The 288358-nt window shown below is 43.4% G+C and overlaps 1 protein-coding gene and 1 long non-coding RNA gene across 2 annotated transcripts; one reads left to right on the top strand and one right to left on the bottom strand.

The window, feature by feature from the left end:
- Window positions 1-67308: 67308 nt before the first annotated feature.
- Window positions 67309-272060, top strand: LOC140210720 (chromodomain Y-like protein 2). The gene is made up of 7 exons (XM_072279945.1): window positions 67309-67594; window positions 199888-200485; window positions 201198-201412; window positions 216863-217035; window positions 245710-245920; window positions 247274-247417; window positions 269532-272060. Exons 1-7 carry the CDS (start codon window positions 67421-67423, stop codon window positions 269688-269690), a joined length of 1674 nt encoding a protein of 557 aa, XP_072136046.1. The 5' UTR covers window positions 67309-67420; the 3' UTR covers window positions 269691-272060.
- LOC140210327 (uncharacterized) lies at window positions 98274-126837 on the bottom strand. The gene is made up of 3 exons (XR_011889218.1): window positions 126716-126837; window positions 99443-99566; window positions 98274-98508 (listed from the first exon to the last, which is right to left on the bottom strand). It is a non-coding gene; the product is annotated as an uncharacterized lncRNA (long non-coding RNA).
- Window positions 272061-288358: the final 16298 nt, after the last annotated feature.

Below are 288358 nucleotides of genomic sequence, written 5' to 3'. Positions count from 1 at the left end.
ATTAACAAATCACAAGCACAAGAGATTCTGCAGATGCTGGAGAAACACTGAAGCATCTATGGAAATTAATAAACTGTCGACGTCTTGGGCCAAAGACCCTTCTTTAGGACTAGAAAGGAAGGGGGAAGATGCCATAATAAAAAAGGTGGTGGGAGAGAGGAGAAGGAAAGACTAGCTAGAATAAAATAGGTTAATTTTGGTGAGTGGGGAAGTTAAAGGGCTAGAGAAGAAGGAATCTGATTAGGGAGGAGATTGGACCAGGGGAGAAAAGGAAGAGGAAGAGGGACCATGGGGAGGTGTCCAAAATATGAGATGTGGAATAAAATTTGGTCTCACAGAAGTAACATGAAAGTAAATAAATATAAATAAGATTTTGTTTTCCAAGTTGCATTTCTTGATGGCTCTGCATTGCAAAACTTCACACTATGAGCTGTTTACTGGAAATGCAACAGCCACACTCCTTCACCTGTAATGCAGGGATTGCTTGTTCCTTTGTCTGGTTCCAAATAAGGGCAAACCTGTGGAAGGAGTGCTCATTGAATGTATTTATGCCAAGATCCTGACTCTTACTAGCGCAGCCAAACACACTAAAGTCTGATTCAGTGACATTGTTCCAAATCAAACATGAATGATATGGTTGAAGGCAATGAGTAATATGCTGTGCATATGCATGAGGATGACACCGAAGCTGCCAGCAGAGGATTTCCAAGAGCAAAAGATTCAGGAAATGTATGAATTTCATCATAGGAAACTAATACTTCAAAGTAATGGTGGAACTGATAACGAAGAACTCAACAGAGCAATTACTCCTCCCATAAAAGTCCCAGAAGTTTTTCAAAGGATGGGGGAACAAATGCCGTTCAGTGATCAGATGAAATAGCTAGTAAAACATCCATCAGTACATGCTCCAGTGGCTTCTGCAAGAGTTACTTGCTGTGGTCTTTGGTCTGAAGAAGAATTCCTCATCAATATACATTCGGCAGAACTATGTATTCATATGGAGCACAAGCCACTGAAAGTCATTACTGCTAAACTCCTCAAAGAGATTACAAAGAACACATGTGGGGATACAAGCACACAACACAAAGATGGGATACTGCCAAGCAAAGACATATCTGCAGCTGAGGTATTTAAGATAGATTATTTCAAGGACATCAGGGATGTTAAGAATGCTGAACTTGAAGCAATCAGGATAACACTAATACAGGATGGTAGGCTGCCAAGAAAGATGATGTGACACAGAATGTGAAGTGAGTGCTTCAGACAGAATGGAAAGAGACAACATGTGAGATTTAGCCTATTCTCAGACCATGCTTTCCCTTTATAGATGAAGACATTCAGAGATTAATGGATAAATGAAGGCATTCAGAAGTGAATGGATAAATATTCCCAAATTGCTTCAAAAGAATGTGCTAAGTGCTTTCACTTCTCACATTGTGAATGAAGGGCTCCACAAAACAAGATAAGGTATCCTCTGGCCAGGGCTGAACTGGAGATCATAGAAATGCAAGACCATTCATCACATCATTCTGATCACATCTCAGGAAACTTGCCTGATAAAATCAGATGTCATTTCAAATTTTTGGGAGACATGCTGTGGAAATACCTGTTCATCAATTGTGAGCAGAAGAGATTGTGCAGATGCTGGAAATCAAGAGCAACACACACAAAGCACCGGAGGAACTCAACAGGTCGGGAGGTATCTATGGACGTGAATAAACTGTTGATGTTTCAGGCCAAGACCCTTCATTAGAACTGGACTGTTCATCAATTGTATTTGAAAGCTAAAAAGGCAAGACAATCTGGAGGTGTTGACTATAGATAATTGGTTACAGGTCACAGCAGATTTCATAAGACCATAAGACATAGGAGCAGAATTAGGCCATCTGGCTCAATGAGTCTGCTGTGCTATTCAATGGTGGCTGATTTTTTTTCTTCTTCTCCCCAACCCCATTTCCTAGCCTTCTTCCCATAACCTTTGAAGCCATGTCCAATCAAGAACCTATCAATCTCTGCCTTAAATACACCCAGCAACCTGGCCTCCACAGCTGCATGTGGCAATAAATTCCACAAATTCACTACCCTTTGACTAAAGAAATTTCCCCGTATTTCTGTTTGAAAGGGCACCCCTATATCCTGAGGCTGTGCCCTCTTGTCCTTGACTCACCCACCATGAGAAACATCCTTTCCACATCTACTCTGTCTAGGCCTTTCAACATCCGAAAAGGTCAGCAATTTTACATTCTTGGTGCTATGATTTCAGAGAATTTGTTTTGGGTCTAGCCTGTAAGTGCCATTACAAAGAAAGCACAGTAGCACCTCTACTTCATTAGAAGTTTGCAAAAATTTGGCATAACACCAAAAACTTTGACAAACTTCTATAGATGTGTGGTAGATAGCATATTGACTGGATGCATCACAGCTGAGTATGGAAACACCAATTACCCTTGAATGGAAAATCCTACAAAAAGTAATGATACTGGCCAGTCCATCTTGTGTAAAGCCCTCTCCTCCATTGAGCACATTGAGTGCTGTCAAAGGAAAGCAGCATCCATCATCAAGGATCCCCAGCACCCAGACCATGCTCCCTTCTCACTGCTACAATCAGAAAGAAAGTACAGGAGTCTCAGAACCCCCACAACCAGGTTCCAGAACAGTTATTACCCTCAACCATTAGGTTCTTGAACCAGAGGGGATCATTTCACTCATCTTCACTTGCCCTATTACTGAACTTTTTCCACAACCTATGGACCACTGTTCCTTCTAAGCTGCTTGGGTACGTGACTGCACAGTAACTGAAATGCTCCCATGCACGTAGCCTTTGTTGCCACACAGCTGAATGTTTCTTTTATATAATGTTCATATAATTTCAAAATTATGCCCATGTAATTCTGGAATCTACATTAATATAGTTGTGTAATACTATTTAATTAATTATGTGTTAATGAATATAATCTATAAGTTTTCAAAATAATAAACGTACCACAACTTTACTTAGAAACATTTTAGAGCTTCGACATACATATTTACTGTATGTTATCAGTGTTTCAAGTTACAACACTGTTACAAATTGTAACAATATACACAGAATGGAAGTTGATAGCTCATTGTTAATAAACCACCAGCCCAGTCTAGTCAATACATTTTATTTTTGTTATTGTGCCTGTCAGTAGCTTTGACTGCCTGACATCATTTACTTGCGTTGTGAGTTGTGGTTTCTGTTTGTTTGGTGTGAAAAAATCTATATTATGCTGTTTTTGGTAAGTAATATTTCAATAGTCAATATGCATGTTACAAAACTAATGTTTAAAGTACTGCACAGTTTTCAGGCAGTGTAAAAATTTCTTGTTCAGGGCAATGGTTGGACTGTGCCGCTGTAAAAAAAATTAGAGGGAGTGTTGCTATGGACTCACTTTCAAGGACTCTTCATCTCACGTTTTTAATAATTATTGCTTATTTATTATTATTATTATTTTCTTTTGTATTTGCACAGTTTGCTGCTTTTTGCACATTAGTTGTTCTCTGTCCTGTTGTGTATGGGTTTTCATTGATTATATTGTGTTTCGTGGATTTATTGTGATCACCTGCAAGAAAATGAATTTTAGGGTTGCATATGGTGACGTATATTGCAAATACATTTACTTCAAATTTTGATTTATTTATGTAAGGGGGTTTCATTTTTTATGTTACTGCGTAGGCTAATTAAAATGGCTTCTTTGTTATGTTATACTTGGGAATGCTTCTTTGTTATGTTAAACGCTGAGAAAGTTCTTGTGCTAGCAGCTTGTTTTAGGTTAGAGTGTGATAAGAATATGTTACGAACCAATTGGGATAGTTGTTATATTTTTGGTGTATTTGAAGATACTGTACGTGCAGGGTTTTGGGGCAGAAGGCGGGAGAGAGAGAGACAGAGGATGGACCAGGTATTGTGATGTCCGTTAATGGGGTCGGACCCCGAGCAGGGCGTTCGGCGAGGAGAGGACACGGAAACGGACTCGTGTGGAGCGTCTGGTCGACCACCGTTGTTGGTCCCAGGTGGCCAGTCAAGGTGGTCCAAGGGGTCGCAGGGTGAAGAAGAGGGGTCCTGAGCTCCAACTGTTTGTGCACGAAGAGATTGAACTTTGATAAGTGTGGCGCCTTTTATTTTCCTTTTATATTTTATTCTCTATTAATTATGTAGTTCCAGTAATATCTATAAACTGTAAATCATTTAATTGTATCTGGTGTATTGTCTGTTATTTGGGCGGGGTGGGGTACATCACACAGCATCTACACAAACTGATTACCCAGTTTGGCAGGGCCAAGGGATGTTTCCCTAGATGACAGCGAGCCAAGCTACCCTGAGGCTGGCCAGGGGGGCTACATTTACTTTTAAATATAACAATTAATATAAACTGTAATTTATATGAATTTTATGCATTGAACTCTACTGCCACCACAAAACAACAGATTTCATGACATCTCTCGGCGATAATAGGCCTGATTCTGATTGCGAATGGCACAAGGATTTTGGAGGATGAAAGGAAGCAGCCAAGAGAAAACATTAACAGTACAACAACAGAAATGCAAGGATCTGCCAACCCAAGATTTAGACGTATACAGACAACAAAACCTACCTCAGACTGTTATCATCCATAGTGGACGCAGTGTGACTCAAAACACATCACGCCCCAAATCCAATGATGTGAATGTGGATGGAGGTGTTACCATATGTGGAAATAGTCACTGTCTCAAAGAAGTCAACAAAGAAGTCTGTTTGATGGAGTGAGTATGGTGATACTAGAGAGCACCACAACAAGAGTCCCCACCAGATCAGGGGGAACAATCCATCAATCTAGGTACCTTGACTGACTTGTGCCAAAGAATACCAACAGTCATTGGACAATTTATTGGTTATTTATTGTCTCCTTTTGTTTACCATTATAAATAATTCCATGGAAAATACATAGCACTGTGATAAACTGTAAGAAATAATTGTTGTTTTAAGGCTGCCATTCCTTTGAAGTTTTTGTCATATTAACACTTTGGGAAGAAATAGGTTTAAGAGAATGGGAGGTGGGTCCTATAGACCATGTAAACTCTGACAAGAGAGGGAAAAACTACCATACAGGACTGAACAACAAAAGTAAACTTGTGAAAGAAGACACGTAAAAAATGAATCAACTTGTTAATTGTTGATGTCACAACCAAGGAAGATCATCAAAACCTCAACTTCCTCTGGAAGCTAAAGAAATTTGGCACGTCCCCATAGACTTTTACCAATTTATATCAGTGCACCATAGAAAGCACTCTGTCTAGATACATAGTGTCAGATGTATCAGCCTTACAGTGGAGTGAAGGGAATTACAGAGGCATGAGAGAGCAGCTGGCCAGAATTGGTTGGGAGAGAACACTGGCAGGGATGACGGCAAAGCAGCAATGGCTGGTATATCTGGAAGCAATTCATAAGTCACAGGATATATACATCCCAAGGAGGACGAAGTACTCCAAAGGAAAGATGACACAACTGTAGCTAACAAGAGAAGTCAAAGTCAACATATAAAGGACATATAATCGAGCAAAAATTAGTGGGAAGTTAGAGGATTGGGAAGCTTTTAAAAACTAACAGAATGCCACTAAAACAGTCATTAAGAAGGTAAAGGTGGAATTCAAAAGTAAACTAGGCAATAATGTTAAAGAGGACACCGAAAGATTCTTCAGATACATAAAGTGTAAAAGAGGCGAGAGTGGATATTGGACTGCTGGAAAATGATGCTGGAGAGGTAGTGGCAATGAAATGGCAGACCAACTGATAAGTCTGAAGTTACGTAAGTCATCTGGACCAGATAAACTACACCCCAGGGTTCTGAAAGAGGTGGCATAAGAGATTGTGGATGCATTATTAATCATCTTTCAAGAATCACTGGATCCTGGAACGGTTCTAGAAGACTGCAAAATTGCAAACGTCACTCCATTCTTCAAGAAGGGAGAGAGGCAGAAGAAAGTAAACTGTAGGCCAGTTAGTCTGACTTCTGTGGCTGGGAAGATGTTGGAGTCAATTACTGAGGTTGAGGTACCAGGGTACTTGAAAGCACACAATAAAATAGGCCGTAGTCAGCATGGCTTCCTCAAGGGAAAATCTTGTCCGACAAATCTGTCGGAATTCTTTGAAGAAATAACAAGCAGGATAACAAAGGAGAATCAGTTGATGTTGTGTACTTAGATTTTCAGAAGGCCTCTGACAAGGTGCCACATATGAGGCTGCTTAACAAGCTACAAGCCCATGGCATTACAGGAAAGATTCTCGAATGGATAAAGCAGTGGCTGATTGGCAGGAGACAAAGAGTGGGAATAAAGGGAGCCTTTTCTGACTGGCTGCCAGTGACAAGTGGTGCTTCACAGGAGTCTGTGATGGGACCGATTCTTTTTACGTCATATGTCAATGATTTGGATGATGGAATTGATGGTTTTGTTGCAAAGATAGTAGACGATATGCAGATAAGTGGAGAGACAGGTCGTTTTAAGGAAGCAGAGTGGTTACAGAAGGATTTAAACAAATTAGAATAATGAACAAAGAAATTGCAGATGGAATACAGCGTTGGAAAGTGTATGGTCATGCACTTTGGTAGAAAAAATGAAATGGTTAACAGTTTTCTAAATGGAGAGAAAATACAAAACACACTAAGGCACAAAGGGTCTTGGGAGTCCTTGTGTGAATTCTGTAAAGGTTAAGTTGCAGGTTGAGTCTGTGGTGAGGAAGGCAAATGCAATGTTAGCATTTGTTTCAAGTAGACTAGAATATAAAAGCAAGGGTATAGTGTTGAGACTTTATAAAGCACTGGTGAGGCCTCACTTGGAGTATTGTGATCAAGTTTGGGCCCCTTATCTTAGAAAGGATTTGCTGAAACTGGAGAGGGTTCAAAGGAGGTTCACAAAAATAATTCCACGATTGAATGGCTTGTTATATGAAGAGTGTTTGATGGCTCTGGGCCTGCATTCTCTGGAATTCAGAAGAATGAAAGGTGACTTTATTGAAACCTACTGAGTGGTGAAAGGCCTTGATAGAATGGATGTGGAGAAGAAGTTTCCTATGGTGGGAGAGGTTAAGACCAGAGGAGTGTCCTTTTAGAACAGAGATCAGGAAGAATTTTTTTTACCAGCGAGTGGTGAATCTGTGGAATTCGTTGCCGTAGGCAGCTGTGGAAACCAAGTCTGTATGTATATTTAATGCAGAGGTTGTTAGTTTCTTGATTGGTCAGAGCATGAAGGAATACATGGAGAAAAAATGAGAATGGGGCTGAGAGGAAGGTTTGATCAGCCATGATGAAATGCTGGAGCAGACTCGATGAACCAAATGGCCTAATTCTGATCCTAAACCTCATGGTCTTATGGTCTTACAGCATTGATATGGCAACTGTTCTGCACATGACTGCAAGAGACTGCAGACTTGTGGACACGGCTCAACACATCTCAGGAACCAACCTTCCTTCTATGGACTTTATCTATCCTTCTCACTGCTTTAGTAAAGCAGGCAGCATAGTCTTCATCTATTATTATCATCATTATGTGACATGTTATATGACGTGGATGATCCTGGGCTTATCCATAACCATGACTGTACTTGGCAAAGTTTTCTACAGAAGTAGTTTGCCATCGTCGTCTTCTGGACAGTGTCTTTACAAGACGAGTGACCACAGCCATTATCAATACACTTCAGAGATTGTCTGTCCAGCATCAGTGGTTGCATAACCAGGACATGTGATATGCACCAGCTGCTCATACAACCATCCACCACCTGTTCCCATGGCTTCACGTGACCCTGATCAGGGGTGGGGAGGGGGGTGGTGGTGGTTAAGCAGGTGCTACACCTTACCCAAGGGTGACTTGCAGGCTAGCAGAGGGAAAAGTGCCTTACCCCTCATTTGGTGAAGACTTACCTCACCAGGCATCCTGGGCATCCTCTCTTCTCCCCTCTCCCCTCTCAAGCGGAAGATATAAAAGCCTGAAAGCATGTACCATCAGGCTAAAGGACAACTTCTACCGCGCTATTATTGAAAGGATATCTTGCACAATAAGATGGACCTTTGGCCTTACACTCTACCTTGTTATGACCTTACACTTTATAGCTTACGTGCACTGCACTTTTTTTGGTAGCTTTTACATTTTATTCTGCATTTTTTTTATAATTTTACCCTTATTCTAGCTCAATGCATTGTGTAGTTATTTGATCTGTATGAACTATGCGAGACAAGCTTCTCACTGTATCTTGGGACATATGACAATAATAAACTGATATCAATCCCTGGGATGGGACCTTCATCCCGTAAGGAGGACTGGATCTATACTGTCCGGAATTTGGAAGATGATTTGATAAGAACATAAAATTCTTATAGGGCTTGGCAGGATACATAAAAAGATAGTGTTTCCATTAGCCAGGGTGCCTACAACCAGAGATCATGGTCGCAAAGTACGGTATGAAGATATTCCTTCATTCTATGGAATTCTCCACCAAGGAGGTGTAGAGGCTCAGTTACTGGAAGTAGTCAATAGACTTTTGGCCATTGAAGGAGTTATATGATGTGGGATCAGTGAAGCAAAGTGTTTCTGAGATGATGGGTCAGCTTTGATCATATTCCCAGTCAAATTCTTTGCCGCAGAAGGCTGTGGAGGCCAAGTCATTCTGTATATTTAAAGTAGATTCTTGATTATTAAAAGCCTCAAAAGTTTTGAGGAGAAGGTAGGAAAATGGGGTTGGAAAAGGTAATAAATCACAATGGAATGGTGGAGCAGAGCTTAAGGACCAAATAGCCTTATTCTGCTCCTCTGCTTTATAGTGTTAGTAAAGCAAGCATGATTGACCAGACAGCCTATACCTGCATTATAGCTTATGGATGAATCTGTTTTAGGACCCCATAGTTTTGAATTATTCCCACATCTTTAACTAATTTATTTATACTGCACTTTAGACATTACAACAATATCCTTCAATGTGGCTGCAGAATACCTGGGGGCAACTTAAGGTTGTGGAAGGTTTTTTTCTTTTACTCTGAAGTACAAGGATATAGAAGAAAATTTATTTTTATTAGAACTTCACAAATCTTTCAGGCAAGGTGAAGTCAAAATGCTTGGCATAGCTTTCAGGCAAATAGATCCTTTACTCTATGAATATCAGTAGGCCCCACCACATGGCTCAAATACCTAACTAGGGCATGACTGATCTGTAACTTAACTCCATTAGCAGACAAAATTCAAAATCCCTTGATGCACTGTCTAGCAAAAATCTATAAATCTGTTTTGAAAGCTCCATTTTCCTAGCATTAGCACCTTTATTGCGAAGAATATTACAGATTTCTGCAATCCTTTTTGTGTAAGTGTTCCCTGACTTCTCTTCTAAATAGATTGGCTCTATTTTAAGATTGCACCTTCTAATTCATTGGCACATAACTCTCAATCTTTAGAGAGGCAATGTAATGATAATCTTCAGAGGAAGTGAATAGAAATATTCTCATCAGGCTATGTGAACCAAGTGGAAGATTAGTTGTGAAACGTCAATGACATTGTTAATATATATTTCCACCTTAATTTTGTTTCTAGAACAAAATGTGCAATGTGATCAAAGATAATTATGGCCAGCAGTGCAAAATTCTAAATTGACATGGATAATTTGCTGAATGGGTAGAATAATTTATGATATAATGTAGACCAAATACAGATTTTATATTTTAGTTTTTATTTTCTAAAACATCATGGGCTCAGATACACAAAAGGATCCAAAATCAGATTTATAAATGCACATATACAGATATGTTAGAATGAAAAGACTTAATGGTGCGTTTAAACATTTGGTGTAATCTCCCACAGCAGATCATTATATGTCAGTCATTCTGGAGTTACATTTTAAAGTATTTGCATATTTTAATACGTTAAGATTGAAGATATGACTGGAATGTTTCAATACTATCTTTGCCCTGTATGATGTTGAGAGCTTCCGTCACATTGCTGATGACTGAGAACAGAGTAATTAAATGAAATTTAACCAGATTGGATTTAATAGAAGAGCTAATTATTGTCTTCAGGAAGGGGGCAGGTGCACATGCTCTTGTTTACATTAATGCTTTGAGGTTGAGAGGGTTAAGAGCTTCAAATTCCTAGGTGTAAACATCACCAATGGCTTGTCCTAGTCCAAGAAAGCTCAGTAGCACCTTTACTTCCTCTGGGAGGTACAGATATTCGTCATGGTCCCATCAACTCTTACCAATTCTTAGTGATGCACCATTCTATCAGGATGCATAATGGCTTGGCACAGCTACTGCTCTGCATACGACTGCGAGAAGCTGCAGAGAGTTGTGGGCACAACTCAGCACATCACAGAAACCAGCTTCCTCTCCACGGACTCTGTCTAAACTTCTCACTGCCTCAGTCAGCAGTCAGCATAATCAAGGACCCCATCCACCTTGGATGTTCTCATTTCTCCACTTTTGCATCAGGCAAAAGATACAAAAGCCTGAAAGCACTTACCAGATGCTCAAGGACAATTTCTATCCTGCTGTTGAATTGACATCTTGTACAAAAAGATGGACTCTTAGCCTCACAACTTAATTCAGGGGTCCCCGACCTTTTTTGCACCGCGGACCAGTCTAATATTGACAATATTCTTGCAGACCGCCCTACCGGGGGGTGGGGGGAGTGATGTTCAAGTAGGGTTAAACTCACCTGAACTTGTCTTTCACAGTTAGGGTTGCCAATTTTCTCACTCCCAAATAAGGGACAAAAGTAGCAGTCAAATCCCGGGACACTTTACCCCATGAAAGACTACCATGACCATGAAGCCCTGCACGTGCACCTGTGTGCACATGCGCAACATGCTCATGTGATGTGCGCATACGCGTACGTGCCGATTTCTCCCCCAACAAATCGGTTTTGCCTTCATCTTCCCGACTACACTGTATATACATTATTTCTACTTTATATAGGCTGTGTATTTATCATATCATTCCTGCTTTTACTATATGTTAGTGTTATTTATTTTCAGTTTTATGTGTTATTTGGTATGATTTGGTAGGTTATTTTTTGGGTCTGGGAACGCTTAAAAATTTTTCCCATATAAATCAATGGTAATTGCTTCTTCACTTCACACCATTTTGGCACGAACGGTTTCATAGGAAAGCTCTACCTTAGCAAGGGAAATACAGGACAAACCAATTTAACCCAATATACGGGACGTCCCAGCAAATACAGGACATTTGGCAACCCTATGTTCAAGTTCAACAGTGCGTGACAGGGAATGAGGAAAAGTGCAGCTGACTCATATCGTTTCCTCACAGCCCGGTAGCACATGCTGTGCGGCCCAGTACCGGCCCGCGGCCCGGTTGTTGGGGACCGCTGATTTAACTTATATCACGCACTTTATCGTTTACCTGCACTTCACTCTTTTGGTAGCCTTTACACTTTATTCTGAATTGTTATTGTTTTACCTTGTTCTTGCTCAGTGCACTGTGTAATGATCTGATCTGTGTGAACTGTATGTATGAGAAGCTTTTCACTCAGTCTCGATACATCTGACAATAATAAGCCAACACCTGTACCAATTATCCTGCTTTTACGAGTAGGGTATACTTGGATTTCTTTTTCAAATTAATAACAATAAAGGTAGAAAAAGCTGGAAATACTCAGCAGGCCAAGCAGCAGCTGTGGAGAGAGAAACAGAATTAACATTTCCAGTTTCTCCATGGGTAAATCCTTGTGATGTAACTGTACTGGAATAGGTTAGGCAGGGGCATGGTTAGTTCTACAGTACAGGTCACCAGTACAAAACCCCAGATGTTGGTTGGTCATATAGTCTCTGCTCTGTTTTTAATTTTATTTTATTGAGATACAGCGCAGAATAGACCATTCTGGCCCTTTGAGCCACGGCACCCAGCACTCTCCCGATCCTTGCTTAATCATGGGACAATTTCCATTGAATAATTAGCCTAACGGCCAGTACTTCTTTGGACTGTGGGAGGAAATCAAAGCATCTGGAAGAAACCCACGTGGTCACGGGGAGAACATACGAACTCCTTACAGGCAGTGGTAGGAATTGAACCCTGGGTGCTGGTACTGTAGAGCATTGTGCTAACCTCTGTGCCCCCGTACTATACTTTACTTTATACTTTATTGTACTGCCCCTGTTCTCAGCTGTTTCTTGACATGACGTGGAGGGAATTGAAATGAGCAAAGACTGACTGGCTGAAAGTGGAGTCTTCCATTTAAGACAGATGGTCATCCACTTGGAACTCCAGAGTGAACAAGGATGCAAATGTTTCAATCTTGTCTTTAAAGTAGACGAGTTTACAAAAAGCAGAATAACAAGTTGAATGGGTTATTCATGGATAAATTTAGGCAATTCTTTGTTCCCAATGTCTGGCCTTTCTGATCCAAAGTGTAAATGTACGGCACTATAGATGTTGGAAATCTAAGATATTAACATAGCTTGTTATGGCTTGGTATGGCTTGGCCCTGCCTTTTTTTCAGGTCCTGAATTTATTTTCCACCTCTGCGATATGCCATGGGGTTCGGTTTTCGACCTGCCATTTGAATTGGCATAGATAGTGACAAATTTATTGGTTGAAATCGGGGCTGGATTTGTCTGCTGTCCAATGGCTGTTCACTTGCTTATTTAACACTGAAGGAACTACTCAATGCCAAAGAAATATGCTGAATGGTAAGACAATTATTCCTACATTAACTGGATTGTGAGCACCAAAGGGTCAAAGTTTCTAATGGTTACATATGGACATTTTTGTTGCAAGCGTACTGTATCTTTTCATCTCAATCGTTTTCAGATTGCTAATTAATGTATTTTAGAAGATGTTTGAGAAGTACCGTGTTTTGTATTTTGCCATTGAGATGTTGTATGATATGTTAATATATTTGGACTTGCTTCAGCTCCTTCTGTTGTACACCAATTATGAGAAAAAGATTTCTTAGTTGGTTCGCTGTTAATAGTGAAAAATACTGTGTTCTATTATAAAACGTTGCCGTCAAATGTCTGGCCATTTGAAACATAGCTTCTAAGGAAAGAGTGAGGTACTGTATATACCTTAAATATTTTTAATTGGTTTTAGTTATTAAAGTTTTGCTCTGTATTGAAATTAAATTTTAATTATCTCATACCAACACTATGAAAATGCAGAATAATGCACTAAGTTAAGGAAATTAAAGCAGAAACTACTGGAGATACTTTTTAGATGTGGCAACATCCGTGGGGTGGGGGGGGGTGACAGACAGAGAGAGAGAACGAAACAGAGGGGTAGAAAATTAAAGTGCTTCAGGTCTGGGAAAAATTAGAAATGAAGTAAGTTTTAACATATAACATAGAACATAGAACTTTACAGCACATTACAGGCCCTTCGGCCCACAATGTTGTGCTGACCATGTAACCTACTTTAGAAACTGACTAGAAATACCCTACTGCATAGCCTCTATTTTTCTAAGCTCCATGTGCCCATCTAAGAGGCTCTTAAAAGACCCTGTTGCATCCATTTCCACCACCGCCGCCAGCAGTGCATTCCACACACCCACCACTCTCTGTGTGAAAAAGTTACCTTTGACATCCCCCCGGTACCTATTTACAAGCACCTTAAAACTATGCCCCCTCATGTTAGCCATTTAAGCCCTGGGAAAAAGCCTCTGGCTATCCACACGATCAATGCCTCTCATCATCTTATACACCTCTATCAGGCCAAGTACATTCAACCTATTCTCAAAAGGTACGCCCTCCAATCCAGACTTACCTTGTAAGTCTCCTGTGCACTCTCACTATGGGATTCACATCCTTCCTGTAGTGAGGTGACCAGAACTGAGCACAGTACTCCAAGTGGGGTCTGACTTAGAGTTGCCGCTTTTAAGTTACAGAGAGGTGGTGAGAACAAAGGAGGTCAGGGGCTGTGAAAGGTTGTAGATCTGACTAAATGACAAAAGCAGTGGTGGTGCCTGCAGAGTAATGGAAGTAAAGTTCTGCCTCATGGAGGTGTAGGTAAGAGATGAATGAAATCTGAAATGCTTAGAAACACCAAGAGGAAAACAGCTTTTTACACAGATAGTGGTGGACACTCACTGCTTAGGGTGGTAGAGGGAGGTACATCAGATATTTAAGACACTCTTAGACAGGCATATGGGAGAAAGAAAAATGCAGGGCTATGCGGGAGGAAAGGGTTAGGTTAATCTTAGAGTAGGTTAAAAGGTCGGCACAACATTGTGGGCCGGAGGTCTTGTACTGTGCTATAATATTCTAAAACATGACGGGTGAAAAATATCAGCTGCAAAAACCAGAATATCTGAAAATGTAGAACAGTTAAGTCATGATCGTTGTAATATGCTAAGTCAGAAGACAGCAGCTGCTCCTGATCTTGTGGATGTTGAGTTTCATTGGAACTGTGTAGGCGGCCAAACGCAGAGATCTTAAAGGAGGAGTAGGGTGGAGAATTAAAGTGACCCCCAACTGACAGCTCAGGGTAGGCTGTGTAGATGGAACAGAGGTGCTCTGCTAGCAACCACCCAGTCTATGTTTGGTGTCCTCGTTTCAGAATCAGAATTAGAATCAGGTTTATTATCACTGGCGTGTGTTGTGAAATTTCTTAACTTAGCAGTAGCAGTTCAATGCAATACATAACACAGAAGAAGAAAAAAATAATATAAATGAATGAATAAATACAGTGTATGTACATTACAGTATATATACCTTTGTACATTGAATAGATTAAAAATTGTGCAAAAACAGAAATAATATATATTAAAAAGTGAGGTAGTGTTCATGAGTTCAATGTCCATTTAGGAATCGGATGGCAGAGGGGAAGAAGCTGTTCCTGAATCGCTGAGTGTGTGCCTTCAGGCTTCTGTACCTCCTACCTGATGGTAACAGTGAGAAAAGGGCATGTCCTGGGTGTGTTGAGGGCCCTTAATAATGGACACTGCCTTTTTGAGACACCACTCTTTGAAGATGCCCTGGGTACTTTGTAGGCTAGTACCCAAGATGGAGCCGACTAAACATAGTCTGGTTCTTTCGGTCCCGTGCAGTAGCCCCCCACCCCCCACCCCATATCAGTGATGTAGCCTGTCAGAATGCTCACCACAGTACATCTATAGAGGTTTTTGAGTGTATTTGTTGACATGTCAAATCTTTTCAAACTCCTAATGAAGTAGAGTTGTTGTCTTGCCTTCTTCATATTTGCATCAATATGCTGGGACTAGGTTAGGTCCTCAGAGATCTTGACAGCCAGGAACTTAAAACCGCTCACTCTCTGCACTTCTGATCCCTCTATGAGGATCGGTATGTGTTCCTTCGTCTTACCCTCCCTGAACTCCACAATCAGCTCTTCCGTCTTACTTCTCATTTTGTGAATATCTAACAGAAAGGGCTAAATGAAGGCCACCAAATTTATCTTGAAAGTGTGTCTGAGGCTCTAAACAGCAAGAAGAAAAGTGTTAAAAGAATTAAAACTTCTCCTGCCGTTCCCTGGCAAGAAGGACAGTGAGTATTAAATTCATAGAGTCAGAGAGTTGTATGGCATGGAACTGGACTGGAACTTCAGCCCAGCTGGGCCAGGCTTATCAAGATCCCCATCTAAACTAGTCCCACTTTCCCATGTTTGGCCCATTACCCTCTAAACCAGAGGTTCCCAATGTTCTTAAGCCATGGACTCCTACTGTTAACCAAGCGGTATGTGGACTCCAGATTGTGAACCCCTGCTCTAAACCTTTTCGATCATGTTGCAGTCCAAGATCGTTACTGTTATTGCCATAGGTGTTATTGCTGGAGATGGAAGCAGGAATCAGAATTACAGAAGGAATGCTCTGTTTGGCAATGGTGAAAAAGAAGAGAAGAGTCAGCTTCAGGTTTATTATCACCTACCAATGTCATGAAATTTGTTGTTTCGTGGCAGCAGGACAGTGCAAGACATGAGAATCACCATAGTTCCAATAAGGAACAAAATAAATAAAATACAGGATGAGCTCGTCGTGGCGTCACACTGTTCGAGACAAGCCTCTTCAGGACTTTATTTATTGGCTTCTCTGTTGAAGCTGGTATACTCACAGCTCCACTGATAAAACTAAATTGTGCAGATTTGAACTTGATATTCAGAGTTATGACATGAAAAGAATTGTGAGAAGTGCCATAAAAATTAACCACTTGGCAGTTTTTTTTCTACTAAAGTTGCACATTGAAAGATGCAATAAAGGGTACAGGTCACAACCTTATCAATGTACTCATAATAATGTATTAATAAACTGTATAGTCTCAATTACAGCAGATTATACATTGAGTGATAAGTCATTAGAGGTAAATTTCCAGCATGATATAAGCTTAGAAAAATATAGTATCAGAATGGTAGCAATCCTTGATTGATCCAAAATACCTTGAGTGGCTCTGTGTGCTATATACTTCAAACAGCAGGGCATAAAGGATTTCAATTTAAAATACAAAAGAAGGTGCACTGAACAAGAGCCACTTGCACTTGTGGAGAATCCATCGTGAAAAGAACATCTAAGAGCCATCAAGGAGGAGGAGGTAGGGCGTTAGGCAAAATTTTAAATGGGGCTTGAAGAGACAGGTCTTTGTAAAGGTGGAGTGAGGACGGGATGTTGAAGTGGTTCAGCGTAAGATTGCAGACGATAAGATAGGAGAGTGAAGGACCAGTTACCGATGGTGGAGGAAGGGAATAGAGGGGGCAGCCAGGGTGGTAGATGTTCTGTGATAGAGCAACTGAATGAACAAGTCCAGTACGATTCGCTTGCTTGGAAGTCTTTGAAAATGAGGAGGTGTTTTTGAGATTGTTGTACAAAACAGGCTATTCAGTAGAGTGTATTGGCAACAGATTTCTAAGAGGGCAAATGGTTAGCAGCAGAATATTTGAAGAATCAATCCTTGTGGTCTTTATTAAACAAATTATAGAATATCAGGGAATACATGCCAGAACTATACCAAACATAGCAGCCAGTGGAAGCGGTAGCTGAGGGTTCAATTTCCACATTTAAGATAAATTTGGATAGGTTCATGGACAGGAGGTGTATGAAAGGCTATAGTCTGGGTGCAGGTTGATGGGATCAGGCAGATTAATAGTTCAGTGTGGAATAGATGGGCTGAAGGGCCTGTTTCTGTGTTGTAGTGTTTGATGACTCTAACATCAACTGGTCTACGGTAAGAGTCTGTACATTGTTCTCATCATTGCACCACAACAAGTGTGTGGTAGCAAAATAGAGGCTCAAAGAGATTTACGAGGATGTTGCCTAGACTGGAAAATTATAACCATGTGGAGAGACTATCAAAGCTGAGGCTGTTTTCTTTGAAACAAAGAGGACTGAACTGAAGTTTATTTGCACCCTACAGATTTATGGAAGGCCTGTTCAATGCAAACAGAAAACAAAGAGGTTAGGAACTGGTCGGGTGTGAATTTAAATTCATTAGTAGAAGACTTGCAAGCAAGTTGATAAAAAAGAATTGAACTCACCAAATGATGTAGGCCTGCCAAAAAGGGTGATAGAGGCAGAAATCTCTATCTTAATATCAAAATAGGAACAGAAGATTCCAGATTATGGAATTCATCCAATGTAATCTGATTCTTTTGGTTAACTAAATCACTCTTCTAATAGAGGCTGGAGTTGAATGGAGAAAACCTTTCTCTGTTGTGAGTTACCCTGGGTATAAAGGCTAGACTTAGTTGCAAATGCACATCTTCCTCCATCATTTCATCACAATGGACTGAAACTGCTTTTTACTACTGAATGTAAAATGGGCAACAGCAGATCAGCCATTGTTTTGGCTCTTGAAGTATTAATTGGGTGGAGTGTGATGCAAGAAACTGACCTGTTACTTTCTGTTTTCTACCCAGCAGAAGTCTACCAACATTTTCCTGACATACCATGGTGTAGCAACATGCCTGACAATGTCCGAGTGAAGAATAATATTAAATAAGCTATATGAATGCGCACAGCCATTGATCCATGACTGGATTTGCTCAGTAGTTAACCTCCAGGAGGACCACAACCTTGTTATGGTTTGGAGGCTTGCATGCCTCAATGACCCAGAGAGCTATGTTGGCCGGAGTCGGGGCGTTATGCTTTAGATCTTGGCAGGGTCACACATGCCAAACGGGTCAAAGGGTAGAAGGCAGACTAAGAGTGGTCCACTGGTTCTTCAGGTTCGGAGGCTCAGCTCAGGGCTAACAACCCTGACTGGTAAAACAAAATAGTTATGGAAACAGCAATGAAGAATCCTTCTTCAGTGTATGACAGTATTCTTGAGTCTCCACCCGGGCCTTGCATGACTGACAGTAGGGAAAACCAAGAGGAAGCTACTGACACGATGAAGGAAGCCCTGAACCCTCCCGAAGATGGAAGACCTTCACTGCTGCCCTAAACACCAGCGATGTAACAAGCAATAACTAACTATCTCTGTAGTTAAACTGCTGTTTCATGCAAAAGAAGCATCTGGGGCATTGGAAGTTACTGAAACCATTGGTCTTGACTGCTCAACCCTGGATTTCTCAGAGGTTTTAATGGATTCACAACAAAAACATGTGGGAGTATGATTACCTGCAAGTAACCCCAAAATTGTACACTTCCTGGATTGGGGGTACAATATCATCACTGAATCCCAATCTGACTGCATGGCCAGATTCTGCTCTAACTCCACCTATGTTGTATTGTATAGGGATTCTCCACCTGGGGTCTACGGACCCTTTGCTTAATGGTATTGGTCCATGGCATAAAAAGGTTGGGAACTCCTGAGTTTGCAGAGGATACCACCATAGTGGACTGCTATAATGATGGGGCAGAATACGGGAAGGAGTTGGACAGCTTGGTGACATGGTATCATGCTAACAGCATTTCTCTATGTCATCAAAACATTGACTTCGGGAATGTGGGCAGTGTACATGCTTCTATCAAGATCAACGGTAATGAAGTTAAGAGGGTTTGAGCTTTTAGTTCCTGGGAGTGAATAACTTTTCTTTGTCCAACTATGTAAACATCACAGCCAAGAAGTCTCATCTGTACCTCCTCAGGAGGCTAACAAAATTTAGCATGACTTTATTAACCCTTACTTATTTTTATCAATCCACCATAGAAATCACCTTATACACATAACAGCTTGATGTGGCAACTACCCCGCACAAAGCTGCAAGAAACTGCAGAGACTTGAGGAAACAGCTCACTACATGATGAAAACCAACTTCTCCTCTCTGGATTTTCTCTATACATCTCACTGCCTCAGTAAACCAGCATAATCAAAGACCTCTCCCACCTGGACATTCTCTCTTCTCACCCCTCCCATTGGGCAGATGAGACAAAGGCAAGAAAGCATATACTGTACCACCAGGCTCAAGGATAGCATCTATCCCACTGTTATCAGACTCTTAAACTGACCTCTTGTACGATAAGGTGGACTCCTGGCCATATAATCTACCTCATTATCATCTTGCACTTTATCATTTAACTGCACTGCACTTTTTCTTCAGCGATTACACTTTATACTGCTTGTTAAGGTTTTACCTTGTTCTATATCTATGCACTGTTCAATGATTTTGAACTGCATAAAGAGTAGGGAAGACAAACTTTTTAATGGATCTTGGTATGTGTGACAATAATAAGCCGACACCAATAACAATGTCGTTAAATCCTGAAACACCCTACCCCAATAGCGCTGTGGGAATATTGAATTTCACTTGCCCATCATTGAGATGTTCCCACAACCTATGGACTCACTTTACAGGACTTCTCATCTCATGTTCTTGATATTTATTGTTTATTTATTTATTATTATTATTTCTTCCTTTGTGTATTTGCACAATTTGCTGTCTTTTTCACACTGGGTGAACGCCCAAATTGGTGCGGTCTTTCATTGATTCTATTATAGTTATTATTCTATGATGGGTTTATTAAGTATGTCCACAAGAAAATGAATCTCAGGGTTGTATATAGGGACATATACGTACTTTGATAATAAATTTACTTTGAACTTTAAGTACAATTACCAGAAGGACTGCAGTGATTTGAATGTGATAGGGGTGGATAGAAAAGCATTAGACTTCCTGGCATTGCTCATATGCCGCAAAATGAAAAAAATAATAATCCCTTTTTATTTAGTAATCATGAGATTGGAAATCCAGGGGAATGGCAACTGTGTATACCTCTCCACAGATGCTGTCTGACCTGCTAACTTCCTCCATTCTATTCAATGCCTATTAATGGATGCATGACTCCAGCGTATCTCAATGATATTTGATTAAATTATCAAGCGCTTGGACGAAGACGGAGGTTGTATATCATACAGGGCACTTCACTCTGCCCTGACCCACCCGGACAGCCCCAACTCTTACGTCAGAATGCTGTTCATTGACTTTAGTTCGGCATTCAATACTGTGATCCCCTCCAAGCTGATCACCAAACTTCGCCAGCTTGGAATCAGCTCATCCCTCTGCAATTGGACCTTGGACTTTCTGACTAACAGACCCCAATCAGTTAAGTTAGACAACCTCTCCTCCTCCACTCTCACCCTGAACACCGGCGTGCCTCAAGGCTGTGTGCTGAGCCCTCTTCTGTACTTCCTTTTCACCTATGACTGCATTCCTGTACATAGTTCTAACTCCATAATCAAGTTCACAGACAACACCACGGTGGTTGGGCTGATCAGAGGGGATGATGAGACGGCCTACAGGGACGAGGTTCAGCACCTGGCTACGTGGTGTGCCAACAACTATCTGGCCGTTAACACCCAGAAGACCAAGAAGATCATTGTGGATTTCAGGCAGGCCAGGAATCACACTCACGTCCCCATCTACATCAACAGAATTGTAGTGGAGCGTGTATCAAGCTTCAAATTCCTTGGTGTCCACATTTCCCAGGTTCTCACCTGGTCCCTGAACTCCTCCATCCTGATCGAAAAGGCACAACAGCGCCTTTATTTCCTGCGGAGCATGAAGAAAGCTCACCTCTGTCCCAGGATACTGACGGACTTTTACCACTGTACCATTGAAAGCATATTCACCAACTGCATCTCAGTGTGGTATGGCAATTGTCCCGTATTGGACCGCAAAGCACTCCAGCGTGTGGTGAAAACTGCGCAGTGGATTATCGGCACCCAATTGCCCACCATTGACAACGTCTACCATAAACACTGCCTGGGCAGGGTGAAAATACGGGAGGTAGGCAACTGGGTGACTGTCAGGGGATCGAGGGGGAGCAGGCAGAGAGAGCAGAGCACCCCTGTGGCCATTCCCATCAACAATAAGTATACCGTTTTGGATACTGTTGGTGGGGATGACCTACCAGGAACAAGTTGCAGTGGTCCTGTCTCTGGCACTGAGGTTGGACCCGTGACTCAGAAGGGGAGGAGGGAAGAGAGGACAGTGGTAGTGATAGGGCATTCTATAGTCGGGGGGGCAGATAGGAGATTTTATGGGGGAGATCGGGAGTCTCGGATGGTATGTTGCCTCCGGGGTCCGGGACATCTCAGATCGGGTGCAGGTTATTCTCGAGAGGGAGGGCAAGAATCCAGATGTTGTGGTCCATGTAGGGACCAACGACGTGGGTAGGAAGAGTGAGGGGGTCCTGCGTAGTGAGTTCAGGGAGTTAGGTGCGAAGCTGAAGGGCAGGACATCCAGGGTGACAATCTCAGGATTGCTACCTGTGCCATGTGCGAGTGAGGCGAGGAACAGAAGGATTATACAGATCAATACGTGGCTGAGAGGATGGTGCAGGAGGGAGGGCTTCAGGTTTTTAGATAATTGGGCTTTGTTCCAGGGAAGGTGGGATCTGTTCCGACGGGACGGTTTACACCTGAACTGGAGGGGTACTAACATTCTTGCAGGAAAGTTTGCTAGTGCTGCTTGGGGGGGTTTAAACTAAATTTGCAGGGGGCAGGGATCTAGAATGTGAGAGAGGATAGCGAGATGAAGTATAAAGGACAGGTGGGGATTACACGGTTCTGGAATATTATGTGTGAAGTAGAGAAAGGTGAGGCGGAACGAGTGATAAGGAGGATACATGTGCAGAGGGATGGTCTGACGGAGAATGGAGTTAAATGTGCAGAAAGAGTAAGTAAATTTAAGAAGGACAACAAAATTCAAGGGGCGTATAGCCCGGTGAGAGTTCGGGGAGCTGGGTTATGCACAATAGGTAGCGATTTAAACAGAGGGAGGAGAAATGGGTTAAAAATTCTATATCTGAATGCACGAAGTGTCAGAAATAAGGCGGATGAGCTTGAAGCTCAGGTACGAATGGGTAACTATGATGTTGTTGGGATAACGGAGACATGGCTGCAGGGGGATCAGACCTGGGAATTGAATGTACAAGGATATACGTGCTATCGAAGGGACAGAAAGATGGGCAGAGGGGGTGGGGTGGCCCTGTTGGTGAGGAATGAGATTCAGTCCCTTGCAAGGGGGGACATAGAATCAGGAGAAGTAGAGTCAGTGTGGATAGAACTGAGGAACAGTAAGGGCAAAAAGACCCTAATAGGTGTTATCTACAGGTCCCCAAACAGTAGCATGGATATTGGGTGCAAATTGAATAGAGAGTTAACAATGGCATGTGGCAAAGGAAATGTCGCAGTAGTTATGGGGGATTTCAACATGCAGGTGAACTGGGAAAATCAGGTTGGTTCTGGACCCCAGGATAGGGAGTTTGTAGAGTGCCTACGGGATGCATTTTTGGAGCAGCTTGTACGAGAGCCGACCAGGGATAAGGCTATTCTGGATTTAGTGTTGTGCAATGAACAGGATTTGATAAGTGATATTGAAGTAAAGGAGCCATTAGGAGGTAGTGACCATAATATGATGAGTTTTTATCTGCAAGTTGAGAGGGATAAGGGCAGATCAGAAGTGTCAGTATTGCTGTTGAACAAAGGAGACTATGGAGCCATGAGGGAGGAGCTGGCCAAAGTTGACTGGTCGGATATCCTAGCAGAAAAGACAGTGGAACAGCAATGGCAGGTAGTCTTGGGAATAATGCACAGGGTGCAAAATCAGTTCATCCCCCGGAGAAGGAAGGATTCAAAGGGGGGAAAGTGGCCACAGTGGTTGACAAAGGAAGTCAGAGATAGCATAGCTTAAAAAAGAAAAAGTATAACAGAGCTAAGGTGAGTGGGAAGACGGATGATTGGGAAATTCTTAAGGAGCAACAGAACTTAACTAAAAAGGCTATACGGGGAGAAAAAATGAGGTATGAACGCAAGCTAGCTAGGAATATAAAGGAGGATGGAAAAAGCTTTTTTAGGTATGTGAAGAGGAGGAAGATAGTTAAGAACAATGTTGGCCCCTTGAAGAATGAAATGGGAGAAATTGTTATGGGAAACAGAGAAATGGCAGATGAATTTAATAAGTACTTTGGATCTGTCTTCACTAAGGAAGACACAAGCAACCTCCCAGATGTATGGATGGGCCAAGGACATAGAGTAACAGAGGAACTGAGACAGATTGACATTAGGAAGGAAACGGTGATGAGTAGACTGATGGGACTGAAAGCTAACAAATCCCCAGGTCCAGATGGTCTGCATCCTAGGGTACTAAAAGAGGTGGCTCTGGAAATTGCGGATGCATTGGTGATCATTTTCCAATGTTCCTTAGATTCAGGATCAGTTCCTGAGGATTGGCGAATGGCTAAAGTTATCCCACTTTTTAAGAAAGGAGGAAGGGAGAAAACAGGGAACTATCGCCCTGTTAGCCTGACATCAGTAGTGGGGAAGATGCTAGAGTCCATTATTAAAGATGAAATAGTGGCATATCTTGATAGCAGTGATAGGATTGGGCCGAGCCAAGGGCAAATCATGCTTGACTAATCTATTAGAGTTTTTCAAGGATGTAACCAGGAGGATAGACACGGGAGATCCAGTGGATGTGGTGTACCTTGACTTTCAGAAGCCATTTGATAAAGTACCACATAGGAGATTGGTGGGTAAAATCAGAGCTCATGGCATTGGGGGGAGGATACTGACATGGATAGAAAACTGGTTGGCAGATAGAAAGCAAAGGGTAGCAGTGAATGGGTGTTTCTCGGAATGGCAGGTGGTGACTAGTGGGGTGCCACAGGGCTCGGTATTGGGACCACAGCTGTTTATGGTTTATGTCAATGATTTAGAGGAAGGCATTGTGAATAACATCAGCAAGTTTGCTGATGATACTAAACTGGGTGGCAGTGTGACATGTGATGAGGACGTTAGGAGAATTCAAGGTGACTTGGATAGGCTGGGTGAGTGGGCAGAAACTTGGCAGATGGCATTTAATGTGAATAAGTGTGAGGTTATTCACTTTGGGAGCAAGAACAGGAAGGCAGATTATTATCTGAACGGTGTGGAGTTAGGTAAAGGAGAAATACAAAGAGATCTAGGAGTACTTGTTCATCTGTCTCTGAAGGTGAATGAGCAAGTGCAGCAGGCAGTGAAGAAGGCTAATGGAATGTTGGCCTTTATTACAAAGGGAATTGAGTACAAGAGCAAGGAAATCCTTTTGCATTTGTACAGGGCCCTGGTGAGACCACACCTGGAGTATTGTGTGCAGTTTTGGTCTCCAGGGTTAAGGAAGGACATCCTGGCTGTGGAGGAGGTGCAGCGTAGGTTCACTAGGTTAATTCCTGGGATGTCTGGACTGTCTTACGCAGAGAAGTTAGAGAGACTGGGCTTGTACACGCTGGAATTAAGGAGATTGAGGGGGAATCTGATTGAGACATATAAGATTATTAAGGGATTGGACAAGATAGAGGCAGGAAATATGTTCCAGATGCTGGGAGAGTCCAGTACCAGAAGGCATGGTTTAAGAATAAGGGGTAGGTCATTTAGGACAGAGTTGAGGAGGAACTTCTTCTCCCAGAGAGTTATGGAGGTGTGGAACGCGCTGCCTCAGAAGGCAGTGGAGGCCAATTCTTTGGATGCTTTCAAGAAGGAGCTAGATGGGTATCTTATGGATAGGGGAATCAAGGGTTATGGGGACAAGGCAGGAACCGGGTATTGATAGTAGATGATCAACCATGATCTCAGAATGGCGGTGCAGGCTCAAAGGGCCGAATGGTCTACCTCTGCACCTGTTGTCTATGGTCTATCGTCTATTGTCTAAAAGCATTATCAGGGATGCATCTCACCCTAACCATGGACTTTTTACTCTCCTCCCATCCGGTAGGCGCTACAGGAGCCTCCGCTCCCGCACCAGCAGGCACAGGAAGAGCTTCTTCCCTGAGGCTGTGACTCTGCTGAACCTCACATCACAGCACTAAGCAGTATTGCATCCATATTGTACTGTCTCAGTACTTTTATATTTGTGTGCTGTAGCACTTTTTTTCTTCGCAGTTATTTTGTAAATAACACTATTCTTTGCATTTCTGGTCAGATGCTAAATGCATTTCATTGGCCTTGTATCTGTACTCGGCACAATGACAATAAAGTTGAATCTAATCTAATCTAATATAGGAGAAGGGGAAGGTGGAAGAGTCTGTCAAAAGGATTCTAGTGACCAGGATCTGATCAGATGGCCACCAGTGAGAGTGAGAGTGGGAGGGTTGTGGGTTGGAGGAGATTGCAATAATAGGGATGAGATGAAGCCAGAGACCAGAGAGAGATTTGAATACGGGGAGACTTGTACATCTATCAAATAGGGAACTAAATATAGGAACGAACGTCCCATGCTAGCAAACAATAAGCTTGATGCTAGTTTTAGAGGGCATATTTCTTGGATGGCCCTGGAACCTGTTGGACCATACACTCGGTGGTTTCTCACATACACATCAGGACAGAAAAATTTAAAAATACATAAAATAAATAAATATTGGTATTGGTTCATTATAACAGCAAATTTCATGGCATATGCAAACAAGAGGAAATCTGCAGATGTTGGAAATCCGAGCAACACACAGAAACTGCCGCCTGGCCTGTTGAGTTCCTCTGACATTTTGTGTCATAACATATGTAGGTGATATTAAACCTGATTCTAATTCTGATTGTCTCATCTACCAAGATATGGTGTCTTGCATACTGTTCATACAGATCAAATCATTGCACTGTGCATAGAGCTAGAATCAGGTAAAAGAGTAACAATGAAAAATAAAGTGCAAAAGCTACCGAAACAGTGCAGTGCAGACAAATGATAAAGTGCAAGATTACAATGAGGTAGATTGTGAGGACAAGAGTCCATCTTATCGTACAAGAGATCCACTAACAGTGGGATAAAGCCTGGTGGTATATGCTTTCAGGCTTTTACAATGGAGAGGACAGAAGATAGAACGTCCATGGGGGTAGAAGTCTTTGATTATGCTGGTTACATTACTGAGGCAGTGAGAAATATGTAGACAGAGTCCATAGAAGGGAGGCTGGATCTGGTGATGTGCAAAGCTATGTACACAGCTCAGCTGTTTCTTGTGGTCAGGTGCACAGCACTTGCCACAGAATTATTGAGGTTGGATAAAACAGCAAGCTAATGTGAAATCTGGAAATCCACAATAAAGTCGAAGACTTCCCCCGGTTTTAAATAGGTCAACAATCTGAAATAGTAATTCTTGTTTCTCTCGTAGTGTTTTCTGTTTGCACTTGTAATAAAAGATGAGTCAAGGGGAAGTGTTAATGGCAGCTTCAGATATAGTAACATCTGAGAGAAACTGGAAAATTGGTTGTGATCTGAAATGGTTGAATTCAGTAGTGAGTCTAAATGAAAGATAAATCATTGTTCCTTCAGCCAAATGGAACTTCATTGGCAAAATGTGGGAGACTGAGGACAGAGAGCTCAGAGTGGGGGTGAATCAAGGAATTAACAGGAAGTTAACCACTCTGCCTTCACCCAGCATTAGTTCACCTTGCATGCAACATAAAGTATTTTAGCAGAGTAGATTATTATTTCACCTGGAAGGAGCTCTTGACTAAGAGGTAAAAGAGAAACTTCTGCAATTCGCGTTTGCATGAGAAGGGGGAAGGGATGCTGATGGTGGATGAAGAGTAGATCAAACAAGTAGCTGAGGGGAAGGAGGTTGTGTATGTTTAGTGGTGGCATCAGGTCAGTGGTGGAAATGGGGGATGATCGATAAATGGGTGAAGTTGAGTTCAAGAGGAACCAGGGAGATTATAGGCCTGCGATTGGAATGGAGCTCAGTTAAACACAATGGAGGACATTTTGAGGAAGAGGAGGAAGGCATGGAAGGTGGCAATATCAGATATGACAAAGAAAGGGGAAATAGGAGCATGAACCAGGGAATGAGGTCACATTAGTGATAGAGGCGGCTACAATTAAAATGCTTAGAAGACATTTGGATAGATAGACCAATAGAAGAGAATTAAAGGGGTATGTGTCAAACACTGGGAAAGTTTGTTTTTGCTGGTGGGGGTGGGGAGGTCGTTGCTTGCTGCTGCTTGTGAGTGGGAGGGGAATTGGGTGGCGGGGCTTTGGGGTTCTAATGTTTTAACTGTCATTCATTCTTTGGGGTACTCCTCTGTTTTCATGGATGTCTGCGAAGAAAAAGAATTTCAGGGTGTATATTGTATACATTTCTCTGACATTCAACTTGATCATGGACAAGGATAGATCTGGTCCTAGGGTTGAGGTTCTTAAATGGAAGAAGGCCAAATTTGAAGAAATGAGAAAGGATCTAAAAAGCGTGGATTGGGACAGGTTGTTCTCTGGCAAGGATGTGATCGGTAGGTGGGAAGCCTTCAAAGGAGAAATTTTGAGAGTGCAGAATTTGTATGTTCCTGTCAGGATTAAAGGCAAAGTGAATAGGAATAAGGAACCTTGGTTCTCAAGGGATATTGCAACTCTGATAAAGAAGAAGAGGGAGTTGTATGACATGTATAGGAAGCAGGGAGTAAATAAGGTGCTTGAGGAGTATAAGAAGTGCAAGAAAATACTTAAGAAAGAAATCAGGAGTGCTAAAAGAAGACATGAGGTTGCATTGGCAGTCAAAGTGAAGGATAATCCGAAGAGCTTTTACAGGTATATTAAGAGCAAAAGGATTGTAAGGGATAAAATTGGTCCACTTGAAGATCAGAGTGGTCGCCTATGTGCAGAACCAAAGGAAATGGGGGAGATCTTAAATAGGTTTTTTGCGTCTGTATTTACTAAGGAAACTGGCATGAAGTCTATGGAATTAGGGGAAACAAGTAGTGAGATCATGGAAACTGTACAGATCGAAAAGGAGGAGGTCCTTGCGGTCATGAGGAAAATTAAAGTGGATAAATCTCCAGGACCTGACAGAGTGTTCCCTTGGACCTTGAAGGAGACTGGTGTTGAAATTGCAGGGGCCCTGGCAGAAATATTTAAAAAGTCGCTGTCTACAGGTGAGGTGCCGGAGGATTGGAGAGTGGCTCATGTTGTTCCGTTGTTTAAAAAAGGATCAAAAAGTAATCCGGGAAATTATAGGCCGGTAAGTTTAACGTCGGTAGTAGGTAAGTTATTGGAGGGAGTACTAAGAGACAGAATCTACAAGCATTTGGATAGACAAGGACTTATTAGGGAGAGTCAACATGGCTTTGTGCGTGGCAGGTCATGTTTGACCAATCTATTGGAGTTTTTCGAGGAGGTTACCAGGAAAGTGGATGAAGGGAAGGCAGTGGATATTGTCTACATGGACTTCAGTAAGGCCTTTGACAAGGTCCCGCATGGGAGGTTAGTTAGGAAAATTCAGTCGCTAGGTATACATGGAGAGGTGGTAAATTGGATCAGACATTGGCTCAATGGAAGAAGTCAAAGAGTGGTAGTAGAGAATTGCTTCTCCGAGTGGAGACCTGTGACTAGTGGTGTGCCACAGGGATCAGTGCTGGGTCCATTGTTATTTGTCATCTATATCAATGATCTGGATGATAATGTGGTAAATTGGATCAGCAAATTTGCTTGATGATACCAAGATTGGAGGAGTAGTAGACAGCGAGGAAGGTTTTCAGAGCCTGCAAAGGGACTTGGACCAGCTGGAAAAATGGGCTGAAAAATGGCAGATGGAGTTTAATACTGACAAGTGTGAGGTATTGCACGTTGGAAGGACAAACCAAGGTAGAACATATAGGGTTAATGGTAAGGCACTGAGGAGTGCAGTGGAACAGAGGGATCTGGGAATACAGATACAAAATTCCCTAAAAGTGGCGTCACAGGTGGATAGGGTCGTAAAGAGAGCTTTTGGTACATTGGCCTTTATTAATCGAAGTATTGAGTATAAGAGCTGGAATGTTATGATGAGGTTGTATAAGGCATTGGTGAGGCCGAATCTGGAGTATTGTGTTCAGTTTTGGTCACCAAATTACAGGAAGGATATAAATAAGGTTGAAAGAGTGCAGAGAAGTTTTACAAGGATGTTGCCAGGACTTGAGAAACTCAGTTACAGAGAAAGGTTGAATAGGTTAGGACTTTATTCCCTGAAGCGTAGCAGAATGAGGGGAGATTTGATAGACGTATATAAAATTATGATGGGTATCGATAGAGTGAATGCAAGCAGGTTTTTTCCACTGAGGCAAGGGGAGAAAAAAACCAGAGGACAAGGGTTAAGGGTGAAGGGGGAAAAGTTTAAAGGGAACATTAGGGGGGGCTTTTTCACACAGAGAGTGGTGGGAGTATGGAATGAGCTGCCAGACAAGGTGGTAAATGCGGGTTCTTTTTTAACATTTAAGAATAAATTGGACAAGTGGATGGGAGGTGTATGGAGGGATATGGTCCATGTTCAGGTCAGTGGGACTAGGCAGAAAATGGTTCGGCACAGCCAAGAAGGGCCAAAAAGGCCTGTTTCTGTGCTGTAGTTTCTATGGTTCTATGGTTCTATGGTTTCTATTAAATGTACCTATTGAAATGGCACTAGCTCAGACGGAATTCTTGGTTGGCATACATGAGTTGGGCCAAAGGGCCTGTATGAGCCTCTGAGCTATTGTGCTCATGTTGGGGGACAACAGGCTGTCACGTACACGGAAACAGACAAGTTAAGGAAAGGAGGGGCAGAGTTGGAGATGTGAAAGTGAGCACAGGAAGCTGAAAGCAATGTTAATGTATTCCATTGCAGGGCAAGAGCACCACAAGAAATGTGGCGGGAAAGGGGTGAGGGAAGGGGCTGAGTGGAGTGAAACAAAGAACCATCGGTGGTTCCAGTAGCAACACTGTTTGGAGGAAGTGAGGAGAGTCCAAGAGGAAGTTGTTCAGTGTGACAATATGTTGAACCAGTGGGAGGTGAATGGTGGCATTCTGAAGAACTGGTTTAGCCTCTATCTAAGTGAGCCTCGGGCTTTTCCTGGTAAAAAGGTGGTTCTTGGTAAAAGGTTATTTTGCCAGGCTTTCTTATCATAAATTTAGAACAAGATGAGCGACCAGTAGCTTTAACTTTGTAGCTTTATTGAGATTATTTGTTGTATCCACTATTGATGGACAGTATGCTTGCCCACATTACAAATCTCTTAAAGTGTTTTCAATTCACACAATTCTCCTTTTAAGTCACTAAGCTACCATCAATTCGCAGGTCCCCAACTTAGCTATTGTTACTGTATAATAAAGTAATAAAGGCATCTGTTAGTCTTGCGAGACCATGGATCTGCGCCTGGAACATCTTCACTCTCCAGGGCGCAGGCCTGGGCAAGGTTGTATGGAAGACCGGCAGTTGCCCATGCTGCAAATCTCCCCTCTCCACGACACCAATGTGGTCCAGGGGAAGGGCAAGGGCCGATACAGCTTGGCACCGGTGTCGTCGCAGGGCACTATGTGGTTAAGTGCCTTGCTCAAGGATACAACATGCTGCCTTGGCTGGGGCTCGAACTCACGACGTTCAGATCGCTAGTCAAATTCCTTAACCACTTGGCCACGTTACTGTATAGCAGTAATGCAACCACACAGGTCGAGTATTTTGTTCTCCTAATGGGCCACTTACGGTGGGTCCTCAGGTGGCTGAAGAGAGTAAGCTGGGATCCACGTATTCTAGGTAGAGAAAGTAATGACTGTGGTTAGTGGTTGGTCTCAGTTTCTCACAGATGCTACTTGTTCTCTGCAGCACAGTGGCGGTCGTTCTCATGTAGAACCGCTCCCTCTTAAACAGATTTCCTCCAGGTGCATCTATTGAGTGCAATGTCTTCCCAAAAGCAAGGATCTAATGTTGAGACTTTGTAAAGCACTGGTGAGGCCTCACTTGGAGTATTGTGAACAGTTTTGGGCCCCTTATTTTCCCACCAGGGGCTCTCTGATCTTCCTTCAACTGGGAGCAAACGATCTGCTTGGGGAGACTTGAGTTAGACATCCAGATGTCATGACTTTGAGGGAGAAGCCCTCAAGTGGTAGTAACATCTCTGACTGGAGGCCTGTGACTAGTAGTGTGTCACAGGGATCAGCACTAGTTGCTGTTGACATAGACAATATGGATGAAAATAGATAGATCAGTAAATTTGCAGATGACACCAAGACTGGGGGTTTAGTGGACAGCAAGGAAGACTATCAAGGCTTGCGGCAGGATCTGGACCTGCTGGAAAAATGGGCTGAAAGATGGCAGATAGGATTTAATGCAAACAAGTGTGAGGCTTTCACTTTGAGAGGACCAACCAGGGTAGGTCGTACACAAAGAGTGGTAGGGCACTGAGGAGTGTGGAAGAACAAAGTGATCTGGGAATAGAGTTCCATACTTTATTGAAAGTGGCATCACAGGTAGATAGAGTCATAAAGAAAGCTGTTGGCACATTGGCCTTCATAGATTGATTACAGAAGTTGGGGTGTTATGTTGAAGTTGTATGATATGTTGGTGGGGCCTAATGTTATTGTGTCCAGATTTGGTCATCTACCTGAAGGAAAGGTGTAAATAAGATTGAAAGAGCACAGAGAACATTTACAGGGACATTGCTGGGACTGGAGGACCTGAGTTACAAGGAAAGATTGAATGGGTTAGAATATTGTCCCCTAGACCTAAAATGTAGAAGACTGAAGGGTACAGATAGGAAAAGTGCAAGCAGGCATTTTCCACTGAGGTAGGGTGAGACCAGAACTAGAGGTCATGGATTAAGGGTGAAAAGTGAAACGTTTAAAGGAACATAAGGGAAACTTCTTCACTCAGAGGGTGGTGAGAATGAGGAACAAGCTGCCAGCAAAAGTGGTGGATGGAATTTCAATTTCAATGGTTAGGAGAAGTTTAGATAGGTACATGGATGGGATGCGTATGAAGGGCTATACCCTGGGTGCAGGTCAGTGGGAGGAGGCAGTTTAAATGGTTCCGCACAGACTAGATAGGCCAAAGGGTCTGTTTATGTGCTGTAGTCTTCTGTGACTTTATCACCCATCCATTGACATTGGTGTTGCTTTATCATGGTGCAGATGCTCTTCATGTTGGCCTCCTCAAGAGCTATATACAAATTAGTCTGGACCAAAGCCCACCAATCTTCTCCTCTGAATGTAGCCCTGCTTTTTAACCTCACTGCCCATTACTTTTCAAAGTTCAAAGTCAATGTACGTTCATTATCAAAATATGCATATATGTTACAATATACCTTGATATTCATTTTCTTGTGGGCATTTACAGGAATGTAAATAACCACAATAGAATTTATGAAGAACTATAAATAACAAATTATAAACAACAAAGTCTGACAAATAACTAACGTGCAAAAGAAGACAGGTCGAACGAAAAAGTAAAAACAGTAAAAGAAAGTAAATAATTAATACTGTGAACATGAGTTGTAGTCCTTGAAAGTGAGTCTGCAGGTTGTGGAATCAATTCAGTGTCGAGGTGATTGAAGTTATCCACATTGGTTCAGGAGCCTGATGGTTGAAGAGTATAACTGTTCCTGAACCCGGTGTTGTGGGACCTAAGGCTCCTGTACCTCCTGCCTGATGCCCGAAACGGGCTGTGATGCTATCAGTCAGGAAACTTTGTTGACACATGATCAGCTATCAGAGTAGCCACATAAGTCCTCTTTTATCACGAGGTGCACCATATTTTCATTGTGTCTTTGTTATTATCTCCTGATGTTGGTCTGGTTTGTTAGATGCTGGTGGTAAGTTTTGTCTATGATATTTCCTGTCATGAGCCCCGTGGTCCTCTGCAGCTTGCCACAGAGCATTGGGCTTCCAGGTTTCTCAAGCTCCTGAATTTACTTATTATTATCTTAGCTAGAGTCATTAAGCCCCTGTGCTTTCTGTTTAATCTTGCCAAATTAATTGTGACTGGCAGGGGTTTTCCACACACAATGTTATGTACGTTTGTAATTCAGACACTCGATTAGCGCTGTTTGTCGATTCCTTGTGTGTAGAATGATTGTCTCGTGGTGTTGTTCAGCCATACCTCTGATGCTCTGTTGGTATTCCTATGTAGAGCCTCTTGTTTTCTTCTCTAGATGGCAGTCTGCCATTCCTCTGCACCTGGGTTAAGTTGTTGCCAGCATTCATGTGGCAGAATCTGTTGATCTCCACAGCTGGGTTGAGTTGTTGCCAGCACTTGCTGTGACAGAATCTGCCATTCCTCCACACCTGGGTTCAGTCGTTGCTGATGCACACCATAACAGAAGGATTCTGCCCTCTCTGGACCCAGTGGAAGTTCTAGAGCAACTTGGACATCGGTAGGCTGGAGACGAGGTTGCCTTTTTTACTCGGTTCATGTCCCAAGTCTACATTCTGAGTGCCCGAGTCTGTGTTCCAAGTGTGTGTTGCAAGCTTCTCCAGTCTATGTTCAAGATTTTTTCCAAGGTTCTCTGGGTTGACAAGATTCATAAGGCCTCCCATGGTATTCAGTGTTTCTGAGCTATATGCAAGGTATCCAAACTATATGCAATGTTTCTGAGTTATATGCACAATGTTCTTGAGTTATATGCTCTGTTTTGAGTGTCCTAGCTCTGTCTCGATTTCATCAGTTCTGTTCCAGGTTTTCCAATCCTGTCCTGAGATGATCAGGTCTATTCCAGGTTTTCCAGCCCTGTCTCGAGTTCCCCAGAGCGCCCTAGGCCAGTGACTGCCAGCCTTAGGGAGGGAGATAGTCTCATGAGCCCTGCAGGTTTCCGTGGAGTGTTGGGCTTCTGGTTTCTTGAGAAGCTGTATTTACTAATTGTTGACTTAACTGGAGTCGTTAAGCCCTTGTGCTTTCTGTTTAACCTTGTCAAGTTTATTGAGACTGGCACACGTTTTCCACACTCTGTTTAATTTGGACTCGCAATGAGCACTGTTTGTGGAGTCCTTGTGTGTGGAACGATTTGTCTCACCATGTCGCTCGGTCATGACTCCGTTGGTATTCCTACGGTATATATAACCTCTTGTTTCCTTCCCTGCATGGAAGTCTGCATTCCTCCGCACCTGGGCTTAGTCGTTGTCAGCGCTCACCATGACAGAGTGTGCTGATCCTCTGTACCAAGGTTGAGTCATTGCCAGTGCTCACTCCGTCAGAGTCTGCGTTTCCTCTGCACCTGGGTTGAGTCGGTGTCAGCCGCACTGTGACAAATCCAGTTTATCAGCATATGCTAAAGCAGTCTGTACTGACCAAAGCAGTCCAAGTTACTTTGGATTAAACCCCCTGCACTCATAGGGTGGGAAGAACTTGCTAAAGGATCAGAAGGATCAGACAGAGAGAGTACTTTCAAGAACTTCTTAACCATGACAGCACTGCTGAACCAGAGGTTTTTCACCAAAACCTCCAGAGACCTGAGAGAGAAGACGGAGGAAAACCTCCCAGTATGAAGGAAGTCCATGATGCCATCAGGAGCTTGAAAAGCAAGAAAACCACTGATCTTGATGGGATTCCTGCAGAAATCCTGAAGGAAGGTGGACCAGTACTCCTCCATCACATATATACCTTGCTTCTGAAGGTCTGGGAAAAGGAACAACTGTCCTCCGAGCTCAGGGAACAAGGTAGATTTGATAATTGCAGAGGATATCCCTCCTGTCAACAACAGGCAAAGTGCTTGCATGCATCCATGTCAACCAACTCCTTCTGCTATCTGAAGACGTACTCGCTGAATCACAATGTGGTTTTCACCTTAGACGTGATCTTCACAGCATGCCAGTTACAGGAACAATGCTGTGAACAAAGGCAAAGGGATTCCTGTCCTTGGCTGTTATAGATTCAAAATTACATTTAAAAACTGTGAAGACATTGCAGTCAATAGATACACCTGGAGGAAATCTGTTCAAGAGGGAGCTGTGCTACATGAGACCGACCTTCATGGTGATGCAGAGAACAAGCGGCAGCTGCAAAAGGAGAAACTGAACAAACGGAAGACCCAACCACTAACCACAGCCGCCACTTACTTGTGTCCATATGTGAATCTCGGATTGGCTTCTACAGCCACCTGAGGACCCATCAATAGACAACCTCTTAGGAGAACACCACACTTGACTCGAGTGATCATACCACTACAAATAATACTACCGTCTTTCACAGCCTGAGAGCTACCTTTTGCTGTAACACAGAAATACACAATTCTGAGTTTCTGCTCATTAAATTTCCACAGCTGTACCTTTCTTTGAAACTTTATTTCTCTATTTAACCATTCATATCTCAGCCTAAGAGACAAAAGCTCCCTTAATTGTCTCCCAGAGTGTTACACAATTGTGCCAGTTAGCAATGCAGATAACTTGAAGCCCACGATAATGATTGTCGGAAAAACCGCTGGCATCAAGTAAGGAGATTTTATTTAACCCCACAACTAACGAGTGAGGATGTACTAGATCATCAGTGCCTGATGAATGCTTCACATCTTTGCCAGAGAAACTCATCTGCCTATGAATGAGGAGCCCAATCTTCAATCAATGCAAGAGCAAGCAGCACAACGCAGGCCAAAAAACTGTCAGTGCTGAGACAGAGGAGCATGAAGATGTGTGCAGAGGATAATTGCAGCTGCTTCTCAAAAGAATCCTTTCCTGATCCTAATAGCATTGAAAGAATACTGTCTGTCACGTCTTTTTAGCTCACATTGATGCTCATTCACTGCTCTCGCTGCTTCTTGCAGCAAAGATGCATACATCAGGATGCTCTTTATCGACTACAGCACAGCATTCAATACTATCATCCCCTCAAAACTAATCAATAAGCTTCAAGGCCTTGGCCTCAATATTTCCTTATGCTATTGGATCCTCAGTTTCCTCACTCATAGACCCCAGTCAGTTCAGACTGGCAACGACATCTCCTCCACAATTTCCAACAGCACAGCTGCACCACAAGGCTGTGTGGTTAACCCCCTGTTCTCTTTACACTTATGTGGCTAAGCAAGCTCCACTGTCGTATTTAAGTTAATATTGAACAGGAAGGCAGCACTAATAGGGGGCTCTATAGTTAGGGGGACAGATAGGTGATTCTGTGGGTGCGAAAAAGAAACACAGATGGTAGTTTGCCTCCCAGGTGCCAAGGTTTCTGATTTTTCTGAATGCGTCGACAATTTCCCAAAATGGGAGGGTGAGCAGCCAGAAGCCGTGGTACATTCAGGTACCATCGGCATTGGTAGGAAAAGGAGGAGGTCCTGAAAGTGGAATACAGGGAGGTAGGAAGGAAGCTGAGAAGCAGGACCTCATGGGTAGCAATCTCAAGATTGCTGCCTGTGCTACGCGACAGTGCGAGTACTTAAGTGCACACAGTATTAGAAGTAAAGTGGGTGACCTTGTTGTGCAGCTACAGGTTAAAAGATATGACATTGTGGCCATCACCGAGTCATGGCTAAATGATGGATGTGATTGAGAGCTGAATGTCCAAGGATACACAGTGTATAGGAAGGTAGGTAAAGGGGTGGTATGGCTCTGATGGTAAGTAATGATATAAAATCACTAGAAAGAACGGACATAGGATCAGAAGAGGTAGAATCCTTAGGGGTCAAGTTAAGAAATGGCAAGGGTAAACAGACACTAATAGCAGTTATATACAGGCCTCCAAACAGCAGCCAGGATGTGGACTACAAGTTACAGCTGGAAATAGAAAAAGCATGTCAGAAGGACAATGTCAAGATAATTATGGGGAATTTTAATATGAAAGTGGATTGGAAAAGTCAGGAAGGTACTGGACCTCAGGAGAGGGAGTTTGTAGAATGCCTACGGGATGGTTCTTTGGAGCAGCTTGTCCATAAGCTCACAAGGGGATCGACTGGGTGCTGTGTAGTGAACCTGAGGTGATTAGGGAGCTGGAGGTAATGGAACCCCTTAGAAGTGGTGATCATAATATGATTGAGTTCAGTTTCAAATTTGAAAAGGAGAACCTGGTATCAGGTGTATCGATATTTCAGTGGAACAAAGGAAATTACGGTGGTATGAGAGAGGAACTGGCCCAAGTCGATTGGAAAAGTATGCCAGATGGAGGGATGGTAGAGCAGAATTGGATGAAATTCCTACAAGAAATAAGGAAAGTGCAGAAAAAATATATTCTAATAAAAAAGAAAATCATGAATGGAAAAATGGCACAAATGTGGCTAACGAGAGAGGTTAAGGCTAAAATAAAAGCTAAAGGGACGGCGTACAAGGAAACAAAAATTAGTGGGAAAACTGAGGACTGGACGACTTTTAAAAACTTACAGAAGGAAACTAAGAAAGTCATTAGGAAAGAAAAGATGAATTATGAAATGAAGTTGGCAACATAAAAAAGGATACTAAGAGTTTTTTAAATATATGAAGAGTAAAAGAGTGACACGGGTAGATATAGGACCGATTGAAAATGATGCTGGAGTAATTATAATGGATAACAAAGAGATGGCAGAGGAACTAAATGAGTATCTTGCATCAGTCTTCACAGTGGAAGACATTAGCAACATACCTGATAGGCAGAGGTCTCAGGGAATAGAATTAGGTACAGTCAAGATTACTAGTGAGGAAGTGCTTGGGAAGCTAAATGGGCTAAGAGTAGGTAAGTCTCCCAGACCAGATGGAGGTGGCTTTGGAGATAGTGGAGACATTGGAAATGAACTTCCAAAAATCAATAGACTCTGGCATGGTTCCGGAGGACTGGCGGGTCGCAAATGTAGTTCCACTGTTTAAGAAAGAAGGGAGGCAGCAAAAAGAAAATTACAGACCTATTAGTCTGACATCGGTATTTGGAAAGTTATTGGAGTCGATCCTCAAGGACGAGGTTATGAAATACCTCAAGGTCCATGACAAGATAGGCCCAAGCCAGCATGATTTCATGAAGGGAAGATCCTGCCTCACCAACCTATTGGAATTTTTTGAGGTAATCTCAAATAAGATTGACAAGGGAGAGGCTGTGGATGTTGTGTATTTGGATTTTCAAAAGGCCTTCGATAAGGTGCCGCATAAGAGGCTGCTTAATAAGATGAGAGCCCATGGAATTACAGGAAAGATATTGGAATGGGTGGAGCATTGGCTGATTGGCAGAAAGCAAAGAGATCCTATTCTGATTGGTTGCCGGTTACTAGTGGTGTTCTGCAGGGGTTGGTGTTGGGGCTGCTTTTTTTTTACAATGTATATCAATTATTTAGATTATGGATTAAATGGTTTGTGGCTAAGTTTGCGGATGACACCAAGATAGATGAAGGAGCAGGAAGTGTTGAAGAAACGGAAAGGTTGCAAAGAGACTTGGTCAGTTTAGGGGAGTGGACAAAGAAATGGCAGTTGAGATACAATGTTGAGAAACATACAGTTGTACATTTTGGAAGAAGAAATAATCAAGCAGATTATTATTTAGTTGGGGAGAAAATTCAAAAATTGTAAGTGCAAAGGGACTTGGGAATCCTCATGCAGGATACCCTAAAGGTTAACCACCAGGTTGGATTGGCAGTAAGGAAAACGAATGCTATGTTGGCATTCATTTCAAGAGGAATAGTGTGTAAGAGTAAGGAGGTGTTGATGAGACTCTATGGGACACTGGTGTGATCTCATTTGGAATACTGTGTGCAGTTTTGGGCCCCCTATCTTAGAAGGGATGTACTGATGTTGGACAGAGTTCAGAGAAGATTTACGAGGATGATTCCTGGAAAGCAGGGACTAACATATGAGGAGCGTTTGTCAGCTCTTGGACTGTATTCATTAGAGTACAGGAGATTGAGAGGGGACCTCATAGAAACATTTCGAATGTTGAAAGGGTTAGACACAGTAGATGTAGAAAGGTTGTTTCCCTTGGTGGGTGAGTCCAGGACAAGAGGCCACAGTCTTAGAGTTAGTGGGCACCCATTTAAAACAGAAATGAGGAGAAATTTTTTTAGCCAGAGGGTCATGGACTTATGGAATTCATTGCCACATACAGCTGTGGAGGCCCGATCATTGAGGGTGTTTAAGGAGGAGTTTGATAGGTATCTAATTAGCCAGGGTATTAAGGGATATGAGGAAAAAGCCGGAAATTGGAACTAGATGGGAGAATAGTTTAGCTGATGGTGGAGTGGCTGAGTAGACTCGATGGGCCAAATGGCCTACTTTTGCTCCTTTGTCTTGTGATCTTGTGATCTTCAATCTGAGGGGGACCAAAATTCTGGCGGGAAGGTTTGCTAATGCTGTTGGGGAGGGTTTAAGCTAGATTTGCAGTGGGGTGCAAATTGAAGTGAAGTGGCAGAGGATGGGGTGGTTGGCGCACAAGTAGAGACAGCTTGTCGGGAGTTTGTGAGGAAGGATAGGCAGATGATAGAGCAAAGATGGACTCAGCCTGATGGCTTGAGGTGTGTCTATCTTACTGCAAGGAGTATCATAAACAAGGCAGATAAACTTAGAGCGTGGATCAATATGTGGAACTATGATGTTGTGGCCATTACAGAGATTTGAATGGCTCAGGGGCAGGACTGGCTGCTGAATGTGCCAGGCTTTAGATGTTTCAGAAAGGACAGGGATGGAGGCAAGAGAGGTGGGGGAGTGGCATTGCTAATCAGGGATAGTATCAAGGCTGCAGAAAAGGAGGAAGTCATGGAGGGATTATCTACTGAGTCAGTGTGCGTGGAAGTCAGAAACAAGAAGGGGGCAATAACTCTACAAGGTGTTTTTATAGACCCCCCCCCCCCAATAGTAACTGGGTCATCGAGGAGCAGATAGGGAGGCAGATTCTGGAATGGTGCAAAAATAATAGGGTTGTTGTGATGGGCAGATTTTAACTTTCCTAATATTGATTGGCATCTCCTAAGAGCAAAGGATTTAGACAGGGTGGAATTTGTTAGGCATGTTCAGGAAGGTTTCCTGACACAATATGTAGACAAGCCAACTAGAGGAGAGGCTGTACTTGATCTGGTATTGGGAAATGAACCGGGTCAGGTGTCAGATCTCTCAGTGGGAGAGCATTTTGGAGGTAGTGATCACAGCTCTGTCTCCTTTACCATAGCACTGGAGAGGGATAGGAGCAGACTATTTGGGGTAGAGTAGGGCAAAATATGATGCTATTAGGCAGGAACTTGGGAGCATAAATTAGGAGCAGATGTTCTCAGGGAAAAGCATTGCAGAAATATGGTAAATGTTCAGGAAACATTTGCATGGTGCTCTGCATAGGTATGTTCCATTCAGACAGGAAAAGGATGGTAGGTCAAAGAACCATGGTGTACAAAGGATGTGGAAAATCTAGTTAAGAAGAAAAGAAAAGCTTATGAAAGGTTCAAGAAACTAGGTACTGAAAGAGCTCCAGAAAATTACAAGGTTGCCAGGAAGGAGTTTAAGAATGAAATTAGGACCATAAGGCCATAAGACCATAAGATATAACGCAGAAGTAGGCCATTCAGCCCATGAGACTGTTCTGCCATTCAATTATGGGCTGATCCAATTCTTCCAGTCATCCCCACTCCCCTGCCTTCACACCATACCCTTTGATGCCCTGGCTAATCAAGAACCTATCTATCTCTGCCTTAAATACACCCAATGACTTGGCCTCCACAGCCGCTCGTGGCAACAAATTCCACAGATTTACCACCCTCTGACTAAAGAAATTTCTCTGCATCTCAGTTCTAAATAGATGTCCTTCAATCCTGAAGTCGTGCCTTCTTGTCCTAGAATTCCCTACCCTGGGAAATAACTTTGCCATATCTAATCTGTTCAGGCCTCTTACCATTTGGAATGTTTCTATGAGATACCCCCCTTATTCTCCTGAACTCCAGGGAATACAGCCCAAGAGCTGCAGATGTTTCTCATACGGTAACCCTTTCATTCCTGGAATCATTCTTGTGAATCTTCTCTGAACCCTCTCCAATGCCAGTATATCCTTTCTAAAATAAGGAGCCCAAAACTGCACACAATACTCCAAGTATGGTCTCATGGGTGCCTTATAGAGCATCAACATCACATCCCTGCTCTTATATTCTATACTTCTAGAAATGAATGCCAACTCAACCTGGAGGTTAACATTTAGGGTATTTTGCACAAGTTCCTTTGTACCTCCGCATTTTGAATTGCCTCACCATCTAAATAATAGTCTGAGAATATTAGGAGAGCTGGAAGGGGCCATAAGAAAGCCATGAGCAGGATTAAGGAAACCCTAAGGCGTTCTACAAGTACATGAAGAGCAAGAGGATGAGCCGTGTGAGAATAGGACCAATCAGGTGTGATAGTGGAAACGTGTGCATGGAGTCAGAGGAGGTAGCGGAGGTACTTAATGAATAATTTGCTTCAGTAATTACCTGAGAAAAGGACTTTGGCAATTGTGGGAATAACTTACAGTGGACAAACGCATGAGCATATAGACATTCAGAAAGAGGATGTGCTGGAGCTTTTGAAAATCTTTAACTTAGATAAGTCACTGGGACTGGACAAATACTCCAGTCTACTGTGGGAAGTGAGGGAGGAGATTGCTGAGCCTTCGGCGATTATCTTTGCGGCATCAATAGGGACAGAAAAAGTACCGGAGGATTGGAGATTTGCAAATGTTGTTCCCTTGTTCAAGAAAGGGACTAGAGATAACCCAGGAAATTACAGGCTAGTGAGTCTGACTTCAGTGGTGGGCAAGTTGTTCGAGCAGATCCTGAGAAGTAGGAATTATGAGCATTTAGAGAGACATAATCTGATTACGGATAGTGAGCATGGCTTTGTTAAGGGCAAGTCGTGCCTTACGAGCCTGATTGAATTCTTTGAGGATTTAACAAAACACATTGATGAAGATAGAGTGGTTTTTGTAATGTATTTGGATTTCAGTAAGGCATTTGATCAGGTTTCCCATGTGAGGCTCATTCAGAAAGTAATGAGGTATGGGATCCAAGGGGACATTGCTTTGTGGATCCAGAATTGGCTTGCTCACAGAAGGCAAAGGGCGGTTGTAGGTGGTTCATATTCTGCATGGGGTTTGGTGACCAGTGGTGTTCCGCAGGGATCAGGTCTGGGATCCCTCCTCTTTGTAATTTTTATAAATGACCTGGATGAAGAAGTAAGAGGGTGGGTTAGCAAGTTTGCTGATTACACGAAGATTGGGACTGTTGTGATCGTCTGGAGGGTTGTCAGAGGTTACGGCAGGACATCAAAAGGATGCAGAACTGAGCTGAGAAATGCAGCTGGAGTTCAACCCAGGTAATTGTGAGGTGGTTCATTTTGGTAGGTCAAATCTGAAGGCAGAATATAGTACTAATGTTAAGACTCTCGGCAGTGTGGAAGATCTGAGAAATCTGGGGTCCGTGTCCATGGGACACTCAAAGCTGCTACACAGGCTGACCGTGTTGTTAAGAAGGCGTATGGTGTGTTGGCATACATCAACCATGGGGCTGAGTTCAAGAGCCGTGAGGTAATGTTACAGCTGTATAAGATCTTGGTCAGACCCTATGGAGTACTGTGTCCAGTTCTGGTCACCTCACTACAAGAAGGATGTGGATACTATAGAGAGAATGCAGAGGAGATTTACAAGGATGTTGCCTGGATTGGAGAGCGTGTATTATGAGAATAGGTTGAATGAACTTGGCCTTTTCTCCTTGGAGCAACGAAGGATGAGAGGTGAATGCACAACTTGCAGTATCCTTCGACCTCCAATTTCATCCGGGGCCAGTAAAACCGGTCTCTGAGCAATCCATAGGTCTTTTCCACCCCCAAGTGTCCAGAATCATCATGAAGTGACTTCAACGCAATCCTCCAATACTTCTTGGGCAGAACCAGCTGTCAATGCCAAGGTCAGTCTGGGAGTGACATGACCCGGTATAAGATCTGGTTCTTCAACTCCATCCGAGGCCATTTTTGCAGTAATGGAGGCACCGACGCATGTTTCGTCAACTCCGCCTGAACTATGTCTCCCTTTTCGACTGCTGCCCGAAGGGTACCAGTGCCCAGATCATCTTGCTGAGCAGCTGCCACTTCCCCAGCACTCAATTCTGGCAGCTGATTTGTCTTCAGAGCAGTCATGTTACATTAAACTTGGGGGATGGTATCATCAGAAGCTCCCGATTGATCCACCACTCAATTCTGCCCCTCCTTTCCCTCTGCCTTCACAGTGATGGCAAACTGACACATGGCCTTCACCCCAGGGGCTGGAATGCTCTCCCACTCCTCGTCCCTGACCAGTCCCTCATGTGCCTGTTGGGACAAAGCATCAGCATCAATGTTCCGGCTCCCCGGCTGGTACTTCAGGCTGGAATCATAGGCAGACAACGCCGCCAAGCACCGATGGCCCGTGGCATCCAGTTTCACTGAGGTCAGGATATAAGTTATGGGGTTGTCCGTCCTCACCTCAAACTTGGCCCCGTAGAGGTAATCACTCAGCTTATCCACCACCGCCCATTTCAATGCCAGAAATTCCAACTTGTGCGTAGGATATTTTTTCTCAGAGGGCGACAGACTCCAGCTGACAAATGCAACAGGCCTCAACCTAGTGCCCTGATCTTGATACAGGACATCCCCAAACCCTCTCAGCTGGCACCCACGTATGGCAATCAGGGGTCCGCAAAAGCCAGCACCAGCGCCTGGGTCAGCAGCTCTTTTAGCGACTGAAAGGCCTCCTCATATATTGCATCCCACCTCGGTCCAAAAGGTTCCGACTGGCTGAGATACTCTCCACCTTCCTGTCCTTTTCTCCCCTCCCCCTCCCTTTCTTCCCCTAGGAAGGGTAACCGCACAGAAGCTGATTCAACCTGTGACTTATTCTCGCGTAGCCTTTCACGAACCTCCAATAGTAACGTCAGAACCCAAGGAACGAGTGCAGCGTGCTCACAGTCTGGGGTCTTGGCCAAGTGGTGACCGCCTCTGTCTTAGCTGGATCTGTAGCTATTATTACTTTTTCACATTTCTCCTCAACTTTCCTGATATGGTCTGCCCATGATAATCGTGAATCAAATATAACTCCCAGAAATGTAAATGATCCAACCCTTTCTAATTCAATCCCATACATCCTTAACTTCTTCCCTACCTCAATTCTTTTCCTGGTGAAAAATACAGTTTGAGTTTTTTCTACTGAAAATCTACATCCCCAATCATAACCCCACTCCACCACTTCATCAATTGCTCCTTGTAGTTTCCTGATTATATGCTCCATGTTCCTGCCTCTTTTCCACAAGGCCCCATCATCCGCAAACAGTGACCTACCTATATCAAGCAACACACATCAAAGTTGCTGGTGAACGCAGCAGGCCAGGCAGCATCTCTAGGAAGAGGTACAGTCGACGTTTCGGGCCAAGACCCTTCGTCAGGACTAACTGAAGGAAGAGCTAGTAAGAGATTTGAAAGTGGGAGGGGGAGGGGGAGATCCGAAATGATAGGAGAAGACAGGAGGGGGAGGGATGGAGCCAAGAGCTGGACAGGTGATTGGCAAAAGGGATATGAGAGGATCATGGGACAGGAGGCCCAGGGAGAAGGAAAAGGGGGAGGGCGGGAAAAAACCCAGAGGATGAGCAAGGGGTATAGTTAGAGGGACAGACGGAGAAAAAGGAGAGAGAGAGAAAGAATGTGTGTATATAAATAAATAACAGAGCATAGGTGTTCAGCAAAACGATCTCCCAGTCTGCGTCGGGTCTCGCCAATATATAGAAGGCCACATCGGCAGCACTGGACGCAGTATATCACCCCAGCCGACTCACAGGTGAAGTATCGCCTCACCTGGAAGGACTGTCTGGGGCCCTGAATGGTGGTAAGGGAGGAAGTGACCTACGCTTTGTCCGCCAGAGAAAGCAGGATCTCTCAGTAGCCACACATTTTAATTCCACATCCCATTCCCATTCTGATATGTCTATCCACGGCCTCCTCTACTGTAAAGATGAAGCCACACTCAGGTTGGAGGAACAACACCTTATATTCCGTTTGGGTAGCCTGCAACCTGATGGCATGAACATTGATTTCTCAAACTTCCGCTAATGACCCACGTCCCCCTCGTACCCCATCCATTATTTATTTATATACACACAATCTTTCTCTCTCTCTCCTTTTTCTCCCCCTGTCCCTCTGACTATACCCCTTGCCCATCCTCTGGGTTTCCCCCCCTCCCTCTTTTCCTTTTCCCTGGGCCTCCTGTCCCATGATCCTCTGATATCCCTTTTGCCAATCAACTGTCCAGCTCTTGGCTCCATCCCTCCCCCTCCTGTCTTCTCCTATCATTTTGGATCTCCCCCTCCCCCTCCCACTTTCAAACCTCTTAATAGCTCTTCCTTCAGTTAGTCCTGACGAAGGGTCTCGGCCCGAAACATCGACTGTACCACTTCCTAGAGATACTGCCTGGCCTGCTGCGTTCACCAGCAACTTTGATGTGTGTTGCTTGAATTTCCAACTTCTGCAGAATTCCTCATGTTTGTGACCTACCTATATCCACTGGTACCTTTGTGAAGACATCATTGATCATAATGATGAAAAGTAACAGGCTAAAAAAGTAATAAATGTGATGAGATGTTTGAATGGGGAGCAAGTTGTTCAGCGTTGAAGAGAATATATGTGGCTTTAGTGAGATCTGTATTGGATTATGGAAATATAGTATATGGATCAGCAGCTAGGTCTCTTATAAAGAAACTGGATGTGATTCAGGCTTAGGCTTTGAGCGTGTGCAGTGGGGCTTTTAAAACATCACTAGTATCAGCCCTACAGGTAGAAATGGGAGTAATGCCTTTGGAACTAAGAAGGATGCAATTGATGGCAAACTACTGGGCTAATTTGCAGGGGCACAATGATTCTCACCCTGCTAAAGGAGTGTTGCAGGAGTGCTGGGAACGTGGGAGGTTTCAGAGAGATAACTTTAGCTGGGTAGGGAATGATATTGCTAAAGAATGTGAAGTGTTTGATCTAAGGGTAAGTCCCTCAGTAGCTTATCCGGTTGTAGCTCCATGGAAGCTTGTATGGCCTGACATAGACTGGCATTTGTTAGAGGTAAAAAGGAGAGGAAAAATATAAAACTGATTTGGTAAGTGCACTTAACTGTCATGTGATGGAAAAGTATAGTGATTATACTCAGATTTATACGGATGGTGCTAAGGAACCTGAAACAGGAGTGACAGGGTTTGGGGTGGCTATACCAACAAAAGAAATTGGAATCAGCAGAAGAACATCTAATAATTTAGGGGTGTTTACAGTGGAGATGCTGGCAGTGTTGGTTGCGTTGCGATGGGTGGAGAAAGCTAGACAAGTCAAAGTGTTGATATGCTCAGATTCATCCTCAGTTCTAGCAAATTTAAGGTCTTTTCAGTCAAACAGTCGGCAAGATGTACTTCATGAAGTCCTTCAGTCAGTCACAAGGATTGCAAATCAGGGAGGTCAGGTAAAATTTCTATGGGTTCCAGCACATTTAGGGGTGAAGGGGAATGAGAGGGTGGATGAGTTGGCAAAGAGGGCGTTAAAGAAAGAAAGAAAATATAGAAATGCACATTAGTATCAGTAAAGCAGAGGTTGCGTATGTAATCTGGCGAAAAAATCAACCAAATGTGGCAAGGAAGATGGGACAGGGAGGGGAAAGGGAGGCATTTATATCAAATACAAAAAACTGTTGCAGGTACTAGGGTAGGTAGTGGATACAGAAGAGAGGAAATTGTGTGGACTATATTCAGGCTGGGGCACTGTGCATTAAACAAAACATTGAAAATGATAGGGAAACACCAGACAGGATTGTGTGAGGAATGTCAGGAAGAGGAGTCAGTAGAACATGTAGTTCTGAGTTGCAGGAAGTATGGGATACAGAGAGAGATGATGATAATCAATCTAAGGGAACTGGGGGTGAAGGAATTCACATTAAAAGGGTTGCTGGGCATGGGTGAGAGAGCACAGGTTAGGGTATTTTTAGCTTTCTTAAGGGGTACAGGGTTTTTTTATAGGATATGATGGATAAGCAGGAATAGGGTACTAGGATGGCCAAAGATGGGAGGATAAAGTGTAGGTTAGGGTACGTGTGTGTGTATGATTGGGTGAAGGGATTTAGAATGTAAGTCTATTGCACACTCCGGAGCAGAAGGTGGCGGTAATGCACCATTAAGCTGGGTGCCAACTGCCATAAAACAAGACGAAGAAGAAGAGAGGAAATCTAGCTACTCCAATTCGTGAGACTATGTGCCCAACATAGCTAGCAGACGTTTGGCAAAACTGGCGCTTGTCCAGGGCAAATTTGAACCCTTCAGCTTTCAGGTGGCCCAGCACTTTCAGCAGCCTCACTTCATGTTCTTCCAAGGTGGATTGAAACACCTTGAGGTCATCCAGATATACCACTACCTCAGGCAAGTTCATATCCCCTACCGTCTTCCCTGTGACCCACTGAAAGGTTGCAGGAGCTCCCGAGATGCCCTGGGGCATCCTTTCAAACTGGAAAAATCCCAAGGAATAGATAAATGCCATCTTCTCTTTGTGGACCTCACTCACGGAGATCTGGTAATATCCACTCCTTAAGTCCAGCACACTGAACCACTTCACATCACTCAGGCAGGCCAGCATGTCTTCAATCCTCCGGACAGTATACTGGTCAGGGATGGTGCACCTGTTCAGAGTCCTGTAGTCCACACACATCCGTACCTTTCCATTCTTCTTTTGGGCCACTACTATTGGGGACGCATCGGGTCTTCAGGACTCAGTGACGATCCCAGCTTCCTTCAACTTACACAAATGCTGCCGAGCATCCTTTGCCTCTGCAGGAGCCAGTCACCGCAACCTTTCTCTGAACAGGGTATCCTCGGTCACCCAGATAGTATGACAAGTGCTCTTGAAACAACCCACATCAAACTCTTCAGTGGAAAAGACACCTTCCAGCTTCAACATCTTCTCTACCAACCTCCTCTTCCAACCTGCAGGAACTGGAGAGTCCCCAAAGTTGATTGACTCGGCAGTCAACTTTCCCTCTTTTTCCAATAGTTTCTTCCCAGCTTGTCTCACAGGGACACTAGATATTACCGTCACCAGAAACAATTATGCCAGGGGCATCATCCGCTTGAAGGCGACCTCCCTCTTCTTAGTGTTCCTGGCAATTACTGCCATCCTGCTTGCCTTTACAACCAAGGGCTTCTACAATTCAGGCCTCACAAGTACCCCAGCAGGAAATCCCGACTCCCCCTCATGGTCTTCTGGAGCATCCACTAAGAAGGCCTCGCCCTCAGGCACTCCAGGAAATTTGGGTGTCCCCATCGCTCTCGCTACTAGCATTGGCTTCGAGTGAGTGAACCACACAGTCCCTCGTCTAAATTTGGTATACGGCCTAATGCAGCCATGCACTTCCTCAAGAGCAGCGCGAAACACCGGGTGCATGTACAATGCCCCCAGAAAGCTCTTGCCAGTCTTCTCCTTGCAGGCCCCCATGAGCCTCCTCACAAGAGGGGTGTTGGTCCCCACCAGAATTGAAACGCTGCCCATCTCAACAGGGTCCGGACAAGCCAGCACTGAAGTATCAAGGACCTCAGACACTCCCACATCGGCCACCAAGAACTCCAACTTCACAGACAAATAACCGTTGTACGGATAATCACTAACACTAAGCCCCCAGATCTCCAGTGCCCTGAATGGGGCCAAGGGTGAATGCCTCAGATACCGGTTGTAAAACAAACGGTACAACAACGTGACCTGTGACCTGTGACCGGTGTCGAGTATGGCTATAGTATAAATACCCTCTATCCGTAGCGACACACTGGAGCATGGTCCCACTCGGCCTTCAGGAATTGGGCCTTTGGCTTTTGGGGGTTCCTTGGTACATTGTAGGGAACGTGTCCCCCCGAGACACCAAGCCGTTCCCTCGCTGGGTCTCCTCAAAGTTTTCCCAATAACTCTGTCTGCTTAGGTACCTGGGGGCGTGACACCTGCTGCCAGGAGCCCTCCGCATTGTTCGTCCCCTTGGAGGGATCTGCCCCGCCCCATCAGCTCCATCATATGGGGGGGGGTCACACCCTCTGATAACAGCCAATATATCTCCGTTCTCATCTCTGCCACAAACTCCTCTACTACTCCCCGGGGTAGGCTATCTGTGGTCACTTCACCACAAGGGGATGACTACCGAGGACTGTACCCTGTTGACTGAGTCTTCCCGTGCCTCCGCCGTGTTCTCTTCTTTCCGTACCTCTCTGATCAGCTCAACAAAAGATGGAGCGGGACGCATCTTACGAGTCTGTCAGAGACCCCAAGCAATCAGGTCCTGGGACTGGGCGCCCCTGGCTATCTGGCCCATTCTTAACTGATCCACCTCAGCCGCCTGAATGACCCCTCTGTGCCGCAAGCAATTTAACTGCCTCTCTAGCCGAAGAATAAAAGCAGAAAGCTTCTCCCCTTCTCCTGATGCATGTTCTGAAACCCCATTGGGCTTCCTGTTGGGCAAAAAGCATTAACCAGTGCTTGCATGTAATTGACAGCTGTCGCTATGGGATGCTTTAACCTGATGGCTCTCACAATGTCAGCAGCCCGTCCATTCAAACTTTCAGCCAATCTCTGTCGCTTTACATCATCAGAGCACTGCCACTCATCTATCAACTGAGAGGTCCACTCTACCCAAGTCTCATACTCCTCCTCCCCTTTAGGGGTGGGCATAATTCCGGAGAATAGACGGAGCCTATCATAGCTGGGACTTTTTCTATTTATTTGCCAGAGAGGTAAGGGCAGATACTACCTCAGAATTCTCACTCTCCCCTGGGTGACGGGGACTAACTAGACATTTCAAATCTAACGCTCCTTCCCCTTACACCTCAGAAACAATAGAACCCTGTCTTTGAAATTTCTGTCCTCAGCTACCGCTATGTCAGCACTGGTCTACATTAAACGAGAGCTGTGCCCACCATTTTATCAAACCACTGCCCACAATCGCAACTTTAACAGTACTTAACAAGTGAATTAACAATTCATCCAGAGTACGAATATCTACCCCACTGGTTCAATGCTCAGGGTAATCACACAGCATCCAATGGAATCAATCCTGGATGAGCCCCCACAATTGTAACTCTCAGTTCGACTAGCAGCTTAATCTAGAGGATGATAGCCCCCAGCCTGGACAAGCTTAAGAAATCTCGTTTGGGTGGATGCTGCATGATGTGTCCCCTGTTACAAATCAGTACCACGAAATAACAAACAGTACACAATATGTGATTAGATGATTGAGCTTTATAATTCTTAATTTGATTATATGGTTAGTAAAGAAACAAAATAAAGAAAAGGGCCCATTCTCATGAAACAGTCTATAGGTAAACATTGGAGCTCACTGATAAGGCCGTTCGTCCACCATCGACCTCCTCTGATCGTCACTGACCTTTGGACCCTCGCTCCAAGTCCACTTCATCCGGCGGTCTACCAACTCTCTCCATTCACGTCTTCTCTTCTCATCTCTCCCTGGCAAAAAATCGTGAAATCCCTCTCCCAGACACACAAGGAAGAACAACATCCTACTCATTGGCTAACATGTCCCGTTATCTCTAGTCATAACCCAAACATTGCCGCTACATAGAAATCATTACCTTAGCAGTTGAACATTACAGAGGGGCCATTACATTAGCAGTGAAACCTTACAGTGTGTTACAGATATGTCTCACAGAAGAAGTTTTTCTCAGATGGCAGGTGTAGGCAACCGTGGCTAAGAAAGGAAATTAAGGACTGCATAAAAGCTGAGGAAAGGGCATATAAGGTAGCAAAAGTGAGTGAGAAGTCGGATGATTGGGAAGCTTTTAAAATCCAACAAAAGGCAACTAAAAAAGTTGTAAGAAGGGAAAAGATGAAATATGAGGGCATTCTAGCCAATAATATAAAGCAGAATACCAGAAGTTTTTTAAGTTATATAAAGAGTAAATGGGAGGTGAGAGTTGATTTTGAACCACTGGAAAATGTTGCTGGTGAGGTAGTAATGGGGAACAAAGAAATGGCAGATGAACTTAATGGGTACTTTGAATCTGTCTTCACTGTGGAAGACACCACCAGTGTGCCAGAGGTCTGTCAGTGTCAGGGAGTAGGAGTGAGTGCCATTGCTAATACAAAGGAAAAAGTGCAAGGCAAGCTCAAAGGTCTTAAGGTGGATAAGTCACCTGGACCAGATGGACTACATCCCAAATCCCTGAGAGAGGTTGCTAAAGAGATAACGGATGCATTGGTCGTGATCTTTCAAGAATCACTTAATTCTGGCATGATCCCGGAGAAATGGCAGATTGCAAATGTCACTCCACTCTTTAAGAAGGGAGGAAGACAAAAGAAAGGAAATTATAGGCCAGTTAGCCTAACCTCAGTGGTCATAAAAGTGTTGGAGTCGATTATTAAGGATGAGATTTTGAGGTACTTGGAGACTAATGATAAAATAAGTCAAAGTCAGCATGGTTTCTGTAACGGGAAATCTTGCCTGACAAATCTGTTAGAGTTCTTTGAGGAAGTAACAAGCAGGGTGGACAAAGGAGAGGCAGTGGATGTCATTTACTTGGTTTTTCAGAAGGTTGTTTGATAAGGTGCCACATATGAGGTTGCTTAACAAGATAAAATCCGATGGCATTACAGAAAAGATACTGGCATGGATAGAGGAATGGCTGACAGGCAGGAGGCAGCGAGTGGGAATAAAAGCAGCCTTTTCTGGTTGGCTGCCAGTGTCTAGTGGTCCTCAGGGGTCAGTACTGGGACCGCTGCTTTTCACATTGTTTGTCAATGATTTAGATAATGGAATTGGTGACTTTTTGACAAAGTTTACGGATGATATGACGATAGGTGGAGGGGATGGTAGTGCTGAGGAAGCAATGAGATTGCAACAGGACTTAGACAAATTGGAAGAATGGGCAAAAACATGGCCAATGGAATATAGTGCTGGGAAATGTATAATAATGCATTCTGGTAAAAGGAACAATAGTGCGGACCATTATCTAAATGAGGAGAAAATTCAAACACCAGAGATGAGGAGGGACTTAGGAATCCCTCATGCAAGACTCCCAGATGGTTAATTTACAGGTTGAGTCTGTGGTAAAGAAGGCAGATACAATGTTGGCACTTATGTCATGAGGAATCAAATATAAAAGCAAGGAGATAATGCTGAGGCTTTATAAGACACTCGTCAGGCTGCACCTGGAGTATTGTCAACAGTTTTGGGCCCCTTATCTCAGAAAGGATGTGTTGTTATTGGAGAGAGTCCAGAGGAGATTTACGAGGATAATTCCAGGAATGGGCTCCACAGGGGACTGTCTTGTCTCCTTTTCTCTTCACCATTTACACCTCGGACTTCAACTACTGCACAGAGTCTTGTCATCTTCAGAAGTTTTCGGATGACTCTGCCATAGTTGGATGCATCAGCAAGGGAGATGAGGCTGAGTACAGGGCTACAGTAGGAAACTTTGTCACCTGGTGTGAGCAGAATTATCAGCAGTTTAATGTGAAAAAGACTAAGGAGCTGGTGGTAGACCTGAGGAGAGCTAAGGTACCGGCAACCCCTGTTTCCATCCAGGGGGTCAGTGTGGACATGGTGGAGGATTACAAATACCTGGGGATACGAATTGACAATAAACTGGACTGGTCAAAGAACATTGAGGCTGTCTACAAGAAGGGTCAGAGCTGTCTCTATTTCCTGAGGAGACTGAGGTTCTTTATCATCTGCCAGACGATGCTGAGGATGTTCTACGAGTCTGTGGTGGCCAGTACTATCATGTTTGCAGTTGTGTGCTGGGGCAGCAGGCTGAGGGTAGCAGACACCAACAGAATCAACAAACTCATTCGTAAGGCCAGTGATGTTGTGGGGATGGAACTGGACTCTCTGACGGTGGTGTCTGAAAAGAGGATGCTGTCCAAGTTGCATGCCATCTTGGACAATGTCTCCCATCCACTACATAATGTACCGGGTGGGCACAGGAGTACATTCAGCCAGAGACTCATTCCACTGAGATGCAGCACAGAGCGTCATAGGAAGTCATTCCTGCCTGTGGCCATCAAATTTTACAACTCCTCCCTTGGAAGGTCAGACACCCTGAGCCAATAGGCTGGTCCTGGATTTATTTCCTGGCATAATTTACATATTACTATTTAACTATTTATGGTTTTACTACTATTTAATTATTTATGGTCCAACTGTAACGAAAACCAATTTCCCCCAGGATCAATAAAGTATGACGATGACTATGAAGGGGTTAACATAATAGGAACATTTGGTAGCTTTGGGCCTGTACTCACTGGAACTTAGAAAAATGTGGGGGGGGGGATCTCATTAAAACCTACCGAATGTTGAAAGGACCATATAGGATGGATGTGGAGAGGATGTTTCCTGTGGTGGGGGTATTCAGAACTAGTGGGCACAGCCTCAAAGTTGAGGGCAACCCTTTAGCACAGAGGTAAGGAGGAATTTTTTTTTTAGCCAGAGAGTAGTAAATCTGCGGAATGCTCTACACAGACTGTGGTGGAGGCTAAGTACGTGCATATATTTAAGTCGGAAGTTGATCGTTTCCTCATTGGTCAGAGCATCAAAAGATATGGCGAGAAGGCAGGTGTATGAGGTTGAGTGAGATCCAGGATCTGATTGAATGGTGGAGCAGACTTGATGGGCTTAATGGCATAATTCTGCTCCTATGCCTTATGGTCTGATGGTCTTCATATCCCACCCCAGAGATCTGCATGCAGCAACATGCAGCGATTTTCCAGTAAACCAACAGACAGTTGGGTGCTGCATAATCAGAGATGCAAAAGATTCTGCAGGTGCTGGAAATTCAGTGCAACACATACAAAATGCTGGAGGAATTCTGCAGTCAGGCAGCAGCTATGGAAAATAATGAACTGCCAAGATCCTTCAATGGAACTGTAAAAGAAGGAGGAAGGAGCTAAAATAATCAGCTAGGAGTCAGGAAGCAGTACACGCTGGAAGGTGATAGGTGGAGCCAGGTGAGGGGGAAGTTGGGTGGGTGGGAGAGTGGAGATGATGAGAAGCTGGGGATGATGGGTGAAAAAGGTAAAAGGCTGGAGAAGGAGAGATCTGATAGGAGAGAAAAGTGGACCATTAGAGAAAGGGAAGGAGGCAGGGCACCAGAGGGAGGTGATGGGGTAAGAAAGGAAGAAAGCACAAAAAGATACCTTTCATCTTGAGCATCACAAAGAAAAACTGGAGGAACTCAGCATGTCAGGCAACACATATGGAGGGGAAGAACAGAACTGGAAAGGAATGTGGGAGAAGCCAGTATAAGAAGTTGGGGGTAAGGGAAGGAGTCCAAGCTGGTAAGTGATGATCACAGAAGTTGAGTTGCTTAAACTGAAGATACACCTGCCCTCGCAGTGTGATGTAAATAATTTCAGGCACCTTTATGTATTTTCCCCAGAGTCCTGGCCAATATTTACCCTTCACTGAACCTTACAAAAACAGACAGTTTACCCATTATTGCCCTGTTGTTTACAGGTGATTGCTGTGTGAAAATTGGTTACCAGCTTTTCCACATTACAACAGTGACTGAATTGAAATAATGAAATATTAAACTCTTCAGGATTCTGCAAAAACAGCAATAGAAAGTCTTTATTCTTTTCTTACAGAAAAGTACCTGAGTTAAGTTGAAATTCAACGTTCAGTTCTAGTTTTTCATTAAGAGATACAGAAAGGTAACAGGCCCTTCTGGTCCAATGAGCCAGAGCCACCCAATTACCCTACTAACCCATAGATCTTTGGAATGTGGGAGGAAACGCATGTGGTCACAGGAAGAAGGTGCAAATTCCTTACAGACAACGGCAAAATTGAGCCTGTGTTGCTGGTGCTGTAATATTGTCATGTTAATCGCTTCACTACCATGCTTCACATCTTCATTATGCTATGTGTCAGCGATGCAAAAAGTATGGCTGGTTTATTCATTATGCACTGGGATCATCTTCCGATTGTTATTCTAGGAAGGTTAGGATCAGCTCTGGCAGAGTTTGCAGGCTATTACTTCCTACAAGGTGAAACCTCTCATCGTGAATGGCTATGATGCTTCACTCCCAGATGAGCGCAAGATCTTTTATGCACATTTTGACAGGGAGAATAAAGCTGTCCTTGAAGCATCCGGTGACCCAGTGATCTCTGTCTTGGGGGGGCCAACGTCAGAACATCTTTCAAGAGAGTGAACCACCACAAGGCATCAGGCCCTCATGGTGTACCTGTTAGGGCTTTGAACACCAAGGGCCAACAAACTGGTGGTGTGTGTTCAAGGACGTCTTCAGTCTCTCACTGCTGCAGTCGGACATTCCCACCTACTTCAAAAGGGCAACAATCAGACCAGTGCCATAGAAGAACAGGGTGAGTTGTCTCAAGGACTACCACCCAGTTCCACTTACATCGACTGTGATGAAGTCATTTGAGGTGTTGCTCATGGTTGGAATCAACTCCTGCGCAAGCAAGGACCTGGATCCACTGCAATTTGCCTTATGCCTCAATAGATCTACAGTGGATGCAAGCTCACTGGCTCTCCATTTGGATCACCAGGAATGCCCACGCCAGGCTGCTGCTTACTGATTACAACTCAGGGTTGAAACAATCATACCCTCAGGTCTAATCAAAAAGCTCCAAAACCTGGGCCTTTGCAATTGGATCCTTGACTTCCTCACTGGGACATCACAATTTGCAGATCAGAAATAACTTCTCCTCCTCGCTGACAATCAACACTGATGCAGCTGAAAGATGTGTGCTTAGTCCACTGCTCTACTCTCTCTACATCCATGACTGTTGTGACTAGCCACAGCTCAAACACCATCTACAAATTTGCCGATAATGCAATTAATGTTGACAGAATTTCAGATGGTGACGAGGAGACGTACAGGAGCGAGATAGATCTGCTGGTTGTTTGATGTTACAACAACAATCTTGCACTCAACCAAAGAATTGATTGTGGACTTTAGGAAGGGGAAGTTGAGAGAACACAGTGGAAAGGGTGAGCACTTTCAAGTTCCTGGGTGTCAACATCTCTGAAGATCTATCCTGGATCCAACATATTGATGCAATCATCAAGAAGGCACGGCACCATCTATATTATATTAGGAGTTTGAAGAGACTTGGTATATCGTCAAAGATTCTTGCAAATTTCTACAGGTGTACCATGGAGAGCATTCTAAATGAGTGGTGTCACAGCAATAACCTCACACTCAACATTAGTAAAACCAAAGAGCTGATTGTGGACTTCAGAAAGGGTAGAACAAGGGAACACAAACCAATCCTCATAGAGTGATCAAAAGTGGAGAGAGTGAGCAAGTACAAGTTCCTGGGTGTCAATATCTCTGAGGACCTAACCCGGTCGCAACAAATTGATGCAGTTATAGAAAAGGCAAGACAGTGGCTCTATTTCATTGGGAGTCTGAGGAGATTTGGTTTGCCAGCTAAAACATTCAAGAACTTCTACAGGTGTACCGTAGACAGCATGCTGATTGGCCAAATCACCGTCTGGTATGGGGGTGGGTGGGGGGACCGTGGGGAGATTTTGACTTTTTGTTCCCCTCTATAGATGCTGCTTGAGTCGCTGAGTTCCTCCAGCATATTGTGTGCGTTTTTCTGGATTTCCAGCAACTACAGGATTTATTGTGTTCAACATTTGATTTAACTGTGTCTACTTTTACTCCAACTTTCCTGCTCTTTTAACTGTTTCTGGGTGTGTGGCGCGTGGCCAAGTGGTTAAGGCGTCGGTCTAGTGATCTGAAGGTTGCTAGTTCGAGCCTCAGCTGAGGCAGCGTGTTGTGTCCTTGAGCAAGGCACTTAACCACACATTGCTCTGCGACGACACCGGTGCCAAGCTGTATGGGTCCTAGTATCCTTCCCTTGAACAACATCGATGCGTGGAGAGGGGAGACTTCCAGCATGGGCAACTGCTGGTCTTCCATACAACCTTGCCCAGGCCTCAGTCATCATTGAAGGTTGATGGTCAGCTGAAGTTACTTAAGAGTGCATCGACTGTCTTAGATGGTGATGGCTCCTCCAATGCCAACTCCAAAATGACAGGGTGGCTAGACACCCCCTCATGCTGGAGGCTGAAATGGAGAAATAAAGAAATCTGCATTTGGCTGAAAAGTCTTTAAATTGGAAGTGCAGTGATTTCCTTAATATCAAGATATTCCAATATTCTCCAACACTTAAGAAACAACCCAAATGAGCTACCTACAGAAAGATCCTGCAAATAGATTTGATGTAGGTGACCTTTTGTGGTAATGTGTAAGATATAAATTCTGGCCAGCACACTTGGGCACATAGTAGCATAGCAGTTAGTGCAACAATCTTCCAGCACAAGAGATCCTGCAGATGCTGGAAATCCAGAGCAACACACACAAAATGCTGTAGGAACTCAAGTCAGGCAGCATCTATGACAAAGAACAAATAGTCAATGTCTCAGGCCAAGACCCTTCATCAGTCCTGACATTTGTACTATATGTTCTCCTCATAACTATGTGGGTTTCCTCCAGGTGCTCTGGTTTTCTCCCACATTCCAAACACATATGGGTCAGTAGGCTAATTGGTCACATGGGTGTAATTGGGTGGTGTGAGCTCACTGAGCTGACAGGGCCTGTTACCATGCTGCATCCAAATAAAAATAAATAAATTATGACCAGGCATTCTTCTCTTCTATTGTAGTCCTGGGATCTATTCCATGTAGGTTTGTTTATGCATCTCTTGTACAAGGGGAACACTCTCTCCGTGCCGGCCTAGAGCATCCACTTCAGGCTTATTCTATTCAGGTCTCTGTATTGATAACTTAACTCAGAATCTCTGACATAGAAGTGAATATTACAATGGAGTTACTGCTGATCCAGTCCCACCTTGTGCATGTTAAAATCAGCCAAAGACAATGTTTTCTGTATTGCATCCAATGGATTCTACTGCAGAAGAATGAAAGCTTATGGAAGATACATCTAATATTTTTGGAGAATGTACCTCCAAACCTCCAAAAGGACCACAACCTTGTCGTTGGGTTTGGAGGCTTGTGTGCCTCAAAAACCTGGAGAGCTATATTGGCTGGAGTCAGGGCTTTACACTTTGGCTCTTAGTTGGGTCACCGATACCAAATAGGTCAAAGGGTAGAGGCCAGACTAAGAGTGGTCCACCAGTCCTCCAGGTTCAGGTGTTCAGCTCAGGACTAACTATTCTGATTGGTAAAACAGAATTGTTATGGAAACAGCGATGAGCAATCCTTCTACATCTGAGCGTGGTGGTATTCCTGAGCCTCCATTTGGGTCTTGCATAATTGACAGTAGTGAAATCTGAGAGGAAGCTACTGACAGGATGAATGGCAGCCTCGATGACTACAGACCGGTGGCACTGAACTCCCACATCATGAAGACCCTGGAGAGACTTGTTCTGGAGCAGCTCCAGCCTATGGTCAGGCTACACTTAGATACCCTCCAGTTCGCCTACCAGCCCCGACTAGGAATTGCGGATGCCATCGTCTACCTGCTGAACCATGTCTACGCCCACATGGACAAGCCAGCAAGCACTGTAAGGGTCATGTTTTTTTGACTTCTCCAGTGCGTTCAACACCATCCGCCCTGCTCTGCTGGGGGAGAAGCTGACAGCCATGCAGGTGGATGCTTCCCTGGTATCATGGATTCTTGATTACCTGACTGGCAGACCACAGTACGTGTGCTTGCAACACTGTGTGTCCGACAGAGTGATCAGCAGTACTGGGGCTCCACAGGGGTCTGTCTTGTCTCTCTTTCTCTTCACCATTTACACCTCGGACTACAACTACTGCACAGAGTCTTGTCATCTTCAGAAGTTTTCGGATGACTCTGCCATAGTTGAATGCATCAGCAAGGGAGATGAGGCTGAGTACAGGGCTATGGTAGGAAACTTCGTCACATGGTGTGAGCAGAATTATCTGCAGCTTAATGTGAAAAAGACTAAGGAGCTGGTGGTAGACCTGAGGAGAGCTAAGGTACTGGTGACCCCTGTTTCCATCCAGGGGGTCAATGTGGACATGGTGGAGGATTACAAATACCTGGGGATACGAATTGACAATAAACTGGACTGGTCAAAGAACACTGAGGCTGTCTACAAGAAGGGTCAGAGCCGTCTCTATTTCCTGAGGAGACTGAGGTCCTTTAACATCTGCCAGACGATGCTGAGGATGTTCTACGAGTCTGTGGTGGCCAGTGCTATCATGTTTGCTGTTGTGTGCTGGGGCAGCAGGCTGAGGGTAGCAGACACCAACAGAATCAACAAACTCAATTCGTAAGGCCAGTGATGTTGTGGAGATGGAACTGGACTCTCTGACGGTGGTGTCTGAAAAGAGGATGCTGTCTAAGTTGCATGCCATCTTCGTCAATGTCTCCCATCCACTACATAATGTACTGGTTGGACACAGGAGTACATTCAGCCCGAGAGTCATTCCACCGAGATGCAGCACAGAGCGTCATAGGAAGTCATTCCTGCCTGTGGCCATCAAACTTTACAGCTCCTCCCTTGGAGGGTCAGACAACCCTGAGCCAATAGGCTGGTCCTGGACTTATTTCATAATTTACTGGCATAATTTACATATTAGTATTTAACTATTTATGGTTCTATTACTATTTATTATTTATGGTGCAACTGTAACGAAAACCAATTTCCCCCAGGATCAATAGAGTATTACTATGACTTGACTATGACTATGAAGGAAGCCCTGTACACCGCCAGAGACAGAGGACCTTCATTGCTGCTCTAAACGCCAGTGGCATAACGGGCAGTAGTAAGTACCTCCGAAACCTTTTCTGCAAGCAACTATGATAAAATATAGTCCAAAAACACCATGATGTGATATCATGATATCATATGATATCAGACACCTTTGCCTGGGTTTCCACCAATTTGCCTTGCCACACAGAATAAGCTTAGACATTCTAAAATCCCAGTCAAGTTCATTGACATGTGCATGTACACACAAGTGCGACCGAAAACCTGATGTTCACCAGCATCGCATAGCATCCGATACACAGCACTCACAAGAAAACCATAAATTGGACATAAATTTATATGTAATTTTTTTTACAGGAAACAACACAATTTGAACAAAAGGAAGTCTACTGTGGTGAAAAGTGGTCGTAGTGGTCAACCTATACTGAGATAGGCTTGTGCAAGTTGCTTCAAGAACCGAATTGTTGAAGAGAAGTAGATGTTCTTGAACCTGGAGGTGTGATATTTTAGGCTTCTTGCCTGATGGTAGCTGTGAGAAGATGGCACTGCCCAGATAGTGTGAATCTTTTCTTTTTCAATCTTTTTATTAATTTCAAAATATAGAAACAAAACATAGCAATAATACAGATAATATGAGATGTATGAGATAGTGTGAATCTTAGATGATAGATATTGCTTTCTTGAGGCAGTACCTCATGTAGATGTTACATATGGTAGGGAGGGATGTGACCATGATATATTGTGCAGTATCCACAACTCTCTGCAGCATCTTATGTTCCTGCGCAATCGAATTGCTGTTGCCTTGAATATATTCACAGAGATTATACTGATACGGACCAGACTGTCAAAGCAGTCTTTTCAGTGCTTTAAAAGAAGTTGGTTGATGTAAAATTAAGTAGAAATTCAATCTTCAGTGGGAGGGTGATTACCAGCATTTGCAACTGAGTATAGTAAAAATACTGTAATCCACTACTGACAGGATTTTTATATATCTCTGGTTGGATAATCAAGTTCTGTCAAAACTTGCTAATCAACAATAAATTATCAGTTGCCAAAAAGACCTCCCATTGTTCAGTGAAGCTACTATTCAAATAATATTACTTCAAATTTTTCAAATGGGTAGCTGGAAGATGTTAAACATGCAAGGAACGTCAGTGTCGCTCCGCTGTGATCTTTATCCCTGCAATCCTAGTAAGATACTTTCAGCAGGGAAAGATGAATATAACCTCATTTAGTATTTATTCCATTATAATTATGCTAGAATTTTAATGGATTCCATTTTGAAGCCCACTAATTATGAAGTTAGAGGGCTACAAGTAACCTTAACAGTCAAGAATTTTTCTGTATGATGATGTAAATTTATAACGTAAATCATCAATGACGACTGGTTCCAGTCTCATTGCTTCTGGTCAAGATGCCACTGAGTTGTGAAGTCCGTCAAAGCTGTGGCTCAGGTTTAATTGTTCCTCTAGTTCATAACAATAATTTTGGAGATAGCACAGGGAATTAGGAGTCAGATTAGGGTTTAGGGGACAGAGTTGAGGGAGCGTTAGAGGTCAGGAGCAGGGGATGGTGTTTGGAGTCTTGGTCGGAGCTCTCCATCGTCAAAGGTCAGCTATCCTGACCAGGCACTGAGGAGACCAACCATCCCGAGGTTGATGAGTCCCAGGTTGGAGGTCCATACTGGTGGAAGTCACAAGGGCTGGCGACCACCAGGTCAACTGGGTCAGAGGTCTGTGCGACTCCGTACGTCGAGATCTGAATGTCATGCCTATGATTGATGAATCCAGAGGATGGCAAAGACAGGTGGGAAAAGCCAAAGGTCAAAGCCCGAAGCTAGTGAGTCCAGAGGTAGAGACCTGAAGGTCGAAACCTCTGGATCGGTTCAGAAGCCGAGGCCAGGGGCTAGTATTTGGACACCCAGTTTCTGGGAGCCTGAGACTCTGGGACCAAGGCGCGCGCGCGCGTGTGTGTGTGTGTGTGTGTGTGTGTGTGTGTGTGTGTGTGTGTGTGTGCGCGCACGAGCGCGTGTACGTCAATATGTCATCAGGAGAGCAGTTGGTCAAGTGCAGCCTCGAGAGCTCTAGGTAGAACTGAAGTTAGTCAAGATCGAGAGTAAGGCATGACACTAGCCGGAGTCAAACCCTGAATAGAGGCTCAAGCCCGGGACGACATGACAGCTTCCTAGTCTTAACTATCTATTTTTGATTGAGTCACAAGAGTCATGTCCTCACAATTATCTTATGTCAGAAATGAGTGTGTTCCTTGGTGAGTGCACTGTTTTCAGTTCAAAGAATAGCTTTATTTGTTACATGTACATTGAAATGAGCTGGTTGCATCAAATCAAAGCAAATGGGTTGCCACATTTCCAGTGCCAACATAGTGCCGACAACTCACTGGAGGTTCACAAGAGTGCTCCCCTGGAATGATAGGGTTAACGTATGAGGAGCATTTGAAGGCTCAGGTCCTGTACTTGCTGGAGTTTAGGAGAATGAGGGGGGATCTCATTGAAACCTATGGAATATTGAAAGGCCTAGATAGGGTGGATGTGAAGAGAAGGTTTCCTATATTGCTCGAGTCTAAGACCAGAGGGCACAGCTTCAGACTGGAACAGAGATGAGGAATAATTTCTTTAGCCAAAGGGTGGTGAATCTATGGAATTCATTACCACACACAGCTGTGGTACCAAGTCTTTGGATATATCTTTAAAGTGGAGGTTTATAGGTTCTTGAATAGTAAGAGTTTCAAATGTTACAGGGAGAAGGCAGGAGAAGGGTTTTGAGAGGGATAATAAATAATCCATGATGAAATGGTGGAGCCAACTCGATGGACCGAATGGCCTAATTCTGCTCCTGTGTCTTATGGTCTTATAAGCATGACAAATCGATATTACAGATTGGGGCATTGAAGTTCAGAGTTCAAACCCAGCATCCTCTGCAAGGCGCGCTACTTCCTCCCTGTGGAATGCATTGGTTTTCTCCGGGTGCTCCGGTTTCCTTCCGTAGTCTAAAGACGTACTAGTTCGTAAGTTAATTAGTCGTTGAAAATTATTCCGAGATTAGGCGAGGGTTAAATTGGGGGTTGTTGAGCAGTGTGGCTTGTCGGGTCAAAAGGGCCTAGTCTGCACCCTATCTCTAAATAAAATATCTCCTGAATATGGTCTAACTCTCACCCATAAGTCTTTGGAATGTAGGAGGAAACTAGAGCGCCTAGAGAAAGCCCACACAGTCATAAACTTCACATGGGAACTGAACCCCTATCAGTGATCACTGGCAATAGAATAGTATCACCACCCCATCTGCAACGGAACAGGAAATGAAGCACTCCATGTCTGCACAGAGCAGAAGCTGAGTGGTGATCGTGGGCTTATGGTGGCAAGTTGGGTGGTAATCAGGCGCCAGGCAATGAAAACCCTCAACAGAAGGAACTCAGAACCCAACAACATTACCTTGGCCAAGTCCCTGACTAAAAACTTAACCAAGACTGGCCACAATGTGACAATGAGTGCAAACCAGGCATGAGAGCAAACCAGAAGTGATTAGAGAATTCACAATCTTGGCTGCGCTCAGACGCTCATCTTCATTCTCCATTTATTACAAAATGGCAAGCAAGCAGCAACGTGAGCAACAGGTCTACAACAGACCCAGACCCAGTGTGGAGTTGGGTCAAGGCTGTGTCATCTCCCTAAAACTTCCCTCTGTCTTTCTCATTGCATTAGTGCACCTCAGCTCCAAGAAGCTTCCTGACGGGGTGGAGGTGCTCCACAAAACGAATGGGAAACCATTCCACCTCCATGGCCTGAAATCCAACTGCATCTGTGCAGATGCAGAGCCAAACCCCAAGTGTTCATTGACACATTAGCCAAAGTTTGCCAAAAAACAGACCTTACACTAAAATCTGCTAAATGGAGGTCCATTCCCTTTGACCTATCCATTGCTCCCTCATGCTCTGGCCAACCTAGTACCGCTTTGATTTCTTTCCCTCCCATTGCAGCCTGAAACATTAACTCTTTTTTCCCTCTTTCCGCAAATGTCACCTGACCTGCTGAGGACTCCCAGCATTTTCTGTTCCTTTCTGGCGTCCATTTGGTGCAAAGAGTTTAACCCTGAGGTTGTGAAAGACTCTTTCACAAAAATGCAAGCTTTTCGGAGTCTTAACCACTGTGTTTGGCTTTTCAACCCTTGAGTCAGCTGTGGCTCAGTTGGCAATATACACACCTCGGAATCACATGCTTTATGCTTAAATGCTCAGCCAGAGGCTTAACCACAAAAATCTAACTGGATTCTCTGTGGAGTACTCTTGCCATCTTCTAATGAGATGTTAAATTAAGCTGTGCCCATCTCTTTAATGATGTTATAAAAATTGCAAGGTGCTTCTTTGAAGGATAACAGGCCCACCTAAATTTATATCTTAATGAAGATTAATTAAAAGTATCTAAAAATAAAAACAAGAACAGATGCTGGAAATATTAAGTGAAGAAACAAAAAATGCTCAAAACACTCAGCAAGTAAGGCAGCATCTCCGAAGAGAGAAACAGAGTTAGCATTTCAGTTCATGAGACCTAGGAACAGATTGAAACCAAATATATTTTGAGTCACAGAGAAGAGGAAGGTGTGAAGGTAACAAAGGGAATGTCTGTGATAGGACAGACATCAAGAGAAGCTGGATGATTCAAATAGCAGTGGTTGCAGGCTAAGAGAAGTATCTGGAGTGAAAGACAAACTGCTGGAGGAAATCAATGGGTCAGGCAGCATCCGTGGAGGCAGAGGGATCAAGACCAAGTCGTGATTCTAGATTTTCCTGAAATGTTAATCATTTCCTCTGCTTTCACAAATCCTGCCTGACACAGTGAGTTCCTCCAGCAGATAGTTCTTTGTTGCTCCAGATTATAGCATCTAAAGACTCTTGTTTCCGAGAGAAAAATTATCTGTCCTCTTACATTATCATATCACTACAGTATTTCCTTCACATCTCCTTTCATCAGCTATAAAGTGTTTTGGATTTTATCAAAGGTATTATTTACAGACAGTGCAAAAGTCTTAGGCACGTATATATGGCTGGGTGCCTAAGACTTTACCCAAAACTGTATTTGTCAACGTGGAACAGAGACTGAGCAAAGGATGTTGGGAATGGTGAGGGTGGAGGGTCACAAGAGGGGTGTGGGACAGGTGTCAGTGAAGGAGTTGAGGAGCGGCACAGGAGCAGACACACCCAGCCCTGAGACACCAGGCAAGGACATTTGATACCAAACAATTGGTTTATTGATCATTACAGAATGTCTCTCTGGTGCTTCCCGCTCCTCCCCTCTCCCTTCCCCTTTTCCCATCCATGATTCCCCTTTCCATGTCCTGATAGTTCATGTGCATTGATCTTGGAAGGCAGTAAAACACACTGAAAGGGCAGTTAGCAAAGCATATGAGTATTGTGTCAGTTCTGGTTACCGCACTTTAAGAAGGATATGAAAGTCCAAGGGAGGGTGTAGAGATTTACCAGAATTGCTGCAATATGGGATTTTAGATAGAAGGACAAGTTGGTTAGAAGGATATAGTTGATAAGAAGTTATTCTCCATGGAGCACAGGAGGCTAAGAGAGGATATTTGTAAGGTGTATAAGATTATTAAAGCTTTACATAAGGTAGTCAAAAAAGTTGTTCTCAATATCTGTTGGTGCAAGGAGAGAGGCACACCAATTTAAATTTCAAGGCCACAAAAATCTTAGAACACAAGACAATGCAGCAAGTGATCATGTGAAACTGGTGGAGGAGAAAACAATTAAAGGTTTTAAAAGGCAGTTGGATAGTCTCGTCAGAAGGTAAACTTGCAGGCTATAGAGAGGGAACTGAATAGGATTAACCGGATTATTCTGTGGTAAGCAAGCATTGACTCAATAGTCTGAATGGCCTCCTGTGTTGTAAAGGCAACTTGACAAATATCAAATCAGATGCTGGAGGAACTAAATGTGTCAAGCAGCCCCTGTGGAGGGAAATGGACAGTCAACATTTTAGGTCATGTCCAGATGAAGGGTCTCGATCTGAAATACCTGCTGTACATTTCTCTCCACAGATGCTGTCTGACCCTCCAGAGCATTTTGCTTGTTTTTCCGGACTCCTGATTCTTCATCTGACTCTAAAATATATAGAAATGGGCAGGAGATAAAAATAGGGTGCATCCCATTGGAAAGTCTAGTCAACACATTGCAACATGTAAAATTATACTCTGGTAGCAAATCTATGATGATTAATGAGGCTGTTCATTATATTATGAAATCTTTTAATCTGCCCACCATTCAGAAAATACTCCAGGGAGACATCAGCATCTCTGGAGAACCTTGACTATTCCTCAGGAGGGAGCAGGGGCTTCAAAATGTATTTCCAAGGACTAAGTTTTCCAGAAATCCAGACAGCAGTCTACACCAGTAAATTATCCCATATGATAAGTACAAGAAACACTCAGCAGGTCGGGTAGCAACAGTGGAGAGAAAAACAGGGTTAAGATCTCAGGATCGATTACCATTTATCTGCCAACTCAGTTTGTATTGCCGGCACATATCGCCATCGCGGTTTGCATTTATTGCGGATGCACCGCGATTGTCTAACATGATCAGCAACCACGCGGCACATCGACCCACATCGCTCGACTCAAATGGGGGTTCAACTTATCGGTCACGTGATAGCAAAGTAACCTTTTTCTGGGAGGACCGAATTTTTCCGCCAACTTTTAACTTCCCCCGCCTGGCAGCAGACCCCTTTCCCGCCCCCATTCATTGCGATCGCAACATTTATTTTATGTGGGAAAAGCTGTTGGATTTTTTTGTTTTGCATTACATGTTTTTCTGGAAGCTCAGCGGCGGTGCCCACAAGGACATCGCCTATATTTTACCCCACCCCCAGTACGAAACCGCGCCGAACCAAACCAATGTTCCTGGTGTCTTCCCGCCTTAAAGTCAAATACAACCTTTTTTTGGGGAGGGGGTTGGAAAGAGACAAATTAGTTCAAAATCATATCACAAAAACACATATATCCCGAATATTATGTGCACAGTCGGCTCCTGTCCAAGTCAAATATTAACCTTGTTTGGGGAGAGGCAATTAAAAAAACACAGCGAAAAGGCACATGTATTGAACACTATATGGAAAATCAGTTCCTACACAAGTCAAATATAACCTTGTCTGGAGGGGGAGGCAAATAAAAAGAGTAATATCATTTCAAAAAGACACGTGTATCCGAACATAACATGCAAAATCTCCTGCACAATCTTGACACTTATAAGGCAAACTTCAACATAAGACACGATTGAGCAATTATTTGAAAATCACGTTAAAATATAGATACTCATTCAAATCCCATTTTAGTGACTATTTTAAAGTACTTTTTCGCTACGACGTCGCTTAAAGATACTCGCAGTTCGTATAGAAGGTGACAGAAGGTGTATTTTAATTTTTATTAAATCCGTATTTAGTCCAGTGACGGCGGTTGTGCTAACGGGACGTGTCGGAAAGGGCTCCCCAGGTAAGTCACTGCTGGGGAAATGTATCTTTTTTTTATTTCGCTACTTGTTCTCGCACGTGGGGCCGGGCGTGTAAGTGTCAGGCGCTGGTGGATTGGATGGAGCGTTTCGCTACTTCCTCCTGTTACAGTGTATCGAGAGTGAGACGCTGGCGGCGGATTCTGCGCATTGACCGAGCCCCCCTGTATGTGTGTGTGTGTATGTGTGTATGTGTGTGTGTGTGTGCGTGTATGTGTGTGTGTGTGTGTATATCAGCCTGCAAAGGAGCACTCGGGCAACCCGGCCGCCGAAACAACAGCAGCAACACCAGCACCAGAAGCAACCAGCAAGCAAGCAGCGACCGCCTCTGGAAGCGGTCATGGCTTCAGGAGATCTATACGAGGTGCTGTTTTAAATTAATCATTACTGTGTGCTGATCACCCCCACCTCTTCGAGCAGAATGGGGGGGGCAAGGAGTAGAAAGTAGCCGAAGCTGGTCCGAGGCTTGCTTGCATTTTTCCTTCCTCTCTCTCGCCCTCTCTTGCACACGGGGAGAAACATTGAGAAGCTTGGGATGGGAGCGCTGTCGCTTGGTTTCTCTTTCTTGTGAAATGCATTGCATGGTGATAGGCCTTAAAAAGAGAGTGAGTTAGCGGTTGTATCCGAAGGGGCAGATAGGTGTAGCGATAGCCACAGCCTAGAGAGGGAAGGAGGGCGGGAGGTTGGCGAAGTGGTGTCTGGGGAGGGGCTGTTGAGAGCAGCAGTAAATTCTGAAGTGTGTACGCACTAATTTATTGACAGAACTGCTGACGACTTTTCTGTGAGCATCAGTATGCAGGAAGCTGAGTGCATGGAGTTTCAAATCTCACTATCACTCCCTATATTGCACTGTGTTCTCTTACTATTGTTTTTAGCCGCGGAAGATGCACTTTATTTGTAAATATGTGCTGTATAATTTATGATTTGAATTATTCTGGTTGGTGAAACGCATATGACCCGAGAAGCGTTCTGAAAGGTGGCTTTATGTACATGCCTGGATGAGTGATATGATTTTGAGGCTACCCGATCCAAAAGTACCGTTAAAAATAGTGGTGTCTACTGGCCGAAAGGGAAATGATGTAGGTCCCCCCACCCACCCATTGTAGAGTCGCAAGTAATGTTGGTGATTCACTTGCATAGAGTATGGCTTGATTTTTCTTGTGTGTGTTTCTTGGGGTGGCAAGGATGGGAATGGGTCGTTATTCATACTCCCTTGCGTACTTGGCGTACAAAACAATCTCACAGTCTTCTGATAGGAGGCATGTTACCTGGGGTTATTTTGCACGTTTGAGTAATCGCAACTCCAGAGTGAATAGTTCGGGACTGGAGATTGGCGGGGCGGTTGGCTTCATCACATCGTTGAGGCTCAAACGTATCCGCCTTTTTTTTTGTTCAAAAGTTGTGATTCATAAAATAGCGACGGGGGACCAGGGAAGGTGTGATTACTACTGAAACTTGCAGTGGAGATGTGCTACTTGACACATGGGGTGAAAATGTAACAGTAGAGCGCGCATTGGGCTGGTGGAGAGTAACGTGTTAGGAGTCGATTTTTGTATGCGGCGAGAAGGTGGCCCCACCGTCGGCAAAACTACCCTCATGAGTCGGAAACTCAAGCCGTGGTTTAACTGATGCTGCGACACTGATAATGGTTGGACGCCTAACAGGTGGATTGTACATTGCATGTTGTAATATAAAGTTGTGCGTTTGGGATTACGCAATATTGTTCTAAGAGGTGACTCTACAAGCATTGTGATCTTCGGAACCCAATTCCCCACCTAGATGCAACATTGTCCTGAAATGCAAACGTGTCGCATCCCTTGGAAGACTACAAGATTTGAAACCCGTAAGGAGTTACTGAACTCCTCTTTGTCATGAACGTTTCATTTTTTTATTGTCGGATTGCAGTTCATGGAGAGAATTCTGCGTTTTATATTTTACTAAGACGGGAAGAACTTTCAGCAGAGTTTGCCGACTTCTGTTCAGAGCTTTGGCTGGTAACCATCGATATATTGCATGTTTATGTTGGTTCTCAGATTTGCTCACTGAATGAAATGTAGGCTAATTGAATCAGTTCTGAAAATTTCGTCGAGGCATCTCCGAAGCTGTTGGTAGGTTGCCACCAACTGCATTGTTACATTTAATCGAAAACCAGCAATAATAAGTCCATTGCCTCGGTTATCTATGTCTACGGTATGAGATTGTTTTGGCCTTGACTTCCTCAACACTGGAATGGAAGGACGATCGTACTGGGATCAAGTAATGCAGAAAACGTCGGGATTCATCTTCAAGCTGATCGAAAGTGGAAGCATGCAACAGTGGAACAGCGCTGGCTGTCATCGTGCATTGGGTTAGCCTGGCTGATGCACAGGACTGGAAACTAATGCTATTCTGCTCTTGAAGAGGATGAAGCCAGATAAATGAAAGTGGAATTAAAGTAAATTATGTAAAACAAAACCTTGACCACAAACAGAACTTGGAATCAAATTGCAGAATTTTCAAAAATCTCATTGATGAATTTGGGTGAAATCAGTGCCAAAACGGACACAGAATTGCGCATTTTTTTGCAAACACGTTCACGATTTTGGAAGTAGTATACATCTTCCAAATATTTAACCAATTTCAAAATTGATTTTTGAAGCTGGAACAGTTTTTAAAATCCACTTTCAACTACCTGAACATTATTCACTGTGATAACTTTATTTCCAATGTGCTGTTGTTGTGTTATAGATAGAAAACCTACAGCACAATACAGGCCCTTCAACCCACAAAGCTGTGCCGAACATGTCCTTACTATAGAAATTACCTAGGGTTACCCATAGTCCTCTATTCTTCTAAGCTCCACGTACCTATCCAGGAGTCTCTTAAAAGACCCTATCATATCTGCCTCCACCACCGTTGCCGGCAGCCCATTCCACACACTCACCACTCTCTGCGTAAAACAGTTACCCTTGACATTTCCTCTGTACCTGCTTCCAAGCACCTTAAACCTGTGCCCTCTTGTGGCTACCATTTCAGCCCTGGGAAAAAGCCTCTGACTATCCACACGATCAATGCCTCTCATCATCTTACACACCTCTATCAGGTCACCTCTCATCCTCTGCCACTCCAAGGAGAAAAGGCTGAGTTCACTCAACCTATTCTCTTAAGGCATGCTTCCCAATCCGGGCAACATCCTTGTAAATCTCCTTTGCACCCTTTCTATGGTTTCCACATCCTTCCTGTAGTGAGGCGACCAGAACTGAGCACAGTACTCCAAGTGGGGTCTGACCAGGGTCCTATATAGCTGTGACATTACTTCTCAGCTCCTAAACTCAGTCCCATGACTGATGAAGGCCAATGCACCATTTGCCTTCATATTGGTATTGATGTCCATCGAAAGATGTCAACTGTAAATGTAGTTTGGAACTCAGAAATATTAAATTATGTGATTTGATTTAGAAAGAAAGCTGGGATAGGAAGTTTGCGTAATTTTAAAAAAACACATTGTAGGTGTAAAATATCATCGTATTGTAGGAAGTAGGTGATCATGGTCTTTGACCATAATTGTTCTTTGCAAAGTTAACTCCACACATCTCCTGTGAACTTCCTTTCTTCTCACAAACCTATGTCAACTAACATTTTAAATGTCCACCATGGGGAAAAACACTGTCCATCTGATCGATCATTCTTTTGTTATGTACAATATATAATGTGGGCGATCATGGTCTTTCCATGATGATGACTGTTCTTGACAAATTTTTCTACAGAAGAGGTTTGCCCTTGCCTTCTACTAGGCAATATCTTTACAAGACGGGTGACCCCAACCATTATCAACGCTCTTCAGAGATTGCCTGCCTGGCATCAATGGTCACATAACCAGCACTATTGATATGCACCAGCTGCTCTCATGGCTTCACATGACCCTGATCGGGGCAGGCTGAGTAGGTACGACACCTCGCCCAAGGGTGACCTGCAGGCTGGCTGGGGAAGGAGCCCCCTACGCCTCCTTTGGTAGAGACATAATATCTCCACCCTGCCACCTGTAAGTGTAAGATAATATTTTTAAAAATCCCCATTCTCTATTTGAATGTATTTAGGCATTGACCAAGCATATTCATTTGAATGACACGTGAAAGATTTTACGAACAGTTCAAACAAATGAAGTTTGTGGGTAGAAAAGAGAAAGCTCTCGAGGTCCAAAAGGATCTTTCTGTCACAGATGAACATTTCCAACCCAGCTCTGCTGTCTCTAGCTCGGGAAGAAATCCCAGGGCCAATAAGTGGAACTTCATGTATATGAACAAGTTATGGCGATGTCATGGGAAAATGTTATCTATTAATTGCTTTTCGTAATGATGACATAATCTCTGTCCAATTGGCAACTGGTCCAGCTCTCTCAAGAAGGCGTTGGAGAATTAATTCCAGACAGTAATGGACTCACTAATTCACAGACAATATCAGAGATAATTCTGGGCTTTATAGGTGCTGAGGAGCAAAAGGTTGCTGAGGAATTAATAGAGTGATCCACAGTGTTAACTTATCTTTGGAGGAATGTGCATCAAGTTCGTAATGAATATTTAGTAGAAAAAAGGGGGGACAACATTATTTTTTTGGAGATACAGCATAGTAACAGGCCCTTTTGTTGCTCAAGTACATCCATGTGACCAACTAACCTATTGAGCTGTACGTCTTTGGAATGTGGGAGGAAACCGGACCCACGTGGTCACAGGGAGCATGTACAAACTCTTTACAGACAATGGGGCTGTAATAGAGTTACACCAACTGCTGTGGTACTGTACCACTCCAGTGTTGTACTGTATGTAAGTAGTAAATGTGTCCGATATTGGCTAGGTGACACAGGATAAAAGCAAGAAGTAAGATGTTTACCATTTAGTCCAGCCCAGGCTGTTACAAGGAATAAAGGCTGATATTGTGAGGTCTTGACCATCTATTCTTTCTGTTGACCCTGCCTTTCAGAGAAGTTAAAGGACTACTAACATTGTATGATTATTTAGGAAGCTCAAGAGGAATAAACCACATAAATATAAGCCTATCTGCTTAACTGAAGAGGAAGGCGAATTAGTGGAATCAGTTTAGAATGTTATATACCTTAGTTTCAAAAGGACACTTTCCATGGAGTTGTGAAGGGAAGGTGGTGTCTGAAGAAGTTGATTGGATTTCCTTAAGGTAACCAAGTGCTGTCGCAGGATCCATCATCAGGGATCCCCACCACCCAGGTCATGCTCTCTTCTTGCTGCTGCCGTCAGGGAGGTACAGGAGCCTCAGGCCTCACCCCACCAGGTTCAGGAACAGTTACTGCCCCTCAACCATCGGGCTGTTGTAGGAGTGGAGAAAACGTCGCTCAGCTTCACTTACTCCATCATTAAAATGATCGCACAACCCAGTGACTCACTTCCAAGGCCTCTTCATCCCATGTTCTCAATATTTATTGCTTATTTATTATTATTTTTTTCTTTATTTTTGTATTTGCATAGTTTGTTGTCTTTTACACACTGGTTGTCTGCGCTATTGGCATGGCCTTTCAACGTTTCTATTATGGTTTCTGGATTTATTGAGTACACTCACAAGAAAATGAGACAGTGTTGTATGTGGTGACATCTGTGTACTTTGATAATAAACTTACTTTAAGCTTTTGAACTTCGAAGTAGTTTGATGTGTGCAATGCTTTTGATGTAATCTACACGGATTTCACCATGGCAGTCGACAAGGTCCTGCATGGTGGACTGGTTAAAGAGGCAAATTGTGTTTAATGACAGGAAATGCTCGTTGTGATCGATGTGCTCCAGTGCTGGAAAGCTGTTACCATTGGGATTCTTGAAGACTTAGTGTTGGTCCCTTTCTTTTGGCTTTTTTTTTTAAAGGGAGTTTGCAGAAAGAGATGGTGTAGCTGGTTGGGCAGGTAAGCAGCAAATGGAACTTTATCTCGTGAAGTTTGAGGTAGTGTATTGGGAGAGGAGGGATTGCAACGAGACATGGGAATACACAGTCAATAGGATGGAATTGAGTGGTATAGAGGGATGGAGAAAATTTGGCATGCAGGCCCATTTACCCCCAAATGAAGCAGGACAGAACATGAGCAACAGAAGTAGGGGTAGACCATTTTACACTTCATGCTTGTGTCACCAGTCGGATCACAGCTGATCAGCTACCTCCGTACTAGTCTCTTGCATTAATTCCATACCTGTGGATTCCCTTAAAATCTGAAAAAAGTAGTTCATCTCTGTCTTAAATAAACGGAGTTACCACTGTCTCTTGTGAATTCCAAAGATACATTAACCTCAGTGAAGAACTTTCACTCTGCTGAGGGTTAACATGTACTTTAAGACTGTGACCCCCGGCTTTGGCAACGGGGAAACATTAACTCTTCATTTACTCCTTCAAGTCCCTGAACTCTCCTGCATGTTTCATCAAGATCATCTTTCATTCTTCTAAGCTCTAAAGAGCATACACCCCGCCTACATCATCCCTTATCATGGGACAAATCTGTCATCATTGGAATGGATCTGACCTGAGGTCTTTTGCTTGCAAATATAATCCATCCTTTTTCTTTTAAAAATATCTGTAGAAGTTTATTTACGTATAAATACACAAGGTACGAACATTCTGTATTTACAAGACAAATTAAAATGTTACTACCATCTGTTAGACAATCAATACCCCTTGGGGGCCCACCGCTCCTGCAAGTCCCCCAATGTGCCCATTGCAACTGCGTGCTCCCTCTCCAAGGACAGCCGGGCACGAATGTATCCTTGGAAAAGGGGCAGACAGTTGACCTGGACAGCACCTTCCACTTTCTGCTGCCTGGACCCGTGAATAGCCATCTTGGCCAGGCCCAGGAGCAAGCCTATTCGGAGATCTTCCTCAAAACCCACCCCACTTCTGAACTGGGTGCTCGTATATGGGGAGCGTGGGACTAAAGCGCAGCCTGGACTTAAGCAGCAGCGATGTATCCATCCTTGGACAGGGGGACCGGACAGTATTTCAGATGCAGTCTCACCATGGTTCTGTATAATTTGGCAAGGTAACTCCATTCTTGTCGCCAACTCTTCCTACTCTAAAGGCCAACGTACTTTTTGCTTTTTTAATTACCAGCCAAACCTGCATGTAAACTTCTTGCAAGTTATCTCTTGCATCTCAATCCTTACACCAGTCCTCATGGAGGATCAGAGGTGGAAAGAGTGAGCAACTTCAAGTTGCTGGGTGACTCTGAGGATCTAACCTGGACCCAACGTATCAATATCGCCATAAAGAAAGCAAGACAGCGGGTGTATTTCATTCGGAGTTTGAGGGGATTTGGTATGTCACCAAAAACACTCGCAAATTTCTACAGCTGTACCGTGGAGAGCATTCTAACTGGCTGCATCACCATCGGGGGTGGGGTCTACAGCACAGGCTTGAAGTAAATTGCAGGGAATTGTAAGATTAGTCAGTTCCATCATGGGCACGAGTCTCCACAGTATCCTGGACACCTTCAAGGAGCAGTGCCTCAAAAAGTCAATGTCATCATTAAGGACCCCATCACCCAGGACTCTTTGTTACTGCTACCATCAGGATGGAGGTACAGAAGCCTGAAGGCACACACTCAATGATTCAGAAACTGCTTCTTCCCCTTTGTCATCTGGTTTCTGAATAGTCATTGAACCCATGGACATTACCGAACTACTTTTTTTCATGGCTGATCCAATTTTCCTCTCAGCCCCAATCTCCTGTGTTCTCTCCGTATCCCTTCATGTCCTGAACAATCAAGAATCTGTCAACCTCTGTCTTAAATATACAGTGGCATGCAAAAGTTTGGGCACCCCTGGTCAAAATTTCTGTTACTGTGAATAGCTAAGTAAGTAAAAGATGAACTGATTTCCAAAAGGCATAAAATTAAAGATAACACACTTCTTTAATATTTTAAGCAAGAAAAGTTCTATTTTAACTTCATCAGTCCACAGGACTTCTTTCCAAAGTGCATCAGGCTTGTTTAGATGTTTCTTTGAACCTTTTGAATATAACCTTTTGGCCGCAATGAGCAAAGGTATGTTTGGAGAAAAAAGGGTGCAGAATTTCATGAAAAGAACCCCTCTCCAACTGTTAAGCACGGGGGTGGATTGATCATGCTTTGGGCTTGTGTTGAAGCCACTGGAACGGGGAACATTTCACTGGTAGATGGAAGAATGAATTCAATTAAATACCAGCAAATTCTGGAAACAAACATCACACTGTCTGTAAAAAAGCTGAAGATGAAAAGAGGATGGCTTCTACAACAGGATAATGATCCTAAACCTCAAAATCCACAATGGACTACCTCAGGAGGCACAAGCTGAAGGTTTTGCCATGGCCTTCACAGCCCCCCGACCTAAACATCATCGAGAATCTGTGGATAGACCTCAAAAGAACAGTGCATGCAAGACGGCCCAAGAATCTCACAGAACTAGAAGCCTTTTGCAAGGATGTATCCAGTGCTGTATCAAGTTTCAACATTACATCCTTGTTTTTATATTCTAGTCCTCTTGAAATGAACGCTAACATTGCATTTGCCTTCCTCACCACAGATTCAACCTGTAAATTATCCTTTAGGGAATTCTACACAAGGACTCCCAAGTCCCTTTGCACCTCAGTTTTTAGTATTTTATCTCCATTTAGAAAATAGTCAACCCTTTCATTTCTTCTACCAAAGTGCATGACCATACACTTCCTAACACTGTATTTCATCTGCCGTTTCTTTGCCCATTCTCCTGATCTGTCTAAGTCCTTCTGTAGCCTCTACTTGCTCAAAACTACCTGCTCCTCCAGCTAACTTCACATTGTCTGCAAGCTTTGCATCAAAACCATCAGTTTTGATCTAATCTAATGTAATCTAATCAGTTCCATCATCCAAATCATTGACATATAGCGTAAACAGAATCGGTCCCAATACAGACCCCTGTGGAACACCACTAGACACCGGCAGCCAGTCAGAAAAGGCTCCCTTTATTGTTACTCTTTGCCTCTTGCTGGTCAGCCACTGCTTTATTCATGCGAGGATCTTTCCTGTAATACCATGGGCTTGTAGCTTGTTAAGCAGCCTCATGTGTGGCACCTTATCAAAGGCCTTCTGAAAATCCAAGCACTCAACATCAACTGATTCTCCTTTGTCTATCCTCCTTATTTTCAACAAATGCCGGTGATATTAAACCTGATTCTGATTACATCTGTTTTGTTTCTACCGAAGTATATTGGTTGTACAAAACTTTAGTTGAGCCCTCATTTGCAATATTGTGTTCAGTTATGGTCACCCTGTTATGAGAAAATTGGCATTAAGCTGGAAAGAGTGTAGAGGAGATTTGTGAGGATGTTGCTGGGACTTGAGGGCATGAGTTATGGAGAGAGAGGGTAACAACTCTTGGGGCTGTCCTTGCAGGGGCCGCTGAGTCCCAATGCTGCCGGCAATGTTAACTAAATTCTGAGATTTACGGATTGGACTACAGGTCAAGGTAACTGTAGTTCATATTGACCTCTTCAGTTGTATGTTTTTTTTTCGTGTTCTTGCCCATTCTTTCTTATTGCCGATTGGCGGGATGGTGGTTTGGGTGATCTGTTAGTTTATGTGCGAGAGAGGGGTTGGGGGTGTTTGGGGTTTGTGGGTTGTTGTTTGTTTTTCTTTTCATGCTGGGGAGATTGATGTCTTTCTTTCAACTACTTGTATGGTTTTCTGTATTCTGTGTCTATTTGGAGAAGTCAAATTTCAGAGTTGTATTCTGCACACATACTTTGATAATAAAATTAAGCCTTGAACGTGGGAGAATGAGGGGTGACCTTACAGAAGTGTATAAAATCATGAGGGGCACAGATAAGAGATTAGCTTTATTTGTCATGTGTGCATTAAAACATTGTGAAATGTGTTGCTTACGTCAAATCAAATCATGGAGAATCGTGCAAGAGTCACCATGCTTTCATCACCAACATAGCATACCCATAGTTCACTGACTCTAACTGTATGTCTTTGCAATGTGGGGTGAAGCAGGTGTTTCTGGACAAAACCCACACGGTCATGGGGAGAATGTACAGACATCTTATAGGCAGCGGCGGAATTGAACCCCAATCTTACGGCTGGTCCCAGGAGAGGGCCAGTAATATCATGAGGGGTACCACCCACCCTGTTCGTGGATTTTTATTTGTACCACTCCCACCTGGGAGGAGGCTACATCGCATCCACTCCAGGACCACCACTCTAAAAAAGTTACTTTCCCCAAGCAGTCAGGCTGATCAACTCTTCCACCGACTAACCTACTGCTCTATGACCCCCACCAGCACTGCTTTATCATTTCCTGTCAGAGTCATCTTATGCACAGACACTCCTGTGCCTGGCGTCACTTTATGGACAGACAATCAACCTGGGTATATACTGTAAGCTATCCTTTGTGTTATGTTTATTGTGTTTTTTATTATTGTATTCTTATCTATTATGTTTTTGTGCTGCATTGCATCTGGAGTAACAATGATTTAATTCTCCTTTGTAGGCACCATGCATCTGTTCTTTAACTGCATTGTACTCTGTGTTGCATGTCTTTTATGTTTAAAGAGTAAAAGCAAAGGGAATAAGTCATGTATTCACGCTTTGGTATTCACAGTTTGGAGCTGGAGAACAACCGAAGTCATATCTTTTGCTGACTGCACAATAACGCTCAATTACACTTGGCTTACACTTATGATTTCATTCAAAACGGGTGATCCTCCAATTTTCTACAACAAATTGGCTGAGTGGATAAGGTCGGATGCAGTATTGCATCTGAGGAAAGTTAGCATAGTATTTACAAAGGGGTTGAATACTTTTTCAGCTTCACAATTTAGGTTTTTTACGTTTTTTGTAAATAGTTGACAGGTTTTAGAATTTTTCCACTTCATTTCACAGGATGCACAATATTTTGTAGATTAGCTCAAAAAAAAGTCCTATAGTATATTGTAAATTTAGAAAATGAGATGGTAAATTATGAAAATAGTTGTGGGGGCTGAATACTTTTTCAAGGGACTGTAAATAATGGGGTTTGTGTGAGTTGCTTTCCAATTTGAGGAGCTATTGTAGAATTTTGGAGGATGCACCATCCCCTAGCCACCTCTTAAAATGTGCAGATACCAGCCATCATGTACTGAGAGTTTGGTATCATTGATTCCTATTAATTTCTGTAGTAACACAAGAGATTCTGCAGATGCTGGAAATCCAGAGGAACGTACACAAGATGCTGGAGGAACCCAAGAGGCCAGGCAGCATCTGTGGAAAAGAGTGCAGTTGATGTTTTGGGCCAAGACTCTTCAGCAGGACTGGAGAAAAAGAAGATGAGGGGTAGAGTTAAAAGGTGGGGAGGTGGATGTGGAGAGAGAAACACAAGGTGATAGGTGAAAAGGAGTGAAGTAAAGAGCTGGGAAGTTGATTGGTGAAAGAGATACAGGGCTGGAAAAGGGAGGGTCTCATAGGAGAGGATAGAAGGCCATGGAAGAAAGAAAAGGGGGAGGAGCACCAGAGGGAGGTGATGGGCAGGCAAGGCGATAAGGTGAGAGAGGGTAAAGGGGATGGGGAATGTTGAAGAAGAGGAGGGAGGTGTGGGCCATTACCAGAAGTTCGAGAAATCGATGTTCATGCCATCAAGTTGGAGACTACCCAGATGGGATATGAGGTATTGTTCCTCCAACCTGCATATGGCCTCATCGCGACAGTGGTGGAGGCCATGGATAGACATATTGGAATGGGAATGGGAAATGGAATTAAAATGGGAGATCCCGCTTTTTCTGGCGAAGCAGTCTCTCAACCTACGTCGGGCTTGCATGTGTTTGAACACACACAAAATGCTGGAGGAACTCAGTGGGTCAGGCAGCATCTATGGAAGGGAATAGTCACTCAATGTTTTGGGTAAGACCCCTCGTCAGGGATATCTGCAGTATTTTGTTTATTAATACTAACTCTGAGGTTCTCAGTCTCTTCAGACCTATGGTGCTCTGCTATTCCCATTGTGTATTCTGTGCTTTCCATGAATCAGAATCAGGTTTAATATCACTGGCATAGGTCGCAAAGTTTGGTAACTTTGTGGCAGCGGTACATTGCGATACATGATAAATATTTTTAAAAACTGAATTGTGGTCATTATATATGTGTATATTAAATAGTTAAGTTAAAATAAGTAGTTCAAAACAGAAGTAAATTGTAAATAAATAAAAGTAATGAGGTAGCGTTCAAGGTTCAATGTCCATTTAGAAATCGAATGGCAGAGGGGAAGAAGCTGTTTGTGTCTTCAGGCTTCTGTGCCTCCTTTCCGATGGTAACAATGCGAAGAAGGCATGTCCTGGGTGTGTTGGGGGTCCTTAATGATGGATATTTCCTTCCTGTCACCTCTCCTTGAAGATGTCTTGGATATTACGGAGGCTAGTACCCATGATGGAGCCGACTCATTTTACAACTCTCTGCAACTTACTTCGATCCTGTGCAGTAGCTTCCCTCCACTCCCCAAAACCAGACGGTGAGGCAGCCGGTCAGAATGCTCTCCACGTTACATCTGTAGAGGTTTTTGAGTGTTTTAGGTGACAAACCAAATCTCCTCACACTCCGAATGAAACATAGCTGCTGTCTTGCCTTCTTTACAGTTGCGTCAATATGTCGCAACCAGGTTAAGTTCTCAGAGATGTTGGCACTCTCTCCACTTCTGATCCATCTGTGAGGACTAGTTTGTGTTCTTTCATCTTACTCTTTCTGAAGTCCACAGTCAGCTCCTTGGCCTTGCGCGTGTTGAGTGCAAGGTTGTCGCGACGACACCACAGAACTAGCTGAAATATCTTGCTCTTATTCCCCAAAATAATCTCAACTCCCTCCATCCTTATTAACTTCTTAAATGTTTTTATTTTCTGTATATCTGGAAGCACTTGTTTGCTGATGATACAAAGCTAGGTGGCAGTATAAGCTGTGTTTGAAGGCTTCTGGGAATGTGGACAGGTGATTAAGGTGGTTAAAATCATACAGGATGTTTTCTTTTATTAACTGAGCCACAGGGCTTAAAAGCAAAGAGATTATCTTAGAAGTGTACCCAACAGTGGCTGGATCACAGTTTGAGGGCTGTATACATCCCTGGTCACTACATTTCCGGATAGATATGACTGCATTGGAGAAGGTGCAGAGGAGATTCACAGGGTTGTTGTCAGGTCTAGAAAATTGTAGCTGTTACAAAGTATTGGATAAACTGGGGAAGTTTTCAGTGGACCAAGGAGGCTGAGGGAAAGTTTAATTGAGATGTATATGGTGTTATGCAATGAGGACGTCAGAGCAGCGTAATGACTGACATAACCCTATTACATCATCAGAGGACAGGGTTCATTCCACCACTGTCCATAAAGAGATCGTACGTTCTGCTTATGACTGCGTCAGTTCCTTCCGGGTGCTCTGGTTCCCTTCCACGTTCCAAAGGCGTATGGGTTAGTTGGTCACGTGTGTAATTAGGCGGGCGCGACCTTTTTGGGGCTGGAGGACCCGCTACCGTGCTGTATCTCGAATTTTTAAAAAAAGGGCAATTACAAAGAACCCATTTTCCAAATTGAGGTGGCACGGATTTAATGTGATTCTAAAACAATTGCAGAGGATTTGAGGAAAAGTAGATGTTAGCAAACTGGAACCGTGCCTAGATTTGAGTTCAAAGAGTTATGACCTGCACAGACACAGTGGACTGAATAGTTTCCTGCATTGTTAATCTTATGCCATTCTACTCGATAATGTGCAACAGCTCGCAGTTGTAGTTTATTATAATTAATATCAGAATCAGGTTTATTATAGTTCAAGTTTGTTTTTTTTGACAGCAGTGCAGGACAATACATAAAAATTACTATAAGATACAATAAGAAATATATAAAAAATAACTAAGTAGTGCAAAATGTGAGGTAGTGTTCAAGGGTTAGTTTATTGTCCATTCAGAAATCTGATGTTGGAGGGGAAGAAGCTGTTCCTAACATGTTTTTTGTGTGTGTGTGTGTGTGTGTGTGTGTGTGTGTGTCTCTTCATGCTCCTGTACCTCCTCCCTGATGGTAACAATGAGACGAGGTCGTGTCCTGGTTGGTGAGGGTCCTTAAACGACGGATGTTGCCATTTTGAAGCATCGCCTGTTGAAGTTGTCCTCGGCAATGGTGTGAGGGGGCTAGTGCCCATGATAGAGCTTGCTGTGTTTACAACCTTCTGCTGCCTTCCCTGATCCTGTGCAGTAGCCTCTCCATACCAGACAGTGATGCAGCCAGTCAGAATGCTCTCCACAGTGCATCTGTTGAAATTTGCTAGTGTCTTTGGTGACATACTAAATCTCCTTTAACTCCTAATGAAATATAGCCACTCACATGCCTTCTTCGTAATTGAGTCAATATGTTGGGCCCAGGACAGATCTTCGGAGATGCTGACAACCAGGAATTTGAAGCTGCTCACCCTTTCCACTGCTGATCCCTTGTTGAGGACTGGTATGTATTTTCCTGACTCCTCCTCCCTGAAGTTCATATTCGGTTCCTTGTGAGTTCTGTGGGCTGCGGTAATGACTATCATCCAATAGCACTCATATCCATGGTGATGAAATGCTTTGCGAGGTTGGCAATGGCTAAAATCAACTGTCGCAGCAAGGACGTGGACCCATTGCAATTTGCCTATTGTCACAATAGGTCTAGAGCAGATGTGATCTCAATGGCTCTCCAGGCAGCTTTGGATCACCTGGACAACACAAATACCTCTGTCAGGATGCTGTTCATTGACTATAACACAGTGTTTATGCGCATTATGTTCCATCTCAGTCACTGAAGCTTGTAACACCTCCAGAGTTGTCATAGATTTCTTGGTGGCCTCCCTCACTAGTCCGTTTCTTGCACAGTCACTCAGTTTTTGACTACAGACTGCTCTAGGCCGATGTACGGCTGTGCAATATTCTTTCCATTTCTTGATGATTGACTTAAGTGTAGTCTAAGGGATGCTCAGTGACCTGGAATTTTCTTGTATCCATCTCCTGACTTGTGCTTTTGAGTAACCTTTCAATGGAGTTGCTTGGAATCTTCTTTTTTCTTGCCAGGATAGTGACTCACCAGTAGATGGACCTTCCAGATACAGGTGTAGTTTTACTACATCTACTTTAAGCACCTTGACTGCACACAGGTCTCCAAAAACAAATCTCCATTTGACTAATATTTATGACTTCTAAAACCAATTGGCTGCACCAGTGATGATTTGCTGTGTCGTATTAAAGGGGGGGGGGGGTGGATACTTATGCACTCAGTTATTTTGTGATTTATATTTGTAATTAATTTAGATCACTTTATGGAGATCTGTTTTCCTTTTGACATGAAAGTCTTTTTCTGTTGGTCAGTGTCAATAAAAGCCAAATTAAATTCACTGTGATTTAATGTTGTAAAGCAATACAACATGAAAACTTCGGGGGAGGGGGGAGAATACTTTTTAAGGCACTGAATATACTTACTGTATTTCATTTTTTTCTCTATGTTTATTTAAAATGTTTTTCATTGGATGACATATGTGACATTAGACCTTATTCTGATTGTTCTTGCGTACAAGGAGTACAATGGTTGTTATTGCGATGCTACTCAACTAGTCAATCTGTCTCACTCCTGAATGCCTCCTCTTCATCATCTGAGATTCTGGCAACAACAGATGTGTCATCGGCAAATTAATACAGCAAAAACGTCCCAAGGTTCCTCAGAGAAGTGTTAGCCAGTCAAATTTGTTACTTGATGGCCCAAGTAGATATTAGGGCAAATGACTCGATCTTGGTCTTGATAAGTGAGATAAGTTAAAGGTTCTGTCACAAGTGCGGAGCACGGGTGGACCCAAAAGCAGGACACAAACACATTTTGTAGTGTTAACAAGAATAGAGTTTATTAATCGGTACTAGGAAAGCAGGGAAGCAAGGATTGTTCAGAGGGAGATCAAGGAATGAGCAAAGCAGAAGCGGGAATAAGCGTGGCTAGACACGGACTTGGACTTGGAACTCGGAACATGGAATTCAGTACCCGGATCTGGACTTGGAACTCAGAACATCAGAAACCTGAACTTGGAACTCGGAACATCAAAGCCAGGACTTTTCTTAGACACAGGACACAGAACACTGAGCTGGGACTCCTCCCTGCACACAGGACATAGAGCCAGGACTTTTCTTTTAGACACTGGATGCCGGACACTGAGAGACAGGATACTCCAACTCAAAGTAGCGGCAAACGGCTGGACCTACTCAGTGGAGATGAGAACACAAGGAGACAGTTACTAACTCAGAGTAGCGGCAAAACGGCTGGACCTACTCAGTGGAGATGAGGACACAAAGAGACGGTACTGCACAATGATAGACAGTTCATACCTTGAGACGAAATGGCTCCAAGTAGTAGCAAGCCTTGACGCGGCCCAGGAACTACAGACAGTGGCCCTAGTCTCACTTGGGCAGGTTAACTTGATGGACCTGCTGTGTCGAGGTTGCTTAGCGGCTCGATCAGGCAAGGTAACTTAACAGGCTGGCTCAGGGGAGGAGAGGCGACTTACGGGCACTCGCTTCGGGGAGAAGGCTTGAGTAGCTCCAGCGATGTAACTTGGCTCGTTCCGGCAAGGTGACTTGCTCAGACTTGCTTCAGTGATGTCCAATGACGAGTAGCTGTAAGCCCCACACTAAATACTGCTCGTTCAGCTGAGACTCAAGTGCCTTTATTACAGAGCCCAAGAAACACAGGAAAACAATGAATTAAGGAAAACAAGGAGTCAACGGTCCTGATCGTGACACAAAGTAAATTTAAAGGGACCCAGGGAATAACCGATCAGGACCGTGACAGGTTCAGGGAAAGAGCTCCAAACTTTAGGGACTGCAGCAGCTGAGAACGTACCTGCTGATGGTGAAGACGTTACATTCATGCCCAGAATTAGAGGAACAGAAACACCTGAGGAGGTACAGGGCTTGAGATGACGGAGACAGTGAGTTGTAAGACCATGGAGAGATTTTAAATCTGGACTTGAAACCATTCCATCCCTGTTCTAATGCAGTTAAAACTTTTTCCATGGTCTTTCCCAGTCCTTTAAACAATTGTGTCTATTATGCCAACCAAAAGGATTCATTGCTCTGCCACAATACCAACACATTCTATCTCTGGTGTTCCCACAGCCAGAATGGCCTCACTTTAAGGACTCTTTATTTTGTTATTTCATGCCCTCGTTAGTTATTCCTATTTATTTATATTTGCACTTGTACACTTGGATGTGTCTTGCTGTATGGCAGTCAGTGACAGCTAAGCGTCAAAGTTCGAAGTGTTTTTATTATCAAAGTACATGTATGTCATCATGAACAACCCTGAGATTCATTTTCTTGCAGGCATACTCAATAAATCCAGCATTGAATGATAACCATAATAGAATCAATGAAAGACTGCATCAACTCTGACGTTCAAGCTGTGTGTAAAAGTCAGTCAAAGCCAAAATAACATTGATTACCAGAGTACAGCCATATCACCACATACAACCCTGAGATTCTTTTTCTGCAGGCATACTGACCGAAAGACAACAGATTGTGCAAATACAAAAAGAAATAAATAATAATAATAATAAATAAATAAACAATAAATATCGAGAACGTGAGAAGAAGAGTCCTCGAAAGAGTCCATATGTTGTGGGAACATACCATTGATGGGGCAAGTGAAGTTGAGTGAAGTTATCCTCTTTGGTTCAAGAGCCTGATGTTTGAGGGGTAATAACTGTTTCTGAACCTGGTGGTGTGAGTCCTGAGGCTCCTGTACCACCTTCCTGATGGCAGCAGCGAGAAGGGAGTGTGACCTGGGTGGTAGGGGTCCTTGGTGATGGATGCTGCTTTCCTGCAGCAGTGCTTCCTGTAAATGTTCTCATTGGCGGGGCGGGCTTTTACCTGTGATGTTCTGGGCCGCATCAACTACTTTTTGTAACATTTAAGTTGCTTTTTCACATTGCAAAAGCAAATAGAATTTAAATGGACCATAATTTCAGATTAGCAACCATAATGGGATGTTGAAAAGGGAGAGACTTGCTGCTTCTGAATACTGGTATTAATATGGATCAACACACACTTGTGGGCTAATTACATCTGCTCACTCAGCATTTTTTTTTGAAAGACGTTGTAATCCTAGCAATGATCTTCTTAACAATGTCTTCCTTGAACATTTGTATATCTCCTATTCCTCTTGTTCCTTCACTCCTACATCCAACAAACAACATTATATGTTGTTTCTATTGGCAAGACTGTCCACATTACAAATGCAGTCAAGTCATTAGCCTGATTAGGGTACAGAGACTATATTCTGGTTTAAAATTAAGTAATTGTTCATAAAATATTGTTCAGCATCCTTTCATGTTGCAAGTAGATCTAATTATGCATTTAAAAGCAGAGCATGAATGTAACCTCAAGTAACAAATCGATTATTATAAGATGCTGAAAAATGTATGTTTGATTAGCTTATAGGCTTTAATGTGGAGATACTAGAGAACACAATGATTGTCAATTGGTTTATATCTCTTGTGAGAACTAAAGACACTCTGTATTGTTCTATGGCATTGTTTTTTATTCTGTTATCTCTGACCCCATTGCATCATTTCATTAATGAGTAGGCAGATGTCAATAATTTCTTGTTAATAATCGCATAATGTCTGAACAGTGCTCTGGGAAATCAATTGCACTGACATATACTGTATCTTCAAATAGATTGCTTGTACTATGGCTCAAGTCTGATTGTTGTTTAAATCTGGAACATAATACTACATTTTATATAATTTATTGACTTGAATGAAATCTTAGATGTTAAGATGGGTACAATGTGGTGTAGTTTTACCTATTTCACTTCTGAAGTTTGTGTCACTGTGTGTTGCTTTTGAGAGATTGGAAGATCCTCCAAGATCCAGATCGACATTGTAGGATGGAGCACTTGCGGTCTCAACTCTAAGCAGGCAGGGTCGGTCATGTAGACAGTTTCCTCCAGGAACTGAATCTGTTGGCACTGGGTCTTGTGGAACACCCTGAAGAATTGGTGGTGGGAAACACTTAAGGCTTTCTATTGCCTAGTGCACTCTTCAGTAACACAGGCTCTACAAGAAATGAGCAATGTGGCTTTAAGAACTTAAGAAATGGAAGTAGAAGAAGGGAGCACCACCTTTGGTGGATTTTTCACCCTTAGGTGTGAGAGACCATGGAGGAAGAAGACCATACAACCAGACCATGGCTGATCAACTTTTCTATCAGATCCTTAAGTCCGCTGGGCTCTTTAACATCAAAAAATCTATGGATCTCAGGGTTGCGTTTACACGTGACTGAATCAACAGATCTCAAAGATTTTGAGGATTTTGCATTCTTCTCATTCCTAAATGGGAAATCTCTTATGCTGAGATTTCAGTATTCAGTGTTGCACTGTCTGCTGAAAGGAAATGGTTCTTGGCATTGGTCTGTTTTGGCATTCTGATTACCAAGTTTGCAGATTGGATTAGCATTGGCGGAGTTGTGGGTAGTGAGAAGGGTTGTCAAAAGATATAGATCAGTTTGGAAAACTGGGTGGAAAAATAGCAAATGGAGTTCAATCTGCGCAAGTGTGAGGTGATGCATTTTGGGAGATCAAATGCAAGAGGAATGTTTACAGTAAACGACAGGACCCTTATACAGAAGGAACTTGGTGAGCTAGTCCATAGATCCTGAAAGTGGCAGCACAAATGGGTAGTGGTAAAGAAGGAATCAGACATGCTTGCTTGTCAGGTCATTCCTTAGATAAAGTTGACAGGTCTTGTTGCAGTTGCATAAAATTTTGGTGAGGTGACATTTGAAATATTGTGTGTAAGAAAGCCAAATGCCAGGAGCTGGTAGAGCGGTGCCAGGGACAGGGCTGGAGGGCACGATGCGAGCCTGTAGAGGATGGGTGTAGAGCTCTTGCTGGCTGCTCGCTGTGCAGAGCCTACACTCTCCTTGGCATTATGGGGGCTGCAAAGAAAAGAGCCACCAGGACTGTGCCAGGCTGCTGAGCGAGCCTCCAGGTGGCTATGGATCAAGAGGTGTGACCCGTTAGACCAGTGCTGCTGGGACACAAGCCGTGGGCCTGATCAACCTCGGCTGGGTCGCCTGTGTGAGGTTGTCTGATGTTAAAGGAGCCGATGACCACAGGTTGCAGCAATGATGTGTCCTAGTGCATCGTGGGATATATTTCAACATCGTGGAGTTCTGGTCACCACACACAAGAAGGGTGCAGACACCTTGGAGAGTGTCAAGATGAGGTTCACAAGGACGTTGCTTGGACTGGAGTTTATTAGATATAAGAGAGGTTGGACCAACTCAGATTTTTTTTCCTCTGGATCGTCAGAAGTTGAGGAATATCCTGATAGAAGTATATAAAATTATGAGAGGCATGGATCAGGTTTAGATGGCGAGGTGGAGATACGTCTCTACCAAAGGAGGTGTATGGCATTCCTTCCCTCTGCTATCTTGCAGGTCACCCTTGGGCAAGGTGTAGCACCTGCTTAGCCCCCTGATCAGGGTCACATGAAGCCATGGGAGCAGGTGGTGGATGGTCGTATGAGCAGCTGGTACATATCAAAACCCCCGGTTATGCGACCACTGACGCCAGGCAGACAATCTCTGAAGAGTATTGATAATGGCTGGGGTCACCCCTCTTGTAAAGGCACTGCCCAGAAGAAGGCAATGGCAAACCTCTTCTGTAGAAAGACCATGATCACCCAAGTCATACTGCATGGTACATAACAAAAGAACGATAGATCCAGTGGTTAGTGTTTTTCCCAAGGTGGAAATGTCAAACGTTGGTTGACATAGGTTTGTGAGGAGGGGAAAGTTCACAGGAGATGTGTGGAGTTAGTTTTTTACCAGTGAGTGGTAAGTGATTGGAACTTGTTGCCAGGGGAATGGTGGAAGCAAATACAGTTGCAGTATTCAAGAAGCATTTAGGCAGACACTTGAGCGAGCAGGCAGGGAGTCGACTGATATGGGCCATGTATAGGCAGGTGGGATTAGTTGGATTACCATCCTGGTTAGCACAGACCCCATCTGCTCCTCCGTTTCATCATGGCTGATCCATTTCCTTCTCAGCCACAATTTCCTACCTTCGCGAATCAGAATCAGGTTTAATATCACTGGCATACGTCGTGAAATTTGTTAACTTTGCAGCCGCAGTAGAATGCAATACATGATAAATATAGGGGAAAAAAATCAATCTACAGGAAGTATGTAAATGGGAGAAAATCTGCGGATGCTGGAAATCCGAGCAACATAAACAAAATGCTGGAGGAACACAGCAGACCAGGCAGCATCTATGGAAAAAAGTACAGTCGATGTTTTCAGCCGAGACCATTCGGCAGGGCTGGAGCAAATAAGACGAGGAATAGGTGCCTTTAAAATCTACTCCTCGTCTTTCTTTCCTCCAGTCCTGCCGAAGGGTCTTGGCCAATAAAGGTCGACTGCACTTTTTTCCATAGATGCTGCCTGACCTGCTGGGTTCCTCTGGTATTTTGTGTGTGTTGCTTTGGATTTCCAGCATCTGCAGACTTTCTCATGTTTATGGTGTCCTGGTATTTAAAATGCCACAAATACAGAAAATTTGAAATGTTTCAATATAATTCATCATTCCACATTCATTCTGGCCTTTCTGTTCTCGGCCCATAACATTGCTCAAGGATCAGTTCTCACCTTTCTGTTTATATCCTTTCAAATATAATACTGAGTTCAGCGATTTCAGATCGTTAACCAGACAGCGGGTATTGGCAGTGATTCTGCCGTTGTCATTGCCAGCCCCTCTCTACACAGGGCAGTAGAGACAGGAGGAGGGCACCTAGTTCCGTGAGACTTTTCCAGCATTCACTGAGATTGTACCTGATCTCAGATTCAGATTTATTTATATATTCATCGAAGCATAAAGTGGAATGCGTTGGTTGCGTTAACAGCCAAGGATGTGCTGGGGGCAGCCCCAAGTGTCCCCACACACCCTGGCACCAACATGGCATCCCTAAAATGCTCAGCAGAACAGCACAAGCAACAACTGTAACAAAACTAAACAAGACAACAGCAATGCAAGTCCCTTTCCCATCCTCCATCCCACACACGTAATCCGATGTAATTCCATGTATCCACCTTCGTCCATATCTCTGGTTACCTTTCCTTGGTTAAAAATCTATCATATGTCTTTTTCAATGCCCTGTAATAACTCATTATCAATCTCAAGTTTAAAATTAACCATTTATTGTTGTTTATGGTAAGTTAACAAATTTATGTCAGCATTTCCCGGGTTTCCTATTGATAGTCAAAGTAAAATTTATTAACGGTACATACATGTCACCACATACAACACTGAGATTCTTTTAACAACACACATAAAAGTTGCTGGTGAACGCAGCAGGCCAGGCAGCATCTCTAGGAAGAGGTGCAGTCGACGTTTCAGGACTCAGGACTCAGGGTTTCGGCCTGAAATGTCGACTGCACCTCTTCCTAGAGATGCTGCCTGGCCTGCTGCGTTCACCAGCAACTTTTATGTGTGTTGCTTGAATTTCCAGCATCTGCAGAATTCCTGTTGTTTACTGAGATTCTTTTTACTGTGGGCATAATTAGCAAATCTGTAGAACAGTAACTGTTAACAGGATCAATGGCATGACTCTAATAATTTTGACTGTACCCCCTAATCTTTGTTTAATTAGTGTACAAGTGGTTTAACTGCCTTATGAATATCTTGAAAATTTGTAAGATCATCCATTATCCTTCTAAAATCTGTCAAGTCTACTTGTAATTTGACTTTTTAACGTCCAGTGATATTCCTCTCCCAGGCCAATATGCCCTTCCAACAGGACACAAAAAGTCTCCCCATTGCATCCAGCTGGGGCTTTGTACAAATCTAACGTAATTCGCATATCACATATTCCAGTCCTCTTAATGTAAGCAGCTCCTGTGAGAGATGGAAAATACTCACATAAGGTCAATGGTTTTCTCAGCAGCATTGAAATTTGGTCTTTATGAACAAGAGAACAGATTCAACTTGTGCTGCAGAAATTTGTTCAAAATTTCTTATATTGAGGGAGAACCAAATAAAACCAAAATCAGAATCGGGCTTATTATCACTGACATACTGTATGTCAAGAAATTTGCTTTGTGGCAGCAATACAGTGTATGATATAAAAAATATCCCAGCCTGAAACGTTGACTGGTCATTCCTCTCCATGGGTGTTGCCTGACCTGCTGAGCATTTTGTTCGTATTGCTCTGCAGAATCTCTTCAGTTTATAAAAATTAATGTTACAAAAATTAAGTTACAATATATAGTGCAAAATGTTTGGTTGCTCTTCAGATTTCTGCAGTTTTCTCTTTGATACCCGTTGACTTCAATTTCAACAGGACACTGTTGATCAAAGTTACCAGAATTTGTTTTCGGGGATAAGTTGAGTGTTCTGTGAGGAAAGATAAAGTCAAATTGACCAATACTCATTGGAATTGAATATGTGCGAAATGAATCTTACGATTCTGAAAAGGATCGACTTGGTAGATAGTGTACAAGGCCCCTAATTGTTTCTCACTTCACTGCTTCAAATATTCTTATTCTTCATCTTAATGTCCAAATTGGGGCATTGCACTCTGGCCTAAAGTCCATCTGCTACCGATCGTTTAATATTCTGTTTCGACAGGCTGTTCTTGGTAACGAACAGGCTTTCTTTTTACAAACATCGATGAGCTGATTTTGTCCATAAGTCAGAAAGTATATAAAAGCCCCTTGTTTTTGGTAATCATACCTCTAGTGTATTAGACTGAATGGCATCAAAAACAGATGAGAGCAATGATTAAAATTGGAGGAAACTTGTTCTGCTGTCCCTGAGAATGAACGTATGTATGACCGTCAGACTTGGAATAATATGGGAGCTCACTTATATCTACAAGAGTCCAGTCCGTAAGTCGCCAACGTTGGTGTCATTGGCAATGTTGGGGGTGCAGCTCTTAATTGTCAAATAGTTTGAATAATTGAAAACCCAATCACATAACAAGAATGATGCGATACCATCTGCACATCCTGCCACTTAAGCTTCCCTGCCATTTATTCTTATCCCCTATTTCTTCCATTCAGCCATTTTTAACTTTAGCTAAGAGTCCCTGATGAAGCATTTGATCAAAGACCCACTGGAGATCCATATATACAACACACCCCATCCACAATCTAAGTCACCTCTTCAAAAAGTTGAATCAGGTTTGTTGAGTATGATAACCTTCCCTTTTCAAATTTAGGTTGGTCCTCTCTGTTCAGCTGAAAAAGTTCCAGCGGTTGGTTCCCCTGCAAGAGATGTGAAGCATATTGCTTTACACTTATTTGCTCCGATTGTTTTTTTTTTCGAGTAGAAGAAAGGAATGCAAATCTCCAATCTAAAGATTCAAAGTCAAGTTTATTGTCATATGCACAAGTACATGTATGCATAGACGCAAAGGAAAAGTTAACTTGCGTCAGTATATCAGACACATAGCATCAGATAAACAGGACGCAAGAGAAAAACATAAATTAAACATAATTTCTTCATCAGAAGACAGCACAAGGGCCATTTTAGTGCAAAGTGCTTAAAGTGGTCACAGTGTTGCTAAACTCCAATGATTAGAGTTGTGGTTCAAGGATGAGATGGTTGAAGAGAAGTGGCTCTCCTCAAACCTGGTGGTGCTGGACTTCAGGATTCTGTACCTCCTGCCGGATGGTAGCTGCGAGAAGATGGCTTGGGCCATATTGTGGGGATCGATGATGATAGATGCTATCTCCTTGAGCAGCGCTTCCTGTAGATCCAGGGTTCATAGTTAAATGGTAGGGATCCATGGCATAAAAAAGGTTGGAAACCCCTGCTCTAGATACTACTGACTTGAGAAAACGTTTGCAACATCATAATTAAAGCATCTGGAAAGTTTTCATAGACTTTATTTGAAATCCTGGGATGGGAAATCTTTTTATCCTGAAAATTGGTCGCTCTAGCTTCACTATTCTCTTCATTACTGGTATTTTTCCACATAATTAGTTTTCTGGGAATGTCCAGGGAACTATTCCCTGAACTGTAACTATTGTTGTTACTATTCAACATACCAGCACTTACTATCATTTACAGGATGCTTCTAATAAGTTCTCAGTGGGCTCAAATACATTCTTATCATCCTTTACTGCAATACCTGGAAAGTGGTCTATATTCATTTTGACATGTTTTAGGACTTTTTCAGAACTTACTACCTTTCTATCGAATTAATTTTCATATCTTTTCACGTCTGCTGAGATATTGCTTGTATGTTTAGTTTCATTTTGTATTACTGCTGGCCCATCTTCAGATCTTCTGGCCAGTAACATAGTGGTTAGCACAGCGCTTTACAGTACAGGCAACCTGGGTTCAATTCCCACCACTGCCTATAGGGAGTTTGTACGTTTTCCCGACTGCGTGGGTTTCCTTCAGCTGTTCCGGTTTCCTCCCACAGTCCAAAGATTTAATGGTCGATAGGTTAATTGGTCATTATACATTGTCCTCTGATTAGACTAGGGTTAAATCGGGGTAGAGCTGGATGGGCCAACTCTGCACTGTATCTCGATACTAAAATGATGCTAATAATAACCAATTGCTGTCACAAACTTGAGTCATTGGTAGAGTATTCTGAGGGCTCTTGAGTTTTTTATTTTTTTTTTGTATTTGCTGTGTTTTATTAATTATAATTGCAAAGTATTGTGCTTTGAATTTGTTATGTGTTGCAATCACGTCTTCTCTAGCTTACATTTAAGTTGAAATTGTCCTTGGATACTTCCAGTTAATTCTCCTCGAGGCTTTGCAAGTGTCCAATAATAATCCTTGGACTTTTGTCTCATATCAGAATGGTTACTTATAAAATTGTCAAGAGTCTGGGGTTTTTATGAGCTGGGCACTGATTCCTTCATGCCCGAGAGTGTATTTAAAGGGACAATGCTAAGCCCTCGGAGCCTCAGTCATCTCGATCCTTACCTAATGAAGTTCTGGCCGAGTTATTCCAAGTTTTCCAAGACCTTGTAATTTCTACTGTTTTGTTTTGACTCTTTTATTAATAGAACAGCATGAAAGTTTGCTCTTTGGACCTGTCTTTTGTTCTTCCAGCATTAATTGCCCATCTCTAACTTTCCATTAAGAAGATGGTAGTATGCCCATTATTAAATTGTTGGTGAAGATATTCTGACGTTGGAGTTGAGTCGGGAATTCCAGGTTCAGCCCAGTAAAAATGAAGCAATATTCTTAAAGGTTAGGGTGGTGTATGACTTGGAGCACTATCTGCAAGTGGTAATGTTGCCATCAGCTTGCTGTCTTTTTCCTTCTTAATGGTGGAGGTCACGGGTTTTGGAGATGGTGTCAGATTACCATGGGCACTATATCTAACTATCACTGCCTTTTGCCTTGTTCTTGAGCCAGATTGTCATTTAACCATCCTTGTTTCCCATCCTCTGTGCTCTCTCTCACTCTCTGTCTCACACTTTTGATCTCTCTCTCTCTCTCTCTCATTCACATTCTTGCTTGTGCTCTCTTTTGCTCTGTCTTTCTCTTGCTCTTTCCCTCACTCTTGCTCTTTCTCACACTCTGGCACTCTCTTTTTCTTCTCACGTTGTCTCTCACTTTTTCGCTTCTGTGCTTGAATCCTGTTAAAGCTGGTGTGCGGCTGGCAAGTTCCCTCTGACTGCAAGGTTTTCATTCCCCCACGCACACTATCCACCCCAGGTGCTGTGGTTTCCTCCTGACGATCCAAAGACATGCTGGTTGGTACATCAGATAGCCACTGTAAATTACCCTGGTGTACGTGGGAGTGGGTGAATCAGAGTGGTGTCTATAGGCTTGGCAACTAATGAATTACAGGGAAATCAGTGGGGGCAGGGGGGGGGATTGGTGCCCGAGTCAGCATAGATCCAGTGGGCCAAATGGCCTCCTTCCTACACTGCTCGGAAATACAAGAATTATCTTTAACTACTTACAGTTCTGATGAATGATATTGACCTCAAAATGCATGTCTCTCATAAATATCACTTAACCTGTTGAGTATTTCCATCATTAAAGCTGGTAAAAGAGGACATGGTCAATTGTAACAAGGTGAGGATCAGTTCTGTTGACTTGTAAATATATCAGAATCAGGTTCAATATCACCGGCATATATCGTGATATTTGTTAACTTTGCCGCAGCAGTACAATGCAATACATATATATATAGATATAGTTATCTATATATGTTGTGGTTGTGGCATCCGTTAGTCTCGTGAGACCGTAGATCTGTGCCGGGAAAGTCTTGCTTCAGTCTGTGTTGGTAGAGCCGTGTCTGTTGTGGCTGCAGAGGCCCACACGCGAGTGACAGTCTCGGCTGCAGCGACTGCACTTGAAGGCACTGTCCTCCAGTGCTGTCTTGGTGCTGTTTTTCTGGCAAGTGCACTTTTCTTCAGCAGCAAGCCTCAGCTTCTCTTCTCCTCTTTTTAGACCTCTGTGTAGTTCCAGCCTCCAGTGAGAGCGATGGCTTGGGATGTCCTCCTACCTCTCGATGTTTATGTTCAGTGAATTCATGTCTTTCTTGCAGACATCTTTGAAACGAAGATGGGGCTGCCCTTGTGCTCTCTTGCCGGAGGCCAGTACCCTGTACAGCAGGTCTTTCGGGATCCTCCCGTCTGACATGCGGTGTACGTGGCCCAGCCAGCGGAGACGGCGTTGTTGGAGCAGGGTGAAGAGGCTGGGTATCTGGGTGCGGGCCAGGACCTCATTGTTGGTGACTCAGTCAACCCACTTGATGTCCAGGATGCGTCTCAGGTTGCGAAGGTGGAAGGCGTTGAGATGCCGCTGTTGTCTGGAGTAGAGGCTCCAGGTCTCGCTGCCATAAAGTAGTGTGCTGAGGATGCGGGCCCTGTAGACTGCAACCTTGCAGTCGCTCTCCAGAGTGTGTAGCCAGTGCCGCGTCGTCTGCAAACAACGTGTCCCTGATGAGTACTTAACGAACCTTGGTTTTTGTCCTCAGCCGGGACAGACTGAACAGCCTCCCGTCTGATCTGGTGTGGGGGTAGACACCATCAGTTGATGTTCCAAAGGCGTGCTTCAGCGTGACTGTGAAGAAGATGCCGAACAGGGTGGGGGCAAGCACACAGCCCTGCTTAACACTGCTGCGGATGATAAAAGCCTCCGAAGAAGAGCCATTGAACTGAACGACGCCCTTCATGTCTGTGTGGAATGACTGAACTATCCTCAGTAACCTCGGGGAACAACCAGTCCTGGCGAGGAGTTTGAACAGGTCATCTCTGCTCACACTGTCGAAGGCCTTCGTAATGTCAATGAAAGCGATGTAGAGTGGTTGTCTTTGCTCTCTGCATTTCTCTTGTAGCTGTTGAAGGGAGAAGATCATGTCGATTGTGGAGCGTTCCGACCTGAAACCGCACTGAGACTTGGGATATACCCTTTCGGCTATTTTCTGCAGTCTGTTCAGGAGCACGCAGGCGAAGACCTTCCCAACGATGCTCAGCAAGGAGATTCCCCTGTAGCTGTTACAGTCGCTTCTGTCCCCTTTGTTCTTATATATGGTGACAATGTTGCAGTCTCTCATGTCTTGCGGCACTGCTCCCTCTATCCAGCACTGGCACAGTAGTTCGTGCAGGTGGTTTAGCAGGTCGCCCTTTGCGCATTTGATGGCCTCTGGTGGAATGCCATCCAATCCTGGTGCCTTCCCAGTGGGCAGGCTGTCGATGGCTTTACTTAGCTCTTCGGCAGTCAGCAATGCATCCAGTTCCTCCATGACAGGCAGGCATTCCACGGCCTCTAGCGCGCTGTCCGAGATGCTGTTTTCTCTGGAGGAGAGGTCAGAGTAATGCTCCACCCATCTCTCCATCTGCTTGCCTTTGTCATTGATGGTCTCACCTGTTATAGTTTTCAATGGTGCTGTCTTGCTCTGGGTTGGCCCGATGGATTTCTTGATCCCCTCGTACACTCCATGGATGTTGCCTGTGTCAAATGATGACTGAATGCTTTCGCATAGTTGTAGCCAGTAGTCATTTGCACAGCGTCTGGCCGTTTCCTGGGCCTTGCTTCTTGCTGTCCTTAGCGCTTGCTGTGTTGCCTGGGTGGGGTGGCGTTTGTGCTCTAGTAGTGCAACACGCTTCACCTCAATGACAGCGGTGAGCTTACTTGAGCTCGCTTCAAACCAGTCCTGTGTCTTGCCCCGTTGCTTCCCGAAGGCCTTGAGTGCGGTGCTGTGGATAGTGTCCCTGAGAGAGTCCCATCTCTGCTGAGCATCTCCTTCTGGTGGGTCTGCAAGGAGAGCATCCTCCAGTGACTTGATGAACTCTGCAGCTTTGTCTGGGTGTTGTGGCCTACTGGCATCGATGCGCTGCTTGCCTGGAGGCTTGGCACAGTGCAGTTAATTCAGAGGCAAAGTAAGAGATGTGGTCGTTCAAGGCTGCTTTCGAAACACAGATGATCCAGCCTTTCGGTTGAATTCTACCTTCCTGCCCGATCCTAATTAACTCTTGATTTGCAAATAACTTCAGAAAATACCTCAGCCACCACAGTTCTCCTTGACCGCAAGTTACGAAGATTCACATCCCTTCTGAAGAAATTAATTTTTGTTTCAGTTTTAATGGGTTGAGTAGTCGTATATTCCTTCATCGGGGACACGCGTCAGAATATGTTTGTGAAAATTTGCTGCAGCAGTGCAATGCAATGCATAATAATAGAGGAAAAAAGTTTTGAAATGCGCAAAGTAGAGATGTATATTAACTCGTTAAATTAAGTAAGTAGTGCAAAAATTGAAATAGAAGGTAGTGTTCCTGGGTTCAATGTCCATTCAGAAATCGGATGGTGGAGGGGAAGAAGCTGTTCAGGTGTCACTGAGTGTATGCCTCTGGGCTTCTGTACCTCCTTCCTGATGGTAACAATGAGAACAAGGCATGAGCTGGATGATGGGGGGTTCTTAATGAAGGACATCACCTTTTTGAGGCATCACTTCTTGAAGATGTCCTGGATACTAATGGAGGCTAGTGCTCATGATAGAGCTGACTAAGTTTACAGCTCTCTGCCGCTTACCGTTTACTATTTTGAGGTTACTTCGATCCTGTGCACTTGCCACCCCTGCACCCCCACTCCCAGAAACCAGATGGTGATGCAGCCAGTGTACCCGGTATGCTTCCCAGCAAGCTTGCCCTGAGCCTTCCAGAATGTAAAGGCTTGTTCTCAGTCTTTCCTTGTAAAGCAAACCTAGCAATCAACAATCAACCTAGCAAACTTTTGCTTCACTGCCTCTGAAACAAGCCGTTTCTTTCTTGTATAAGAAGTCGAATCCAGAGCTGCTTAGAGTACATCGCATAGTCGGTCGCTAAATCCTTCAACAATTGTGGTCACAAGAGCCTGTAGATGCTGGATTCTGGAGCAACAATTCTAAGGAACTCTGGATCGAGCAGCTTCTAGGGGCGGGAGGCGTAGGAGTGGAAACCCTGGTCAAGATCCTGCAGCAGGATTCGAAGGGGTGATAGCTGATTATAAAGTAGAAGGGGAGTGGTGAGACAGAGGCCAGAGGTGATTGGTGCACTGGGGGTAAGGTGATTGGGAGATCAATCCAGGTATATTTGTAGCAGATCATAAACATAGGAGATCTTCCAGATAATGCAAATCCAGAGCAACAGACACAACACGCTGGAGGAACTCAGCAGATCAGGTGTCATCTATGATGAAAGTTCCTGATCAAGGGTCTCGGCTTGAAACGTCGCCTGTTTATTCCTTTCCATTGATGCTGCTTGACATGCTGAGTTCCTCCAGCACTTTTGTAGCGAGGTTTAAACTGGGGGAAAAATACTTTTGATAGATTTGAATGATCACCCAAAATGTGCAATAGGGAATCTTTTTTATGTTAGTAAGTATAAACATCAAATTAACAAGACTTGTTGGATTCCATCTTTTTAAAATACTTTGGCAATCAACTGTTACTTTGATCTGTTTTGTACACTTACCTTGTTCTGTTGTCTGATAGCTTTTGAAAGTACTGACGAATATTATCCCACAATTAATTAAAATTTCTCAATAGTTATATCTGACTTTGTTATAATGATGTTATAGTTCTGTCTGAAGCTAGTGCAGAGTTGCTTTGTTATAGACTGCTGGTGAATTATATCCTTCAAGGAACCTTAGCTTGAGGAAGATGGTGTACTTGCCTTTCTAGACTACTAGCTGAAGTGCAGATCAGCCTGAGGAGTCCACCCGACATGACGAAGAACTGTGCTTTAATTTCATTCTCCTCAATAATCCTGCAGGTGACACTTCATGTCACAAATTCAAGGAAACCTGTAACCAGGTATAAAAGACGTGGAAGTTTCCCCAATACGAACAAGGCGATAAGGACTAAATTAACAGCCAAAATGTTGCTAATGGGATTTTCACATTCTTAGGGGTCATTTAATTCCAAAGAATTTTTCTTGTGCATAATAAATAGCATCGGATGCCATCAGTGGCTACTTTATTATGTACACCTCATTCATGCAAATATGTAATCAGCCAATCATGTGGCAGCAGCTCAATGTGTAAAAGCATGTAGACATGGTCAAAAGGTTCAGTTGATCAGACCAATCATCAGAATGGGGAAGGAATGTGATCTATGTGGTTTTGATTGTGGAGTGATTGTTGGTGCCAGATGGGGTGGTTTGAGTCTCTCAGAAACTGCTGACTTCCTGGGGTTTCCACGCACTACAGTCTTTAGAGTTTACAGAGAAGGTTGCGAGAAAACAATTAAAAAAATCCAGTGAGTGGCAGTTTTGTGGATGAAAGTTCCTTGTAATTGAGAGAAATCAGAGGAGAATGGCTAGACCTGGTTCAAGCTAACAGGAAGGTGACAGCAACTCAAACAACCACATATTACGACAGCGGTGTGCAGAAGAGCTTCTCTGAATGCACAAAACGTGGAACCTTGAAGTGGATGGCCTACAGCAGCAGAAGACTGCAACGGGTTCCCCTCATGTCCCTGATAAAGTGGCTGCTGTGTGTATGTGCAACTAGTGAGGATAAAATGAAAAAGGTTTCACAAGGCTTTTAATATAATGGGTTGCAAGGTCACGGTTTAAAAAATGTGAGAGATTCTGTGAAGGATTGACATAATTTTTTTTGCTGAGTACAACAGTGGTACCAGTCCACTTTTTAACTTTCTACATTTAGCAGACGGGCGCATAGGTAATCACTGTCTAGGAGTGGCAGAAACTGTGTCACAAATTAATCATGTACTTACTGTGGATGTTCTGGATTAGTAGGGAAAGTCACGATCCAAATTCAGCTGCACCTGTGTACCAGACTTAATTATGTATGTCTGGTTTAAGTGCCAGGAACCCTTTCGCGTTATTCAGTGTACGACCCTGCCAAACAAGAAAGCTCTGTAAATTGTATTTATAGAGTACTTCATCATTTCTGTAATACCTTCGTCACTTCCAGTGATAGACACTGATGTGTGCTGGACAGAGAGGCTCGGTAACAGTCCTGACTCTCCAAGACTGTTCAGGTCAACTCATCCTTTCCTCGGACCTCTTGTTTCTCAAACCACTTTATCAGTCCTTATCAATACATGTTCACTGTCGCAAGATTACCGAGTTTTCAATGGAACCGTGGAATTAGCATTGGGTGGCAGGGTGGAGATATGTCCCTGCCAGAGGAGGTGTAAGGTGCTCCTTCCCTCCACAAACCACTTCTGTTGAAAAATTTGCCAAGATTGACCGTGATCACCCACACCATACGACACAGCACATAATGATGATGAAGTGGAATGTGATTATGGACTATGGACTTTTTCAGTCTTACGAATTTTATATTCTGTGTTCTTTGTTTTCCCACGTACTTTCTTATTGTTTATTTTGGTGCTGGGGAAGGTGTTGATATTCTTATTGCACTTTTGTGCAGGGTAAGGGGCTTGGGAGCTGATGTTCCAATTGTGTTTTTGTTTGGGGAAGGGGGGGCGGAATTTGGGGGGAGTTGATGATCATATTGCCATTCTCTTTTTCTGTGCAGGGGGGGCTGGGTTTGCTGTTTTTCTTTGCACTGACTTGCATGGTTTTTCTTCGTTTGGTGGCTATCTGGAGAAGAACAGTCCCAGAGTTGTATATTGCATGCATACTTGGATAGTGCATGAACCTTTAAACTTTTGATTGCACTGGACTAGCTTTAGATCCACCAAGATATTGTTCAAATGGAAGAGTTTTCGGTTCAAGGAAAGATTGGCTAAGCTGTGTCTTATTTGGGAGAGGTGTATAAAATTGTGAGAGGCATACATAGATATTAAGAATCTTTATCCATGGTGAGGCTGTCTAACATGAGAGGGCAGATGTTTAAGGTGAGACGGGGCTTGGGATAAGAGGGGAAAGTTTTCTGCACAGAGAAGGCTTGGTATTTGGAACATCAAGCCAGTGGAGATGCTTGAGGCAGACCCAAACACAGCATTCTAAGAGATTATAGACCAGCACTTGAATAATCAAGGTATAGAAAGATACAGATCTAATGTGGAGCAACATACAAAATGCTGGAGGAACTCAGCAGGTCAGGCAGCATCTATAGAGGGAAGTAATAAACAGTCAACATTTTGAGCCAAGATCTTTCATCAGAACTGGAAAGGAAGGGGAAAGAAGCCAGACTAAGAAGGTTGGGGGTGGGTGTGAGAAGGCATACACAAGCTGGCAAGAGAGAGGTGAAGCCAGGTGAAGGGGAAGGTGTTGGGGGGGGGGGATGAAGTGAGGAGCTAGCAGGTGATAACTGGAAAAGGTAAAGGACTAACAAAGAAGGAATCTGATAGGAGAGGAGAGTAGACCATGGGAGAAAGGAGAGGAGGAGCGGCACCAGAGGGAGATGATAGGCAAGTGAGGAGAAGGGAAGGAGTAAGGGAGGAGGCAGAATGGGGATCTGAAAAAAAAAATAGGAGGGGAAGGGGAAGAAATTACTGGAAGTTAGCAAAATTGCTCTTCATGCCATCAGGTTGGAGGCTATCTAAATGAAATATGAGGTGTTGCTCTCCAATTTGAGTGTAGCCTCAACTTGGAGGCCATGGACCAACATATCCGAATTTGCATGGAAAGTAGAATTAAAATGTGGGACCAGCAGAAAATCCCACAGTTCGGAAGCCTTACCAGTTGAGCAGAAAGTCACAGACTTGTGCATGTTTTGAGTAGTAACTCTGTGCACCTACTCGCATGGGCAGACTGTTTCCTTTCTAACCCACTGGGCATGAGAGTGTTGCGACTTCCCTGTTTCTCATGGCAAGATGAAAATGATGCTTCAAGCCTTCACAACTGTGGCAGGAGTTTGAAGACCACAACATATAATTAGTTTAAATGTTCTGACTCGCACATAAACCACCCACTCTTTTGAGGCATACACACAGTGCCAATACATTTGCAAACAGTTTGTAAGTAGGTGATTAGGATAGAATCCCAGGAAGTTTCTAGTCTGGATTGTTGCATTATCCTGAGGACTCTTGCAAGGCAAGTCTTCGATGAGCTTGCGGCATCAACACTGTAGTATTTCCTGAAACCCTTCACATGGAATCTTGTTTATTACAAAATGCTGGAAACACTCATCAGGTCAGGTAAGCAAGTTTGGAAACAGAAACTCTGTGTGGAAGGGGACTCACTTTCAAGAACTCTGCAACTCATGTTCTTGTATTTTTTTAATTATTATTTACATAATTTGTCCTTTTTGCACGTTGGGTGTTTGACGGTCATTGTTTACGTATAGCTTTTCATAAATTCTATTTCATTTATTTATTTTCCTGTAAATGCTAGCAAGAAAATTAATCTCAGGATATTAAATATTAAGCTTTAGAGAGTTGTAAAATTAGCTCTATCATGGACACTAGCCTCCATAGTATCCAGGACATCTTCAAGGAAAAGGCAGCATCCATCATTAAGGATCCCCATCACCCAGCGCAGAAGCCTGAAGCACACACTCAACAGTTCAGGAATAACTTCTTCCCCTCTGCCACCAGATTTCTGAATGGACATTGAACCCATGAACACTACCTCACTACCTTTTTTGCACTGTTTATTTAATTTAACTATTTAATAAATATATTCATACTGTAATTTACAATGTTTTCTCTGTTATTTTGTATTGCATTGTATTGCTGCTGCAAAGTTAACAAATCTCATGACATAAGACAGTGATATTAAACCTGATTCTGATTGTGATACATACTTAGATAATATATTTACTTTGACTTTGAATTAATATATCAGGCCCATTCATCGGAAATCTGGAATCCTGTTTGTCCATCACAGCATGTACTGAAGAGGCTGTGCAGTGTTCACTGTGCTTAGGACAATGGCCTATCACTCGAGCTTTGCATGCCCCAGGTCTAATTGTGTCACTGCTGAATAGGATTAGGGCCACTTGTTTGCCCTGACTGGTCGACAGGAGTTTTTGTGTGTGTAACTGGTGAACTCTTTAGCTTGTACATCAATCAAATGTGCTTTAAAGTGGACAGTTTTATCCAGGTTGAAAGTGAAGGTGAAGCCAAACATTAGACCATTAGAAAGTTTTGACAAGAACAGGCCATTCAGCCCAACAAAGCTTGCCAAATTCCCATTTGCATAATGTGTTGAAATAACTATGGAGTTTAGATTTTGAAAGTCTCTAAGGTACTACCCTCAACTACACAACTTGGTAGTTTGTTCCATGTGCCCACAACTTGCTGTATAAAGAAATGCTTCCTGACATTACTCTGAAATCTCCCTTTAACCAGTCTGCACTTTTGGCCCTGCGTCCTTGATGATGGATTAATTTTAAAGTAGCAGCTGGTTTCCTCCTTACTTATACCCTAAATGATTTTGAACACTTCTGTCATGCCTCCTCTCATTCTACGTCTACCTAGGTGAAAAATCTTTCGTCTTAGCTCATACCCTGCGGACCTGGAATTCGAGTCTTGTCACCCTTGTCTGAACTCTCTCCAGTGCCTTCACATCTCTCACACAATATGGATAATCAAAATTGTATGCAGTACGCAAGGTGTGGCCTCACAAACACATTAGAGCATCTTAAAGAGAGCTTCTCTAGACTTGAACTCCACTGAGCGCATTATATAGTCCAACACTCTATTAGCCTTCTATGCATTATCCAAATGTCTACCAGGATGCCCAAGTCCTCATACAGTGCACTTTCTAACTCAAGACTCTCCATTGTATATTTATATCTGATATTTCTACTTTCCATATGTAATATTTACTTGCAGTAAATTTTATCTTTCCTCATCAGGATGTAACTGTATTGGTTCTGCTGCCTGAATGTTATCAGCCTGTCCCCCTTCTTTTGTGCCATCTGCAAACTTTACTAGCTATTTTTTTCTGTGCTTATTCAAATCATTAATGCTTTTGAGCCAATTCTGCACCCATTCACGGACTTACCTCGAGTCCCTAACTCCTGTAATTTGATTATTAACCTCTTGCGAGGCACCTTGTCAAAAGCCTTCCGAAGGTCTAAGTAAATGATATCAACCGCTCTATAGTTATCATAAATTTTAGTTTCCTCTTCATAGAACTCCAGCACATTAGTAAAACATGATTTTTCCCTTTCTCAACCCGCGCCTGCTTTCTGCTAACATGCTCTTTCTTATCAGCTGCTTTTCCTTCTCATTCTTTATTATTGTTTCCATTATCTTACCTTTGATACACAGTAAGCTTACTGATCTAAAATCACCAGGGTTGGTGCGATCACCCTTCTTGTACACTGGGGCAATGTTAGCCCTTTTCCTGTCCTTCGGGATTTCTCTGATCTTCACTAATTTTTGAAACATGCATTGTTAGGGGTTTGTATATATAGTCAGAGACCTCTTTAATTACCCTTGGGTATATGTTGTCTGGTCCTAGAGATTTATTAACTTTCAGCCTTTTCAGCTGTAGCAGGACCTCACTTTCTCAGATCGCTAAGTGGCCTTGATTTTCTCTGCACTTATTGGCATATTGCTAGCATATTGAAAAGTGAATACTTCAGCAAAATATGATGTGATGTGCAAGCACAGAAGAGCAACAATCTATAGAGGTATTGGGCATGTTGCATGGTGATGTATCTTCTCAAATGGCTCAGAGAATATATATAGTTTACAACTTGAAATACTTGCCATACACACAAAGTTCAAAGAAAATTCATTATCGAAGTACTGGACTGTGCAAAGGTCTTAGGCATGTAAATATAGCTAGAGAACCTAAGACTTTTGCACAGTATTGTGGTAATTTTATGTATTGCACTGTAAGGTTGCCGCAAAATAAAAAAAAAAACAACTTTCATAACGTGAGTAATGATAAACCTGATTCTCATATGGACTGAGAGTGGGAAGTGGGCAGGAGAGGGGAATCATGATTGGGAAAAGGGGAAGAGAGAGGGGAGGAAGCAGGAAGCACCAGGGAGACATTCTGCAATGATCAATAAACCATTTGTTTGGAATCAAATAACCTTACCCTTTTCTTTGGTAAGATGGTGCCAGCGTATATCGGTGAGTCTCTGCAGGCTGCAGGAAATCGTACCAGTTTTCCTCTTAAATATACATCTCTTGAACTGCTTTCACTGCAGTCTGTAGCATGTAAATTTCCTCTTAACAACGGACTATGAAATTATATCCATGATCTTCAGATCTCGCGTTCGACGGTTAATGCGGAGCGGTTAAGCATGGCACCTTTAAGGGTCAACGCCATTGGCTGAAAGCGGCAGGAGAGGCGGAGTTCAAGCCAGGCTGAAATGTAGAGTGATGGGGCCTTCCCTACCTGGTATCTTGGTGAATATGCAGTCACTAGAAAATAAGATTGACGATCTCAGGGGAAGGCTGCTGTATCAGGGGCAGATGAGGCAAATTGTAATCATTTGTTGCATTGAAACTTGGTTAAATGCAGATACACTGGATGCAGTGATATGACTGGAAATCAGACTGTGATTTCTGTAAGGAACGAGGTGGCGGAATGCGCTGTTTAGTGAATTCTCACTGGTGCACGGAAGTTGGGGTTACGTCAACTTATTGTCCCCCTGACTTAGAACAATTAACGATTAAATGTAGACCATTCTACTTGCCCCAGGAGTTCTCATCCGTGATCCTGTCTGCAGTTTACGTACCACCAGCGGCTGATTGTAAGCAAGCACTCGCAAAACTCGATGCTCTCTTGTCTGTAAACAAGAAATTGCCCATCCCGGCACATTTCAAATTATAGTCGGCAACTTTAACCCAGTCTGTCTGAAGAAAACCCTGCCCAATTATCACCAGCCTGTAGCCTGTTGCTCCGGAGGTCCCAACACACTAAACCACTGCTACATTGCAATAGGGAATGCCTATCGTTCCTTCCCGAGACCGCATTTTGGCAAGTCGGATTATTTGGCTGTACTCCGGCTTCCTGCATACAGCGAGGCTCCAGAGATTAAGACAACTACAAGGTGTCTTGGGAGGCTGAGGAACAGTTACAGGATTGCCCTGAGTCGGTAGACTAGGCCGCATTCAAAATGTCATCTGAGGACCTGAATGACTACACCAGGGTTGTTACCAACTCTGTTAAAACAGCGGTGGATGAGTGTGTCCCCACAGAATTGTTCAGTGTTTTCCCCGATCAGAAGCCCTGAACGAACAATGAAATCCGGACCCTGCTGAGAGCTAGATCAGAGGCATTCGAGTCTGGAGATCAAGAATGCCACAAGGGGTACAGCTATGATCTCCCGAAAGTCATCTTTCGAGTGAAGTGGAGATTCCAGACTAGACTGGAAGCACGAGGGATGTTTGACAGCCGTGGCACAGTTTCAATGCCATAACCTCCAACAGAGTTAAACCTTGTGGTATATGGTTCAGCAGAGTATCGCTTCCAGATGAGCTCAGTGCCTTCTGTGCTCGCATTAATCACCAGAACAGGGAGGAACCATCCCGCACCCCCATGTCTCCCGATGATCATTTGGTCTCAGTATCCGAAGATGATGTGTGGGCTGCCTTCAAGAGAGTGAATCCAAGGAAAGCATCTGGTCCGGACGGAGTACCTGGCTGAGTACTGAAGATTTGTGCCACCCAACTGGCTGGGGTATTCACGGATATCTTCAATGTCTCACTCTGGCAGTGTGTGGTACTCAGCTGCTTCAACCGTATCGCTGCCGAAAAAGAGCGTGGTAACCTGTCTAAATGACTGTTGCCTAGTGGCACTTACATACATAGTGATGAAGTGTTTTTTGAGGCTGGTGTTGAAGACTATCAACTCCTGTTTGAGTGGGCGCTTGAATCTGCTCCAATTTGCTTACCAATGCAACAGGTCTACAGCAGATGCTATCTTGTTGGCTCTTCACACAACCCTGGAACATCTGGACGACAAAGATGCAAACATCAGGATGCTCTTTATTGATTATAGCTCGGTATTTAACGTCGTCCCCTCTGAACTAATCAGTAAACTTCAAGACCTGAGCCTCAATACCCCCTTGTGCAATTGGATCCTCTATTTTCTCACTCATAGACCCATGTCAGTTTGGACTTGCAAAAACATCTCCTCCACAATCTCCATCAGCACAGCAGCACCACGGGGATGTGTACTTAGCCCCCTGCTCTGCTCTCTTTACACCTACGACTGTGCAGCTAAGTACAACTCCAACACCATATACAAGTTTGTTGATGACACCACAGTTGTGGGTTGTATCAAAGGTGGTGATGAATCAGCATTCAGGAGGGAGACTGAAAGTTTGGCTGAGTGGTATAATAATAACAACAACCTCTCACTCAATGTCAATAAGACGGAGGAACTGATAGTAGAGCAGGAGAGAGAAAAACCAGAGGTCCTTGAGGCAGTAATCAATGGAGGGTCAGGGGTGGAGAGGGTCAGTAGCTTTGAATACCTGGGTGTCACTATCTCAGAGGACCTGTCCTGGACCCATCATATAAATATAATTGCAAAGAAAGCATGACAGTACCTCTTCTTCCTCAGGAGTCTGAGGAGATTTAGCACGTCATCAAAAACTTTGGCAAACTTCTATAGATGTGTGGTGGAAAATGTGCTGACTGGCTGCATCATGGCCTGGTATGGAAATACCAGTGCCTTTGAGTGGGAAATCCTGCAAAAGGTAGTGGATTTGTCTCAGTACTTCACGGGTAAAGGTCTCCCAACCATTTAGCATCTACGTGAAACATTGTTGTAGGAAAGCAGCATCCATCATCAAAGATCCTCACCACCCAGCCGTGCTCTTTTCTCGCTGCTGCCATCGTGTAGAAGGTACAAGAGCCTCAGGACCACACCATCAGGTTCAAGAACAGTTACTACCCTTCAGCCATCAGGCTCTTGAACAAAAGGAGATAACTACACTCATTTAAGGACTCTTTTATCTTGTTATTTCATACTTGTTGTTTATTGCTATTTATTTATATCTGCATTTGCACAGCTTGTTTACAGTTTACAGTTCCTGATGTTTACAGTTTACAGATCCTGTTTACAGTTGCTGATCTATAGATTTGCCAAGTCTGCCCTCAGAAAAAGGATCTCTGGATTTTACGTAGTGACATGTATTTACGGTAAAGATAAATATTACTTTGAACCGGTGCCACATCTCTGCACCGGCACTTGTCCTCTGCCACCTGACCCACACTCGTCCCATGGCACTCCACCCTCGCCGTGCCCAACATCCTTTGCTCCCGACTGATTTACAAACTCACTCTCTGCTTCACATTGATAAATCCAGTAGTGTGCAAAAGTCTTAGACAGCCCAGGTAATTATAATATGTGCCCGTTTTTTCGCACAGTATATGGCATCCGTTACTGGTCTGAGATTCACTTTCTGCAAGGCATTCAGAATAAATACAATGAAACACCAAAGAGTCAACGAAAAGCAAAGACGGACAAACTACCAATGTTTAAAAGACAACAGATTGTGCAATAACAAAAAGAGGAGAAAGGAAACAACAATAAATAAATAAACGGGTGGCAGAAGTGTGCCAGGGAAGGGGGGGTTGGTGTAGGTGCAGACTCCAGGCACAGTCATTTGATTCCAATCCACTGGTTTATTGATCATTACAGAATGTCTCTCTGGTGCTTCCTGCTCCCTCCCCTCTACCTTCCCCTTTTCCCATCCATGATTCCCCTCTCCCTGCCTCCTTCCCACTCTCAGTCCACAATAGAGACCCAGATCAGAATCAGGTTTATCATCACTCTCATATGTCGTGATTTTTGTTTTTCTTTTCCACAGCAGCAGTACAATGCAATATATAAAATTACCACAGTATTGTGCAAAAGTCTTAGCACATATAAATGTGTGCTGAGACCTTTGCACAGTACTGTGTGTGTTAAGTTATAATACCATACGTTTGTGGACTGACAGATGAACTAATTCAGTCAGTTACTGAGAAAAACTGATAAATTTCTAATTAATGGAATCAACATTTTTATGGAAGTGATCATGTTCTCGATATTTATTGCTTATTTATTTATTATTATTTATTTTTTCTTTCGTACTTGCACATTGTTCTTTTTTGCACGTTGGTTGCCCGCCCTGTTAGGTGCGGTCTTTGATTCTATTAAGTCTCTTGGATTTACTGAGTGTGCCCACAAGAAGAAAACGAATCTCAGGGTTGTATGTTGTAATGTATATGTGCTTTAATAATACACGTACTTGGAACTTTGAACTTTGCGCATGTACAAACTGCTTACAGACGGCGTCAGGATTGAACTCCAAACTTCGACGGATTAGGATCAGGCACCAAAGCAGTTCCAGTGGAAATTGGAAATAGCAGTGGATAGAAGACTTCCTAACGTGGGTGTTCCTTCAAGCACAGAGGTACTGGGATTGTACAGTGTCTGTGTCACCGTCAGGAATGGCAGCAAACATCCTTTCGGCCTAACGTGTTGATTAGCAATCAGTTCTGCACAGACTGTTCGATTATGAGTCATGGCATTTCAGCAGTTTCAAGAGATGCTGTTGATGAAAAGTGCCATCAAACTGAAAGTGTCCTGTATGATAAGATTTTGTAAATCTTTATCATGACTTTGAAGGAACCCATTTGGCTCATTTAGTTGCTGCTAACCCTCAGTGCAATCCCATCATTCCCCCCTCTTTATTTCCCTTTTACTTATTATTTTGCATACCCCTCAATTCCACCCTGATTTTTTTACCACTCACCAGATCAGGGGTACTTTACAGGATCCAATTACCCTACCAACTTGCATCTTTGGGATGTGGGAGGAAATTGTAGGATGTGGAGAGAGCCACAGGGGAAGCAGACAGTACAACCTCAGTGGAGAGAGGAACACAATTGGTGTTTCAGATCAATAATCTTTCAAACACTTGAAGGTCAGATTCTAATCCAGATCCTTACTACTTGCTGGCTTTATTAATGAAGATGAAGTTCTTCCTCTTAATCAATCAGGGCTCAAGGTGACATGCTTCCACTTTGGTTCTTTGGTGCTGAGCATGCTGATAAAGACTAGTGTGAGACCACCACTGCCACAAATGGGGCAGGAGATACTTAATAAAGCAGGTTGTTTGAGTGTTGGTGCGCTCCTGGGCTTCTGTGTGATCTGAACAAAATTCTCAATGCCATCCTGGATGCCCCTTCACCATTTTGTATGGTCATGGGACAAAGATTCCCACAAGTCATTTGGGATATCGCTCCTTTTGGAGGAACCTTCCAGACTGTTTGGGATTGGTTTTTTATAGTCAGTTGGAACATCCTGAGTCATTTCATATAACCATATAACAATTACAGCAGGGAAACAGGCTATCTCAGCCCTTCTAGTCCGTGCCAAACTCTTACTCTCACCTAGTCCCACCGACCTGCACTCAGCCCATAACCCTCTATTCCTTTCCTGTCCATATATCTATCCAATTTAACTTTAAATGACAACATCGAACCTGCCTGAACCACTTCTGCTGGAAACTCGGTCCACACAGCTACCACTCTCTGAGTAAAGAAGTTTCCCCTCATGTTACCCCTAAACTTTTGCCCTTTAACTCTCAACTCATGTCCTCTTGTTTGAATCTCTCCCACTCTCAATGGAAAAAGCCTATCCACGTCAACTCTATCTATCCCCCTCATAATTTTAAATACCTCTATCAAGTCCCCCTTCAACCTTCAATGTTCCACAGAACTCTCTTCCTCTTGCTGCCTGCTGATCTCTTGACATGAGAGAGAATGGATCAGCTTTATTTGCTATATATATTTACACGAATTCGGGTTAATTGGGATAAATCAGGACCAGTACGTTTTGGCCCAATTGAGCGGCTAACCCAATTAGCCAAGGTTTTGTAGAAATAGTTAAAAAGTTATATATAAAGAAAACAAACTACTGTTTAACTGTGCAACAAATTACAGCACTATAAAACGGTGTATTAGTTCCTCATTGTTATCAATGGAGGTGTTAATGCATGTTCACTGCTGTGTTCTTTCGATTGACTGTAAATGAACAAAATCAGTGCAGACACCCGGTGCAGAAAATAGACGGCCTTCAGACAATGATTCCGACCTTGTTGAAGAAGTGAAATTGTCTCATTTTCACTCCTGGCTGTTTCTGGCATCTGTGCAGTGAGCAGAGCAGTTCCGAATTGTCTTGCTGCTTGTTACTCACCAACTATCAATGACAAAAATCACTGCTTTTTGAGCACAAAAACATGCAGGTGATGTTATTTAAAAACCATTCAGTCTAAGCATGGTGTAGTACCTAACGGCCACATGGCGTGCATACAACTGATGGACTGAAGCTAGTTAGAATCTGTTCGGCAACAGACTCCTGTCCCAAATAAGTGGCTGCCCTGGTTAACCAATTGCCCAATTAACTGGAGTCCACTCAATTAAGAATTTGCTGTGATGTGCTAGTGCAGTATGCAACAAAAAGCAACTGCATTCAACAATTACAAAGAATAAACAATTATATAAAAGTAGAGTTAGAGTTTAAAGTATGGATATGGAATAAAATTCACATAAATACATAAATATGAGCATGTATTTATAATGTAAACAGCTTTAAAAAAAGTGGTTAAAAGTGCTTGCAGTACAGTGATGGGGATAATAGAGAGAAGGGAGGGGAATGGTTAACTAGAATGGTTAATTAGGTCAACTTCCTGGGAGAAGAAACTTTGAAGGTGGTGTGAATTTTTGATTTAATAGCCCTATAGAGCTTTTGGAAAAGGCAGTTTGCAGGGTGGCTAGTGTCCACAATGATTATTTTCTGGCTCGCTTCTTCGTCCTGGACACAGGCAAGTCCTGCTGTGATGGTAGACCGCAGCCTGTGATCTTCTCTGCTCTCCTGACAATGCATTGTAGTTTTCATATGCTATGAGAGGATGTAGCACCAAACCAAACTGTAATGGCTGATGTGAGACGCTCCCTACGATGGCAGTGTAGAAATACAGCTGTCTTTTCTGGGGAAGATGGAGTTTTACCGACTACCTCAGGAAGTAGAGCGTCTGCTGAGCCTTGTTAATGAAGGAGATATGGCTACACCGCGTGCGGCCCTGCAAAATCATGACCCCCCCCGAGGAAGCTGAATGTTGAAGTGGTGCAAACTGTAGAGTTGTTGACGAGGAGTGGATGGAAAGGGGACACATTTCTCCTGAAGTTGATAGGGATCTCCATGGTTTTGAGGGCATTCAGCCCCAAGATGTAGTGATTGCACACGCTTCTCCGTTCACAGTGGCTGGTGTTGGCATGGTCATTGGAGTGTTTTTTTCAATAGACAGGGCAAAGACCATACTGGTACTGTACTAGTGATAGTGAATCTCATTATTTATTGAGATACAGCACAGAACAGGTCATTCTGGCCTTTCGGGCCACACTGCCCAGCAATCCCCCAATTTAATCTGAGCCTAATCAATTTACAATGACCAATTAACCTACCAATTGGTATGTCTTTGGGTGGAAAACAGGGCGCCTGGAGAAAACCCACATGGTAATGGGGAGAATGTGAAAACTCCTTGCAGGAATTTTCGATGTGTGGCCTTAACCTTTCCCAGGGTTTCATTCTAGATCTTTATTTTCAAAGGCAGTGTTGTATTGCAGGAGCAGGTTGGAAAATGGTTGTCTTTTCTGGGGAAGATGGAGTTTTACCGACTACCTCAGGAAGTACAGCGTCTGCTCAGACACAAAATGCTGGAGGAACTCAGCAGATCAGGCAGCATCTATGGAGGGGAATAAACAGTTGGCGTTACTGGCTGAGACCTTTCATCAGGGCTGGAAAGGTAGAGGGAAAAAACCGGAATAGGTGGAAGGAGAGGAAGAAGTGGACTTTTGGCACTGCTTTTCTTCACCCCAGTCGACATTGACATTGGATCTGTTGAGGATCGGTTGGATAAGAGGACAGGCTGCACGCCATCAAGTTGTGTATGTAGAATGGAGACGAATTTCTGAGGACGTTCAAGTGGAATGCATGTTACCTCACATAATCACAAGATTATGAGAGGCATAGATAGAATGGACAGAGAGTATTTGTTTCCCAGCGTTGAAATGCCTTACCAGAGGACATGTATTGAAGGTGCAATGGAGTTAGGTTCAAAATATGTGAGGGTAAGTTGTTTACTCAAGAGTTGTGGATGCCTGGTGTGCGCCGCCTGGTACGGTGGTAGAGGCAAATACATTAGAGGCTTTTAGGAGGCATTTGGATAGGCACATGGATGTAAGGAAGATGGAGGGATATGGACATGGTGTTGGTAGGAGGGGTTAGTGTTTTGGTGTTTTTGATTTACTTTTTAGCTAGGCATTTTAGGATAAATGGCCTTTTCCTGTTCCACGTATAACAGAATGGGAAGGCAAACCAACAAATTAGGGATTCAAACGACATCAAAGAAAACTAGTTGAGACAGCTCAGCTAGGTTGGAAAATGCTTTTGGCATTAATGCTGTGACGTTCAGTGCATTTATTTGAAGACAGCTCCTTGGCTTTACTCATTATCAGACCAGATGCAAACCCAGATCAGCCCCTGATCTAGGCAGCAGGGTAAAAAAAAAATTGTGTGTTTGTGAAAAGTGACTGGAACGGGTGGACAGCGCCATTAGCACCTTTGCCCAAGGCGAACAGAATGAGGCAGCTATCAGGACACTGCAGAGTAACATTAAACGAAGCTGTAGAGGATGAACAAGATGCAATTTACAAATCTTGCATGTACAGTTAGCAGGGTCTACACAAATTTACACCTCTCCCATTTTTCCTCAGCATTGAGAATGATAGCTAGCAGTACGTGATAAGCAATACAACAAAGACACATCAAGTCAAGTCAAGTCACTTTTTATTGTCATTTCGACCTTAACTGCTGGTACAGTACACAGTAAAAATGAGACAACCTTTTTCAGGACCATGGTGCTACATGATCAACACAAAAACTACATTGAACTACATAAAACAACGTAAAACTACACTAGATTACAGACCTACCCAGGACTACATAAAGTGCTCAAAACAGTGCAGGCGTTACAATAAATAATGAACAAGACAATAGGCACAGTAGAGGGCAGTTGGTTGGTGTCAGTCCAGTCTCCGGGTTTTGAGGAGTCTGATGGCTTGGGGGAAGAAACTGTTACATAGTCTGGTCGTGAGAGCCCGAATGCTTCGGTGCCTTTTGCCAGATGGCAGGAGGGAGAAGAGTTTGTATGAGGGGTGCGTGGGGTCCTTCATAATGCTGTTTGCTTTATGGATGCAGCGTTTGGTGTAAATGTCTAATGGCGGGAAGGGAGACCCCGATGATCTTCTCAGCTGACCTCACTATCCGCTGCAGGGTCTTGCGATCCGAGATGGTGCAATTCTCGAACCAGATAGTGATGCGGCTGCTCAGGATACTCTCAATACATCCTCTGTAGAACGTGGTGAGGATGGGGGGTGGACATTTCTCAGCCTTCGCAGAAAGTAGAGACGCTGCTGGGCTTCCTTTGCTATGGAGCTGGTGTTGAGGGACCAGGTGAGATACTCCGCCAGGTGAACACCAAGAAATTCAGTGCTCTTAATGATCTCTACGGTGGAGTCGTCAATGTTTAGTGGAGAGTGATCGTTCTGTGTCCTCCTGATAAGGTAAACTGCCCGAGGTGGATAAAACCTTATGAGTGGATAATTGTTTGTGTAAGTTGTTTCATTTTCGCACACACAGAAGAGAATGGTCTGATTTTGCTGGAAGTGTGTTCAGCAGTTTATGAAAACAATTGAGAAACAAAGCAAATGTAATGAGAAGCAAAGTTCAAATTAAACTTATTGTCAAAGTACATGCATGTTGCCCTATACAACCCTGTTGTAAATTCTCTTGTGGGCATACTCAATGAATCCAGGGAATAATAGCCATAAAAAAAATCAATGAAAAACCACACCAACTGGGCGTTTAACCAGCGTGCAAAAGGCAATAAACTCTGCAAATGCAAAAAGAAAGAAATAATAATAAATAAATATCAATGAAGAGTCCTTGCAAGTGAGTCTTTAGGTTGTGGGAAAATTTCAGTGATGGGGCAAGTGAAGTTGAGTGTTGATCCTCTGGTTCAAGAGCCTGATGGTTGAGGGGTAATAACTGCTCCTTATCCTGGAAGTGTGAGTCCTGAGGTTCCTGTACTTTCTTCCTGACGGCAGCAGTGAGAAGAGAGCATGTCCCGGGTAGTGAGGGTCCTTGATGATCGATGCTGCTTTCCTGTGACAATGTTTCATGTAGATGTGCTCAATGGTGTGGAGGGCTTTACCTGCGATGGACTGGGCCATATATCCACTACTTTTTGCAGGATCTTCCATTCAAGGGCCTTGGGTGTTTCCATACCAGACCTGTGATTCAACCAGTCAACATGTTCTCAATCACCCATCTATAGAAGTCTGTCAAGGTTTTAGTGTGCGTTGGTTTGGAGAATGATACCAACGGCTAAAAGCAAGCGAAGAGAGATGCTGAAGCCATTGTTGGTACACCAAGGAGTCGTAATGTAACAGAGCCAAGGATTGTTCAATACACTAAAATCTGGCACCTTTGGGATTTTCATGGGTTCTGGGTCAGTTGGACTTTATTGTTTGCAGCGTAAGAGACTAAGGGATGTAGAGGTGGATGCCGAGGCTGAATGTACAGTCCTTTTCCCAAGGAAGAAGATCAAGCACCCGAGGGTGTAGGTTTAAAGTGAAAGGGGAAACATTTCAAAGGGACCTGAGGGGTAACTTCTTCACTCTGAGGATGATGGGTATAAGGAGCAAGCTGGCAGAAGAAACAGGTGAAGCAAGTACAGAACCTGCATTCCAAAGGCACATGGAGAAATGCACTGGTAGAGGTGAGGTAAATGGGGCTAGTCTACATGGGTATCTTGGCGGCCTAGGCGAGCTGGGCCGAAGAGCCTGTCTTCGTACTCAGTTACTGTTTTCCGGATTATTGGATGTTTATAAATTCCCCAAAACACACGTGTTTCTTGTTTACTTTGCATGTTGTGTGGTAGTTTAATGAATTTTCCAGTGAACTCATTGAGTTCGGCGGGAGCCTGTCCTGGACTGGCTGCCGTTTGCCTATTGCCACAATACATCTACAGTGGATGCAATCTCAGTGGCTTTCCACTCGACTTTGGATCACCTGGACAATAGCAATACCTACTTCAGGCTGCTGTTTATTGGCTACAGCTCAGCGTTTGTCACATACCCTCAGTTCTAATCAATAAGCTCCAAAACCTGGGCCTCTGTGCCTCCCTTTGGAATTGGATCCTTGACTTCCTCAACGGGAGACGACCGTCTGTGTGGGTCTGAAATAATATCTCCTCGCTGACAATCAACATGACACGCCTCAAGGATGTGTGCTTAGCTCACTGCTGTACTCTGTCTACACCCATAACTGGGTGGCTAGGCGTAGCTCAAACACCATCTGTAAATTTGCCGATGGTACAACTATTGTTGGCAGAATTTCAGATGATGATGAGGAGGTGTATACGAGCGAGATAGATCAGCTGGTTGAGTGGTGAAGCAGCAACAACCTTGCACTCAATGTCAGTAAGACCAAAGAATAGATTGTATACTTCAGGAAGCGGAAGTCAAGCGAACACATACCAGTCCTCAACGAGGTGTCAGAAGTGGAAATGGTCAGTAGTTTTAAGTTCCTGGGTGTCAACATCTCTGAGGATCCATCTACAGATTGATGTAGTTACAAGGAAGGTACGGCAGTGGCTCTCTATCATCATGAGTTTGAGGAGAATTGGTATGTCGCCAAAGACGCTCGCAAATTTCTACCGTAGGGAGCATCCTAACCGGTTGCATCGCCGTCTGGTATGGAGGGGCCACTGCAGAGGATCGGAAAAGCTGCAAGAAGTTGTTAATTCTGCCAGCTCTGCATGGGCACTAGCCTCCCCGGCATGCAGGACACCTTGGAAAGGCGATGTCTCTAATAGGTGGCATGCATCATTCAGGACTCCCATCACTCAGGACATGCCCTCTTCTCATTGCTACCATCAAGGAGGAGTACAGTAGCCTAAAGAAACACACTCAATGTTTCAAAAAAAGTTTCTTCCCCTCTGCCATCAGATATCTGATTAGACATAAACCCATACTATTTTTCCTTTCATTTTGTACTACATGTTTAATTAAATATATATATACATAAGAATAAAAATTATAAATCACAATAAATATATATATATTTATGTATAAATATATGTATGTATATTTACATACATGTAAATGTATAGGTGTGTGTGTGTATATATGTATATGGGTGTGTGTGTATGTGTGTATTTGATTCAATTATGCTTGTTTCGCTCATCTTTGTTTTACATGAATTACAGAAGAGTCGAATGATATTATTGGTGGTTTGTAATAAAGGACTAAACATACTTTTTCCACTTGGAATTCTTCAGCTAGTTGGAAGCGAGTGATACAATGCCATATCCTCTTGCTTTGCCTCTCGGCGATTTTTAGTTTGTTTTCAAGTTATCGCCACATTGTGGTTTAACATGTGTGCAGTGCCTCCCTTTGTTTACAAATGAATATGTGAATGCCCTGAGTTGAATCAGAAAAGAACACAGTACGAATTTTAAGATGATTTTCATTGAAGCTTCACATTTAGTTCCAGGCCTTCCTCAATGCACAATCAAACATTCAGAGGATGCTTGCCAATCTGGAAGAAAACATGGGTAGCACGATAAAAATCTGATTAATTAGAAATCCGGAAATCCATCAGGCTTGCTCATTAGACTGGAGTGCAAGCTGTAGTGGACTGTGGGCCAAGCGTGTGGCCGGAGCTGGGGTCAGCATCAGGAACACTGTGAGTTAGTAACGTTGTGGGGGGAGGCACGGTTTACAGCCGGAACAAGCTGGAATAAACTGAAATTTACAAACTGAAAATGGCCAGGTTTGTTATGAACTCACCAGGGCTCTGTTTCCCACTAAGAATCCGAATCAGGTTTAATATCGCGGGCATATGGCATGAAATTTATTGTTTCACAGCAGCAGTACATTGCAATACATAAGAATAAAAATTATAAATCACAATAAATACACACACACACACACACACACACATCACTTTATTAGATTTATATAAAGCATGCAATGCAGAAAGGACAACAAATGGTTAATGGAGTTGCAGTACAGAAAACAAATTATCATCCACTAAACAAGCTGATTAACTGTTTCAGGCTGAGACCCGTCCTCAGGACTGGAAAGGAAGGGGAGATGCTAGAGTAAATAGGAGGGTAGAGGGGAAGGAGGATAGCTAGACGATGATAGGTGGGCGGGAAAGGTAAAGGCTTGGAGAGAAAGGAATCTCATTGGAGAGGAGAGTGGACCACAGGAGAAAGGGGCACGAGGGGGAGGTGATAGGTAGGTGAGAAGAGGTAGGAGGCCAGAGTGGGAAATAGAATGAGAAGGGAGGGGAACGGAAATCTTTTTATCTCTTTCTCGACGTATTCCCACCCTCTCACATCCTTGTCCTATCTTCACCAACTCTACCACTAACCCTAGACCTCTCCCTCTCCCTCCCCCGCCCCCTCTCTTTGCACAAAGGAATGATTTTATACCCTTCGAAGCCTCTCGCATTACTGTCATGAAATTTGTTGTTTTGCACAGCAGTACGGTGCAATTCGTAAAAATACTATAAATTACGATAAGAATATATGTAAACCATTAAATTAAGTAATTAGCGCAAAAATAGTGACGTAGTGTTCATGGGTTCATTGTCCGTCCAGAAATCTAATAGCAGAGCTGAATCATTGAGTGTGTGTCTTCAGACTCCTGTACCTCCTCCCTGATAGGAGCATTGAGAAGAGCACATGTCCTGGGTGATGGGGGTCTATAATGATGGAGGCTGCCTTTTTGAGGCATCGTCTTTTGAAGATGTCCTAGGAAGGTGGGGAGGCTAGAGACCATGATGGAGCTGGCTGAGTTTTCAACCCTCTGCAGCTTTTCCCAGTCCAGTGCAGCAGTGGTCCTCCATACCAGGCATGCTCTGTAGAATCTCTGTAGAAATTTGCAGGAGTCTTTGGTGATGTGCCAAATCTCCTCAAACATAATAAAAGATCAAAAAAAGGAGCCCTAACCATGGCCAACAAAAGAAAAATGTTAAGATCCAAAAAGGAGCCACGTAGTGGCCAGAAATGTAGCCTAGTTTGAGGAATAGGATTAGTTCAGAATTCAGCAAACAATACTATTGATTTAAAATAGCAGAATAGAGTATGAGGGAAGTCTTGCAAGGAAACAAGGATAGCAAAATCATCGACAATCAGGTGGGAAAAGAAAAGATTGGTAAAGACAAATTCAAGTGAGTCTTGCAATCAGATACAGGAGAATTTACAGCAGAGAACAAAAAGATCAGGAGAACAGTTGAACAAATACCTTGCTTCTCCCTTTATGGACATGATACAAATGAGTTCCCGGAAACAAACAGAAACCATGGGTCCAATCGAATGGAAAAACTAAAGGAAATTGGTATTGCTATAAAAATACTACTAGAGAAATTAAAGGAACTGAAAGCCAGTAACTATCCCTAGGGGCTGATAATCTGCATCCCAGAGTGTTGAAAGGAAGTAGCCATGGAAATAGTAGTGCTTAATTGTTGGCTTCCAAAATTCTACAGATTCGGAGCGGCTCCTGCAAACTGGAGGATGCCTCATGTAACTCCACTGCTGAAGATTCTGGTAAGGGAGGGAGAAGAAACAGGGACCAACAGGACACTTAGCTTAATGTCAGTGTGGGGAAAATGCTGAAGTTTACTTTAAAAGATGTGATAACAGGACGTTTATCCAGTCGCACTGATTTTTTTCATCCAACCTGAATTTATAAAGACCACAGGACATAGGAGCAGAATTGGGCCATTTGACCCATTGAGTCTTCTTCACCATTCCATCATGGCTGATTTATTAACCCTCTCAACCCCATTCTACTATCTCCTTTCCTGTATCCTTTGGTGCCCTATCAAGAACCTATCAACCTCTGCTTTAAATATACTCAATGACTTTGCAGCCACCTGTGGCAATGAATTCTACAGATTCACCACCCTCTGACTAAAGAGATTCCTGCTCACCTCTGTTCCAAAGGGACGTCATTCTCTTCTGAGGCTCTCTGGTCCCAGACTTCCCTACTGTAGGAAACGTCCACTCTATCTAAGCCTTTCAATATTCAATGGGGTTCAATGAGAACCCCTCTCATTTCTGTAAACTCCAGCAAGTGCTGGCTCAAAGCCATCAAACACTCCTCGTAACCTTTTCATTCCTGGGATCAAAAAAGAAAAATGGTGTTTCACAAACCTATTTTGAGGATGTAAATTGTGAGGCAGGGCTTGTGGTATTTGGACTTTGAGGCAGAACTTTTGGTATTTGAACTTCCAGAAGCCCTCTGATAAAGTCCTACAGAAGAGATTAGTGTGATTAAACTACATGGGTAGTTAGATAATAACTGTTGACATTGAAAAGACAAATATATATAGTTAAGAAGATCTGGATGGAGAAGTTAATATTCATGCCATCAGGTTGGAGGCCACCCAGATGGAATATAAGGAATTGCTCCTCCCATCTGAGGGTGGAGGAGAAGAAGTGTCTCGGCCCAAAACATCGACTGTTTACTCTTTTTATAGATACTGTGTTGCTACATATATATAGGAATGTGAAATGTGTTTATTGACATGTACACCTTCTTGTTTAAAATGTAAAAGTGTTGGACGAAAATGCCTTTCATGAAAAGAAAATAGAGAACAGTGCACACGCATGTATCCACATCCTTGCCTGTGGCCGTACTTTGAACCTGTTAGGCGGGAGAAATAAGGTGGTCCATGCCTGCTTTGTGACTGTGTAACAATGATAGAGGTTGGCGTATGATCTGTAGTATTCTAAGGATTCAACATGTATGGTGGTTAAGTGTTCTGTTTTACAGCTAGGCTGCTACCATCTGAGATGTGTATGTGGCATGTCTTAATGCAGTTGTGAAGACATTACAATAACTATTATCAAGTTCCCGTAACTTCAAAGTTCATGGCCTTGTCAGCTCTAATCTGAAATCCCACTTTGTGTGGGCTGTGTACTTTGAGGCCAGTGTATTCAGTTCCCTTTTAGACTCTTGTGTCTTATTGTGATAACACATGTCATCAGTTGACATGTACAGTATTTTTGCCTTTGATTATCCTGTTTCACTTTCTATACATGCTGAGATGTAGTAGGCTTGCAAAGCACAAGTTTCTGTCATAAAAAGCCTGCTGTAATCGTTACATTTTTCAATATGCAGTTAGCTATTCGGAATTTTGCACTTTATCGAGTTTCTTAAAATCTCTTGGTAATGGCATTGCAATGAATTTGGTTAGCCCCATTCCTCAGTGTTATTATTTACGGGGACCTGACGTGACTCCAGCACGTAAGTGGAATTACGAAGAAAGCACGGCAGCACCTCTACTTCCTTAGGAGTTTTGCATGACATCTAAAACTTCGACAAACTTCTGTAGATGTGTATTGGACAGTATATTGACTGGCTGTATATCGCGTCACCTGCTATTCCGCTGGGGTCTCTAATGTGTCTGGTGCTCCTGATGCGACCTCCTCTGTATTGCTGAGAACCGTCGTAAGTTGGGGGACTGCGTTGTTGAGCACCTCTGCACCGTCTGCCACAAGCAGGACTTCATGACTGAACATTTGAATTCCGATTCCCATTCCTGTTTCAACATATCAGTCCATGGCCTCCTCTTGTGCCAAGATGAGGCTACCTTCAGGGTGGAGGAGCAACATTTTGTATTCCATCTGGGTGGCCTCCAACCTAATGGCGTGAATATCGATTTACCTTCCGGTAAACAAAATTAAACCCCCACCCCATTCCCCTCTCTGGCCTTTTATCTTTTTATCTCTTCTCACCTGCCTATCATGTCCCCCTGGTTCCCCTCCTCCTTCCCTTTCTCTTGTCCTTTCTCCTATATTAAGGATCTTCTAAGAACCTCTTTGGCCTGCTGGTGGCATAGTGGCATCAGTGCTGGACTTCGGAGCGAAGACTCCCAAGTTCGAATCCAGCCGGCTCCCTTGCACGCTTTCCATCCATGCTGAGTTGAGCGTCGAGCTAGCAACTCGGCCTCGTAAAAATGACGGCGTCCTGATGACTCCACTTGGAGTTAAGAGTCTTCTTCTTCTTCTTCTTCTTCTTCTTCTTCCTCCTCCTCCTCCTCCTCCTCCTCCTCCTCCTCCTCCTCCTCCTCCTCCTCCTCCTCCTCCTCCTCCTCCTCCTCCTCCTCCTCCTCCTCCTCACAAAAGTAGAGGGCTAGGGAAATTCTAGGCAGTTTCTAGAGTAGGTTACATAGCTGGCGGCCAAAAGGCCTGTAATGTGCTGTAGATTTCTATATTCTATGTTCTCTCTCCTCTCCTATCAGATTCTTTCTTCTCCAGCCCTTGACCTTTCCCACCCACCAGACTTCACCTATCATCTTCCGGGTATTCTCCTTCCCCTCTCCCCACCTTTGTATTCTGGCATCTCCCCCATTTCTTCTCAAGCCTGAAGAAGGGTCTCTGCCCGAAACATTGAGTATTTGTTCATTTCCGTAGATGCTGCCTGACTCGCTGAGCTCCTCCAGCATTTTGTGTGTGTTGCTTTGGCTGCATGACAGCCTGGTATGGACACACCAATACTCCTGAACAGAAAATCCTACAAAAGGTAGTGGATACCAGTGAGCGTTTTGTCAGGATTCATTAGTTGGTTGTGCATATTTTAGTGGATTAGTAATTTAGGGTATAGTTGCAAAGTGCTTACGTATCTGGATTAATGCCTAGAGGCCTGGACCATTGCTCTATAAATTGGAATTCAAATCCCACCACAGAATTCAAATTCAAGTAGAAAATAAAGCAGGAATAAAAAGCTTGAAGCTGAAACTGTTGGATTAGTTTAAGCACAAGAAATTCTGCAGATGCTGGAAATTTTGAGTACAACACGCAAAATATTGGAGGAACGTCACAAATCAGTCAGCATCAATGGAGGGGAATTAACAGTCAACGTTTTGGGGCCGAGACCCTTCATCGGGGCAGCGAAGGAAGAATAAGAAGGTGGAAGAAGGGAAAGGAGTACCAGCTGGCAGGTTGATAGGTGAAACCAGGTGAGGGTGAATGTGGGGGTGTGGGGGAGGGGATGAAGTAAGAAATTGGGAGGTGATAGCTGGAAGAAATGAAGGGCTGAGGAAGAAAGAATCTGGAATCCACTTGCCTTACTGATGTTCTACAGCAAAGAAAATCTGTTGATACCTGACTGAATGGGCTTGTGCATGACTTCAGTGCATGTTATTGATTCCTCTGATTGGGGTTAGCAAGCCATTCACTTCAGTGACAAGAAACACTGACCTAGCCAATGACTCATACATTCATGAATTAATAAAATAGTTATCTTTTTGAACTCTTTATCTATTATACTTTACCTATCATTTAGGGTCAAACTGAGTCTATGCATGTTAAAATATATACTGTATCTTTCTACTGATCCCTGTTTGCCTAGGTCTCCTCCTACTCCCACACACAAGTTGCTTCAGCCTCTCTTTTCTCTCTCTCCCTTTCCCGTTGCTCTCGCTCACTTGCCATGTTCCTGCTGTTCTCCCTCACTCGCTTTCCGTACAGCTCCTGCTGCCTTGGCTGCTAGCCCTTCCCTCCTTCTGTCGTGGCAGGCAGAGGCTCAGAGGCTCAACTCAAAAGATGCACGCTTTGCCATTTTTCATGCCGGATACTAATGCCCGACTTTTTGCCATTTCAATTCCCACGTTTGTTTATAATGATTGTTTGTCACTGAAGGCTTGCATACACAGAATTAGGAATGAACGTGGACTGCATTAATCTGGGCTGGACAATAAACTGGGCTGGTCAAAGAACACTGAGGCTGTCTACAAGAAGAGTCAGAGCCGTCTCTATTTCCTGAGGAGACTGAGATCCTTTAACATCTGCCGGACGAAGCTGAGGATGTTCTATGAGCCTGTGGTGGCCAGTGCGATCATGTTTGCTGTTATGTGCTGGGGCAGCAAGCTGAGGGTAGCAGACACCAGCAGAATCAACGAACTCATTCGTAAGGCCAGTGATGTTGTGGGGATGGAACTGGACTCTCTGACGGTGGTGTCTGAAAAGAGGATGCTGTCCAAGTTGCATGCCATCTTGGACAATGTCTCCCATCCACTACATAATGTACTGGTTGGGCACAGGACTACATTCAGCCAGAGACTCATTCCACTGAGGTGCAGCACAGAGCGTCATAGGAAGTCATTCCTGCCTGTGGCCATCAAACTTTACAACTCCTCCCTCGGAGGGTCAGACACCCTGAGCCAATAAGCTGGTCCTGGACTTATTTCCTGGCATAATTTACATATTACTATTTAACTATTTTGGTTTTATTATTATTTAGTATTTATGGTGCAACTGTAATGAAAATCAAATTTCCCCCGGGATCAATAAAGTATGACTACTATGACTAGGTCTTGTGGTGGTTGGTGAGCCCTCTGCAGATAGGAGACCTGATGGAGAGCGGAAGGTGAACCAGTGTTCAGCCCCAGTGCTCTGTTCCAAATAAAACATCCAGCCAGATTAAAGTGTCGAGGCCCAAGAGTGGAAAACGGACTGGAGTTCAGTCCCACTGCTCTGTGACAGCCAAGATTCCCCAGCTGAGGCTGCCCTATCTGCCTGTGTTTGGCCCACCTCCCTCTCCTCGCTGCTACCATCGGGCAGAAGTTGCAGGAGTCTTGGGTCCCACTCAGGAGCAGTTGCTGCCCTGCAGCCATGGGGCTCTGGACCGGAGTGGATGACTTCAGTGCTGAACTGACTGGCAGCCCGTGGGCTCACTTTCAGGGTTGCTGCAGCTCAGTTTCTCAGTATTATTCATTTACTTTTTTTAAATATTTGCACAATTTGTCCCCCTTTTGCATGTTGGATGCTTGCCGGTCTTTGTTGGGTGGGGTTTTTCGTGGATTCTACTGAGTTTCTTTGTTTTGTGGCTGCCTGCAAGAAAATGAATCTCAAGGTTGTATATAGTAAACATACTTCGATAACAAATTTTACTTTGAACCTTGAGAAGTTTACAATATCGTGAAGGTTTTCTATAAGGGTGGGGGGTGAGTTTGAAGGAGATGTGTGGGGCAAGTTCCTTTTATAGTGGTGTGCCTGGAGCAGACTGCCAGGTGTAGTTACATAAGTAGATCTGATAGTGGTATGTAAGAGGCTTTTAGATAAGCAGGAAATGGAGGGATGTGGATCACCTACAGGCTGAGGAGATTTAATTTGGCATCGTGTTCAGTGCAGACGTCATGGACTCCAGTGCCGTCCTGGACTCCGGTGCCGTCCTCTTCTGTGTTCTGTGATTCTTCCCCAGATGAAGCAGATGGAGCTTCGCGGGATGGACGGGCTCTTTGGGATGTTGCATACTTCTTTGTGCTTGGCCACCACGTGGTCCTGTCAGAGGCACTTGAAATGCTCAGTGCCACTCTGTACCCTTCTCTGCTGGTTTGAGTGGCTCCGGCCAAGGTTTCCCCTGAGCCAGTCCATGATGTAGCAGATTTTTCAATTGGGCCTTGAGGACGTCCTTGTTCTCCTGGTGGCTTAGGTTTGTTTTTAGGAGTTAAGAATTAGGCAGGTGGAGTATGATCAGGGCCTTGATTCCAAGGATATTGGCGTGGGAGACGATGCTGATATTGATACATCTGCCTGTGGGTGAGGAGGACTCTGTAAAGTGACTTCTGCCACTGCTGATGTTGGTGCATCTGCCATTGGTTGTCCACATGCCCTCAGTGGCCACTTTATTAGGTACACCTGTACACCTCCTCAATAACGCAAGTACTTAATCAGCCAGTTATGCGGCAGCAACTCAGCCCATGAAAGCATGTAGACACGGCCAAGAGGTTCAGTTGTTTCACAGACCAAACATCAGAATGAGGAAGAAATGTGATCTAGGTGACTTGGACCATGGAATGATCTAGATAGGGTGGTTTAAGTATCTCAGAAACTACTGGGATTTTCAAGCACAATAGTCCAGAGTTTACAGAGAATGATGTGAAAAACAAAAAAAAAACATCCACTAAATTCTGTGGGAGAAAATTCCTTGTCAATGAGAAAGGTCAGAGGAGAATGGCCAGACTGGTTCAAGGTGACAGTAACTCAGATAACTATATGTTAAAACTGTGGTGTGCAGATGAGCATTTCTGAGCGTGCAGCACGTTGAATCTTGAAGTGGATGGGCCCCCACACCAGCAATCAACCAACGTACATACATAGATTATAGTTTTCACCCTAAGGGTGGTGCGAGTGTCGAACGAGCTGCCGGCAGAAGTGGTGGATGCAGGTTAGATTGCAACATTTGAGAGAAGTTTGGATAGGTACATAAATTGAAAGGGTATGGAGGGTGATTGGGAGGCTGAAGGGCCTGTTTCTGTGTGGTAGTGCTCCATGTCTCTATATACCGTACATTCAGATTCAGATTGTCACATGTACATGGAAACAAAACAGTGAAATATCTCATTTAATTTAACAACCAACACACCCAACCCCGGGACAGGCTCCCTCTCAGACTTGTAGACATCAGGCCTCCAAGCTCCAGTCATATATCTCTGCTGCTTGGTACACCAGGAATTTGGTTCCTGGTTTGATCTTACTTCTAATTCCCTCGGAATGGAGGCAATGAAATCAGCTGGGTGGTGGTGATGGAGGGAGAAGTTAGTCCATGTTGTGCAGGGCCTTGTGGACTTTGATGGGAATAGCTTTCCAGGCACCTCAGGCTCCTGTACCTCTTTCCCGAAGGCAGCAGTGAAAAGCGGTGAGCACGTATTGGGGCAGGTGGGGGGAAACTCATCCACAATGAATTTGAACAACCAGTGGAGTTAATGATGTGTATGGCCTTTAGAGAAGCTCTGATGTCAAGGGTGAGGGATGGTGTTCATGGAACCATTAAAAAAAAATGACAGAATTGTTCAGCCCGACGTATCTGCACTGACTATAAATGGACAGGAGGTGGATCTCATTTGCCAACTCTTGATCTATGGCCTTGCAGTTTAAGTGCTTGTCCTCGTGCTGCTTAGTTGTGGTAAGAGTTTCTCTGTCTCTCCACCTCCTGCCAATCATTGAGTGAAGTAATTATTTCTTAATCCAACTCTAATCCCTTCTGCCAATTAATTTAAACCTGAATCATATTGCGACTGACCTTTCTGTTATAATAGAATCCTGTTTAGCCTGTTTCGAACTTTCAGAACTCTTCATCTTCCCATGGTCACCTTTCTTCCACAGCAACCCCAGCCTGTACAGGCTTCCCCTCCTCACTGTAGTTCTCCAGCGCAGGGCATTCTTGTAAATAGTCTCTGCTTTTTATCTCATACTGTTGGGTCCTTCCTGCAGTGTGGTGATAAGAATTACTGACAGTTTCTTAGCTGTGCTCTAACTAACGTTCTGAACAGCTTGAGCATGACCTCTCCGCCCTCATAATCTGTGCCTCGGCAAATGAAGTATCCATTCTGCCTTCTTAACTATTTTGAGTCAAGACGAGTCAGGTTTATTGTTATATGCAGAATTGCAGTGAGGTATGTGCGCAATGGAAATCTCCCATACAACAAAAATCGCAGGCAGGTGGATTCAAACTGAACACAGGTAAATTATGTGCAAGTGGTAAATGAATTATACATGATGTTACAGCAAAAGACTGTGCAAAACAAGTGTGAAAACACTAGTAGGAACAAGTCCACGGTGGTGCAAGAGGTGGTCCACAGTGTTCTGTTGCTAAGGTAGTATTAGAATTGTACAAGAAGTTAATGGGTGCCCCATGTTCCCAGTTTTCCTCTTCTCTGTGTTCAACCATTCAATTTATTTATTTTTATTGAGCTACAGCATGAAACTGGCCCTTGGAGCTGCGCTGCCCAGTAACCCTAACTTAACCCTAGCCTAATCTCAGGATTTGCTGGCTGGTGGTGTAGTGGCATCAGCACCAGACGTCGAGGCGAATGTTCCCGGGTTCAAACCCAGCCAGCTCCTTCCAACGCTTTCCAGCTGTGCTGGGTTGAGCGTCGGTTGAGTTAGCAACTCAGCCTCATTTAAAAAACGGACAAGTACTAAAGAAACGGCAGATAAAAAAGGCTGCTTGATGTGCCACAAGGCGTGAAAACAAGCAACTTATTCACAGGACAAATTACAATAACCAATTAACCCACCAACCAGTATGTCTTTAGACTGTGGGGCGGAAACTGGAGCACCTGAAGGAAACGTAAGTGGTCTTGGGGAGAACGTACAAACTCCTCACAGACAGCAATGGGAAATGCCTTACTTGCCGTCCGTGAATTACCTCTCACTTGAAACGCTTCCCTTCCTCCATCACGTTGCTCTTTGCTTTCACTTTATTCAAGGCCTCCCTGGCAGCCGTCCTTCGTCTCCTTGGGCATTTTGGCCTCTGCTGATTGTTTACAGTGGCACAGTTCATTTTCTTATATGCATTACCAAAACAGAGATTATGTTTAAAATTGTGCCAAAGAGCTCTGACCCTGTAACTGGTAGATTTTTTACTCCTGCCTTTCTGATGATGAATTCTCCCTGTTGAACTAATACTGATGTATTACCTCAGAATTTTTAGTCTGCATTGATTTTATGTTCTAGGTCACTTGTTGAGCTAAGAGGAGTGTTCTTTTTGAATCAGCTCAGTAAACCTGCAGTCTGGTACATTGCCTTTGATACATCCTGGTTAAGTTAAGTCGCGACTTGATCCCACCATACTGTCTTATCATGTCTTATTGCCATTGATGCACTGTGCTCGCCGGATGGAGACTTTAATGAAGATTAAATCAGAACCCGAATCTTCCTCCTGACGGATTGTGGAATTGTGAAACTTCATAATGCAGGGGAAGGCCATTCAGCCCATTTGAATCCATACCGGCTGAAAGATAAAGGTTGAAACCCATGCACTTTAATCATGGATGTGATTTCTGCTGCACTCTGTGCATTGCTCCCACGTTTCTGTTCTTTATCTGTAGCCTTGTAGTTTATGCTATAGTCTGTACTCATTGGAGTACAGTATCTATATGTTTGAGTGTCTATTTGGGTCCCATACCACCAGGCAAGGAAGAGATTCGTCTCTACCAAGGGAGGTGTAAGGAGCTCCTTCCCTCCACTTGCCTGTAGGACACCTTTGGGCAAGATGTAGCACCTGATTTTCCCCACGATCAGCCATGGGAGCAGGTGGTGGATGGTTGTATGAGCAGATGGTACAGATCACAGGTCCTGGTTATGTGACTACTGACGCCAGGCTGTCAACTCTAAAGAGTGTTGATAACGATTGCGGTCACCCGTCATGTAAAGACACTGCCCAGAAGAAGGCAATAGCAAAACACTTCTGTAGAAAAATTTGCCAAGAACAATCATGGTCATGGAAAGACCATGATCGCCCATGTCATAAGACACGGCACATAACAAACGAATGATTCTACCAGGTTGAGAAACATTTATTACCCTTCAGTCATCAGGCTCCTGAACCACCAGAATCATTTTCACTCACCACAGCACTAAATAAAACCTATGGGCTTTCTTTCAAGGACTTCAGAACTCATCTTTTCACTGTTAGTTTTTTTTTGTATTAGCAGTTTGTCTTTGGCACATTGTTACCAGTGTTTGTGTGTAGTTTTGCATTGATTCTGTTGCACTTCTTTGTTCTGCCTTCAAGGAAATGAATCTCAGGGTAGTATTTGGTGACGTATGCCACTTTGATAATAAACTTACTCTGAATTTTGAACTTCATTAAAAGTTGTGATCGTTTCTGACTCCATCACGCACTCGATGATAACGTCCCTCAACCTCTCATCTGGTACCTCAACTTTTTACCAGGAAGCTGCCTGGGTTCGAGAGCATGTCCTGTGAGGAAGGGTTGAGTGATCTATGGCTTTTCCTTTTGGTTTGAAGGAAGACGAGAGGTGGTGTATAATATTAGAGTGGACCACCTGTACCTTTCTCCCAGGGCAGAGATGGCTAATGCGCGAGGGCATGATTTTAAGGTGATTGCAGGAAAGTATAGGGGGAATTTCAGAAGTAGGTTTTTTTTCACATAGAGAGTGGTGGGTGCGTGGAATACACTGCCAGGGGTGGTGCTAGAGGCAGATACATTAGGGGCATTTAAGCATCTTAGACAGGCACATGGATGAAAGAAAAATGGAGGTTTTTCAGCAATATTATAGAGATGACTAGGTTGATAGATCAGCACAACATCGTAGGCCATAGGGCTAGTACTGAGCTGTAGTGTTCTGTGTATATTTTGTGCTTCAGTTATTGACCCCTCTGCTGAGTGAAAGAAATGTGTTTTTTATAACCGCCATCAAAGCTTCTCAAAACATTCACTTCAATTAAATCTCCCTTCTGCTTCCTCTTTTTCAAAGAAAAATTCCCAGCCAAGCTAACCAGCAATTTATTCCTGATAGCTATAATTCTAAATGCCTAGCTGATCAGCGATGGGATGTGGTGGTATGAGGAATAAAATGAATCTAGTTTTATGATCAGCCAATCTTCGTGAAGGCAAATTGTTCTGTTGTGGCCTGGCTGTAATTGGTGTGGTCAGTGGCAGATATAGTTCAATGTTTAAAGTCAATTTATTATCTAAGTACATATATGCCACCATATACAACCCATGAGATTCATTTACTTGCGGGGATAGTCAATAAATCCATATAACCATAATAGAATCAATGAAAGACCACTGTGCAAAAGACAATAATCTGTGTAAATACAAGAAGAGAAAAAAGCAATAATTATCAAGAACATGAGATGAAGTCCTTGGAAGTGAGTACATAGGTTGTGGGAACATTTCAGTGATGGGGCAAGTGAACTTGAGAGAAGTTAGCCCCTTTGGCTGAAGAGCCTGATGGTTGAGGGGTAATAACTGTCCCTGAACTTGGTGGTGTGAGCCCTTAGGCTCCTGTACCTTCTTCCTGATGGCAGCAGCAAGAAGAGAGCATGACCTGGATGGTGCAGGTCTCTGATGATGGATGCTGCTTTCCTGCCACAGTGTTTTGTGGAGATGGCTTTACCCATGATGGACTGGGCCGTATCCACTACTTTTGGGAGGACTTTCTATTCAAGGGCATTGGTGTTTCCATACCAGGCTGTGGTGTAGCCAGTCACTATACTCCACACTATACGTCTGTAGAAGTTTGTCAAAGATTTAGATGTCATGCCAAATATTTGCAAACTCCTAACGAAATAGAGGTGTTGTGCATTTTCTTTGTAATTGCACTTATGTGCTGGGCCCACAGCAGGTTCTCTGAAGTTATAACACCAAGGGGTTTAAAGTTGCCGACCCCCTTTCTCTTCTGTTCAGTCTGATTCTGTGCTGTGTAACTCTGACTCTGTGTTAGAGCTCGTAGGCAGGTAATCATTATGCAGCTTCATTTGTGTTGGCTGTAAATACAGGCTGGGCTATCACAATGGTCCCAGTGGTGGAGAGTGGTCACTTAAAGACTTTGCTCAACCAATAATAACTGGTAGATTGTTCCCTGTTTTAACTTGCCCTACTTTGTAAGGTTGTTATAGCCAGGGGCGGTAATGGGGACAAGCTCCCACTACCTATTCAATGCTCCCAAAGGTGTGCGCCTCAAAGAGCCTCTGACAACCAACGTCCAACTCCTGGCCTTCACGGGTGGCTTAGCTACTAAGCCCGACAGAACCATTTCTACTGACAGGGGAGAAGGGGCAAAGACGGGTTACTGGAGCCTTAAAACCAGTCGCTTCGGGCAGATGGGGCTCGTCAGCTGTGGTTAGCAACTGGTCTAGGAGAAGGAGAACCCTGATCTCAAAACTCTGCTGCCTTGCGGCGGTAACCACTCAGGGGGAAGGCTTTGGGTGTAAACCCCGGAGGAAACTCCGAATCTGGAGTCCCTAAGGCAGTCCTACAATGAGTTCAATGCCGACGGGTAACTCCTGTGATGCTGCTGATACCAAACTGTATCGGTCTCTGCCCTTCCTTTGGGTTCATCAGATGCGTGGAGACGGGAAGCTTGCTACATGGGCAACAGCTTGCTCTCCATGTTGTACTGCCCAGGCTTGCATATCTAGAACAGCTAGGATGCGACTCTGACTGACAGAGGCCCTCACCTGATTCTGTTGGATGGCAGGGTTGATTTTGTTACCCTCCAATCGACAAAGAAATTCAGGGCCTATAGAATTTTAAGGAATTGTAACTAGTGTGGCCGCAGTTTCTCCATCTCCAAATGGCCAGCCTTAATCACTTGCACAACAACCTTGAGGGATCTATAAACTTTGAACTATGACTTCTCTTCCTCCATTTTTAAGTGGAAACAGCTGTAAGGTTAGCAGTCTCTAAGGTAGTGCAGATTAATTGTGATTGAGAGAGACTGATACACATGAACTGGAGCTCAACATTTCAACCTTCCCCAAAAATGAGCAAATAGTTGAATAACATACCAAAAGGAATTACCCGTATTCTGCCTCTTCTGTTGCCTCATTAATTGATCTCTCGTTGCTGCAAGGACATAATTGGAGTGTCCATTTCTCTCATAAAACTAAACATTAATTTTATTGTGCTGTTCATTTCCCTTAGGCTTGTACTCCTGAAATAAACAGTGGTTTAAGAACATCCTGCTTATTTTTGGATGGGTGTTTTCACACTCATCAGTTGCCCGTTGAGATTCAAGATAGTTTATTTTCATTCTTCCGTACACCAGTGTAAAGGAGAACAAAATGATTGTTACTCTAGATATGATGCAGCACAACAAAACAATAAGCATAAAGGGCAAAATAAATATTAGACTACAAGACATAGGAGCAGAATTAGACCATTCAGCCCATCGAGTCTGCTCTGCCATTATATCACAGCTGATTTGTTATCCCTCTCAATCCCGTTCTCCTGCCCTCTCCCCATAAATGTTGACACCCTGAGAACCTGTCAGTCTCCGCTTTAAATATTACCCAATAACTTTACTTCCACAGCTGAATGTAGCAGTGGATTCCACAGATTCACCACCCTGTGGCTACAGAAATTCCTCCTCATCTCTGTTCTAAAGTGACATCCTTCTATTCTGAGACTGTGCCCTCTGGCCCTAGACTCCCTCACTATAAGAAATATCCTTTCCACGTCCACTGTACCTGGGCTTTTTTTTAATATAAATATGAAAGCAATCCCATAAATCACAATGTTCAATTATCTGTGAGTGTAACCATATAGAGTACATATACGATTAGCAAATGCACATAAAGTGATGCCAGAAACAGGAGTGTCTGAACACAAGATGACTGACAGGAAATGATCAGGTGACAAGGTGACTTATGCCAAGGGATATGCTTTTAGCTTTCTTGACTGAGGTTAGGAGGTTCAGCACCCAATTGCACAGTTGGTGAGAAAGGCTGCCTGGTTTCAGTAGCCATGATTCTGTGGGCAATGTAATTCAATTGCCATAGAAGATAAAAATGTAATGGAAAATTACAGGATCACGGCACCAAGGTATGAAGTTTTCCTTTCTGATCCTGTGAGAGTCCTGTGTGTTAACAGTCGGAGAAATCCTGACATTGGTAGTGACGTCACACAGTATGGAATGTAAACAGAATAATATTGATAAAGGAAACAGTGGTACGCTCTGGTTCGGTGGCAAATTGGATAGATGGCTGCACTGGTAGGTAGTGATTCAAGCTGTTGAGCCACTGGGTTCGAATCTCACCACGGATGCTGAGCAATTTAAACACCAGTAGTTAATTAAATATGAAATAAAACACCAGTATTAATAATGGTAACTCATAGAAATTTTAGTATACTACTGTGTAGCACTGGGAAAAAACAGTAAATTAAAATTGTCTCGAGGCATTAATGAGAATAAAATCCAATATTCCGTAAAATCTAACGGTCTGGCATTAGCAGGGTACTGCCAGCGCCGGATTTGTATGAGGATCATGCACAGGTCTTGCTACTCCTTAAGGTGAGAGAGGGTGAACGGAGTATTATAATCCGGGCAACCAGTTCCCAAGAAATTACTGATTAAGAGTGGAGTGAGCGAACACAGCAAAGCACCCAGCTAATCATGGAGTAGCAGTGTAAGCTTGTGATTGTAGGTCATGCTTGCAGAAACTTGTAAGGTGATTGAATTAGTGGAGAAGTGCAGATTACTTGAGCTTCCAGAGAAAGCCCCTCAAGAAAACCTGTGGTCTGGAGTAGACTTTACTGGGAAGCTAAATGAACATCAGGAGACAGAGAATTCTGAAACCAGCAGGAAGTGATTAGTTCAACCTTACATGGATCCATGTGGTGAGGGCATAGTCAGAGCGATAAGTGCCCACAAGATAATGAATCTCAAGGTAGTATATGGTGCCATTTGACTGAAGCTACTTTGAACTTTGGTACACTAAATAAACTCTGTGGCCACTTTATTAGGTACACCTGCTCGTTAATGCAAATATCTAACCAGCCAATCACGTGGCAGTAACTCGGTGCATAAAAATATGCAGAGGTTAAGTTGTTGTTCAGACCAAATTTCAGAATGGGGAAGAAACATGATCTAAGTGACTTTGACTGTGGAATGATCTCGGGATTACTGCCTGTGCCATGCGACAGTGACAGTAGGAATGCGATGAGGTGGAGGATAAATGCGTGGCTGAGGGATTGGAGCAGGGGGCAGGGATTCAAGTTTTTGGATCATTGGGACCTCTTTTGGCGCAGGCGTGACCTGTACAAAAAGGATGGGTTACACTTGAATCCTAGGGGGACCAATATCCTGGCAGGGAGATTAGCGAGGGCTACTGAGGTGACTTTAAACTAGAATGGTTGGGGGGTGGGAATCAAATTAAAGAGGCTAGGCGTGAGGAGGTTAGTTCACTACAGGGGGATGGGAACCAGTGCAGAGAGGCAGAGGGGTGTAAAGTGAGGGTAGAAACAAAAAGTACTATGGAGAAAAGTAAAAGTGGCAGGCTGACAAATCCAGGGCAAGCATTAAAAAGGGCCACTTTTCAGCATAATTGTATAAGGGCTAAGAGAGTTGTAAAAGAGCGTCTGAAGGCTTTGTGTGTCAATGCAAGGAGCATTCGTAATAAGGTGGATGAATTGAAAGTGCAGATTGTTATTAATGATTATGATATAGTTGGGATCACAGAGACATGGCTCCAGGGTGACCAGGGATGGGAGCTCAACGTTCAGGGATATTCAATATTCAGGAGGGATAGACATGAAGGAAGGGGAGGTGGGGTGGCGTTGCTGGTCAAAGAAGAGATTAACACAATAGAAAGGAAGGACATAAGCCGGGAAGATGTGGAATCGATATGGGTAGAGCTGCGTAACACTAAGGGGCAGAAGACGCTGGTGGGAGTTGTGTACAGGCCACCTAACAGTAGTAGTGAGGTCGGAGATGGTATTAAACAGGAAATTAGAAATGTGTGCAATAAAGGAACAGCAGTTATAATGGGTGACTTCAATCTACATGTAGATTGGGTGAACCAAATTGGTAAAGGTGCTGAGGAAGAGGATTTCTTGGAATGTATGCGGGATGGTTTTTTGAACCAACATGTCGAGGAACCGACTAGAGAGCAGGCTATTCTGGACTGGGTTTTGAGCAATGAGGAAGGGTTAATTAGCAATCTTGTCATGAGAAGCCCCTTGGGTAAGAGTGACCATAATATGGTGGAATTCTTCATTAAGATGGAGAGTGACATAGTTAATTCAGAAACAAAGGTTCTGAACTTAAAGAGGGGTAACTTTGAAGGTATGAGACGTGAATTAGCTAAGATAGACTGGCAAATGACACTTAAAGGATTGACGGTGGATATGCAATGGCAAGCATTTAAAGGTTGCATGGATGAACTGCAACAAATGTTCATCCCAGTTTGGCAAAAGAATAAATCAAGGAAGGTAGTGCACCCGGGGCTGACAAGAGAAATTAGGGATAGTATCAATTCCAAAGAAGAAGCATACAAATTAGCCAGAGAAAGTGGCTCACCTGAGGACTGGGAGAAATTCAGAGTTCAGCAGAGGAGGGCAAAGGGCTTAATTAGGAAGGGGAAAAAAGATTATGAGAGAAAACTGGCAGGCAACATAAAAACGGACTGTAAAAGCTTTTATAGATATGTAAAAAGGAAAAGACTGGTAAAGATCAATGTAGGTCCCCTGCAGACAGAAACAGGTGAATTGATTATGGGGAGCAAGGACATGGCAGACCAATTGAATAATTACTTTGGTTCTGTCTTCACTAAGGAGGACATAAATAATCTTCCAGAAATAGTAGGGGACAGAGGGTCCAGTGAGATGGAGGAAGTGAGCGAAATACATGTTAGTAGGGAATTGGTGTTAGGTAAATTGAAGGGATTGAAGGCAGATAAATCCCCAGGGCCAGATGGTCTGCATCCCAGGGTGCTTAAGGAAGTAGCCCAAGAAATGGTGGATGCATTAGTGATAATTTTTCAAAACTCGTTAGATTCTGGACTAGTTCCTGAGGATTGGAGGGTGGCTAATGTAACTCCACTTTTTAAAAAAGGAGGGAGAGAGAAACCGGGGAATTATAGACCGGTTAGCCTAACGTCGGTGGTGGGGAAACTGCTGGAGTCAGTTATCAAGGATGTGATAACAGCACATTTGGAAAGCGGTGAAATGATCGGACAAAGTCAGCATGGATTTGTGAAAGGAAAATCATGTCTGACGAATCTCATAGAATTTTTTGAGGATGTAACTAGTAGAGTGGATAGGGGAGAACCAGTGGATGTGGTATATTTGGATTTTCAGAAGGCTTTTGACAAGGTCCCACACAGGAGATTAGTGTGCAAACTTAAAGCACACGGTATTGGGGGTAAGATATTGGTGTGGGTGGAGAGTTGGTTAGCAGACAGGAAGCAAAGAGTGGGAATAAACGGGACCTTTTCAGAATGGAAGGCGGTGACTAGTGGGGTACCGCAAGGCTCAGTGCTGGGACCCCAGTTGTTTACAATATATATTAATGACTTGGATGAGGGAATTAAATGCAGCATCTCCAAGTTTGCGGATGACACGAAGCTGGGTGGCAGTGTTAGCTGTGAGGAGGATGCTAAGAGGATGCAGGGTGACTTGGATAGGTTGGGTGAGTGGGCAAATTCATGGCAGATGCAATTTAATGTGGATAAATGTGAAGTTATCCACTTTGGTGGCAAAAATAGGAAAACAGATTATTATCTGAATGGTGGCCGATTAGGAAAAGGGGAGGTGCAACGAGACCTGGGTGTCATTATACACCAGTCATTGAAAGTGGGCATGCAGGTACAGCAGGCAGTGAAAAAGGCGAATGGTATGCTGGCATTTATAGCGAGAGGATTTGAGTACAGGAGCAGGGAGGTACTACTGCAGTTGTACAAGGCCTTGGTGAGACCACACCTGGAGTATTGTGTGCAGTTTTGGTCCCCTAATCTGAGGAAAGACATCCTTGCCATAGAGGGAGTACAGAGAAGGTTCACCAGATTGATTCCTGGGATGGCAGGACTTTCATATGAAGAAAGACTGGATGAACTGCGCTTGTACTCGTTGGAATTTAGAAGATTGAGGGGGGATCTGATTGAAACGTATAAGATCCTAAAGGGATTGGACAGGCTAGATGCAGGAAGATCGTTCCCGATGTTGGGGAAGTCCAGAACGAGGGGTCACAGTTTGAGGATAGAGGGGAAGCCTTTTAGGACCGAGATTAGGAAAAACTTCTTCACACAGAGAGTGGTGAATCTGTGGAATTCTCTGCCACAGGAAACAGTTGAGGCCAGTTCATTGGCTATATTTAAGAGGGAGTTAGATATGGCCCTTGTGGCTACGGGGGCAGGGGGTATGGAGGGAAGGCTGGGGCGGTGTTCTGAGTTGGATGATCAGCCATGATCATAATAAATGGCAGTGCAGGCTCGAAGGGCTGAATGGCCTACTCCTGCACCTATTTTCTATGTTTCTATGATTGGTGGTGCCAGATGGGGTGGTTTGAGTATTTCAGAAACTGCTGATCTCCTGTGATTTTCACGCACAAGTCTCTATAAAGAGCTTACAGAGAATGGTGCGAGAAACAAAATGTACGCAAGTGAGTGGCAGTTCTGTGGGTGAAAACAGCCTGTTCATGAAAGCCATCAGGGGAGAATGGCCGGGCTGGTTCAAGATGATGGAAAGGCGACAGTAACTCAAATAACCACTCGTTACACCAGTGGTGTGCAGAAGAGCATCTCTGAATGCACAACATGTTGAACCTTGAAGTGGATGGGCTACAGCAATGGTTCTCAACCTTTTTCTGTTCGTAGCCCCTTTTGACTTCCATTTTAGCTCTGTGGCCCCGAACCTCCATTGTCTCCGTTATTTATTTACTGAGATATGGCATGGAATCAGCCCGTCCAGCACCTGAAGCTACACTACCCAGCAATCCCCTGACTTAACCCCACAGGACAACTTACATTGACCAATTAACCTACCAAGCGGTACAAATTTGGACCGTGGGACGAAGTTGAAGCACCCGCAGGAAACCCATACGGTCACAGGGAGAAGGTACAAGGTCTTTACAGGCAGTGGCGGGAAATGAAGCCGGGTCGCCTGAACTGTAAACCGTTGTGCTAACCACTATGCTACTGTGCCACAGTCAACTGTACTAGTTATTGTAATATACAGTCAATAGTTATGTTTTAACACGTTATAGGTACAGGTCAACCTTCACTAATCCGACTACCTGTAATCTGGTTCTTTCGATAATCTGACACTGATTATGCTTAATGTGATCCTTCTATAATTTGGCATTTTCACCAATCCGGCACTCTTCAGGTCCCAATGGTGCCGGATTAGTGAGGGTCAACTTGTATTGTATGTTAAATATAATGTTACAGGTGTATATGAAAAATAAAACTATTTCAAAGCTCTACATAGGATACTTTATTTATAATATTCTTCCAACAAGCAATGAAAGTGCTTGATAATGTTACTTTGGGTATTTAGTGAGATCAATGGAGACTATTAAGATCTGGCTGGAGGTGCTGACTCTGCTCTTCAGCACCAATTCCAGCACACAGACTGGAGCACGTTTGCTGCCCGTGCCACCACAGACTCTCAGATTAACATTGATTTATATACCAACTCTGTCCTTGAGCACATCAACAAGTGTGTAGATAGAGTGAACAAAAACAAATAAAAGTTTTCCCCAATCAGAAGCCATGGATGAACAGAGAAGTTCGCCTCCTGCTCAAAGCCGGAGATTCAGCCTTCAGGTCTGGAGACCGGGAGGCTTACAGCTCAGCCGGGGCCATCCTGAGAAGGGGAATCTCTCAGGCTAAACACATATACATACAGAGAATCGAGGAGCATTTCAACTCCTCAGACCCCCGGCCCATGTGGCATGGCATACAGGTCATTACAGACTTCAAACCTCCTAGTACTGTGCCCCCTTCCAGCTCTGTTTCCCTCCCTGATGAGCTCAATTACTTCTACACTCGCTTTGACCGAGGGAACAAGGAGGTCACCCTCAAAGCGGATCTCCCACCTGGTGAACTGCCTCTCCACCTCCGCTGTTTGCGCCACCCTGAGCAGGGTGAATGTACGGAAGGCAGCTGGTCCGGATGGGATACCTGGCCGTGTGCTCAGAGTCTGTGCAGGGCAGTTGGCCGGGTTCTTCACGGACATTTTTAATCTGTCCCTGGCCCAGGCAGTTGTCCCTACAATCTTCAAGATTGCCAGCATCGTGCCAGTGCCGAAGCATTCCACTGCCATGGGCCTGAATGACTTCCGCCCAGTTACACTCACCCCCATCATTGCAAAGTGCTTTGAGAGACTGGTTCTATTACATCTGGAATCCAGTCTGCCCACTACCCTGGACCCCCATCAATTTGCCTATCGCACCAACAGGTCAATAGAGGATGCCATCACTCTGCCCTGACCCACCCGGACAGCCCCAACTCTTACGTCAGAATGCTGTTCATTGACTTTAGTTTGGCATTCAATACTGTGATCCCCTCCAAACTGATTGCCAAACTTCGCCAGCTTGGTATCAGCTCATCCCTCTGCAATTGGACCTTGGACTTTCTGACTAACAGACCCCAATCAGTTAAGTTAGACAACTCTCCTCCTCCACTCTTATCCTGAACACCAGCGTGTCTCAAGACTGTGTGCTGAGCCCTCTTCTGTACTCCCTTTTCACCTATGACTGCGTTCCTGTACACGGTTCTAACTCCATAATCAAGTTCGCAGACGACACCACAGTGGTTGGCCTGATCAGAGGGGATGACGAGACGGCCTACAGGGACAAGGTCCAGCACCTGGCTGCGTGGTGTGCCAACAGCAACCTGGCCCCTCACACCCAGAAGACCAAGGAGATCATTGTGGACTTCAGGCATGCTAGGAGCGACACTCACATCCCCATCTACATCAACGGAGCTGCAGAGGAGTGTGTATCAAGCTTCAAATTCCTTGGTGTCCACATTTCCGAGGATCTCACCTGGTCTCTGAACTCCTCCATCCTGATCAAAAAGGTGCAACAGCACCTTTATTTCCTGTGGAGAATGAAGAAAACTCACCTCTGTCCCAGGATACTGACTGACTTTTACCGCTGTACCATTGAGAGCATACTCACAAACTGCATCTCAGTGTGGTATGGCAATTGTCCAGTATCAGACCGCAAAGCACTCCAGCGTGTGGTGAAAACTGCCCAGCAGATTATTGGCACCTAATTGCCCACCATTGAGAACATCTACCATGAACGCTGCCTGGGCAGGGCGAAAAGCATTATCAAGGATGCATCTCACCCTAACCATGGACTTTTTACTCTCCTCCCATCCGGTAGGCGCTACAGGAGCCTCTGCTCCCGCACCAGCAGGCACAAGAAGAGCTTCTTCCCTGAGGCTGTGACCCTGCTGAACCTCACATCACAGCACTAAGCAGTATTGCACCCATATTGTACTGTCTCAGTACTTTTATATTTGTGTGCTGTAGCAATTACTTTTCATTCGCAGTTATTTTGTAAATAACATTATTCTTTGCATTTCTGGTTAGATGCTAACTACATTTCATTGGCTTTGTATCTGTACTCGGCACAAAGATAATAAAGTTGAATCTAATCTTTGTGACTGATGCAAACTATCAATGCATATCTGGTTGCAGCTTGGTTAAAAAAGATAATTGAAGATCACCTCTCTTCACAACATCAAGAGTGGCAAACTTTTGACAGCAAGTGAGTAGCTTTAATAAAACCGTATTCAACTAGATAAGAGTACAGATGGCTCCCATTTTCCGAACGTTCGCTTTACGACACCTCTCTGTTACAAAAGACCTACATTAGTTACCTATTTTCGCTAACAGAAGGTGTTTTCAGTGTTACGAGAAAAGGCAGTGCGCGCCGGAACAGCCAAGCTTCTTCCCCTGGAACGGCATTCTAGCCGCCATTGCTTAAACACGTGCTTTATCTCGATTTATTTTGTGCATCCGTTAGCAAAATGAGTTCTAAGGTATCAGAAAAGCCTAAAAGAGCTCGTAAGGGTGTTACACTTAGCATAAAACTAGACATAATTAAGCATTTTGATCGTGGTGAACGAAGTAAGGACATTGTCCGCGTGCTGAACTTGCCTGCGTCCACCATTCACACTATTTATACGCAGAGAGAAAGGATTTTGAAAGCTGCCGATGTTACTGTTGGTTCTGCTCGTAGCAAAGTGGTCTCTCTTAGTTGGCATCCAATAATGGATAAAATGGAAAGTCTATTGCTTGAGTGGATCGATGGTTGTACAAAGCGTGGTGTTCTGTTAAGTTTTCTTAAGGAGAAATCAGTCTTTTTAATAAGCTGAAACAGAAAGCACTGGACGATGGTGATGAAAGTGTTGCAAAAGTGGAATTTAAAGGTAGTCATGGGTGGTTTGATTGGTTTCTGAGGCGAGGGCAGCTTCATGGTTTAACGTTTACCGGAGAGAGTGCTTCGGCTGATACTGAAGCTGCCGAGAAGTTTCCAGCAGAACTGAAGGAAATAATTACAGAAGGTGATTATTCGTATAAGCAGGTGTTTAACTGTGACGAAACTGCAATTTATTGGAGTCTTCCCGATTCTGGTAAGTGAAACTACACTGTACATACATTATTTCTACTTTATATAGGCTGTGTATTTTTATGTGTTATTTGGTATAGTTTGGCAGCTTCATAGCTTAAAAATTACTGGAGAGAGTGTTTCTGCCGAGAGCACTTGTGCGAGATTTTCGCTGCGCTAGACAGTGCTGCAGAAAAGTATTTCTACTTTATATAGGCTGTGTATTTATCATATTATTCCTGCTTTTACTATATGTTACTGTTACTTTATGTTTTATGTGTTGTTTGGCATGATTTTGTAGGTTATTTTTTGGGTCTGGGAACACTCAAAAGATTTTTCCCATATTGATAAATGGTAATTGCTTATTCACTTTACGACATTCCGGATTACGAACCATTTCATAGGAACACTGTACCTTCAGATAGCAGGGGAAACCTGCACAATTAAAAACAACCTTGCTTTCTCCCAGCGATGCAGAAACTTATTTTAAATATCACTATACTTATCCTGAAATTTTGCTGGCTGCATAAGAATTTTGCTTGAGATGTTACATCACTTTGCAGCTCAATAAGACATTCTTGCAAAGTGGTGTCAACATCATTCGCATTCACCCCAAATGGATCCACCACCCAGTCTGGAATATGTATCTCCAGCAGGTCTCTGAACTGAAATTCCTTATCGGCATGCATTCCCAACCAAGAGTCCGCGGACCCCTTGCTTAATGGTATTGGTCCGTGGCATAAAAAAGCTGAGGACCCCCTGCATATCGGTGTGCAGTTATTTCAAATGATCAAGATATACCATTTGATTATCATTTTGCAATTCTATTTTAAGAGCAGCCAGTGAAGAAAATTGTGTAAACTCGCTATGCCCAAAGCAGCTGCTGAAAAGTGTGTGTTTTCCAAAGTATAGCGTCTTAGCGTGATATAAGATTGTAGTTTTTCTCCTTTTAGTTGTAGTTTGTTTCCTTGTAACTGTTTGTTTAATAAATACAGTTTTTCAAATGTATCTAACAGATAAAATACATCAGACTTAGTGGCAATTTGTACTCCGAGCTGCTTATCAGTTAGAAGTGCTACAATGCTATCAAGAAAAGCAAATTGTACTTCCTTTCAAAATATACGTATCAGGGATTTAATGGAAGTTGTAGTGGTAGATAGTGATGTAATGGTAGACTTCACGCGTTCTTGCATCTCTGCAGGTTAGCTGCTTCTGGCAGGCGACCTCACTGCAGCCTTCATGTCGCGTTTTATATGTGTTGTAACACGCATAGGTCAGTGGTCATAGGTCATAGGTCAGTGGAAGGCAAACTGCTGATTAGCCTTGCTGCAGACAGCTGGCCCCTCCCCACCCCCACCATCTGCAGTTTGTGATTTGGGAGTGGATGTGGTGTGGGGTTCAGTGGGCTGTTCTGCACGGTGTGAAGGGCAGTTTGTGCATGGTTAAGCAGGAGCAGAGTTAACAATTGATGTGCTGTACGTCCCCCCACAGACAGACACAGACACACACACACACGCACACACACACACACACACACACACACACACACACACACACACTAAACTGTCTTGCTGTCCCATTTGCATCATCTAGCATCTTTCCCCCATACATTTCAGTTCCAATTAAATTACATAGATTAATTTCCTAATTATTGATATATTTTACTAATATTTCATTAAAATAGTAAATTTATCAGGCCCATTCAGAAACCCCTGTGTTCCCCCAGTTTCTTGTATTTTACTTGTGGTCGTTACGCAACTTGGCCTGGCTCCATGAAGGTTATATGGTCCATGCTGGGAGCCACTGGACTACAGAGGCAGAAGGCCACGAGCATACACTGTGGCCAGTTTATTAGGTACTGGGGTGACCACTGGATGCTTACAAGCAATTCAGAGACTGCAGTGTAAAGCCACAGTTCCAACATTGCCAAAGATGAGAATTGGTGATGTTGAATGCCATTAGAATGCAAAAAAAGAGATTTGTAATGGATTAATGTAACCAAGTGTGATACTTTTCACTTTGGGCCTAAAGGAGATAGTCCATTCTATATTGTAGGTCATCGGGATCAATGGCTAGAAACTTGCAGCTCCACTTGTACCATTCCTGTGTTAGGTGCCGTGTCATATTACATAAGGGATCATGGCCTTTCCATGACCATGATTGCCCTTGGCAAATTTTTCTACAAAATGCCTTCTTGTGCACAGTGTCTTTACAAGTTGGGTGACCCCAACCATTATCAGTACTGTTCAGAGACTGTCTGCCTGGCGTCAGGGGTCGCATAACCGGGAACTGTGATATGCACCAGCTGCTCATACGACCATCCACCACCAGCTCCCATGGCTTCCCATGACCCTGATCAGTGGGGGGGGGGTGCTAAGCAGGTGCTACACCTTGCCCCATGGTGACCTGTGGGCTAGCAGAGGGAAGGAGCCCCTTACACCTCCTTTGATAGTGACGTATCTCCACCCCACCACTCATTTTATATAGATACTTAACATGTATAGAGCAATACAGAATGCAATCAAAAAGGTTGCTGGTGCAAAAACAGAAGTGCTGGAAGAACTCAGCCAGTCAAGCGATATCTGTGGAAAGAGAAACCAGTCACCATTCTGGGTCAGCGATCATTCCTCGGATGCTCAGAGTCAGGTCTGTTGTCACTGATGTAGAATATGTTGTGAAATCTGTCGTTTTGCGGCCGCTTGGCTAATTGAGAATGCTATCATTTTCTGTTTTTGTTTCGGGTTCTAGCCCCTACAGTTTCATATGTTTTCAAAGACTGATGAAATGCTGGGATTTGTGTTAAGAACAAAATAAATTAAGGGAGCTGAACTTATGCCACAGATACATAAAGCTCTGTTTAACCACGTCTGGTATACTTCTGAATTGAATTGACTTTATTTCTTACATCCTTCACATACGTGAGTAAAAATCTTCATGTTACATTTCCATCTAAATGTGCCATGTGCAATCATAGTAATTTATAATAAATAGAACAGTCAATGTAATATAGGGTACACTCAAATCAGCTTGAGTTCATCAGTCTCAAGGCCTGGTGGAAGAAGCTGTCCCGGAGCCCGTTGGTCTTGGCTTTTATGCTGCGGTACCGCTTCCCGGATGGTAGCAGCTGGAATAGATTGTGGTCCCCAAAGATCCTACAGGCCCTTTTTACACACCTGTGTTTGTAAGTGTCCTGATTCATGGGAAGTTCACATCTACAGATGCGCTGGGCTGTCTGCACCACTCTCTGCAGAGTCCTGCGATTAAGGGAGGTACAGTTCCCATACCAGGCAGTGATGCAGCCAGTCAGGATGCTCTCAATTGTGCCCCTGTAGAAAGGTCTTAGGATCTGGGGGCCCATACCAAACTTCCTCAACCGTCTGAGGTGAAAGAGGCGCTGTTGTGCCTTTTTCACCACACAGCTGGTGTGTAGAGACCATGTGAGGTCCTTGGTGATGTGGATACCGAGGAACTTGAAGCTGTTTACCCTCTCAACCCCAGATCCATTGATGTCAATAGGGGTTAGCCCATCTCCATTCCTCCTGTAATCCACAACCAGCTCCTTTGTTTTTGCGATATTGAGGGAGAGGTTGTTTTCTTGACACCACTGTGTCAGAGAGATGACTTCTTCCCTGTAGGCCACCTTGTTATTGTTTAAGATAGGCCAATCAATGTAGTGTTGTCAGCAAATTTAATTAGCAGATTGGAGCTGTGGGTGGCGATACAGTCATGGGTATACAGGGAGTAAAGGAGGGGACAGTACTCAGCCCTGAGAGGCTCCTGTGTTGAGGGTCAGAGGGGCAGAGGTGAGGGAGCCCACTCTTACCACCTGCTGGCAATCTGACAGGAAGTCCAGGCTCCAGCTGCACAAGGCAGGGTCAAGACCAAGGTCTCTGAGCTTCTTGTCGAGCCTGGGTGGAATTATGGTGTTGAATGCTGAACTGTAGTCCAAGAACAGCATTCTCACATAAGCATCCTTCTTCTCCAGATGTGTAAGGATGGTATGTAGAGCAGTGGCTGTTACGTCATCTGTCGATTGGTTGGGTCGGTAGGCGAATTGTAGGGGGTCCAGTTTGTGTGTCACTCTTTAGGAAGGTACTGGTATTAGTTTATTATAGCCATGCTTACCAAGATGCAGTGGAAAGCTTGTCTTGCACACTGTTTATATAGAGCAGATCATTACTCAGTCCATTGAGGTAGAACAAGGAAAAAGATAACAGTGCAGAATAAATTATAACAGCTACAGAGAAAGTGCAGTGGATTTAGACAGTAATGTGCAAGATCAAAATGATGTGATTGTCTCCAACTTATTATCTTTAGTTGCTGGGCCTCGATTTGTTTGGGCCATGACCACAGATGAATCTTTGTACTAGTGTCCCAAACTCTGGATATCTTTTTCTTGTCTGTTCTTGGAGTGTAGGTTCTTATTGGCCACACCTCATTGTTCTGATGATATGGTGGGTCCTTATCTTAAAGTGGCTGCATTTCTTGATTGTAAATGTTTGAAACAATTGAGTTAATCAGTTTAAAAGTGAGACTGGAGTCAATCCCGGTAAGGACCATAGTAAGTCAGTTGGCTTTCTCAACAACCCAATGATCAACTCTATCAGGTTTTTAAAAACAGAATTCAAACACTCATATTGCCTTGGAAGTCTTTGAAATTATTCTCTTTGAATTAAATATTCAAGCCTGTTGACTACTGGTCTGGTAGCTAAATCATGTGATCCTTGTGCTCAGTTAAGCAAATGGACCTCTGACGTTGCCTCATATCTGGCCAGTTTCTGTCACTCCTGATGAACCTTACACTGTGCACCTAACCTGGTAACTGATTCAGGTGTTGGCACAGAGTGGAGGTGCAGTTGTCTGCTCTGTCCAGCCTTCTCCCCCTTCCTCTGTAGCTCACTCAGACATGCCTAAACATATTTAATGTGACTGACCTAGTTTTGTGCTAATCTTAGCTGGCATCTGCTGCATCAGCCTCTCTACTTCTCTCCGGCTTTGTTGGATTTGCTGCTGTATTTCAGCCTGAATTTCATTAGCGTCGTTTGCGTACGTGTATGTGTGTTCATGTACGTGTGTGTGTGTGTCTGTAGTTTGTGTGTGTGTGTGTATGTGTGTCCATGCAGTTGTGTGTGTTCATGTACCTGTGCGTGTGTGTCCCTGTAGTTGTGTTTTTGTGTGTGTGTGTGTGCCCATGTGTGTTCATGTACCTGTGTGTGTGTCCCCATGTAGTTGTGTGTGTTCATGCACCTGTGTGTGTGTGTGTGTGTGTCCATGTAGTTTGTGTGTTCATGTACCTGTGTGTGTGTCCCCATGTAGTTGTGTGTGTTCATGCACCTGTGTGTGTGTGTGTGTGTGTCCATGTAGTTTGTGTGTTCATGTACCTGTGTGTGTGTCCCCATGTAGTTGTGTGTGTTCATGCACCTGTGTGTGTGTGTGTCCATGTAGTTTGTGTGTTCATGTACCTGTGTGTGTGTCCCCATGTAGTTGTGTGTGTTCATGCACCTGTGTGTGTGTGTGTCCATGTAGTTTGTGTGCCCATGTACCTGTGTGTGTGTCCATGTAGTTGTGCATGTGTGCATCTGTGTCTGTGTGTGTGCACTCATGTAGTCGTGTGTGTGAGTGGCCCTGCCCATGTTGTTTATTTTATTTAGTGCTGAATAGGCCCTTCTGCCTTCGAGCCATGCTGCCCAACAACCCCTGAGTTAAACCTAGCCTATAATGATGAATTCACCTACCAACCGGTACATTTTGCACTGTGGGAGCATGCGGAGGACAGTGACATGGTCACGGGGAGAACGTACAGACTCCTCACAGACAGCGAATTGCAGGAATTGAACCCGGCTCGTCTGTTCTGAAAGGGTTGTGCTACTGCGCCACCCTTGTGTGTGCACACATCTGTGTGTGTGTGTCCATGTAGTTGTGTATACATATATGTGTGTGCTCATGTCCTTGAAGCTGTGTGCGCATGCGTCGGTATGTGTGTGTATTTGCATGTAGTTGGGCATGCATACGTGTGTGTGTGTGTGTGTGTGTTTCCATCCATGTACTTGTGCGTGTATCAAAGCAGTGCAATATTCTTTCTACACTGAAAGACGCTCAGTTCTGTAAGTAGACTGGGAACTATTGGTGGTGATGCCCAGGAACATATGGTTATAGACTGCTGGGACGTTGAATGGAGGAGGTTTGGGGGCAAATCAGCAGGGTTTCCATGTTAGGGCCACCGTGCCTTGGTCATATCTGCCAAAAACACAAAACTGCATGATGAAAATAGAAAATGATAGAAATTCTCAGCAGGGACAAAAGCAGAGTTGGTGATTCAGATCGATGATCTTTCATCAGAAGTGGGAAGAGTTGAAGTGAAAACACATTTGTGGTATTTTGTGGATACAGGATGGAGTGGAGGAAAGGACAGAAAGGAAGGGGTCCATGTGGGAGAAACGGAAAGGGATTATCGAACAGAGTAAAAGAGGATTCTGATGCAACAAGCAAAGGGAAAAATATTGGGTTCAGAGCAGCTAGGAGTGTGGCACATGGGATTTAAAATAACTGGTAGATTTAAAATAACAGGTAGACTGGTGATTGTTGTTCTTTGTTTATAGTTTTTCTTAAATTTCTATTGTATTTATTTTTTTCTGTAAATAACTGCAAAAAAAACCTCAAGTTGGTGTAGCGTAACATATATGTGCTTAGGTGATAAATTTACTGTGAAAATTTTCACTTTGAGTAGGAGCCGTCTGTTGTTCCTTCTGCGTTGCCATTTGCCATGCATTCCTTTGCTTCATTGTCCACCCAACGCTGACTTCTGGATTGGTTTCTGCTTTCCTTCGCTGTGCCAGTCTGAACAAGTCAGTTAATATCGTAACCTTTCTTCCTACCTACTAATTGCACTATTATACAGAAGCATAGAACCGTACAGGTCAGGAATGGGTCCTCTTGGTCACTTTGTCCATGCGGACAGCGATGACTTTCTGTACTAGGGCTTCCCAACCTTTTGTTATGCCACGGATTCTTGCCATTAACTCAGGGGTCTGTGGAGCCCCTGCTCTACACTAAATCCCATTTACCTGCACTGGGCCCAAATCTGTCTAAGTCTTCCTCATCTCAGTCTGTGTCTGACTGCCTGTTAAATGTATCTGCCTCGACCATCTTCTCTAGCAGTTTGATCCCTACCGAGGTACAGGGAAAAGCCTCACACACAGAATGCTGGAGGAACTCAGCAGGACAGGCAGCATCTATGGAAATGAATTAAACAGTCTAAGTTTCAGGCCGAGATGCTTCTTCAGGACTGAAAAGGAAGGGGGAGGACGCCAGAATAAAAAGATGGGGGGGGGGAGGGTAAGGAAGCCAACTGGAAAGTGATAGGTGGGTGGAAATGGTCAAGGAGAAGAAGGAGTCTGATAGGAGAGGAATAGGACCGTAGGAGAAAGGGAAGGAGGAGGGGATCCGGGAGGAAATAACAGGCAGGTGTGAAGTAAAAGGCCAGAGTTGGGAATAGAGAAAGAGGGAAGTGGCAGAAAGAAGATTTTTTTTACTGGAAGGAGAAATTGATATTCATGCCATTAGATTGGAGGCTATCCAGGTGGAATATAAGGTGTTGCTTCTCCACTCTGAGGGTGGCCTCATCGCAGCACAAGAGGAGGCCATGGACTAACGTGTCATGGGAATGGGAATTAAAACGTTTGACCACTGGAAGATCGACTTTTGCTGGATAAAGCTCGATGAAGCAGTCCCCCAACTTACGGCAGTCTCATCAGGGTGGAGGAGGCTGCATCAGGAGCACCAGACCCAGCAGAAGTGCCGCCTCACCTGGAAGGGCTGTTTGGGGTCCTGAGTGGAGATGAGGGAGCAGGCGAATGGGCAGATGTAGCACTTAGGCTGTCTGAAAGGATAAATGCTGGGAGGGAGGTTAGTGGGGAGGGACAAAAGGACAAGGGAATCGTGGAGGGAGTGATCCCTGTGGAATGCAGAGAGCTTGTCTTGCATACTGAGTTGCTTCCGAGTGAAATCTCTCTACTATTCAATAAAATGCTGGATTACCTCCTTCTGATACTCAACTTTCCTGTTCTATTCCCATAACGTTCTCATGCTCTACATTGAGAAATCTGCTGAGGATATCTGAGAATATTCAGGTACCAAGTGTTCACTGCCAGTGGTCAAGAATTTTGGCTGAGAACATCAGATAATAAATAGGTTGCCTCATTATAGGAAGGATATGGACGCTTTAGAGAGGGCGCAGGGGAGATTTTTTGGATAGTGCCTGGATCAGAGAGTATGTCTTATAGGGATAGATTGAGCAAGCAAGAGATTTTCTCTTTGGAGTGAAGGAGGATGAAAGGTGACTTGATTCAAGATTCAAGATTCAAAAAACTTTATTGTCATTCTAACCGTACATCAGCTCTGCAGGGCAGAATGAGACAGCGTTTCCCAGGAGCAGTGCAATCATAACATAGAGGTGTGTAAGAGGTATCGATTGAGTGGACTACCAGAGAATCTTCCCCCAGGGTAGAAATGGCTAATATGGGGGGGGGGGGCATCATTTTTAGGTAACATCCACAAAACGCTGGGGGAACTCAGCAAGTCAGGCAGCACCTATGGAAACGAATAAACCGTCGACATTTCGGGCTGAGACCCTTCTTCAGTACGAAGGAAAGGTCTCAACCGGAAACATCGACTTTTTAATCATTTCCGTAGCTGCTGCCTGACCTGCTGAGTTCCTCCAGCATTTTGGGTGTGTTGCTCTGGATTTCCAGCACCTGTAGAATCTCTTGGGTTTCTAATTTAAAGATTTTGGGAGGAGACTACAGGGGAGCAATATCAGAGATAGGTTATTCACACTGAGAGTGATGGGAGCATGGGACGCGTTGCCAGGGTGTCAATAGAGGCGGATACATTGAGAACATTTAAGAGACTCTTTGATAGGCATGTGAGTGAGGGAAAAATGGAGGGTTATGTGTGGGGGAAATGTTAGATTGGCCTTAGAGTAGGTTAAAAGGATTGGCACAACATCGTGGGTCAAAGGGCCTGTACTGTGTTGTACTGTCTTATGCTCTAATATACATGAATGTAGCCAACTCTTAGATAGGCCTGTGGATGGAAGAAAAACAGAAGGCTATGTGGGAGGGACAGGTTAGGTTGGATCTCGGATTAGGTTAAAGGGTTGGCAAAACATTGTAGGCCAAAGGGCTTGTACTGTGCTGTACTGCCCTATGCTCTATAATCAACGCTGGAGGAAGATTTGATGTGCATTCTTTCCTGTAATGTGACTTTGATTACCTGTTGTGTGATGGACCAATAATCATCTCTAATAAAGACAATTTATCTTCTGAGTTCCTTTTCTGATAGAGAAATCAGAGCACTTTGCATGTGTGATTTCAGAATCACTGGCATGTGTTGTAAAATTTGTTAACTGCTGCAGCAGTACAATACATGATAAAAATAAAAAATAAACTGAATTACAGTAAGTATATATGTGTGTGTGTATATATATACTTTATATACTTACTGTAATTCAGTTTTTTATTTTTATCATGTATCATTTATTTTATCATATATATTTTTTTTTGTGTGCCATACTCTGCCGGAGCCTTGGCAAACACTTTTTCAAGTGGTTGTCTTGGAGGAAAGATTCTGTGAGTGGTCCCCCACGTCCTTCTCACAGCGCAGTTTTTTTTTAACGAGGCCGAGTTGCGAGCTCGACACTCAGCCCGGCACGGATGGAAAGCGTGCCCGAGTGCGGCCCGACTGGATTCGAACTCGGGAACCTTCGCTCCGGAGTCCGGCGCTGATGTCACTGCGCCACCAGCCGGCTATATGTATATTAAATAGTTAAATTAAATAAGTGGTGCAAGAACGGAGATTTTAAAAAGTAGTGAGGTAGTGTTCATGGGTACAATGTCCATTTTGAAATCAGATGGCGGGGGGAAGAAGCTGTACCAAAATCGCTGGGTGTGAGCCTTCAGGCTTCTGCTCCTCCTTCCTGATGGTAGCAGTAAGAAGAGGGCATGTCCTGGGCTGTGGGAGTCCTTAATGATGGACAGCGCGTTTCTGAAGCACTGGCTTCTTTAAAATGTCTCGGATACTGCGGAGACGAGTGTCCATGGGGCTGACTAATTTTACAACTCTCTGCAGCTTAATTCGATCCTGTGCAGTAGCCCCTCCTCTTCCCCCCCCCCAATACCAGACAGTGATGCAACCAGTCAGAATGCTCCCCACAGTACATCTGGATAAGGCTTCGAGTGTTTTAGCTGATAAACCAAATCTTAAGCTCCTAATAAAGGCACTGTCTTGCCTTCTTTATAGCTGCATCGATTGTGATGAGAGTCCTTGACAAGAATGGCTCGGTTTCAGATGCTGAAGTATCTGAGGCTTGCATTGAGGCACGGTTTCAAACTGGATTGAAAATCAAACATCAGACAAAATCATGAACACGAGGAAATCTGCAGATGCTGGAATTTCAAGCAACATTCTGACATGTCTATCGACGGCCTCCTCTACTGTAAAGATGAAGCCACACTCAGGTTGGAGGAACAACACCTTATATTCCGTCTGGGTGGTCTCCAACCTGATGGCATGAACATTAACTTCTCAAACTTACGCTAATGCCCCACCTCCCCCTTGTATCCCATCCATTATTTATTTATTTATATACACACTTTCTTTTTCTCTCTCTCTTTTTTCTCCCTCTGTCCCACTCACTACACCCCTTGCCCATCCTCTGGGCTTTCGCCCCTCCCCCTTTTCTTTCTCCCTAGGCCTCCTGTCCCATGATCCTCTCATATCCCTTTTGCCAATCACCTGTCCAGCTCTTGGCTCCATCCCTCCCCCTCCTGTCTTCTCCTATCATTTCGGATCTCCCTATCCCCCTCCCACTTTCAAATCTCTTACTAGCTCTTCTTTCAGTTAGTCCTGATGAAGGGTCTCGGCCCGAAACGCCGACTGTACCTCCTCCTAGAGATGCTGCCTGGCCTGCTGCGTTCACCAGCAACTTTGATGCGTGTTGCTTGACAAAATCATGAGTAAGCTTAGGACTGAACACCGAATCTCAGTTCACGTGCTCCTTAAATGCTCAACCCTTAGCACCCAGAACATTGCCAATTGGCGGGACTGTCCTGAACCTTTAAGGGGGCCAGACCAGCTGTCCATACTCCGGAGAGTTAGACCGTCTAAGCCTTGGAAGCTGATACGGAATGGGTGTGTGTCAATAGGTTGGGATCGGGTTGGGTCTTCAGAAATACTGAGACCCAGGAACTTGAAATTGCTTGCTCTCTCCACTTATGATCCCTCTCTTCTCCCTTGTCCTACTCTTTCTGAAGTCCACAATCAGCTCTTTGGTCTTACTGATGTTGAGTGTAAGGTTGTTGCTGCGGCACCACTCCACTAGCTGGTGTACCTCGCTCCTGTACGCCCTCTCGCCTCCACCTGAGATTCTGCCAGCAATGATTGTATCATCAGCAAATTTAGAGATGGAATTTGAGCTGTGCTTAGCTACACAGTCATGGGTGTAGAGAGAGCAACACAGTTGGCTAAGCACACATCCCTGTGGTGCGCCAGTGTTGATTGTCAGCGAGGTGGAGATGTTATTTCCAGTCTGCACAGATCGAGGTCTTCCGGTTAGGAAGTCGAAGATTCCGTTGCAGAGGGAGGTACAGAGGCCCAGGTTCTGTAGCTTTTTGATCAGGACTGTGGGATGAGCTATAGTCAATAGACAGCATCTGATTTAGTTTCAAATGTTTTAGAGAAATTAATCAAAAAAAACCTCCCCTAGAGCTGTGATAACTACATCCATAGAGCATGTTGCATATCATTTGTTGATGCCACAGTAGAAGGTCAGTGTGAATCCAAGTAAATGGATGTTTGTGCTTCAGTGAATGAAAGGTGATTTAATTGGATAATAACAGCAATATCAGTTAAAGGAGCAAGAGCACACCAAGCATACTCCTCATTTCGGGGTCGCCCCTGAACTTGTGTGTCATTAAGCCTGGCTGTTATTATTATTAAAGCCAACCTGCTGATTTACAAAGTCTTCAAACAAATACACGATTAATTCTATGGAATAGGGTTTTTCATTTGAACTAATCCAATGCGTTTTGTCAAATTAATGCAATTTTTTTGTGATCTTTAACAATCAAGTGGCATCATGGCAATGCAAAAGAGCTTAAATGACTAGATAAAATTAAGTCTCTGGTATGCAGGGACCTGATATATCGTCAGATGCATAAATGATCACTTTGCGTATTATCAGGAGTATGTTGCTGAGTTTTTGATTTGTAAAGGTGTCAAAAATTGAAGGGAGAGGGCAGGAGAATGGGATTGAGAGGGATAATATATCAGCCGTGATTGAGTGGCATAGCAGACTTGATGGGCTGAATGGCCGAATCCTGCTCCTATGTCTAAAAGTAGTCTGAGAAATTGATTCAATAAAATACTTACACAGGATATTCAAATCAAGTCAAGTCACTTTTTATTGTCTTTTCGACCATAACTACTGGTACAGTACACAGTAAGAACAAGACACTGTTTTTCGGGACCATGGTGCTACATGAAACAATACAAAAACTACACTGAACTACTTAAAACAACACAAAAACTACACTAGACTACAGACCTACCCAGGACTGCATAAAGTGCACAAAACAGTGCAGGCATTACAATAAATAATAAACAAGACAATAGGCACAGTAGAGGGCAATAGGTTGGTGTCAGTCCGGGCTCTGGGTATTGAGGAGTCTGATGGCTTGGGGGAAGAAACTGTTACATAGTCTGGTCATGAGAGCCCGAATGCTTCGGTGCCTTTTGCCAGATGGCAGGAGGGAGAAGAGTTTGTATGAGGGGTGCGTGGTGTCCTTCATAATGCTGTTTGCTTTACGGATGCAGCGTATGGTGTAAATGTCTAATGACGGGAAGAGAGACCCCGATGATCTTCTCAGCTGACCTCACTATCCGCTGCAGGGTCTTGTGATCCGAGATGGTACAATTTCCGAAACAGGCAGTGATGCAGCTGCTCAGGATGCTCTCAATACAACCTCTGTAGAATGTGGTGAGGATGGGGTGTGGGAGATGGACCATTCTCAGCCTTTGCAGAAAGTAGAGACGCTGCTGGGCTTTCTTTGCTATGGAGCTGGTGTTGAGGGACCAGATGAGATTCTCCGCCAGGTGAACACCAAGAAATTTGGTGCTCTTAACGATCTCTACGGAGGAGTCATCGATGTTCAGCGGAGAGTGGTCGTTCCATGTCTTCCTGAAGTCAATAACCATCTCTTTTGCTTTGTTCACATTCAGGGACAGGTTGTTGGCTCTGCACCAGTCCGTTAGCCGCTGCACCTCCTCTCTGTATGCTGACTCATCGTTCTTGCTGATGAGACCCACCATGGTCATGTCATCAGCGAACTTGATGATATGATTTGAGCTGTGTATTACTGCACAGTTGTGGGTCAGCAGAGTGAACAGCAGTGGACTGAGCACACAGCCCTGGGGGGCCCCCGTGCTCAGTGTGATGGTGTTGGAGATGCTGCTTCCAATCTGGACTGACTGAGGCCTCCCAGTCAGGAAGTCTAGGATCCAGTTGCAGAGGGAGGTGTTCAGGCCCAGTAGGCTCAGCTTTCCAGTCAGTTTCTGAGGAATGATTGCGTTGAATGCTGAACTGAAGTCTATGAACGGCATTTAAACGTATGTGTCTTTTTTGTCCAGGTGGGTTAGGGCCGGGTGGAGGGTGATGGCAATGACATCATCTGTTGAATGGTTGGGACGGTAGCGAACTGCGGGGGGTCCAGTGAGGGGGGCAGCAGAGTCTTGTTGTGCCTCATGACCAGCCTCTTGAAACACTTCATGATGATGGATGTGAGTGTAATGGGATGGTAGTCGTTGAAGCAGGACACTGAAGGCTTCTTCAGCACGGCAACGACTGTGGCGGCCTTGAAGCACGTAGGAACGACGGCGCTGCTGAGGGAGATGTTGAAGATGTCAGTGAGAATCTCTGCTAGCTGGTCTGCACATCCTCTAAGACCATAAGACATAGGACAGAATTAGGCCATTTGGAAAATCAAGTCTGCACTGCCATTCAATCATGCTTGGTCCTTTTTTCCACTCCCCAGCCCGCTCCCCATGACCTTTGATGCCGTGTCCAATCAAGAATTAAATTAAGATTCTGACCTGCTATTGTTTGGATACTAAAATATATATGAACCAAAAAACATTTTTATGTTTTTTGTTCCTGTTCTCTCTCTAATCAATAATTCTGTACAGTTTTTCTGTAATTCTCCTATGTTCTGGAAGCCGGGAACAATATGTGTTTCCTGGTCTTTTAAATGAATGCGATAGAGAGAAAAAGATTGTAATATGGAAGCAATATTGCTGGACAAATAGGAAGGTAAATGAGGAGAAATTTTAAAGCACAATGTAATCTTTTTTTTTGAAGCGTTGCATGGTTAAATTTCATTGAAAATCCAATTGCTGAATGTTGTTGGGTACTTTGCCGTCGTATCGTAGTGGTTAGCACAACACTGTTACAGCCCGGGGTGTTCCGAAGTTCAGAGTTCAATTCCAGCGCCGTTCTGTAAGGAGTCTGTGTACATCCTTCCCGCAGAATGCGTGGGTTTTGTCCGAACACTCTGGTTTCCTCCCACAGTCCAAAGACGTACAGGGTAGGTTAATTGGTCATTGTAAATTGTCCCATGATTAGACGAAGGTTAATTTGATTTGTGAGGGGTTGCTGGGGCGGTCTGGCTCCAAGGTCCAGAAGGGCCGACTCCACACTGTATCGCTAAATAAATAGATATATTTCCAGGATAGTCTGTCATTCCTCATAGGAAGGATCTAGAAACTTAAGAGAGGGTGCAGAGGAGGAGATTTACCAAGATGATGCCTGGATTAGAGAGTGTGTCTTATAGAGGTAGGTTGAGTGAGCTAGGGCTTTTCCCTTTGGAATGAAGGGGGATGAGCAGTGACTTGAGAGAGGTGTAAGAGGCATTGGTCGAGTGGACAGTCAGACGCTTTATCCCAGGGCCGAAATGGTTAATATATGAGGACATAATTTAAGGTGATTGGAGGGAAGTACATCAGAGAAGTCAGTAAGCTTTCTACACCGAGAGTGTTGAGTGTATGGAACACCTCTGCCTGAGGTGGTGGTCAAGGCGTTTAAGAGGCTCGTAGATAGGCACATGGATGAATCGAAAAATGAAAGGCTATGTGGGATGGTAGGGTTAGATTGATCTTAGAGTAGGTTGAAAGGTCAGCATAACATTGTGGGCCGAAGGGTCCGCTAATCTGTACTGTCCTCTGCTTTATGTTCATAATTATTATGTGCTCACACAAAGAAGGTGGATGAGATCCCCAACGATAACATTAATCAGATTTCTATCAAATGCAGTATTTTTAATTCGGATAAAGAGGAAGAATCTGCCCTTTGATACGGAAGAAATTAAACCTTGAAGATTCCTCATCGTAATTCACGGCTAGCTCCGAATACTCATCTGGCTAAGGACTCTGTTGGCAGCCTAGAGCTGGATGGGATCACAATAGCATTACTCAGCATACACCACACAGCGTTACAATATTTCAATGCTGATATGTGTGTCAGAAACGACATTAGCCCTGGCTGCCAAGAAAGACTTTAACTGGATCAGTATAATGAGCTATCTCTTTGGCCCCCCTCCTATCAGGCGAGAAGTACTCCTGCAGTAGAACAAGGACTAATACAACATGGGAAACAGCTTGTTCTCCCAGATCTCTTCCAACCCCCAGGTCTGAAGTGCCAGTAGCATTATACTGTTTACTTTTTTAACATGTGTTATAAATACACCTGTTAATTTATTTGTGGTAATATTAATTGATGTGTTATGCATTTGACTGGTATGTACTGTGTTGTGCACCTTGGTCCGGAGGAACATTATGTCCTTTGGTGGTCTACAGTTTACAGTTGAATGACAATAAACTCCAACTTGAAGTAAGATCTGGACTGTTCAAGGCTTATCCCAATTTCTGCCGTATCTGAGGGTAGATCCTTGTTCTGTATCCGGTGGAAGAATACCGCATTTGCTGCAAATCTGAAATAAAATCGGAAGATGATAGAAAGATCCAGCAGCATCTAAAGAGAGAGAATCAGAGGTGAGAGTGCGTACCTGGGGAATACCTCCTCTAGTGTTTGATGGTTGAGAATTTGATGGGTGAAGTCTTAAATCCAACCCCCTTAAGGCATTGCCTGTTCTGCCAGGGTTCAAAATAAAATTATTAATGAAGTATATTTATGTAACCATATCAGAATCCTCCTTCTCCAACCCTTTACCTTTTCCACCTATCACCTCCCAGCTTCTTACTTCATCCCTCTCCCCACCATCAAGCTTCACCTATCACCTTCTAGCTTATATGCCTTCCCCTCCCCCCCCCACCACCTTTTCATTCTGGCTTCCTGATGAAGGGTCTCAGCCCAAAATGTTAGTTGTTTATTTCTTTCCATAGATGCTGCCTGACTTGCTGAGTTCCTCCAGCACTTTTGTTGTGTGTTACTACCCTGAAATTCATCTTCTTGCAGGCATTCACAGTGGAACAAAGAAATACGATAGAATCAATGAAAAACTACACACAAAAACTGACAGCCAATGTGCAAATACGAAGGCTGACAGCAATATTAATAATACTTACATATATAATACTGAGAACATGAGTTATAGAGTCCTTGAAAGTGGGTCCATGAGTGGTGGAGTCAGTTCAAAGTTGAGGTGGGTGAAGTTGTCCACTCTTGTTCAGGAGCCTGATGGCTAAAGGGTAATAGCTGTTCCTGAGCCTGGCCGTGTGGCACCTAAGGCTCATCTGCTTTCTTCCCTATGACACCAGTCAGTAGAGTGCATGGCCTGAGTGGTGGGGGACCGTGATGATGGCTACTGCTTTCTTGTGGCAGTGCTGGAATGAAGCCAGAACTTCCTCAGGCGTTTCCGCCGGTGAAGATCATTCATGACAGAGTTAACATCTCAGGACGATGCTCGATCATCAAAAGGTTCATAGAGCATAGAACACAAATATCTACAGCACATTTCCATCCCTTCGGCCCTCAATGTTGTGCTGACCATGTAACCTACTCTAGGAACTGACTAGAATCACCCTACCGCATAGCCCTCTATTTTTCTAAGCTCCATGTACCTATCTAAAAGTCTCTTAAAAGACCCTATTGTATCCACTTCCACCACTATTGCCGGCAGTGCATTCCACGCACTCACCACTTTCCATGTGAAAAACTTAACCCTGACATCCTCTCTGTACCTATTTCCAAGCACTTTAAAACTATGCCCCTTGTGTTAGCCATTTCAGCCCTAGAAAAAGGCCTCTGGCTATCCACACGATTGATGCCTCTCATCAACTTAGACACCTCTATCAGGTCATCTCTTATCCTCCGTGCGCCAAGGTTCAATTCAAAGGTTCATTAATTTTCAAATATGTATGCAGCATACAACTCTGAGATTTGTCTTCTCCAGATAGCCACGAAACAAAGAAGCCATATAGAAATGAGAAAATCTGCAGATGCTGGAAATCCAAGCAACACACTCAAAATGCTGGAGGAACTCAGTAGGCCAGGCAGCATCTATGGAAAAGAGTAAACAATCGATGTTTTGGGCCGAGACCCTTCAGCAGGACAGGTCATATAGAATATCTTTCTGTAATGGGATCCCAGGTGATCCACTGATGCCTCCAGGATATGCTGGTACTTGATCACATGAACCACCCACCTCTCACAGATATACCTGCTCTAATTGGTAGCTACAATATTTTATGTGCCAAATCCCCTTTAAGGCCACTATCTTAAGATTTTTTTTTCATGGGGGAGTGGCAAGGTGAGGAAGAGTAGTACACAATTGGAAAGTTGCTCCCCTTAGACTATCAGGGAGCTGATGCAGCATCTATCTACAAGCATGTAAGAATTCCTAGGGCAAACTGTTTAACCAAATTATGTCAATATTTGAACAATCTTAAAAAGATTACAGAAAAAATAACATCAACTTATCAAAGATTGTCACTTCATGACATGTGCAGTCCTGTACAGTCAACAAATTGCAAATTACATTGTGATTTTTTTTGTTGGTTTCTATTATTCTATTAAATTTCAAACAACTGCATGAGGATTGATAATACGTTAGATCTCTCCAGATTACAAATTAAACGTGTCATTCATAAAATTTTGCTTGATCAGTTAGCAGATATAACTTTATTTTGCAGATATTTGTCTTCTGAAAGATACAATTCTTTTCCTCATTAAAACGTCCTTCAAATACAGTAAAGAATTTGCTATCTGGAAATGTTATATCTTGTCAAGTTTGTGAACGTGTGTGTGTGTGTGTGTGTGTCAGGGTACCAGGTGTAATATTGCATTCCCAATTTGTTTATATGGTCGATTAACTATTTAGTTGATGAAAGTATTGTGAGATTTATGCATTTGGCATTTGAATCTCACAGTCTGTAAATGCATACATTATAACAGTGACGATCTTGGAGAGGGAGTATAATTGATATTCTTGTGGAGACTGGAGAAACATTGTGATTGAAAGATTATTAAGTTGGCCGTTGCTGAAGAAGCTGTCAGATGTGGCAGTGTTTCATATGATGTTGACAGCCAAAAATGGACATTGTGGAAAGAATGAAGCTGGTGAATATTTTCATGAAAACTTCTGTCCATTTATCCACATGTTGAAACAATAATGAGATGGATTGTTCCACAACTTCATCATGTATTGTGATTATCTACTCATAAAAAAAAATTACTTCTCTCATCCTCATCTCTGCTAGCCTCAACCTGTAGGCTGTAATTCTACCATCTAAAATAAACTATATAAGACCGTAAGATACAGGAGCAAAATTAGGCCATTTAGCCCATCGAGTCTGCTCTGCAATTTCATCACGGCTCATCCACTTTTCCTCCCAGGCCCGTTCTCCTGGCTTTCCTCCATATATCTTCATGTCCTAACCAATCAAGAATCTGTCAACCTTTGCCTTTAATATAGATAAAGTCTTGGTCTCCACAGCTGCCTGTGACAAAAAATTCCACAGATTCACCACTCTCTGACTAAAGAAATTCCTCCTCATCACGTCATCATGATGAAGAAAGGGTGGTCCACGTGCCCTACATGATTTTACCATGGCATTTGGCAAAGTATTGTATGGTGAGTTGGTCTAGAAGCTGAAGACACATGGGATCAAGGCATGTTGGCAGACTAGATCCAAAATTGATTTGGTAATAGCAGGCAGTGAGGGTTCCATGATGGTTTTCTGACTGGAAGTCAGAACTATGATGAAGATTACTCTTTAGAATATTTTGCCCGTTACACTGCTGGCAGCAGTGAAGGTCTTCCATCTCTAGTCTGTCCTTGGCCACTCAGAGGTAGATGGAATTTTCATTAACAGCTTTGTTTGACTGGTCAGGTCAACCCCCGAACCTGGAGGACCAATGAACCCACTCTTAGTCTGACCTTTACCCTTTGACTTGTTTGGCATGGATGACCCTACCAAGAGCCAAAGCATAAAGCCCTGACTCCAGCCAACTCAGCCCTCCAGGTCATTGAGGCACACAGGCCTCCAAACTACAACAAGATTGTGGTCCTCTTAGAGGTCTCAGTCTTTAAGTATTATTATTGATTGATTTATTATTATTATATGTACTGACAGACATTGAAAAGCCTTTGATTTGCATACCATGCAGATGGATCATTTCTTATATAAGTATTTCTGGTAGAATAAAAGACAAAATATATAATTACAGCAAATATGCAGTGCAAGTAGGCAAATAAAATGCAAGAAGGATGATGAGATAGATTAAGAGATGAAGAGTTCATCTTTATCGTATAAAATGTCCATTCAAGAATCTTCAAACAGTAAGATAGAAACTGTTCTTGAGCCTTGTGGTACATCTTCTCCAGCTTTTGCATCTTTGTATCTTCTGTGCAGTGGGAGGGGGGTAGAAGAGAACATGATGCGGGTTGGGAGGGGTCCTTCATTATTGATCAAGGTGGCTATGTTCCTGAGGCAGCAGGAAATATAGATTGGGTGGGCAGAGGGGAGGCTGGATTGTCTGATAGACTGAGCTACATTCATTACTCCCTGCAATTTCTTCTGGTCTTGGGCAGAGCAGTTGCCCTATCAAGTTGTGATATATTGGATAGGAAACTTTCCTCTGGTACATCTGTAAAAACTGGTGAGAGTCATCAGGCCATGCCAAATTTCCTTCACCTTCCGACGAAGTAGGAGCACTGGTGTGTTTTCTTTATGGACAACAAGACAAGGGGAAGGTAAACTTGAGGCAATGCTCCTGCTGTTATTTTATTTCTACCATTATTTAATCATTTTACGACGGGAGGAACAACAATTCTGTTATTAGTTTTCCTGTATTTATTGACCTGACATTCCTAGATCCCCTCACCTTAAAAAATGTGTGGTAAAATTAGTCATTGAACTTAAACTAAACCAAAGGTAATCATTTTTTACTGCATTCTTAAAAGTCAAAGAGATTAAACTGAAAGTATGCCATGTTTTACTTTGAGAAGGAATGGTTTTACTCATAACCGATGATCAGTTTACTTGGGGCAGATTTTACTCTAGATAGTTGCTTCATATGTATCTGAGATAAGTGGTCATCTATTCTTAAACAAGGAAAAGAGATTTTTTGGGGTCTGGATTAGAAATAGAAATATTATTTTATAAGTCATGACTTTTCAATGCATTTTCCAAATGAGAAATTGTATTGGTTTATTCATTGTTATGGCTGGAAGACACCTCCAGAATCCTTGGGAGATTGTTTTCATTAAGCCTTTAGGCAGTATATAAATGCAAAAAGCAAAGCTACTGAGAGAATGAAGACAACATATTTTTGTAATGATTTTGTGCATAAAATAATACCAACTTCACATAGCAACACCTCCAAGTTCAATGGGCCAGGAATAGCAGAGTAAATGTTATAGCTCACTGTATCAATTTTATTGGGAAAACTAAAGCCATGCGTAGTTTCTTGCCAATCATCTTGTGAGTTCATCATTCTACAAAATACGGTAATCTGACTTTCCTTTCTTACCTGTCAATGTCAGGAACCAGAAATTAATGCCATGTTCTGTGTTGGGAACAAACTTGACAATATCAGTAAATGCTCGTTTTTTGCTAGAGCCACTCACATCGGCAGAGTAATCTGGTTTAAAGCTGTTATGAGCCATTGTAACATACATTGTTGTAAATATCTCTTTCCTTTTTATATACTAACTGTTATGAGCTGAATCCTTTGCCCCGTGACAGGAAAATCTCCAGTTGTCAGAATCTAATCCAAATATACACTGAGTGTTTGTTCATGGTTTTGTGCTGCTGTATCAACTTCAAGATTCGACGTGTTGTGCCTTTAGAGATGCTCTTCTGCACACCACTGTTTGAATGTGTGGTTATTTAAGTTTCAGTGGGCTCCTGACAGGTTGAACCAGTCTGGCCTTTCAACTTTTTCATCTGTCATTAACATGGCCTTTTCGCCCACAGAACTGCCACTCACGGGATCTTTTTTCCTGTTTTTCGCACCATTCTCTCCAATCTCTAGAGACTGGTATGCATGAAAATGCCAGGAGATGAGAAGTTTCTGAGAGACTCAAACCACCCTGTCTGGCACAAACAATCATTCCATGGTTAAAGTCATTTAGATAACATTTCCTTCCCATTCTGATGTTTGGTCTGAACAGCAACTGAACCACTTGACCACGTCTGCATGCTTTTATGATATGGGTTGCTGCCACATGATTGGCTGATTAGAAATTTGTATTAAATTAATGAGCAGGTGTACCTAATAAAGTGGCCACTGAGTGTGTGTGTTGAAGTTGGAGCTGATTGGAGTGGACTGAGCAAGTAGTTAGATGCCCTTCCTTCTCTGTGGTTACTTCTGTTGGGTACGCCAACAGAACAAGAAAGAGACAGAAGTGGACTGATGTGCATGGTTCCAGAATGGAGATATTATACTTAGGGCTGCACAACGCTTTACAGTACAGGTGATTGGGGTTCAATTCCCACCACTGCTTGTAAGGAGTTTATAAGTTCTCCCTGTGACTGCATGGGTTTCCTCTGAGTGTTCCAGTTTCCTCCCACAGTCCAAAGATGTACGAGGTTAATTGGTTGTTGTAAATTGTCCTGTGATTAGGCTAAGATTATCAAAGAGCCAGAAGGGCTTGTTCCGTGCTGTATCTCAATAAATAAAATAAATAAGCGTAGGATTGGGCAGCTTCTGCATCAAAGTAATCGAGTCTAGGCATCTCTGTGTAGTAACACGTCAGATGTGCAGGGCATTGAAAATTAGAAACTCCACGCTGTAAGCATTATGTCAATTTCAGTCGCAAAGCCTATACGAGTGTTGTATATGTCGAAAAAAATTCTGATCAGTTACGTTATTGTTCATTTGTCGTGTGGGGTTTCTTTACTCGCACTTTGGAGGTCAAATTCCACAACTGTTTAATCTTCTGAAGCGAGTTGCTGACGTCACGAGTCTGCTCTTGGCTTACTGACAATTTTGCAGAGATTCAAGATTGAAAGTGTAAGTAGTAGGAGGGAATTGCCAGGGATTCTAGGCTTTTGTTGCCCATCCCTACTTGCCCTTGAGAAAGTGGTGAAAATCCTTCCGCACTGTGATATCTCCGCAGTGGAATTTTATCAGAAACTCCAACATTCAGACTCTGACAGTAAGTAGCCAATATATTTCTGAAACAGCTTCAAATTTTGTTAAAAATTTTCCCCTGAATAAGGAGCAAGAAGCTTTGTGAATTAAATTTTTAATATTTCTTGTTTTATGTATGGGGGATCAAAGATGTTTGATTTCCACTGTTTTTACTCAAAATGAAATAACTTTAATATTATATAATCTGGTGAGACACACATTAGGGAGCCTAGGGAGCTCATTCCGAAAGGTAGTGCCCTGGCTATCAAAGAAGTTACATCAGGCACAGAGTTAGATTAGCATGGATGGGAGGCAGAATGAATGACATGTCCTGATGAAGGGTCTAGGCCTGATACATCAACTGTTTACTCCTTACCATAAATGCTGCCTGGCCTGCTGAATTCCTCCAGCATTTTGTGTGTATTGCTTTGATTTACAGCATCTGCAGATTTTCTCTTGTTTGTGAAGTATGAGCTGGTATGGCCGAATGGCTTTTTTTCCTTTGTAGTTTCTTGGTAGCTGCTGATATAGGTACGGGCAGCTTTAAAGAATCTTCTAGTCTACACTCCTGGGGAAAAGACTCTATTTATCCTATCGATGTCTCTCATAATTATATAGTTCTCCATAACAGGGTGTTCCCAACCTTTTTTATCCCATGGCACAACCTCCTATATTCCACATGTTTCCTTGAGGTGCAGCTTTATTGATTGTATGTGAGGAGGAGATGTTATTTCTGATGTACACAAACTGTGGATCTGCTCAATGTGTGAGCTACTGGAGTGGAAAAGTGATTTTCCATAAGAGTATTTGGCCCCTTGTTCCTACTCCACAATCCTTCGTCTCAGTTTTCCTGTGTTAACCCCCATCTCCCTTAGTTGATACCCATTATCCACCCTACTCCACCTTGAGACTGTGCGAACCATCGCTCCTCTCTGTCAAGTGCCTATTGCTGTTATCATAAGACAACTTCAAGGCAGAAGACGGATCATCCAAATGCCCCGGTACAAAAACTATGCACTGCCCCGTAGCGGTCAGCGCAACACTATGGCAGAGCACCAACAACCCAGGTTCAATTCCCGTCGCTGTCTCTAAGGGGTTTGTACATCCCCCAAGTGACCACATAGGTTTGTAGATTAATTAATCACATGGGTGTAATTGGGCGATGTAGGACCAGAAGGGCCTGTTACCATGCGGTATCTAGTAAAGGCATCTGTTAGTCTTGCGAGACCATGGATCTGCGCCTGGAAAGTCTTCACTCTCCAGGGCGCAGGCCTGGGCAAGGTTGTATGGAAGACTGGCTGCAAGTCTCCCCTCTCCGCGACACCAATGTTGTCCAAGGGAAGGACATTCGGACCCATACAGCTTGTCACCAGTGTCGTCGCAGAGCAATGTGTGATTAAGTGCCTTGCTCAAGGACACAACATGCTGCCTTGGCTGGGCTCGAACTCACGACCTTCAGATTGCTAGTCGAACGCCTTAACCACTTGGCCACATGCCCACACATATGTGGTATCTAAATAAAAAATAACTGTAGGTGCTATTTGCCAGTAAAGCATGTTTTGGAATTTTATCCTATATGTACTCCATATGGAAGCAGGTTGTTTTTGTTTTGAGTATGAATACACTGGAGATGGCAATGTGTGACTGGCAGGTCCCCTGTTCTCACCCTGTCCTGCAATACAACTGCAAACAGAATGCAAAGGCTTATATAATTTTAATCAACAACAATAGGAACCAAACACAATTTCACTTCCAAATAAAAGCAAAACATACCCCCTGATCTTTGTAACATAAACATGCTGATTTGATGTGCATGTATAATTTTACCCAAATTTTGGTTAGCAGGTCAGGCAGCATCTCTACAGAGAGAAGGCGTCAGATCACTAACCCTCCTATTGAGTTCTGATCACAGGTGTTTGAGTAGCCTCCTCTGCTTTTGAGTTTTGCAATTCTTTTGCGTCATCCCAAAGTGCTTTTATTAGTTAATAAAACTTTCTGAAGTGCCGTTGCTCTTCTGAAACACATGGCTCCCAAAAACAACAAGTAGATCTGCTGCCTCCTGGCCCTGGTGAATCTCATTCGGTCCTGACCACGGGTGCTGTTTGTGCGGAGTTTGCAGGTCCTCTCATTGAGCGTGTGGGTTTCCTCCTGCAGTCGGCAGGGTGTGCAGATTGATGAGTTAGTTGGCTCCACCCGTTGCCCCTGGGGCCCAGGTGAGTCGCTGGATCCAGAGAGAGTTGATGGGAATATGAGGAGAGCAGATCTTGGAGGAAATCAGTGAGAGAGTGGGATGGTGGGATTGACACAATGTTTGTTTTAGCTCATTGTGTCTAAACTGTAAGCAGGGGAGCCATAATGGTTAGCACAATGCCTTACAGTACGAGTGACCCAGGTTCAATTCCCAGTACTGCCTGTAAGGAGTTTGTACATTCGCCCCGTGACCGCGTGGGTTTCCTCCGGATGCTCCGGTTTCCTCCCACAGTCAAAAGATAGAAACATAGAAACATAGAAAATAGGTGCAGGAGTAGGCCATTCGGCCCTTCGAGCCTGCACCGCCATTTATTATGATCATGGCTGATCATCCAACTCAGAACCCCGCCCCAGCCTTCCCTCCATACCCCCTGACCCCCGTAGCCACAAGGGACATATCTAACTCCCTGTTAAATATAGCCAATGCACTGGCCTCAACTGTTTCCTGTGGCAGAGAATTCCACAGATTCACCACTCTCTGTGTGAAGAAGTTTTTCCTAATCTCGGTCCTAAAAGGCTTCCCCTCTATCCTCAAACTGTGGCCCCTCGTTCTGGACTTCCCCAACATCAGGAGCAATCTTCCTGCATCTAGCCTGTCCAATCCCTTTAGGATCTTATACGTTTCAATCAGATCCCCCCTCAATCTTCTAAATTCCAACGAGTACAAGCCCAGTTCATCCAGTCTTTCTTCATATGAAAGTCCTGCCATCCCAGGAATCAATCTGGTGAACCTCCTTTGTACTCCCTCTATGGCAAGGATGTCTTTCCTCAGATTAGGGGACCAAAACTGCACACAATACTCCAGGTGTGGTCTCACCAAGGCCTTGTACAACTGCAGTAGTACCTCCCTGCTCCTGTACTCGAATCCTCTCACTATAAATGCCAGCATACCATTCGCCTTTTTCACCGCCTGCTGTACCTGCAGGCCCACTTTCAATGACTGGTGTATAATGACACCCAGGTCTCGTTGCACCTCCCCTTTTCCTAATCGGCCACCATTCAGATAATAATCTGTTTTCCTATTTTTGCCACCAAAGTGGATAACTTCACATTTATCCACATTAAATTGCATCTGCCATGAATTTGCCCACTCACCCAACCTATCCAAGTCACCCTGCATCCTCTTAGCATCCTCCTCACAGCTAACACTGCCACCCAGCTTCGTGTCATCCGCAAACTTGGAGATGCTGCATTTAATTCCCTCATCCAAGTCATTAATATATATTGTAAACAACTGGGGTCCCAGCACTGAGCCTTGCGGTACCCCACTAGTCACCGCCTTCCATTCTGAAAAGGTCCCGTTTATTCCCACTCTTTGCTTCCTGTCTGCTAACCAACTCTCCACCCACACCAATACCTTACCCCCAATACCGTGTGCTTTAAGTTTGCACACTAATCTCCTGTGTGGGACCTTGTCAAAAGCCTTCTGAAAATCCAAATATACCACATCCACTGGTTCTCCCCTATCCACTCTACTAGTTACATTCTCAAAAAATTCTATGAGATTTGTCAGACATGATTTTCCTTTCACAAATCCATGCTGACTTTGTCTGATCATTTCACCGCTTTCCAAATGTGCTGTTATCACATCCTTGATAACTGACTCCAGCAGTTTCCCCACCACCGACGTTAGGCTAACTGGTCTATAATTCCCCGGTTTCTCTCTCCCTCCTTTTTTAAAAAGTGGAGTTACATTAGCCACCCTCCAATCCTCAGGAACTAGTCCAGAATCTAACGAGTTTTGAAAAATTATCACTAATGCATCCACTATTTCTTGGGCTACTTCCTTAAGCACTCTGGGATGCAGACCATCTGGCCCTGGGGATTTATCTGCCTTCAATCCCTTCAATTTACCTAACACCACTTCCCTACTAACATGTATTTCGCTCACTTCCTCCATCTCACTGGACCCTCTGTCCCCTACAATTTCTGGAAGATTATTTATGTCCTCCTTAGTGAAGACAGAACCAAAGTAATTATTCAATTGGTCTGCCATGTCCTTGCTCCCCATAATCAATTCACCTGTTTCTGTCTGCAGGGGACCTACATTTGTCTTTACCAGTCTTTTCCTTTTTACATATCTATAAAAGCTTTTACAGTCCGTTTTTATGTTCTCTGCCAGTTTTCTCTCATAATCTTTTTTCCCCTTCCTAATTAAGCCCTTTGTCCTCCTCTGCTGAACTCTGAATTTCTCCCAGTCCCCAGGTGAGCCACTTTCTCTGGCTAATTTGTATGCTTCTTCTTTGGAATTGATACTATCCCTAATTTCTCTTGTCAGCCACGGGTGCACTACCGTCCTTGATTTATTCTTTTGCCAAACTGGGATGAACAATTGTTGTAGTTCATCCATGCAACCTTTAAATGCTTGCCATTGCATATCCACCGTCAATCCTTTAAGTGTCATTTGCCAGTCTATCTTAGCTAATTCACGTCTCATACCTTCAAAGTTACCCCTCTTTAAGTTCAGAACCTTTGTTTCTGAATTAACTATGTCACTCTCCATCTTAATGAAGAATTCCACCATATTATGGTCACTCTTACCCAAGATGTACCGGTTGTTAGGTTAATTGGTCATTGTAAATTGTCCTGTGATTAGGCTGGGGTTCAATCGGGGAACTGCTGGGCAGCGTAGCTGGAAGGGCCTATTCTGAGCTAGCTGTATCTCAATTAACAAACAAGTCAGCTAGAACAATCTCCTTCTGTGTTAAAGAACAATTGAAAATGACCAATTAATCTGCTTTAGTGACCATAGAACCATAGAAACTACAGCACAGAAACAGGCCCTTTGGCCCTTCTTGGCTGTGCCGAACCATTTTCTGCCTAGTCCCACTGACCTGCACACGGACCATATCCCTCCTTACACCTCCCATCCATGTATCTGTCCAATTTATTCTTAAATGTTAAAAAAGAACCCGCATTTACCATCTCGTCTGGCAGCTCATTCCATACTCCCACCACTCTCTGTGTGAAGAAGCCCCCCCTAATGTTCCCTTTAAACTTTACCCCCCTCACCCTTAACCCATGTCCTCTGGTTTTTTTTTCTGCCCTTGCCTCAGTGGAAAAAGCCTGCTTGCATTCACTCTATCTATACCCATCATAATTTTATATACCTCTATCAAATCTCCCTTCATTCTTCTACGCTCCAGGGAATAAAGTCCTAACCTATTCAACCTTTCTCTGTAACTGAGTTTCTCAAGTCCTGGCAACATCCTTGTAAACCTTCTCTGCACTCTGTTTCAACCTTATTTATATCCTTCCTGTAATTTGGTGACCAAAACTGAACACAATACTCCAGATTCGGCCTCACCAATGCCTTATACAACCTCATCATAACATTCCAGCTCTTATACTCAATACTTCGATTAATAAAGGCCAATGTACCAAAAGCTCTCTTTATGACCCTATCTACCTGTGACGACACTTTTAGGGAATTTTGTATCTGTATTCCCAGATCCCTCTGTTCCACTGCACTCTTCAGTGCCTTACCATTAACCCTGTATGTTCTACGTTGGTTTGTCCTTCCAACGTGCAATACCTCACACTTGTCAGTATTAAACTCCATCTGCCATTTTTCAGCCCATTTTTCCAGCTGGTCCAAGTCCCTCTGCAGGCTCTGAAAACCTTCCTCACTGTCTACTACACCTCCAATCTTTGTATCATCAGCAAACTTGCTGATCCAATTTACCACATTATCATCCAGGTCATTGATACAGATGACAAATAACAATGGACCCAGCACTGATCCCTGTGGCACACCACTAGTCACAGGCCTCCACTCAGAGAAGCAATTCTCTACCACCACTCTCTGGCTTCTTCCATCGAGCCAATGTCTAATCCAATTTACCACCTCTCCATGTATACTTAGTGACTGAATTTTCCTAACTAACCTCCCATGCGGGACCTTGTCAAAGGCCTTACTGAAGTCCATGTAGACAATATCCACTGCCTTCCCTTCATCCACTTTCCTGGTAACCTCCTCGAAAAACTCCAACAGATTGGTCAAACACGACCTACCATGCACAAAGCCATGTTGACTCTCCCTAATAAGCCCCTGTCTATCCAAATGCTTGTAGATTCTGTCTCTTAGTACTCCCTCCAATAACTTACTTACTACTGACGTTAAACTCACTGGCCTATAATTTCCTGGATTACTTTTCGATCCTTTTTTAAACAATGGAACAACATGAGCCACTCTCTAATCCTCCGGCACTTCACCCGTAGACAGCGACATTTTAAATATTTCTGCCAGGGCCCCCGCAATTTCAACACTAGTCTCCTTCAAGGCCCGAGGGAACACTCTGTCAGGTCCCGGGGATTTATCCACTTTAGTTTTCCTCAAGACAGCAAGCACCTCCTCCTTTTCAATCTGTACAGGTTCCATGGTCTCACTACTTGATTCCCTCAATTCCATAGATTTCATGCCAGCTTCCTTAGTAAGTACAGACGCAAAAAACCTATTTAAGATCTCCCCCATTTCCTTTGGTTCCGCACAAAGCCGACCACTCTGATCTTCAAGAGGACCAATTTTATCCCTTACAATCCTTTTGCTCTTAATATACTTGTAAAAGCTCTTTGGATTATCCTTCACTTTGACTGCCAAGGCAACCTCATGTCTTCTTTTTGCCCTCCTGATTTCTTCCTTAAATATTTTCTTGCACTTCTTATACTCCTCAAGCACCTGATTTACCCCCTGTTTCCTATACATTTCATACAACTCCCTCTTCTTCTTTATCAGAGTTGCAATATCCCCTGAGAACCAAGGTTCCTTATTCCTATTCAATTTGCCTTTAATCCTGACAGGAACATACAAACTCTGCACTCTCAAAATTTCCCCTTTGAAGGCTTCCCACCTACCAATCACATCTTTGCCAGAGAACAACCTGTCCCAATCCACGCTTTTTAGATCCTTTCTCATTTCTTCAAATTTGGCCTTCTTCCAGTTCAGAACCTCAACCCTAGGACCAGATCTATCCTTGTCCATGATCAAATTGAAACTAATGGTGTTATGATCACTGGAACCAAAGTGCTCCCCTACACAGACTTCTGTCACTTGCCCTAATTCGTTTCCTAACAGGAGATCCAATATTGCATCCCCTCTAGTTGGTCCCTTTATATACTGATTTAGAAAACTTTCCTGAACACATTTTACAAACTCTAAACCATCTAGACCCCTAACAGTATGGGAGTCCCAATCAATGTATGGAAAATTAAAATCCCCTACCACCACAACTTTATGTTTCCTGCAGTTGCCTGCTATCTCTCTGCAGATTTGCTCTTCCAAGTCTCGTTGACTATTGGGTGGTCTGTAATACAATCCCACTAATGTGGCCATACCTTTCCTGTTTCTCAGCTGCATTCATAAGGACTCAGTAGACAAGCCCTCTAATCTGTCCTGCCTGAGCACTGCTGTAATATTTTCCCTAACAAGCAATGCTACTCCCCCACCTTTCATTCCTCTGCCTCGATCACATCTGAAACATCGGAACCCTGGAATATTAAGCTGCCAGTCCTGCCCCTCCTGTAGCCAAGTTTCACTAATTGCTACAACATCATAATTCCACGTGTTAATCCACGCCCTCAACTCATCTGCCTTCCCCGCAATACTCCTAGCATTGAAATATATACACCTCAGAAGACTTTTACCACCACTCACAACCTTTCTATCAGCGGATTTGCTTAAACTTTCAACATCATTTATTTTCACCCCAGCCACACTGTCAGCTCTGGCACTCTGGTTCCCATCCCCCTGCAAATCTAGTTTAAAGCCTCCCCAATGGCACTAACAAACCTCCCTGAAAGGATATTGGTCCCCCTGTGGTTCAAGTGTAACCCGTCTCTCTTGTACAGGTCCCACCTGCCCCAGAAGGTGACATTAGATTCAAAGTAAGTTTATTATCAAAGTACATTATGTCACCATATACAACCCTGAGATTCATTTTCTTGTGGGCATACTCAATAAATCTATCGACTAATAACCATAGCAGAATCAATGAAAGACTGCCCAACTGGGGTGCTCAACTAGAGTGCAGAAGACAACAAACCGTGCAAATATAAAAATAGAGAAATAATATTTATTTATTTATTTATTTAAGCAAGCAAGCAAGCAAGCAATAAATATCGAGAACATGAGATGAAGGGTCCTTGAAAGTGATGGGTTGCGGGAACAGTTCAATGAGGGGGTGGAGTCAGCTCAGTCAGGCGTAACTCCCTTGTTCTACTTTGAGATGGTGTCTTGGATCTTTTATATTCATCTCAGAATGTGGACTTTGTTTTGAGTGCTTAATCTACAATACTGCATTCACTTTGTATTGAGTATCAGCCCAAGTTATTGAGTTGAAGTTTCTGTACTGAGATGAAACCTACAAAGTTATGAGCTAAAAGTGATGTCCATTGGCACACGGTTAACACCTAACCTGTTTCCTGGGTGTTCCAAGGCAACCCAGGATTACCTTGGAGAAGGGGGAATGTTATTGGAAGCTATCGAATTTTGAAAGGCCTAGATAGAGTGGACGTGGAGAAGGTACTTCATATAATGAGGAACTCTAGGACCAGATTGCATAGCCTCTGCATAGAAGGATGTATCTTTGGAACAATTTTTTTTTTTAACCGAAGGGTGGTGAATTTGTGGAATTCATTGCCAAAGGCAGCTGTGGAGGCCAAGTCATTGATGTGTATTTAAAGGGGAGGTTAATAGATTTTTGATTAGTAAGAGTGTCAAAGGTTACAAGGAGAGGACAAGAGAAGGAGGTTAAGAAGGATAATATATCAGCCATGAATGAATGGAAGAGCATGCTGAATGAGCTGAATGTCCTAATTCTGCTCCTATGTCCTGTGGTCTTATGGGATTCTGTGGAGGATCTGGAGGTGTTGAGGTGAACCTTAGGTCAACGTAAATGAGTTGATCTTTGAAACTATCATAGAATTTGAGGACCACCTCTTCGAACATTGAACATGGAAACCTGCAGCACATTACAGGCCCTTCCGCTCACAGTGTTGTACTGAACATGTAACCTACTCTAGAAACTGCCTAGAATTTCCCTACTGTATAGCCCTCTTTTTTTCTAAGCTCCATGTACCTATCTAAGAATCCCTTAAAAGATCCTATTGTATCCACCTCCACCAGCGATGCTGGCAGTGCATTCCATGCACCCACCACTCTCTTTGTGAAAAACTTACCCTTGACGTCCCACCTGTAGCTACTTCCAAGCACCTTAAAACTATGCCCCCTCGGGTTATCCATTTCAGCCCTGGGGAAAAGCCTCTGACTATCCACACGATCAGTGCTTCTCATCATCTTATATGCTTCTATCAGGTCACCTCTTATCCTCCATCGCCCTAAGGAGAAAAGGCCAAGTTCACTCAACCTATTCTCAGAAGGCACACTCTTGTTCCCTAAGCCTTCATGCTAGACTCAAGCAGCATGGTCATTTCTGCTCCCCAGGTTCTAGTGCTTGTATGGCACAGAAACGGTCGCTTTGTCTATTCCCATCTGCACCAAGCTGTACCAATCCCATCCACCCAAGTTTGGCCTAAGGCCTTCTGTGCCTTACTGAAGGGACTAACATTCTCTGGGAAAACTGCAATACTGTGATTCACAAAAATGAAAAATGGAAAATATTGTAAATGCTCAGTGGGTCAGGCACGTATGTGGAGAGAGAAACAGAATAAATATTTCAAGTCATTAACCTTTTATTAGATTTCAGGTTAAAGGTCATCGACTTGCAGTGGCTGGACCTGTTATGTGTCAGTCTTGTCTCTGGTGCCTTTAGTCATAAGTCTTCTCCTATAAATTCAGAGTTACTTGAATATTTGGTCTCTTCTCCTTCTAGAAGGTACCTCAGGGAATGATCCATAATGCTAAAATATAAAAGTTTGGTGCTTTAATTAAGGCCTGGTTGATGGCTACCCAGAATCCAATGCACTGTGTCACCACTTGGTATTCTGACACCATCATGGCATCCAAATATCTGATGCTTGCTTTAAGAAGCTTATGAAAAGGATTAATTCTTATATCAAGGGAAAGAAGATTAACAAACCTATATTTAACTTTGTGCATCTTGTTCTATCTTGAATTTTAAATACAAGGGATTGCTCAGGGTCATGTACAGAATGCAGGCTCTGTTGCAAATGGCTCTGGGGAGTTTGCTGTTAGTGGCTGAAATTGCCCTTTATATAGGAACTAGTGCTTGTGCTTACCATTCATTAGTTTGCAGTTCACCTTTGCAACAGGCAGGCTGTGGACATCATTCTGTGTTGAATATAATTGCAATCAGTGGTAGTAGAACACCATCAGGATTTTCAAAATACGTAGCATCCCCAGGGAAGCTGGTGCCTCGGTCTCATTAATGATTTTCACCAGCAGGAATGTGTGAGGAAGCGCCAGCTGCATTTCCAGCGCTGACAGAACAACCATTGCCCTAAGGGATTGAAGTTAGACATCATCCATCAGGTTCTCCTCAGAACTAGAGGAAGAATTTTCCAGGTATTCCCTGTTAGCTTGGGCCCTTTGCCCACTGTGTCCCTCTGAGACAATAAAACCAAATCCGTCATCACCATCCAGGCCAGGCTGTCTTCTCGCTGCTGCCATCGGGAAGGAGGTACAGGAGCCCGAGGTCCTGCTAGTCAAGAACCTATCTACCTCTGTTTTAAATATGCACAATGAGTTGGCCTCCACAGCCGTTTGTGGCAATGAATTGCACAGATTCGTCTCTGTTCTAAAGGAATGACCTTCTATTCTGATGCCCTCTGGTCCTGAACTCCCCTGCTATTGGAAAAGTTCTATCAGTGTTCACTCTATCTAGTCCTTTCAATATTTAATAGTTTAAAATGAGATTCGCCACCTCCCCACCATTCTTCTAAACTCCAGCGGGTATAGGCCCAGGACCATCAAATGCTCCTCATACATAAACCTTTTCATTCCCAGGATCATACTGAACCTTCTCTGGAACCTCTCTGATATCTGCACATCCTTTCTTAGATAGGGGGCCCAAAACTGCTCAAGTGCGGTCTGGCCACACAGCACCCACAGAGTCCCAGGTTTACTCCTGAAGCTCAGCTGGGGTCTGTATAGAACTTGCATGCCCTCCTTGCGACTGCATGGGAGATTCTCAGCTTTCCTTCAGTGTCCAGAAAAACACGCAAGTTAGTCGGACAGTGGACCTCTGCAAAGTACCGCTGGTGTTGTAGGTGAGTAGTAGAATCTGGAGGGGAGCTGATGTGAATGTGGGGAGGATAAACATTGAGGTTAATGTGGGATTGGTGTAAATGAATGGTTGATCTTTGGTACAGACTTGGTGAGCTGAAAAGCCTGTCTCCATGCAGTACATCTCTTATACTCCCAATACACATTGGCCAGACAAACAGGTGATTATTGGATCTTGCGTTCATCACTAAGGACCCTCACAACCTAGGATGTGCTCTCTTCTCATTGCTGCCATCAAGGAGGAGGTATAGGAGCCTGAAGGCCCACATTCAATGGTTTAGGATCAGCTTCTTCCCCTCTGCCATCAGATTTCTGAATGGTCAATAAACCCATGAACACTACCTCACTAATTTTACTCTCTTTTTACACCACTAATTTCATTTTTTTATAGAGTCATAGAAAAGTACAGCCCAGGAACAAGCCCTTCGGCCCATCTAGTCTGTGCTGAGCCATTTAAACTGCCTACTCCCATCGACCTTATTTCTTATTGTAATTTATAGTATATGTTATGATTTGCACTGCACTGGCTCAGTAATAATAAACCTGATCTGATTCTGAACAATAATTACAAACTTGCTCTCTACAACAATCCTTGCTGTCCGCCTGGCTAATGATGCTTCGGGAAAGACCACTATGGCATGTGACGGACCACCTTATGTTCTATAGAAGAGCGAGCATTTGTGAAATCCAATTGTGTGCATGTTTTTTTTTCATAACCTGGTGTGCAGAAAGGGGACGTGCTTGTGAATGATTTGGTGACGTGCTCTGACCATCTCTGCATGAGGGAAGAGTAGGTTCAAGGTTCAAGTTCAAAGTGAATTTAGCATCATGGGGTACCTCCTGTAGCTAATGAAGTGACCGCTGTGTGCATGTTTGTGGTCTTCTACCGCTATAGCCCATCCACTTCAAGTGCTCAGAGATGCTCTTCTGCACACCATGTGTGGTTATTTGAGCTACTGTCAGCTTGAACCAGTCTGGCCATTCTCCTCTGACTTCTCTCATTAACAAGGCATTTTCTCACACAGAACTGCTGCTCACCGGGCATGTTTTTTCTGTGTTTTTGCACCATTCTCCGTAAACTCTAAGAGACTGTTCTGCCTGAAAATCCCGGGAGATCACCAGTTTCTGAGATACTCAAATCATTCCCACCTGGCAAAGTCACTTCTACACCATTCTGATGTTTATTTTGAACAACAACAAAACATCCTGACTGTGCTGCATGCTTGTACGCGTTGAGTTTCTGCCATGTGATTGGCTCATTTGCTAATTGCATTAACGAGCAGGTGTATATGTGTACCTAATGAACAACCCCTGAGTTTATGTTATCTTTTACTACCTTGAGATTCACTTTCTTGCAGGCATTTACGGGAAAATAAAGAATTACCATTTATGCAAAACTATACTTACAGAGATACTTACAAACTATACTTGCAAAAGATGACAAATTGTGCAAATAATAAAGTTTTAAAAAGTGTTTTCTTGTGGCAGTACTCCTAAAAGATGTGCTTAATGATGACAAGAGCTTGAGCACGTTTACCATGGTGAGGTTTTGGTTACTTGGCCGCATCAGGCAGTGCCTAAGGTTGGCTAAAGTTGTGGTTGCCGTGGTGATGACAAAGTAAGGCAGTGAGACACGTAATGATTGGACGAGGAGAAGCAGGGAACTGGAGTTGCTGGGGAGAGGGGTCTGTTACTTAGGGAGGTTCAACACTTCACTGATGCCTGTGCAGTTGAAATAGTACAGGACTGCTGATTATGAAGCAAGAAGCAGTCCACATAAGTGCTTCCTTCCAGGCATGAGAGGTCAAACGTCTGACATTGACGTACTTAGCCTCCTTGCACAATCTTTCCTTGGCCAGGTTACAAGCTTCTGGAATATGATCGAAGAATCTTGGCCCCTTTCCAATGGTTTTTCTGGCTTCCAATGCTCAGACCGCTTTATTTTAACTTCACGTCGGTCACCAGGAACTACCGCAGGGAAGTCTTTAATTCTGTAATCTTTAGTCCTCACCTCTCCCTCTTTAATCTTCTACAACTCTTAAACCTCTGTTTCATTGTAGAAATTTACACTAAAGAAAGAGGCCAGGCAGCAACCAGTGAAGAGTTACAGAGATAATTACATTTTCCTAAACTAAGCACGTAGCCTCGAGGGTTTTGGCATGTCAAAAGCTCACCTGTGTCATTTTTAAATGCGGAGCGTCATATAGTACAGAAACAGGCTGTTTGGTCCAAGGTGCCTACCTGAGCCTGTGTTTTGGCCCATAACCCTCTAAATCTTTTCTGTCTATGTCTATATCCAAATATCTTTTAAACATTGTAAATGTACTCATTTCTGCTACTTCTTCTGGCATCTTGTACCATGCAACCACCATCTTCTGTGTGAAAAAAGTTGCCCTTCAAGTTCCCTTTAAATCCCTCTCATCTTAATAAACTTTTTGTTTTAGATTCCCCCACACTGGGGAAAAACACTATGAACTTTGACCATATCTATATACCCTATCCTCGAACGTGAAATCGCATAATGTGAATAATTATTTAAATGGAGAAAATAGGGATGCGTTCCAGAGGGCTTCCTAAATATATTTTATCTGTAATTTATTCACATTTTTATACCAATACGACACAAAAGCAGTACTACAAGACAAATTTATATTATATTTAATCAATTTAAGGTAATATTCAATGTAATAAATCATAGAAAGTTAACATCCTCTGGTGTACAGTACTCACCAACAGTGACAGGTGTGTTCGCTCCGGGAGATGAGTGGGTGTGGTTGTCAGGCAGCTTTACATGGATAAGGTGGATGGTTGTGGTTGTCAGGATAATATCAAGCATAGCAAGGGGTGAAGGAAGACTCACAGAACTCCTAGAACTGCCGGCAGCAGAAGATTACAGCGATTTGCATAAAATGGTGAGGGTTGCTTGCTTGGCAGCATTTTGTTTTAAATTTGCTTGTAGGGAAGAGGGGTTGACGACAGGGAACGACTGAAATACTGACTCCATTCTAAACGTGGGTCCATGTCCATCGCCATTTGTACCAAGTGTTCCGACTTCCACCATTCCCTCACCGTTGGTAAACTCCCGGGATTTTCAAAATCGTCTGTTGCTGGCAGCATCTGAGAGATAGTTCGCCGTAAAAAAGAATACGCCTTGAATGTGGATCACACCTTGGTCGAGTGGTTGAATCAGCGATGTTGTGTTTGGTGGCGGGAAACGCACTGTTATGTTAGGATGAATGTTGTCCAAATGTTTAGGATGGGCTGGCGCAATGTCAAGCAACAAAAGAACTTTAGAGGCAAGATTCTGTTCCCGGCAGTAGCGTCCAGAGCTGTGTTACCTTCAGCTGATGCCGCGCTGTTTATAATTTCCAACTTTTTTTCAAGTGTTAAAGCGGTTCTCTGCCGCTTAGCTGACGGCCCAAGACATGACATCGGACGCTTAGGAGACATAGTTAAATATTTCAAGCGCAAAATCACTGCACCGTAGGTAAAACCAACAGAAGTTTAAGATCGCGCATCCACACTTTGCCAAAACCAATGCGAGAGTGGCGGGAGAGAGGCTGTGAGGCGCGCGAACCTGACTTGTATTGGCAGGAAAGCGGTGCTTCTCATCCCAACAGTGAGACTATGAAGCGTGCGCACGTGACTTGTATTGGCGGGAAGGCAGTGCTCCTCGCATAACTGTGAATTTTGGACGCATATAACGAGACGTTGCTAGAAATAGGTTCCGCGCACAACTGTGAATCCGCATAATCTGAAGGCGCATATAATGAGGATAGGGTGTACTGCTTTAATTTCATGCATCTCCATAAAGTCGTCTCCTACGCTCCACGGACAACAGCCCCAGCCTCTCTTTATAACTCAAACCTTCTCATACCACCAACACTTTCATTAATCTTCTCTGCATCCTTTCCAGTTTAGTGGCATCCTTCTTGTAACTGCACACAATATTCCCATGTGAGGGTTTCTTTCTTCATCCCACTTGCAGTACTGTGCAAAAGTCGTAGACACGTATGTATAGCTAGGGTGTCAAGGACATTTGCACAGTACTTCATATGCTTGTCTGATAAGCAGTCAAGCCCTCTGCCTTTTGGCTGTTTACCAGACCGCCTTTCTGAAGATCTTGGCGATGTCACCAGAAACAAAAGGAAAACCATAGTCAGCAGGTCAGGCAGCATCTGTGGAACAAAAAAATCTCTTTCTCCGTAGGCATTTTCAGCATTTTCACTTCAGCATTTTCCGTTTTTCACTTTGTGGAACTGATTGCAAGGTTTACATTGTTTGTACACATTCTGCTCCTCAGCTTATCAGTATATTATGTACAGCCCGTACATATGATTGAAGTCTGGGAGACTAACAGATGGATTTGCCGAATGTTACAGTTCTGTTGTCTGGGAACTTGGTTCACAGCCATATTTCCCACTTAAAGACTATCTGAATCACGTGCAGTTCACAGGATCTGAACCCTGCTGTAGTCTGGGGAGAACCTGCATGGGCAAAAGTCTAGTTATAATCGTAAATTTATTTGGAGGTTTTACACAGAATAGCCCCTTCTAGCCCTTCGAACATCACTGCCCAACAAACCCGACAACCCCCAGCTTAACCCTAACCCTAACCTAATCACAGAATTTAGAATGACTGATTAACCTACCAACCAGTACGTCTTCAGGCTGTGGGAAGAAACCAGAGAAAACCCACACATACAACGGGGAGGACATGCATACGCATGAACTCCATCAGAATTGAACTCCAAACTCTGAGGCCCCGATTATAATAGTGTCACACTAACCGCTAGGCGACCGTAGCTACTCAACATGTAGGAGTGGAGGAAGCAGCAGTAATCAAGGCTCCCAATCAGAAATCGGATATGTACTTCAGAGAGAATAAATGATTTTTTTGTCAAAGTTCAAAGTAAACTTATTATCAAAGCACAAATTGTCACCATTTCTAACGCTGAGATTCATTTTCTAGCAGGCATACTCAATAATTCCAAAAACCAAAATAGAATCAATGAGAGGCCGCACCAACAGCGCAGATAACCAGTGTGCAAAAGACAACAGACTGCAAATCCAAAAAGAAACAAAAATAGAAATAATAATAAACAAATAAGCAATAAATATCAAGAACGTGAGATGAAGAGTCCATAGGTTGTGGGAACAGTTTAGTAATGGGCAAGTGAAGTTTAACAAAGTTATCTCCTCTGGTTCAGGAGCCTGATTCTAAATGGGGAGAAAATCCAAAAATCTGAGATGCAAGGGGCTTGGGAGTCCTTCTGCGGAACACCCTAAAGGTTAACTTGCCGGTAGAGTCGGTGGTGAGGAAGGCAAGTGCAATGTTAACATTTATTTCAAGAGGTCAAGAATACAAGAGCAGGGATGTGATGCTGATAAGGCCCTGGTGAGGCCTCAGCTTGAGTACTGTGAACAGTTTGGTTTCCTCATCTAAGAACAGATGTGCTGGCATGGAGAGTGTTCAAAGGAGGTTCACAAGCATGATTCCGGAAATGAAAGGGTTATCATACGAGGAATGTTTGAGAGGTCTGGGTCTGTACTCACTGGAATTTAGAACAATCGGGGAGGGATCTCATTTGAAACCTTCCGATGATTGAAAGGCCTAGACAGAGTATGCGTGGAAAGGATGTTTCCCATGGTGGAGGAGTCTAGGACAAAGGGCACAACCTCAGGATAGAGGGGCATCCATTTAAAGCAGAAATGTGGAGAAATTTCTTTAGCAAAAGGGTCTAGAATTTGTGGAATTTATTACCACATGCAGCTGTGGAGGCCAGGTTGTTGGGTGTATTTAAGGCGGAGATTGAGAGGTTCTTGATTGGCCATGGTATCAAAGGTTACGGGAAGAAAGCCAGGAAGAGAATAAAGGATCATCCGTGATTGAATGGTGGAGCAAACTTGATGGGCCAAATGGCTTAATTCTGCTCCCATGTCTTGTGGTCGTATGGTCTAATAACTGTTCCTGAACCTGGTGTGTGAGTCCTGAGGCTCCTGTACCTTCTTCCCGATGGCAGCAGCAATAAGAGAACATGACCTAGCTGGTGGGAGCCTCTGAAGATTGATGCTGCTTCCCTGTGACAACGCTCCATAAAGATGTGCTGAGTGGTGGGGAGAACTTTACCTGTGATGGACTGGGCAATATCCCTTCTTCCTGTAGAATTTTCCATTCAAAGGTATTGGTGTTTCCATACCAGGCTGTGATGCAGCCAATCAATATACTCTCCCCCACACTTGTACTGAAGTTCGTCAAAGTATTAGATGTGAGGTGGATTGTCTTCTAAGTTACTCTCTCTGTGGTGTTATTTGTCCATTCCTTATCTAGTACAGTGAGAATAGTTCCAGGGGCAGTGTTTTGTACTGTGTGTGGGATGTGGGAAATCTGGGAGAATTCTAGTCTCCCAGGTAAACAGATCTGCACCAGATGTACTGTGCTACTGGTCCTGAGGGACCGTATTAAGGAACTGGAGCTGCAGCTTGATGGCCTTCAGCTCATATGGGAGAATGGGAAGATGATAGGCAGGAGTTACAGAGAGGTAGTTACCTCAAGGGTGCTGGAGATGGGTAACTGGGGGACTGTCGGCAGAAGGAGGGGAAAGGTACAGCCAGTGCTGAGTACATCTGTGGCCATTCCCGTCAGTAATAAATAGACAACTTCAGATATTATTGAAGGTGGGAACTGCTGGGGGGGGCGGCGGGGGGGAGTCACAGTGACCGCTTCTTTGCCACTGAGTCTGGTGCTGTGGCTCAGAAGAGATTCTTTAGTCAGAGGAACAGAGACGAGGTTCTGTGGGCACAACAGGGACTCTCGGATGGTATATATTGGCTTCAATGACATAGGTAGACGAGGTGAGGAGGTCCTGAAGAGAAATTTTAGGGAGTTGGGTAGAAAGTTGAGAAACAGGACCTACACAAGGTAGTAATCTCTGGATTGCTGCCTGTGCTAACCTGCCAGTGAGGGTAAGAATAGGATGATTTGGCAGGTGAATGTCTGGCTTAGGAACTGGTGCAGGGAGGAGGAGGTTCAGATTTATGGATCATTGGGATCTCTTCTGGGGAAGTATGCCCTGTACAAAAGGGACAGGTTACACCTGAACCCGAGGGGTTCAATATCCTTGCAGGCAGGTTGGCTGTAGTTGTTGGGGTGGGTTTAAACTAATTCGGCAGAGGGATGGGAACCGGGGTGATATTGCTGAAGACGAGGTAGTTGGTTTACAAACAGAGGCAATGTGTAGTGAGACTCCTAGAAGAAGAGACTGATGACAGGGCAAAATTGCCGTCAACAGGATGAGTTGCAACGTGAAAGGTGGACAAAACCAGAAAGGGTGAAACAGAACTGAAGGTGTTATCTTTGAATACACACGGTATACAGAATAAGGTGGATCAACTTGTAGCACAGTTACAGATTGGCATGTATGATTATGTAGACATCACCGAATCATGGCTGAAACAAGATTAGAGCTGGGAGCTTAATGTTCAAGGATACACATTGTATCGAAAGGACAAGCAGGAAGGCGAAGGCGGTGGCGAGCACTGTTGGTAAAAATTGAAATTCAGTCATTAGAAAGAGGTGACATAGGGTCAGAAGGTGTTGAATCATTGTGGATAAAGGTAAAGAACTGCAAGGGTTAGAAGACCCTGATGGGAGTTGTATACAGACACCGTAACAGTAGTAAGGGTGTGGCCTACAATTTACAATGGGAGATAGAAAATGCATGCCAAAATGGCAATGTTACAATAGTCATAGGTGACTTCAATATGCAGGTAAATTGGGAAAATCAGGCTGGTGCAGGATTCCAAGAGGGGGAATTTCTGGAAAGCCTACGAGATGGCTTTTTAGAGCAGCTCGTGGTTGAACCCTCTAAAGGATCCGCTATTCTGGAGTTGTGCAATGAACTGGAACTGATTAGAGAGCCTACGGTAAAAGATCCCTCAGGGGAAAATGATCAAAATATGATCGAATTCACCCTGAAATTTGAGGAGAAGCTAAAGCCAAGATGTATCAGCATTACAGTGGAATAAAGGAAATTACAGGAGCATGAGAGAGTTGGCCAGAATTGATTGGAAAAGAACACTGGCAGGAATGACAGCAAAGCAATAATGGCTAGAATTTCTGAGAGCATTTTGGAAGGCACAGGATATATACATCCCAAAGAGGAAAAAGTATTCTAAGGGAAAGATGACAGAATCGTGGCTAACAAGGGAGGTCAAAGCCAGTGTATAATAGAGCAAAAATTAGTAGTATTAAAGGATTGTGAAGCTTTCAAATACCAACAGAAGGCAACTAAAAAGTCAGGTGAAGATGGAATATGAAAGTAAGCAATCCAATAATATTAAAGAGGATACCAAAAGTTTCTTCAGATACATGAAAGTGTAAAAGAGAGGCGAGAGTGGACATTGGAACGCTGGAAACAATGCCAGAGAGATAGTAATGGAGGACAAGGAAATGGCGGAAAAACTGAGTAAGTATTTTGCACCAGCCTTCACTGTGGAAGACACCAGCAATATGGTGGAAGTTCTGGGTGTCAGGGGTTATGAGGTGTGTGAAGTTACCATAACTAAGGAGAAGGTTCTTGGGAAATTGAAAGGTCTGAAGGTACATACACCTGGACCAGATGGTGTACACTGCAGAGTTCTGAAAGGGGTGGCTGAAGCGATTGTGGAGGCATTAGTAATAATCTTTCAAGATTCACTAATCTCTGGAATAGTTCCAGAAGATTGGAAAAATGCAAATGTCACTCCATCCTTCAAGAAGGGAGAGAAGCAAAAGAAAGGAAATAAATCATCGGCCTGTTAGTCTGACCTCAGTGGTTGGGAAGATGTTGGAGTCAATTAAGGATGAAGTCTCGGGGTACTCGGAGGCACATGATAAAATGCAATAGTCAGCGTGGTTTCCTCAGGGGAAAATCTTGTCAGACAAATCTGTTTGAATTCTTTGAAGAAATAACAAGCAGGATAGACAAAGGAGAATCGGCTGACGTTGTGTACTTGGATTTTCAGAAGAACTTAGGCAAGGTGCCGCATGTGAGGATGCTTAACAAGCTATGAGCTCCTGGTATTACAGGAAAGATCTTAGCATGGGTAAAGCAGTGGGTGAATAGCAGGAGGCAGAGAGTGGATTGACTGGCTGCCAGTGACTTGTGGTGTTCCATAGGGGTCTGTGTTGGGACCGATTCTTTTAATGATTTGGATGATGGAGTTGATCGCTTTGTTACAAATGAAGATAGATAGAGGGGCAGGTAGTTTTGAGAATATAGGCTACAAAGAGACTAGAACAGATTAAGAGAATGGGCAAAGAAGTGGTAGATAGAATACAGTGTCAGGAAATGTATAGTCAAACACTTTGATAGAAGAAATGAAAGGGTTGACTATTTTCTAAATGGAAAGAAATACATAAATCTGAGATACAAAAGAACTTGGGAGTCCTTGTGCAGGATTCCCTAAAGGTTAATTTGCTGGTTGAGTATGTGGTGAGGAAGGCAAATACAATGTTAGTGTTCATTTCAAGAAGACTAGAATATAAAAGCAAGGATGTAATGTTGAGACTTTATAAATCACTGGTGAGGCCTCACTTGGAGAATAGTTTTGGCTCCCTTATAAGACCATAAGACATAGGAGCAGAATTAGGTCATCTGTCCCATTGAGTCTGCTCCACCATTCAATCATGGCTGATCCTTTTCCTTTTAATCTCCTCCTCAAGTCCAGTTCCCAGCCTTCTCCCCGTAACCTTTGATACCATGTTCAACCAAGAACCTATCAATCTCTGCCTTAAATGCACCCAACGACCTGGCCTCCACAGCTGCATATGGGAACAAATTCCCTAAATTCGCCACCCTTTGGGTAAAGAAATTTCTTCGCATCTCTGTTTTGAAAGGGCACCCCTCTTTTCCTGTACTCTCCTACCATGGGAAACATCCTTTCCACATCTACTCTGTCCAGTTTTCAATGAGATCCTCCCTCATCCTTCTAAATTCCAGCGAGTACAGACCCAGAGCCATCAAAAGTTCTTCGTAAGATAACACTTTTATTACTGGGATAATCCTTGTGAACCTCCGCTGAACACTCTCCAATGCCAGCACATCTTTTCTCAGATGAGGAGCCCAAAATTGTTCACAATACTCAAGGTGAGGCCTCACCAGTGCCTTATAAAGCCTCAGCATCACATCCTTCCTCTTGTATTCTAGACCTCTTGAAATAAATGCTAACATGGCACTTGCTTTCCTCACCACCAACTCAACCTGCAAATTAACCTTCAGGGTGTTCTGCACAAGGACTCCCAAGTTCCTCTGCATCTCAGATTCCTGGATTTTCTCCCCATTTAGAAAATAGTCCGCACATTTATTTCTACTACCGAAGTGCATGACCATGCATTTTCCAACATTATATTTCATTTGCCACTTTCTTGCCCATTCTCCTAATCTGTCTTAGTCCTTGTGCATCCTACCTGTTTCCTCAACACTACCTGCCCCTCCACCAACCTTCGTATCATCTGAGAACTTGACAACAAAGCCATCTATTTCATCATCTAAATCATTAATATACAGCATAAAAAGTAGTCCCGAAGCTAACCCCTGCGGAACACCGCTAGTCACTGGCAGCCAACCAGAAAAGGATCCTTTTATTCCTATTTGCTGCCTCCTACCAATCAGCCAGTGCTCTAACCATGTTGGTAACTTTCCTGCAATATCATGGGCTCTTAACTTGGTAAGCAGCCTCATGTGTGGCACCTTGTCAAAGGCCCACTAAAAGTACAAATATGCAACATCCACAGCATCCCCTTTATCTATCCTACTCGTAATCTCCTCAAAGAATTCCAACAGGTTTGTCAGGCAGGATTTTACCTGAAGGAAACCATGCTGACTTTGTACTATCTTTTCCTGTGTCACCAAGTACTCCATAACCTTATCGTTAACAATTGACCCTAACATCTTCCCAACCACTGAGGTCAGGCTAACTGGTTTATAATTTCCTTTCTGCTGCCTTCCTCCTTTCTTAAAGAGTGAAATAACATTTGCAATTTTCCAACCATCTGGCACCATGCCAGAGTCCATTGATTTTTGGAAGATCATTTCTAATGCCACCTCAATCTCTAACAGTACGTCTTTCAGTACCTTTAGGTCTTTCAGCTTTTTGAGCAACTTCTGTCTTGTAACAGTAACTGCACCAACTTCTCTTCCTTCACACACTACAACATCAGGCATACTGCTAGTGTCTTCCATAGTGAAGCCTAATGCAAAATATTCATTCAGTTCATCAGCTATCTCCTTGTCCCCCATTATTATTTCCCCTGCCTCATTTTCTAACAGTCCTATATCCACTCTCATATCTTTTTTTATTTTTAACATGAAAAAAACTTTTACTATCCACTGTGATATTATTTGCTATCTTGCTTTCATATTTCATCCTTTCCCTTTTAATGATTTTTTTAGTTGCTCCCTGTAGGTTTTTATCTTAGAAGGAATGTTCTGAAACTGGAGTGGGTTCAAAAGAGGCTTACGAAAATGATTCCAGGATTAAACGGCTTGTCGTATGAAGAGTGTTTGATGGCTCTGGGCCTGTATTCACTAGAAATTCAGAAGAATGAAGGTTTACCTCATTGAAACCTATCGAATGGTGAAAGGCCTTGATAGAGTGGATGTGGAGACGATGTTTCCTATGGTGGGAGAGTCTAAGACCAGAGGACACAGCCGCAGAATAGAGGGGCATCCTTTTAGAACAGAGATGAGGAGGAATTTCTTTAGCCAAAGAGTAGTGAATCTGTGGAATTCTTTGCCACAGACTGCTGTGGAGGCCAAGTTTTTATGTATATCTAATTCAGAGGTTGATAGCTTCTTTACTGGTAGAAGCATGAAGGGATACAGCGAGAAGGCAGGAGATGAGAGGGAAAGTGGATCAGCCATGCTAAAGTGGTGAAGCAGACTTGATGGGCCAAATGGCCTAATTCTGCCCCTGTATCTTATGGTCTTACGTCAGGCCGAATTTTCACAAACACCTGTGGAAGTGGAGGTGCTGCAGTGCTTCCTTCGTAATTGCATTTACGTGCTGGGCCCAGGACAGGTCCTCTGTAACAACAATGCCGAGGAATTTAAGGTTGCTGACCTTCTCCACCTCTGATCTTCAGATGAGGACTGGCTTATGGATCTCCAGTTTCCTCTTGCTGAAGTCACTAATCAGTTCCTTAGTCTTGCTGCCATTGAGTACGAGACTGTTGTTATGGCACTACTCAGCCAGATTTTCAGTCCCCCTCCTATCTGCTGATACGTCACCACCTTTAATTCGGCCGCTGACAGTGGTGTTGTCAGCAAACTTAAATATGGCATTGGAGCTGTACTTAGTCACACAGTCATAAGTGTAAAGCGAGTAGAGCAGGGGGCTAAGCACACAGCCTTGTGGTGCACCTGTGCTGATGGAGATTGTGGAGGAGATGTGGTTGCTAGTCCAAACTGACTTGGGTCTGCAAGTAAGGAAATCCAGGATCCAATTGCACAAGGAGGTATTGAGGCCAGGGTTTTGAAACTTATTGATTAGTTTTGAGGGGATGATATTACTGAATGCTGAGCTATAGTCGATAGAGTGCCTCCTGATGTATGCATCTTTACTGTCCAGATGTCCCAGGGTTGAGTGAAGGGCCATTGAAATGACACCTGCTATGGACCTGTTGTGCTAGTAGTCAAACTGGAGTGCATCCAAGTCACTTCTTAGGCAGGAGTTGATGTTTCATCTCTGACCTCTCAAAGCACTTCATCACAGTGGATGTAAGTGCTACTGGACGATAGTCATTCAGTCAGGGCACCACATTCTTCTTGGGCACCAGTATCTTTGAAGTCTGTTTGAAGTAGTTGGGGTAGCGTAGTGGTTAGAACAACGCTTTACAGTACCAGCGACCCGGGTTCAGTTCCTGCCGCTGTCTGTAAGGAGTTTGCACGTTCTCCCCATGACTGCGTGGGTTAATTGGTCACTGTAAATTGCCCCATGACTAGGCTAGGATTAAATCGGGGGATTGCTGGGTGGTGGGGCTCGAAGGCCGGAAGGGCCTACTCCACACTGTATCTCAATAAACAAAACACTCCAGCAAGTCAGGCAACGACGACTGGAAAGGAAGAGGGAAGAAACTGGAATGTTGGGGGGGGGAGTGGGGGGAGAGTGAGGAAGGAGAACAAGCTGGCTGGTGATAGGTGAAGTCAGGTGAGCGGGAAAGGTATAGGGCTGAGGAAGGAGGAATCTGATAAGAGAGGTGAATGGACCATGGGAGAACATGAAGGAAAGGGGACACCAGAGGGAGGTGATAGGGAGGTGAGAAGAAGGGGAGCCAAAATGGAAAATGGAAGAAGAGGGAAGGGGGGGGGGCGCGAAATTATCGGAAATGAAAGAAACCGATGTTCATGCCATGTATCATCCAACATTGCTGAGATTAACTGGTCAGCATCACGTCACTGTTTGTGTAAGTTTTATACTTTGTCCACCACTGAAGATCCTGTCAGGTGGTGCTCCTGCATCATCAAACTCAAGAAACATTAACGTCCCACAGTTTAGAGCCTGAATACAGGTCAAAGTTCATCAAGATGCATGAGCAGTGTCTTACAGAGACTAATCAGACAGAAAAATACCTCTCCCTATCTCTGTACGACAATAAAAATCAGGTGAAGCAGCATGTGTGGAGGAGAAGACATTGATAGAAGACTGATCCCTGTAACTGGTTGTAGTATGAGTGACGTGGTAGTGCAGTGCTTTAATGCACCAGCATGTAGGTTCACTCCCCTCCACTGTCTGTAAGGAGTTTGTACATTCTCCCCATGACGGTGTGAGTTTCCTCTGGGTGCTCCAATTTCCTCCTACAGTCCAAAGACATACGGGTTAGGATTAATAAATTGTGAGGGACTATTTTTTAATATTTTATTTAGAGATGCAGCACAGGAAAGGCCCTTTCGACCCAATGAGCCATGCCACCTAACAACCCACCTCTTTAACCCTAGCCTAGTCTCTGGACAATTTATAATGACTGTTTAGCCTCCTAACCAATACAGCTTTGGAATGTGGGAGGAAACTGGAACACTCAGAGGAGCGCTGGAAACATGGCGACACTTGCGGGCTCCCCCTCGGACTGTGTTGGTTGTTGACACATACAGTACATTTCACTGTACAATACAATACACACACTGTTTCAGTGTTTCAATGTACATGTGACAAATAAGGCTTTTAATTCTGCACTGATGATTTAAATGAGGCTTCAGAAGAGGAGTTCATTGTGCAAAAGTTACTTCATCACGTAGATAGTTTTCGATACCTCTGCCAGGGGGCAGGAATTTTCCTACTATCTACCCTATTTGAAATTAAAAGAAAGCAAAGTAAGAGGATCGTGCAGTGTTAGTGGAATTAGGAAGAGCATTTAATTAGTGAAGCCAGGAAGGGTATTTTATTAGTGAAACCGGAAAGGGCATTTTCTTAGTGAAACTGGGAAGGGCATTTTATGAGTGAAATAGGAAAGGACATTTTATGAGTGAAATAGGAAAGGACATTTTATTAGTGAAATCAGGAAGGGCATTTTATTAGTGAAATCGGGAAGGGCATTTTATTAGTGAAATAGGAAAGGGCTTTTTCTTAGTGAAACCAAGAACGGCTTTTTATTAGTGAAACCAGGAAGGGCATTTTATTAATGGAATCAGAAAAGGTACTTTATTAGTGGAATAGGGAGAAGAATTATAATCATCAGTCATTGGATTTCTGTCTCTTCTTTCCAGAGATGCAAACTCATGAGAGATGCTCCGATACATTTTTAGTGCTAGACACAGCTTTGAACTCTTGAGTAAATTTGGGCTTTTATACAGAGTAAAGAATTGTTAAAATTCAAGATTGTTTATTGTCACTCTTAAGTACACGAGCGCAAAGAAGAGTGAAATGATTGTTGCTCCAGATCCGATGCAGCTTAAAACACAGAATGCATCAAGAACACAGTAAAAAACAAGAAGTTTAATTACAAGAGTAGAACAGGAATTCTTGGAGTGAAATGAGCAGGTCAGGCAGCATCTATGGAAAGTATTAAGCAGTCAATGTTCTGGGCTGAAACTCTTCTCTCGACTGTTTATTCCTGTCGATGGATGCTGCCTGACCTGCTGAGTTCCTCCAGCATTTTGTGTGTGTGTGTTGATCTATGGAAGGGATTCAGGAGAGCAGAGGGAGACAGTGGGGTCAAATCTCCATTTAAAAAATTTCTCAGAGTGTTGTATTGTAAATGGTAAGGGAGGTGATTGTCAGAAATAGATAACTGGCTACTCCTTTAAGAGAGAGAGGAAGTCAGAGGGAGACACCATGGAGACAGGCCTTTTGGCTCACTGAGTTTGTGTTGACCATCAGCCATTTACACTAATCTTAAAATGCTGTTTTTTAAAATGATTTTCCTCACTTTCTCATCAACTCCCCCTAAATTCTACCTGGAAGTTCAGAAGTTCAAAGAACATTTATTATCAAAATATGTATAAATTACACAACCTTGATATTCATCTGCTTACAGGCAGGCCACAAAACAAGAAACCCCAAAGAACCCAATTTTGAAAAAGACCAACACCAAACGCACAGAGAGAAACAAAACACAAATCACGCAAACAAGAAAAGCAAGCAACAGCATTCAGAATGAAACTGAGTCCATAGGCCCAAAGGCTGGAGCAGCCGAAGTAGGTCCAAAGCCTCAGCTCAGTTCGTCACTCCATCCTCTTCTGAGGTTTCATGACATCTGGCAAGCAGCTTTAAGGTGCATTATTGCCATTTTCTGAACTGGAGTGTGGGTCAGCATAACTAAATCCTATATATTTATATTTGTATCGAATTCTATATATAAGAAAAACCTATATACTTAAGGAACTGCATTGTATTAAAGCAAAAAATCTGGTGATCTTTTCTGTTATTCTACCTCTCACCTATAGATAAAGGCAGACATCCCACCCTGCAAAAACTCGTTTCAGGGAGGTAGCACCATCAATTTGCGGGAGACTCCTGGAACTTCTGGGAGAGGTGGGATGACTGCAATAGAGTAGCTCCTTAACAGCTAGCCAGCTAGTTTAAATAATGTTAGCTATGCTAATGAACAAATGACACCTGTTAAACTCACCTCAACCTGTCTTTTACAGTCTTAACCCACCATGGACAATAGAAAATTCACTGTTGTAAACAGTGCAGCAAGCAACACTGTTATTTATTTTGACTCTATTAGGCAAGGGTACAATTTAGTGTAGTCTGGGGTGACGTACGTTTTATATTTTCTTTTTTTGGAACACTCTGCCATGGCGCTCTCTCTCTCGCATGCCTGCTCTCTCTTTCGCGCGCTTGCTCTCTCTCTCTCGCTCACTCACAAAAAATTGATTTCCAGGATATTGTACATAATTTGGGGGTATCAGGGAGCCACTATCAATATGTGGGAGACTCCCGGAACTTTCGGGAAAGGTGGGATATCTGTAAAGGGCGATTTACAGTGCTCCATTAACCTACCAACCGACGCAACTTTGAGATGTGAAAGTAAACCGGAGCACTTGGAGGAAGCTCACATGGTCACTGGGGAGAATGTGCAAACTCCACACAGACAGCTCTCCCAGCTCAGGACTGAACCCAGCTCTCTGGTGCTGTGAAGCAGAGAATCTAGCAGCTGAGCCACTGTGTTGCCCTGATTTCTTTCTACACTTCACAGAGCTGATTATCATCATCGTTAATGAATAGACAATTTTATGAAGCAAAACAGACAGTCGAATCAGAAAATCAAATCTCACACTCAAACCAGAAGAACCTCTAGTTTGATTGTGACATCTAATTAGACACAGTAGGTTATCAACAGCAGTCTGTCTAATACCACCCATACAGTACTCTGCTATGTTTGAATTGTATTCAGATCCCAGAGTATTAACACACAGCAGAGGTTGCAGCTGTTTCATTGAGAGATTTATCTGAGGCCTCACAACTGCAGTCACCTTTGGCACTTCTCCAAGGTTATTAATTCTAGATTCATTAAGTTTGTTGAACAAGTGCTGCTTAAACACTTCTAACCCTATAATATCAACAGGCTAATTATTTTGATTTTACTATAACCCATGATTTTAATACTTTGATTTTGACCCTCTTGGCTGTGAACAATTTGTATCCTTGAAGCATAATTTAGACTTTCATTGAACCCAGAACCAGCCAGAGCAGATGTATGGCCCTATCCTGGCTAGAAATGATTGACAGGACAAATATTTAATTGTCAATATCAAATTAGATTTTCAGATGTCCATTTAGAAGCGTTATTTAATTCAGCATTATGTTTTTGTTTTTTTAACAAGTTATATTTATTAAAATCAAGCCTGAAGATTGTCTTGGTTGTTAATGCAAGCAAGGCATTTCACTATATGTTTAAATGTAAATGTGATAAATAAGTGAATCTGAATATATTAAGGTCAACTTTACACACTGTGGTACTTTATTGAGTGCTTCCAGTAGCTAATAAAGTGGCCACTGAGTGCATGTTTGTGGTCTTCTGCTGCTGTAGCCCATCCACTTCAAGGCTTAAGAGCAACGCACACAAAATGCTGGAGGAACTCAGCAGGCCAGGCAGCATTTATAGAAAAAAAAGTACAGTCAACGTTTCAGGCTGAAACTCTTCGGCAGGACACAAGGAATTTCTTCATCCAGAGAGTGGTGAATCTGTGGAATTTGTTGCCACAGGCGGCCGTGGAGGCCAAGTCATTGGGTATATTTAAAGCAGAGGTTGATAGCTTCTTGATTAAATAAGGCACAAAAGGGAGAAGGCAGGAGATTGGGGCTGAAAGGCAAATGGATCAGCCATGATGAAATGGCAGAATAGACTTGATGGGCCAAATGGCCTAATTCTGCTCCTATGTCTAGTGGTGTGATTTGGACTTTAACTTCCTACAAATTAAAGCTGTAGCCATGGACAACAGCATGGGTCCTGGCTCTGCCTGCCTTTTCATCGCTACATGAAACCAATTACACTCAGACTTTGCATAGTGGTGATTCATTACAACACAGTTAGTCAATTCTTATATAGAAATTTTTAAAAATTACAAGAATTCATTCTAAACCACACTTTTCAAGAGTGGCCACCATTATAGTAAACATTCAGTCAGCCAATGAGAGCACTTTACATACACTCTAAGCCACTCACAGCCAATCACGTATTAGTTCACGCTCTGCCTCCCCTGCGTGTGTAAACGTTCTTGCTCCCTCACCAGTTTATTCCATTTTATTCAACCATAATGTCTGGAAAACGGCCTGCAACTTCCAGTGAGGGGAGTGCATCTAAGATGTCTAGGAAAAGCATTAGCATGGATGTGGTACGGCATGAGGATGTTAATAATGGTGAAATTGAAGAGTTACTGCATTCTCATGGTGAGAGCCTTAATAACGAAGAGCTTCGAGAATTGGCAGAGCAACACAACCTGGGTGAATCTGAGGACACAGATGGAGAACAGGAAACACCAGCAAGAAACCTCACCACAAGATTCCTCACGCTGACATCACCACAATCTCTCAAGTCATGGACCAGTTCATCGAGATTGACCCTGACTGGGAGCAAAGCAATAAGGCAAAGAGAAGTGTTCTCGACATGATTTCCTGCTACCGAGAACTGCTTCATGAGAGGAAACTTAAGAGAAGGCAGTCAAATCTTGGCGCCTACTTGAAGAAGAAGCCAAGGTTAGAGGAGGGCCCACAGCCTGGTTCCCTCCACTGTTGCTATTCCACTGATGTACAGGTTAGGCCTATTTGTGTGTTTGTTACTCCACAAATTACTGTGTCTACAAAAAATAATATTTCATATATCTTGGGTTTCATTTTTTAAAAGTCAGGCACACAAGTCCATTCACGTAATGTTATAATGACCCCGCATAGCGCTGATTTACATAGCGCTCCACCTCCGAGGAATGCTTCCTCAGCGTTAAGCGGGGTCTGAGTGGCACTCCTCCCCCATCTCTTCCTCTGATCCACATGATTTCCCTTTCAACTGTCCTTCTCTCTTGGTCCATCGGATCCCTGGAAAGTTAAATTATCAAAGATATTAGAAGTAAAAGATTACCAAAACCGGAAAGAATGGTGGAAGCAGAGATGCCGACAGCACTAAGTATCAAGACAAGCCCTTAAGTTGCCTAGGCTGCGTGCCAGTTGCTGGATGTGGGATTATTAAAATGATTGCCCAGGGGTCAGCTTGGACATGATAGGCTGAACAACCTGTTTCCATGCTGAATGACTCTTCTAACCACCTCTGGATGCTTCCCTCAATGACAGTGCTATTCATGCATCCAGCACTCTGTGTCAAAAGCTTACATCCAACATCAGCTCTTTACCTTCCTCCGTTCTCCTTAAAGTTATGACCACTTGCGTTTGCCATTTCTGCCTTGGGGAAAAAGTCTGGTTGTCCACTTGATCTATGCCTCTTATCTTACACATCTTTATCAAGTCTCTTCTTATCCTCCTTTGCTCCAAAGGGAAAAGCTCGCTCAACCTATGCCCACAAGGCACGCTTTCCAATTGAGGCAACATCCTGGTAAATCTTTTCTGCACCTTCTGTAAAGCTTCTACATCCTTCCTATAAAGAGGCAACCAGAACTGAACACAAGTGTGGTCTAATCAAGGTTTTCTAGAGCTACAACATTATGTCACAGTTCATGAACTCAATACCATGACTAATGAAGGGAATACCTTCATTCTCTGGGGATATCCCCACATGCTGCCTCAGTAGTGCAGGTGTGTGCTATTTCCCTGCCATTGACTGCACACTGCAAGTTTTAGCTTGGTTTTGCAAGTCTTGTACATTGCGTTTTGCAACAAGTTTTTCCGTGCTGTGGCATTGGAGAGCATCCAGAGGAGGTTCCTGAGAATGATCCAGGGAATGAAAGAGTTAACATATGAGGAGCGTTGGATGCCTCTGAGCCTGTACTCGCTGGAGTTTAAAACGATGCAGGCAGATCTCTTTGAAACCTATCAAATATTGAAAAGCCTAGATAGAGTAGACATGGAGAGGATGTTTCCTATTGTGGAGAAGTCGAGGACCACAGGGCACAGCCACAGTCCCTTCAGAACAGAGATGAGGAGGAATTTCTTTCGGAGGTGAATCTGTGGAATTCGTTGGCATGGACAGCTGTGGAGGCCTTGTCACTGGGCATATTTAAAACAGAAGTCGATATGTTCTTGATTAGTGAGGGTGCCAGTGGTTACGAGAAGAAGGCAGGAGAATGGGGTTGAGAGGGAAAATAATCAGCTACGATGGAATGGTGGAGCAGGCTTGATAGGCTAAGTGGCTAATTCTGCTTCTATGTCTTATGGTCTTATGTTTTCGGAGAAATAAGCTTTGTAAAAGTTAGGAAGAGGCCGATTTATGCACAGGAGCAAGCTGTACCTTTGAATTTTACCATAATGGGAATGTTCTGTTTGCTTGTTACTTCACTTAACAGTAGAATAGATCGAGTTACTGAAAGAACTGGTACCCAAACTCAACAACTGATTTAACACTAAAAGGTATTTTGTAAACTGCTGTTAAATTTGAAGGACTGTATTTATTGATGTTTCCAATTTAACATAAATGCCGATCACATAACTGATTGTGAGAAGAGAAGCTGTGTACTGGTTAATTTAATAAAACTCACAACTTGTAACTCAGCAAATTAACTGAGTCAGACTATTGAGTAGATCAGATTCCAGAATTAATATTTAATACCGTTAGGTGTGTTGGAGCCTCAGTATTCTATTTTGTTAACATTTGTGCGAACCAAGATGAAGAATGTTAGTATTGGCATTGTTGCAGTAGTTAAATTTGGGATTCTATCCAACAGAGTTCATTGAGTTGAGTATGGTGCACTCTATGAAGCCCTCTGAAGAGATCCACCTGCAGTGATAGCCATTGGCTGTATAAGAATCCTTCTCTGGAATTGTGTTTTGTGTTGTGAAAGTGGAGCCCCAAGATAAGGAATTTGTTCTGGTTTTAAAAACACAAACGCGAGGAAATCTGCAGATACTGGAATTTCAAGCAACACACATCAAAGTTGCTGGTGAATGCAGCAGGCCAGGCAGTATCTATAGGAAGAGGTACAGTCGACGTTTCGAGCCGAGACCCTTCGTCAGGACTAACTGAAAGAAGAGCTAGTAAGAGATTTGAAAGTGGGAGGGGAAGGGGGTGATCTGAAATGATAGGAGAAGACAGGAGGAGGAGGGATGGAGACAAGAGCTGGACAGTTGATTGGCAAAAGGGATATGAGAGGATCATGGGACAGGAGGCCCAGGGAGAAAGAAAGGGGGAGGGGTGAAGCCCAGAGGATGGGCAAGGGGTATAGTGAGAGGGACAGAGGGAGAAAAAGGAGAGAGAGAGAAAAAGAATATGAATATATATATATATATATATATATATATATATATATATATATAAATAAAATAACGGATGGGGTACGAGGGACATTAACAGAAGTCAGAGAAGTCAATGTTCATGCCATCAGGTTGGAGGCTACCCAGACGGAATATAAGGGGTTGTTCCTCCAACCTGAGTGTGGCTTATTCAATCCCTTCCTCCAGCATTTTGTTAATGGGACAGTAAGCTTTCTTAATCCATGGGTTTGGATGGCATTTGTACTCAGGAAAGTTGATGGAGCTTAAACATATGGTTCAATATCTGGGATATCTTTAACTTGTGAAGAGAAGATCACATATAGTGACTAGCTCGCTAAGAGTCTAGAAAAGAAAGGTGGACAGTGTCGAATACGGTCAGATAGTACTTATCAAAAGCGAGTTTTTAGTATTGTGGGCAGGGATGTAAGCACAAATTTGCAGGCTCAGAAACTGCACAAAAACACCAGAATTTGTGGAATAGAAACTAAAACATGGTTGTTGAAAAGATGCATTTGTGAGCATGAACCACATGTATGAGGTATATGTATAAATGCGTGGTAGGCATCCGTCTGTCTCGAAGGACAATGGGTGATGATGATCATCACCACAAGACTGGACAGAAGGTATGGCGATCCTCAGATGCCCAGTCGTCAAGATCCCCATCTCGGCCTCAGTAGTCCAAAGGAAAGCTTATGAAGCAATACGTTTGGCACCAACTTGGCTGCAGGAGCTGCCAGAGGGATATTCAATGACATCCAGCTGCCGTAGATGCTCCTCTCTAGATTTGCTGTCTGGGTTTACTCCCGTATTCTTCATCTGCCCCGAGGCTGCCCACAAGGCAGTGCAGCTACTTACCCATAGCTGGGGATCTGGTTCACAAACACCGGGGCGTGTCCACACACCTGTGGCCCTGTGTGCTACGTGTACAGGGGCCAGACCTCCTCCCCGTCCTCAGCCTGAGCTCGAAAGGAGTTCAGCTTCCGTGTGTCACTAGCGAGGAGGCCCTACATGAGGCTTGCTGTTGGAGAGGCTATGTACTGACAGGGAAAGACTTGCACATTCAGCTCTCCTTTTCGCAAGACTGCTAGACAGCGGCGGAAGCTGAAAGTGAGGGCGACAAGCACTACCCGCTACACTACCACACGAGACGTATCACACAAACTATTTTGACACAAATGCATGCATGTTAAGTATGTACGTGATTTAAGAGTATATGTAGGGTGTAATAGTGGTGTGGTTAACTACATGGGGTGCACTGTAGGGTAGTGGTTAGCATAACGCTTCACAGTGTTAGCTGCAAGATTGGGGTTCAATCCCCAGCACCATCTGTGAGGAGTTTGTACCTTCCCTGTCCCCCACCATGACTCATGAGTTTCCACCGGGTGCTGCTGTTTCCTCCCACATTCCAAAGGCGTATGGGTGAGGGTTGGTGAGTTGTGGGCTTGCTATGTTGGCACTGGAAGCATGGTGACACTTGCAGGCTGCCCTGCGCAGTCTTTGCTGGTTTGATTTGATGCAAATGACACATTTTACTGTACATTCTGAGGTACATGTGACAAATAAAGCTAATCTTTAAATCTTTATCTTTAATCTACTGGACTAGTAATGTAGCACCTTGGGTGAACAACCTTGGGACCCGAGTTCAAATTCCACCAAGAAAGCCGTGGAATTCAAGTTTTTATTAGTAATGATGGTCACAAAGTAGATTTCTGGAAGGGACCTATGTGGTTCACCGTTGTCTTTCAGGGAGAAAAATCTCTCCTTAGCTGGTCTGCTCTTGTAACTTCAGACCCACTATTGAGAGTTTTCTCTTAAAGTGGTCCAGCAAACCAGTCAGTTGATGACAGTAAACACTGACTTGCCGGTGAATGTCCAAGTCCCAATAAATATTTTAAAAAATAATATGCATTGTGTATATTGTGTTTGTGTGCGTTTATACTGTATGAAAGTATGTGCATTATTTCAAACACATTTCTTAGGGCGGCACTTGGTATAATTCTCTACAATGCGTGCAACCCGGGTTCAATTCCACTGCTGTCTAGAGGGAGGTTGTATGCTCTCCCCGTGGCCGCGTAGGTTTTCTGCGGGTTTCTGGTTTCCTCCCACAGTCCAAAGACGTATGGGTTAGGGATAGTCAACTGTGGGCATGTTATTGTTGGTGCCAGAAGCATGGCGACACTTGTAGTCGGCCCTCAGTATTTACTTTGAATTTTTAAATGTGCTGTTTGCGTCAATGGCCAACACAGGCAGAGGATGTGCTGGGGGCCAACGGCGAGTGTTGGCTTTTGACGCAAACAGCACATTTTTACTGTTTTGATGTACATGTGACAAATAAAGCTAAAACTAATTTCTTGTCAGCCGTTTAGTAATACTGTCCATAAGGTAGTAGTAGGAAGGAATGTCCATAAGGAAGGCCAGAGCTTTTCAGCTTAGTCTGTGCATGTGTCAGTTTGTTCCAATCAGAATCAGGTTTATTATCACTGAAAAAACGTGCAACAACAGAAATACTGTATATTAAAAAAGAGTGAGGTAGTGTCCAAAGCTTCAATATCCATTTTGGAATCGACTGGCAGAGGGGAAGAAGCTGTTCCTGAATCGCTGAGTGTGTGCCTTCAGGCTCCTGTACTTCCTATCTCGTGGCGTAGTCCATTCAAAGTCAATGTCGTAAGTGTTTGTTTAGGGATTCTGCCAGGCTTGCCTCCTTTGGTCTTTTGAACTAAGCCCACACCAAAGCGGGTGAGTCTTAGCTGACTTCTGAAATCACCAAGCAGGCCAAGGGTAATTGGAGATGGGTAACGAATTACTGCCCTTGTTACAGATGCTTGAAGTAAATGTTTCTGTTGGGTCATTGTACTGGTGTGAAATGGCAATCGCAAACACTATAATCTATATGCAGAACTTTTCTCCCTCCATTAGGTGGAGAAGATTGTTGACAAGAGGAAAAATAAAAAGGGGAAGTGGGAGTACCTTATACGGTGGAAAGGCTATGGAAGTAATGAAGACACTTGGGAACCAGAGCATCACCTCCTTCACTGTGAAGAATTTATTGATGAGTTCAATGGACTCAACGCTTCCAAAGAAAAGCGAACTAAATCAGGGAAACGGGGAAATAGCCCAAGGCAGGTCTTGAGGGACAATCACGGAACTGCTCCATTCAGAGCCTATGAATCCACCAAGGGGAAAGGAGGAGGAGGATTGCGAAAAAAGCGGACTAATAGCGCACATCAAAAGCAAAAACGGGCTTCCATGGCCAGAGATGGAAAGCACAGTTCTGGGGATAACAAGAAAATCATAGCTACTAAAACTGTGCATTACAGAACCACTGCGAGTGGGGTGCAGATAATGCCTTACAGAAAAACGGATAACTCGTTTCAGAATGGCGACGCTAGACACAGCAAAACTGCATTACAGTTTGACAATACCTCACGGCAACAGAGAATGACTGTGGATCCTGGAAAGCCTGACTTTGTGGAAGATGGAGCCAATGACGACCCTCCTGTCGTCAATGGAATAGGTACGTGATGACTGTGTACAGCACCAAAACGGGCAATTCTGCCCAACTAGCATATGCTTGAATTTAGACTCCTTAATTAGCAAAAGTTCAATTGTTCCATTTAACATCAGGGAATGTATATAATATACAACCTGAAATTCTTACTGTCCTCGGACATCCACAAATTATGCAACGTTTTGTAATTATTTGAACTTGCAAATTACCCAATTAATTGTGCCTCATGTTCATGTAATTTCAAAGATAGAATATAGAACATCATAGCATAGTTCAGGCCCTTCGGCCCATGATGTAGTGCTGATCCTTTAACCTTCTCCAAGAGTATTAACTGACTTCTAATGCTTCCCTCTCACATAGCCCTGCATTTTTCTTTCATCCATGAGCCTATATAAAGCTCCCTAATGTATCTGCCTCTACCACCACTCCAGGCAGCTCATTCCAGCACCCTCCACTCTCTGTGTTGGGAAAAAAACCTACCTCTGACAACTCCATATACCTACCTCAAGTCACCTTATAATTATGTCCCCGCGTATTAGCCAATTCTATCCTGGGAAAAAGGTGCTGGCTATCCACTCTACCAATCTATATACTTCTCTAAAGTCTTTATAGTAGCTGATAACAATGTCTTTTTATTGATTAATCATATCTAATTAAGTGCAAGTAGCTGGTAAGATGGATGATTGACATTTCATTTTAGAAGTGATTTCACTTCCAGGTATCTCAAATGGACAGAGTAGTCTATCGTGTTCAGTGAAGAGGAAAATGGTGGAGGAGAAGGACGATTATGTGTTTGACAAGCGCCTCAGATGCAGCGTTCGACAAAATGAAAGCAACTATCGATTCAGGGATATTGTTGTCAGGAAACAAGATGGCTTTACCCACGTTTTACTCTCCAGCCAAACCTCAGACAACAATTCGTTAACACCTGAGGTAAGGCCTCATGCATTTTTTTTGCCAAATAATATGTGATCCATAAGATAGAAATTCTACATTTGTCTTCCTTGTGTCAGAAGTGGGATATTATCTATATGCTACTAAAACTCTCATGCTGTTTGTCTGGTTATGACCTCCAATTAGTGCAAATGGTGCATTACTGTGGCAATATTTTTGGCTAAGTCAATTTAAAATGCGCTAACTTACAGAATGCAGGCAAAGTTCAGGATTATATATTAGTATAAAATTGCTCACTCGCCAAAATCAACAGCCCCGCTTTCACCCGGGAGCCGATGTCAGCCATGATGGAAACCGCGACGCAACACCACGACACATGCGCACGGCCAGCCTCAGAAGCGATTCACAATGCTCACAGCAGCGACACCAACTGCAGCAAAAGGACAGGGCAGCTCGATTTCGAGCGGTCACATTCTGCTAATTACCATCAGCATGTGCAGGATTGGGACAGATCAAACTGAGACCCATCAACAAGAGATTTTTAAATCTTATTGTAATGACGTACTTCCAGACACCCATCAAACCCTTTGCTGCAGTCAAAGGACAGTAGTGACTATATCACGTCCATTTAGGAGAGCGCCAACCACATCATCAAGAATAATCAGCATCCTGGAGGCTTTGGTGTTACTGCTTCGTATCTTCTATCCAGCATTAGGTTAAGAAAAATGGTCAGCCTAACTCTGCCACGTGGAAAGAGAAGGGGGACATTATAGTCAAGAGATGACGCCAAATGTCGTCGGGAAGCAGCAAGAAGAGGGAGAGAACAAGAATCGGATGAGGCCAGGGCCGCACGACTCCGGGATCAAAGATTCGAGACAAAAAAGATGAGAGAAGAAGAGACGGAGGAGGTGAGGCATGCACGTCTCCAAAATGACAACTGGCATAGAAGGAGGAGAGATGAAGAGACAAAGGGGCTGAGAAATGCACATCTCCAGGATCAGAGACAAACAACAAACAACAAATAGCAGAAGAGATGGGGGATGAAAGGGCTGCACATCTCCAGAATGACAAAAACAGGCACAGGAGGAGGAGAGAGGAGGAGACAAAGGACAGAGAAATGCACGTCTCCAAGGTCAGAGACAAAGGATAAACAACAGAAGAGATAAAGAGACGGCGGATGGAAGGACTGCATGTCTCCAGAATGATAACGAGAGGCACAAGGGTGGCAGATCAACCAGAAATGGTGCCATCAAAAGTGTCCTCCGTTAAACGAGGAGGAGCTATACTTGCCTTGCTATGTGTCGTTCCTCTTTAATAAACTGAGGTTTTCTTCTTCAATTTCCAAAGCAAAGCAATACCAATAACAATGTTCATTCTGTTCACATCAGACTGCACTACCCTTCTCTCAAAGGGCGTCCCAACGGGTCACCCTGTTGTCTACTGTGCTGTTAAAATATGAATCCTGAAAGTTAAATTAATGTGCCATTCATTTGATCAGTCTTCGTCGTTGGGCAAAGGAATTGAGATTGGTGAAGAGACCAGAAAATCAATCAAACCAACTCCACACTGCATCACAATGAAGCACCTTTATCCTTCCCTCTCCAACCCCCTTTCCTCCCTTCCTCCAACCCATTATCTTATAAAAGGGGGGCTTAAAAAAGAAACAGAGAAGGAATATGAGGACCGGAAATTTCCACTAGATTAGAAATAATCCAAACAATCACACAAACCAAGTTTATAGGATATGACTTTCTAAAGCTTTCTTCAGTTAGTTCCCTTCAGACCAAAACAACTCTGGGCACTAAATCCACAGCTCGTGTTCACATGAAACCCACTGTCATAGTTCACAATATCCAAAACCTTGACTCTAGACTGCATTCATTCAGTGCCATTCTAGATTGGCCGCATGCCCGCTCAATGACAGTTCCCAATGAGATCATCTTGATTCTACCTTCTGAGAAGGAATTCTCATATCACACATACTAATGCTTGGAGCAACGAACCAGGCTAATCTTCATTTCCCTTGCCAGTGGGAGACCAGCTGCCTGTAATCAGTCTGAGACTCTCATAGATCAAGCCTTCTATGAGGACCAGTATGGCTAAATCCTGTTTCTAAGACCAATTTGAAAACCTGGGCCCTTTTTGGACTTTGGAAACAGTAACTTCAGCCCATCTAGTCCATGCAGAGCAAGATGCCTATCTAAATGAATCCCATTTGTTGGTGAGGTCTTAATGCAGCAAGTTAAAATGTAAACAAAATGGGGCCATTCACTCATTACCCCCAGTTGTAAACCTTTACATTTCTCAACTTCTCATGGCTGTAGGTGTTCAGCCACCAAACATATTTAAGGCTAATATTGGTAAGGACATAAAGAGAATCTAGGGTTCCAAGGACTGGGCAGAAAAGTAGGCATATAATCTCTGATCAACATGCCGTGTTGAATGGTGGAGCAGGCATGAAGGGTTGTACAAAAGCCTAGTCCGAATTCTGTTTATTATGCTTTTTGACTTAAGAGTTCAAGGTTCAAATAAAGTGCATACCCTACCCTAAGATTCATTTTCTTGCAGTCAACATCATTAAATTATGACATAGCTATTTACAGAATGCTGATATGCTCAAACTGGCTTCCTTCTTTCCTGAATTGCAGTAGTGACTATACTGTTAAATCCTTAAATCTTTCTTAGATATATGGTCAGCAAATATCACTAAAAATATGCAGGTTATTTGGTCATTATGACATTGCTGTTTACAGGTTTAATATCACCGTTATATGTCATGAAGTTTGTTGTCTTTATGGCAGCAGAACGATGCAATACATAATAATAGAGAAACATGAATTACAGTGTGTATGTGTGCGTGTATATATATATAATAGTTAAATAAGTAGTGTAAAAATAGAAATAAAAAAGTACTGAGGCAGTGTTCATGGGCAGAGAGGAGGAAGCTGTTCCCGAATCGTTGAGTGTGTGTCTTCAGGCTTCTGTACCTCCTTCCTGATGGTATTTGAGAAGAGGCATGACCTGGGTGATGGGGATCCTTCACGGTGGACACTGCCTTTTTGAGGCATTGCTCCTTGAAGATGTCCTGGATACTATGGAGGTTATTGCCCATAATGGAGCTGTTTAAGTTTACAGCACTCCACAGTAGCCCCTACCCCATTCCAGACAGTGATGCAGCAGAGTTCTCTCCACTGTACAGAGCATACCGAAGGAATGTTTGATAGAAGTTATCTTTTTTATTCACTTACTAGATGTCGGGATTGCTGTTGCTCTTCCTAATTATCGTTGAAAAAGTGGTGGTGAACTTAAAAGTTCAAAGTTCCAAGTAAATTTATTATCGAAGTGCACATACGTTACCATATACTACTTGAGATTCATTTTCTTGCAGTCAACATCATTAAAAATGTAGGTTATTATGACAGTGCTATTCACAGAATATTGATATGCTCAAGCTGGCTGCTCTGTTTCCTGCTTACAATAATGACTATACTATTAAATCCTTAAATCTTTCTTAGATGTATGTTCAGGTGGTGAACGTCACTAAAAGATGCAGGTTGTTTGGTCATTATGGCATTACTGTTTACAGAATTCTCATGTGTACAAACCGACTGTCCTGTTTTCCCCACTGTAATGGTGACTTTTGTGAACTAACTTTTTTTTTGCTACGTTAAAAGCTCCACATAAATGCATATTGCAGAAAGCTTTGGGAGCTCCTGCTGATGAAAAAGGCTGTATATAAGTCCAAATCTATTTATTGTTTGTACCGAACCTGGGAGTTAACAGTCATACTCAAGGGGACAGTGCACTTAAATGAGTCTGCCATGTTATCAGAGATACTTGAATAATAGTGGCCCCTTCCTTGACTACACACTGTGGTCTGCTGTGAAATGTACACTTTCTGGACTGTGGCTATCTCTTTCCCTGAAGGGCGAAAAAAAAAGTGCGTATCGGTTCTGAACTACAAAGTTCGAGACTGTGGTCACAAAAGAGCAGGCCTGCTGATGCACCAGAAACGACAGAGTCATTGAGACATTTGATCACAATATTGTTCACGGCTCTCCACATCCCACAGCAGTCCCTTCAGTCTCAAACGTCCCGAGTCTTACAACTAATCTCATTATCCTTTGACTCTTCAGGCAGGCAGATGGGAAGACTGGAAAAGCTGGTTGAGCAGTGGGAAGCCTGGTTGATCTTTGGCTGTGTATTCAGTGATACCATTGTTCTTTGTGTGCGTAGCGATAAAGTAATTAGTCCAATTTGTCCTCCGCACTCCTGACCTCCGACCTCTGACTACCTAGTCGAAGGTCATGCTTCATAAAACGTTATTGATCAAAATGACGGTTCAGCCCTTAAGATACTGGGTACGAGTCTGTTTGTTCGTAACAATCAGATGCTTTATCAACCTGTGTGCCTCTCCTGGTCTGACCATTGAGGTGATTACTGTCGTCAGATCAATACATCTCAATCTCCTGTGGGTGGTCAGCCGCAGAAAGAGCATACAGGGCAGCTGTGGTTCAACCAGAAGAGGTCAAAAGTGTTATCACTCTTAGTTCTGTCCCCTCTCCACTCAAAATCCAAGCCCCATAGGGGTATAAAAGCAGAAGTTATAATTTACAGGAAATGCTTTGAAGGAACTGTGTAAGATTGTTGAGTTTGCTCAATCAATACCTTGAGAGTTGTGGTGGCTGGAGAGGTATGAGTGAGTCTTGCAGCTGGTATGTTGGTTGAGATACCTCAGCACTCCTGATCTTTCAGAGCTGACGAGAACAAAATCAACGTTCTGCCTTTGTCCAATCACAAACAAGAGAAAATCTTCAGATGCTGGAAATCCGAGCAACACACTCATAATGCTGGAGGAACTCAGCAGGCCAGGCAACATCTATGGAAAAGAGTGCAGTTGACATTTCGGGCCGAGACCCTTCGTCAGGACTGGAGAAAAGGATGAGTCAGAGTTAGAAGGTGACTTTGTCTGCTGTTTAGAATTAGCCACCTTCACCTTTCAGGCGTAAGACAATCTTAGCCCAAGAAATGTTTGATAGACGTGTTTTTTCTTATATTCACTTACTGGACATCAGAGTTGCTGGCGTTTTTGCCCACTCTAATTATCTTTGAAAAGGTGGTGGTGAGCTTAAAAGTTCAAAGTTCAAAATAAATTTATTATCGAAGTACGTATATGTGACCATATACTACCCTGAAATTCATTTTCTTGCAGGCATTCACAATAGAACAAAGAACAATGGCAGAATCAATGAAAATCTACACACAAAGACTGACAAAGAACCAATGTGCAAAAATGACAAGCTGTGCAAATGTAAAAAAGTTGTAAGAATATTAAATAAATAAAACAGAAGATGAGTTGTGGTGTCCTGGCAACACCGTTAGAAGAAAGCATTTAGCAGACTGACAGTTCTAAATTGGGAATAGAATATAAAGGTTGAGACATTATGTCACAACCTTATAAGACACTGGTTAGCCACACTTGGAATACTGCGTGTAGTTTGGGCTGCCACGCTGCAGGAAGAATGTAATTGTGCTGGAAAGGGTACAGAGGTGGTTCATCAGTATGTTGCCTGGATTGGAGGACGTTAGTTATGGGGAGTCTTTGTTGGCGCCAAACTGCGATGACATTGGTGCTCTGCCCCCAGCACATCCTTAGCTGTGTTGGTTGTTAATGCAAGCAATGCATTTCACTGTATGTTTACATGTGATAAATAAATGGATGTGATTCAGAATCTGGGACATTGGATTGTTTCATCTTGTGTACCCTGGAACAAAAGAGGATGACGAGTGAACTGTGAGAAGTTCCCAAGTAAATTTATTATCGAAGTACATACATGTTACTATGTAAACTGAATGGGCATTTTATTTGGTACACCTGTACACTTGCTGGTTAATGCAAATATCTGATCAGCTAATCACTTGGCAGCATATCAAAGCATAAAAGCATGCAGACATAGTCAAGAGGTTCAGTTGTTCAGACCAAATATTTCTTCCCCATTCTGATGTTTGGTCTGAACAACTGAACCTTTTGACCATGTCTGCATGCTTTTATGCATAAATTTGCTGCCTCAAGATTGGGTGATTAGATATTTGCATTAACAAGCAGGGTACAGGTTCAGGCCAAACATCAGCATGGGGAAGAAATGTTATCTAAATGACTTTGACCTTGAAATGATTATTGGTGCCAGGTAGGGTGGTTTGAGTATTTCAGAAACTACTTATCTCCTGGGTTTTTCTTACACACAACTCTCTCTAGAGTTTACAGAGAACGGTGAGAAAGACAAAAAAAAACAACATCCAGTAAGCCGCAGTTCTGTAGGTGAAAACACCTTGTTAATGAGAAAAGTCAGAGGAGAATGGCCAGACTGGTTCAAGCTGACAGGAAGGTGATAGTAACTGAAACAAACACACATTACAACAGTGGTGTGCAGAAAAGCCTCTCTGAATGCACAACACATTGAACCTTGAAGTAGATGGGCCACAACAGCAGAAGACCATGAACATTCACTCAGTGCTACCTACAGGAGGTGCCTAATAGAGTGGCCACTGAATATATGTACTTTGATCATAAATTTACAGTGACTTTGACTTAAGGTAAAAGTTCTAGGATGACAGGTGAGTCTGCCTTGTCTTAGGTTTTGTCAAACTTGTGTAGAATCTCTTCAGGGGGCTCCGGTTATTGTGAAGTGGTTGTTACCCTGAAAGGCAGCCATATTTGCTCCGTGGGCCTCTCCCAGAGATCCGAGCCAGAATATCGTTGCTGAAGTATCACTCTATAAATTTCAGTTAAGTTACCCCAGGTATCCTTTAACTCCACTGGGTAACACTATTAGCATTCAGGAAGAAGGTCCCCAAGTTCAACAAGACACTCTGAGTGCAAAAATTGAGCTCGTACTGCAGTGTGAGGGTGCCATGTCATCAGAGCAGAGATATGAAACAGTGGTCGACCTACTCCCTCATGAGACTAAAACAGCCATGCCTCTGGAGCTCTCAGTGTGCCAGTACTGATCATTCTCTCCAGACCGTATTCCCAAAACAGGTTTGTTCAGATTCACTCTCAGGTTTATTATCACTGACATAGGTCATGAAATCTGTTGTGTGGCAGCAGTACAGTGCAAGACATAAAAAACACTGTAAGGTTACAGTAAAAAATGTTAAATAGTAAATAAAGAAATATTGCTAAAAGAAAGCAAAATTGTGAGGTAGTACTCATGGACTGTTCAGAAATCTGATGGTGGGGGGGAAGACCCTGTTCCTAAAACATTAAGTGTGTGTCTTCAGACTCCTGTACCTCCTTCCTAATGGCAGGATTGTGGAGGGGGCATGTCCTGGATGGTGAGGGACCTTAATGGTGGATTCTGGCTTGTCGAGGTACCACCGTTTGAAGATGTTGTTGCTGGTAGAGAGTCTGGTGCCCATGCTGGAGATGGCTGAGTACAACCCTCTGCACCTTTGTGCATTGGAGTCTCCATAGCAGACAGTGATGCAGCCAGTCAGAATACTGTCCATGGCAAATCTGTAGAAACTTGCTGGGGTCTTTGGTGACACATCAAATCTCAAGCTCTTAATGAAGTAAAGCCATTGGTGTGCCTAATTCATAATTTATGTTGGGCCCAGGATAGATCCCCTAAGATGTTGATGCCCAGGAACTTGAAGCTGCTCATCCTTTCTACTGCTGACTCCTTGATGAGGACTGGTGTGTGTTTACTAATACGTTTCCCTGCCATATCTCCTGCTTACACTTCAGAATATCTTCATGGGCTCTAAGATATTTTGTAACATTGTGTACGAAGCACAATAGAACTGCAAACCTTTCTTTAACGTTCTGTCTTCAATGGCGGTAGTTGGCCATCTTTCTGTTGGTGGAGCCACCCAGCAGAGCATATTCCCTTCTTAAATCGTCTCGGCATCTGAAGTCTCATCTGTTGCTATGGTGCACTCTTGTGGTAACATGTAATGTGATGCAGAGTGTGCTGTGATGGTTAACCAGCCTCACTTTATAGTGAGTGGGTGGTCTTTCAGTCTCGCAGGTGTTCCCGCACTGGAAGTTCATCTGTCCTGCAATCACTGCAACGCATATAAGATCAGCCCACAAACGAGATCACAAGTTCATTATTCAGCATTCAGCAACAAAATTACTTTCATTATTAATGAGAAGAAATACCACAATAACGCCTGTCTCAGGGTTTTGGGAACAAGAAGAAACCAGTTAATTCATGACAAATATGTCTCTCATTTAAGTCTTGTCTCAACCAACACACACAAAATGCTGGTGGAACACAGCAGGCCAGGCAGCATTTATAGGAAGAAGTGCAGTCGACGTTTCGGGTCGAGATCCTTCATCATGACTAACGGAAAAAAGAGATAGTAAGAGATTTGAAAGTGGGAAGGGGAGGGGGAGACCTGAAATGATAGGAGAAGACAGGAAGGGGAGAGATGAAGCCAAGAGCTGGGAAGTTGATTGGCAAAAGGGATAAGGCTGGAGAAGGGGGAGCATCATAGGACGGAAGGCCTTGGAAGAAAGAAAGGGGGAGGGGAGCACCAGAGGAAGATGGAGAGCAGGCAAGGAATTATTGTGAGAGGGAAAGAGAGGGAAAAAAAATTAATTAGGGATGGGGTAAGAAGGGGAGGAGGGACATTAACGGAAGTTAGAGAAATCAATGTTCGTGCCATCAGGTTGGAGGCTACCCAGACGGAATATAAGGTGTTGTTCCTCCAACCTGAGTGTGGCTTCATCTTGACAGTAGAGGAGGCCGTGGATTGACATATCGGATGTGGAATTAAAATGTGTGGCCACTGGGAGATCCTGCTTCCTCTGGTGGACAGAGCATAGGTGTTCAGCAAAGCGGTCTCCCAGTCTGCGTCGGGTCTCACCAATATATAGAAGGCCACATCGGGAGTACCGGACACAGTATATCACCCCAGCCGACTCATAGGTGAAGTGTCGCCTCACTTGGAAGGACTGTCTGGGGTCCTGAATGGTGGTAAGGGATGAAGTGTAAGGGCATGTGTAGCACTTGTTCCGCTTACAAGGATAAGTGCCAGGAGGGAGATCGGTGGGAAGGGATAGGGGGTACGAATGGACAAGGGAGTCACGCAGGGAGCAATCCCTGCGGAAAACAGAAAGTTGGGGAGAGGGAAAGATGTGCTTAGTGGTGGGATCCTGTTGGAGATGCCGGAAGTTACGGAGAATTATATGTTGGACACGGAGGCTGGGGGGGGTGGTAGGTGAGGACAAGAGGAACCCTATCCTTGGTGGGGTGGTGGGAGGGTGGGGTGAGAGCAGATGTGCGTGAAATGGGAGAGATGCGTTTGAGGGCAGAGTTGATGGTGGAGGAAGGGAAGCCCCTTTCTTTAAAAAAGGAAGACATCTCCTTTGTCCTGGAATGAAAAGCCTCATTCTGAGAGCAGATGCGATGGAGACGGAGGAATTGAGAGAAGGGGATGGCATTTTTACAGGTAACAGGGTGGGAAAAGGGATAGTCCAGGTAGCCGTGAGAGTCCGTGGGCTTATAGTAGACATCAGTAGATAAGCTGTCTCCAGAGACAGAGACAGAAAGATCAAGGAAGGGAAGGGTGGTGTCAGAAATGGACCAGGTAAATTTGAGGGCAGGGTGGAAGCTGGAGGCAAAGTTGATGAAGTCAACGAGCTCAGCAAGCGTGCAGGAAGCAGCGCCAATGCAGTCGTCGATGTAGCGAAGGAAAAGTGGGGGACGGATACCAGTATAGGCTTGGAATGTGGACTGTTCCACATAGCCAACAAAAAGGCAGGCATAGCTGGGATCCATATGGGTGTCCATGGCTGCACCTTTAGTTTGAAGGAAGTGGGAGGAAGTCTTGTGTCCTTTGGTTCCAAAATATACTTGGCATAAAAATCTACCCTGCGTTTTGAAATATCTCCTGCAACACACACACAAAATGCTGGAGGAACTCAGTAAGTCAGGCAGCATCCATGGAGAGGAGATAAACAGTCACTGTTCTGGGCTGAGAACCTTCAGCAATATTATTTGGTGCCCCCACGTCAGCGCATCCTTGCACAAGGAAGCACCCCCTGTGTGTAATGTTCTTCAGAAGTTCGTGGAAGTTCTTCTCATGCTCAGTCATCACCAACCCCCACCTGATGGACCTGACCACACCCGTTCCATTATTGTAAACAAACCCATTCCCTTTGAAAACTGCCCAGTGGCCGAAGTGGGCTGTGTTATGTTGTGACACCTGAGGCCCACGTTACCATATCAGCTTGTGGGGAAAGGAGAAGGAAGGTTTGGTGCCATCTTTTTGGTCAGATGTCTTCTTCCAGTTGTCCATTAGTTCTGATCTGATAAACATGGAGTCACTCCTCTTCCTGCAAGGTTTCCTCTGCATTTCTGGCCACTTTGAGGAGAACCCTGTAACCACTTTGGAGGTGTAGTTTTACCTTGAGATCATCCACTTAAGAGAGATGCATTGCCTTTGACTGTATAATACATTGGATTCCAGTTAATTAGGACACTTTGGGACCAGTATGTTTTAGCTCAGTTAACTGATTGCCCCAGTTAACCAAAGTTTCCTGGAAATAGTTAAAGGGTAAAAAAAATACAAACTGACATTTAACTTTTTTTTTGCGTGTCGCACCAGTCAGCCATTCTTGTCTGGCGTGTAGTGTCAGGATTGGTCTCCTTTCGGATTAACCGGGTCACGATATGAACGTTCCTGACTCAACCCTTGTTTTTTACGAGGCCGAGTGGCTAGCTCGACACTCAACCCGGCACGGATGGAAAGCGTGCTCGGGGGGTGGCCCGACCTGGATTCGAACTCGGGAACCTTCGCTCCGGAGTCTGGCGCTAATGCCATTGCGCCACCAGCCAGCCAACATTTAACTGAATAACATACTATATATTTAAATGAAATACAAAACAAATTAGAGCACTATCAACACTCTTTACAGTACCGTAAAATTGTATACGTTCATAATAGTTATCGACGGAGGAATTCATCTGCTGTGTTCTTTTGATTGACCATAAATGAACAAAATCAGTACAGACACCTAGTGCAGCTAATGGCCTACCTTCATAAGATGCTTTCAATGGTTGCATCCTCCGAATCTTCACTTTCATTGTAACATTCAAGATAATTGTCGATACCTTCAAATTTTTCATAGTTTCTAACTTGTTGAAGAAGTGAAATTGTTTCATTTTCACTCCCAGCTGATTCGGGCATCTCCAAGCCTGAATGCTAGAAATTGCAGTGAGCAAAACAATTTTGAGTTGTCTTACTGCTTATTTCTTGCCAACTACCAGTGACTAAAATCATTGTTTTTCGAACACAATCCGACACAATTGACGCTATTTAAAAGCTATTTGCTTGAAACAGAGTGTAGTGTCTAACAGTCACACATGTGCACACGTCTGACACTGGTTAGAAACTGTTCGGCAATGGCTTCCTCCCCAGTTAAGTGGCATAGTGTCCCAAATAAACAAAGGGAATCCTGGCTATATTCTCGATTATTTTTTGTTCTTTAAGACTTGTCCCAAATATGTGGTTGCCCTGATGGCCCAATTAACCGGAATCCACTGTATTCCGATTGAGCCAGTATGTGAGCAGCCAGTGGTGATTTTGACCAACACGGTTCAAGGCCTGGTTGGTGATGAATGTTGGGCTTTGTGTGACTGTTGGGTGAGGTGGATATGAGGAAAACCACTCCAGTGTACAGGAACATCTCACACCATTTCGATCATTCTGTGTTTACTGTCCGAGAATCCAAATTGGTTAACACTATTTTTCTTGACATTGCACACAGATGGATCTGAAGTTCTGTGTTTTTTTTTTCAATGGTGGTCTTTTTACCACATAGAAGGAGATTTCTTGGCCATTTGAGTCTATACTAGCTCTGAGCAATGCCATTAATTCCATTCTCCCGCTTGCACCCAATAACCTCTTAGCTGACATGCCCAATAACACCTCACTGATTCCTCCGCCACCCATTAACACTGGAAGCAATGTACAGTAGCCACTTAATGCACCAGCCCATTTACCAGCTAGGACCGGATGAGATATACTGCAGGCTACTGTGGGAAGCGAGGGAGGGGATTGCTGAGCCTCTGGCAATGATCTTTGCATCGTCAATAAGGACGGGAGAAGTACCGGATGGTTGGAAAGCTGAAAATGTTGTTCCCTTGTTCAAGAAAGGGTGTAGAGATAAACCAGGAAATTATAGACAAGTGAGTCTTACTTCAGTGGTGGGCAAGTTGTTGAGGATCCTGAGAAGCAGGATTTATGAACACTTGGAGAGACATAATCTGATTAGGGATGGTCAGCATGGTTTTGTCAAGGGCAGGTCATGCCGTACGAGCCTGATTGAATACTTTGAGGATGTAACAAAACACATTGATGAAGGAAGAGCAGTGAGTGTAGAGTATATGGAGTTCGGTAAGGCATTTGATAAGGTTCCCCGTGCGAGGCTCATTCAGAATGTAATGAGGCATGGGATCTAAGGAGACCTTGCTTTATGGATCCAGGGTCGGTTAATAAGTTTGCTGATGACACAAAAGTTGGGGATGTTGTGGATAGTCTGCAGAGTTGCCGGAGGTTACAGTGGGACATCAGTAGGATGCAGAACTGGGCTGAGAAGTGGCATTTGGAGTTGAACTCATCAGTGTGAAGTGGTTCATTTTGGTAGGTCAAATCTGAAGACAGAATATAATGTTAATGGTAGGACTCTTGGCAGTGTGGAGGATCAGCGAGATCTTGCGATCCATATTGGTAGGTCACTCAAAGCTGCTGAGCAGGTTGACAGTGTTGTTAAGAAGGCGTATGGTGTGTTGGCCTTCATCAACCGTGGGACTGAGTTCAGAAGCCGTGAGGTAATGTTACACCTATATAGGACCCTAGTCAAATGCCACTTGGAGTACTGTGTTCAGTTCTGGTCACCTCATTACAGGAAGGATGTGGATACTATAGAGAATGTGCAGAGGAGATTTACAAGGATGTTGACTGGATTAGAGAGTGTGCCTTATGAGAATAGGTTCTGTGGGTCTCGGCCTGAAACGTCAACTACACCTCTTCCTAGAGATGCTGCCTGGCCTGCTGCGTTCACCAGCAACTTTTATGTGTGTTGCAACTCCAGACGGCATTGCTCTCGGGATCTCAGGAAACCCAGAAACATCGTCACCTCGACAAAGTGACAGTCCTCAGAGAAGACAGTGTTACTGGCAATCCTCAGAGAAGACAGCTGTACAGTCATCAAACACGTAATGAATATCTCGAAGTAATGCTTCATACATCATCCTTAAGACCTCACAAGTCAACTCCCCTGGAGCAGATGATATGCTGCTACATTTTATCCCCTTGCTGCAGACAGAGCCTGTAATTGATGTGGTCCTGTTCTGTTTGTTTGGTTATTTAGTTATCGAGATTCAGCACAGAGTGGGCCCTTCTGGTTCAAATCGACTGGTCAGAATGCTTTCTTGGTTAACTGGTGTAAACTTGCTTTGGTCATCACTGTGATAGACTGAATAAAATCCTTTGACAAATAAGACCACAAGACATTCAGTCATGGCTGAATTATTATGCTCTCACTAATCAAGATCTTATCAGCCTCCACTTTAAATATGCCTTGGCCTCCACAGCCGTCTGTGGTAACAAGTTCCACAGATTTACCAGCCTCTAGCTAAATAAATTCCTCCTTGTCTCTGTTCCAAAGGGATTTTCTTGTATTACATAAAACATAGAATATTACACCACAGTACAGGCCTTGCGGCCCACGACGTTGTGCCAACATTTTAATCTACTCTAAAATTAATCTAACCCTTCCCTCCTAGATAGCACTCCATTTTTCTATCATTCATGTGCCTGTTTAAGAGTTTCTTAAAAGCTTGTAATGTATCTGCCTCGACCACCACCCTTAATTAGGATTACAAATACCTGGGGTACGAATTGACAATAAACTGGACTGGTCTAAGAACACTGAGGCTGTCTACAAGAAGGGACAGAGCCGTCTCTATTTCCTGAGGAGACTGAGGTCCTTTAACATCTGTCGGACGATGCTGAGGATGTTCTACGAGTCTGTGGTGGCCAATGCTATCATGTTTGCTGTTGTGTGCTGGGGCAGCAGGCTGTTGGGTAGCAGACACCAACGGAATCAACAAACTCATTCGTAAGGCCAGTGATGTTGTGGGGATGGAACTGGACTCTCTGACGGTGGTGTCTGAAAAGAGGATGCTGTCCAAGTTGCATGCCATCTTGGACAATGTCTCCTATCTACTACATAATGTACTGGTTGGGCACAGGAGTACACTCAGCCAGAGACTTATTCCACCGAGATGCAACACTGAGCGTCATAGGAAGTCATTCCTGCCTGTGGCCATCAAACTTTACAACTCCTCCCTTGGAGGGTCAGACACCCTGAGCCAATAGGCTGGTCCTGGACTTATTTCCTGGCATAATTTACATATTATTATTTAATTGTTTATAGTTTTATATTGCTATATCTATACTCTATTCTTGGTTGGTGCAACTGTAACAAAACCCATTTTCCCTCGGGATCAATAAAGTATGACTATGACTTAACAGTGTGCTCTATGCACCCCACCACTCCTGGTATTAAAAAAAAATCCCCTCTGTATTTTCCTCAAATCACCTTAAAATTATGTCTCCACAGATTCTAAGGCTGGGTCCTCTGATCCTGGACTCTCCCACAAATTAAAGTAAAATAATGCGTGATACACGTAAAACTGCTAGAGGAACTCAGCAGGTCAGGCTGCTTCTATGGAAATGAATAAACAGACAACATTTCAGGCTGAGACCTTTCATCATGTCTCAACTTGAAATGTCGGCTATTTATTCATTTCCATAGATGCTGCCTACCCTGCTGTGTTCCTCCAGCGTTTTCTGTGTGTTACTTTGGATTTCCAGCCTCTGCAGAACCCATTGTGTTTAAAATATAAAAGCGTGGCTTAAAATTAGTCCTTGTGTTGGCGCGTGGCCAAGTGGTTAAAGCGTCGGTCTAGTGATCTGAAGGTCGCTAGTTCGGAGCCTCCGCTGAGGTAGTGTGTTTTTTGTCCTTGAGCAAGGCACTTAACCACACATTGCTCTGCGACGACACCGGTGCCAAGCTGTATCGGCCCTAGTGCCCTTCCTTTGGACAATATCGATGATGTGGAGAGGGGAGACTTGCAGCATGGGCAACTGCCAGTCTTCCATACAACCTTGCCCAGGCCTGCGCCCTGGAAACCTTCTGAGGCGCAAATCCATGGTCTCACGAGACTAATGGATGCCTATAAAATAAGTAGTCCTTGTTCTGTTAATTCTGGGTAATTTTCTTTACTTGTTTATTGGTTAAATTAACACCAATGTTTTCTATGCTTGTGAATTATGGAATCTCTGCCTCAAGAACTGTATCTTGAACCTGGAGGTGTGTAAAAATAAGAGGAAGAAAAGAAAGTCAAGGTTTGTTACTGTTCCTCACTTGCTATTGGTGCCACTGGCTGAATGTTACTCTTCTCTTTGCAGATTATGAAGGAGGTGCGGAGGGCTCTTGGTAATGCATCAGCTGATGACAGCAAGCTTCTGCTCCTGAGTGCAGTTGGCAGCGTGTTCTGCAGTGGCCTCGATTACTCTTACCTAATTGGCAGGTTATCCACTGACAGGAGGAAAGAGAGCGCTCGGATTGCAGAAGCAATAAGGTATTTTTCTTTTGAATGGTGAAGACAGTTACTTCAGTTACACGTGACTTGCATCTTGTGGTCGTGGCTGGGAATAAACTCTTGTACTGTAAAACTATTCCTTCATTCGGAACCAGAAATATTAATCTTGTTCTGGATATATATATCTTGGTTTTATGCCTCATTATCTGAACTTGCTTGTGTTAATGAGCGATAAACCTTCATATCTGTCTCAATATGCCGTGATTTACATATCTGAATGCTGATTGATGGCTAATGTTCGAGTGTAAAGTAAGGCCAGAAAAATTCAGATCAGGAGTTAGCCATAGACCATTTGATCCTATTCTGCTATTCAACAAGATCATATCCAGTCTGATCTTCTCCCCACCTCCACTTTCCTGCCTCTTCCCCATCACCCAGGACTTCTTGCAGCCCCAAAAACTGATTGAGAATTGGTCTTCTGCTGCTGTAGCCCATCCATTTCAAGGTTTGATGTGTTGTGCATTCAGAGATGCTGGTCTGCACACCACTGTTGTAACGCATGGTTATTTGAGTTACTATCGCCTTCCTGTTAGCGAACCAATCTGGCCATTCTCCTTTGACCTCTCCCAGTAATAAGGTGTTTTCTCACACAGAACTGTCACTCACTGGATGGTTTTTTTTTTTGCTTTTCGCACCATTCTCTGCAAACTCTATAGAGACTGTTGTGCATGAATATCCCAGGAGATCAGCAGTTTCTGAGATACTTAAACCACCCCATCTAGACCTGTAATCATTCCACAGTCAAAATCATTTAGATCACATTTCTTCTCCATTCTGATATTTGGTTTGAACAACAACTGAACCTCTTGACCATGCCTGCATGCTTTTATGCATCAGTTGCTGCCACATGATTGGCTGGTTAGATATTTGCATTAACAAGTAGGTGTACACCTGTACCTAATAAAGTTGCCACTGGGTGTATAATCAGTGGTACTGCATCCAGAGCTACCTGGGGTTGGCCATTTCAAAGATTCACTGCTCTTTGACAGAAGAAGTTCCTACTCTTCTGCACTTTACTTGAGGAATCATTTACCCTGAGAGTGAGCCATCAGGTTCCGACTTATCTACTAGTGGAAACATCCTTTCACCATTTACCCTGTCTAGTTTTCTGAAGATAATGTACAGTACCGTGCAGAAGTCTTGGGTACCTATATAGCTAGGATACCTCAGGCTTTTGCACAGTATTGTATTTGTCAACGTGGAGCGGAGCAAAGGACATTGGGAGTGGTGAGGGTGGAGCGCCACAGGACGAGTCGGACAGCTGGCAGAGAAGGAGTGCCGGGGTGGGAGATGGCACGGGTGCAGACACACCCAACCCTGAGACACCAGGCAAGGTCATTTGATTCCAAGCAATTTTTACAGAATGTCTCTCTGGTGCTTCCCACTCCCTCCCCTTTCCCCAACTATAATTCCCCTCTCCCTGCTCTTTTCCCCCTCTCAGTCCACAACGGAGACCCATATCAGAATCAGGTTTATTATCGCTCACATATGTCATGAAATATGTTTTTTTTGTGGCAGCAGTACAGTGCAATACATAAAGTTACTACAGTGCTGTGCAAAAGTCTTAGACACCTTAGCTATATATATGTGCCTCAAGACACAAAATACTCTGCAGGTGCTGGGGTCAAAGCAACACGCACAACATGCGGAGGAACTCAGCGGGTTGGGCAGCATCCATGGAAGTGTTGACTGTTCGTTTCCACGGATGCTGCCCGACCTGCTGAGTTCCTCCAGCGTGTTGAGCATGTATATGTTCCTCAAGCTTTTGCACAGTACTAGATATTTTAATAAGGTCACCCTTTATTCATTTGAAATCCAGTGGATATCAGCCAAGTTTGCTACATCTTTCCTTATCCATTTCATAAATCAGTTTGATGAAATTTCTTCTCAGTCATCATCATTATGTGCTGTGTCGTATGGCATGGGCAATCATGGTCTCGTGATCATGATTGTTCTTGGCAAATTTTTCTATGGAAGTTGTTTGTCATTGCCTTTTTCTGGTCAGTGTCTTCACAAGGCAGATGACCCCAACCATTATGAATACTCTTCAGAGATTGTCTGCCTGGCATCAGTGGTCGCATAACCAGGACTTGTGATGTGTAGCAGCTGCTCATAGGACCATCCCCACCACCTGCTCCCATGGCTTCACATGACCTAGATTGTTGGGGGCCTGGGCTAAGCAGATGCTACACCTTGCCCAAGGATGACCTACAGGCTAGCGGAGGGAAGCAATGACTTACACCTCCTTTGGTAAAGACGTATCTCCATCCCGCCATACTCTTCCACTCGGTAAATAAAGGAAAAGACTTTGAAGAGGTTTAGATGTGAACTCACCATAGTTCTTCGCTTTAGTAGCAAGCTTTCCTGACTTTTATACTCCATCTTTCCATCCTCTAGAGACCAAAATCCTGTTTGCTTTCCTAATTGTTGTAGCCACTTTCTAAATTGACGAGCAAACACGCAGACTCACAAAGCTGACACGTGTTGGCTTTTAGCAGCTTGCTTTGAACACAGACGTATTTGAGGCACACTGGGGACCATCCAGTAGACAAGTTGGAACACTGGTGTACTGGCAGAGAGTACCAGAGCAATCGTTGGATTGCAATTAATTTCCTCCGTTCATTAAATGTGTCTAGTGGCATTTTTGTGTGAACTGCTTTGATCGTGCTGGAGATACTTACAAAGGACGTAGCCTCTACACCAAGGATCTATAGAAGAGTACTGACAGAAGTGTAGATTACAACCTGCCTTGATATTTGCTGCTTTCTTGCTCAAGTGATTTCTGTTGTTTGTGTTCAGTCAGTGAAACAATAAGTTAAACTAGAATGCTGGAGGAACTTAGCAGGTCAGGCAGCATCTATGGAAATGAATAATCAGTGGACGTTTTTGGCTGAGGCCCCTCTTCAGGACTGGAAAGGGAAGTGGAAGACTAGTTAAACGAGGTGTTGTGCTCTAATTTCTGTCCATTCAGTATGTCATTCATTGCCTTCCAAGGAGGTGAAGTTCAACAGAATCTGCGTTGAACATGGTGGAATAGAAATAGAACACATAGGAAATACCCAGCGGGTCAGGCAGCATCTGTGGAGAGAGAAACAGAGTTAATATTTTAGGTCAGTGATCCTTCATCAAACTGATGCTGGGTTGTGTTCAGGTAGTCTAATACTTTACATTGCATAATTACATGGAAGGCAGCCATTCAGCCCATTGAGTCTATTCTGGCCCTCGAGAGTACGCATATATATTTCATTTCCCCCACTTAACATCCTTTCTTCTATTCTTTCAAAGTTCAAAGCACATTTATTATCGAAGTATGTATACATTATACAACCTTGAGATTTGTCTCCTTTCAAGCAGTCACAAAGCAAGAAACCTAAAAGAACCAATTAAAAAAAACGACTGTCAAACACCCAATGTACCAAGAGAGAAAAAAAACAAATTGTGCAAACAATAAAAGTAAGCAAATAGCACTTAGAACGAAAGTGAATCCTTAGACATGAAACCCGGAGCAGGCCCACAGCCTCAGCTTCAGTTCAGCACACAGAGTAGTAAACATCGCCGACACGAAGCTCGGAGCAGTCAGCACAGGTCCACAGCCTCAGCTTCAGTTCAGCACACAGAGTAGTAAACATCGCTGACCTCGCAGACACGAAGCTCGGAGCAGTCAGCACAGGCCCGCGGCCTCAGCCTCAGTTCAGCAAAGAGCGGGGTAATTGTCATGGAGCAGTGAGCCGAACTGCCCGATCCTTCTCTCTGGCCCCAGCACTCTGCCCTTCCAATCTATCTGGTTCGCGTTTAAATCATCCGTTCATCGTGCTGTTCCTCGCACCAGGACCCAGCACATAGATACGCTCTGGGACTGAACCCCATCTCCACGTTTCAGCCCGTACCCGACCTTTCCTGACCCAACACTTCGACCAATCAAACCTTGCTCTCAGTTTGGGTAGACGGGCTCCGAATCTTCCTTTCCTCCTTTGCTCCTCTGTACTTGCTCTGACTTTATTTTGGATATACCTCGACCTTGCTCCGATTTCCTCAACCCTGGCCTTCGCTCACCTCTTCATTGATCGTTTGCCAGAATTTTTACTTCTCATCAACTGCATTTTCCTAACTTGAAGATAATTTTCAGTAACCGGCTAACCTATCATACCAGTGAGTTATGGGAGGAAACCAGAACACCCAAGGGAAAACACGGACTGCACACCAATCACTTTGTAAATCTATCACTCCAGCTGTAGTGTAGTGGTTAATGTAAAGATGTTACAGCCTGGGTTCAGTTCCGTCATGGGATGTAATGAGTTTGAACAATCTCCCTATGACCATGTTGGTTTCCTCCAGGTGTCTCACATCCCAAAGACCTGCAGGTTAGTAGGTTTATTGATCACATGGGTGTAATTGGACAGCTTGGACTGGAAAAGCTGTTGTTGTTATTGAGTGCCATCAACTTCCTGGCAAGATAGGGAAGTTTGCACAGATACCGCTGCTGCCCAGGTTGGGACCCTGCGGGATTGGAACTCTGGACCATCTGCTTCAAAGTCCAGTGCTGATACCACTACACCACTGGTCGACCCAATGGTAACTAAAACAAATAATAGAGGTTGTGGCCTGTGGGCTGTTCAAAACATACACATTTAATAAATTTGGGTTGTACAATCTCTTTGGAAAATGAATATCCCTCAAAGTTCAAAGTCCATTTACTATCAAAGGATATATGCCTACAACCCTGAAATTCATCTTCCCCACAGTCAAGAAACAAGATGCATGGAACCTACCCGTTCAAAGAAAAACATCAAACATCAAATGACAACAAAAAGAAAAGATTGAAAACACAAAATATAGAACACCAAAGGCACATTGCAGTACAGCTCTTTGTCAGTATTTCTGCATGAGTCAGAAAGCCATGTTTATCTCAGCCTGGGTCATTAGATCGAGATTTAAGCTGACAAGTCAATGAAATGTTGTTGGACGTGTCACTTGCTGGATGGACCAATCAGTGGTCTTGTCCGTATTTTCAGGTGAATGTGATGAAACCCATGTTACTGCTTGAAGTTCAAAGTAAATTTATTATCAAAGTTCATATGTGTCACCACGTACAACCCTGAGATTCATTTTCTTGCGGGCATTTTCAGTAAATACAAATAAACAAACAAAGAATAACAAGCAAAATAAATAAATAATAAATAAGCAATATATATAACTCTGGTTCTTGGTCACAGACTAACCCCCTCCCATCCCCACCCCTCTGCCCACTCCTGTATTGGATCAGGAGATGATACTGTCCAAAAGGTTCTTTGGGAGTCAAGAATGAGCTATATATACCTTGTGGTTATTGCCATTTTGTTAGAGGTTCATAACAAAGAGATAAAAATAAAGCACTGCAGCATGGAACTAACTCTAACTGTTACCAACTCACTCGAACAAAGAACTTGCCTTGTGGTCTTTATTTATACTGAAAGCTGGTTGGGACTGAACAGATAAGGTCATTTTCTTCTGCAAAGAACAGCCTTTGGGCGGCACGGACAATCTTGATTTGCGGTGCTATGACACAGGCTTGCAGTCAAAGAAACTGTAGAAATCACTGCACATTATCAAACAGGTGATTATTCACATTTATTTATATCATGTACATTGAAGCATACAGTGAAATGAGTCGTTTGCTTTAACAACCAACACAATCTAAGGATGTGCTGGGGGCAGCCCACAAGTGTCCCTGTAGATTCCGGCGCCAACGTATCATGCCCACAATGATCAGCAGTGAAACACAGATCACAACAAAGCAAGCCATAAACATGAGGAAGTGTGCTGATGCTGGAAATACAAAGCAACACACGCAACATACTGGAGGAACTCAGCAGGTCAAAGGTTCAAATGCTCATTTATTATCAAATTATACAACTCTGAAATTCTTCTTCTCCAGATAGCCACAAAACCTGTAAAGAAAAAAAAATGGCAGTACAATCATCATCCCCCCAAATCCTTTCGCCCGACAGAAAAAAACAAACAAAAACAGAATAGGCACATCGACCCCCAAATCCCCCTCCCCCACAGACAAAAAAATAGGTTAGGCGAGAAACACAGAACATAAAAAAACTCTTAAGACTGAAAAAAGTCTATGGTCCAAGTCCGTAACTAAAACGTTGAAAACCTGGGTAACATTCTCCAGGCAGAGCAGTCCCACCAGTGATCAAAAGGCAGTCTCTCCTCTCCAATAGCAGAGTGATCCCACCGGTGATCAAAAGGGAGTTTCCCCTCTCGAATAGCAGAGTGATCCCACCAGTGATCAAAAGGCAGTCTCCCCTCTCCAGTAGCACAGTGATCCCACCAACGATCAAAAGGCGGGCAGCTGGCGCCCATTTTCCACTTTTGCCTCGATGTTTCAATCTCCCTCATCACTTTAATCAGCGAACAATGGAAGCTTTAATCAGCGAAATGGAGCAAAACATTGGCTTGAGCCCCATCCCACAGCCTTCTCACCACCAAGTTTGTGCACGCTGCCTCTGGCTCCCAGAATCCTCTCAAAGACTGTAGAGTACTGAAACACCCAAACGATGTCCAAACTGCAAATCATAAGCTCCAACAGTTCCAGAGTCACATTCAAGGCGTAAGACAAACATCAAGCAGCATCTGTGGAAATGAATAGACAGTCGAGGTTTTGGGCCCAGACCCTTCTCCAGGACTGAAATGGAAAGGGGAAAATGCCAGAAAAAAAAGATGGGGGCAAGGGAAGGAGGCTAACTAGAAGGTGATAGTGTGTGGGAACGGAAAAGAGCTGGAGAAGAAGGAATTTGATAGGAAAGGAGGAGAGAGCCAGGGTGAAGAGAAAAGCAGGTGAGAAGAGGTAAAAGGCCAAAGTGAGAAATAGAAAAAAAAGGTGGGTGGGGGGAGGGGGTAAACTTCTTGCTGAAAGGAGAATTGTCAAACTACAAGAAGTAATAATTTAGATTGAATTCATCAGCCAATTGAGGAGCAACATTGCAGCAATGTGCCGAGGAAACAGAATTGGGCAGGTAAAGTTATAGGTAGAGCATGGAGTGTTAAATCTGGAGGAAGATCTGTACCGTACCCTTACATAGTGTCAATCTGGTAGGCAACAACTGGAATCCGTTTATTATAACATCTGCTGTGACTCAGTGGGAAAACTTGGTTTTGTATTCCATCCAGACGCATTTCAAAATGTAAGCACACTGAAGTAATACTCAAGGAAAAGTAATAACAGAATACATAGCATTTGTTCTAACTGGCTGCATCACCATCTGGTATGGGTGGGGGAAGGGAGCCACTGTTCAGGACCAAAGTAAGCTGCAGAAAGTTGTGAACTCAGTCAGCTCCAGTATGGGCACTCATCTTCCCAGCACCCAGGGCATCTTCAAGGAGCGATGCCTCAAAAAGGCGCCATCCCACCTTACCCAGGACATGCCCTCTTCTCAATGCTACCATCAGGGAAGAGGTACAGGAGCCTGAAGGCACCTAAGAAGAATAATGTGGGCTGCCTTAGTGAGTATCGCCCGGTAGTACTCCCATCGACAGTGATGAAATGCTTTGAGAGGTTGGTCCTGACTAGACTGAACTCCTGCCTCAGCAAGGACCTGGACCCATTGCAATTTGCCTATTGCCACAATAGGTCCATGGCAGACGCAATCTCAATGGCTCTCTACGCGGCTTTAGACCTTCTGGACAACACAAACACCTACAGTACGTCAGGATGCCGTTCATCAACTCTAACTCAGCATTTAATACCATCATTCCCACAATCCTGATTGAGAAGTTACAGAACCTGGGCCTCTGTACCTCCCTCTGCAACTGGATCCTTGACTTCCTAACCAGAAGATCACAGCCTGTGCAGATTGGTGATAACATATCCTCCTCACTGACGATCAACACTGGAGCACCTCAGTGGTATGTGCTTAGCCCACTGCTCTACTCTCTCTATGCATATGACTGTGTGGCTAGGCATGGATCAAATACCATCTATAAATTTGCTGACGATACAACCATTGTTGGTAGAATCTCAGGTGGTGACGAGAGGGCGTACAGGAGTGAGATATGTCAACTAGTGGAATGGTGCCGTAGTAACGACCTGGCACTCAACGTCAGTAAGACGAAAGAACTGATTGTGGACTTCAGGAAGGGTAAGACGAAGGAACACATACCAATCTTCATAGAGGGATCAGAAGTGGAGAGAGTGAGCAGCTTCAAGTTCCTGGGTGTCAAGATCTCTGAGGATCTAACCTGGTCCCAACATATCAATGTAGTTATATAGAAGGCAAAACAGCGGCTATACTTCAATAGGAGTTTGAAGGGATTTGGCATGTCAACAAATACACTCAGAAACTTCTATAGTTGTACTGTGGAGAGCATTCTGACAGGCTGAGTCACTGTCTGGTTATGAAGGGGCTACTGCATAGGACCGAAAGAAGCTGCAGAAGGTTGTAAATCTAGTCAGCTTCATCTTGGGCACTAGCCTACAAAAGTACCCAGAGCATCTTTAGGGAGCGGTGTCTCAGAAAGGCAGCATCCATTATTAAAGACCTCCAGCACCCAGGGCATGCCGTTTTCTCACTGTTACCATCAGGTAGGAGGTGCAGAAGCCTGAAGGCACTCACTCAGTGATTCAGGAACAGCTTCTTCCCCTCTGCCATCGGATTCCTAAGTGGATATTGAACCCTTGGACACTTCTTTTAATATACAGTATTTATGTTTTTTGCACATTTTTTAAAAATATTGATTTACTTGTTTATTTATTATTATGTTTTATTTTATTTATTATTTTTTTCTCTCTCTCTGCTAGATTGACTGCTGCTGCTAAGTTAATAAATTTCACGTCATATGCTGGTGATAATAAACCTGATTCTGATTCTGATTCTGACACTCAGCAATTCAGGAACAGCTTCTTCCCCTCTGCCATCAGATTTCTAAATGGACATTGAACCCGTGAACACTACCTCACTACCTTTTCCTCTCTTTATTCTCTTTTTGCTCGACTTATTTAACAACTTTTTAAAATATATTGATATATATGTAGCCCCCCTTGGGGTGCCTCAGGCTCGCTAAGCTCGCTGTCTAGGGAAAGCAGCCCTCGGCCCCGCCAAACTGGGTAATAAAGTTTGTGTGGATGCTGTGTGATTGTACCCCACCCCACCAAATTACAGGCAAAACACCATATACGATTAATTGATTACAATTTATAGATATTACTGGAACTATATAATTAACAGAGATAAACTATAAAAGGAAAATAAAAGGCGCCACACTTACCAAAGTTCAATCTCTTCGTGCACAAACAGTTGGAGCTCTAGTAACGATCCTCTGTCCCCCATTCGATCCCCTCTGATCACCTCGACCCGCCGTCTGGGACCAACCACGGTGGTCAACCAGACGCTCCAAACGAGTCTGTCTTCGTCTCCTCTCCTCGCCGAAGACCCTGGACCTCAGGGTCTGACCCCGTTCGCCAGATCACAGGTGCACCGCGTCTGCTCTCTCTCTCCCCATCGCGCCTTCTGCCCAAAAACTCGCGCATCACAATAGCTTACAGACACACAAGAAAGAATAACATGTATCCCAATTGGTTCGTTTGTTCTATTATCAGTGATATAACCCAAACAAGCTGCTAGCGAGAGGACTTTCTCAGCAGTTAACATAACAAAGAAACCATTTTAATTAGCCTACACAGTAACGTAAAAGAAGAAACCCCTTACACTCTCCCCCCACCAAATAAAGTCATGTCCTCATGACTTCTAAATAACTCGCCGACCATTCCTGCAGACACAAAAACCCAATCCAGGTACGAACAGTGACATTGCTCCCCAAACAGTGTACCTTACGCCTGTCTCCACGGGCGCTACATAGGCCAACCTATCTGGGGGTTTCCTAATCCTCCAAGACCTCCGTACCCCCTCACCTAAACCCTTAAGGCTCGGACACTACTGGGGATACCTCGGGTCTGCTTGCCAACTCCTCTCTCAAACTCTCACTCATGCCTCCACTGCAACTCGGAGCCCCCTGTCCCGTGTCTGGGGCCCCGCTTCTTTTCCTTCCGGGTCCTGCTGTAACCCAGGCTGCCCACAGCTAGCCCTCCCCACTACACCTGACTCAGTGGGAGAAGGGCCAAATATCTCTTCCTCGATCAAGGGGAAGTTAGCGAAAGACAGCATGTGCCACATGTCCAGCACACCATCCTTTGAATCCGTATTATTCCTCATTTCCTCAATCGGTAGCTGCTGTGTGATTTTCTCCAAACTGAAGCATTTGGCCTGGACTGCTTCTGCAGCCTCTTCAGCCTCCTGTAATTGAGACGACAGCTTCTTCTTGGACTCCTCCAACTCTCGCCACAGTCTCAGCAGTTCTGGCTCATGCTTCTTGGCCATCTCAACTTGGGACGCAATTACGCCACCAGGTTCTTCCCCCCTGTCCGGAAAAGCAGCAGTTAAAGGATGTTCAGCCTCCAGTTTTTTCTTCCTGATGACTTCTTCCTGGTCAACTTTCAGTTTTTCCACTTCACTTAAACAGTCGATGGTCATCTTCAGGTTCTCTTCAAGCATCCACTTCCCTTTTCTGCGATCTGCCCTTGATTGCTTCACCTCCTCAGAAGTGTAGTCAAGCTCCCCTCTCCGGGCTCTCGGTTTTCTGTTGGCCTTAGTCAGACAGCTTCCTTCGTCTTCCCCACCTTGTAAGTCTTCCAATCTTTTCTGGATTAATTCATCAGTAAGTGGCCACAGTTTCTGCATGAGATTCCGGCTCTCCGTCTCCACATTGACGAGCATGGACTCTAGGTCTTCAAAGTTTGTTCCAAAAGTGCGGCACTCAGTCTCCAGCCTGCATGTCTGAGCGCTCAGTTCAGTGGTGCAAATCCCTTCTCTCCCCAGTGTCTCATTCCGATTGACGACCTGGGTTTCCATCCCCAGGTCCATCACCACATGTTCCAACACCAGGAAGTTCAACTGGAATGTTGGGTCATTTTTCTCAGATTGCACCAAACTCTGCCAGTCAAAAACTACTCCACATTTTACACTTTGCCTCGGTCGCTTTTCCCCAAACTGCCTCTTCCTCTAGACCTGGCACTCGTCCAAAGAAAGTTTTAATTCTTTAACTCTTTGTTGCCCGGGCTTTGCCACTCACCTCGCATCATAGTCCCCTAAGGGAGAATCCAAACTCTAGGCGGTCATCCACATACGCCAAAACTCTCTGAACACCTCCATATCCCCCCGGTCTTCCTCATGCCCCGCGGGAAGGTTGCAAGGGCTCCAGATATGCCCTGGGGCAGCTTTTCAGATAGAAAGAATCCTAGGGAACCAGTAACAGCCGTCTTCTCCTCATCGGCCTCACTCATCGGGATCTGGCAACATCCACTCCTCAGATCCAGCACATTAAACCACGTCGCACTGTACAAACAGACCATAGCGTCTTCGGCTGTCAGGGCCGTATTCTGGTCAATGACAGTGCACCTGTTCAGAGTCCTATAATCCACACACACGCCACCTATGTCTTCCACGGCTACAGGGTCCAGTCTCTCTCTCTCTCTCTCACCGAGGTGTCTTCAGTGGTCAACTCCCCTCCTTCGTGGTATTTCGGAGCGTCTGCTAAGAGGGTCTCACCCTCAGATACTTCCCCCAGACTGTACCACAATCGGGTCTCGTTTAAATTTGGTACCGGCCCGAGGCTGCTACACACGTCCTCAGAAACAGCTCGGAACCCTGGGTGCCCAGACAATGCCCCCATGACCTCCAGGGTCACTAACCAATCATCGTCTTCTGGATAATTACTGGCACTGGTACCCCAAATCTCCAGTGCCCTTGCGATTGTCAAGGGTAAATGCTTCAGACACCGGTTGTAAAACGAACTGTACAACAACTTGACCTGCGCCCCAGTGTTGAGGATGGCTTTAGCATAGCTTCCATCTATCCATAACGACACACTGGGGCGTGGTCCCTCTGAGCCTTCAGGAATAGGGTCTTTTCCTTTCGGAAGTTCATCGGTACATTGCTGGGAACGTGCTCCCACAGAGACCCCAAGCCGTTCCCCCACTGGGCCTCCACTAAGTTTCCTCACACCTCGCTGATCAGCTGAACAACTGAGGGAGGGGCTGATCCCCTGAAATGATCCCCCTGGCACTGCGAGCAATCTAGCTGCCCTCCTATACTTTATACTTATACTTCATACTTTATTGTCGCCTAACAATTGGTACTAGAATGAACAATCATCACAGTGATATTTGATTCTGCGCTTCCCACTCCCTGGATTACAAATATTAAAAATAGTAAAATTTAGTAAATATTAAAAACTTAAATTATAAGTCATAAATAGAAAATAGAAAAATGGAAAGTAAGGTAGTGCAAAAAAACCGAGAGGCAGGTCTGGATATTTGGAGGGTATGGCCCAGATCCAGGTCAGGATCCGTTCAGCAGTCTTATCACAGTTGGAAAGAAACTGTTCCCAAATCTGGTCGTACGAGTCTTCTAGCTCCTGAGCCTTCTCCCAGAGGGAAGAGGGACGAAAAGTGTGTTGGCTGGGTGGGTCGTGTCCTTGATTATCCTGGCAGCACTGCTCCGACAGCGTACGGTGTAAAGTGAGTCCATGGACAGAAGATTGGTTTGTGTGATGTGCTGCGCTGTGTTCACGATCCTCTGCAGCTTCTTTCGGTCTTGGACAGGACAACTTCCATACCAGGTTGTGATGCACCCTAGAAGAATGCTTTCTATGGTGCATCTATAAAAATTAGTGAGAGTTTTAGGGGACAGGCCTCCTAGCCAGAGAAGACACACTGAAAACTTTTCCCCCACTTTCAGATAACTGGCAGCTGTCACTGCGGTGTGATTGAACCTGACAGCTCTAACACCGTCATATATATGTAGTTCTTCTGTAATATACAGTTTTTATTATTATGTATTGCAATGAACTGCTGCCACATAACAACAAATTTCAGGACATAAGCCGGTGATATTAAACCTGATTCTGATTGCGGTGTAGTTACAGACCGTAAGCTGCAAGCTCCATGACGAGGTAGATTGACGGGTGAGGGGGGTTTTTTATCTGTACAGCCGTCTTTGAGCCTGGTGCTGCCAAGATTTTTGAATCTTGTGCCCCGGGGTGGGAAGGAAGAGAAGAAACAATGAGTGGACCGGGAGAGATCTTTGATTATATTGTCTGCTTTCCTGAGGCAGCAGGAAGTGCAGATGGAGTCAGTCGAGGGGGCTGGGCTAGTCTCCATGATAGACTGGGCTGTGTTCACAGCTCTCCGCATTTCCTCGTGGTCTTGGGGAGAGCAGGTGTCTGACTAAGCCATGAGGCATCCAGTTGGGATGCTGTGTATGGTGCGCCTAGACACATAAGTGAGGCTCAGTCCGAATTCCCCTTAACCTTCTGAGGAAGTAGACCAAAGGGGCTACCTGTTTAGACCAGGATAAACTGTTGGTGGCATTTACCCCTGGGAACCTGAAGCTCTCAGTCATCTTCACCTGAGCACTGTTGATACGTGCAGGACATGACACTCTGAATTTCACAGGCACATTCATGTCCCGGAGGCAGTGAAGGCGAGAGCCTGAAACGATGGAATTATAGAAGAAAAATTGAAATCATAAATGATTAAAGATATGCAGCGACAGGGCAACACTTCCTGCTGACCTCGAAGGAACCTTCCTGCAAAGCTCTAGAGGTTTCTAGAGAGTCTCGTCCTTTTTCCAACTCCTGATGCTGTCTGGTATCAGTTCCCCAGCATCCGTGATATTGTCAAACTTGCTGAGCTGCCAATATACTTCAGGAAGCTAAGAAGTAATTCATAACTAAATGTTGGAAGTGTTATGCACTACATGGTCCCGGTGCAGGCCAATGGGAGTAGGCAGTTTAAATGATTTTAGCATGGACTAGATGGGCCAAAGGGCCTGTTTCTTTGCTGTACTTGTCTATGACTGTAAAAACCGTATCTGATCAAAGTAAAAGCTCAAATGTCAGCAATAAACTTCTGAAGCATCCATTTAATTTTGAAGTTTTATGTGAGGAAGTTAGGATTTCTTTGGGGCTAAACAGTAATAATGGCTTTTTATTCCATTGAAAACTCCTTCAGGTTTTATGCCTTATTATGCAAAATCTCTGAAATTCATGTCAGCTCAGGATTTCCTTCGCTTGCACTGGAGATGATTATAAACATCGTAGCCTGTGAAAGCTCACTAGATTTACTGATAATAACTTCAAGGATTCCCATGTTAAACCACACAGATGCAAAGATCCTGTAGTTGCTGTTGGTTTCATTAACTATAATTACCACTGCCAAATCCAGGCCATTATATTAAATGACTTGCATTTAAACAGAGCCTTTAACATAATTAAATGTTCCAAGACATTTCTCAGGAGCATCATCGAACAGGATTTAAAACCGAGCCTCAAAATAAGACAGGGAACTAAAAGATTGGTCAAAAGGTTGGGGTTTAAAACATGCTTCAAGGAGGAGGGTGAGGAGCAGAGGATTGCGTAGGTAATTCCTGTGATCGGGATTTAGGAATAGTAGGATTGAGCAAAAGATCTGAATCAGAATTGTCAGAATAGATGTGGTACAGAAATTTGATGGATTGAGGCCATTTACAGAGAAAGCGTGGGCAACTGATTAGAATTCAAGGAAAATTCTGGATAGATGCCAAGAAGTTCTTAGCGCAGAGTCATTATTACGTATATTGGGTTGCCTGACATGGTCACGAAGGTCCTAATTACAGATATCAATAGTATTTTAAGAACTAGACAGGTTAAGTGTATGAATACAGACTCTGCAGCCCAGTAGCATTGAAGTAGTGCACTGGCTTTACAGTGTTAATGGTCGTCCATCAAAGTTCAATTTGCTGCACTGTCTGTGTGGAGTTTGTACCCTCTCCCCGTGACCGCATGTGATTCTTCCAGGTGCTTCGGTTTCCGCCCACTTTCCTAAGGTGTACGGGGTAAGGTTAGTAAGTTCCGGAAACATGGTGTCACTTACAGGCTGCCCCCAGCACGACGCTTGGATTGTGTGGGTTGTCAGCTCAAAATGATACATTTCTCTGTATGTCTAGATGTACATGTGAGAAATAAAACTAATCCTTAAATTGTTTATGGCTGGTGGAGCTGGAAATTGGCCAGATGCCAAGTACCTTGTGTAACTGCCTGCAAGGACCAACTGCTCTGAAGACAGCCAAGATTAGGCAAGCCTTGAATGCAAAGCGAGGGACAGGAAACTGAGATTCTTTTTAGTTTGCTGCTATTGTTTCTCTTTTCCCTGGACCAGTGTGCTAAATAGTTAATCACTTACTGACAGGCCAGGGTTATGGTCATTAACATAACCTCTTGCCGTAAGCTCCACCTCTATCAGTACCTGTGAGCTCAGTCTGTTCAGTGAATATGGATCTTTCACTACCTCTTTGCCTCCTTAAATTCTCAGTGTTCTGGGACACTGACTTCCTCCAGCAACGTGCTTTTTGCATCACTCTTAAGACTAATTTGTATTTCATCTGTTGCACTTTAAAATAAATGCTAGCTCTTCCCCAGTGATCCAGCACTGCATTTTTACCTACCCTCTCTGTCTGTGCAATAGTATCTCATACGACTCCTCCCTAAATCTTTTAAACTTTGTCGATCAAATCTGTCTGGTACACGGATTTTATTCTCTTCGAGATGAATAATTTATTTAATATTTCTCTTCTATTACAGAAGCGATAATATTGTTTCCATTCCAATTTTCCATTGTCATGCCTACTCGTTCAGACATCTGTAAATATTGAAGCAAAATAATTTGCTGGTATTTTGCCATTTTGAATAGAGCTGCTTAAGAATATTTCACGGTTCTTCCTTGTGATTATTTTCTCGCACTGATGTCCATTTCCTTTACAAACCTGTGGAATGTTTTGCATTTTTTAAAATAATTTAATTTGGTCTTTCCCTTTTGTCTCGCTGATTGATTTTTATTTATCTTCTAATCTCTGCTTTCTTCTTTATTGCGTTCTCCTCAATGGTCCATGCTGTTAGTATGGGCCACTTCATTTTTTTTCTCTGGTGTACAGATCGATTTGCCTTAGACTATAAGGTAATTGTTCTGAATAATTATCGTTGTTGGTTTTAATTTCCATCCTACAAAATCAACTTTATTTCATGGCTTTATACTAGTCTTTACCATGGCTATGTTCTTCTAAAATGTGGTACGATGTGATCACTATTATCTACATGCACCCCTCTTGCTCTGTTTACTTCAGTTCATTCCAGCCACTGACCTCTCTAGCATCCTTTCCCTTTTGGACTTTGTTAATTGTAAAATACTAGTCTTGTTTTACCAACAAATAACACACATAAAAGTTGCTGGTGAACGCAGCAGGCCAGGCAGCATCTCTAGGAAGAGGTACAGTCGATGTTTTGGGCCGAGACCCTTTGTCAGGACTAACTGAAGGAAGAGTGAGTAAGAGATTTGAAAGTGGGGGGGGAGGGGGAGATCCAAAATGATAGGAGAAGACAGGAGGGGGAGGGGGGAAGCCCAGAGGATGGGCAAGGGGTATAGTGAGAGGGACAGAAGGAGAAAAAGGAGAGAGAGAAAAAGAATGTGTGTATATAAATAAATAAATAAATAATGGATGGGGTACAAAGGGGAGGTGGGGCATTAGCAGAAGTTTGAGAAGTCAATGTTCATGCCATCAGGTTGGAGGCTACCCAGACGGAATATAAGGTGTTGTTCCTCCAACCTGAGTGTGGCTTCATCTTTACTGTAAAGGAGGCCGTGGATAGACATATCAGAATGGGAATGGGACATGGAATTAAAATGTGTGGCCACTGGGAGATCCTGCTTTCTCTGGCAGACAGAGCGTAGGTTTTCAGCGAAACGATCTCCCAGTCTGCGTCGGGTCTCGCCAATATACAGAAGGCCGCATCGGGAGCACCAGACGCAGTATATCACCCCTGCCGACTCACAGGTGAAGTGTCGCGTCACCTGGAAGGACTGTCTTGGGCCCTGAATGGTGGTGAGGGAGGAAGTGTAAGGGCATGTGTAGCACTTGTTCTGCTTACAAGGATAAGTGCCGGGAGGGAGATCGGTGGGCAGGGATGGGGGCGACAAATGGACAAGGGAATCGCGTAGGGAGCGATCCCTGCGGAAAGCAGGGTGGGGAGAGGGAAAGATGTGCTTAGTGGTGGGATCCCGTTGGAGGTGGCGGAAGTTACGGAGAATTGTATGTTGGACCTGGAGGCTGGTGGGGTGGTAGGTGAGGACAAGGGGAACCCTATTCCTAGTAGGGTGGCGGGAGGATGAAGTAAGAACAGATGTGTGTGAAATGGGGAGGATGCATTTGAGAGCAGAGTTGATGGTGGAGGAAGGGAAGCCCCTTTCTTTAAAAAAAGGGGGACATCTCCTTCGTCCTGGAATGAAAAGCCTCATCCTGAGAGCAGATGCGGTGAAGACGAAGGAATTGCAAGAAGGGGATGGCATTTTTGCAAGAGACAGGGCTAGAAGAGGAATAGTCCAGATAGCTGTGAGAGTCAGTAGTCTTGTTTTACCAGTTATTCTTTTGGCTGCTTTTCTACATTTAATAAAGGTTTACAAAAAAATGTTTTGATCCCAGTTTATGCTGGGATTATAATGAATAGCAGTCACTAATAAATTATAAGAATTGCTTAAGCTATTTATAGTATGGAGATGGTTGGAGGGAAGAAATGAAGGAGATCACTTTTCCATCTGTCAATTCAGGAACCAATTAGCCAAACGCACAGAAACAATCCCTTCAGCCCGTCAGCACGCATTTACCTTAATCATACACAATATAGCATCCCGTGTAACGGTTTACAATGCCAGTGACGTGGGTTCAGTTCCCACTGCTGTCTGTCAGGAGCTGGTACGTTCACCCCATGACCACGTGGGTTTCCTCTGAGCACTCTGGTTCCCTCCCACATTACAAGTTAGGATCAGTGAGGTTTGGGCATGTTATGTCGAAGCCAGAAACGTGGTGACACTTGCGGGCTGCCCCCAGCACATCCTTGCACAGTGTTGCTTGTTGACGCAAATGATGCATTTCACGGTGTGTTTCGATGTATATTGACAAATAAGGCTGGCTTTTATCTTTATGTTTACTCCCTGGGATTATACTGCTTGCCTGCACTCTGTGGCCCTGTTACAGAGGCCAGCTCAATTCCCGGAGTGTATGTCCTTGGGATTTATTTATTTAAAGATACAGCACAGAATCGACCCTTCCGGCCCTTCGAGCCCCCGATTTACCCCAAGCCTAATCGTGGGACAATTTACAGTGACCAGTTAACCTAACAACCGGTACATCTTTGGCTGTGGGAGGAAACCAGAGCACCCGGAGGAAACTTACAGACTTCTTACAGACAGTGGCAGGAATTGAATCCAGGTTGCTGGTACCATAAGACCATAAGTTACAGGAGCAGAATTAAGCCATTTCATCATGGTTGATCCAATTTTCCTCTCAACCCCAATCTCCTGCCTTCTTCCCGTATCCCTTCATGCCCTGACCAATCAAGAATCTGTCAACTTCTGCCGTAAATATGCATAAAGACTTGGCCTCCACAGCTCCATGTGGCAAAGAATTCCACAGATTCACCACTCTCTGGCTGAAGAAATTCCTCCTCACCTCCATTCTAAACGGATGTCCCTCTAATCTGAGGCTGCGTCCTCTGGTCTTAGACTCTCCCACCATAGGAAACATCCTCTCCACATCCCCTCTATCAAGGCCTTTCACTATTCAACAGGTTTCAATGAGATCACCCCTCATTCCTCTGATGAATTCTAGTGAATACAGGCCCAGAGCCATTAAATGCTCTTCATATGACAAGCTATTCAATTCTGGAATAATTTTTGTGAACCTCCTTTGAACCCTCTCTAGTTTCAGCACATCCTTTCTAAGATAAGGGGCCCAAAACTGCTCACAATACTCCAAGTGAGGCCTCACCAGTGCTTTATAAGGCTTCAACATTATGTCCTTGCTTTTATATCCTAGTCCTCTTGAAATGAACACTAATACTGCATTTGCCTTCCTCACCACAGACTCAACCTGCAAATTAACCTTCAGGGATTTCTGCACGAGGGCTCCCAAGTCCTTTTGCACCTCAGGTTTTTGTATTTTCTCTCCATTTAGAAACTAGTCAACTCTTTCATTTTTTCTATCAAAGTGTTTGGCCATACACTTCCCAACACTGTATTCTGTGTACACTGTATTCCACCTGCCACTTCTTTGCCCATTCTCCTAATCTATCTAAGTCCTTTTGTAGCCTCTCTACTTCCTCAAAACTACCTGCCCTTCCACCTATCTTCGTGTTGTCTGCAAACTTCGCAAAAGTCGTCATAAATTCCTTAAACCTAAACTTAAAAAGAATTTGTCCCAACACAAACCCCTGTGAACACCACTAGTCACCAGCAGCCAGTTAGAAAAGGCTCTCTTTATTCCCACTCTTTGCCTCCTGCCAATCAGCCATTGCTTTATCCATGCCAGAAGATTTTCTGTAGTACCATGCCAAATCTCTTCAAACACCTAATGAAATATAGCCGCTGTCTTGCTTTCTTTGTAAGTACATCAGTATGTTGGGACCAGGTTAGATCCTCAGGGATCTTGACACCCAGGAACTTGAAACTGCTCACTCTCTCCACTTATGATCCCTCTATGAGGATTGGTATGTTTTCCTTCGTCTTACCCTTCCTGAAGTCCACAATCAGTTCTTTCGTCTTACTGACATTGAGTGCCAGGTTGTTGCTGCGGCACCACTCCACTAGTTGGCATATCTCACTCCTGTACGCCCTCTCGTCACCACCTGAGATTCTACCAACAATGGTTGTATTGTCATCAAATTTATAGATGGTATTTGAGCTATGCCTAGCCACACAGTCATGTGCATAGAGAGAGTAGAGCAGTGGGCTAAGCACACACCCCTGAGGTGCGCCAGTGTTGATCGTCAGTGAGGAGGATATGTTATCACCAATCTGCACAGGTTGTGATCTTCTGGTTAGGAAGTCGAGGATGCATTTGCAGAGGGAGCTACAGAGGCCCAGGTTCTGTAACTTCTCAATCAGGATTGTGTGAATGATGGTATTAAATGCTGAGCTATAGTCAATGAACAGCACCCTGACGTAGGTGTTTGTGTTGTCCAGGTGGTCTAAAGCTGGTATTAAATGTTGAAGTCAGGACAGAGACTAAGAGTTGGAGCTGTAAGGAAGCAGTTCTACGTCCTGTACTGCTGTGCTGAGTGTTTAGGAGAACCTTTTCTATCTCTAGGAAGTTAAATTCTATACCTACAGACACTTAAGTCGTGCCAGAATTTTGCACGGCCCCGGAATGATTTGGCTTGACACAGTTAGCCAAGCATCACGCACAAAATGCTGGAAGAACTCAGCAAGTCAGCCTGCATCTAAAGGGAATTAACAGTCGGCTTTTCAGACCAAGGCTCTCCATCAGGACTGAAAAGGGAGGGGGGGGGAAGCCAGAACAAGAAAGTGGGAGGAGGGGAAGGTGTACAAGTTGGCAGGTGATAAGTGAAGCTAGGTGAGGAGGAAGGTGGGTGGGTGGGGATGGGGGAATAAAGTAGGAAGCAGGACAAGCCCCACACCTGCCCTTTGACCTCCTGCCTTACCAGCATTCAGGGCCCCAAGCAGTTCTTCCAAGTGAGGCGGAACTTCACCTGTGAGTCTGTTGGGGTCATCTACCTCGTATGATGCTGCAGAGCGATCTCCTCTACAGATTGGTGGGGGGGAGGGGCGCTCTTTGTTGAGCGTAGTTGCTCCATTGCCACAAAAGTCGGGATTTCCCGGTGGCCACCTACTTAAATTCGACTTCCCGTTCCCATTCCGTCATGTCGGTCCATGGCTTCCTCTACTGCCGTGATAAGACCGCACTCAGATTGGAGTTCCTATTCCATCTGGGTAGCCTCCAGCATCTCCTGCGCTTAATATTAGCTGAGCACACTCCATTTTCCTTTTGAACATGTGTACCTGTTTTCAGTCCAAGGGGAAGGAAAGCAGTCTGTAAATCTGCCACAAACCTGTGCGGTATCCTGCTTGTCCTGGAGTGACTCACAGCTCCATCTGACTTCACAGTTCTCACTAAAATAAACGCAGTTACTCCAAAATACAAGTGCCTTTCCTCTGCCAGTGACCTTACCACAACAAAACTGCTGGGTTGTAAAATCTGAACTTTTCAAAAGGCACATGTCAAGGAACATTTTGTTTATTGTTTTTAGCGTAGACGATAGGAAGCAAGTATTTGGAACAAAATATGCTCTCCTTCGTCTCAGCTGCCCTTCCAAGGATAATACTTCTATCATTTCTTCTGGGAACTAGCTTGCTAGTGAAAACACATACTGTGTTTGCCTTAACCATTTGTGGGGACTCTGGCAAGCCTTGGGGACTGCTCAAGACTCGGCTGTTATTTTAATTTTCAATTCCCTTGAACAGAAAGTCCTACAAAGAGCAGTGGATATCACAGGTAAAGCCCTCCCCACCATTCAGCATATCTGCATTGACACATCCTTCATCGGGGGCCCCCACCATCCAGACCATGCTGCCATCAAGAAGAAGGGACGGGAGCCTCAGGACCCACAGCAGAATGTTCAGGAACAGTGATAACCCCCTCAGCTATCATGCTCTTGAACCAGAGGGGATAACTTCACTTGCCCCATCACAGAACTGTTCCTGAACTCATGGACTCATATTAAAGGACTTCATCTCATGTTTTTGTTACTTATTGCTTATTTATCTTTTCTTTTGTATTTGCACAGTTTGATGTCTTTTGCACATTGATCGTCTGTCCATCTTGCTCAGTGCAGTCTTTCATTGGTTCTGCTGTGTTTCTTGGTTTTTCTGTGTATGCCCACAAGAAAACCAATCTCAGGGTCGTTTACGGTGACATGTATGTACCTTGATAATAAGTTTACTTTGAACTTTGCATCTGTCACTCTAATTTTAGCGAATATACTTCCTGTGTGTTGGGTCATGGGGATAAAGTGCTCATAGGTGGGAGGGAGTGGGGCACTGTTGAGTTTACAGAATTGAGAATTGCCTAGAGATTCGTCCCTGGCCAGTATTTATTCATTTGTTCGATTTAGTTATCGCATGTTGTTCGAAATATACAGTGAAATGCTTTGTTGGCTTTAACAAACAACACAACTTGAGGATGTGCTGGGGACGGCCTGCAATCATCGCCACACATTCCGGTGTAAACGTAACATGGTCACAATGTTCAGCAGAACAGCACCAACAAGAGAACAACGGCGAAACACGCCCCTCTCCTTCCTCCCACCCGCCAACCCACAGACCCTGACAGTCCTCTAACCGCAGGGCAGCCCGACTCCAGGTCTCAAGCCACAGTTGACTCACCGTCTCACAGGCGTTGGGCCTCCGACTTTCCCAGTGGACTCGCTGAGCCGGGGCTTTGGCCACCAGGCCTTGGCTGCTGAACTTCCGATTGTCCTCCGTGCTTCAGTCTTCAGTATCAACCTCAGGCCCAAACTCCAGGCTCCCTGATGACAGGAACCCAAACAGCAACTCAAAGTAAGCTATAGACCAACCAGCAAAATGAGACCAGATCAAACCTCACTGGAAGAATTTTTAATAAAATAGGTTGGCCCGAAATTGCCACAAGGGATGATCAGCAATATTTTCTTTACCCACTGTAAGTAAATAAATTTGTTCTCAATGCTTGCCAATTCCGTAACATCTGTGTGCAGTCTGAACAAGAACTTCTTATTTTACAAAGTTCTGGAAGGACTCAGCAAGTCTGACAGCATCAACGGAGGGCAATAAGCAGTCGAGACCTTTCATCAGCCTCTAGTGCCTATCTTATCTTTCCTTATCTTACGAGGCTGTAATTTCCATTTTACTGGTCAAATTACATGGAAAGGTCAAGTATTAGTTTGCGGCATTTTATGTTGCCATTAGTAATTTGTGAACAGTGTCTTTTGAAGTCATTGTGTGACTGTGATCTGAGTCACCAGAGAGACACTGAAGCTGGTCTTTAGTCATCGTGGCAGGCAGTTATTTTCCTGATGACCCTCTTGATAGAGTCTCCCAAACTCAAAGTACATCATACTTTTATACCCTTCAGATCAAAAGTAACAGCAGGTGATTTAATGCAATTTCAGTGGCAGTGTTTACCTCAGTAATCTGAGACTGATAGTTATTCATCTACAATAGGAGACACCTTTGCTGGGGTAAGGTAATTCACACTGAAGATCCAAAAGCTTCTGAAGACCAAGAACCCCTACACCCAAAATGAATGTTGAGAAGGCTGACTCTGTGCTTACACAAATATCCGAACTATTGATAGATCAGTTGTACCTGTGACTGTTTGATGCTGAATTACAACATCAGTCTCGTCTGCTGGCTTCATTGAACTCACTCACAAAGGTGAAATATAACTGGTTTGGGCAGGACAATTAACACAACCCCATCGTTTCATGTTTGGCTGATGCAGACAAGAATATCTCCTGGTCTCTTCACTTTGCAAACAATTTCACTTCATACTCTACGTCAGTGATAATAATCCTGATTCTGATTCACCTTTACTGCAGAGTTAATGTTGAAGTATAGCAGGATTTGCAACCTGCAGGACTAAGCTTATCTCCTTACCATTATGCAAGCAACCATAAGACATAGGAGCAGAATTAGGCTATTCAGCCCATCTAGTCTGCTGTCATTTGATCATGTCTGATTTATTAGCCCTCTCAACGCATTTCTCCTGCCTTCTCCTTGTAACCTTTGATGTCCTTACTAATCAAGAATCTATCTGCCTGTACTTAAAATATACCCAATAACTTAGCCTCCATAGCCATCTATGGTAATGAATTCCCCAGATTCTCCCTCTGGCTGAAGAAATTCTTCCTCATCTTTGATGTAAAGGGGCGTCCTCGTATTCTTGGGCTGGTCCTGGATTTCTCAGCTGTAGATAACATCTTCTCCACATCTTCTTTATCTTGGCCTTTCAATGTTCAGTAAGTTTCAATATGATCTCTCTTCATTCTTCTAAACTTCAGTGAGTTCAGGCCTAGAGCCCTCCTCATGCGCGAACCCTTTCATTCACAGGATCATTCTCATAAGCCTCTTCTGGACCCTGTCCAATGCGAGCACATCCTTTCTTAGATAAGGGACCCAAAACTGTACACAATACTCCAATTCCGGTTGGACCAATGCCTTAAGAAAGCTTCAGCTTTGCATCCTTGCTTTAACATTCCAGTCCTCTCAGAATGAATGCTAACATTACATTTGCCTTCCTCACCACCGACTCAACCTGCAAGTTGGCCTTCAGGGAATCCTGCACGAGGACTCCCCAAGTTCCTTTGTATGTCCGATTTCTGAATTTGCTCCCCATTTAGAAAACAGTCTGCACTTGGTGCTTGTACTTAACCCACAAAGAGCATGAGTCACATCAAGCTGCGCAGAGTTGTGATAAAGCCATCCCCTCCCCCCCCCCCCACCCCCAGGCTCAGAATGGTCACTTGCTTAAATTCAAGATAAGAACTTAGATGGGTGCTGGTCAGATCTACGGCGTCTTTTATTTTTGGTTTTGTGAACCATTTTACATTCCTGTTTATTTTTCAGTCAGAGATGAATCAGTAGAAGTTTCTTATTTTCTTATAGCGACTGTGTAACATCTCGGAATACATGTTCTAGTCTTTGCCTTCTTGCCATTCTTTAATTCTTCTCAGCTGTACTTCTGTTCAGCTCTATCATCGTAGTTACGGGGAATCAGCTGATCTTACAGGAACGGCATACCTAGCATGTATTTCCTGCCCATTATAGTTGATGAGTCATGCTTTCTGCGTAGCCCTTCAAAGGAAGGGATTGCGAAACGTCAGAATTCACTTTGAAGAAGTAAGTATCTGAGTCTGGATCTACCACAACATCTGAACCAAATCACTCGGCATGTTTAGTTACGGGCAATAGGTTTTTTTCAGTGTTAAAGGGCCATACATCAAGTCATAGAGTAATACAGAGCAGGAAGAGGGCCTTTGGCCCAGCTCACTCATACTGACCAAGGTGATCCCATTTGCCATGTTCAGAGTTCAGTGTAAATATATTGTTGGTGTACGTTTACATCAATATATCGTATAGTATCTTGACATTCATTTTATTGCAGGTATTTACATTCATTTCTAGAGGAATAGAGTATAGGAACAGGGATGTGACGTTGAGGCTCTATAAGGTGCTGGGGAGACCTCACTTGGAGTACTGTGGGCAGATTTGGTCTCCTTATTTAAGAAAGGATGTGCTGACGTTGGAGAGGGTATGGAGAAGATTCACTAGAATGATTCCGGGAATGAGAGGGTTAACATATGAGGAACATTTGCCCGCTCTTGGACTGTATTCCTTGGAGTTTAGAAGAATAAGGGGAGACCTCATAGAACATTTCGAATGTTGGCTTTTGAGGCAAATGACGCAGTTCACTCTATATTTCAATGTACTGTACATGTGATAAATAAATGAATCTGAATCATTAACTCATTCCTGATGGGTGGAGTGCAGCACCCACTATGTTGACTTCAGTGGGACGAGGAAGTGCCAAAGTCTGCTGATGCTGTTCAGAGCACCTAGCACTTCCAAAGAGATGAATTCCTGGAAGATGCTCTTCACAGGGTTCACTCTGGGGATCATTTGAGCTGGAACTACCTGGTCGCAGATTTCAAGGATCATCTTTATTCACCAGGTACATTTACATGTATTAGGAAATTGCTGTAGAGTGTGATACTACAGACAACAAACAAAGGACATTCAGCGATTATACAGATTAAAGAATTATATGAAATAAAGTTAGAAGTACAGGTAGGGAATAAAATGTGTAGAAATACGTATGTGCAGCATGTTTTGACTGCTGCACTTATTATAGAAAGTGGTTGGAAGTGTTTATAGTGAACTGCAGTGACTGGAGTAATAGATAGAAGGGGGTGAGGTGATAATTAGAATTGTCGATCAGATTAACTGCCTGGGGGAAGAAATGCTTAAGATGGCATTAAATTTTTTTCTTTAATAGCTTTCTAGAAGGAAGCTTTTGGAAGAGGCAGTTTGCAGGGCGGGTAGCGTGTGCAATGATTTTCCCAGCCCACTTCTTTGTACTGGACGCAAACAAGTTCTGCGGTGATGACAAACTGTAGCCAATGGCCTTTGCTGCTGACTTGACAGTTCACTGTAGTTTTCATATGTTGTGAGAAGATGCTGCACCGAACCAGATACTACTGGCTGTAGTGAGGATGCTCTCTGTGACAACCATGTAGCATTGCACCAGTGTGTACCAGTCTGTTTGCAAAGTTTAAACCACGTACACTTGCGAGAATCCGACAACATGAACTGGCACCACGTTGTTAAATGATGTCTTTTAAATGATCTAAATGATGTCTCATCATTGTCTTTGGGTAGACCTCCTCCAGATCGTGCTCCAGTTCTTCCAAGCTTTAGAGATTGAGAGTTCATCTTTATCGTATAAGAGGTCCATTCAACAATCTGTTACAAGAATGTGATAGTAAGTGCCCTTGAGTTTCTCGGCACCTGCTGTTGAGCCTTTAGATCTTCTGCCCATGGGAGGAGGGTGAAGAGAGACTGGAGTGAAAGGGGTCTTTGATTCTGTTCAAAGTTCAAAGCAAATTTATTATCAAAGTGCATACTGCATATGTCACCCATGCAACCCTGATTCGTTGTCTTGCGAACATAGTCAATAAGTCCACAGAATAATATCCGTTACAGCATCAGTGAAAGACCACACTAACTTGGGCATTCAGTGTGCAACAGACAACGAACTGTGCAAATACACGAAGGAAGAAATGATAATAATAAATAAATAAGCGATAAATATCAAGCACTCGAAAGTGAGTCTGTAGGTTGTGAGAACATTTCAATGATGGGGCAAGTGAAGTTGGCTGCTTTGCTGAGAGTGGGAAGTGTAGACAGTTGGAGGAAGGAAGGGTGGATTATGGGACTGCATTCGCTGCCCTGTAAATTCTTGTGATCTTGGGCACTACAGTTCCCATACCAAACTGAAATGCTTCGGAATTGGATGCTGCTTTGATGCCTCAGTTAAAAGCTACTGCCTGGTATGAAGGGCTGTAACTATAAGGAGAGATTGGACAGGTTTTATTTATTCTCACTGGAACATAGGAGGCTAAGGCGTGACCTCAGAGTTTTGGAAGTATCAACAATTCTTTGCCCTGGTCACTGCCCATATTTGCGTTTACATGAATTTAAACCAGACAGAGGTCTGCAGCAACATGACCAAATATAATGCACTCAACTAGTAATCCTGAGCTGAAGTATGAAAACTGGACCACACACAAAATGCTGGAGGAACTCAGCAGGTCAGGCAACATCTATGGAAATGAATAAGCCTTCATCAGGACTGGAAAGGATCAGGGAAAATGCCAGAATAAAAACATAAGAAATAGGAGCAGGAGTAGGCCATCTGGCCTGTCGAGCCTGCCCCGCCATGCAATAAGATCGTGGCTGATCTGACCATGGACTCATCTCCACCTACTTTCCTTTTCCCTATAGCCTTAATTCCCCTACTATGCAGAAATCTATCCAATCTTGTCTGAGGTAGACTCTACTGCTTCATAAGAAGGTGGGGGGATGGGAAGGAGAATAAGCTCGAAGATTTTAGGTGAAGCCAGGAGGGTTCACCTTCTTTTCTGGCACCTTTCCCCTTCCTTTCCAGTCCTAATGAAGGGTCTCGGTACAAAACATTGACTGTTCATTCATCTCCATGGATGCTGCCTGATGTGCTGAGTTTCTCCTGCATTTTGTGTGTGTTGTTCTAGATTTCCAACATCTGCAGAATCTCTTATGTTTATGAATCTGCACTGTGAAGCATTATTTATTTACTTTTTGAGTTACAGTGCAGAACAGACCCTCCCCCCCCCCCCATTGAGCCGTGTAACCCAGCAACCCTAGCCTGATCACAGGATAATTTACAATGACCAATTAACCTATTAACTGGTACGTCTTTGGACTGTGAGAGGAAACCAGAGCAGCCGACGAAAGCCCACACAGTCATGGGGAGAACGTACAAACTCCTTACAGACAGCGGCGGGAAAGGTGTAATGTGGCTCTCACCACTGGAAAACAGGATTCCTTACTCAATATTACTTCCAATCATCTTCTAATTGGATAAAAATCATTGAAGCATTTTTTCTTCATCCCTAATGCTAAGCAGGCAACATAGTATTACATGTCCAGTATGCTGTGCACCCATTATTGAGGCCAATGTGATGTAACTCATCGTAATGTCACGGTATTAGAATCAAGTTCATTATCACTAACTTAACTAAAGTGAAATTTGTTGTTTTGCTGCAGCAATGCAAGACATAAAATCACTATAAATAGGTAGATAATACAGGGTGGGGAGAAGAATAAATGAGGTAGTGTTCATGGGTGCAAAGACTGTTCAGAAATCTAATGGTTGAACTCCTAAAATATTGAGGGTGTGTCTTCAGGCTCCTGTACCTCCTCCCTGGTAATAGAAATGAGAACAGGTCATATCCTATTTGGTAAGAGTCCTTAATGATGGTAGTTGGTAGTCAAATGTCTGTATGACCACAAGTCAGTCAACCAGGAGCCATTCCCCAGTTTATCAAAGATAGTCTACAATGTGGAGTAGACTCGATTGGCCAAATGGCCTCACTGTGCTGCTGTACCTTATGGTCTTACGTTGTATTTGCTGTTTTTTTCCTTTCTTCCAGAGACTTTGTGAATGCCTTCATTCAGTTCAAGAAGCCCATTGTGGTGGCAGTCAATGGACCAGCTCTGGGACTGGGAGCTTCGATCCTCCCCCTCTGTGACATTGTGTGGGCCAGTGAAAAGGCCTGGTTTCAGACTCCGTACGCAACCATACGATTAACACCAGCTGGGTGCTCGTCATATACCTTTCCGCAGATAATGGGAGTCGCTCTAGTGAGTACCTCTTGTCAAATAATATGAAGATCCTTCTCTCAGTAAACACTCTTCTTTAGATTAAAGTTGCCTTTGTATACAGATGCTCAGTGAGTGTTCTGCAGAACTCATTTGTTTTACTTTATCTATTTAATATGACTACACTTAACTCTGACATTTTCATAAATCAGTCGCTGTTGAATGACAGAGCAGACTCAATTCTTGGCCTTTGGGTCTACTTCCAGAGCATTACAGACAAACTTTGCCCATGGATGTTGCTCAATAGTTCGGTGAAGAACATTTTAGATAAGATGATGGGTACAATTAAATTCCCTGACTTGATCGCATCATCATCCCTGTCATAAACCTCAAAACAGGTGGTCATTGTAGAACTGGCAGTTCCTTGGGAAGACTGGATTGAGGAGGCACTGTAAATGGCCACAGTCCTTTTCCTCCAAGTCGAAAGCATGAAAAGGACATAGATTTAAGGCAAGAAGGGAGGAAAAGATTTAAAAGGGACCCAAGAGAAGCTTGTTCACCCTCAGGGTGCTGGGTATTTAGAATGAACTCCCAGAGGAAGCTGCGGTGGTGTGCACAATTACAGGGTTTAAAAGTTATTTGAACAGGTACATGTATCGGAAAGGTTTAGAACGGGGTTCCAAGGACCACTCGGATAATGGTAAGACTCCGTGGCATAAAAAAAAAGGGTTGGGAAGCCCTGGTTTAGACAGATATGGGCCCAACACAGGCAAATGGTTCCAACTCAGATAGACATCTTGGTCATCATGGATGAGATGGGCTGAAGGGCCTGTTTCTGTGCTGTGTAACTCTATGACTAGCAACTGGAAACATTACAAGGACCGTTTGGACCAGGTTTGAAGCTGTTAAACTCTTGAAGTGTGTAAGCGGGGCTTGATTGAAACATAGAAATGTACAGCACATTACAGGCCCTTCGGCCCACATTGTTGTGCCAACCCGTGAAACTGCCTAGAATTTCCCTACCGCATAGCCCTCTATTTTGCTAAGCTCCATATACCTATCTAAGAGTCTCTTAAAAGACTCTAATGTATCCGCCTCTACCACCGTTGCTGGCAGTGCATTCCATGCACCCACCACTTTCTGTGTGAAGAACTTAACTCTGACATCCCCCTTATACCTACTTCCAAGATTGAAACATACAAGATCCTGAGGTGCCATGACAGGATCAATACGGAATAGGTGCTTCCTCTTCTGGGACAATCCAGAACTGAAAGTTCATTACTACTTAATTTGATTAATTTAATTCCCTATTTATCACAAACCCTTACTGCTCCCTTATCTCAATATCTTTTCTGCCAGAAATAAAAATTACAAAACTATGTTTTCTTCTTTCAGGCAAACGAAATGCTGTTTTGTGGTAGAAAATTAACGGCACAGGAAGCCTGCAGTAGGGGACTGGTGTCTCAAGTCTTCTGGCCGACCACATTCAGCCAAGAAGTTATGTTGCGGGTGAAAGAGATGGCGTCCTGCAGTGCAGTGGCAAGTTTATCCATCACTTACAAATAACATTGCGGCTTAACTTTATGTTTCAGCGGTCCTGATGTTCATGAGAGGAGTGAATCAGATTATGTTTTAAATGGTAGTGAGTTAATAATTTGTAACGGTTTCTCCTGAGAATCCTGCTTTCATGCCCTTCCATTTTATTAACTCAAAATCAGGTTTTATATCACTGACATATGTCATGAAATGTGTTGTTTTGTGGCAGCAGTACAGTGCAATGCATAAAAGGTTACTATAAGTTACAATAAGAGCTATTTTTTTAAAAAGTAATTGAGCAAATAGAGCAAGATAATGAGATAGTGTTCAAGCGTTCATGGACAATTCAGAAATCTGATGTTGAGCTGTTCCTGAAGTGTTGAGTATGTATCTTCAGGTTTCTCTACCCGCTCCCTGATGGTAGGAATGAGAAGAGGGCATGTCATGGATAGGGAGGGTCCTTAGTGATGATGGGTGCTGCTATCTTGAGGCATTGTCTTTGAAGGCGTCCTTGATCATCGATGATAGGGAGGCTGGTGCCCATTATGGAGCTGACTGGTTTTACAACCCCATGCAGCTTTTTAGGATTCTTTGTATTGGCATCTTCATACCAGACAGTGATGCAACGAGTAGAATACTCTCCACTTTGTATTTGTAGAAACTTGTTGGAGTCTTTGGTGACGTACCAAGTCTCCTCAAGACTCGAATGAAATATAGCCACTGGCACGCCTTCTTCATAATTGCATTAATATGGGTATGTTGAGGAGAGATCTTCAGAGATGTTGAAAGATGTTCAGAGACCAAGTGTGGCCTTGATATGATTAGATAAGATTTGTTAAGGAGAACAAAATTGGTTGTTGACCCATCAGCTACAGGTAAGGAATAGGTAGGTAACTTACTGACCCTTTAACATTGCTCTGGAAGGTAACGACTATCGTTAACAAAAACAGAAAATGCTGGAAGCCCTCGAACAGGTCAGGCTGCATCTGTGGAAAGTGAAACCGTCAACATTTCAGGTCAACAACAGTTTATGTTTCCACAGATGATACCTGAGCTGGGTTTTCCGTGTATTTTCTGTTTTGTTTCTGATGTCTATAATCTGCAGGGAATTTTTTTTATTTTTAATGACGTGCTCTTGATGTGGCAAAGCAGATTTGAAGCTGAAGTTCTGAGCAATGACAAGAAGTGATATCCTGGCCTAGTTCCGTGTTTGCTGCTTTCAGGACGTCTAAGTCATTGACAGACGATTAACAAAGCATCCAGAAGTAGAATTCCTGAAGGACGTAACAGAAACAGAATCGGGTTTATTGTCACTGGCATGAAATTTTTGTTCTTTGGCAGCAGTACGGTGCAAAGACATAAAATTAATATAAGCTACAAAATAAATAGTGCAAGACAAGCAATAATGAGGTAATATTTATAGATCCGTTCAGAAATCAACCACAGTTGGGAAGAAGCTGTCTCTGAATCCTTGAGTTTAACATTCATAGTAAATTTATTATCATAAGACATAGAAGAAGAATTAGGCTGTTCAGCCCATCGGGTCTGCTCCGCCATTCCACCTGACTATCCCAGATCCCACTCAACCCTATACACCTGCCTTCTCACCATATCCTTTGCTGCCTTGACTGATCAGGAAACGATCTACTTCCACCTTAAATATATGCACAGACTTGGCCTCCACTGCAGTCTGTGGCAGAGTATTCCACAGATTTACTGCTCTCTGGTCTAAAGGGTCGCCCCTAAATATTGACGCTGTGCCCTCTAGTTCTGCATACTCCCACTATAGGAAATATCTTCTCACATCTACCCTAACTTGTCCTTTCAACATTCAGTAGATTTCAATGAGACCACCCCCCCGCCCCCCGCATTTTTCTAAGTTCCAGTGAGTACAGGCCTAAGGATGCCAAACGCTCTTCATATGTTAACCCCTTCATTCTTGGAAACATCCTCGTGAACCTTCTCTGGACCCTCTCCAGTGACAACATCTCCATTCTGAGATATGGGGCCCAAAACTGTTGACAATACTCCAAGAGCGGCCTGTTTAGTGTCTTATACAGGTTTAGCATTATCTCCTTACTTTTATGTTCTATTCCCCTTGAAATAAATGCCAACATTGCATATGCCTTCTTTACCACAGACTCAACCAGTAAATTAACCTTCTGGGAGTCTTGTACGAGGACTTCCAAGTTCCTCTGCACCTCTGATGTTTGAACCTTCTCCCCATTTAGATAATAGTCCACACCATTGTTCCTTTTACCAGAATGCATTATCGTACATTTCCCAACGCTGTATTCCATCTGCCACTTTTTTGCCCATTCTTCCAGTTTGTCTAAGTCCTGCTGCAATCGCATTCCTTCCTCAGCACTACCTACCCCTCCACCTATCTTCATATCAATTGCAAACTTTGCCACAAAGGCATCAATTCTGTTCTAAGTCATTGACAAACAAAGTGAAAAACTGTGACTCTGAAGAATACCACGTCACTGGCATCCAACCAGAAAAGGCCCCTTTTATTCCCACTCACTGCCTCCTGCCTGTCAGCCATTCCGCTATCTATGTAGATATCTTTCCTGTAACGCCATAGAATTTTATCTTGTTAAGCAGCCTCATGTGTGGCACTTTATCAAACGCCTTCTGAAAATGCAAGTAAATGACATCCACTGCCTCTCCTTTGTCCACCCTGCCTGTTACTTCCTCAAAGAACTCTAACAGATTTGTCAGGCAAGATTTCCCGTTACAGGAACCATGCTGACTTTGACTTATTTTATCATTAGTCTCCGAATACCTCAAAACCTAATCCTTCATAGTAGACTCCAAAACTTTCCAATCACTGAGATTAGGCTAACTGGCCTACAATTTCCTTTCTTTTGCCTTCCTCCCTTCTTAAGGAGTGGAGTGACATTTGCAATCGTCCAGTTCTCCAGGACCATGCCAGAATCAAGTGATTCTTGAAAGATCATGACCAATACATCCATTATCTCCTCAACGATCTTTCTCGGGACTCTAGGATGTAGTCCATCTGGCCCAACTGACTTCCACCTAAAGAGTTTTGGGTTTGTCTAGCACTTTTTCCTTCTTATGTAAGTAAGTTTCCTTATCGTAGTATGTATATGTGTTTTCCCATACACTTGAGATTCGTTTTCTTGCGGCCATTTGCAAGAATTAAAAAGAAATTATGACAGAACTATGTATAAATGCACAAAGAATGGCAACCAGCCAGTGTGCGAAAGAAGACTGCAAATAAAATAGATAGTACTGAGACCTGAGACAATGAGTTGTAGAGAGCCCTTGAAGGTGAGTCGGTAGGTTGTGGAACCAAATCCGAGCAGTTCAGAGTCGTGCGAGTCTTCAGGCTCAGGAACCACCTCCCTGATATTCTGCTCCACGGATTAAGAAACATTCCTCTTCCTGTTCATGAGAAGTGGGTATGTCCCAGATGGCGAGAGTCCTTAATGATGGATGCCAACTTCTTGGGGCACTGTCTCTTGAGGGCATTGCCAACCAGATCACTCAGAATGGCCAAGCAACACACTGTGGGTAGGGTGGCATGATAGTGTAGTGGTTAGCACAACGTGTTACAGTACAGGCGAGCTGGGTTCGATTCTCATCATTGCCTGTAAAGGAGTTTTTTATGTTCTCCCCGTGGCCACATGGATTTCCTCAGGGTGCTCCAGTTTCCTCCCTCAGTCCGGTTAGCAGGTTAGTTGGCCTTTGTAAATTGTCACATGTTTAGGCTCGGATTAACTTGGGGGATATTGCTGGCCGACATGGCTCAAAAGGCCGGAAGGGCCTCTCCATGCTGTATCTCAATAAATAAATAAACTCCACAAGTCAGGCAGCAACCGTGGAGAACAATGGACAGCCGATGTTCTGAATTGAGACCCTTCACTGGGACAGGACACCAAAAAGAGCCACATTGCAAACTGCGCATACAAAAATGCTGGAGGAACTCAGCAGGCCAGGCAGTATCTATGGAAAAAAGTACAGTCAATGTTTCGGGCCCAGACCCTTCGGCAGGACCCGAGAGATAAAAAGCTGAGGAGTAGATTTAATAGATGGAGGAAGGGGACAGAAAAACAGAAGGTAATAAGTGAAACTTGAAAGGGAAGGGATGAAGTAAAGAGCTGGGAAGTTGATTGGTGAAAGAGGTACAGGGCTGTAGAAGGGGGAGTCTGATAGAAGAGGACAGAAAGCCATGGAAGAAAGAAAATGGGGGAGGTGGAGCACCAGAGGGAGGCGATAGGTGGACAAGGAGATAGGGAATGGTGAAGTGGGGGGTGGGAATGGGACATTACCAGAAGTTCAAGAAATCGATCTTCATGCCATCAGGTTGGAGGCTACCCAGATGGAATATAAGGTGTTGTTCCTCTAATCATGACAATGGAGGAGACTATGGATTGGCAATGGGAAGTGGAATTAAAATGGGTGGCCACAGGGAGATACAGCTTTTTATGGCAGACGGAGCATAGGTACTCAGCGAAGCAGTCTCCCCATCTATGTTGTGTCTCGCCGATATACAGGAGGCCACACCGACCACAATATATATGCCCCCAACAGACCCTAACAGGCGAGGTGTTGCCTCAACTGGAAGGAATATTTAGGGCTCTGAACTGTAGTGAGGGAGGAGGTGTAGCACTTGTCCCACCTGCAAGGATAAGTGCCAGGAAGGAGATCAATGGGGAAGGACGAATGGACTAAGGAACGATCCCTGTGGAAGGCAGAAAGTGGGCGGGAGGGAAAGATATGCTTGGTGGTGGGATCCCGTTGGAGATGCCTTAAGCTGCGGAGCATTGTATGTTGGATGCGGAGGCTGATGGGGTAGTAGGTGAGGACAGGAGGAACCCTATCCCTGGTAGGGTGGCGGGAGGACGGCGTGAGAACAGAGGTGCGTGAAGTGAAAGAGATGCAGTTGAGGGCAGCATTGATGTTGGAGGAAGGGAAGCCCCCTTCTTTAAAGAAGAACATTTCATTCCAGAATGAAGGAGAAGCCTCATCCTGGATGAGAATTCTAGGCTTCAGTCAGAATAGTGAGGCAGCTTTCTCTGTGTGAATCAATCAAACTGAGATCCCATCTGTTCCCTAAGGTGGGTATAAGTGACTCATGGTGCTATTTTGAAGAGCAAGGGAATTAACTTGCCCAATATTTATCCTTTGATTAACTTTTCTTAGAACAGATTATCTGCTGTTTATTACACTGCTGCTTGAGGGAGCTTTTTGCAGGCATTTGCGACGTCAGAAATACCCCACTGGTTGTAAACCACTTTAATGCCCCAAGACAAATGTTCGCTGGGATCAATGAGCAGATGTCAAATAGGACGTGCAAAAAGTGGCTTTTAAGATGTAATGGACGTTAACAATTTTCAGGGCAGGGGAAGGTGATTGGGAATTCTGAGATCTAACCACTGCATCGATCTGGGGTGATTTTGGTGGTTTGAACTGCAGGAACAATGAGGATAGACCCCAGCTTCCGCACTGATGCTTGGGTCCAGAGCAGTGGAGATGAAAGATCTGTCTAATAATAAATGAACTGATTTGAAGAATCTGATTGAAGAAACTCTAGTTGGATTGATACTCTGAATAGAAATAGACTGTTTCTCCCTCCACAGATACTGATTGACCTGAGGAGTATCTTCAGTATTTACAGTTTTTGTTAAAGAATGCCATTATCTTGCAAAGCAATGTTAAGATATAGACAGTGTCCTCCCTAATCCTTACCTGCAATGTAGTTGGTGAGTTAACAAACAACTTTGTTTCTTGACTAATCTTATCAAATCATATCAAGATCATGCTTTAAGCATTGATTAAAAGGCTTTCCTTTGAAAAGTAAGATGGCATGAAAACAAAATTCTCCAGTTACAAGACTGGAGACATTAAGAATTCACAGAACGAGGAGGATTCTGGAGGACAGTTGGTTTCTCTTCTCAGTAAGTCTGCACAAGCACCTGCTGAATTGGCATAGAAACACAAAATACTGTGAACACATGTTGGATTCTGATGTTTTTGTGATCCGATGTTTCTTTGGAAGTCAAGAATCAGGCATAAAGTTTGTTGTTTACTGCCGATTTATGAAGTGTTATAAGAACAACAAAAATACAAAAGTAAAAAGCTGCCGTGGGCGGCTCAGACTAGAGACAAACAAAATTCCACTGATAACAATTAACCTGTAAGATAGTTAGATTCATCTGTCATGACTCCTTCTGTAGAAACTTAAAATGCTTCCAGAAGGATACAGAAGCAACCGTACTATAATTCCCAGAAAATTCCTGAATAATTAGGTGTAGAAGATGATGAGTCACAGATCGGGTGGACTATTTTTCCCTGTGCAGAAATGGCTAATACAAGGGGGTATAATTATAGGTTGGTTGGAGGAAAGTTATAGAGGGAGGGGTTATCAGAGCTAAGCTCTTCACACAGAGAGTGTTGGGCGTGTGGAACTCTTTGCTAAGAGTGCTGCAAGAGGCAGTTACATTAGGGCCATTTAAGAAACTTTTAGACAGGCACGTCAAAGATAGAAAAATAGGGGGCTTTGCAGGAGGGAAGGGTTAGATTGATATTAGGGTAGGTTAAAATGCTGGCACAACATCATGAGCCAAAGGGCCTGCACCATGCTGTGATGTTCGATATTTTAATTATATATACCACACTCTGCAAAAGTCTTAGACACATATATATAGCTAGGGTGACTTGCAAAGTACTGTATAATTTTATGTATTGCACTGTACTGCTGCCACAAAATAAACAAATTTCATGACATATGTGAGTGATAATAAATCTGATATGGGGTCTGTTTGGGACTGAGAGTGGGAAGGGAACAGGGAGAGGGGAGGAAGTGGGAAGCACCAGAGCAGCATTCAGTTATGATCAATAAACCAATTATTTGGAATCAAATTACCTTACCTGGTGTCTCCCGGGTGCCAGAGTCTACAATGTTTTTGAAGGAATCCACAATATCCTGGAAAGGGAGGGTGAGCAGCCAGAAGTCATACATATTGGTACCGACAACATAGGAAGAAAAAGGGAGGAGGTCCTGAAAAAAGAATACAGGGAGTTAGGAAGGAAGCTGATAAACATGATCTCAAGGGTAGTAATCTCAGGGTTGTTGCCTGTGCCACGTGACAGTGAGGGTAGGAATAGAATGAGGTGGCAGATAAATGTGTGTCTGAAGAATTGGAGCAGGGGGCAGGTTTTCAGATTTCTGGATAATTGGGACTTCCTATGGGGCAGTTGGGACCGGTAAAAGGGTTGGATTGCACTTGAAACTGAAGGGAACAAATATTCTTGCAGGCACGTTTACTGGGGCTATTGGGAGTGGTTTAAACTAATATGGCAGGGGGATAGGAACCATGATAGAGCTGAGAATGAGCCAGCAGGTTTACAAGTAGATGATGAATGTAACATGAATGTAAGGAAGGACAAGCCAGCAAACTGGGTACAAATGTAGGCAGAGCAACGAGTTAAATTGTACCACTGAGCCAAAATTCAAAAGGGTGAAGAATGCAGGATTGGAGGTGCTGTACTTAAATGTGCGTAGCATTCAAAATAAGGTGGACAAACTCGTGGCACGATTAGAGATTTGGTCAGTATGACGTTGTGGGCATCACTGAGCCGTGACTGAAAGAAGGCCATAGCTGGGAGCTGAACATCAAAGGGTGTATACTTTGTATCGAACGGACAGACAGGAAGGCATAGGTAGTGGTGTGGCTCTGTTGGTAAGAGATGGAATTATATCTTTAGAAAGAGGTGACATAGAGCCAGAGAATGTTTGTGGGTGGAGTTAAGAAACTGCAAGGGTTAAAAAAAACATTATGGAAATCATATATAGGCCTCCAAATAGTAGACAAGATGTGGGGTTGAGATAACAAAGGGAGCTGGAAAGGACAATGTCACAATTGTAATGGGAGTCTTCAATATGCAAGGGGTTTGGGAAAATCAGGTTCGTGTCAGATTGCAAGAGAGGGAATTTGTTCAATGCCTCTGAGATGGCTTTTTGGAGCAGCTTGTGCTTAAGCCTACTTGGGGAAAGGTTATCTTAGATTGGGTGTTGTGTAATAACCCAGATCTTTTTAGGGAGCTTAATGTAAAGGAGCCCTTAGGAGGCAGTGATCATAATATGATTGAATTCATACTGCAATTTGAGAGAGAGATATATCAGCATCACAATGGAATAAAGAGAATAAATGAGGCATGAGAGGGGAGCTTGCTCAGGTGGTTTGGAGGAGGATACTGAGGAGGATAATGGCAGAGCAGAGGTGTCTGAAGTTTCTGGGAATAGTTCACAAGGCACAGGATAGATATGTCCCACAGAAGAAGTTCACAAATGGCAGGGCTAGGCAACCGCGGCTGACAAGGGAAATTAAGGACTACATAAAAGCCAAGGGAAGGGCACATAAGGTAGCAAAAGTGAGTGCGAAGTTGGATGATTAGGAAGCTTTTAAAATCTAACAAAAGGCAACTAAAGAAGCTATAAGAAAGGAAAAGATGAAATATGAGGGCAAACTAGCCAATAATATAAAGCAGGATACTGAAAGTCTTTTTTTCAGTTATATAAAAAGTAAAAGGGAGGTGAGCATTAACATTGAACCACTGGAAATTGATGCTGGTGAGATGGTATTGGGAGACAAAGAAATGGCAGATGAACTTAATTGGTACTTTGCATCAGCATTCACTGTGGAAGATGCTAACTGTGTACCAGAGGTCCATGAGTGTCAGGGAGCAGGAGTGAATGCCATTGCTATTACAAAGGAAAAAGTGCTAGGCCATCTCAAATGTCTTACGGTGGATAAGTCACCTGGACCAGATGGACTACATCCCAGAGGCCTGAGAGAGGTTGCTGAAGAGACAATGGATGCATTGATCATGATCTTTCAAGAATCACTTGATTCTGGCATGGTCCTGGAGGACTGGACTATTGCAAATATCACTCCACAAAAGAAAAGAAATTATAGGCCAGTAAGCCTATAATAGCCTCAGTGGTTGGGAAAGTGTTGGAGTCTATTACTAAAGATGAGGTTTCAGAGTACTTGGAGACTAATGATAAAATAAGTCAAAGACAACATGGTTTCTGTAAAGGGAAATCTTGCCTGACAAATCTGTTAGAGTTCTTTGAGGAAGTAACAAGCATGGTGGACAAAGGTGAAGCAGTGATTTCATTTACTTGGATTTTCAGAAGGCTTTTGATAAGGTGCCACACATGAGGCTGTTTAACAAGATAATATCTTATGGCAATACAGGAAAGATGCTGGCATGGATAGCGGAATGGCTGACAGGCAAGAGGCAGTGAGTGGGAATAAAAGGAGCCTTTTCTGGTTGGCTGCCAGTGACTAGTGGTGTTCCTCAGGGGTCAGTATAGGGACCACTACTTTTCACATTGTTTGTCAATGACTTAGATAATGGAATTGATGGCTTTGGTGCAAAGTTTGCTGATGATATGAAGATAGGTGGAGGGGTAGGTAGTGCTGAGGAAGCAATGCGATTGCAGCAGGATTTAGACAAATTGGAGGAATGGGCAAAAAAATGGCAGATGGAATACAGTGTTGGGAAATGTATGATAATGCATTTTGATAAAAGGAACAACAGTGCGGGCTATTATCTAAATGGGGAGGTGGTTCAAACATCAAAGGTGCAGAGGGACTTAGGAGTCCTTGTGCAAGACTCCCAGAAGGTTAATTTGCAGGTTGAGTCTGTGGTAAACAAGATAAATGCAATGTTGGCATTTATTTTAAGGGGAATAGAATATAAAAGCAAGGAGATAATGCTGAGCCTTTGTAAGACACTAGTCAGGCTGCACTTGGCTTATTGTCAACAGTTTTGGGTCCCATATCTCAGAAAGGATGTGTTGTCATTGGGAGGTTCACAAAGATGATTCCAGGAGTGAAGGGGTTAACATGTGAGAGGCATTTGGCAGCTTTGGGCCTGTACTCACTGGAATTTAGGAGAATCTGAGGAGGGGGGTAGAATCTCATTGAAACCTACTGAATGTTGAAAGGACTAGACAGAGTGGATGTGGAGAGTATGTTTCCTATGGTGGAGATATCCAGAACTAGGGGACACAACCTCAGAATTGAGGGGCAACCTTTCAGAACAGAGGTAAGGAGGAATTTTTTTTAGCCAGTGAGTAGTGAATCTGTGAAATGCTCTGCCACAGACTGCGGTGGAGGCTAACCATAATAAACCTACGCCCAAATACATCAGAGTTTTAAAACTGAACATTTAACTTTATTTCCCTTTCCGCCAATCCCACGTCTTGTACTTTCTGTCTCTATGCCAATTCAATCTGCGCTGTGCTTCTAGAATTGTATATCCCGTTCCTGGCATCTTTAATTTTTCTTTTGATTTTCATTTGTCAGGATGTGCTTCTAACTGACTTTGAGGTAGAGGGCGGCAGGAAAATCAAAATCCTTGAGGAGTAACGGGAAGCTGGTGCACAGTCCAAGAATTTGCAAAGGTTAGATAGAGATATGAAAGGTCAGGTACAGGCAGAAGTGTGAAAAAACAGTAAATAATTCACTAAGACTGTAGGAGTTAGTTGCAAACCACTGAAGAATGGGGATTCGACTGGAAGGCAGCCAATACAATATTGTTAGCATCAGCAGTGAGTTTAAAGTCACAGAGAAGCTGAATTGTCTGGTGAACCAGAGTAAATATAGGCAGTAATAATTTGTTTCCGAATTAAAGGTGAGATATCCTTCGCAAAATAGGTTAATGGGCCTTCACGTTTTCCTCATACTTCCCTTAGGTAACTTAATATTGTTTCTTTTCTCTGGAGTTCTGCTGATAGATTGACGTGCACTGTGGCAACCAATTGTCAATGAGCACTTGATAAAACAGGATTACAGTTAACTCGGGTTCAACATACTTACAATATTCTAATTATCGTAACAAGGATAATGTAATGAGCAGTGGATCAGTTGTCACAAAGTGAGAGAAAAGCAATGATACCTGAGAAAGTAAAAAAAAAATTAAACGGACTCAGTTCCCATATCTGACCTCAAGAAGCACATCAGTGAATCTCTGGCCTTCCAGGAGATGGATGATTGAATAAATCCCTAAAAATTTCTACAAAAACAGAAAATGCTGGAAATACTCCACAAGTCAGACGGCGTCTGTGGGAATAGAATCTCTCAGAAGGTGAATCATTGAGTATATCCCTATAAATTAAATGGAATAACAGAAAATGCTGGAAATACTCAGCAAGTCTGGGGACAAGGAGATGGCAGATGAACTAAATGAGTATTTTGCATCAGTCTTCCAGATATTGAGGGATGTGAGGGAAGAGAAGTAAGTGCAGTCACTATTATAAGGGAGAAGATGCTCAAAAAGTTAAAAGATCAAAGGGTACGCAAGTCACCTGGGCCTGATGAACTGCACCCTATAGTTCTGAAAGAGGTAGTGGTAGAGATTGTGGAGGCATTAGTAATGATCTTTCAAAAATCACTATACTCTGGCGTGGTGCCAGTGGACTGGAAAATTGCAAATGTCACTCCACTCTTTAAGAAAGGAGGAAGGCAACAGAAAGGAAATTATAGACCAGTTAGCCTGACCTCAGTGGTCGGGAGTATGTTGGAGTCAACTGTTAAGGATGAGGTTATAGAGTACTTGGTGACACAGGACAAGACAAGAGAAAGTCAGCATGGTTTCCTTCAGGGAAAAAATCTTGTCTGACGAACCAGTTGGAATTCTTTGAGGAGATTACAAGTAGGATAGATAAAGGTGATGCAGTGGATGCTGTATATTTGGATTTTCAGAAGGCCTTTGTCAAGGTGCCACACATGAGGCTGCTTACCAAATTAAGAACTCATGGTATTACAGGAAAGTTACTGGCATAGTTAGAGCATTGGCTGATTGATAAGAGGGCAGCAAGTGGGAATAAAAGGATCCTTTTCTGTTTGGCTGCCAGTGACCAGTGGTGTTGCGCAGGGATCAATGTTGCCTGTCTTTATGCTGCATATCAATGGTTTAGATGATGGAATAGATGGCTTCGTTGCCAAGTTTGATAGGAGTATTGGTGGAGGGGCAGGTAGTGTTGAGGAAACAGGCAGGCTGCAGAAGGACTTCGACAGATTAGGAGAATGAGCAAGAGAGTGGCAAATGAAATACAATGTTGGAAAATACATGCTCATGCACTTTGGTAGTAGAAATAAATGTGCAGACTATTTTCTAAGTGGGGAGAAAATCCAAAAGCCTTGAGATGCCAAGTGTACTTGGGAGACCTTGTGCAGAATATCCTAAAGGTTAACTTGCAGGGTGAGTCGGTGGTGAAGAAGGCAAATACAGTGTTAGCATTCATTTCAAGAGGTCTAGAATACAAGAGCAGGGATGTGATGCTGAGGCTTTATAAGGCACTGGTGAAGCCTCACCTTGAGTATTGTGAACCATTTTGGGCTCCTCATCTAAGAAAAGATGTGCTGGCATTGGAGAGGGTTCAGAGGAGGTTCACAAGGAGGATTCCAGGAATGAAAGGGTTATCATACGAGGAATGTTCAATGGCTCTGGATCTGTATTCTCTGGAATTTAGAAGGATGAGGGGGATCTCATTGAAACCTTTCGAAAGTTGAATGGCCTAGATAGAGTAGATATGGAAAGAATGTTACCCATGGTGGGTGAATCTAGGACAAGAGGCCACAGCCTTAGGATAGAGGGGCATTTATTTAAAACAGAGATGTGGAGACGTTTCTTCAGCCAGATGGTGGTGAATTTGTGGAATTTTATTACCACAAGCTACTTTGGATTTGTTTTTAAGCAGAAATTAATAGGTTCTTGATTAGCCATGGCATCAAAAGTTACAGGGAGAAGGCCAGCGAGTGGGGTTGAGGAAGGGAAAAAAGGATCAACCATGATTGAATGGCTGAGTAAACTCGATGTGCCAAATGGTCTAATTTTGATCTTATGTCTTATGGTCTTAAGTCAGACAGCGTCTGTGGGAAGAGAAACACCGCTAACATTTTGGGTCAGAGAAGATGTGATGAAGTGTTTCTTAACTAAAATGTTTACTGTGTTTCTCTTCCGACAGCAGCAGCCTGACCTGCTCAGTATTCCCAGTATTTTCTGTCTTGTTCTAGATTTCCAGCATTTGCAGTTGTTTTGATTTTCCCTGTCAAATTCAGTGACCAGTCTGTAAGTGACTAGTATTAACTTTATGCAATTCTATGTAGCTATCCTGCACACACTACATTTTCAGGGAAGAAAAAAGTTTCCCTGCCTTTATTGGGAGAAATTGCCGAAGGGCCTGTATTGTGCTGTAGCCTTTCTATCCATCCATTTTGCTCTTTAAGGTGAATCAGTTTTCTGCTTAAGTTGAAATAATTTGCTTTAACATTGAACATAGAACCGAAAAGTACAGCACAGGGTCAGGCCACTTAGCCCACAGTGTTGTGCCGGACCAGCTAAAAAGCAAATCAAAAACACCCAAACCCTAATCCCTCCATCTTCCTTGCATCCATGTGCCTATCCAAATGTCTCTTAAAAGGCTCTAATGTATTTGCCTCTTCCACCATAGCAGGCAGTGCATTCCAGACATCCACCACTCTCTGAGTGAAAAACTTACCCCTCACATCCCCCTTGAACCTACCCCCCTCTCACCTTTAAAACAGACCGTTAGGAGTTATATGCCAAATCTTTCCCTCCACAAATTTATTGCAAATATATAATCTGAAATGAAATGAAATCCGCGCCAATGCTGGAAAAAGGAAAACAAAACTTTCTTGATTTCAAGTTTCCAGTGTCCACAGTAACTTGCTTTTTGCCCACCGAGGAAGTGGCATGTGGGCTTTGATCTTAGAAACATTTGTAGACGTTCCATAATAGCAACACTTGAAATGTAAGCGTTATGAAGGCAGCTCAGAGGATACATTGCACAGATTGAGGACATTGTATGTTCAGAGAATGGGGATGAATGCAATGAACGATGGATTGTGTAGCTTTCTCCTCAGTAGTACATTCATTTCTAGAAAGGAAAAACTTGTACAGGTGTCCACCGCTTTACGCCACTTCGCTTTTACGAAAGACCTACATTAGTACCTGTTTTCACTAACCAAAAGAGGATTTTCATTTTTACGAAAAAAGATGCCCCCTTTAAACTTGTGTTTACCCCAGGAAAGACTACTATGACTGTGGAGCCTTGCGCGGGCAGGTGTGTGCGCATGCGTGTAGGTGCCGATTTTTTTCTACAAATCGGTTTTGGCTAAGTCTTCCCGATTCTGTTAAGTGAAACTACACTGTACATACATTATTTCTACTTTATATAGGCTGTGTATTTATCATATCATTCCTGCTTTTACTATACATTAGTGTTATTTTAGGTTTTATGTGCTATTTCGCATGATTTGGTAGGTTATTTTTTGGGTCTGGGAACGCTCAAAAATTCTTCCCATATAAATTAATGGTAATTGCTTCTTCGCTTCACGCCATTTCGGCTTACGAACGGTTTCATAGGAACACTCTACCTTCGGATAGCGGGGGAAACCTGTATTAGTACCCAAAGTAACAATCGTGAGTAGACTGATCTTATATTTTGTTTCATTTAAGAAACAAATGTCCTTCAAGAGGACCACAATCTTGTCATGGGGCTTGGAGGCTTGCGTGCCTCAATGACCTGGAGAGCTATGTTGGCTGGAGTCAGGGCCTTGTGCCTTTTCTCTTGGTAGGGTCACCCATGTCAAGCAGGTCAAAGGGTAGAGGCCAGACTGAGTGGTTCACCAATCTTCAGGGCTAACAACCCTAAGTGGTAAAAAAAAAAGTTTGTTATGGAAACAGCAATGAAGGATCTTCCTACTTCCCTGTGCGACTGTATGTACAGACAGAGGTGGAGGACCTTCATTGCTGCCCTAAACGCCAGCGGCAAGCTAGAAGTGTCGTTGGGAGTCCCCTTCCACGTGATCCAAAATGTTTTGATGTGAAATAATTGAGCATGTCCTGTGGGACTATCCATAAAGTTTGATTGGCCATCAAACTTTACAACTCCTTTCTTGGAGGGTCAGACACCCTGAGCCAATAGGCTGGTCCTGGACTTATTTCCTGGCATAATTTACATATGACTATTTAAATATTTATGGTTTTATTACTATTTAATTAATTATGGTGCAACTGTAATGAAAACTAATTTCCCCCGGGATCAATAAAGTATGACTATGACTATTTGTAATCTAGTAACATATTTTACAGCCCATCTTCCAATGTTATGCTTCTGATAAGATTGTTTATTATATTGTTATATGGAAATGTTTGCAGATATCTCCTTATCTCTAGTCCTGTTGGAATTGTGAGCAAAACTTGTCCAAGTGCCAATCTGTGTTTGCTCACCAGAGAATTCACTGCTGGAAAGAATCTCAGGATTGTGGTCTGTTGAAAATATTAAAATGTGATGTACTTTAGTCAAGAATTATGATGACCTTTAATAATAGCTGAAAGTGAGCAACAGAGTTAAAAGATTAATCGGCCCACTCCATGTTCAACTGTAGTCACTAGATTCTTGTCAAAGGGCAGGAATGTGACATAACTGAGTGTAGGGCATGGATCCATTCAAATTTATGGAGAATTTCATGTTTTTCCTAAGAACTAACACCAGCCGTCCCCTGCCTTCTTGCCAAATTGCTGAATCATCATGGGCCTGAGGGAGGATGATAAGGCCATCAACTCTCAGCTGATTCCCAGTAGAATAACCTCATCGGCCTGCCTTCCCCTGCACGACCTCCCACTTATAGTCCTGCACATTATTCTCTTTCAACTTCCCATGCCTTTCCAACTTGAAAGCCCTTGTTGACTCTCTTTCCAACTTGACCAAGGCAATGATTCTCAGGTCCCGATTATTCTCTGCACATACCGACTTGCCCACTGGTGTCCCTATGGGCAGACTATAAATCCTTGTCTCTTGATCCTTGAATCACTCTGAGTAAGAACAGCTTCCATCTATTCATCCCATCAAAACCTGTCAGGATTTTGTACCTCTCCATCAAATCTCGTTCAGATTCAGAATCGGGTTTACTGTCACTGAAGTATGTCATGAAATTTCTTGTTTTGTGGCAACAGTACTATACAATACATAAAAATTACTAGAAGTTATAATTAGAATATTTAAAAAAGTAAGTAAATAGTTCAAAAAAGAGCTAAATATTGAGATACGGAGCTATGTAAAAGTCTTAGGCACATATCTATAGCTAGGGTGACTTCAGCACAGTACTGTAGTAATATTATGTATCGCACTGTCCTGCTGTCCCCTAAAAAAAACAAATATCATGACATTTGTGAGTGATGATAAAACTGATTCTGATACGGGTCTCTGTTGTGGATTGAGAGTAGGAAAGGGGCAGGGAGAGGGGAATCATGGTTGGGAAAAGGGGAAGGGAGAGGGGACGGAACAGGAAGCACCAGGGAGACATTCTGTAATGACCAATAAACCAATTGTTTGGAATCAAATGACCGTGCCTGGTGTCTCAGGGTTGGGTGTGTCTGCACATGTGCAACCCCTGCTACTGGAACTCCAAAATCACCTGCCTCACACCCCTTTCTGTAGCCCTCCACCCTCACCATTCCCAACATTCTTTGCTCCCACCAGATCTACAAACTCATTCTAATGCACGCCATGTTGACAAATACCGTACTGTGCCTTCTGCACAGTACTGTATGTCATGAGATTTCTTGTTTAGTGGCAGCAGTACTATGCAATACATAAAAAATTACTGTAAGTTACAATTAAAATATATGAAGTAAATGGTGCTAAAAGACAGTTAAATACTGAGGTACTGTTCATCAGTTATGCACTCTCAGAAATCTGCAGGGGAAGAAGCTGTTCCTAAAACATTGACTGTGTACCTTTAGGCTCCCGTACCTCCATCCTAATGGTCGTCTTCACGTTAGGGGAACAGACTGATCTTCCACTGTTAAAGCTTACAGATGGAATCCGTCATCCCGGGAAAGGTCTTCCCTTAAACTTTTTAGCTGACATCCTCAGGACCTCCTTAACGTATTGTAAGCAGAATAAGACACAACAGTGGAATGGGTCCCAGCCAATGTGTAAAACATAATTTCCTTACATTAGTACGCAATGCTTCTGTTGATGAATCCCAGGACCCTGTATCCTTTATCTCTCAAAATTCCAGTGCTTTAGGGAATAAGTCCCAACAACATGGGAACGTAGTCAATCAGCCTCTTATTTAAAGGAAGCATTTAACCTTCATAAACACAAGAGTTTCTGCAGATGCTGGAAATCTTGAGCGACTCGCACACCAAGTGCTGCAGAAACTCAAAAAGTTCGGCAGTATCAATGGAGGGGAAATAACCAGTCAATGTATCAGGCAGTAAACACCAGGAATTCTGCAGATGCTGGAAATTCAAGCAACACACATCAAAGTTGCTAGTGAACGCAGCAGGCCAGGCAGCATCTCTAGGAAGAGGTACAGTCGACGTCTCAGGCCGAGACCCTTTGTCAGGACTAACTGAAGGAAGAGTGAGTAAGGGATTTGAAAGTGGGAGGGGGAGGGGGAGATCCAAAATGATAGGAGAAGACAGGAGGGGGAGGGATTGGAGCCAAGAGCTGGACAGGTGATTGGCAAAAGGGATACGAGAGGATCATGGGACAGGAGGCCCAGGGAGAAAGAAAAGAGGGAGGGGGGGGAAAACCCAGAGGATGGACAAGGAGTATAGTCAGAGGGACAGAGGGAGAAAAAGGAGAGAGAGAGAAAGAATGTCTGTATATAAATAAATAACAGATGGGGTACGAGGGGGAGGTGGAGCATTAGCGGAAGTTAGAGAAGGCATGGCATGAACTATACCCCTTGCCTATCTTCTGGGTTTTTTCCCCAGGGGTGTTCTGCAGGCTAGTGGAGGGAAGGAGTGCCTTACACCTCCTTTGGTAGAGACATATCTCCACCCTGCCACCTGTAACCTTTGACACCCTTACTCATGAAGAACTTATCAGCCTCTGCTTTGCGTATTCCTGCGTGTGGGTGCTTAACGGATGTACAGTATATTTACGCTTCACATTAATGTAGCCTTAGAGAATTTTGTTGTATGGTAGTATCATGATATCTCACCTCAGACAAATTGCAATGGATTGAAATTCAAAGCATTTCAGCCAAGTGATCGACTTTTGAACATGGAAGAGTACAGGAGAGGAACAGGCCTTTCAGGCAACAGGGTTGTGCCAAACCAGCTAAAAAGCAAATCAAAAACACCCAAACACTCATCCCTCCTACCTACACCATGTCTATATCCCTCCATATCCCTTTATCATTTGCCTATCTGAACACCTCTTAAAAGCTTCCAATATATTTGCCTCTCTCAGCATTCCAGGCATCCACCACTCTCCGAGTAAAAAACTTATCCCTCACATCCCCCTTGAACCTAACCCCATCGTCCCCTTTGGAAGCGACACTAAAAGCAGATTAAATAAGGACATCACTGGAACCTGCAAACAACATGCCTTAGTCACAGTGGACTTACTCCTTACGGGCCAGCCCATATGCTCCTTTATTGCTGCCAGTCAGAGAACAATATGGAGCTCAGCAGGAAACTGGGGTTGATTGGGAAGGAGAGTCAGAACATTGTGCATCAGTTACTATGGGGCTGCATTTCAGCGTGAGGGGTCACCTTCTCCTCCACTCCGTAAAGCACGATGTACGCTGATTTCTCCCTTTGGTTAAATTAATCGACACATCGACGTCGTCACCAGATGGATGTGTCACACCTTGGCTCAGGACTAGCTTGGTTCATCCAGGCGCAGATAAGACTTTGATTCACAGGACATGTTTCGCTGAGAGAAGGGAATTGGTGAATAAGCAAAATAAAGCCCAAACATAAAGGCACGTCAGATTCCACAGGGATTGTGAAAGAAATACATTTAAACACCATACAGCAGAGCTAACCAAATTTTATTACAGTCTCTTAGAGATCTAATCTTTTGTGATCTCACCAGCAGAAGAATAGAGGAAGAAATGAGAGCAATCGTGATGGTGAATTCAATAGTTAAGGAACAGGATTAAAGCAAGTCCATGGTTACAGAGCGAACTCCCTGGTATCAAGGTGAAGGATGTCACTGCATCTAGAAGGGGATGGGTGGTCCACACTGGTACCATCAACGCAGGTCGAAAGAGGGAGGAGGTTCTGCTGGCAGAGTTTTGGAAGAGGTTAAAAAGCAGGGCCTTGAAGGTAGTAATTTCCAGATTAATATTGTGATTGACTGAAACTAAGCCACACATCAGCTGTCACTGGGAAATATTAAAGTCTTTATTCACACATCAAACCTCCAGGGAAAAGAGTCTAGGAGGATCCAAAAGAATCTCACAATGCTTTATACTTCTGCAATAAACGATTAACTACAGTTTCAATTGCTATAATCATCTACTTAGCCTTAATATTTAGAATACAGTCAGTTAAAGTTATAGAATTACACATTTACAATGGAAGCACATCTTAACAGAACCTCTTGAATATTCAATACTGGAGTCTGTTTCAAAATCTTGTAGACACCCAAAATATACGCCTTTTGTTACAGTGTTGAGGGACGGCTCCATGAATATACAATGAAGCAGAAGGTTAAGTGACAAAAACAGATCTGTCCTGAACTGTGCTTTAAGTGGCGGGGATGCTCCTTTAACAAGAGCAGAACATTCATCTGTTGTCTTTCCCTATGTGGTTTCAATAGGATACAATGAGAATGATCAGTTTCACTAGCCACAGGTTTTGTTTCCTCAAGACTGGTTCTCATTTTAATTAATCCCTAATCATGCTATTCTTAATGAAATAACTCCAGAATCATCCCTAACAATGAGTATCAGTGTCCCACACAAATGAATACAGAGAGAAACACAGGTGACTGGAGAAGGAAAGATGGAGCAGGTGAGTGAGGGTCTAGGGAGAAAATGCCGAAGCTTTAGACTCCTGAGGAATTGAGACTCTTATTGGAGGAGATGGAACTCTACATATCAGATATCCTAACACGGACTGGAATGGGATCTGCATGAAGCTAATTTACTTATGGAAGTGGAGGGATGTTGGATCAGTTTGACAGTGAGGGGTGGGAACCTAGGGGCAGCATCATAAAGGAGCTGGGGCTAATCTGGAGGAGCTCAAGTGAGGGGGGTAGGAAAGCAAGGAGAAAGGAAACAGCGGGATGATGACAGGGATGGTGTTATCCGGCGTGTATTGGGGAGGGGTGGGGAATAAAAGTTATCAGCAGAGTCAGAGGGAGAAGAGGTGATGAGATGCTTAAAGACTTTTCATCTGAGTACATGCAGTATTCATAACATGATAGAAGTATCGACACCAGTGGAAGGTAAGGTGTGTCATTGAGAGGTGTGGCTGCGAGGTTAGTTGATATTATGGAAGGGGAGGCAGAAGGTTATGGGGTTGTTCTATCAAAGAGAGTCCAGATCACTGCAGTGGTGGGGAATGATCATTAAAGTTTAGATGCTCTCGAAGAGGATGTTTCCTAAAGGGGGAGGGTCCAGAACCAGAGGGCACAACCCCAGAATAGAGGGACGTCCCTTTAGAACCGAGCTGGGGAAGAATTTCTTTAGCCAGGGGGCGGTGAGTCTGTGGGATTCAATGCCACAGACAATTGTGGAGGCTAAGTCACTGGGTATATTTAAAGCAGAGGTTGATAGGTTCTTGATTAGTAGGGGGTAAAAGGTTAGAGGGAGAAAGCAGGAGAATGGGGTTGAGAGGGATAATAAATCAGGTGGGGCTGACTCGATGGGCCAAATGGCTTAATTCTGCTCCTGTGTCTTATGGTCTTTTGATAGAGAACTTTCAATGTTGGATTGACTAAGCTGCAATTCAGCTCGGGTGAGTATAAGAACTTGTAGAGAGGATAGTGTTATAGGCCACCTGACACACTATACTGCAGAACAAAGTATAACTCAAGATGTAGTGCAAAGAGCAGGTTGGAAAGCAACACCCGTACTCTGACTGGGCAGTTTCTTACATGATGGTATGAATTTCGATTTTTGTAACTTCTGGTAACTGTTCCTCTCTGTTTTTCATCCTACCCCCATTTAGATCCCCCCCACTGTTCTGATTGCCCTCTCACCCCTTCTCTTCCCACACCTCATGATCTCCCCATTACCTCTTCCAAGTTCTCCACTGCCTTCCTTTACTCCACTGTCCCCTCCCATTCGATTCCTTCTTCAGCTCTGTAGCTTCTCACATCACCCCCCCCCCCCAGCCATGCAATTTCCCCCTCAGCTGGCCTCACCTATCACTTGCCAGCTTGTACTCCTCCCCTCCCTCCATCTTCTATTCTGGCTTCTGTCCCCTCTCCAGGCTCGATGAAACAAAGACTATTCCTTCCCCTCCATCGTTGCCACCTGGCCTGCTGAGTTCCCCCAGCATCTTGTGTGTGTGTCAGGCAGCAGGGAAATAGGCCCTTCAGCCCTCTATATCCATGCTGACTTTTCTGCCCCTTTGCACTCATCCTTTTTCCCACATTAGGACCCTGCATGCTTTGCCTTCTTTAGTGCCTGTCTAAATGTCTTTCCAATGCAATGTGATTCTACCACTGAATCTGCAGCGCATTCCAGATTTATGCTTAAAACAAAATTTGAGGGGGTCACAGATCAAATTGACAAGGATAGCTGAGAGGACATTCTGATAGCGTCTTGGGATGATTTCTTAGAGCAACCAACTAGGGAGCAGACCATTTTAATTCAGTGAGATGTTAGTGAGGGAGATATGGGTCAAATGCAGACAGATGGGACTAGCTCAGATAGATAACTTGGTCAGCATAGATGAGTTGAGCTGTGGGGGCTGTTCCCCAGAGTTAGAGAATCTAGAACTAGAGGGCTTAGGTTTAAGGTGAGAGGGAAGAGATTTACTAGGAACCTGAGGGGTGACTCTTTCACCCAGAGGGTGATCAGTATGTGGAGCAATCTGCCAAAGGAAATAGGTGTGGTAGGTGTATTAACTTTGAGATAGGACTCACTTGGATAGGAATCTTGGTTGGCAAGATTGGCCTGTTCCATGCTGTTATGATAGTTTATAGACCTAAAACATTGGCATTGTTTTCCCTTGCCTGCTGAGTACTTGCAGCATCTGCAGCAATTCGCTTCCGGGCATTGAAAACACCAGGCCCCGAACTCTGTGTTTGTTCATAGGTGACTGATGGGGCTTTTCTCACTTTCAGGTCCTTGAAGAATCGAAATGCCTGGTGCGGAGCTTCCTCAAATCCACCCTGGAGCAGGTGAATGAAAGGGAATGCCAGATGCTGAAGCAGTTGTGGAGTTCCTCCAAAGGATTGGATTCGCTGTTCAGCTACCTGCAGGAAAAGATCTACGAGGTGTGAAACCACTGGCACACTTGAATCTGCTACCCATTGTTCCGGAGTCTGTGGAAAGAGTCAATAGGCTTAATAACTGATTGTTAACGAGTCCCGTGCAGATGGGCTTAATGTCACAAATTGCCCAGTAAATATCTTTAATAACGTGATAAATACGGAACCAATCCATCAAAAATGCCCAAGTGGGTATATGTTAGGTGCACCTCTGCATGCATTTTCAACTATGCTCATTGTCAAATTAATACCATGTGATTTCTTTTCTTCAAAGCTGGCCTTAAGGGTCCCAGTACTGTTCCATTTCAACCCACCTAGACCGATTTACCCAACACAACAAGTGGTTGTGTTTATGAGCGACATTAATGAACGAGTCATAATTAATCCCTTTGCTCTTGAACCCACAGCACAGAGGAGAACTGTTATGTAAAATGTCGAGGTTGTATATTTGGATTCATATTGCTACCGATTTAGTTAGCAGAGGGTTGGCACTGGTTAATTGGTAATTCCTTCATTAGGATTGTAAGTAGCCTCAAGTGATAAATGCATTTTATTGGTGTAGATTTTCAGTAAACTTTTTCCTGATTACTAAGCAATCAGGGGAACATGCAGGAAGAAATAACGTTAAAATTGTGACATCTTTGTTTAATTATTTTACAAAAGTTTCAAACTAGTTAAGCAATGGCAGATTTTAGGTATTTATTATTCCTTTCAGCTTGAACAATAAGGTTTAATGGAACACATTATTTTTCTTTTGGGTTTTTACGATCCTAGGTGTGAATCTTACTGGGAGCATTTGTTTTGAAGTTTTATTTTTGAAATGATCCTGACTACCTAAGTCAACCATGCAAGAGATCATTGTGACTGTAGTCTTGATGCTTTTGAGTACAGTTCCCTCTTGAATCATAAAACATACAAGCAGGGTTTGAATACCAAATATAATATTCATAAAATGCAGAAGGAATATTCTGGTTGTGAAGTCTTTTTCCCTCCAGTCCTTAAAAATTACCATTATCTTTCTGGTTCCTGTCATATGACCAGCTCAAGGTCCAAAGCCTATCAGTCATATTCCATGCTCTATGTCCTAAAGTAGTAGTGAGTTTTCATTTCTTATTTATTTAAAGAAATATGCACTAATCAGACACAGTGTATGTGCTGTTGTTAAGTGACTCAGAGGAGTATGTTACAAAGAAGATATGGGTTTTATCTCACTAAATTGAAAAGGGTTCAGTAAGTATTTGTTGGTTAAATTTTAGTTGTGCAAAAGTAGATAGGTGTTTCCTGATTCGAGAACAGCCATACCTGCGTACTGGCACAAATACAGTATTTACAAGCATCAAATGGGAAGCCACATTGAAGGGGTTGAACACTTTAAAGCGTGTTCATTGTAAGCTGCTGTGTTTATTGTTATTTAAATATTCACTGGTACCTACAGCTTGTGGATATAGAGTAAACTGTGTGCTGGTTCCATGGAGATGTGCACTTGATTTTCATCATTGTTCTAGTTGCTTCTGCAGTGACGTTGATGAGTTGACACCGTTACACCGAAATATGACAAAATTGCAAAAAATATATATATATTTTGTCAAATGATACTTTCTTTTATATATCATTACCCAAGACTTACTGCTTTGCTTCTTCAGAGTCTTTTGTCCCGAAGTAGACCTTGTTTCATCAGTTGCCTATTTAACCTCGAACTCTTTGTGCCAATGTATATTGTTTTTGATGATTATGAAACACCGTTTGCCCCAATTTCATGTTTTTTTAAAAAACTACCCTGTGTTTGAAAATTAATATGCCAAGAAAAATTGAAGCTGTTTGTATTCTGGATATTTTTTTGGGCCAAGTCCTTTTCCATTCAAGACGCAAAGAATTTCACAGAAGATTATCAGATCCCAGCCGCAAGGAGCGTTGAAAGTTCACCTTTTGGATAATTGGTGTTACTGGTGAAGAAAACAGAATGAAAGTGTACATCATCGACCAAGAGGATCAGTCATATCACAGCAAACTGCAGGGGCTGAATTGTATGTGTGTTGGAAACATGTTAAATGTATTTATCCCACAGCAGAACACAATGGGTTTTAAAAGTTTTTTTTGTAAACGGGGGCTGTGTTTATTTAAGAATTCTTAGCAATCTGTTTTTTGATGTGGGCACCCTTTTTCTTACTGGAGATATATTATCTATATGTTCTATAAACTACCAGGTAATTCTGATCTATGTGATGACTAACTTGTGTAAGTCAGAAACCTACACTGGTTTACTGCTTTTGTAATTGGTGTACAGACACTTTTCTGGGTGCCTTAGAAGTTGTATTTTTCATGTGTGTTAATATATTTATATATTGTGGAAAAGCTGCTCCCAATAAAATAATATGAAATTTATGGGTTGCATGGGTTGGCTCTTGTCCTTGGTCCACCACATGGCACAGTACAATGCCTGAAAAGCAAGCTGCCCAATTATTCAACAATTGAATTGAATTGACTTTATTACTTACATCCTTCATATATATGAGTAAAATTCTTTATGTTACATCTCCATCTAAGTGTACAATTATAGTAATTTATAATAAATATTATGTACAACAGGACAGTCAATATAACATAGAAATACAATTGTATCAGCATGAATTAATCAGTCAGATGGTCTGGTGGAAGAAGCTGTCCCGGAGCCTGTTGATCCTGGCTTTTATGCCGTGGTACCATTTCCCGGATGGTAGCAGCCTGGAACAATTTGTGGTGGTGTCTCGGGTCCCCGATGATCCTTTGGGCTCCTTTTACACATCTGTCTTTGTAAGTACCTGAATTGTGGGAAGTTCACATCTACAGATGCGCTGGGCTGTCCGCACCACTCTCTGCAGAGCCCTGCGATTGAGGGAAGTACAGTTCCCATACCAGGCAGTGATGCAGCCAGTCAGGATGCTCTCAATCATCTAAAGTGGAAGGAGGTTTATTGGGTGGAGATCATGGACTTTATGTATGTAAACCAGTGCAGCATTCTCCTTTCCATGGTCCAGTGAATAAATATCCCAGAAATGTCTAGATGGTACAACGCTTCAGAGCAAAATACAGTGCAACACAAGCCATACTAAAGTCTTTGGCACACCATATATAGTGACTATAAAAAGTATTCATCCCCTTGGAAGTTTTCATATTTTATTGTTTTGCAACATTGAATCCACAGTAGATTTAATTTGGCTTTTTTGACACCAATCACCCAAAAAAGACTCGAATCATGTCAAAGTGAAAACAGATCTCTACAAAGTGATCTAAATCAATTGCAAATTTAAAACACAAAATAACTGATGGCATGAATACTCACCCCCTTCAATATGACACACCAAATCATCACTGGTGCAGCCAATTGGGTTTAGAAGTCACATAATTAGTTAAATGGAGATCACCGTGCAGTCAAAGTGTTTCAATTGATTGTAGTAAAAATACACCTGTATCTGGAAGGTCCAACTGCTGGTGAGTCAGTATCCTGACAAATACTACACCACAAAGGCAAAAGGACACTCCAGGCAACTCCATGAAAAGATTTTTGAAAAGCACAATTCAGGAGATGGATAAAAGGAAATTCCCAAGTCACTGAATATCCCTTGGAGTACAGTTAAGTCAATCATCAGGAAAAGGAAAGGATATGGCACCTCTGTAAATCTGCCTAGAGCAGGCTTTCCTCAAAAGCTGAGTGACCGTGCAAGTGAGGGAGGCCACCAAGAGACCTATAACAACTCAGGAGTCACAAGTTTCAGTGGCTGAGATTCGAGAGTCTGTGCATACAACTGTTGCCTGGATGCTACACCAGCTGCAGCTTTATGGGAAAGTGGCAAAGAGAAAGCCACTGTTGGGGGAAAAAAACTCCAATGAAATCTTAGCTAGAGTTTGCCAGAAGGCATGTGGGTGACTCTGACGTCAGCTGGAAGAAGTTTCTATGGTCTGATGAAACCAAAGCTGAGCATTTTGGCCATCAGACTAAATGCTGTGTTTGGCATCACTGCAGCAGGCTCTGGGAGGTTTGTGAAGGTAGAGGGTAAAATGGATGCAGCAAAATACAGGGAAATCCTGGAGGAAAACCTGATACAGTCTGCAAGAGAACTACGACTTGGGAGAAGATTTGTTTTCCAGCAAGACAATGACCTCAAGTGTAAAGCCAAAGCTACACAGGAATGGCTTAAAAACAACAAAGTTAATGTTTTGGAGTCCAGGCCTCAATCCAATTGAGAATTTCTGGCTAGACTTGAAAAGGGTTGTGCACTCACGATTCCCATGCAATCTGACGGAGTTTGAGCAGCTTTGTAAAGAAAAATGGGGAAATTTTGCAGTGTCCAGATGTGCAAAGCTGATGGAGACCTACCCACACAGACTCAAGGCTGTAATTGCCTTCAAAGGTGCATCTACTAAATACTGGCTTGTAGTGGGTGAATACTTATGCAATCAATTATCTTGTTTTATATTTGTAATTAATTTAGATCACTTTGTAGAGATCTGTTTTCACTTTGGCATGAAGGAGTGTTTCTGTTAATCAGTGTCAAAAAAGCAAAATTAAATCCACTGTGATTCAATGTTATGTAACAATAAACATGAAAACAGCGGTGGGGGGGGGATGTTGAATACATTTTATAGGTACTGCAGCAAGGGTGGCTTAAGATCTTTGCACACATAACCCTCGGTTCGGCTAGTGGCTTAATCGAGGGGATGATAGCCTCCTGCCCAGCCAAATTTAAGAAATTTCATTTGGGTGGATGCTGTGCAATGTGTCCCCTGTTACAAATCAGTACTCCGAAATAACAGAACAGTACACAATATGCTATTAAATGATTGAGCTTTATCACTCTTAATTTGACTATATGGTTGGTAAAGAAACAGAAAAAGAGAAAAGGGGCCATTCCCATGAAACAGTCTAATGCACAAGCGGAGCTCACAGTGTCGGCCATTTGTTTCCGTCGACCTCCTCCAACCGTAGCCAACCCTCGGACCCCCGCTCCCTGGTCCACTCCATCCAGTGGTCTACCAACTCTCGCTATTCACCTCCTCTGCCTTCATCACTCCCCAACAAAAGACCGCAAAAATCCCTCATCCAGACCTACAAGAACAATGGCTAACATACATTCCTAAGCCCCCATTATCTCTAGTCATAACCCAAACATTGCTGCTACAGAGAAACCATTGCCTTAGCCTTAGCAGTGAAACATTACAGCAAGGCCATTACATTAGCAGTGAGACCTTACAGCACATTACACTCTCCCCTCACCAAATTTAGTCATCCTCGTGACTTTGAGATAACTCTCCAACCCTTCCTGCAAAACACAAAGCCCAATCCAGATGTAAGAGGCAGTGGCATAGCTCCCCAAAATGGTAGGGATCACACTCTGTTCCCCCGGCGCTACATAGGCCAGCCTATTCAGTGGTCTCCTAATTCTCTGAGACCAATGTTCTCCCGCACCTAACTCTTCAGGTTCAGACAGTACCAGGGATACTTCCAGTCTACCTGGCATGGCCTCCCCCAACCTATCACAAGTGCCCACCTGCAACTCGGAGCCATCTGTCCCGTGGCCAAGCCCTGCTTCCTCCCCTGCAGAGTCCCGCTGCAACCCAGGCTGCTCACAGATAGCACCCCTCCCCCAACTTCACCTGACTCAGGGCCGCGAATCTCTTCCTCAATCAATGGGGAGTTAGCGAAAGGCAGCATATACCACAGATCCAGGTCCTCATCCTCCGAATCAGTATCCTTCTCAGGGGTGGGCCCTGCAGTTGCCCCGCATTTCTGCAGAGTCCTCTTGCTAGGTGTAGGCTCCAAGTCGGGCTTTGGGTACACCGGCACCTTTTGTCGCAGGGGCAGCAGGTGGTTCCGATGGAGAATCTTGACAGGTCCATTCCCACCCTCTGCTTTCATCTAGAAAACTGGTAGGTTTGGCATCTGACTCTCCACGACATACAGCATAGCCGCCCAGCGGTCAGCCAACTTATGCTTTCCATGTGCCCCGAAATCCTTACAAAGTCTCGGTCTCCTGGCAGGAGTTGGGAGAACCTCACTTTTGATCATACCTCCTCTTATTTCCTTGATTCTGTTTGGCAGCTGCGACCCCAGCCAATTCATAAGCCCTTTTCAGCTCTCTTCTCAGATCAGACACATACTTCAGATAGGTCTTCGGGGGTGAGTCACCTTTGTCAGTCCCAAAACAAAGGTCAATGGGCAACCTCGCTTCACACCCAGACATCAGAAAATATGGCAAGTACCCAGTAGCTTCATTTCATGTACAGTTTTATGTATTGCACTGTACTGCTGCCACAAAAAAAGAGAAACAACTTTCATGACATATGTGAGTGATGTTAAACCTGGTTCTGATATAAGACTTTACTGTGGACCAAGAGTGGGGAGGAGGCAGGGAGAGGGGAATCATGGTTGGGAAAAGGGGAAGGGAGTGAGAAGGACAGAGGGACATCCTGTATTGATCAATAAAACAATTGTTTGGAATCAAATGACCTGACCTGGTGCCTCTGGGCTGGGTTGTCTGCACCTGCACCATCCCCTACTCATGGCATTTGTCTGCCTCCTTTCCCACATCCCTCCCGAAACCCTCCAAATACAATACTGCGCAAAAGTCTTGGGCACCCTGGCTGTATATATGTACCTAATACATTTTCATAGGACTCTGGGCTGCAGACAGGTCTACGTTCTGTTTGGATGACATGGGTGCATAGTTCTACAGATGCCAGTTATATGAGTACAGGAAGATACTTTGGGGACATTTCAGAGGCTCTTAAGTAGGCACATGGATGATAGAAAAATGAATTGCTATGTGAGAGGGAAGGGTTGATTGATACTGGAGTAAGTTAAAATGTTGACAAAACATCATAGGCTGAAGGGTCTGTACTGATCTTGGTTTGTGTTTGATCAGATGAATCAGAATCAGGTTTATTATCACTGACCACCTTGATTCGGGCATCAGGAGCGCACAGAAGGGGAGGACGGCCTCACGAGTGCATGCCCACTCAAGTCACCAAACTTTTGCTGCCCCATCTTTGGAAGGGCCTACCGTTCCCACATTGGGTTTACGAACCACTTCAGAACCAACAATCCAGAGTGGCAGCCAGTCATCCTGAAGCTCCTTACAAAGAAGACCATTCCAGTGAAAAGGAAAATGGAGCCAAAATGATAGAATACAGAAACATCTGCTCGTCAACCCCATCACAGACTTTCCCTTGTGTCCTGTCAAAGTTCAAAGTAAATTTATTATCAAAGTACATATATGTCACCATATACAACCCTGAGATTCATTTTCTTGTAGGCATACTCAATAAATCCAGTAGCCATAATAGAGTCAATGAAAGACCGCACCAACAAGGCAGCAAACAGTGTGCAAAAGGCAACAGACTGCATATACAAAATGTAAATAAGTAAATAAATAAAATAGATAAATAAATAAGCAAGCATCAAGAACGTGAAATGAAGAGTCCTTGAAAGTGAGTCCATAGGTTGTGAGAACAGTTCATTGATGGGGCAAGTGACGTTATCCCCTCTGGTTCCAGAGCCCAATGGCTGAGTGGTAATAATTGTTCCTGAACCTGGTGGCATGAGTCCTGACACTCTTGTACCACCTTCCTGATAGCAGCAGTGAGAAGAAAGCATGACCCATGTGGGTGGGGGGGTCCCTGATGATGGATGCTGCTTTCCTGCATCAAACCTCCATGTAGATGTGTCAGTGGTGGGGAGGGATTCATACGTAATTGACTGGGCCATATCCATTACTTTTTGGAAGGTTTCCCATTCAAGGGCATTGGTGTTGCTATACCAGACCATGATACAGTCAGTCAATACACTCTCTACTACACACTTATAGAAGTTTGTCAAAGTTTTAGATGTTGTACCAAATTTTTGCCAACTCCTAAGGAAGTAGAGGCTCTGCTGTGCTTTCTTCATAACCGTACTTTTGTGCTGGATACAGGACAGGTCATCTGAAATGATAACACCAAGGAATTTAAAATTGCTGACCCTCACCACCTCTGATCCTTTGATCAGTACATAGAAGAGAACAGCACAGCAGCAGATGACTCGGCCCACAGATTTGTGCCAAGCCAACTAAAAAGCAAATCAAAAACACCCAAGCACTAATTCCTCCTACCTACACCAGGTCCATATCCCTCCGACTTCCTTACATCCATGTGCCTATTCAAACATCTCTTAAAAGCCTCTAATGTATTTGCCTCTATCACCATACCAGCCAGCACATTCCATGCATCCACAACTCTGAGTAAAAAACTTACCGCTCACATCCCCCTTGAATCTATCCCCTCCTACCTTCAAAGCATGTCCTCTGGTACTTCAGCTCTGGGAAACAGATACACTCTGTCCACTCTATCTGTGCTTCTCATAATCTTGTAAACCTCTATCCAATCTCCCCTCAGCCTCTAATGTTCCAGAGAAAACAACCCAAGTTTATCTAGTGTTTTGTGGTAGCACATGCCCTCTAAACCAGGCAGCACCCTGGTAAACCTCTTCTGCACCCTCCCCAAAGCTTCAACATCCTTTCCATAATGAGGCAGCCAGAAATGTACGCAGTACTCCAGATGTGACCTTAGAGTTTTATAAGGTTACAAAATAACCTCTTGACTTTTGAACTCAATGCCTCGACTAATAAAAACTAGCATACCATAAGCTTCTTATCGACCTGTGTAACCACCTCAAAGGAGCTATGAACTTGAATCCCAAGATCCCTCTGCTCAGCAACACTATGCAGGACCTTGTCTTTAACAGTGTGCTGTCTCCTTGCGTTTGCCCTATCAAGGTGCAACACCTCACATTTATCTGGGTTAAACCCTATCTGCCTTTTCTCAGCCCATTTCTACAACTGATCTATATTGTGCTGTACCCAGTCTTTTACATTATCCACAGCTCCTCCAATCTTGTTATCATCCTCAAACTGGCTCAGGGACCTCTGGTTTTCTCCTCCTGAAGTCAATAATCAGCTCCTTGGTCTCGTTGGGATTGAGTAAGAGGTTGTTGTTGTTACACCACTCAGCCAGATTTTCAGTCTCTCTTCTGCATGCTGATTCATCACCACCTTTGATTTGGCCTACAATAGTAGTGTCATCAGCAAATTTAAATATGGCACTGAAACTTGCTTAGCCACACACTCATAAGTGTAAAGTGAGTCGAGCAAGGGACTAAGTGCACAACTTTGTGATGCACCTGTGTTGGTGGAGATTGTGGAGGAGATGATGTTGCCAATCCAAACTGACTAGGGTCTGTAAGTGAGGAAACCAAGGATCCAGCCACACAAGGAGGTCTTCGAGCTTATTGATTAGTTTTGAGGGAATTATGGTATTGAATGTCGAGGTGTAGTCGATAAGGAGCATCCTGGTGAATGCACCTTTTCAGGGTTGAGTGAAGAGCCAATGAAGCGACATCCGCCATGGACCTGCTGTGCCGGTAAAGCACTGGTGAGGATTCACTTGGGGTATTGTGAGCAGGTTTGGGCTCCTTATATTGGAAAGAATGTGGTGAAACTGGAGAGGATTCAAAGGAGGTTCACGAAAATGATTCCAGGGTTGAACGGCTTGTCTTATGAAGAGCATATGATGACTCTGGCCCGTATTCACTAGAATTCAGAAGAATAAGTGGTGACCTCATTGAAACCTATTGAGTGACGAAAGGCCTTGGTAGAGTGGATGTGAAGAGGATGCTTCCTATGCTGGGAGAATCTAAGACCAGAGGACACAGCTTCAGAATAGAGGGGCGCCCTTCTAGAATAGGGATTAGGAGGAATTTCTTAAGCCAGAGAGTGGTGAATCTGTGGAATTCTTTGCCAACAGCAGCTGTGGAGGACAAGTCTTTATGTATATTTAAGGCAGCGGTTGATAGATTCCTGGACTGCCTGAGGCCACTAATGGAGCAACAGCTCTCTACTGCTGCTCCTAATTTACTTACTTTTCTCTCCACCCTTTTGAAATACTATTGTTAGATAGGATATTATTTTAATATGGCTACTAAAACAGCTTTGGAAGCTATTACAACTTCAATTCAAAAGCTTACTGAGGAGTTTCAACAGTTTAGAAAAGAAATCAGCACTGAAATTAAATAAATAGTTATGAAACTAGAAGATATTCAAGCAATTCTAACCAAACATGATAAGAAGATAAAGGAAGATGAAGATGTTATTACTTTACTGGACAGGAGAATGGATGATATGCAAAACTATATGAAAAACAATTTAAGACCAACAAAATGATGAGACAGAAGATTATTGATTTGGAAAACAGAAGGAGGAACAATTTACGAACCTTGGGACTTAAAGAACAAACGGAAGGAGATAATCCTAAAGAATTCTTTGCAACTCTTTTGATGGAACTATTCCCTGATATTATAAAGTCTCTGCCTTTGATTGATCGTGCTCACAGGTCACCTATTTATGGATCAGCTTCAAAATCTAAACCAAGATCAGCCATTATATGTTTCCATGAATTTCAAATAAAGGATCGTCTGATTCGAGCTGCTCGTGGAAAATGTATGATTGACTGGCAAGATCAAAAGATATGTATTGTTCAAGATTTTTCATCAAAAGTTATGTCAGAACGTGCTAAGTTCAAAAAAGTTACGACAGAGTTATACAGTCAAAATTTTAAACTCTGTCTTCGTCCTCTAGCTCGACTGAGGATTACTTTGGAAGATGGATCACTTAAATGGTTTTATACAAAGGAACAGGCACGAGAATTTTTAGGCTTTAAAAAAATGAATGACTGTATATATACATACATACACACACAGAATAGACTAAAAATCTTGCAAAAACAGAAATACTATACATTAAAAATGACTGTTTAATATTTTTAGTATGAATTGTTATTTCTGTTTGATAAACCCGTCTAAGCTTGTTTCTCACTGTATTTTATTTAGTCTTGGTCAGAATAGTAAATAACATTGAATTCTTGGAGCGGTTCCAACAGGCTTTCTAAGGGAAGGTGTTTAGGGGAAGTAGATATCAGTTGCTCTATAACTGAGTTTCTCTCTTTGGGAGGGGGAGGAGGGATGGGGAGTCTTTTTTTCTTGAAGTTGATTTGGGAATCTAGTCAATTCTATTGCTTAATTAATATATTTCAAGGTTTGCTATTTGGGCTTGATATACATTTTCCTGATTGCCATTTTAATGTTTCTTATAAAGAGCCTTAAAATGGATCAAAGTATTAATTTACTTAGTTTTAACGTAAAAGGACTAAATCACCCTGTGAAAAGAAATAAGATTTTTCCTATATTAAAAAACTTAATGTACCCATTATTTTTCTTCAAGAAACACATGTGGCAATTGTGACAATTCACACTTTTTTTTTGATCGATGGAGAGGATCTTATTTTCATTCTTCATTTCAGGCTAAAGCAAGAGATGTTTGATCCTCATAGATAATAAAGTTCCCTTTGTTCAACATAAAGTAATTTCTGATATTAATGGACGTTTTGTTATGGTATCAGGGAAACTAAATAACAAATTAATGGTATGTGCCAATGTATATGCTCCAAATATAGAATACCCAGGTTTCTTTGAGCATCTTTTTTTCATTTTTGCCAGATTTAAGTCTGTGCTCATTGGTGATGGGTGGAGACTTTAATTGTTGCTTAGATCCAGTTTTAGATCGTTCATCTTTTAAACCAACGATACCAAACAAATCAGCTGTGTTTATTAAATCTTTTTTAATGAAATGTGGTATTGTTGATGCCTGGCATTTTTTTCATCCAGTAGATAAGGAATATTCATTTTTTTCTCTTATTCATCATACATATTCCAGGATTGATTTTTTTTATTGATAGCCAAATGATTTCATTAGTTCAATCCTGTGAATATAAGGAGGTTGCTGTTTCAGATCACGCTTCTGTGTTCCTATCTTTAAATTTTCCTGGTCTTCTTCAAACAAATAGATTTTGGTGATTTAATCTAACTTTGTTATCTGATAAAGATTTTTTTAAAGTTCATGGAGAGACAAATTACCTTTTTTTCCCCAAAGAGAATACGTTAGAGGAGACTTCTAGTCTTATCAGATGGGATGCCTTTAAGGCGTATATTAGAGGACAAATTATTTCTTATACTGCAAGTATTAAGAGGAAAACTAACAAAGAGAGAAGTGATTTAGCTAATCAGCTGAAACAGTTAGACCAAGAGTATGCCTTGGCTCCAGAACCTGCTTTATATAAAAGACATGTTGAAATTAAAACTAACCTGCTTTATATAAAAGACGTGTTGAAATTAAAACTAAATATGATCTTCTTTTAACTTATCCAATTGAAACCCAACTCCTAAAAGTCAATTTTATATTCATAGAGATAAAACAGGTAACCTATTGGCTGATCAAATTAAAACCTTTAGAGCTAAGCAACAGATTAAAGAAATATGCAAAGCTAATGGTGATAGGACAACTGATTATTTAGAAATAAATGATACTTTCAGAGAATTTTATTCTAATCTTTGTAGATCTGAATCTTCCAAGGATGATACTGTAATGAACATTTTTTTCAATCAACTGACTATTCCTACTTTTTCTGCCAACAGCAGAAAATTATTGGCACAACCTATTTCTTTTGAGGAAATTGTTGAGGCTGTGCGCTCATCATGTTTGAGGAAAGCTCCGGGTCCAGATGGATTTTCTGGAGAATTTTACAAGACCTTTTCCTCACTGCTTATACCTCATTTATGTTCAGTTTTTTCAGATTCATTTAAGTCGAGCAGACTTCCTCAATCTTTTTATCAGGCTTCCATTCCACTCATTCTTAAAAAGAATAATGATCCAGCTGAATGCTCTTCTTATAGACCAATTTCTTTACTTAATGTCTTATCTAAAGTTTTGGCCTATAGGTTTGAAAATTATTTTACCATCTGTCATTTCTGATAACCAAACTGGATTTATCAAAAATTAATATTCTCACTTTAATATTCACCAGTTATTAAATGTTATTTATTCTCCTTCTAACATGGTATCGGAATGTGTGATATCCCCAGATGCTGAGAAAGCTTTCAACAGAGTTGAATGGAATTATTTATTTAAAATTTTGGACCCGATTTCATTCAATGGATTAAATTACTTTATTTAGCCCCTTCTGCTTGGGTTATCACTAATTTTCATAACTCCAAACCACTTAAGCTTCAAAATAGCACTAGACAAGGTTGTCCATTCAGCCCTTTGCTTTTTGATCTGGCCTCAGAACCTTCAACCATTGCTTGTCAAGAATCTAATGATATCACCGGCATTTTAAGGAGAGACACTATTCATAAAGTCTCATTGTATGCTGATGATTTGCTGCTATTTATTTCTAACGTTGAGACTTCATTACCCCATGTAATTTCTTTACTCTCCTGGTTTAGCCAGTTTTCAGGTTATAAATTAAACCTACATAAAAGTGAACTTTTCCCTTTGAACAATTTGAGACCAATAAATTCTAACTTTCCTTTTAAAATTGTAAGAAACCAATTTACCTACTTAGGTGTAACAATTACTAAAAATTATAAGTGTCTATTTAAAGAAATTTTTTAAAATAGAATCATGTAAAAAGAATACTATCAAATTGGTTGCCTCTTTCATTGTCGTTAATTGGTCAAATTAATTCTATCAAAATGAATATATTACCTAAATTTATATATCTTTTTCAGGCATTGCCAGTTCTCATTCTTAAATCCTTTTTTGATTCTCTTGACTCTATTATATCTTCTTATATATGGAAGAATAAGCATTCTAGATTAAATAAAATTCATCCTCAGAAAGATAAAAAGAATGGAGGATTAGCCTTACCAAACTTTAGATTTTATTATTGGGCAGTTAATATAAGAAATCTTACATTTTGGTTATATTATATAAATGGTGAGGATGGCATAAGGAGGTGGCTAGGAACGGACCTAAGTGCAAGACACAGACACTGAAGTACTAGGGACAGGACTAGGATACAGGGTGATGGCAAGGACATAGACAGGAAAACCAGGAACCTGGAACAGGACTGGAGAGCTAGGAGCCCGGGCTTGGACTCCGAGCCAGAGACTGGACAAGGACCCAGTAGCTGGGTCTTGCCTCTGGCACGGACCCCGGAACTAGGCAAAGACGAGGCTTGGCTGGCAGGTAGGATGAGGCTGGAGTCTTCAGGTTTGAGGCTAGAGACTTGAGGCGAGGCGAGGCTTGGCAGGAGGCAGGAGGCTGGAGTCTTCAGGCTAGACACTAGAGACTTGAGGCGAGGCTTGGCAGGAGGCTGGAGTCTTTAGTCTTCAGGCTAGAGGCTAGAGACTTGAGGCGAGGCTTGGGAGGAGGAAGGAGGCTGGAGTCGTCAGGCTAGAGGCTAGGCAGGAGGCTGCAGTCTTCAGGCTTGAGGCTAGGCAGGAGGCTGGAGGCTCCTCCTGAGCAGGGCGTGGTTCCCCTGGGCAGGGCGCAGATCACCACCCGACGGAGGCAAGGGACAGGAAAGGACAGAACCAACTACAGGTAACGGCAAGACGGCCTGGCTTACCCGATGGAGGCAAGGGACAGGAAGGGAGCTAGGTACGGGGTGGCTCCAGGACAAGACAGCAAGACAAGGCAAGGCTTCAGGCAATGCAAGGCAAGACAGAACTTCAGGCAAGGAGAGAGTTACCAGTAAGACAAGGCAGGGCTTCAGGCATTGCAGGGCGAAACGAGAACTTCAGGCGGGGCGAGAGTTATCGGCAAAGCTTCAGGCAAGGAAACAGAAGGCAGAGGAAGGGATACAAGGAGTAAGGACAAGAACAATCCAGCAGCCACGCCCTGGTCTCTGAAGGTATTTATGCAGCCAGACCCAATGAGCATCAGTTGCCTCAATTAACGCTCAACAAGAACAGAAACAGGGTAGATAGGAAAACCTGGAGCAAGAGTCGATGGACCAGACCGTGAACCGGAATACGGACTTCACGGACTGGACCATGATAGAGGATTGCCTGATGTGGGTTTTTTTTAGAAGCTAATTCTGTTAATAAATTCTCTATTATTTCCCTTCTTGGATCCTCACTTCCTTTGTCTTTGAGTAAATTAACTGTTAATCTGGTAGTTAAACACACTATGAGGATTTGGATACAATTCCAAAAATATTTTGGCTTATTGAGATTTTCTCTTTTGAATCCCTTTTTTACTAATTATTTTTTAAACCCTCTATGATTGATATGGCTTTTAAAGAATGGGATAAGTTAGGTTATAAATGCTTTCAAGACTTGTTTGTAGAGGGAAGTCTCTTTTTGTTTGAACAATTGTCAACTAAATATAGTTTACCCAAAACAATTTTTTTCCGATATCTACAAATAAGAGATTTTTTATGGTCTCAAATAAGTACATTCCCTAAAAGTCCTGATAAGAAACTACTGGATATAATCTTTAATCTGAAACCTTTTCATAATGGATCTATATCTAAAATGCTGTTAGGAATGAGAAGTGTTCCTTTAGATAAAATTAAAAATCTTTGGGAACAAGATTTACAGACTTCAATTTCTGAGGAGACTTGGAATCAAATATTTTAATTGGTCAACTCTTCATTGTTATGTGCCCGTCACTCTCTCCTTCAATTTAAAGTGGTCCATGGGGCCCACATGACTAAGGATAAGTTGTCTCATTTTTATTTAGATATATCTCTGTTTTGTGATCAATGTAATAATGGAGAAGCTTCACTCATTCATATGTTTTGGACATGTCTGAGTCTTAGAAAATATTGGAAAGAAGTATTTCAAACCTTTTCGATACTTTTTAAAGTAAATTTCAAGCCTAATCCTTTGACTGCTTTATTTGGTATTGTTGGAGGAAAGGATATTATTTTGGAGCCATCTGATTTGCACATTTTGGCTTTTATAACCATATAACAATTACAGCACGGAAACAGGCCATCTTGGCCCTTCTAGTCTGTGCCAAACTCTTACTCTCACCTAGTTCCACCGACCTGCACTCAGCCCATAACCCTCCATTCCTTTCCTGTCCATATATCTATCCAATTTAACTTTAAATGATAATATCGAACCTGCCTCAACCACTTCTGCTGGAAACTCATTCCACACAGCTACCACTCTGAGTAAAGATGTTACTCTCATGTTACCCCTAAACTTTTACTCTTTAACTCTCAACTCATGTCCTCTTGTTTGAATCTCCCCCACTCTCAATGGAAAAAGCCTATCCACGTCAACTCTATCTATCCCCCTCATAATTTGAAATACCTCTATTAAGTCCCCCCTCAACCTTCTACGCTCCAAAGAATAAAAACCCAATTTGTTCAACCTTTCTCTGTAACTTAGGAGATGAAACCCTTATGGCCAGAAGGACGCTTTTACTTAAATGGAAAGATGTGGCCCCTCCTATTCACGCTCAACGGTTACATGATGTGATGTCATGTTTAAATTTAGAGAAGATTCAATGTTCAACCTTTGAATCTAATCAAAACTTTCAAACATTGTGGGGACTTTTTCTGAATTATTTTCAAAATCTTTGATTTGCTGTTAAAGCACAGATGATGACAATCTTTTTTCTACTAATCAGCTTCGGTCTTGGTAGTGGGTTAGTTTTTCTTATATTATAAAATTATTATTTTTCAATGTTACAAACTAATTGACCTGTACAAATATAGGATAAGGAGTCTTTATATGCGATTTAGTTTAATGTATTGACATTATTTTTTCTGTATTCTTATATATATAAATTAATAAAAACTGGAAAAGAAAAAGATAGTTTCTTGATTGGACAGGGCATGAAGGGATACAGGAAGGCGGCAGGAAATTGAGGCTGAGAGGAAACGGTTCAGCCATGATGAAATGGAGGAGCAGACGCGATGGGCGAAGTGGCATAATTCTGCTCCTGTATCTTATGATTCTTATTCCAGTTTGCAGCCTAATGGGGAAATTTAATCAATTTAAAACCTCATTCACGATGCAACCTCAGCAGCTCACTACGTCATAATTGTCGATCACATGCCCACATCTGGCATGGAGTTTGAATGCACAGTCTTCTGAGAGTAATCTGAAGAAGCTGAATCTTTGACTCGTAGCTTCATAAATCCTGGTTCATATCCCCACAAGTCCCTGGCACTTTATTTATGTAGCATAGTATTCACCTGACACTGACAAATAAACATGGAGGGTAGAAAATCTCACCTGGTTGCTTTCACCAAAAGAACAAATTTACTGAAGTCCAGTTCAGAAATTAAGTTCTATTGACCTGAGTGGAATCAAATTACAGAAGCAGACTTTCGAATTGCTAATACTATTATCTTTCATTTAGCCCACATGATTAAATTAAAGTTTCTAACTCCAGGACTAAGTTACTTGGGGCTGTGAATAGATGAGCATTGACCAGAGCTAATACTGATCACAGAAAAGTCAATTCAGGGTTAGGCAACTTGAATAAATTGTAAATATTTTGACTTTTTCTCTGCAGTACAATTGGATTCCCAAAATCAAATCGACTCACTGGACAATTGACTTAGAGACAATTTTTACAGAGCATGATGCATTGTTTGTGGAGTAAGTTTGGCAATGATACTGACACACTCACAGTGGAGCCCTTTATTTAAGTGAAGTAAATAAAGTGTGGGTTGAGTTAAGAAACTGCAAGGGTAAAAAGACCCTGCTGACAGTTATGTACAGGCCTCCCAACAGTAGTTGGGATGTGGACCACAGATTACAACAGGAAATAGAAAAGGCGTGTCAAAAGGGCAATGTTATGATAGTCATGGGAGATTTTAACATGCAGGTCGATTGGGAAAATCAGGTTGGTAATGGAGCTCAAGAGAGTGAGTTTGTTAAATACCTGCAAGATGGCTTTTTAGAGCAGTTTGTCATTGAGCCTAGTAGGGGATCAGCTATACTGGATTGGGTGTTATGTAATGATCCGAAGGCGACTAGGGAGTTTAAGGTTAAAGAACCCTTAGGAGGCAGTGATCACAATATGATTGGAACTTGAAATTTGATATGGAGAAAGTAAAGTCTGATGTAGCAGTATTTCAGGAAATTAAAGGAAATTACAGTGGTACGAGAGAGGAGTTGGCCAAAATAAATCAGAAGGAATGCTGGCAGGGATGACAGCAGAGCAGCAATATCGTGAGTTTCTAGGAAAAATGAGGAAGGTGCAGGATATTCCAAAAATGAAGAAATACTCAAATGGCAAAATATTACAACTATGGTTGACAAGGGAAGTCAAAGCTAATGTAAAAGCAAAAGAGAGGGCATACAACAAAGCAAAAATTAGCAGGAAGATATAAAGGGTTGGAAAGCTTTTAAAACCCTACAGAGGTTCCGGAGGATTGGAGGGTTGCAGGTATTGTTCCATTATTCAGGAAAGGGAGTAGAGATAGCCCAGGAAATTATGGACCAGTGAGTCTTACTTCAGTGGTTGATAAGTTGATGGAGACGATCCTGAGAGGCAGGATTTATGAACATTTGGAGAGGCATAATATGATTAGGAATAGTCAGTATGGCTTTGTCAAAGGCAGGTTATGCCTTACGAGCCTGATTGAATTTTTTGAGGATGTGACTAAACACATTGATGAAGGTAGAGCAGTAGATGTAGTGTATACGGATTTCTGCAAGGCACTTGACAAGGTACCTCATGCAGGGCTTATTGAGAAAGTAAGGAGACATGGCATCCAAGGGGACACTGCTTTGTGGATCTAGAACTGGCTTGTCCACAGAAGGCAAAGAGTGGTTGTAGATGGGTCATATTTTGCGTGGAGGT

This window comes from Mobula birostris, chromosome 15, assembly GCF_030028105.1.
Source record: "Mobula birostris isolate sMobBir1 chromosome 15, sMobBir1.hap1, whole genome shotgun sequence".
NCBI classification, from domain to species: Eukaryota; Metazoa; Chordata; class Chondrichthyes; order Myliobatiformes; family Myliobatidae; genus Mobula; species Mobula birostris.
This window is presented reverse-complemented; position numbering and strand designations above follow the sequence as displayed.

Excerpts from the sequence above, each read along its gene's own strand:
- LOC140210720 (XM_072279945.1), top strand. The coding sequence starts at position 67,421 with ATGTGTGTGTGTGTGTGCGTGTATGTGTGTGTGTGTGTGTATATCAGC. Across the intron at positions 200,486-201,197 it reads TCCTGTCGTCAATGGAATAG|GTATCTCAAATGGACAGAGT; the intron begins GTACGTGATGAC and ends TTTCACTTCCAG. Across the intron at positions 217,036-245,709 it reads CGGATTGCAGAAGCAATAAG|AGACTTTGTGAATGCCTTCA; the intron begins GTATTTTTCTTT and ends CCTTTCTTCCAG.